The sequence below is a fragment of the Nymphaea colorata genome, chromosome 1, assembly GCF_008831285.2.
Source record: "Nymphaea colorata isolate Beijing-Zhang1983 chromosome 1, ASM883128v2, whole genome shotgun sequence".
NCBI lineage: Eukaryota > Viridiplantae > Streptophyta > Magnoliopsida > Nymphaeales > Nymphaeaceae > Nymphaea > Nymphaea colorata.
The window spans coordinates 15,550,914-15,826,333 of NC_045138.2; the positions used below are offsets into that span (position 1 = coordinate 15,550,914).

The 275,420-nt window shown below is 39.5% G+C and overlaps 41 protein-coding genes, 1 long non-coding RNA gene and 5 other non-coding genes across 66 annotated transcripts in view; 27 read left to right on the forward strand and 20 right to left on the reverse strand.

The window, feature by feature from the left end:
* Window positions 1-661: 661 nt before the first annotated feature.
* Window positions 662-16,044, reverse strand: LOC116259598 (uncharacterized). Of its 2 annotated transcripts, none has more exons than XM_031637458.2 (19): window positions 15,869-16,044; window positions 13,427-13,919; window positions 12,585-12,676; window positions 11,220-11,384; window positions 10,710-11,100; window positions 9,988-10,106; window positions 9,804-9,876; window positions 9,470-9,693; window positions 9,297-9,341; window positions 9,038-9,167; window positions 8,552-8,743; window positions 7,173-7,288; window positions 6,887-6,974; window positions 4,872-5,021; window positions 4,657-4,788; window positions 3,005-3,175; window positions 1,550-1,609; window positions 1,292-1,464; window positions 662-1,169 (listed from the first exon to the last, which is right to left on the reverse strand). In XM_031637458.2, exons 1-18 carry the CDS (start codon window positions 15,895-15,897, stop codon window positions 1,327-1,329), a joined length of 2,808 nt encoding a protein of 935 aa, XP_031493318.1. In that variant the 5' UTR covers window positions 15,898-16,044; the 3' UTR covers window positions 662-1,169; window positions 1,292-1,326. The 2 variants fall into 2 exon arrangements, with proteins under 2 accessions (XP_031493318.1, XP_031493332.1); XM_031637472.2 differs by having other exon boundaries at window positions 667-1,169; window positions 9,077-9,167; window positions 15,869-16,043.
* Window positions 16,045-26,296: 10,252 nt separating this feature from the next.
* LOC116249697 (probable F-box protein At2g36090) lies at window positions 26,297-28,043 on the forward strand. The gene has a single exon (XM_050076416.1). It carries the CDS (start codon window positions 26,374-26,376, stop codon window positions 27,400-27,402), a length of 1,029 nt encoding a protein of 342 aa, XP_049932373.1. The 5' UTR covers window positions 26,297-26,373; the 3' UTR covers window positions 27,403-28,043.
* A 3,142-nt stretch (window positions 28,044-31,185) lies between these two features.
* Window positions 31,186-31,943, forward strand: LOC126409922 (uncharacterized). Of its 2 annotated transcripts, none has more exons than XM_050076847.1 (2): window positions 31,186-31,467; window positions 31,573-31,943. In XM_050076847.1, exons 1-2 carry the CDS (start codon window positions 31,210-31,212, stop codon window positions 31,621-31,623), a joined length of 309 nt encoding a protein of 102 aa, XP_049932804.1. In that variant the 5' UTR covers window positions 31,186-31,209; the 3' UTR covers window positions 31,624-31,943. The 2 variants fall into 2 exon arrangements, with proteins under 2 accessions (XP_049932804.1, XP_049932799.1); XM_050076842.1 differs by having other exon boundaries at window positions 31,186-31,454.
* A 123-nt stretch (window positions 31,944-32,066) lies between these two features.
* Window positions 32,067-35,746, reverse strand: LOC116264896 (small RNA-binding protein 11, chloroplastic). The gene is made up of 4 exons (XM_031645352.2): window positions 35,002-35,746; window positions 33,159-33,227; window positions 32,927-33,033; window positions 32,067-32,326 (listed from the first exon to the last, which is right to left on the reverse strand). Exons 1-4 carry the CDS (start codon window positions 35,129-35,131, stop codon window positions 32,225-32,227), a joined length of 408 nt encoding a protein of 135 aa, XP_031501212.1. The 5' UTR covers window positions 35,132-35,746; the 3' UTR covers window positions 32,067-32,224.
* A 4,022-nt stretch (window positions 35,747-39,768) lies between these two features.
* On the forward strand, window positions 39,769-47,500 carry LOC116263077 (mRNA-decapping enzyme-like protein). Its single transcript, XM_031642666.2, has 8 exons — window positions 39,769-40,322; window positions 40,444-40,484; window positions 41,221-41,270; window positions 42,160-42,304; window positions 44,285-44,338; window positions 45,462-45,585; window positions 46,427-46,885; window positions 47,170-47,500. The coding sequence occupies exons 1-8, from the start codon at window positions 40,164-40,166 to the stop codon at window positions 47,224-47,226; spliced, it is 1,089 nt and encodes a 362-aa protein (XP_031498526.1). The 5' UTR covers window positions 39,769-40,163; the 3' UTR covers window positions 47,227-47,500.
* A 2,755-nt stretch (window positions 47,501-50,255) lies between these two features.
* TRNAA-UGC (transfer RNA alanine (anticodon UGC)) lies at window positions 50,256-50,328 on the reverse strand. Its single transcript has one exon. It is a non-coding gene; the product is annotated as a tRNA-Ala (tRNA).
* Window positions 50,329-51,681: 1,353 nt separating this feature from the next.
* Window positions 51,682-53,302, forward strand: LOC116245705 (casparian strip membrane protein 2-like). The gene is made up of 3 exons (XM_031617216.1): window positions 51,682-52,016; window positions 52,308-52,431; window positions 52,889-53,302. Exons 1-3 carry the CDS (start codon window positions 51,745-51,747, stop codon window positions 53,102-53,104), a joined length of 612 nt encoding a protein of 203 aa, XP_031473076.1. The 5' UTR covers window positions 51,682-51,744; the 3' UTR covers window positions 53,105-53,302.
* Window positions 53,303-55,281: 1,979 nt separating this feature from the next.
* On the forward strand, window positions 55,282-69,369 carry LOC116246088 (probable UDP-N-acetylglucosamine--peptide N-acetylglucosaminyltransferase SPINDLY). Its single transcript, XM_031617785.2, has 18 exons — window positions 55,282-56,134; window positions 57,023-57,522; window positions 58,546-58,707; window positions 58,810-58,985; window positions 59,089-59,164; window positions 59,443-59,571; window positions 60,110-60,229; window positions 60,379-60,447; window positions 60,564-60,645; window positions 61,515-61,609; window positions 62,023-62,087; window positions 64,271-64,469; window positions 65,798-65,992; window positions 66,627-66,721; window positions 66,830-66,965; window positions 67,113-67,330; window positions 67,502-67,629; window positions 68,399-69,369. The coding sequence occupies exons 2-18, from the start codon at window positions 57,082-57,084 to the stop codon at window positions 68,755-68,757; spliced, it is 2,745 nt and encodes a 914-aa protein (XP_031473645.1). The 5' UTR covers window positions 55,282-56,134; window positions 57,023-57,081; the 3' UTR covers window positions 68,758-69,369.
* An 860-nt stretch (window positions 69,370-70,229) lies between these two features.
* LOC116246089 (transcription factor DIVARICATA-like) lies at window positions 70,230-72,529 on the reverse strand. Its single transcript, XM_031617786.2, has 2 exons — window positions 71,980-72,529; window positions 70,230-70,925 (listed from the first exon to the last, which is right to left on the reverse strand). Exons 1-2 carry the CDS (start codon window positions 72,321-72,323, stop codon window positions 70,577-70,579), a joined length of 693 nt encoding a protein of 230 aa, XP_031473646.1. The 5' UTR covers window positions 72,324-72,529; the 3' UTR covers window positions 70,230-70,576.
* Window positions 72,530-76,911: 4,382 nt separating this feature from the next.
* Window positions 76,912-82,204, reverse strand: LOC116259412 (transcription factor DIVARICATA-like). Its single transcript, XM_031637249.1, has 4 exons — window positions 81,855-82,204; window positions 79,872-80,050; window positions 78,672-78,718; window positions 76,912-76,920 (listed from the first exon to the last, which is right to left on the reverse strand). The coding sequence occupies exons 1-4, from the start codon at window positions 82,202-82,204 to the stop codon at window positions 76,912-76,914; spliced, it is 585 nt and encodes a 194-aa protein (XP_031493109.1).
* Window positions 82,205-83,076: 872 nt separating this feature from the next.
* Window positions 83,077-86,760, forward strand: LOC116251508 (vacuolar protein sorting-associated protein 55 homolog). The gene is made up of 5 exons (XM_031625944.2): window positions 83,077-83,082; window positions 84,332-84,383; window positions 85,544-85,583; window positions 85,685-85,769; window positions 86,454-86,760. The coding sequence occupies exons 2-5, from the start codon at window positions 84,351-84,353 to the stop codon at window positions 86,635-86,637; spliced, it is 342 nt and encodes a 113-aa protein (XP_031481804.1). The 5' UTR covers window positions 83,077-83,082; window positions 84,332-84,350; the 3' UTR covers window positions 86,638-86,760.
* Window positions 86,761-90,972: 4,212 nt separating this feature from the next.
* Window positions 90,973-95,199, forward strand: LOC116265595 (NAC domain-containing protein 90-like). 3 transcript variants are annotated; one of them, XR_007574723.1, is made up of 4 exons: window positions 90,973-91,157; window positions 91,829-92,124; window positions 92,741-92,894; window positions 94,848-94,907. XR_007574723.1 is itself a non-coding variant. In XM_031646319.1 (3 exons), exons 1-3 carry the CDS (start codon window positions 90,998-91,000, stop codon window positions 94,971-94,973), a joined length of 582 nt encoding a protein of 193 aa, XP_031502179.1. In that variant the 5' UTR covers window positions 90,973-90,997; the 3' UTR covers window positions 94,974-95,199. The 3 variants fall into 3 exon arrangements, 2 of the variants coding, with proteins under 2 accessions (XP_031502179.1, XP_031502186.1); XM_031646319.1 differs by lacking the exon at window positions 92,741-92,894 and having other exon boundaries at window positions 94,848-95,199; XM_031646326.2 differs by lacking the exon at window positions 94,848-94,907 and having other exon boundaries at window positions 92,741-93,210.
* Window positions 95,200-106,418: 11,219 nt separating this feature from the next.
* LOC116245797 (uncharacterized) lies at window positions 106,419-107,727 on the reverse strand. Its single transcript, XM_031617352.2, has 2 exons — window positions 107,409-107,727; window positions 106,419-106,967 (listed from the first exon to the last, which is right to left on the reverse strand). The coding sequence occupies exons 1-2, from the start codon at window positions 107,542-107,544 to the stop codon at window positions 106,579-106,581; spliced, it is 525 nt and encodes a 174-aa protein (XP_031473212.1). The 5' UTR covers window positions 107,545-107,727; the 3' UTR covers window positions 106,419-106,578.
* A 2,141-nt stretch (window positions 107,728-109,868) lies between these two features.
* LOC126409725 (uncharacterized) lies at window positions 109,869-112,600 on the forward strand. Its single transcript, XR_007572345.1, has 2 exons — window positions 109,869-112,135; window positions 112,267-112,600. It is a non-coding gene; the product is annotated as an uncharacterized LOC126409725 (long non-coding RNA).
* Window positions 111,209-111,303, forward strand: LOC116246529 (small nucleolar RNA Z266). The gene has a single exon (XR_004170714.1). It is a non-coding gene; the product is annotated as a small nucleolar RNA Z266 (small nucleolar RNA).
* On the forward strand, window positions 111,406-111,503 carry LOC116246530 (small nucleolar RNA Z266). The gene has a single exon (XR_004170715.1). It is a non-coding gene; the product is annotated as a small nucleolar RNA Z266 (small nucleolar RNA).
* LOC116246528 (small nucleolar RNA Z266) lies at window positions 111,936-112,031 on the forward strand. Its single transcript, XR_004170713.1, has one exon. It is a non-coding gene; the product is annotated as a small nucleolar RNA Z266 (small nucleolar RNA).
* Window positions 112,601-113,541: 941 nt separating the features above from the next.
* LOC116267079 (uncharacterized) lies at window positions 113,542-114,978 on the reverse strand. The gene has a single exon (XM_031648643.2). It carries the CDS (start codon window positions 114,859-114,861, stop codon window positions 114,271-114,273), a length of 591 nt encoding a protein of 196 aa, XP_031504503.1. The 5' UTR covers window positions 114,862-114,978; the 3' UTR covers window positions 113,542-114,270.
* A 1,037-nt stretch (window positions 114,979-116,015) lies between these two features.
* Window positions 116,016-119,109, reverse strand: LOC116249728 (uncharacterized). Its single transcript, XM_031622960.2, has 5 exons — window positions 118,689-119,109; window positions 117,440-117,529; window positions 117,239-117,343; window positions 117,057-117,151; window positions 116,016-116,247 (listed from the first exon to the last, which is right to left on the reverse strand). Exons 1-5 carry the CDS (start codon window positions 118,974-118,976, stop codon window positions 116,148-116,150), a joined length of 678 nt encoding a protein of 225 aa, XP_031478820.1. The 5' UTR covers window positions 118,977-119,109; the 3' UTR covers window positions 116,016-116,147.
* A 929-nt stretch (window positions 119,110-120,038) lies between these two features.
* Window positions 120,039-126,165, reverse strand: LOC116258313 (sorting nexin 1). The gene is made up of 11 exons (XM_031635402.2): window positions 126,030-126,165; window positions 125,800-125,940; window positions 124,422-124,557; window positions 124,211-124,344; window positions 122,695-122,769; window positions 121,791-121,950; window positions 121,490-121,623; window positions 121,294-121,362; window positions 121,041-121,120; window positions 120,786-120,846; window positions 120,039-120,382 (listed from the first exon to the last, which is right to left on the reverse strand). Exons 1-11 carry the CDS (start codon window positions 126,039-126,041, stop codon window positions 120,167-120,169), a joined length of 1,218 nt encoding a protein of 405 aa, XP_031491262.1. The 5' UTR covers window positions 126,042-126,165; the 3' UTR covers window positions 120,039-120,166.
* A 164-nt stretch (window positions 126,166-126,329) lies between these two features.
* On the forward strand, window positions 126,330-132,190 carry LOC116258322 (protein ORANGE-LIKE, chloroplastic). The gene is made up of 8 exons (XM_031635415.2): window positions 126,330-126,629; window positions 126,710-126,824; window positions 127,976-128,092; window positions 128,198-128,284; window positions 129,322-129,398; window positions 129,525-129,652; window positions 129,918-130,054; window positions 131,793-132,190. The coding sequence occupies exons 1-8, from the start codon at window positions 126,382-126,384 to the stop codon at window positions 131,868-131,870; spliced, it is 987 nt and encodes a 328-aa protein (XP_031491275.1). The 5' UTR covers window positions 126,330-126,381; the 3' UTR covers window positions 131,871-132,190.
* Window positions 132,191-133,015: 825 nt separating this feature from the next.
* On the forward strand, window positions 133,016-133,095 carry TRNAL-UAG (transfer RNA leucine (anticodon UAG)). The gene has a single exon. It is a non-coding gene; the product is annotated as a tRNA-Leu (tRNA).
* An 18-nt stretch (window positions 133,096-133,113) lies between these two features.
* On the forward strand, window positions 133,114-138,106 carry LOC116251306 (uncharacterized). The gene is made up of 5 exons (XM_031625493.2): window positions 133,114-133,515; window positions 134,812-135,050; window positions 136,865-136,977; window positions 137,083-137,229; window positions 137,683-138,106. The coding sequence occupies exons 1-5, from the start codon at window positions 133,263-133,265 to the stop codon at window positions 137,954-137,956; spliced, it is 1,026 nt and encodes a 341-aa protein (XP_031481353.1). The 5' UTR covers window positions 133,114-133,262; the 3' UTR covers window positions 137,957-138,106.
* Window positions 138,107-140,062: 1,956 nt separating this feature from the next.
* On the reverse strand, window positions 140,063-142,565 carry LOC116250727 (60S ribosomal protein L44). Its single transcript, XM_031624600.2, has 4 exons — window positions 142,426-142,565; window positions 140,581-140,760; window positions 140,426-140,500; window positions 140,063-140,345 (listed from the first exon to the last, which is right to left on the reverse strand). The coding sequence occupies exons 1-4, from the start codon at window positions 142,426-142,428 to the stop codon at window positions 140,286-140,288; spliced, it is 318 nt and encodes a 105-aa protein (XP_031480460.1). The 5' UTR covers window positions 142,429-142,565; the 3' UTR covers window positions 140,063-140,285.
* A 1,670-nt stretch (window positions 142,566-144,235) lies between these two features.
* On the forward strand, window positions 144,236-146,706 carry LOC116247721 (ubiquitin-60S ribosomal protein L40). The gene is made up of 5 exons (XM_031619998.2): window positions 144,236-144,401; window positions 145,076-145,162; window positions 145,246-145,348; window positions 146,298-146,364; window positions 146,480-146,706. The coding sequence occupies exons 1-5, from the start codon at window positions 144,299-144,301 to the stop codon at window positions 146,504-146,506; spliced, it is 387 nt and encodes a 128-aa protein (XP_031475858.1). The 5' UTR covers window positions 144,236-144,298; the 3' UTR covers window positions 146,507-146,706.
* Window positions 146,707-148,220: 1,514 nt separating this feature from the next.
* LOC116253849 (BTB/POZ domain-containing protein At3g05675) lies at window positions 148,221-152,636 on the forward strand. Of its 11 annotated transcripts, none has more exons than XM_031628831.2 (4): window positions 148,228-148,852; window positions 148,951-149,087; window positions 150,792-151,060; window positions 151,179-152,636. In XM_031628831.2, exon 4 carries the CDS (start codon window positions 151,192-151,194, stop codon window positions 152,461-152,463), a length of 1,272 nt encoding a protein of 423 aa, XP_031484691.1. In that variant the 5' UTR covers window positions 148,228-148,852; window positions 148,951-149,087; window positions 150,792-151,060; window positions 151,179-151,191; the 3' UTR covers window positions 152,464-152,636. The 11 variants fall into 11 exon arrangements, with proteins under 11 accessions (XP_031484675.1, XP_031484708.1, XP_031484724.1 ...); XM_031628856.2 differs by lacking the exon at window positions 148,951-149,087 and having other exon boundaries at window positions 148,228-148,544; window positions 148,706-148,852; XM_031628823.2 differs by lacking the exon at window positions 148,951-149,087.
* Window positions 152,637-152,776: 140 nt separating this feature from the next.
* Window positions 152,777-155,584, reverse strand: LOC116253842 (pentatricopeptide repeat-containing protein At3g26782, mitochondrial-like). The gene is made up of 2 exons (XM_031628804.2): window positions 154,560-155,584; window positions 152,777-154,463 (listed from the first exon to the last, which is right to left on the reverse strand). Exons 1-2 carry the CDS (start codon window positions 155,582-155,584, stop codon window positions 153,680-153,682), a joined length of 1,809 nt encoding a protein of 602 aa, XP_031484664.1. The 3' UTR covers window positions 152,777-153,679.
* A 399-nt stretch (window positions 155,585-155,983) lies between these two features.
* LOC116253930 (uncharacterized) lies at window positions 155,984-156,730 on the forward strand. The gene has a single exon (XM_031628930.2). The coding sequence runs from the start codon at window positions 155,984-155,986 to the stop codon at window positions 156,542-156,544; it is 561 nt and encodes a 186-aa protein (XP_031484790.1). The 3' UTR covers window positions 156,545-156,730.
* Window positions 156,731-157,662: 932 nt separating this feature from the next.
* LOC116253910 (uncharacterized) lies at window positions 157,663-160,069 on the forward strand. 2 transcript variants are annotated; one of them, XM_031628915.2, is made up of 3 exons: window positions 157,663-158,634; window positions 158,723-158,890; window positions 159,437-159,602. In XM_031628915.2, the coding sequence occupies exons 1-3, from the start codon at window positions 157,885-157,887 to the stop codon at window positions 159,458-159,460; spliced, it is 942 nt and encodes a 313-aa protein (XP_031484775.1). In that variant the 5' UTR covers window positions 157,663-157,884; the 3' UTR covers window positions 159,461-159,602. The 2 variants fall into 2 exon arrangements, with proteins under 2 accessions (XP_031484775.1, XP_031484767.1); XM_031628907.2 differs by having other exon boundaries at window positions 157,665-158,634; window positions 158,723-158,894; window positions 159,437-160,069.
* A 122-nt stretch (window positions 160,070-160,191) lies between these two features.
* On the forward strand, window positions 160,192-164,752 carry LOC116259482 (uncharacterized). The gene is made up of 4 exons (XM_031637369.2): window positions 160,192-160,212; window positions 160,570-161,478; window positions 161,965-162,136; window positions 164,120-164,752. Exons 1-4 carry the CDS (start codon window positions 160,192-160,194, stop codon window positions 164,572-164,574), a joined length of 1,557 nt encoding a protein of 518 aa, XP_031493229.1. The 3' UTR covers window positions 164,575-164,752.
* A 135-nt stretch (window positions 164,753-164,887) lies between these two features.
* Window positions 164,888-166,523, forward strand: LOC116253927 (protein DOG1-like 4). Its single transcript, XM_031628924.2, has one exon. It carries the CDS (start codon window positions 165,347-165,349, stop codon window positions 166,076-166,078), a length of 732 nt encoding a protein of 243 aa, XP_031484784.1. The 5' UTR covers window positions 164,888-165,346; the 3' UTR covers window positions 166,079-166,523.
* A 3,149-nt stretch (window positions 166,524-169,672) lies between these two features.
* Window positions 169,673-172,473, forward strand: LOC116252407 (subtilisin-like protease SBT3). Its single transcript, XM_031626645.2, has one exon. It carries the CDS (start codon window positions 169,821-169,823, stop codon window positions 172,116-172,118), a length of 2,298 nt encoding a protein of 765 aa, XP_031482505.1. The 5' UTR covers window positions 169,673-169,820; the 3' UTR covers window positions 172,119-172,473.
* Window positions 172,474-173,531: 1,058 nt separating this feature from the next.
* On the reverse strand, window positions 173,532-176,207 carry LOC116250306 (subtilisin-like protease SBT3). Its single transcript, XM_031623942.2, has one exon. The coding sequence runs from the start codon at window positions 176,039-176,041 to the stop codon at window positions 173,759-173,761; it is 2,283 nt and encodes a 760-aa protein (XP_031479802.1). The 5' UTR covers window positions 176,042-176,207; the 3' UTR covers window positions 173,532-173,758.
* A 5,016-nt stretch (window positions 176,208-181,223) lies between these two features.
* LOC116246223 (subtilisin-like protease SBT3) lies at window positions 181,224-183,861 on the reverse strand. The gene has a single exon (XM_031617982.2). The coding sequence runs from the start codon at window positions 183,583-183,585 to the stop codon at window positions 181,318-181,320; it is 2,268 nt and encodes a 755-aa protein (XP_031473842.1). The 5' UTR covers window positions 183,586-183,861; the 3' UTR covers window positions 181,224-181,317.
* A 2,155-nt stretch (window positions 183,862-186,016) lies between these two features.
* On the reverse strand, window positions 186,017-192,460 carry LOC116250705 (subtilisin-like protease SBT3). The gene is made up of 2 exons (XM_031624551.2): window positions 191,916-192,460; window positions 186,017-187,872 (listed from the first exon to the last, which is right to left on the reverse strand). Exons 1-2 carry the CDS (start codon window positions 192,419-192,421, stop codon window positions 186,111-186,113), a joined length of 2,268 nt encoding a protein of 755 aa, XP_031480411.2. The 5' UTR covers window positions 192,422-192,460; the 3' UTR covers window positions 186,017-186,110.
* On the reverse strand, window positions 190,048-191,908 carry LOC116266750 (subtilisin-like protease SBT3). Its single transcript, XM_050080674.1, has one exon. The coding sequence runs from the start codon at window positions 191,556-191,558 to the stop codon at window positions 190,155-190,157; it is 1,404 nt and encodes a 467-aa protein (XP_049936631.1). The 5' UTR covers window positions 191,559-191,908; the 3' UTR covers window positions 190,048-190,154.
* Window positions 192,461-194,126: 1,666 nt separating the features above from the next.
* Window positions 194,127-196,994, reverse strand: LOC116250190 (subtilisin-like protease SBT3). Its single transcript, XM_031623671.2, has one exon. It carries the CDS (start codon window positions 196,501-196,503, stop codon window positions 194,221-194,223), a length of 2,283 nt encoding a protein of 760 aa, XP_031479531.1. The 5' UTR covers window positions 196,504-196,994; the 3' UTR covers window positions 194,127-194,220.
* An 850-nt stretch (window positions 196,995-197,844) lies between these two features.
* Window positions 197,845-203,978, forward strand: LOC116245887 (uncharacterized). 2 transcript variants are annotated; one of them, XM_031617487.2, is made up of 12 exons: window positions 197,845-198,245; window positions 198,500-198,540; window positions 199,044-199,116; window positions 199,280-199,298; window positions 199,434-199,553; window positions 201,778-201,847; window positions 202,306-202,349; window positions 202,450-202,491; window positions 202,860-202,919; window positions 203,058-203,125; window positions 203,337-203,394; window positions 203,610-203,978. In XM_031617487.2, the coding sequence occupies exons 1-12, from the start codon at window positions 197,950-197,952 to the stop codon at window positions 203,706-203,708; spliced, it is 990 nt and encodes a 329-aa protein (XP_031473347.1). In that variant the 5' UTR covers window positions 197,845-197,949; the 3' UTR covers window positions 203,709-203,978. The 2 variants fall into 2 exon arrangements, with proteins under 2 accessions (XP_031473347.1, XP_031473346.1); XM_031617486.2 differs by having other exon boundaries at window positions 197,846-198,245; window positions 198,500-198,567.
* Window positions 203,979-205,855: 1,877 nt separating this feature from the next.
* On the forward strand, window positions 205,856-208,931 carry LOC116246205 (40S ribosomal protein S10-1-like). Of its 2 annotated transcripts, XM_031617948.2 has the most exons (6): window positions 205,856-205,971; window positions 206,063-206,111; window positions 206,255-206,537; window positions 206,762-206,888; window positions 208,611-208,688; window positions 208,723-208,931. In XM_031617948.2, exons 1-5 carry the CDS (start codon window positions 205,969-205,971, stop codon window positions 208,686-208,688), a joined length of 540 nt encoding a protein of 179 aa, XP_031473808.1. In that variant the 5' UTR covers window positions 205,856-205,968; the 3' UTR covers window positions 208,723-208,931. The 2 variants fall into 2 exon arrangements, with proteins under 2 accessions (XP_031473808.1, XP_031473807.1); XM_031617947.2 differs by having other exon boundaries at window positions 208,611-208,931.
* Window positions 208,932-210,103: 1,172 nt separating this feature from the next.
* On the reverse strand, window positions 210,104-220,194 carry LOC116259558 (PI-PLC X domain-containing protein At5g67130-like). The gene is made up of 8 exons (XM_050079199.1): window positions 220,141-220,194; window positions 214,204-214,293; window positions 212,519-212,644; window positions 212,276-212,413; window positions 211,847-211,945; window positions 211,237-211,543; window positions 210,827-211,047; window positions 210,104-210,537 (listed from the first exon to the last, which is right to left on the reverse strand). Exons 1-8 carry the CDS (start codon window positions 220,192-220,194, stop codon window positions 210,391-210,393), a joined length of 1,182 nt encoding a protein of 393 aa, XP_049935156.1. The 3' UTR covers window positions 210,104-210,390.
* Window positions 219,354-220,710, forward strand: LOC116246055 (uncharacterized). Its single transcript, XM_031617742.2, has one exon. It carries the CDS (start codon window positions 220,234-220,236, stop codon window positions 220,708-220,710), a length of 477 nt encoding a protein of 158 aa, XP_031473602.1. The 5' UTR covers window positions 219,354-220,233.
* LOC116246053 (heme-binding-like protein At3g10130, chloroplastic) lies at window positions 220,406-224,500 on the reverse strand. 2 transcript variants are annotated; one of them, XR_007572330.1, is made up of 10 exons: window positions 224,084-224,500; window positions 223,888-223,977; window positions 223,709-223,779; window positions 222,554-222,655; window positions 222,349-222,456; window positions 221,612-221,747; window positions 221,245-221,354; window positions 220,963-221,152; window positions 220,575-220,662; window positions 220,406-220,456 (listed from the first exon to the last, which is right to left on the reverse strand). XR_007572330.1 is itself a non-coding variant. In XM_031617741.2 (8 exons), the coding sequence occupies exons 1-8, from the start codon at window positions 224,367-224,369 to the stop codon at window positions 221,078-221,080; spliced, it is 978 nt and encodes a 325-aa protein (XP_031473601.1). In that variant the 5' UTR covers window positions 224,370-224,500; the 3' UTR covers window positions 220,713-221,077. The 2 variants fall into 2 exon arrangements, 1 of the variants encoding a protein (XP_031473601.1); XM_031617741.2 differs by lacking the exons at window positions 220,406-220,456; window positions 220,575-220,662 and having other exon boundaries at window positions 220,713-221,152.
* Window positions 224,501-227,347: 2,847 nt separating this feature from the next.
* LOC116265954 (alpha carbonic anhydrase 1, chloroplastic-like) lies at window positions 227,348-230,121 on the forward strand. The gene is made up of 6 exons (XM_031646974.2): window positions 227,348-227,632; window positions 227,863-228,077; window positions 228,735-228,841; window positions 229,197-229,299; window positions 229,563-229,745; window positions 229,856-230,121. The coding sequence occupies exons 1-6, from the start codon at window positions 227,494-227,496 to the stop codon at window positions 229,988-229,990; spliced, it is 882 nt and encodes a 293-aa protein (XP_031502834.1). The 5' UTR covers window positions 227,348-227,493; the 3' UTR covers window positions 229,991-230,121.
* Window positions 230,122-230,414: 293 nt separating this feature from the next.
* LOC116259654 (zingipain-2-like) lies at window positions 230,415-232,086 on the reverse strand. The gene is made up of 2 exons (XM_031637554.2): window positions 231,630-232,086; window positions 230,415-231,126 (listed from the first exon to the last, which is right to left on the reverse strand). The coding sequence occupies exons 1-2, from the start codon at window positions 232,084-232,086 to the stop codon at window positions 230,531-230,533; spliced, it is 1,053 nt and encodes a 350-aa protein (XP_031493414.1). The 3' UTR covers window positions 230,415-230,530.
* A 2,867-nt stretch (window positions 232,087-234,953) lies between these two features.
* LOC116258766 (40S ribosomal protein S25-2) lies at window positions 234,954-237,711 on the reverse strand. Its single transcript, XM_031636185.2, has 4 exons — window positions 237,578-237,711; window positions 237,361-237,435; window positions 237,128-237,262; window positions 234,954-235,241 (listed from the first exon to the last, which is right to left on the reverse strand). Exons 1-4 carry the CDS (start codon window positions 237,578-237,580, stop codon window positions 235,128-235,130), a joined length of 327 nt encoding a protein of 108 aa, XP_031492045.1. The 5' UTR covers window positions 237,581-237,711; the 3' UTR covers window positions 234,954-235,127.
* Window positions 237,712-239,923: 2,212 nt separating this feature from the next.
* LOC116247233 (uncharacterized) lies at window positions 239,924-243,293 on the forward strand. Of its 2 annotated transcripts, none has more exons than XM_031619282.2 (3): window positions 239,924-240,159; window positions 240,289-240,363; window positions 242,985-243,293. In XM_031619282.2, exons 1-3 carry the CDS (start codon window positions 240,013-240,015, stop codon window positions 243,009-243,011), a joined length of 249 nt encoding a protein of 82 aa, XP_031475142.1. In that variant the 5' UTR covers window positions 239,924-240,012; the 3' UTR covers window positions 243,012-243,293. The 2 variants fall into 2 exon arrangements, with proteins under 2 accessions (XP_031475142.1, XP_031475133.1); XM_031619273.2 differs by having other exon boundaries at window positions 239,927-240,159; window positions 242,982-243,226.
* Window positions 243,294-274,651: 31,358 nt separating this feature from the next.
* LOC116259939 (uncharacterized protein At2g38710) overlaps window positions 274,652-275,420 on the forward strand; it is a 5,214-nt gene continuing 4,445 nt past the window's right edge. Inside the window, exon 1 of the mRNA XM_031637957.2 lies at window positions 274,652-275,021. Coding sequence (XP_031493817.1) covers window positions 274,918-275,021 — 104 coding nt within the window. The 5' untranslated portion in view covers window positions 274,652-274,917. The remainder of the gene's footprint in view (window positions 275,022-275,420) is intronic.

Consider the following 275,420-nt stretch of genomic DNA (forward strand, 5'->3'; position numbering starts at 1 on the left):
AATTAGCAGTGCCGTAGTTAATGTAAATGTAGCAGAATTTGCACTTTAATTTGTAAACAAGGAATAAATTAAAATATTCCTCAATGCATAAGCTTCTGAGTTGGGAAAGGAATCGCCATATCTGTCTGATAATGTAGCCAGGCAAAGCTTCGGAAGAGAACAGCATCACATGGGCAATGGAACCTGAATAATCTCAAAAGAGTTCACGATGCTGAAAATTTCTCCATTCACCTGGTTAGAAAAAGCCCTCACGTTGAAGGTTAAGAGTTCAATGCGAAGGTGCATCTCCAAAGCCACCTGAGCCTGACTCCTGTCCCATGAGACAACCCGGCAAAGTCTGTTCCAGAACAGGGCTCCCCATAAAACCACCATCCCATTCAAAGGAACATGATTACAGAACCCTTCTGTTAGGAACATAATCTGGCAACAAACAAGGAATACTGAATTACATAGCTAGTTTGGTCATACGTGCAATGATGAGAATTCAGTCTTGATACATCTTCTCGAAAATATATAGTGGCTGTACCTTGCCCACCTTATAAACTAACTATGATGACATCCAAAAAAGAGAAAATAGGAACAAGGGCCTACCACCTGCTCTTGCTACTGTTTACATCCCATTAGTCAATCAAACGGTTGGCTGAAGATGCAAGAAACATAAATGTAGATTACTTCTAGATGACTGCAGTTTGCACTCACATCATTAAAAAATTCATCAAAATCAGGGCCCCAAGTTCGACCCCTGAAAGTCAGTAAGTACATTCTAAAGGCAAAAAAATATACAGCACAGTAACCAAATTAAAAAGAAACTTGCTGAAATCGTTTTCCTGAAATGAATTTCTTCTATTTTTTAGTGTGTAAATTTTGGATTTCATATTTGGTAGAGCATGTTTATACATGTGAATTTGCCAGCCAACAGCGTCTGATGATGAGGACAAATAAAAGGCCCCTAGACAACAATATTATGGCTGAAGTCTTCAAGAAAACAAAATTTTGTTTCTGTGTACAAGATCGGTTAATACAAAAGAATTTACAAAGGATGCCACATCTCATCTGACTGAGCATGGATCAACTCCAGCTGATGATAAAGTAGCAAGAGCAATTATCAGCCTCCTGAAGTCCGTGATGCTTTCCATTGGAAAACTCCATGCTCAAACTACAGCGGCAACCTACACATCCACCACCAAAAGAAAAAGCGGGACAGAAAAATATTAATAGTGATGAGCAACTAAACAATATAAGATTGTTAAAAAATGCTCCAAATTCTGGAGAAAATGAATAATAGCATCACCATTATCTCAAACCATCCTGCGACTTTATGGTACTTCAGTCATCAGGTGGGTCCTTTGCTAAGTTATCCATTTCAACAGTGTCATCTGCATTAAGCTCAGAGTGCTCCATTTCCTTCACCTTTTCAAGTTGCCTCAAGAGATCCAACCTATCTGGTGCATATGTAGACGGTATCTGCAGAGTACAAAACCCAGGTCAGCGAGCCAGTAATGCATTGGGTTTATGCACATCCAGATAAAGAAAGAAAGAGTTCAAGTACCAGTGCTGGCACGTATCTTTGAATAGCAGCAAGCATTGCCGCATGCCCCACTGCTGTAACCTGAAAAAGTAATAAATGTAATCTCCGGTACTTCGGCATGTGAAGTATTAAAAGCATGACCCAAGCACTACAACCAAAACATGAAAACACACATGCATCTTAATTGAGAAAGTTTTTCTCACATTGAACTACTAAAATGTCTGGCTTGGCTACTAGCATAAGAGCCTGGCTGTAGCTACACATGCCAAAAGTGAATAATTTTGGTATAATTTATCCTTAACCATTGATACAAGCCCTTCACATAAGCTTGCCTTATTCCTCTTTGGCCTCACTCAGTTCTGATCCACCTGCATCTAATTTCCTTTCATGACATGTAGGAATTTTAAGTCCCCTCCATGCAATTCTTCTCACCGCAACTAATTCCCAAGCAGCGGAAATTTATTGCCCCCATTGATTTAGATTTAGTTTCATGGTAACATTCAGTCAATGTACCAACCGATGATAAAGGCCTGATGTTGTATATTGAATTATTGCAGTCAAAATATCAAGTTGGAGGGATGAAAGATACAAACAAGTAATTCTAAGAAAAAATCTATAGAAGCAACACAGAGTCAACGAACATGTACACAGTACACACACACATGCATGTTTCTTCCACAAACAGAGTCATATAAGATGTTTGTGATATTTAGATGTTATATACCAAAATTCAATAAAACTCAAACGAGAAAGTACAAGTTCTGAAAAGGAAGCCTAAATTTTACATTAACAAAGAGGACTCGAACACTTAGATTGCACCATTAGAAGTATCAATGTCAATATTTAGCATCATTGTATGATCAATGGAGAAAACTAATTGATAAAGCAACAAGGTTACTGGTTAGATTTTATCGTGTTTCATTTCACCATTCAGGTCGTTATGTGCTTCAAGTTTGGAAGTTTATTATGGCCTACCTACAATGAAAGCAAAATTTTACACCACTGATGAACCCACCAAGGAACCTAAGTAAACAGTACATGGATATCAATGACCAGGCCATCTATAAAATAAAAGCTCCGAACTTGTATAGGAACCACTGGAGTTGACATCCTTTTCTACCATGATCGGATATGGATACAAGTAAGCTAGAAAAAACTTCCATATTATCTCTTGAATAACACATAAACTAAGAAGAGCAGCAGTTTCAACTTTTAAATGGTTAGAAAAAGGCAGAACGTTTGGTCTCTTAGTGAAGGCATCACCAAGTACAGATGAGAAAAAGTTAATGGCCATTGTTTTCATAATGAGAACAAAGTACATAAATGAAAAGCATAAGCAATGGTTAGAAACAAGCCCCTAACGAGGCATAAATGCACTACAGGGAACACCATATAGTTGTATTAAGCAGTAACTCCATACATTCCATTTTCCAATACCTGGAAAAAGGAAAGAAGCATAGGAATTCTGATACTCACAGGTAGAAGCATAAGAATGCCAATGGGTATTACAGAAGCCAAGTCTGTTACAGTTCTCTGAAGGGCCTTCTTTTCCTTTTCCGTAATTTCATCGCCAGTAATTACCCTCTTGAGTAAGACTGTTGCTGCTGCTACATCAATGGCCAACAGTTGTGTGCCCTGCCACACATCCTGCTTTTACAAAAGATACACAATTACCCTTCATATAGCCGTCTTAGACAAATACAGACTCATGGATACCTGTAGATGCACACACATACATATGATAGCAGATAAAAGAACATTATGATACAAGCATTTTACATATATATAAAATAAAAAACGGAGTGGGCACTGGACACAACAAAGAGACGGAAAAAAAAGGACATAATCACATAAAGTTAGCAAAATCTAGATAGTATAACCAACTTAAGTGAGCCATTCATCCAACAGGAAAACAAAAATATCCAGAGTTTTTACTTCATGTAACAGTAAAACCAGTGAACAAAACCTTTCCATTTCATACTTTTTTATTACCTGGTATATGAATGAAAGCACAAAAAGGTAAGCACAAGCTTTTTTTTTACTTTAAATTTTGACAGAACTAAACAAATGAACCTAACATTACAATATTGTCAAAAACATGCAATTTCTCGCACCCTAGGTCGAGACACATCTCCCTGAGTTCAACACTGGTTTTCTTCAACTTAAGGCCAGTTAATGAGTCAAATGACAAAATATTTTCAAATTAGTCCTGTCTTCGTATTAGCCATAAGGTTCTCATATCTTTCTTTAGCACTTCAACTTTTGTGCCTCATAGTAATTCAACATCTCTTGCTCCATAGTCCATCTATTTTACGAATGATAAGAATTGTAAAGTTATCTTACTCTTTTTCTCTAATGAGATCATTTAGTATGATTGTGCTTTATGAGGAAAAAGGCACTTTTGTGTATTATTAGCAATATTTATCAGGAAATAACTTTTTGGGCTTTTTTATTTAACCATGAAAAAGCTTAGGTGTATTATTAGCAATATTGAAACCTAGTTCTGTTTCTTCTTATGATCACCTATATTTTGGTGAGCATAATATTGAGAGGCAGAGCAGTACCAAATTATGACAATAGAGACCCGCCTCAATTATTAAATTCTTGAACTTCATTAACTTTTAAGCTGAACCACCCATCCAGGTGGATGGGAGCTTAGAACCAAATTTTATGGACATGTTTCAAGTGGAAAATTACATTACCCGACAGCAGCTGAGACACTTTAATAAAGCTGCAATTGGTCTAAGGCCATAAAAGCCCTTTCAGACAGACCCGCCTGAGACCCACCTGGCCAGCTTCTTAGAATATCAAGCTGCACCTTGAGAAAAATAAATTGGGAAAAAGCCTTACAAGTGGGTCCAAAATTCCAAACAAATATAAAACAAGGTTAAATCCATGTAACTAGATCTTAGTCCAATTATGTAACTGAAAAAACAAAGACAAGCACATGGTATCTATTGGGCTAGCTAGCAATAGGCAAAAAGTGAAACCAGGTCTCAGCAAACATAAGCCAGTTAACTGAAACAAGGATTCAGCTAACTTCACTTTCCCAGTGTAACATGCAACAGGAATATAATGTGATCAAGACAAGCTTTATCAAAAGAACAGGTAAATGAATAGTATAATACCGCTCCAGTTTCCTTGATCTTGCCAATTGATTTCCCGATGATGCTTTCCTTCTTCTCTGATTGTGTTGGTGCCGTGCTTGGAGCTTCTGCCACAAGTTTTTCACTAGAACTTTCATTGACAAACTCTTCATCCTGAAAGAGATTTTCTGAATGTCATTACAGGGCTAAAAGGTGGCTGAGATTCTATACCCATTCAACTCATTTTCCTCATGTACCTCCTCATTTTGGGCATCAGAGGTGCTCCTCTGCACACGCTTCTCAAGCTGAATCAGTTCATTTCTTAAAAGTTCAAAACGGAGAATATCATTGGTTTCGGCTTTAACATCTCCAGTAATAGTGGTGCCAGATACTTGTGATTCATCAACCTAGAAAACAAAAATGTTTATGAAATATTGTAGGGGAGGCACCATGTATATGTACAATAGTTCTACTCAAATGAATGTGATCACACTGGAATTGGAACCAATTCGCAACCAGGAGCTCTGCTATCAAATTATAATTTCATGCATCTTAAGAAGTCCAAGAAAGTTCACATTGCACCAGCAATAACTAAGTTTTCATTTACGGTGAATCAACAGTTGTAACTTCTTGTTGTCACAAGCATAACCACAAATGTCATTTTAGAGTTCTTATCGATGAAGTTTTTCTCAGGTATGTTTAGGCAAAATTTGTTTTATCCAGGAAAATCTCAAGAAAATTTCAGAGATTTCAAAAAAAATCAAAATATTAAGTGAAAATTAAAATAAATGAAAAACTAATAAGAAGATATAAAAAATATCTAGATGAAATAATAAAAATGATAAAGTGATGAGCATCATACTGCATGTAGGAGGCCGCATTAAAATACCTAAAACAAGAGGAGATAAAACAATGAAACATGTTAGAATACCGTGTAATAGGGAACCGGGTCCGGATATGGACCCGGTACCCATGGGCACGGGAACTGAGGACGGGCTCGGTTCCCTAGGCGGGTCTCTCTTCCTCCCTCTTTTATTCTAATCACTTATTGTAATTGTTGATTAAGTGACTCCTAGGGTTGCGGTTTTGCCCCTAGGTTAGAGCTTCCCCGTGGTTTTTCACCTCGTTCCGAGGTTTTCCACGTAAATCCTGTGTTCGTTTTTTCTTTCTCTTCTTCCGCTGCGTATTTCTACAAAACAAAAGTTGAAAAAACAAACACAAATATTGAAAAAATAAATAAACGAAAAAAAATCCCAAAAAAATGTGATAAAAATGTGATAAATTGGTTTTTACGCTTTTTCAGAATATTGTGTATTTTTCCCATTTCTTTTTGTTTTCATTTTTTCTGTTAATATCGTGATATTTTTGAAAATATTGTAACATCTATGGCTATGGTCACAAGCAAATACACATTTTTCTCTACATCGAGATACATGATATAGCTTGTTCACTAGCAATACTAAACTTATATATGTTCATTAAAAGAAGAATCAAAACATCCAAACACGTGATCTGAAAACAGCATAAAAAGAAATAGGCTACTTATAACATATCCAAATGAGGGTTACACAATGTCTTACATAAAAACCATGTTATCACCTAAAGGTACCTTTGAGTTGGTGGCCTCCTATGTCCCAACTGCGCAAGCATATGCACACCAGGTGCATTATTTATGAAAGTCCAAGTTGAGACAGTTGATAGAATAGTTGATACCACAAGAAAAGAATAAAGTAAGTGCATGTACCATGTGTTTCTGTAAATTTGTACTTCAATGCTTCTTTACAACCCAAATATACTGAATACTCTACACCAAACTACTTAAGTGCAAAAGTTTGAGAATTTCACCATCAGGTCATTCTGCAGTCTAATCCATTGTTTACCTCGTAAAGTACCCCTATGTGTCAAAACAACTAATTTATGTACATGTTTTTGCTAAATAAGACATGACCAACATACTTTTTCATAAACACATACGTTATCATGTAATCATGGATGCATATATATGCACACATGTACGTATGTGCCATGACAATACAAAAGGCATGTGGTTTAGCACAATGGAACTAACAAATTGAATGCATAAATCATATGTTTTCTTTGAAATTATTTCATTAACTTCTAATGTTAAAGCCACTAAAGTCCACTCAAAAAGTTATTAGTCTTATGATATAAGAACTAATTAAATGGACAATATAGAAAGTTTGGAAAATTGACTAATAATTCTGAAAGGAACGAAAAAAAATATATATTAGCACACCAAGGGCGCACTTACAGTTGATTTTGTTGCCAATAATTCCAATCCTGTTTTCTTTGATCGTGGTGCAAAGAAGCTCCACAAACGACGAGAGTCATGAAAAGCCCTGATATTTAAGTACAAGAAAATGGCAGAAATAGAGAAAATTATGAGGAAACTGGCACAGGTGATTAAGATGATTACGACAAGAGAAAAGACAAAAGCAAATATGTTGATTTTCACATGAAGGTTTTTACATAGCAAAAATTTAAATATGTTTGGAAGAATGACATAAGATGCAGGTGAAATGACAGTTGTACTGTACCTCTTTGTAACTTTATCTTTCTCATTATTAAGCACCATATTATCCTCTTTTGAAGCGTTTATATTTCCAAAGTGGGCTTCCTTACTGACTGAACTTCGTAAAGCATCCTCTTCTTCCTAGTTAACCACCATTACAACACAATTAAATCAATGCTCATAATGTAAGTAGCCGTGAACAAAGAGGCAAATGATACTCAAAGAATACATGGAAATGTATAGGCTAATGCCACATGCAGCATTTGTTACTATGCACTCTTTCTTGAAATCTAGTTACTCCATTTCAACTACTACCTTATTATAAAGACCCATGGGCAATCTTTCCTTAACAAGTTTATCAACAGTGTTGTGATCCGAGAAAAACCTTCCACAAATTGTGTAGGAGCTTGCCAAGCCAAGGAATGACCAATATATATATATATATATATCAAAAGAGACAGAGAGAGTAAAAAGAAAAACACAAATTTTAAAAGGAAAATGACAAAATGATATTTAAAATCTGTTATAGCCTTATAGAGGGGAAAGAGAGAGAGTCAATCTTGACTAGAAAATATAGTGAAGGGAGGGGAAAATAAGAAGGAAGAAAAGAAAAAGGGAAGAGAGAGAGGGGAAGGAAGAAAAGGAAAAAACAAAAGAAGTGTTATGTTTTGCATGCTTCATATTCAAAAAGAATGACGTCCCAGGCATGTTGATGTGTGTCGATGTTAGTGTCAGTGTCAGACATGGCTATAACACTGAAATATCATGTTTTTTGAAGTGTCCATGCAGCATAGTTTGTATGTAAGATATATTAGGTCACTAAATTCTAAAATGCCCTTAAAGTAGGAGATCTGGATAATGAATCCATAATGGATTGAGACCCAAAAACCAAATAATATGCATAAGCCAAAAAGAAGTCTAACATAACTAACAAATGGGCAAATGTGCGGCTTTAAAGCCATTTGCTGCCATTTTATTTACTAGAGATGCAAAGTTTTGGATCCAGAACAGGTGTATACACTGGACACCAGGCAAGAGTTATCATCTACAGCAAAAAAATAATAAAACCCTTATACTCAATCTGGGAATAGTTGCAACCCCATTGCTATGAATCCAAATCATTCACAGACTAAGAACTCGTGCATGTAAAAGTAATCATCCATGTATGAGGTGTTTTACCCTGCAGTATGCAGACACACCTAAGCACAGAATTTGAACACAATTATGCAGTAAAAAATTTAAGTCGTGCTAGTATGATAAGAATCTGGGTGTTTAACACAAATAGGTAAATTATATAAGAAGAAAACCACACAGTCAAATTTAAAGTCTGGAAGATAATATTTCATAATTACAAGCTCATATGAGACACTGAGAGAAAGTAATGGTTTTAAATTTGTAAGAAACCTGTTGAAGTGATGCTGCCTTGGCTCTGAATGATGCTTCAAGAAATTCAGCCTCCTTTTTAAGTTTTCTTATCCTTTCCAGATCAGAGCAAGCAGCTTCAAGGTGTTCCTTCCCTGTCTTGGTGCTACTCACATGAAGCTCTTGAAGCAACTCCTCTAACCGCTTCAGAGCTTCCTCAACACTCTGCAATGCCTGTGGTGTTTTTATTAAACAATTAAATGTGTCAATGATCTTCAGGAAAGCAACGGTAACTTTTTTGGGTAAGAATATCCAAAGCTTCATTAATTAATCAAGTTTTAGAATATTCAAATCTTCATTAATTGATCAAGTTTTTGGTTCGCTCCATATAAAAAGTTTATGCTTTTAAGTAGTTTGTATAACAAGACACTATCAATGGCTTCCTCTCCTGTTTTTCCTTGGAAACAGAGAGAGAAAGTGGGAGAGAGAGACATGTTTTATAAAAAATGAAAACAGAGCAAGAATTACATTTTCCAAATTAGTGGAAAACCAAGAACTTGTGCATGCCTGTTCAAATGATTCTCCATCTGGCTCAACTAATGAGTCACTTCGAAGAGCTGCACCTGAATCCCGAGTAGTGACAGTGGATGTTCTTCCCCTGCAGTCAAAGAAAGAAAGGAACCCAACAGAAGGTTAAGTGACAAGTTTGCCTAATTTCATGAAAATTATTTTTGTGCAACTCAAAAAAACAGAGGTAAAATCAATGTGGGGACCTCTTGTAACTTACTTTAAAACTCCCAGTCTTTCTTTGCATTGGTTTAGCTTTTGGTGTCTGCGAAAATAATAAATAAGCATTGCAAGTAAAAGACATATAGTCAGGCAAAAGATAAGAGAAAGTAGGTTTATAAAGTAATTGGAAACATTGCCTCTTTTGACCAAGCGTGTACCAAGATGAATTACCCCCTAGAAAGAAACCTTGCTGCTTTAACATTAGAAGGGTTCTCAAGCCACGAGCTGTATTTAATAAAGCTCTCAAACCAATGGAAGCATGTCTCTAGGGCATTCACGATAGCCTCCTTCTTGGAACATCCTTGGCTGTGCCATTCATTTTCTTCATGCTCATGGCTTGAGGCAACCGAACTATTTGAATAGAATTGAAGCCATTCCAGTTCTTCACAAACGACCTAATAGGAGAAGAAAGACATTTGAGTTACACTGTTGCTGCAACAATGCCAGTAAGCAAACTGTAGAAACTGCTAAGAGAGCAAAAAAGATTCCATAGAGTATAGCTGACCTCGACATAAAGCTGATAGGAACTTATGGAAGAGAGCTGAGGGTAATATAATATGCTTCCACCAATTAGATACCTAGAATGGCCATCAAAACAATATAACATAGCCCATAGGAAAATAAGCAAAAACAAAATTGCGAATGAAAGAAAGAACCACATACTAAAGCTTCTCAAAACTGAAGAAAACCTTATGATATCTTCAACAGGATCATCCTTCACATCAACACCACTAGTTGAAAGGTATGACTTTGTGCTCCTTCCTAGCGCAATGAAGAATCCAAATATCGCCAAATCCTTTTCCAAAACCTGCAGTTAGCACATGCACGTTTGCCCCATCAGCTGGGAAAGAACGCACTGCTTATGCAAAAAATAAGCATAAGCTCTCTAATGAGAAAACCCAACCAAAGTTTGAAACACATAAAACAATCAAAGTCATTAAATAATTTACCCATCATAATCATGTGCAAGCAAACCAGCTCCATCAGATTGTAGAGCAGGGGCATTCTATTGTAATTATTTGTTACTTGATTTTCTAAAATGAAAATTCACTTATCATTTGTAACTAAAGACTTGCATTCAATTGTTTGCAATATTTCCTTTGTGTTTAATTTTTAGAGAAGTGCCTTCTTCATTGTTCACAAGGTTCTATTTTCAATGTGTTATTTCCCAAGAGATAGATTTCCCTTGTGCTTTCATGAAAAACCTTCTCCATGCACTTTAAATAGACAAAGACGGGCATCTATGGACACAAGAATGACTTCAAGCCCACTCAAAATATCATCCTAATAAAAAAAATGGTAACAACTTGTAGAAAATGCCAAGTATATGTTTTCCAATAAATACAATCAACATTGAGGGAATATGTAGAAACAAGAACAAGATTTTCCAAGAAAAATCATGATCTCCAACCTCTATACTTTCACATGTTGTGAGTCTTGACCATATTCTTTCCCTGTCAATAGCACGTTGCAGCTGTCTCTGGGCAAGATCAACCCAAAAAGCTATCTCTTTAGTGTCCTTATCTAGATTGTCCTGGCAACCTGCTGCTCTAGGACCAAAATGAGCAAGAAACTCTCTGCGCAATCCTATTTTTCTCATAAAGCCATAAGCTTGATCTATAGGAACAAAATCAATAAGCCTCTCCATAAATCTTCCAGTAACATCTGGTATAAGAGAAAAAAATTGGGGGCAGGAAATCTTTGCTGGTCCAAGCTTTGTAATTGCAGCAATACAACTCAGTGCAAGCATTAGGAGAGACACATCGTGAGTCGTATCACAGGATGATACACCTTTTTTGCTTCTGCATCATTGTAGAGCAATGAAAGATAAAGAACTCATTAACAACAAAACCTTGATGACCTATATAGTTAAAAACTTAAAATTTTCCAGACACAGTATCAGTTCAGGAATGAAGCATACACTTTTGTTGCTTCTGCAAAGCGAGGAGTTGCTTCAAAATAATTAACATAACTTGCCATAACCACTGGGTTTTGCTGTGACCAGAACCATTCACTTGCCACTTGGTCCTTCCCAGAAAGTTCTTTTGTAATTACACTCTCCAAAGGAGCAGACTGTCTCAACAAACTGCACACAAATTCTAAGACCAATCAACCAACTGTAACTTCTAGTTATTCTAGACTAGGGACAGATAAATGTGCAAAATGTATAACATAAAAGTATAGGCAAAGTGGCAAAAAAATCACACATACTTTACAGAATCTAGTATTATTCAGAAAAAACTGGCTCACCATACCCATAGTGTCTCTTAGGCTATGTTTGAAAGCCTCAAATCTAAGTTCCAAGGTGATTTGGGAACCATGCAGATCTAAGATCTGCGCATCTGTGGTCCAAAACATACCCCAACCACAGAGACACAGTTTCTGCATTCACCGTAGATGGGAAAACCGTAGATCAAAAATCCATTGATTGTTTGAGTTATGGATTGCACAGCAGCACGGATCTCAAATCACATTGGGTCTTATATCCAAGGATATCAAACTCAAACTTAGGGTAACAAGCAGCTCTAGAATCTGCCTCGCTGAACGAATAAAATGAAGTCACAGGGAATGAAAACAAAGCAATTCTAAAAGCCTAACATTTTCATCCTCCTCTGTTCTCGTAAGAAAAAGTATGACATATTTAGTTATACATGAGGAAGTATATAGAACAGCACAGATCAGCTCTAGATAATGCATAGGAGGAATTTCCAGTTTGACTCCCATATTGCATTTACTGTACACATATATACATATGTGTGATTGTGTGTCTATTTCTATATATGTATATGCCACATAAATATATAATAAATGTGTGTTGCATTTGAATTTTATAATAATTGACAAATCATTGCATCCACTGCTGCATCCATCTGAAATAGTTGCAAATACATAGATAAGAATGTCAATGTATTTTGTGTTCAAGAATGTTAACCACTGCGACAGTGGAATTTGAACAACTTATAAGATATTCATGATGGAAACTAAAGAATGTTGTGAGAAGCATGCGAGTCTGGGACACTACATTGACAAAACAAATAAAGTATTTGTAGAGAATTTTTTAAATATCCAGGACATTCAAAAGGATCACATGTCCAACATAGAGCAAGGAATTTGTCACTATGATCAGTAATTTCACCTTCAAGAACCAATGGCTTTAATTGGTAATACCATATTACCGGACTAAAAGGTCAGAAAAATAGTAAGTCTCAAGTTCTCAACTCCAGAAATTTGTTACAGAATAAACAACACGATGTTCAAGGGCTAACCACTTATAATCCGTGCATACCTCCTCTGAACAAACAAGTTAACATCTCTGTCCCTTCCATCTCCTCGAGACGCAATTTCACATGCTGCTTGCAGCAAAGAATGAACAGCAGCCTGGGAAAACAAGCCATCCAAATAATAAAAGAACCTTCCAGAGATTGATATCCAATCTTTTTCTCTCAAAAAGACATTCATTTGGCGGTAGAAAATTAAAGCAACAGTTTATCAATCAGAAGCTTCAAAAAGACATTTCTCATTGTTGCCAGCCTACAGTTTCCAAACACAACTAACTAGCATCAACAAGAGGCTGAAATGAAATGTAAACTGCATCCTTTCGTTGCCTCGCATTGAAGCTTCACATGCATAAATATGACAAGAAGCAGAAACAAAATGACATGAAAAAGTCAAAGCATGATGATCTTGTCATTAGGCTTTGTTCTTTGTTATTCCATCATTCCCTTTCAATGGGCCTAGGGGCAGGCAATCGGCAGGAATTCCAGTGGACATCCTGGGCCAAGATTTTTGGGAAGAGACAGACAGTGATTGATTTAGCCCAGCTCCATGTTTTGAGGGCAGACACGGAATGCAATCCATTTGGCAATTCAGTAATTCCCTAAAACCACATTCTCACTCTAAGAATCCAATCAGGAACAACATGGTTGAAAACCACCTCTCTTAATGTTGATGTACCAGTGAAAAGCCCTAGATACAATTAACGATCACTCTGCAGACAGTTTTTCACTAACAAGGAAAAAAAGGTAAAGGGTAACAATAAAATGCCTCATTTCCTCTAGCTTCACATTCTTTGGGGTCAAATGTAAATAACACATAAATATTATCTCTTAACAAGTTTAATGTTCTGACCTGATATGAAAGACTCTTGATCCATGCATTTTTGTCTACACCAATCCATGCCTTTGAAAACCAAGGAATGGTTGAGACAGGGCTATGTTCCTTAATAGCCAACTCAAAAACCCTTGCAGCATCATATATGGACTGAACCAGACCATCGCTAGAATCTTCGCCTTGCAATGATTGATTTAACTTTATCCGCATCTCTTCCATATCATCTCTGGGGTTTGCAGCAGAGGTTCCACTAACTGCTAAACCATCATCTGAAGGAGCAGATTGGAGCCACACAGGCATCCTTCTAGCCTTGGTAACACGTGAATATCGTCTACATGGCCCAACCATGCTACCAAAAAAACTCCCTGTATCAAATATAAGTGGCCCATGCTTCAAACAGCATCTCCACCTTCTTCCGTCCTTATGGTGAAAAGGACCATTCAGATGGAACAGTTCCTTGCAGATAAAATGTAAACCTGTCACCCTTGGTGCCATTTGAGGATTTGAACTACTGAAACCAGCAGAATGATGGAAACCAGTTAAAAAAAATGCAGATATCATCCTCATATCTAGAGACATCTAGTGATATACTAAAGTAGTGCAGTTTATGACATCAACATGATCTAATGTTTTAGAACAAGCCTTCACTTTCCATTAAAGATGCACCTCTATTTCTCAACTCTCAAGTTCTATACTTTATTTACAGGACATTTAGTTGTTTCTTGGAATTTTTTTTACCATGTATTGCTTTAAGATACGAAATAATGATAGCATTATCTCTCTTTACAGTAATAATGACCATGTTAAATTATATCAGCAAAATCTTGTCATTTAAGTTAATCCTGATATCCAATATATACTTTGGGCCAATGGTGAAACTAAGATCATCTAGACTTCACTGCAATCATTGTTGATGCTAATACCTTTTTACCTTTCCTCCCTGTGAAACATAAGAGATGCATGATCTAACCAATTGTGACAGGAGAAAGTGGTGCTGAACCTGCAATGAGAGGTTCTTCAAAAAAAAAATTTTTTTGTTTCTTTTAACATTTGAATATTTTATTTTGATTTTTTATCAATTTTTTTTAAGAACACTAGTAGAAAGATCATAAATTCATAATGTTCTTTATTATTTCTACATAGTTTTCTATTTTCTGAATTCCAGAAATTTTTTTCAACAAAACAAGCTTTCCAATCAACTCATGAAAAAACAAAAACAGTATTTATGACTATGTACGAAACTGAAATGAAAATTTTCTACCTGGAAAGATGGAAGATCAAGACCAGGGACCTGGTATTGTCCGTTGGTTTATATTCCAGAAGGTAAACAGGACAGACGTGAACAGAAAGCCAATCCACAAATGACCCTTACACATGATGTCAGTTGGTTGGGAAGTCCTTCTCATCTACTGTTTCGCATGACATATATCAATCCTAGTTATCTACGGGCCTGTGACATGTAGAGAACTCTCGCAAATTTGAAATGATATCAAAAGGATTTGTGCTTAAATTGCGACCCATAACAAAGGAAACTGTGAGTTGACTCGTATTCTGGCTGACACAACCAAAAGTTCCCCACCTAAACTTGCACGCAAACTTGGAACTGTTCAGTATCTCACTTAAAAGGCACCCTATCGAGGAAAGGATTTCAAACACACATATCATGTTTATGCTTAAGCTTGATGCTATTCCTTTATATTATTTTGTTACTCCAATTCCTAGAATGGACCTGTTGTTGTTGTTTTCTATCATCCTGACCGTAATAGTTCCTCCAAGATAATCTTGCTTGCCCAGATAGCGATGAACTCTACTGGGTGCTAGCAATACTAGTTTTCCTCCCGCCAAAGCATGAGAGGGTTGTGGTTTCATCCAAGACGATATGTGTTGTTCCCTAACTCATCCTGGAAGCCATAGGTAATAGATCATTCTTTTTTCCGGCACAGCCGAATATCTTGTGACCATAATGTGGTGGTCTTTACAGGCAATTCCTAGCTAAAACATTAGCAGCCTCTATTACTCCTCTCCTCCTCACTCCCGCACACTAATAAGCATCAACCCAACCACAATTAGTGTCCTTCTTCCTTTCCTACATTGCTCACAATACTCTAATCTTCTTTTCGTATGCACATCGAACACGTACCACATCCATAATTCCAGGAACCGCTTAATCACCGAATGCAGCCATTAATGTATCGGATGGACGTGAAAGAAAACTTATACCACCGCCCCTTAAATCGAAATCCTCGTTCGCGCGCGCCTAATTTCACAGGTCAAACTTCAAAAACGAGTAGAACTCATTGCCACAGAGAAGAAGAGTCTTCGTGTGGAGCGTCGAGAGGAGAATAATCAGTATCTTCCACCACGAGATTCGACAAGAACAATGCATGAGACTATACGAGACTATACCGAAGCATCAACTGGCAGAGAAACAGAGAGAGGATGCGTTTATCGAACGCGAACCTGGCTCCGTAGCGCAACTTTAACGCCATTGGAATTTTCGTTCCCTCGTCTTCTTCTTGTTTTTGCTTCTTGGTTCTGTCGATTGCTTGAGCACCGAATCCTCAAGGAGGGAGAGCGACGGAGAGAAAAGAAAATGTTTTATCCGGGGTAACGGCAAGGAGTGCGTGTGGCGGAAGGCAGAGGGCGGGTTTCTGCTTCTGCGGCGAGAAAATTATCTGCCCGCCCTTCATTGTTGTCTTATATTTCAGCAACGCCATCACTTCAGAAAGAAGGCGGACTGTCTAGGGCCACCAAATCTAGCCTGACCCGAAACCTTTCTCCGTCGGTTTCCAGTTTTAGTCATCATTTCAACGTCTACTACAGATTTTGCAACTTAAGATGAAATTTTTTTTTTCTATATTACTTTATGAATAAAAGGTCGGATGAGATAGTTACTTTATGAAATTCTTTTCATATTTAAATCAATTTATGAATAATCTTAAATTTAAAATTGTGAAATTATGTTGTATTGTACTTCATGGCCTTTGTTCTTGTATGTACTGAACCGAAGCTGTTCGTGATATCGCCAGACTATTTAGTGAGTGGTCGGATCAATTCGGCTCAGTCTACATCAGATGCTCCTAATTCAAGCCCCCCCCGGTTAGAAAGTTGGATCCAAACCAAACCCGACAGACTGAAGGTGGTGGCGACTCGGTTGGATTTGGACATGTAGGAGGGCAATTAGGCCATTGCGGAGACGATAGACGTGGCTGGGTCGATGCCTCTATCTATGGGCATGGTGGTGTTTATGTGGACGACGTGGAAAGATCTGAGATCACAAATCCGGAAACCACCCGGTGGGTTGGGTTCACCCTATCTCTTGTTCCCATTCCAACGGCTTCTTTTTTCTTTTTTCTTTTTTCTTTTTTTTTCGTCAAAGTTCGTAAACGAAACACGCTGTTGGTCTTGCATGTGTCCCCCAAACATTCCTTGAATTTTGGGATTCAGTGTCCACAATGTAATAATTTCTCGTTTTTGTGCTTGACGCTTTGAGATTTTACAAGAAACGGTCCTACCAATATAATCTTAATGGGCGTGAATCTCGAACGGAAATTTTCTTACCAAATCTGATATCAGATTCCTACCAATTCCATATAATCTGGTAATGAAGTTGAATTCAATAAAAAACTAATGCACCAAATTCATGAAACACCGTGACATTGTGTTTCACGCATATGTTTCGATCTATTTTCATAACCAAACTGCATGCTCCTTAAGCGGTTTGATAGCATCAGAGCTGTGACCTGAACTTTCTCAAATCACTATTATCTGCATTGAGACTGGGGAGAAGGATGGCTCTGCAAAAAATGGAGACTGGAAAGAAGGATGGCTTCCCCTCGCCTTGGAGAAAGGTATCCTTCTTCGGTGTGGTCCTTTATGATTTCTGCAGATAAAAGATTGCTAATAGAAGACAGACTTTGCAGGTTTGGTATCTGTTCTCTGCTTTTTGTACATCTGTAATTACTTCATTTCTGGATAATAAAACTCCAGTTGAGCTGCTGAAGAAAACTTTGAATTTCACAGTTGCGGGTTTCAGGTTTGCATTACGTTTTAAAATTCACGGATCTGTAGACTGAGAAGGGTGTTAGACACTAGACAGGAATGTTCAGCGAGAGAGTCGAGCCTGAGCTCAGCCAGCTCGAACTCGGCTCGACTCACATAAAGCTTGGCTCAAGTTCGAACCGAGCTTTATGAGGCAAGCTCGAGCTCGGCTAGTTTAAGCTTGTCGGTGAATAGTTGGTCTTCTTCAGTTTATGGAGAAAAAAAAAACAGGTGCAAGATTATTCTACCGCGCTTCTATATAAAGAGTACTGAGGAAAATATTATTGCTCACATCAAAAATTGATTATACACTAATTCATATAACTTAACCTTGAAACCAAAAAATTATTACCTGATTTAGGAGGAGCAGAGCTGATGTTCATCACCTCATAAGAGGAGGGGAGGGCTTACAACACCAGTGGAAGCACTACTCCTTGGGCTTCCAACACTGCCAAAATGTCTTGGCCTGGGATTCAATAAATTTTTAGGGAAGATGTCTGCAAGAAACCTCAACCAAGGGGAGAAAATCTTAGAAACAGAGGCATGTGATGAAGAACAAGAAGGGGAAACGAACGCCATTTCCTCCAAAGGGGAGAGAGATAGAGAAATGTTAAAGGCTTGAGAATTCTCAACCAGAAAATCGAAGCCCTAGAGAATGATGAGAAGCAGAGAAAGAAAGATTGGACTTGATGATGGCCCTTTTTTTTTTTTTCTTTAAATATGTTCATTTAGTTAAGTCCAAAATGCCAAGAGTTCAATGCCTGGAGGGCACCTCTCTCAGCATAAACTGATAGTAGTCTCCCTAATCCAGTTTGGTATCTTAAATGAAATTTGTTCTCATATGTTAAGTTTAGTTTTTGGGTGCCTTTATAATTATACTTATTTGTTCCTGACTTTGTAATATCACAGCTTTAATTGAACCTTCCATAAGTTTATTCTAATATGCAGATCTACCAACTGAAACATTCATTATAAGAATGAAACAGTATGTCCTGGTATGAACTTTGAATTTGAATCCATGGCTTTCACATATTAGTGACTCGCATCTCTGTTATATATATATATATACACACACATAATTCACTGAATCTGCAGTCCAACAACACTGATGTAAGGGGGGTGTTTGATGGATTTAATAATGAAAGTTCCAGAAACATAATTTCTCTTCAAACTGAAATAGAATAAAAAATTACAGGTTTCAGTTTCTTAATTCTAGAAACAAAATACCTCGTTTATTTAATAATTTCAATTTCTAAAAAATTGAGCATTTTGATTCTAAAATTCCATGATTCTTGGTATATCGAATGCCCCCTACTTAACTTCAGGGATTCAACAGAATTCAGTTCACATCCAATTGCATAAAATTCAGTTTTATATTGTGATGTGTAGTAAACACCAGAAGCCCATTAAATTTGAGCTGTTTACATCCCTACGGTCTATATCATATTTAATAAGTTGTCACATATATCTTCACCTTATTGTTAATAGCTTAATATTATTAGGTCCATTAAGTGGTCGGTGATCCCGTCAATAAAGGCATCATATAAGTATGGATGTTAGTTTAGTCTTGATTTTTTGAAGTTGTTTAGCTAATGGAATGGTTACATACCATCTCCAAATTTATTTCAAAAATTATGACAGATTCATAAACCAATAAAACCAATAGAACTTATGAGGTGGTCTATGAACCAAATCAAATGGCCCCTATAGTGATGGGAAGACAAATTCAACTTCACTTTCTTTTTTCATTTTTAGATTTTTTTTTAATTTGAAAAGATTTTAATGTGCATGATTTTATTTATATAGATAAATAATGGGAACCTGCTAAACGATGAACCGGTTACAACAAACAAGGAGGTGTTTGATGAATTTCGATATATATATATATATTGTAGGGGTGGTTGATGCACATTGGAGGGACTAACTCACAGACTCAGAGAGGAACTCTTTCCCGGTTTGCTTTTACCTGCTTCCTTACTGTTGCCTTTTTCCTTTCCTTCATTAAATGAACGAGGACATCTTCCCCGCTTCTTCTTCACCAACCCCTTAAAAAACAAAATCATCACAAACACACACATCACAAACAAAATCATCACAAACACATGTTCTTGGTGGTGGTGTTTAGCAACTGAGCATTCTCTCATCACCCAATTCATTAGTTCCAAATTTGACATGTCTTCCCCTAGTGTTTGGAATAGTTCTATCTCACACACCTCCCCCTCTCACTTTTGGTGCGACATGCTTTTTGTCCTTCCTCTTTTCCTCCGCCTTGCTGACCTCTCATCGTCCGCGTCCCCATCCTGGCCTCTCTCACCTACCCGTGAGTTCACGTTTTCTTCCTGCTACCTGGCCTCCTTCGGTCCTTCTGTCGCGTCGCTCCCACCCCATTACCTTTGGTATCCTGGCCCCTCTCCTCGTGTCATTGCTTTTGTCTGGCTTCTTCTTACTGGTCATATCAATACTTTTGACCACCTCCAGCGCCTTGGCATCAGTTTGACTAACCAGTGTCTTTTCTGTCTTGTCGAGTATCGGGTTTACATTTTTACTTTTTGTTCTTTCTTCTTTAGTGTTCTTGCTTCTACATGGTCTTCTCTTGTTAGTAGTCTTTCAAACTCACCTTCTATTCGTCTCTTTTTACTCTTTTGTCATTCCCCCCACCTGTCTGTTTCCTGGGGTCGTGTTTGGAGGTCATGGCTCATTTCAGCTTGGTGGTACATTTGAGAGGAGCGCAACAACAGGGTCTCCAGGAGCACCTTCTCTTCGCCAGATTTTGTCGCTCGTCTTGTGCAAGGGGATGTCCAATTTGCCATTCGGTTAAAGCGTCGCTGCCCATCTGCGGTTGGGTGACCTTCCTCTTTCACCCCGCCTCTCTTCTTTTTTCTGGGCACTGTATTTTATATTTTTCTTCTTGTTTCTGTTTTTGCGGTTTGTTTCGGTATCTAGAGGATCTCTTGTCCCCAAATTTTGTTATATATTTTCATTGTATCGGCTCTCTCTCTCTCTCTTTATATATATAATATATAATCAAAACATTAAGTTATTGGAAAGTTTATTCCAAATAAAATATATAAACATGTTAACACGTCTATGAAAAACCGTCTAACATAAAAACATGTTTTAGTTCAAGTTATGGATAGAAAACGTTTACTTTTCTTACTATCAAAGTTTTGATATTGTACGAACCATTCATTTCTTGATGATCACAAACACAATTTAAAGTAAATAACGATTGGCCTAGTATATAATTCATATTAAACCATTATTAAGATCACATTTAAGACTCTGACTTAAATGGTCCATACATATTGAAGGCCTTTTAAGTTTTTAAATATGTGGAACTGAGTGCCTTTTAAAGCGTTACTAGCTTAATCCTTTTAACATTTTATAAAAAAAGGCTTCAGAAGCGGTTCATAGATGATAAGATCAAAGAAGCTGCTTCGAGCTAACTTCCTGCGTGAATCAAATCAATTTAGAGTCCTTTTCTACTTTAAAGATGAGGCGACTGCGAATTAAGAAAGTCCTCCCTCCCGGCCCATCTGCATTAATCTATAGATTAAGCGATCAAACTGCTTCTCTCTTTATGTCAATTTGTGTAGATATGCATTGCTTTCACATTATGATATATATATATATATATATATATATATATATATATATATATATATATATATATATATATATATATATATATATATATATATATAGAGAGAGAGAGAGAGAGAGAGAGAGAGGCACAAAGAAAAGAAATGTCATTATTGGCTCATCAATATCAACCATTTCTTCGTTATCTTATTTGGGTGAGGAGGCGAGTGCGGATCTAAGTTATTCCGAGTCAACAAACTCTTCAAAGCTCTTGGGGCCTTTGCAGATTTTTCTAATGCACATTTATGCATACATGAGTTGTCCATTCATATGAAAAATTATGAGACATGCTAGGTAGTCCATTTAGGTGTTTGGTTGGATGTGAGTTCGGTCCGGCCCGTAAGGAATTCGGTCCGGCCCGGCCCGATAAGGAATCGGGCTCGGGCCGGCCGGACACTCGAAACTCAAGCTTGAGCTTGGCCCGATTATTAAAACTCAAGACCGAGACCGGCCTATTAAATTAAAAAATATATATTTTAATATAAAACAATATGTAAATGTAATTAATTGTAATAAAATAATTTGTATATATTAATAAAATAAATATTTCAAAAATTATCAAGCCCACCTGGGTTTATCGGCCCAACCCTTTTTCTAAGCCCACCTTTTTTTTTTGGGCTTGTGCCTGAGTCGAGCAGGGTACCCGCCAGCGGCCCAGCCAGGTGCCCAGCCTAAGTTGCACATGACCCTGCTCATGCCCGAACTCATATTGAAAGGACTAGACCTAGCCTTGCCAGAGCTAGAGCAGCCCCTAAAGAGCTAAACCAAACGAGTCTTCAGTTAGATAACTCAGCCTCGCCGCCCAATTGAGTTATTATGATGAATAAAATACTTTATTATATTATTTTTAAAAAATTAATCAGTTTATTTAATTATACTTAATCAGAAAATTCTAGTTGAAGTAAAAAAAAAAAAAAAAGACGGATTCGACTCGTTAGTTCAGCCTTAAAGTTGGATATATACCCTAAAGATTGAAACAAGTTCATGATAAAACTTGGTTCTTGGTGGCCTTGTGCCCGGACGTTGGTTCTTATGAGAACAATACATTCTCATAAATGTGTGTTACTGGTACCAAACACGATCTAAATGCGGGTTGCAATTGGAATTGATGATCATTCAAAGACGATGACTCTTAGGAGTGATGGATCATCGCGGTCCTTCAATGCAGCAAGGACCATTCATTCAAACGGTGAGATCAAGGACCATTTAGAGCCAATCATGATTTAAAAATTGGGGCCATGTTCATTGGAACTGTGCTTCTTTAATTAATTGCTGTTAGACTGAGCACAGGATGTGGGATAATTAAGACATTCAATCCACTGGCATCATTTGTCTCGCCTTTGACAAGGGCTATTCAGAGATCACAAGTTCCCTAATGCTTAGAATTATGGTAACATGTCAAACAGGTCAAATGTCCTACAGCAAAAATTAACTTCATCGAATATGGCATTTTCGGTCAGGTACACTATAGGCAATAAAAATGGTCCACTTAATCGCCAATCAATGTTGTTGTCTAACTTAAGCTTGTGAAAAGTGACGTTTGAATTTCAATGTGGCGTCATTAAGCGGACAAAGCAATTATTTTGATTTTTGATGGCACCCAGGTCTGGTGCGGCTGTCCTAGACCTAAATCCACATACTTTCAACCACTAATTTAATCATAAAGTGGGCTTTGTGGTGCCCCACGAACCTCCCAACTATCTATAACCACAGCTGAGTTTGTTTGACTGTTTGAATTGTTTCGACCACCGTCGAAGAGGAAGTGCGAATAAGTGGTCTTGACTGCACGTGTTTGTCCTTGAGTCTGGAAATCATGTTTAATTTGTGCATAAATATTTTATGGTTCAAATTTGCCATCTCCTGCAACCATTCATTTTTTTCGTGGTTTGATAAACCCATAATTCAAACTCGAATCGGTGGAAGACTGGGACCCTGGGTCGGAGAATCGATCACAAATTTTAATAGTACCTTTTTTTCTATAAATAGATGAAAAGGATAAGTCTGTTGATATTATGAGTATTTATATGTACTTAATAAAGTTTGTGATATTTCACAAATCAAAAAATAACAAACTTTAGTATTCAACAACACACGATTAAAAAAAAAATCACATGTAATTAGTTAAAGATCTCAGCTAACTCGGCGAACCCTGACTGGTGAACTATTAAATGATATTCCTAGCGGACTCGGGCAGCTCGAGACTTGGATCAATGAGTTTGCCAACTATGGTTTGTAGAGAGAGAGAGAGAGAGAGAGAGATTCTTGATATTTTTAATTAGATATTTCATTTTTTCCATTTTTTAATATTTCTATACAATCACATATACGAAAAAAGTAAAACAAGATAAAGGTCCATATGAAACATTAATTTGACTCATCTCATGAAAAATTTTTGTTCCTTTCCTGCAACCAATGGCCTGTAAAACATGTATTTCAGTCTATATGATAATTGATTCTCAAAGTATGAAAATGACTCATATAATAAGTACTAGAGAACGACTTGTGATCACCAAGGGCGGAGGGGGGGCACCTAGGTCATAGCCCCACTCCAGCAAACTGAAAAAAAAAATACATTGAAAAAATTGAAATGTTTTTAGTTGTTCATTGTTTGAATTCGTGTTCAGTTTTGTTCCACCCGAATCCTCTTTAGTCGCCCATGAAAAAAATCTTGGCTTCGCTCCTTCGTGATCACATGATATTCAGCTTTTCACATATTGTTTTGACTTTCTCTCTCTAGACACACATATCTAGACATTTAAAATGAGCTTTTAGGAGAGTCAACCTCAACTTGTTCAGCCTCTTTATATCTTGTGTCATTTATGCGTCAGCTTCCCGTTGTAGGGTCACATGGTCACAACAAGAGTCCATATAAAACTTCTCACAAAAATGACAAAATGGCGTTGTAAGGTTCTTGTGTGGTCCATTGAGAAAAAAGACAATAAATCATAATTGATAACCATGCTTTTTCTTCTATTGCGTAACTTCTGTGAACTCTTTGCGTGCTGCAAGTTTGGATGGATTGCTCTTCCCTTGAACAATTAATATCAGAAAAGACGTTTAAAAAAGTCTTCAAGATGGATGGTTCTCATGGTATTGAAGATTTCGGACACGATTATTTTTTACATCTGAAGTTACACACAGACTGCAGCCTAAAGTTTAATCGACTTTTTATATCGTGTTTGGTTGGGAGCGTTGATGCGTTAACTAATCTATTACTTATATAAGTTCCGTTTCTCGGTATGCCCGCTTGTGATTTGCGCGACGCTCAGTGCAGGGATGAACATGACTTCCGTGGGTCCGCACGTCCACTTCTTGTCGCGCGTTATTTTGGCGTTTTTTTCGGCCTATCGTTTTCAAACGTGACATTACAACTGCCTTTTCTTTTTTGTTTCTTTCTTATCCTTTTGGCGTTCCGTAAATCTTTAAAAATATAATTTAGTAATAAAAGGGTAGTTTAGGCTTTATATAATTGCTGGTAAAATATATATATATATATAGTTCAGTTCAAGCCTTCATTTAATAGCTTTCATGAAAGGACATACTTTTTACAAAGGGATTTTGCTTTTCCAAAATTATCAACAAAAGGTAAACTCAAAGAATAGATGAATTCGAAAACTTGGTTTTATTAAAACTAAGTTTTTCAATGAGTTTTGAAAACTTAGTCATTTGTTTAGGCGACATACGCATGAACAAACTAAGAAGGATCAGGTTTTTCACTCTCTTTTACAAAACCATGTCTTCTCAAGACAGATTTTTCCGCGAATCCAATTTTGATTTTAGAAGCAAAATATAAAGTTTTGTGTTCGGAATCTGGTTTTGAGTTGTCATCCAAAGCCTCTTTTTTTTTTTTTGTAGAAATTGGACTTTGTTTCAAATTTGAATTTTTAATCAATTTTTCAAACTTGGTGTGTGGGTTCCGGTGATACATCCAAAACAACGTTCTTTTGTGAAAAAAAAAAAATTGCGTCAATCTGGATTTTTTGACCGCCATCAAACACGACTAAAGCGGTCTCTTAAGACTTCAGAGGTTCCTTTTCTAAATTAAAAAAAAAAATAAGCCCTTAAATGAAAATTTTCAAAATTATGATAGAAAATAAATATTGCCTTTAATTTGCTGATGCACCATGCCAAGACTGCCAACGAAGATGCCTTTTTGACCTAATGCTTCCAACAAATGCTTTCATTGAAGAGAACCCATGCAGCCAGCAACTTGCATGGCTCCATTCCCTAATCCATTGAATTATTGTCTCCAAATTCAAAGGACCAAATTCAACTTCCCATGCTCAAACGGGTCAGTTTGGGGCACATTATGAGGCGCATCTCTAGTTCGACTCCCAGATAACTATGTTTTTGTTTCTTAAGAAAGGTGTGTTTTACGTGCAAGTTGATGCTCGCGAAGATCTCGTCGCTATTTGTTACCAACACAACTTTGGATCTTGGCAAAAGAGGAAGGATGAAGCTTTGGCTCTCGCCTCAGTGGTGGTATGGTATTAATCGTTTTGCTTCACTATACATAGCAATCTATGAGCTCGATCCGAATGACTTCATTCATTGCACCTACTTTTCAAGAAGGAAAGGAAAATGAAAACGAAGAACCAGTTTTGAACCGTTCTCTAGATACCACCCATCCAAATCAGCATAATTGAGCTTGTAAGCCAGTTGACACCGACCCACACCCAACCTGATTGAACTTAACAGCAACAACGGTTCAATCTTAACCAAAAATGGAGCAATCACCTTCATACAACTTGCCTATCTTCTTAATTATATCCCCAACTCAAAAGGAGAAGATAAAGCACATGACATATCTACGAAGCTTGACGTGGTAACGTAAATAAAACTTAAAAACCTTGCACGTCCTGCACTCATCCTTTGCCTTTGAAAACGAAAAAAAGGGCTTATAGATTTATTTCTAAAATAATCTTTATATAAATTATTTTTCACAAATAAATTAATAAATATATAAATGAATCTAGAAGAAAAACTTACACGATGGCTTCGGTTGTTGGTGCATTAATATGACTGACGGGGTAAGCATTTGACTCACGTTGTTTTCATTTCCAGTCACACGGCTAGAAAGTCAAAACAGGTAGTGGCGGTTTCGTAATTTTAGGAACACGCATTGAGGGTGTTTTCGTCACACACGGGGAGCCCCACCGTCTCCCTGCCGGAAGAGTGTTTCGGTGTTTGCATATAATATTGCTTCCGTTTGAATTCGAAGCCAAGACGCAAGAAGAGAAACGAGGAAAAGAAAGAGAAGGGGAGAGAGAGAGAGGGAGGCGATGGAGGTAGCGTCGACGCCGGAGAGGGAGGCGGCGGTCACAATTTCCGGCCTTCATCCTGACCTTCTCAAGCACATCCTCCACCTACTGGACGGCGCAGCCCTGGCCGCCATCGGCTCCACGGCCACCGAGTTCCGCGACGCGTCCGGCGACCAGATGCTCTGGCGGCGGCTCGTCAACGAATCGTGGCCGGCGACATCAGAGACGGAGCTTCACCGCCTAATCGCATCCACTCCTGGCGGTTTCCGCGCGTTTTACGCCGACTCATGCCCGCTCGTCTCCGCTGACTCTGTGCTTCCGGCGCCGGAAGGTCCGCAGCCGTCGCCGGTCGACCTGGTCTCCATCGTAGACGTTCGCCATCGCGGACGGATAATCTTCTCCAAGGTGCTTTACGGCGTCCCGCTCCCGGAGTCGGGGGAGGACCCGCAGCGAGTGGAGGATTGGTTTCTGGACTCGCCGTTCCGGATAGACGCCCTGGACACAAAGGACGACCCGCCCGTGATTTCCGTCGCCGGCGGCGACTGCACCGGCGACGAAGTGCGACGGCGACTCGCGGAGGACGTCCAGATGAGCTGGATCGTTTTGGACTTGACACGTGGCAGGGCGGTTAACTTGACGAGCTGGACGCCCCTGGAGGTGGAGCGCTACTGGTATTCGGACCTGGAGTACCAGATAAAATTCGGGACGGTTTTACCCCTGGAAAGGGAATGTATCTACTGCGCGGTGTCGGTCAGGTGCGGCGGGTGCGAGGAAGGGGAGCTGAAGGTGAGGGAGATCGCGATGACGATGGAGGACGTTGAGGGAAGGAATTTGCTGGGAAGGGAGAGTATGGACATTTTCGGGAGGGCCCTGGGGAGCGTGAGGCGGAAAGGCGAAGAGGTGCTCAAAAGAAAATACGCGGAGTTCCTGAGGACAAGATCGGAAAACAAGGAGAGGAAAGCCAAGCGGGACAAGCGGATCGACATGGCGTGCGTGCTCTCGGGCGTTTCCGCTTTCGTCGCCTTCTGCGCCTTTATGATCATCCGATGACTGTAATTCCCCCACCCCCCCCCCCCCCATAAACTTTTCATCTTTTAGATTCTTTTAGAACAAGATATTTATCACGAATTATTGCATTATACAAGGTGATAATTAAATGTATAGAATTCATGTTACTGCAATTCATACGAGGGCATTAATGGGAATTGTTATCCTGGCTTATCCTTCCTTCTTTCTTCCCCAGCTACTTTTCTGAGCGGGACCTGCCACCTGATTCCGCTGGTTTTACGAGTTCTAAGTTCACCAGTTTAATCCTAAATTTCCGACGAACCTACCTTGCCCATAACCACTTCTTAATGAAGGTGAGAGAGACATTAAGTGTTTCACCAACCAGAAATCTACCGATATGTAGTCGGTAATTGCGGGTTCCTCCTCCACCTAAACAGAACCCATCATCGGCCAATGGTGATTTGTGAAAGAAAAAAGATCATGAATGAGGTGTCACTGCATGCCCTTGGTTGAATAAGATAGCCGAACCGATGCATATGTATCATCTGCGTTTTATATTTCCGTTGCGGAATCAAGTCAGACGGAGTTGGTAGCTGATCAAAAGCAAAGTAGGACGGCAGGCATGTTTCCGACTCGGTTAGTAGGTCATATTCAATATTTTGTAGCTACGCTGCAATTGATGACGACGGGGTTCACTCATATATATATATATACATTCTCTCTCTCTCTCTCTCTCTCTCTCTCTCTCTCTCTCTCTCTCTCTCTCTCTCTCTCTCTCTCTCTCTCTCTAGATGGAATAATTTCTTAGACGCATTATTATGCCCCAAAGTATTATATAATTTGTATTGGGGCACTTCTTTAAAATTTGATCATATGCATCGACATTTTTAAGTTTTTGATCATCTAAAAGCGTGTTGATCACAAACGACGCACATGGAGACGGATCTTAGAATGAAATAAATATCCGCAGTTCTTTCAAAATTCGAACTTTACCTGATAAACTTTTGATAAAGTGGGTTGTGAAAGGGTTTCCGCAACACATGCGTACTGACATTTAATTTTCAGAAACAAACAGATATGCTCGGCAATGGCCTTGGGAAGGGGAATAGTTTTTTGTTCTCGACGTAGAGAACAGCTGACGCCTCTATTAGGTCATTTCATGTCTTTTCGAAAATTTATCATACCGTATAAACGAAAACCATTAAATTTTATTTTTAAAATATTATAAGAAAGTGGATCTAATTGTTCTAGGATCTCAAAAGAAGAGTTGGTACATATATATTGTGTTTTCGAAATTTTGAAGCAGTTCATCTGGATGCGCGAACAACATAAATCTGAAAAAAAAAAAAAAATCCCACGCATCCCAATGAACCGGTAAAAAAAAAAATAGTTCCATTGGTTTTATACTATCGGATCGCGTACGGTTAAAAATTTGAAAAAAGAAAGGCACTTGAGATGAAGATGAATTTTAAAATGAAATGCATCCAATTAATTAGTTAGATGAAAGGTCGCCATTTAAATGGGACCAGACTTGCATGGAGTGAGATGCAATTCCGAGTTCAACTTTAATTGTAATCCATTTTATTATTGACTTGGAACAGTGAACAGTAATAATGTACATAAGAAGTTTAAGATATATATTATACATGTGTAAGCCACATAAATAAGTCTTTATATGCATCATTGTCATCTCCAAGATAAGGATTGAGATGCCACCCAAATATCATATTGATTTTTATTTCTTGTCGGTGCGGTTTGTGGAATATATATATATATATTTTTAAATAAAAAATTATGCCAAAACAACTATTAGTTATATGGACCACAAACTATGCAGGAATACGTGGATCATTATCAAGTAAATCAAGCCCATGTATTTGACTTCATTTAATTCTTAAGATATTTTTCGATGTATTTTACAGTCTCATGTATCAAACCATATATTTTTATATATGTTAATAAACTTTTTCAATAAGGTGCTAGATTTAAACATTCAATTCAGATATTTATCATGTTTCTATTTACACAAGATTTAATTTGGATTTGGATATCTGATGAATTTGGTATGAAATATCCTATTTCAACATGGGTGTGTGGTCCATGAGGCGTCCGCCTTATTGGCTGGTCAAAGCCATTGTTGGCAAACTGACCAAGTCAACGCGCATTCATTGGCTCAGATTGCGCACACTTCCCGAACTTATATAAACAAGTAGTCCAGTAAGTTGCACGGAACCAAACCCAGCCGAGTCAACGGTTTTCACTCTGAAGAAGTCAGCCCACTAGCTCAAGTCGCTGTTGTTTTTTCATTGGCACGATCTGGGTTAAGCTAATTGCCTATCAGTTGCATGGTCAGCTTTAATTTCTTCTTACACTTTCTATATATAATATGTTCATAGTGCAGAGAACACTAATTCCGATGCTGCATAACTAGATCCAGATTCGGGTTGGGGATCTAAAAACTGTATCCGGCCCATCGAATAAGTCATCCGAACCATTGTCATTCAAATTCCATCAAAAATTTAATCAGCTTTTTATTTACTAATTACTCTTATTGCTTCCATTTTTCCTTCTAGTGAATCAAATTAATGTCATTGGTGCTTTTAGCAATAGTTTTCATAAACCCCAATATATATATATATATATATATATATATATATAGTCACAATATATCCAAAACCGAAAGTTTTGTACCTGATCTTCAAGGCCTATACCTGTCGAGATTGGCACCTACAGGAATCAAACTGACAACTGACTAATTACCGGTTGGTTTGACTGACAGTCTAAAACCCTAAAGCTAGTACCTTCGCCGGCACAACCTACACTTGCTTTGACATACGAGAGGTTGATGTGCCAACAGAAATCAAACCAGCAGCTGACCTCTTACCAGCCACTGACTCAGACCAATTATGGTTAAACATTTTAGAGTAAACTTTAATATTTACAACGTTATGACCAGTGGCTGAGCCACATATAAGCTGGTCTGGGCAGTTGCCCACACCAGCTTCTCAAAATTTTTTTTTTCAGTTTTACATCAAGATTGTTTAATATTTAATTTGCTATACATATAAATACTCCTTTTAAGTATAAAAACCTCTGAATCAGTGCCCTTTTAAAAAAAAAAACTGGCTTCGCGCTGGTTATGACATGCTTAGCAAAAGCTGTGGTCTTAAGCAGAAAAGAAAAAAACATGCTGGTAGTATTGAGCTAAATTCATGGAGCCATGCTGTTCTCGAGAGCGCGTAGTTCTCGGAGGCAACCTTGAGACTGTTCTACAAACACGGCATATGAATGGGCCTGGAATTGAAGCAAACTCTTTGTGGGGTCTTCTTTTTCTGGACATATGATAGAAACCATTATTATCAAAAATTAAACTCTTACATTTATGATATGGTCCTATAAACTTACTTTTTTTCCTTTTTCTTCCTTTTCAATTAAGAAAATTTGCAATTAAGGACATGTTTTTTTAGTATAATTTTGAAATGGTGTAACTTTTTTGTGGCAAGACACACTTCTTTTGTTCTTTGATCTTAACAGCAGAACTTTAAATCACAAAAAGTATCTCTTTTCTAACACGTTATCGTGTCCTTTCGATACAAAATGATTTGTTTTCGTTGGGAATCATGCGTCCCCAGAATCATGCAAAAATTGTATACAGTTCTTCAGGAGCTCTTTGCGTCGGCTTAACAAACAGAACTTTGAATCATAAAGAGTGTATCTTCTCTAGCCGTTTTCATGTCTTTTCCATATGGAAAATGTTTTTATTTTTCTTACAAAATATACCTTTCTAGAATTGTAAAACTGTATACAGTTCGTCAAATAACTTGAAAAACCAACCTGGCAATTTCGTGAATGGGCTTGGTTGAGGAGGGATTAGGTGCTGACAGGAAGGCAAAAACCAATATCGCAGGTACATCAGTGAGAGCGCCCTTCCTCATCCAGTCAATACCAACGACGCTGTCCAATCGAAGCACACGCCAATGGCGGCGGTACTGCGAACAGTCGGACGTCTCCTTCGAAACCCATCTCCGTTTAATGCTGCCCATCGTCGCCAACTGCCTCTGCGGCTCAGTTTCGACAGAGGGGTTGCCTCCAAGGTATTCGTTGGAGGTATTCCATTCTCCTGTTCGTTATTTTTCATTTGCTTTACAGGCACGCTGTGGTCGATCTGCTTTCGTTTACATGGAATATGCTGTTTTTCCCTTCTTGCTGCAGCTTGGTAACGAAAGCTCAAAGCTATGGCAAGAAAATTCTGATGCTAATTAACGATGAGGAGTGGAGGCATGAGATGGAGGAGTTCTTTTTCATCAAACTTCGCACCAATGCTGATCATCACGAGGTCAGGATACGAGCTTATAATTTCCAGATATCAAAAAGGTGGCCTGTGGCTGAGGCTGTCCATCTTTTTGTATAGATTATCCGAGAAATCGTTCTGTAAATTTTGGGACATCCCGGAAGGCGATTGGGACCCTTTCAATGAACCAGTGGGGATGGATTAGGGACCTTTCGGGTCCCAATTTTTGTCTGTGTATCCTTTGTCCCCGTCTCATGTCTTGTGAAACACGAGGTGCAGATGGCAAAGGATAGGTAACTTCTCTGCCACCTATTAACAACTGAAGGTCCACGCGATTATCTATGGCCAACTTCAGAGCATGTGCAGAGAGAGAGAGAGAGAGAGACATATCCAAAGCCCTATAATTCCTGCTACATATGAAAGACGAGCTTTGCTCAAAGCTCTTTTTCCCGGTAACAAGGAGAACCTCTAAGAACTGCGCCCAAATTATGAAACAATTCTAGTGGTAACAAAATCTAAGTTTTACAGTGCTATGAAAGGTTAACATCATTATGTCTCGATCTGAGGCCCACATCAGTTGTTCCTCGTAGGTGGTCCTCGAGCTCTTGGCACAGAATCCTGAAACTGTGTCCTGGGTTTTGCATTATCTACAAATATCACTCTACCGTTCAAGATCTGTAAACAGAAAGACATCCAATCAGGTCCGTTTAATATCAGTAAGAATATATAATGAAGACTGAATTAGTCCTGCCTGGGTATTTTTATTCAATGACAATGAAGCCTACTGAATTTTTTAAATTAGTAGAATTGGTGGCCCGGAAGGTATCATACTAGTTGTTTTGTGGTTGTCCCCTCATGTAAACCCACAAGGTATCCCTCATCCACCACTAAAAGGGTTTTCCTACTGTTCAGCATTAAGGCAAAGCACATGCGCAGGTATTGGGTCGCAGACCTCTTGAGGCCATGCAATTAACAGTTGAGTCTTCCTCTTGAGCACGCAAAGCAAGCTCATTAATAGGCAGGCCACAAAATAACACCTTCTAAAGATCTTTTCAAAGACCGAACTGCTTAATCTGCAGATAAACCCCAGGTAAGCCGCCACTTTATGAGGGCAACACCATGAGAAAGCTCATAATGTAGAGTGGCAGTTAGACCTGGACAACCGCTCTATCTCCAGCACAATGTCACAATCTGTCAAGCTTAGGCCTATGTTTGGGTGGGCTGGGCCAAGAGCAGCTGCAGGCAAGGGAGAAAGGTGCTAGAGCAGGCATTTACCTTGCCATTCATTTCTTTTATGGCCTTTTCGGCTTCCTCTTCTGATGCAAATGTCACGAACCCGAAGCCTTTAGATCTTTCAGACACCTTGTCCATAATTATAGAGGCTGCAATCAAACATGTTAGCTATGTAAAATCTGATAGTTTCAGAAGAACTTAATGAAGACAAGCACGACCTATGGGATATGAAAGTTCAGAGTTCCAATTGGGAAAAATTGATGAAAGCAAGCACCTTCTATAACCTGACCAAACGGTGCAAAAGCTCCAGCTAACAATTCCTCTGTTGTGTAAAAAGATAGTCCTGCAAAATATTCCAAGGGAGAAGACTAGAAACTGTAATGGCTTCTTAACTTCACTTAATTGAAGGGCGAAAAAACAGAAAAGCCTTGATTGCTGGCTTTCAACTGAAAACTCAAAGAAAAGTATCCCTAAACCATGACTGTCTTTGTGTTAATTCAAGAAGTCGGATGAACTTCGACAATGCTCGAACAGAGTAAGTCTTTTTAGTTGACATCACAAAGGCCTCATTGCAGTATTTTCAGGATAACTCATCCAAATGCAACGGTTTTTCAGGCAAACATGTGAATGGAAAATACACAACTTAAAAGAATCGGGATGGACTAAGTTACTAACTATCACAAAATGAGTAAAAAAAGTTGATTATCTTCGTCTCAACATTTTTGCATCCAGAAAAACTTCATCTTCACCCTTATCTGCTCAATGTAACCACCTCTCCAGGAGAACCAACAGATTCCATCATACGCCCTATCAATGACCTGTCCTATCCCTCCAGTGTTGCGCTGCTCTAGAATTCACAATGCCTTCACAATGTCATTCAGAATCTATATGACACCTGCCTAGGCAAAATTGGGACATTAAGCTACTTTACTGTCTAGCATGCCAGGCCCCGTTTCTACTCATTTATGCACCGTTGCTAACAGTCGCTCAGGCCTCTATGAAGTCTCATCTTTAACGCCCTAGACTTCCTTAGAAAGCCCTGTAGCAGCATTAACATGTCCATTCACCTAAAGGAAGGAAACCCATAGAAGACCAGATAACCCGTGGCTTCATCAATTCCCTGTAGTAAAAGCACTAATTATATGTAAAAGGCCCCATACACGGGATGACTTAATCTCCACACAAACCACCAACATGCTAATACAATGCATCTTAACTGTTAGCTGGCCTAAGTAGTTGAACCAAGGCAGTGCCTTCCTGACAAGATCTTTCAGCACCTAATCCCTCCTCAACCAAGCCCATTCACGAAATTGCCAGGTTGGTTTTTCAAGTCATTTGACGAACTGTATACAGTTTTACAATTCTAGAAAGGTATATTTTGTAAGAAAAATAAAAACATTTTCCATATGGAAAAGACATGAAAACGGCTAGAGAAGATACACTCTTTATGATTCAAAGTTCTGTTTGTTAAGCTGACGCAAAGAGCTCCTGAAGAACTGTATACAATTTTTGCATAATTCTGGGGACGTATGATTCCCAACGAAAACAAATCATTTTGTATCGAAAGGACACGATAACGTGTTAGAAAAGAGATACTTTTTGTTATTTAAAGTTCTGCTGTTAAGATCAAAGAACAAAAGAAGTGTGTCTTGCCACACAAAAAAAGTTACACCATTAACGGCCGGAATAAAGCTACAATCTTCACGCATTCTACATCAACCAACAAGAGCAACGTTGCCAAGATTGGAGACTTTAACTAAAGAAAGTACCAAGAACTAAAAGTGCCAAGAACTAACACTAGAAGTTCTGAAATTAACCATGTAGAAGACTTTTAAGAGATGACCACCTAAGAATTTCGAGAAAAAACACTCGTATTACTGGCTACGGACCGGAAAGAGAAGATGCTAGTGTGGATCAGGTAACTATCATTCTGTCGTGGAGAACCGATATCCTTCACCTTTTTAATCACCTCAACGGCTCAACCAGAAACCGAAGCTCATCGTTGGCACACTTAAAAATTCAAGTTAACAAACAGCATACTCCATGTAAACGAAAGCAGATCGGCCACAGCGTGCCTGTAAAGCAAATGAAAAATAACGAACAGGAGAACGGAATACCTCCAACGAATACCTTGGAGGCAACCCCTCTGTCGAAACTGAGCTGCAGAGGCAGTTGGCGACGATGGGCAGCATTAAACGGAGATGGGTTTCGAAGGAGACGCCCGACTGCTCGCAGTACCGCCGCCATTGGCGTGTGCTTCGATTGGACAGCGTCGTTGGTATTGCTCGGCCGAGTAGGGGAAGAGGAGGGTCGAGGTCCCGAGGGGCTTCAAAATTGGGATCGATTGAAGTTGAACTTCATCCGGACCAAGTGTAGCGGTAGCCTGATCAAACGTAGTCAATGTCACCAGGGTACGCCATTTTTGGCCTCGCACCCGCGTCGACCGATGCGGGTGCAAGTGACACCCAAACCAGTCGAAGAAGAATCGGGTGCGGTCAGCAGCACCCGATTAAAATCCTCTTTACTCGCAGCGGTCAAATGAGAGTGAGTCTAATATGGTCTAATTTTTAGGGTTTATTTTATTTTATTTTTTTACTGTTTCTCTCCTCTCGCCTGCGATCTTTCTCTTCCACCGGCAGGCGGCACCTTCCTCTCCAATCTCCACCGGCAGGCGGCATCATCTCCGTCCGGCTCCGGCGGCATCAGGTTTCTCTCTCTCTCTCACACACACACACACACACGCACGCGACACACTCTCACATCTCTTGAAAGGAATCGAGGTTTTCTGTTTTTGGATAGGCAAGTTAGGGTTAGCCGTAGCTTTTACCAGGTTACGCGCACGGCTATGAACCTGGGAACCTGTTTTGGCTTCCCTTCGACAGAATCGCTGTGAAGCACTAATTATCGTCCATTCTTGGCAATAACATCCATATGTATGAGAAAGTTCGTATCCACATCCCTGTACTCAATAGCAATCCTCCCATTTTTCAACACTTGACAAAATATTTTGTTTCCAAGCTCCATGAAGCGTTTGAATTTCAACGGTGGGCCACATTCGGATTGCTAGGCATCATTTTGTTCATTTCCTCCATCAGAACATAGCCTACAAAAGGGACTAACCAAAAGTTAGTACATAATGAAAAAATCAGACTGTGACTTGGCCTTGTATTCAAGCAATAAATCATAGAAAGCTCACAATGTGGAAGACAAGCGAATGATCCACTTCTGTTTATGCGTGAACATCGCATATGATACAGATTCATTTCCCAACCAAGAATAATATAGTATCAAGAGGGGAAGGGAAAATTGATCCATCGTCTCCAACGAACAGAGGAGACACTACAGCAAAATACACTATCCTGTCTCGAAAATAGAAAACGTAGAAGCTCTTGGTCACAGTTAAATGAAATGAAACTGAAAATTTGAAAAATGACAAAAATTGTTTGTGGAAGTCAATATCTGGAAAAAAAAATACCATGCTTTTGTTTCAAGAAACGTGATATCGTTTATCTATGGTCTCACCATTTTTTCTACAACAAGAATATGGTTTTCTAAAATTTGTATTTTATCGACACACGGTTCAAAACTGCAATGCTGATTTTATCAAATGCCATTTAAAGCCAAAGGGAGTCTTAACTTGTATGAACTATGGAGTATGATTGTGTGAACTATGATTATGTGAACTTAAAATTAGAGTATATTTCTTGTTGAATGTTGAACTCATGATTGATAATGAATCAATGATATCATGATTAGCATGTTACGTTTTTTATCTTGTTATTTAATAATTTTGTGCCTTTGTGGTTTATAGACAACTTTTTGTCATATATATTATTATTATTATAAATTATTAATAATAATAATAATAATGAAATACTCTCGCCGCACCGCTACACCTAAATTTTTTGAGATGTGCCGCGCCGGCATCCACACCCGCACTCAGGTGACATAGAATCCAAACCAATAAGAGAAACATTAAAAGCACATTCGAAGTGGTATTGATAACTGGTAGATAGAGAAACAAGCAATACTCCAAGATAAGTGGCTAAAATGACAGCCACAGTTAAACTTCTAGGAAGCAGTAAATTGAAGAGTGAAGACATTTGAAAAGTTTAGGTTTCAACACCTTTGGAAAGAGGAACTTCAAGGAAAAAAGAGAAAGGAACCTCAAAAGGAGGGTTTAGCCTTGCATCAAATGAAACATCAACCATCATGAGTACAAACTTGTGTAAGACCCTCCTAGAGCCAAATTGGTGGGTCTTGAGCATACCGATTATGTTATGGAAAACAAGCATCAAACCACCAATCTGTATATGAATTTTCTTCATAAATGACTCCATAAATTTTAAAAAGAGAAAGTATAGACACAATAATAAAATACCAAGGATCGTGTTCACTAAGTTTTGGAAAACTAAAGCACCAAAACCTAAGATTTTTGTCCCTCCACAAAGTCAGCAAGAGATTCAAACAACCAAATGCAATTACCATTTGAGCCATAGTACCAGTATATCACTGCCAAAAAGTTTAAGATGAAAAATGCACCCACTTTTCCAAGCCTAAAAAGAATTGAGCCATACATTTCATGAAAAAAGGGGATAACTACATAGGAAGGTTTAGACCCATCGAGTACCCAATAAAAACCTTTTCATAGTTTGTAGGTATCAGCCAAACTTGAGCCACACTCAAATTGAATGACAATTTCCTTCATATATAAGCGAGCTTAAATTAAGCAATTTCTCTCTTCCTCTCTCTCTAATGTCTTTACCGTACTTTAGATGAGTTCAAATATTCAGTTTTAAATTAGTTTTAAATTTTAAAATTTTTAAAACCCTCTAAATTGCTATATCTCATGTCATATTAATGAGTCTTATCAATCCAGCAATGAGTTGTTTATTTGTCTTGCAAGCTAAGATAACAAGTCAAGAAATAATGACGCGTTTTTACCTCTCCTTTTTACTCGAGCAAACAATTCTTTTTCTTTTCCTTAACTACTTATACAAACAGTTGGCGAAGCTATAAAATTTTAACGGAGATGTTCTAACTTTAGCTGAGGAAAGTTGAGTAGGCAGTAGCAGCACCTTGGCGTGTTGCAAGCCCGGAATGAAACGGACTCAAAACCTGATCGCTCGTGTGAGCAATTGCCCACACAAACCTAGATGCGGCTTACAGTTTATTGTTATGTCAAATCGGATGTTCTAATCAATAGCCGCAGGAAATTTTACAAGAGAGAGATAATGGCAGCTGGGGAAGATCCAATTCACGACAGTTCCAATGTAGTTTGACACGATTTTATGTTTCACAATAAAGTCTAACCTTTAACGCATTTATAATTGACATGGTTCTATAACAAATTAAGTCTATGATTTGTGACGTTCATTTGCATCAAGATTAATGTTCCGGGAAGTTGAAGTTCCCAGTGAAATAGGTAGCAAAGATACTTTGCCAGGACACTCTTAACAACTTGATTTCAATGATAAGTATATTCATCCTACCACCAAACAAACAAGAACAAGAGGGCCGAAGCTTTTACCGTTTTCTCCATCTTCCGATTCCGATTACACTTAAAATTTTGGTGCAGTTGGCTTTAAATCAACCTCTATGTCTAATCGCCCTCCGATTAATACGTTAACAGGATATGATAACAATTACTTCTGCTCTAAAAATCCCATTCGTAGTCTCCTTAACCATGCCTTAGGAGGACAATTACTTCTGCTTCACATATCACCTAAAAAAAATAAAATTAATGATGCAATTTCATGTAACTGGTCAACGTAGTTTGCCAACAAGCATACTGGTGTTCTTCCAGGGCGCGCGAATTTTTTTTAATCATAAACACTAAATCTATTTTGGAAGAACCCAGTGCTAGAGACACTTTAGAAAACCCTGCTTTCACATCACATAACGTCATCTAAGGACATGTTTTCAACTAACAAATCATAGGGTCAGACACATTTTATATTATATTATATTATATATTATATATATATAATAAAAAGTGAGAGAGCGAGAGTAAATGGTTAATACCTGATCACTGGGGTAAGTGACAAAAATAAGATCTCTTTAATTTGTTTTAAAAGGTATTTCAAACAAAATTTGAACTTCCTGAAGAGCCGTATGTTTTTTTTATTAAAAAATACCATTAAAATAAAAAATTACTAACTTAACATATGTTTCTCGCTAAACCATTTTTAAAATCATATATATAAGGTTAGATTGCAAAATAATAATTAATTTTATGTATATTGTGTTTGTGCGGGCCAATTCTCTTGCATGGAGGCGTTTGACTGCCCTGGATTTAAAATCCACAGATTGATGTGACATGTTTTTGTTGACATGGTAAAAGTTTTATGGTAAAATACATGGTTTGTCAAACTAAAGATCTCAAGTCAGACCTAGGATCCATATTTAAAACCTTTATTTTACTTATTTGCATTGAGAAAATGTCATGTTTAAGATCGAAGGAGGAGTGTTTGATCTTAAATCCACAATTCTCAATTCCTGAGAATTTCACATCCCTTACTATCAAACGCCCTCCATATCATTTGGCAATCATAATTATAAGTGTAGTTCAGCAAAGCCAGTCTTAGAAATATGACTTCCACGGTTTGAAACATATCAAGAACTAAGTTTTCGGGAACATATAAAAAAACTATAGCTATTGATTTTTCTTTTAAATCTACGATCAGTTTCCCCCCATGACATGACCCTGTGATACGAAAAAAGTTAAAAAAAAAAAAATCAATTATTATATTCTTTATGGAGTTTTATATCTTTCGGTCTCCTTGTAAGAAAAATGTGTGGATCGAACTGAATTGGCTTATTCAAATCAGATCAGACCCTTTATTATTTAATACATCTTCCGTTGAGTGGGGGACGCCGGTCATACTTTTAATATTCTCAACATTTTCCGGTAAGAGGATACGGAGGCCGTTTTGTGCGGGAGTCCGCGAGACACTCCATTTCTTGATTTTTTTTATTCTTTTTCCGGTGGGGTGCGCTCGGTCCGGTCCTTGTTTTCGAGCCGACCATGAGCTCAGCTCCGGTCCCCATTCTCTCTCTCTTTTTCCATCTCAATCGTTTCCCCCTCTAAGGAGCTAAAAATGGGGAACAGCAGATCGATCCCGAATCTATCTCCGCCCTCTTTCTCTAGGTCGGATTAGCAGAGCAGTGAAAGTGAAAGTAAGGGCGTTGGAGGCTTGCGACTTGTGAGCTACCAATCGCATGAGAAGGGTTTGGGGGTTCTTCTAGTTCTAGGGCTTTTGAGGGAACGAGAGGGAAGATGTCCCAGAACGGGAAATTGATGCCCAACCTGGATCAGGAGAGCACAAAGGTTCTCAATTTGACGGTTCTCAGGAGGATCGATCCCTTCGTCGAGGAGATTCTCACCACGGCCGCGCATGTTACTTTTTACGAGTTCAACATAGAGCAAAGCCGATGGGTACGAACCCTCTTTCTCTTTATCTCTCTCGCTTTTTTTGTAGATTGTGGGTATCTATGTGTATTTTGTGGCTTTTGGGTATGTCGTGGATTTTCATTTTGATTCGTTTGCGACCTTCCAGAGCCGAAAGGACGTAGAAGGATCGTTGTTCGTTGTAAAGAGGTAAATTCTACACCCTGTCATTTGCTATGTGGGATTTGGGCATTGATAGATTTATGGTGATCGATTGTTTTTCTTTTTCTGTTGAATCGACTGCATTCGTTTCATATAGTTCAGGATAATAGTTTATGTTCTGTTGCATGTTGGATCTTTTTTTCCATATTATCTTCTTGAGGCCTGGCTGTCAACTATCACGCTTGAAACGGGTACTTGATTTGAATCCTGACTTTTCGGTCAAGCAAGAGTTGGAGTGTGTTGCTAGTTGGTATTTCATTTCAATATATCATCGAGATGGTGTATTTTTTGCCTTGTGTTTTATGTACTCCTACAAAATTCTATGACCTGTGGTCTCAAGTTTAAAAGAAACGTAGGCTACATGAATGAGAATTGCGTAAACGTGTTTGTTTAAATATTATTTATGAAAATGGAGGACCTTTGTACTTGTACCCTTGTTGGTGAAGTGACATAGATAATAGGCTGAGGGATGACAACTTTTTATGACGTTAACCGTGCGTCGGTTATCTTCTTCAGCCTGTGATTGTCTGTCTGACCAAAACTGGCATGCCGTGAATGTTTTTTTCATGTCGAAAACAAGTACTGTATTGATGCTCGTTGAGTTGCCTTTTCTTTTTCCGCAGTTGTTTTTTTTTTTGGTTACTTAGGGAATTTCAGGTTGTGCTGCTCTGTTTTTTATTAACAAACTTTTAACTAACTTGATATTTTGTAATAATCTCTGTAGGAATACTCAACCGAGATTCCAGTTTATTGTAATGAATCGAAGGAACACAGGTTTGAATTTTTTCATATTTCTGAGTTATTCCTTTGCACTGATTCGTAACCTTCTTATTAAGGACTTAGTGAAGGAACCAAATACGGACTGTGAGGTGTTGTTACGGCTAATCACATATCTGGAAGTATATCCTACATTTGGGTTGAGCATTTTAAAATGCCTGCTGTTCTGGATGGTGGAAGTTCTAGATTTGAAAACTAATACTAATCACCTAGTCTCACTCACATTTGTACGATCATTAGCTTCATCCTGTTGATCCAAGAAGCTACTTAAGGACTGCTGGCCCGGAGCTACTGGTACCTTTATAACTCATCAGGAAGGTCTATGAACATACTTTCATCATTCATGTAAAAAATTAATGTGAGACTGCACAGTCCAAACAGCATAGGTAGTCTTTCAGTTCAATCAGAGTGTAAGTTGGGAGCATCTCTGAAAAGCTATACTCAATTGCATGCTTTCCAGTCAAAAACAACACCACAAGAAAGGTCCGTTCTGGTTGGCCATGGATTGGATTGTGAAATCCAATCCAATATTTCCGCTTCTACCTGCCATAGCAATGAGTTGTGCCATTGTTGCAAGGGATGCCTTTCTGGTGTTCCATGTTCCTATTTCCAATAATCGTTGGATGTTATTCCTTTTCTTGAAGACTATGTTGTTGGTACTTGCCTGCCCAATGTGTCCGCATGCAGTGCTCATGCCTTTGTTGGTGCATACATGGTCCTGTTTGTGCATACGTGGTAACCAGAAGAAGTACTTTAGGTCTTTAAATTATTTTTTCTACGTTTGGCTTTTTAATTTGATGAAATCGGTTGCCTTTCAAAGTTGCATGTGTTAATTATTAGATTAGGTTTCTGGGTGGATATGTGACAATTATGTTTCCTCAAACAGATAATTTGGTGGAGAATCTTCTTGGCGATTTTGAGTATGAAGTTCAAGGTCCATACTTGTTATATAAAAATGCTTCCCAAGAGGTTAATGGCATATGGTTTTATAATGCACGTGAATGTGAGGAGGTTGGAAATCTCTTCAACAGGTATGGTTGCTTGCATTTCTCTCTTCTCCATCATAGTTATTCTTTGTGCTCAACATTCACTTTTTCCTATCTTAATTTGTTGGCAGTTTTTATATATATTTTGAGCACAAAAAGGTTGATGCTATGATGGCCTAAATTGCAAGTCTAGGGCCAATAACGAAGTCATTGTTGAGATTATGATACACTGATATGAGTGGGCAATCAATTGCATTAAAATTGCTGATTATGGCCTAAATTCCTAGTCTGGTGCCAACAAAGAATTCGTTTTGGAAAATATGTTATAATATTATTCAGAAAATTGAACAATCAATTTTCATTAAAATTGCTCCTCAAGAGTCTGACTGCCCTTTATCTACTAACAACAGCTTCAAATAGTTTAGTCCTGATAGGGCCAATAGATTTTGCATTTCTTGAGAAAGTTTAACTTTTTCGTTTTGCTATTTTGCACAATAGAACTAATTATCATTTCTTTCGTTTCGCTTTAATTTGAGGTACATGTAGTTCCTAGCAATATGCATCACTTGCAAGGGTAGACAGGATGTTAATTTGTTTTATACTTTAGGGTGCATTTTTAAGCATCTGATTGTATTTTGGTCTGTTAAATTCTCTTTCCTTGTGGTGTTGCTTAAGAAACACAAGCAGCTTTTCTGATGTGCTAGTACTGTTGGTTGGCATACTCCTAGCTAATATTACCTACCTTTTTACTATGTAGGATTTTATGTGATCAAAAAGCACTCATTTTTATTTTTCTTTACATTTCTAATGGGAGATTATTTTTCCAACCATTCATATGCTGGTTTTATGATGCCTCATGAGGGATGCTCGTAAGAGTGAACCACAAGCTATTGAATGAAAATGAAGCGGGATTGGAGATTTTATCTCTATTCTATTCTCATGTTTTAAAGGCTACTTGTCTGATCAAATTAGTGACTTCTGGAAAATCACATATATTTAATGTTTGCTTTGATAACCACTTAGCCTAGGGCTTTTAGACTTCTGCTGCGAAGTTCAGTTTCCTGTCACAGTGGTGCACCATTAAATAGAGCTTCATAATTGTCAAAAATGAAGTGCTTTCTCCCAGATGAATTTGTTCATATCTGTCTTTTGTCTTAAAATTTTTAATTATGCATATAGATTCGCAAATGAAGTTGTTGGTTGATTTAGGCTGAGCCACTGTTAGGAGAGTTTAAGCATTCTCATGATTTATGCCCATAGTGGAATACATTTGGTTAAATGTCGTATGTAATCCAGAAATTGGTGGCAAGAATACCATTTTTTCTTGATGCCCTGTGTAAGCCAGAAATTCATGATAATCAATTAGGTATCAATCCACATGTCGATGTAGTGCCCAACATGAGATCAACTGATCAGGACTAATGTAATTGTCTTGACTTGGTGATTTTCTTCATGTTTGGTGTTTGATAGGAGTTTGATCTGGGCATCTATTTGCCATGTGGATCAATTGGACTAACATAGGTCATGTTTATGTGTCTTATTAAATATTAAGTAGCCATACTAGTGATGGTGCTATAAGTTTCTAGTCATAATTTATAAAAATATGGACTTTTGTGATTTATGATCGAGAAACAGGTGCTTGGTTTAGTGATAATCTCTGTTGCAAAAATAGTTTGTTGCATCCATATGAATTCCTGGCAATTCCTTCTTGTTATATTTGACATGTTAAAACACTTTGAGCCCTACATTATACTACCTTAGTACATTTCTTGGTTGCCCGTTGTTTAGCTGTCTACATTTCCTGCACTCTTATGCTTTCATGCTTGTTTTTTTCTTTCTTTTTCTCTAGTTTCTGCTATTTGTATTTCTATGATTCTGCCCCATGCATTGGATGTCCTTTTTTTGAATCTGTAACTGATGTGCAATGCAAAAGTTACAAAATTTCTTGTTGTTCTTCATTTTCTCACTTTCTGTCTTGTGGTTCCTTTTGATTTGATTGGATTACTTGTTAATGTGTTGGTACAGGATATTGAATGCTTATTCAAAAGTTCCTCCAAAGCCAAAAGCTGCATCTAAAAGGTATGGATAAACTATTTTTTTTTTCTGATCAAATTCAGCTATATTAGAATAAATTGCAAAAGGTTCTGATTTCTCCAGTCAATTGAAGGCTGGCATAAATTCTTGTTATAAATATTACTTCTAGGTTCCAGCTTTATGTTCACCATGTTCTGTCAGAAAAGAACATTTAATCTGCTGTTTTGGCTTTGCGACAAGGCAGATCTGGGTCAGATATCAGCCAAATGTTATCCTTTCAGGAGGATTCTTTGCAGGAAAAGAAAACCTGGGTAAAGCCGTGGTGCATTGGCGGAGTTGGCTGGATGTGGACCCAGCTTTCAATGCTGTAGAATACAGTTGGAAGTGGAACATATCATGTATCTGAGTTGATTTGGCTCAAATGCTTTGGTCATTAGGCAAAGCAGTTGAATATTATGGTAGTTTTAGCTTGTTAGTATGTGGTGATAGGAGAGTACCTACTTCATGTATTCTAGATGGCCCTTGGTTGGGATCTACATTATCTTGGTGGAAGCAGATGAAAAGCAGAACTATAATAAGAAAAGAGTTATCCATATTTGTGGTTATTTTCTTGATAAAATTTGCAGACCTTAGAATTTGACCACTTGTTTTTAATGTTTCTTAATTTTGTGCCTGCATGTTGCAATTTGGTACTGTTTTTTTTTTATACGGCTTCATTTGTTAAAATTCTGTTTTATCAAGAAATGTATTGAAGGATCCTACAAGTTTCAGTGATTATTTGTTTGTCAGTCTTCCTGGGACCCTTTCTGTGTATACCGTTCTTCTCAATTTGGGAGTGTGCTTGGCAAGACTAGTAAATTCATAATGAGATTGATAACGGATTGACATCTTGAGAGTTGAGAGGGGTTTTGTGTTCCTAGAGTCCTCTTTCCTATATTAAGTGGATTTGTTCACATTCCGAATAAGACCCATGTGGTTTTCTAATATGCACATTTCAGTTTTTTATGTTTATCTCCAATTGAATCCCCAAGGATGCTTAAATGTTTTTGTCTTGTATAGTGTTGTTTATTGTAAAAATTTGCATTGTCAATATTTTGTAAAAATAGTCTGGAATATCTGGGACTGGACCTGCCTCTCCTAAATTTATTCTCTCTGTTATTTGCAACAGTGAGTTTGAGGAACTTGAAGCTGTTCCAACTTCAGCTGTCATTGAAGGCCCATTGGAGCCACTGTCCTCATCTGCCTCAGCTATTGCAGATGTGCCAGATGATTCTTTTGTGAACTATTTCAGTGTATGTGTTTACATGTGCTTTATGGAGGACAACCTTTGAATGCTGAGCAGTTTTTCCTGTTTCCTTGCATGCTGAACTTTAGGTCATGTGTCTGAAGCTTTCATTAATGATGACATTTCATGGGGATGAAGCAGTTATGCATTGCTTTTCCTAATCTATGTTTGCAGTATTTAATTTGGTAGGGCATTTGTATTTTCATCAATTATTTCCATCTTTGTCTTTTCAAAAGAAGGGGGCATGATCTTTGTCAAGAGAATTTATAAGTTAAAAATGCAACACAGGATCCTTTTTTTAGATATGTGGCACCTGAAATCCCTGATGCATGTATTTAATTTTGAGAATTTCAGTATACATGTTTTCATCATCTCGTCTACCTTTCTTTTTTTAAGGACAAACCTTTCCTGAGCAAAATATTCCACTGCATCAGCAAGCAAGTTTCCTCTGTTACAATGGAAAATTGTTGACCATGGAACCTGCATTGTGTGATTGAGTTTGTGTCGTTCCTTTGTTTTGCTTATAGATGTTAGCAGTTGTAGGTGGCATTTGGCGGACTGTCTGTATTGACATGCGTATGAAACCTACATCTTGATTGTCTAAAAATGCAAATCTGGGAAGCATAGAGAAATATAGAATAGATAATGAATAATTTACTCCTAATCTACAAAAATACATATAAAAATGGGAACATTTAAATTGTGTTGCATTTTTTTGTCTGCTTTCCACCATTGCATGTTGACATTTTTGTAAGGTTTTTATTAGTAGGAAAAGGTCTTCACTTGGTTTTGGCAGTAGAGCTCAGGTACTGTTTAACTTACGAGTCACTTGTACATGTGTGCTGCAGGCAGCCATGAATGTAGGCACTGCTTCTAATGCTGCAATTTCTTCACCGTCTCACCAGGCTTTGCTGGTTCCTTCATCTTCTCATCCAGCAAGTGTTCCGACAGGACCATCACTAATACCTACTCCTACAATACCATCTCCTCCCCTGCCAACTTCTTCAGCTCCTCTGGTTCCTGCTATTCTGGATGCTTCCGATTCCAGTACAGGTCGGGTCACTAATCTTGTGAAGCCTTCAACGTTTTTTGGGCCATCTTCATCATCCGCATTCATGGTACCAACCATCTCATTGTCCACGCCAACCGCTCCTCCCCTTCAGCCACCAGTTAACCTGCAGCGTCCTTATGGTGCTCCTATACTTCAGCCCCTTCCACCACCTATACCACCTCCATCGCTTACTCCAAGTTATGGGCCAGTAATTACCAGGGAGAAGGTTCGTGATGCTCTTATGAGACTTTCACAGGTATGCTTCATAACTGACCATATTGTTGCCGTCATTGGTTGGAGGGTGCAGATTTAGTGATCTCTGATCCGAAGGAATTGTTTTGCATTGTTCATAGATGGCTATCTGCTTCAATTTCATAATGCATGTAAATCGTATATTCATTTGTGTCAGCGATCGGTTTTTTTATTCATTGTAGACTCCCTCTTATTGTCAAGGGCACAATGAATCTCTCTACTGTCTGCCGTGCTCTTGAATTGTCTTCAGGTTCAGTAGATATCTGACTTTTCATGTTTCTATTGCAGAACAACAATTTCATTGACCTTGTGTACCGAGAGCTGCTGAATGCACACTATTCATGATATCGGGAAATATTTGTTAGGATGCTTCTGCTATTTCTCATGTGGATAATGATTTAATCATCTTGGCTGCTGTTACTTGTAAGACGAAAATGTATAGCTGTCATAATGGTACTGTAACCATGAACGACGTTTTTGTCCTATTTTTTCTTCCCTTTTTTGCTCCTCTTTTTTTGTGTAAAAGTGAGAACCGTTTATATGGCTTGTGGTCTAGGACATAAGTGTGTACAAGTTTGTAGGCGGTATTATGTTGGAAGATGTTCATTTTCTTTTCGTATCTTTTTTGTATCATATGTCGAATGAGAATGTCATTTAGCTATTCAAATTGAAAAGTAAAATGAAAAAGAAAAAGTCTGCCCTTTGGCAGAGCGTGTTCTTAATATATTTAATCAAAACGGATACATCCATAGCAGACAGAGATTGTACCAATTACCAACAGCTTCAGTTAGAGGGACACTCTTGGCGGTTTCAATACTTTGTTAGTCAATACTGTGCTAGGTCCTTTGGGTGACATTTTGACCATTTTCTTTCGGGAATCATGTTTTTCCTATTTGGCCCTTTGAAGGTATATGGATACAAGGAAAAGAACCTCGTAGCACTAACAATTTAGACTGCTTTGGATACAAGGAAAAGAACCTCCTAGCACTAATAGATTGCTTTGGATACAAGGAAAAGAATCTCCTAGCACTAACGATTTAGATTGCTTTGGATACAAGGAAAAAAACTTCTCAGCACATTTTGTAATACAAAGATAACAAGACGATCATACTAGCTTGGAAATAAATTGTAACGGCAGATCTGAGCAAGCCTTTACTGAATTTTGTTTAATCAGGGTTTACGTAATTGGATTTGGATTTAGAATATAATTAAACTATTTTTTAGCCAATATTTGACCAGCATAAGACCTGACATTTATATGTAAATGGTTTGTATCTTTGTCACATCTCATTTAGGTATTGAACTTGGATTTTGATGTCATTCTCATTGTGCTGAATCCAAGTTTAGTTAACAATTCGTTCTATTTTTTTAGCATCTTGGCTAAACGGTTTCAAATAAGATTGCTATTAAGATATATCTGATCCATCGTCATCATTACTTGCGGATAAAGCGAACCACAACCCTTTTTTAAAATATTAATGTTTTTAAATAGGCAAGTTGTTGGTGGTCGGACCTCTGAGGCGTGTTCCCTTCAGTTAACTGTTGGTCTTCTTCAATTTGAATCGCGTGTAGAAGGTTTCCAGCATGAAGGAGCAACTGACAAGAATGCAGATAAGTAGTGTGGATTTGAACCACGCAAGTTTTGCAATTTCTTTCCAATTGTTTACATTCTTTTTAGTTTTTGATGCAAAGATTTGAGCTAAAAATTTGTTTGCCACCAATATGCACAATGGAGCACTTGAGGACTTTAAAAAATTAATATACTCATGATTTTATATTTTAAAGTTTGAAAAAAATTCGTACTTATGGTTGAAAGAACATGGTTGATCTTAGCCAAAAGGTCGAGAAAGGCATATTGAAAGAATATGATTGGTTTCCTTGTTCCTAATAGGATCACACTAGACCATGTTCAGTATCTCTCGCGATAGACATTATTAAACATATTTTTACGTTAATCTAGTTTTTCGTTTGTAACAGGAGCAACGATTTGCACTTTTCAGCAAGCGTAAAACCCTGTAGCCAGTAAATTGAATGATATGTATTAAAGGAACTGTCCATAAATATATAAATACATATATATAAAAACAGTAGAAAGGACAAATTTTTCATCGAGTAGTCAAGGCTCATTCATGGATTCCTTTTCGATATAAAGTCATCTAAGTGGTTTGGTTCTTGAAAGGTTCCTCGCCATAAAAAAGAGTCATGGATAGCATTATTGCAGCAAGGCTGCCTAAACCACTGTTGGTGCCAAGAAAAATGGCGACGGCCCACATGGCAGTTGCTGCAACTTCGCTTTTCTGCTCCATAATTGCTCATCGTCAAGGCTGCCAACATTTCCACTCTGCCATCTCTGGTCTTTTCTCATCCACTATTCACTATTAAAATAAAAACAGAAGAGAAATTTCAATTGTCTTGCGAATATGAGTTCGATGGTATTGTATGATTCTGGTTGACCTACTGCCTGCCACATGCCATTCCCATTTGCTTTTTGCTTTTTGTCTTTCTTTTTGGTTTTTACACGCGAAAACCACAAACCTGGTGATAAATTATTTCGTTGACGTTTTAATCTCAAAACTGAGGGAGATCTTATTTTGATTGATATCTAAAACTAAGGCGATGTTTAGATCTGTTATTGCGTTTCCTATATATGATTCTGAGTTCAGTAGACGAATATCTCGATACCCAAGTGCTCGAATACATTGATAATGACTGGTCTATATCTGATCAGAAAATGGTGCTTTTGAAATCCTTAATACAGATAGCAATATGATAGTGGAAAGAGAGAGAGAGAGAGAGAGGTTAATGGTTCTTAAGAAAGCGCATTCTGAAGATCTTTTGAGAATAAGTGTCAAAAAGTTATATCTGAAGATATTTCATGAAGTTGTAAGTGTGAGAAAGTTATCATTTTATAGAAATCATGAGAGAGTGAGGTGAAACTGTTTAAAATTTCAAGGATAAAAGAAGGTGGGATATTTAAAATATATATATAACCACAGAGAGGGAAAAAAGAGGAACAGAGGGCGGTCCATATAACTACTACTCAACTGAAAGAAATACTTCTAAAAAATTACAATTGGTTCCTCCAGATTAGATGCATGTCTGAATTAGTTAGCGTTGTTTCTTTTCCAAGTACTAAAAGATTACTTTTGCAGAAAAAAAGAGAGAGAATAGGAGAGCAGTTTCGGTCGACCTAAAAGGGCAGATCTGAACCAACCTTTTTCATTTAAAGCGGATAGGATGAGTTGGAAAAACTGGAATCGATGGAACTTGAATATGGTTCGACTGAAAAATTGATTTTGGGATTGGGTTGGGTCCGGAATCAAAGCCACGTAAGCTATTCAAATTCCAAAAACCAACAAGAAAAAAAAAATGTATGGAGATGCGGGGGATCGAACCCCGTGCCTCTCGCATGCAAAGCGAGCGCTCTACCATTTGAGCTACATCCCCTTCGATGTTTAACTCCATGTTTTTTCTTAACTATGCTAACAAAGAAAGCCCAGATCTCCTCCAATTTCCTGAACAGGATTAGATTATAGCAGTGCAATTTCCGTATTTCTTTTTTTCCCCACATATATTTAGAAATAAAAAACACTAGCTAGCAATAGAAAAGGAAATATGAGTCTCACAATCGTAACTATTGGTTTCAGACAATCATGTTTGGCAATCTTATGCAAAAAAAGGTTCCTACAATCACAATGTTTTTATATTGTCCAGTGTCCTATCCAAAATTTGTTCACCAAGATGTGACCTAGGTCGATCCAAGATAAACAGTAACGCGATCTGACATGTATATAAGTTTTTATAGCACTTCAAATTCAAAGTATATGAAAGTGCCATGATTTAACGTTTCAAAAAAAAAAAAAAAAGTATAAACAACACCATTCAAGGTAACCAGCAAAAAAAATTTAAATTTTTAAGGGGCATCAATATATCAATAAGAGAAAAAATCATGAGATATCAATACGAAAATACACATTTTTGTCCGGTCTTACGCACAATTGCCCACACCTGCCTCAGCCCCACAACATTTGGCATTTCGAAGCCGGCTCTTTGCTGCATGTGGTCAAAGTATGCCTGTTGACTTGTTAGAAGACTCATCCCGTTAAGTTATACTTAAACCATATACTTATTCTCATAAAACTGGATCAACTTAAATTTCCATTTCCAAACCAGGATCTAGTGCACTCACTAACCAAAGAAGAATACTGAGATGGATCCAACTAGTAATAACATAATGGTATCTTCACCTAATCAGACTAAAAAGGTTCAGATTATGTCAGATATCTGACCTGAGCCCAAACCCTCCATGACATGCTAGTCTTGCAGGTCAGCGCAATCCCATTTTATTAATGAAAACCTGGGCCACACAGTGTGTCCAATCATTGGGTTAAGTAAGGATCCAATTGGGTTTCTTTCGGTTCAGATCTAAGCAACAACAAATCCAACTCTAAGTGAAGTTGGCACAAGCAACTTGGCAGTTTGGATTCGAATATGGACAGAAAGATCCAAGAAAAAAGTTCAGTCTAAACTAGCTAAAAGTGGAGTTGTCACGTGCCATTGTCGGAGCTACAATCAGGTTTATGGATCCAAGTCTTCAAAGGATCTGGATAATGGCTGGCACCACAGAAAGGTGGAGAAGTTGACAACAACTCCTCATTTTGCCTTCTCCTTAGCTTTGCATTTAACCTAACATTCCATCATGGAATTAACAACTCATTATTTTAGTATCTTTGTGCAGACCCTGTGCTCTATTTAATGCAAGGAGCACGAGACTGTAGCCATTGAAGTCTGCAACTGAGCTGATCAGCCTCTGCTCTTCTGGGTGCATAATTTTGGTAGTCAAAACCCACTCACAGCGTCAAGATGAAGCATGGTGAAGGTCCCTCTAGCTCTGTCGAGGCCGCCGAGGGCAGCATGGCGGAGAAAGGCTCACTGGCAGCGGCGGTTGGTCCGCGGCGTTTCATCGGGGGAGGAATTAGCAGAGGGATCGCCGTGGTCGACTTCCTCGTTCGCTTGGCCGCACTCGCCACGGCTCTGGCTGCGGCCATCGCCATGGGAACCACTCAACAGACCCTTCCTTTCTTCACTCAGTTCATCCAGTTTGAAGCTAATTATGATGATCTTCCAGCTTTCTCGTAAGCTCCTTTCCTTTTCATGTGACCTCCAAACTGAGCCTAGTTAAAGTGGCTTGTTGAGTCGAGCTAAGCTCACTTAATTTAATGTTAGACAAGATCTCATTCACGAACCATGTTGCTGTAAACTTGTTTGGTCTAAGAACTCAATATTCATATTATATAGTTGCTTGAAATGATCAATAAGAAACATCACACATAAGAATCATATGATATCAGACCATACTTGGTTATAATTATTCATTTCAAAATTGACAGTAAATGTTTGATCTTGTGCTGGCCTGTGTGTCTCAGGTTTTTTGTGATTGCAACTGGAATTGTGGCTGGATACATTGTGATCTCCCTGCTCTTCTCAATTTTGAGCATAGTTCGACCTCGCGCGGCGTGCCCAAGGCTCACCCTTCTCATATTTGATGTGGTAAGAGATTGAACAAACACGTTCTTCTGCCTTAATTGGACTCGGGATGTAACTGGCATCTGATTGATCATCTGCCGATATCCAGAACTATGAGCTTTTATTATTTATGATGACTTTTAACATGCTTTAGCATCCAAACTGATAGATTCTCAAGATATTTGGATCGGTTATGTTCATGAAAAATCATATTAGGATCAGTTCCAAAAGCAGACATTTCATAAATCTTGATCTGAATCAAATCTCATATGCAACCTTAGCTCAGGACTTACCTGAGCCAATTTAGGTGGATGCAGCAAAGGGTTAGTAATGGCTCAAAGGCTCCAAAACGCAACCTGTTTGGGTCAGCACACCTGAACCAAGTGGGTTTAGAGATAAATTCAAGAACAAATTCAACATGTTATTGATGCCTGAACTGAAAGTTCATGGACTAATTGATTTTGTATTGACCTGATTGCAGATCATGCTTGCTCTGACAACAGCTGCTGCATCTGCATCCGCCTCAATCGTATACTTGGCTCACAATGGAAACTCAAGCACCAATTGGCTGCCAATCTGTCAGCAGTTTGACAACTTCTGTCAGCAAACTAGCGGTGCCACTGTCGCTGCATTCATCACTGTAGTCCTGTTCATCTTCCTTGTCATGTTGTCTGCTGCAATGCTTAGGAGGCACTAAGTTTGATCTCTGTCCATGTTACAGTATGGTGAATGTGAGTTTCAATTCTACAAGTTTGTGGATGTTCATTGTAAGAGTCGGTTTGTGTTTTGTCTGTTGCTCAATGGCAGGGGTTTTTCATGTTTGGTATACTGTTATGCAAAGTTGAATGATGTTCACTACAGAAAAAAATAATAATAAAATTTATGGCAGTTTGTGTCTTCCTTCCTGATCTGTTCTACTGAAAATCGATCTGATAGTGATATTGCTGATCATTGGTCCATATCCATACTCTGGGTTGTGTATTTGAATTAAGAACAAGTTCTTGACAAGTTGGATATGTGATCTTTATCATTTAAACAGCAAATCCAATAACATAGGCCCCATGGAGCATAGCTTAAACTGGTGGGTGGGGGGCGCGTGTGAGGTGTGTCCCCAGTTTGACCTACTGGAACCATGCTCATGTACCTAAAAAAGAGAGGTGTATTCTATATGCAAGTTGAAGCATATGCGGTTATTCTCACTGCCTGATACGTGTAGTTTTAGACCCTGGGGACAAGGGAAAAGCGGAGGAGCTTTGGCTCTCATTTGAGCGGCGGGATAACCTCCCACTCACCCAAATAGCATAGTTTCAAGAGTAAAAAATCAAACAGGAGAAGCTGAAAAGATATCATAGTCTCATATTACATAAGCCCTTGAAAAACAAAGTGCATAAGTGTTAATTTAGAACGTGACAATACATTAACCGTGCAGATCAAACGCATGCAACATAACCTCTTTTTCAGGTATAGATGACAGTTTGACAGAATAAAAATTAAAGACTACAGCCGCCAGCCATGGCGAGAGAAATAAAGAGAAAGAGTTGCCACTTTGCTACTCAAGGGACCGATACCAGGGGGAGTCAGGATTTTCTTCAAGAGCGGGCCGACAGTTCAACTTTTGAATCTGGGTAGGGCCAACTGAATTCAAATCCAAAAAATACATGACGCAATTAAAAAATTTTATTTTTTTCAATGTAATTTTTTTTTCATTAGCCGGGGTGGGGCCATGGCTAGGCGCCCCCCCCCCCCCTCCCTCTGCCCTTGTTCGATACACCAGCTCATGCCGGTGGCTGGTAGGCGGCTGTGACTGGTTCGAGCAGTAGGGGCGTCAACTCCCTTTGTGTCAATGAGTGAGATCAGTATACTAGCTGATATGCATTATGGACAGTAGGTGGCCGATGACTGGTTCGAGCAGCAGAGGCGTCAACTCCCTTATGTCAATGCATGAGATCAATATACTAGCTGATATGCATTATGGCCAGTAGGCGGCCGATGATTGGTTCGAGCAGCAGGGGCGTCAACTCCCTCGTGTCAATGCATGGGAGCGTCAAGTCCCTCGTGTCAATGCATGAGATCAATATACTAGCCTGAATTGCATTAGGGGCCTTTTACCGCAGACATCTACACAACCCAAAATTTAAAATTTTGCTTATGATGACTGCTTGTAATATCAGGTTAAGATATAATTATGGCAAACATGATGTTCTTGGTGCAGTGTTATAAGAACATGTATGTTAAGAACACAATGTTCTTCTTACTAAACACCCTCTGGAAAACAAAGTTCAATCGTCACAGTGATTCTCATTAATTTTATATATTCAAGTTACGAAAACAACCAACAAATGAAAGGCCATGTGTTAACTCCAACATCAGTGTTTCGGTGATCGAAGTCCAAACATGTACAGGACTTGTAAGAAGAGAAAGATCAAGTCAACAAAATTTACTCAAAGATCAAACCATATACTTAGGTTGCCTGATCTTCTCATAATGCGACCTTCCTATAGCAAAAATATCATTCGGATGTTTTTTTTTTTTTTTTTAAAAAAAGCTGTCCCTTCGAATGGCAAAAATTTGAGAGGAAAAGGTTACTATTTTTTTTATAAAACAACATAAATATTAATATTTTAAAGAATAGCCGAAAATGTCTCTCATAATGGATGGAGTATGAAATTTGAATATCCGAACTTGAGCAGAGCAATATATGAGTCGAGTTATCTTAAAGATTAAATTCAACTCATCCGTATTTGGTTGTATGTAGAAAAGGACGTACGCAGCAGGAAAAGCGAATATTTTGGATTTCAAAGCAAGGCTTCCCATTTCATCCTGAATTCCAATTTTGCCCGAAAAATTAAACCCATGCTGCTCTCTGTTTATCCCAAGAAGAAAAAAAAAAAAAAGGAAGAAAAAGAAGAAAACGCCCACTTCTTCAAACCCTAGACCTTTGGGTCTCCAGAGGGTTCTGTCTTCCCCGCGCTAACTGTGACGGATCACCAACCGCGTCCGGCGACTTCCGACCGCCGGCCGAAGACCTCCGGCAGTGAGAGAGAAGCGGCCGGCGAGACTGATTTTTCGCGGTTGCATTGGTTGCCGATCTTGCAGGCTGCGCAGGTCTCGGTTTCATTGTTTCGATGACAAGACGACTGCGGTGAAGGTTCAAGAAGAAGCCTGTGAAGGGAAAGATCCCGTTTCTAGTACGACGGGCGCCGTTCTTTCTTTTTGCTGTCCGGCGATTCTAAGGAGTTCTGAAGCGTCGGTGGGGCAGTTTCTTAGTGGACTCCGGACAGCAGGCGCTATCCTGTGGCGTTTTAACTTTGGTGTCTTGTTTCTTTCGTTATTCAGTCGCAGCGGGGTGGACGGTAGCCTGTGGTCTAATGCCGGCCTGCGGGAGACTAGCGGAGATTCTGTCTTTGTCTGTCTTGATCACCGACGCTTTCAAGCTCCTTTTCCTACGTCCATTTCTATTGTAAGGTTAGGGGACCGGGCATCATTGGGGGTTGGTGACATGCGGTAGCAGGTGGCGCTCCTCGACGGTATCTGATGTTTATCGAGCGAGAGGAACCCTTTGTGTCACCTTCTTCTTGCGTTTTCTTACTTATTATTGCCGGTGATAAAAGCAATCGTCGGCATCATTCTTTATGGGGATGTTGAGAAGACAATGTGCGTAGAGCGCGTCAACATTCGAGAAAATGGCTCAACAAACTGGTTCTCACCCAGTTCTTGTCTAGTTGAGGTATCACACTAAGCACTTGGTTTGCTTGTAGAGAGGCATATAGGTTGTTTAAACTTTAAAGGGAAATTTTGCACGAAACTCTGTCGGCTTTGCGTCATATTAAAGCGCAGTCAGAGGAAGGGTTTAGAGTTGCTAGGTTCCTGTTTTGATTTTGAGTATATCGGCAAGTTATTGTTGGCGTTGCTTCTGGCTCTTTCAACGAAAGATGGTGTCTCAATTTTCCGCCAAAGAATCTCACACCTCTGGGCTGCAGCGATCGGCGTGGTGAGCTCGTTCAGTATATCAAATTGCCACGGCTAGTTCAGTATCAAGCCAATCGATTGTCAAATCCTTCGTTGAACTTTTTATTTCACGGTTATAACAGAGTTTCAAGTTTGTTTGCTGCTTCTGTCTCACTGGATTTTGTGTTTGGTTAATCATGCTCGGCCTCGACCATCCCTTGCAACCAGCTCATAAACCTGATCGGAGCATCATTTAGTTAGCAGATTCGACTGGACTAGCTACTGTTAGTCATCAATCTGGCTCTTACACAGCTGAAGAATTTTTAAGTGAAAGAGAAGATAGGATCCTGAACAAGAGCTATCAGAAGAACAGCGATGTCGGGGGACTGGGTACCCAAGCGCTGGATTAGACACTGCTTTCTTTAAGCTTGTTTACTTTCATAGATCTATATGTAGTGTTGAGCAAGTTATCGGTTTTCCACAATCATTACACCTATTGGGATTTACTGTTCCGCAAGGTTTACTCGGACTTTTATCTTCCTGGCACATATTCTTTAGACAGTTTAGCTGTTCTACCTTCCATCAATACTGTGGGATCCAAATGCATGATGACCATATCTACATGTTTGTACAAGCGGAGTTGGTGAAGAGTATTGTTTCTTTGCAGGATTCATCCTAGCGCCAGAACAATTTTTGGGTTTGGAGAGCAGGGAAGAAGGATTGGCTATGGCATGGACAGAGGTGGATGCTGGGAAAGGGGATGATGAGACAGATTCTGTTGTCGAAGCAGAGGTTTTGAAGCGGGGGGGAATGCAGCAGGCTGCTGGTTTAGTTGAAAATACGGTTGTTTCTTCTTCACCAGCTCCAACTGTTTCAGCCGCGATGGGGATATTTGAGGGGAAGGATGCACTTTCCTATGCAAACATTCTTCGGTCAAGGAACAAGTTTGTTGATGCTCTAAATTTATATGAGAGTGTTATTCAGAAAGATGGGACTAATGTGGAGGCATTTATAGGGAAGGGTATCTGTCTCCAGATGCAACATATGAACAGACAGGCATTTGAGAGCTTCTCTGAGGCTATTCGGCTTGACCCACAGAATGCATGTGCTTTGACCCATTGTGGGATATTGTACAAGGACGAAGGGCACTTGCTGGAGGCTGCCGAGGTACTTGTTTCTTATACCTGAATTTGCTTGAACAAGTAATGTACATGAGCTACTAAAACTTCAGAAAGAACTTCCCGATGTCAACTTTGGTCACATTTTATGATCTATATTTATGATTGATTTTCAGATGATGATGCTGGTGAATCAAGCTAGGACAGATTCTTTTACATATGTTGCTGACTTGCTGTCATTTATTTTCAAGTAATGAGTAATGCATGAGAAAGTTTGATTCTCATATGCTTGATTTGGTGTATTTTCAATCATCGTCTCTTAGGTAAACTATGCTCGATGATATTCCTAACTTTCCATAACTCAAGATTTGATTTTATCACAGCAAAAACTAGAAATCTCTTACATGACATTGTAAACTGATATGTGCTGATACTAATTGTAAAACACACTTGAAAGAAGTCAGTCCTATTCAAATAAGGAAAATTTAGTGTGGATATTAGTGATTTCTTATGAAAGAAGTCTACTTTGTATATTTGAACCAGTGATTTCTTATGAAGGTAGTCTAACTTATGTGACTTATGGATACATACCTGTTGCTTGGTCATCAAAGGTAGAATATATATTCTATTGGAATAGCATATTAAGTCCAAGTAAGTGAGCTGGCCATTTAGGGATGAGGTCCATTATCCCACCTTCAGTTTTTTACCTATGCTTCCTATGGACGATCTGCAGATCTCTTCCTCCTCTCTTGGTATTTTACCATAAATTATTCCACCACCTCCTTTACTCTTGAGTCTTTCTACAGGTTGTCTATTTATTTCCTCTTGGCTCGTTTGTCAATATTAAAGTTGTTGAGTGGTCAGCTTAGCAAAGCATTTCACTGTTGATAATAAGGTGTTATGGTAAAAGCTATTCATTCAACTTGTGGCCTGACTTACATAATTCATGAATAAGAAGCTCTGACTAAAAACATGTAAATTGTTAGGTTTCTCAATTGTTTGTCTTCCAGTTGGCATATTTCTTGACGTCCAAAACAAAAATTCTAATGTTTTTTTTTTTGGTTGTATGCAGTCATACCAGAAAGCTCTAAAAGCGAATCCTTCGTACAAACTTGCTTCGGAATGCCTGGCCATTGTCTTGACTGATCTCGGTACTAGCTTGAAACTTGCCGGAAACACTCAAGAGGGCATTCAAAAGTATTGTGAGGCTTTGAAAATAGATGGCGATTATGCTGTAAAGTTTCAGTCTTTGTCTCTTTGACTTGTTTCTCTTGTTTTTTCTTGGGATTCTCTTTGTTACTCTTTTGTTATTTTTTATTGTTTATTTTTTCTGCAGCCTGCTTACTACAATCTTGGTGTGGTCTACTCTGAGATGATGCAATATGATCTGGCACTCAGTTGTTATGAGAAGGCTGCACAACATAGGCCAATGTATGCAGAGGCATATTGCAACATGGGAGTAATATATAAAAACCGTGGTGACCTTGAAACAGCCATTGCCTGTTATGAAAGGTGCTTGTTTAGTGTTGACAATAATGACTTTTCATGCCATATATCTCTGTATCTTAATTGATTCTTTAGGTTGTATGATGTTGGATTCTTTTTTTCCCTTCAGGTGTTTATCTATGTCTCCAAATTTTGAGATCGCGAAGAACAACATGGCGATAGCCTTGACAGATTTAGGAACAAAGGTTCCCTTTACTTTTCTTTCAGACTTTTATGTTGCTTGGCAATGGTTTTTTGATTATTTTTGCCTTTCATTAGTGGTATTATTGGAGCTGCATATTGTGGCTACTGATTTCTTGTGCAATGGAGAACCCGGGTGTTTTAATAACTATGTGTCTTTGACTGGTACATATGTTATATCTAAACAGTGCATCTATTTGTTGCTTTTTCAGAATTACTTTTACGTCAAAGGAAAAAAAATTGCTGAAAATTTTAGCTGATATCAGACATACTTATGTGACAGTTGAAATTGGAAGGTGATATCAACCAGGGAGTTGCTTGTTACAAGAAAGCATTGTTTTACAACTGGCACTATGCTGATGCTATGTACAATCTTGGTGTTGCTTATGGAGAAATGTTAAAGTTTGAGAAGGTAATCATTTTTCATGATGTGATTGCATCATTTGTTCTGCTTACACATTGGGTAAAAATAGGTTGCACCCTCAGACAAATGCTTGTTGTTTACAGAATTTTTTATGTTATGAAGTGTAAGTTCTTAGAAAGTTAGCCTTTTTTTGATGTTTTGCATTCCTTAGTATCTGGCCTTGAGGGTGTCATCATGAAAATGAACTGGTCTAGTTGGGATGACTAAAATCTTATCTTTTGGGAAATCATTTAATTTGTTATTCCTTGTTACAGCTACACTAATGGTGCTAGGACATCATTACTGCAATTTACAATTAAGTTGATCTGAAGTATCTATCTGAAATATGAATCAGGGTTTGAAAAGTGGAACAAGAAGTAACCCTCAAGCCTGCAAAAGTGCCTTGTTTCTTGTTTAGGGCTGCTGCTTAGCAAGTTAGCATATTTGTTAGCAACTTAAATATTTTGGGTTTCTGAATGAATTTTATAAAATTATTTACTTCAAATCCTTGCTATGTGGTTGCTAACATGTCACTGTCCTTGATAAGGCAATTGTATTTTATGAGCTTGCTCTACATTTCAATCCTCATTGTGCGGAGGCATGCAACAACTTGGGAGTGATTTACAAGGACCGAGATAATCTTGACAAAGCAGTGGAGTGCTATCAGGCAAATCCTGTGGTCCTTGGTCTTTTACACTTTGCAGTGTGAAAATGTTAGGAGAGATTAAGTAGTAGATTTTGCTCTTATTTTCTTCTTGTATTTCTTATGTTCTTACTCATTCAATCCTAGTTACACCGTATGTTATTTTCTTGCAGATGGCTTTAAGGATTAAACCAAACTTTTCACAATCTCTAAATAACCTCGGAGTTGTCTACACTGTTCAGGTCTTTTATTTAAATTTTTTAGATAAATTTATGTTAATATTAGTGCTTTACTAGTGAGTGAAGGTTAGATCTTTTCACTTGAAAAGAAGGATATGCATCTACATTTTTATGTACAGGGCAAGATGGATGCTGCTGCCAGTATGCTTGAGAAAGCTATTGTTGCAAATCCTACTTATGCTGAAGCTTATAACAATCTAGGTGCGTTCCTGAATGTTTGTATATATCCATAATTTGTGTTTTTTAGGTTATTCTTTGTTAAATATTTATTTTTATAACCTTGATTTTCTCTAAAAAAGTTCACCGCTGGCCTATATTCTACTATTTTTTTTTTCATTGCAAATTTACAGCATTAGAAATAAACATGTGTAGATGCGGCTGGTGCTATTTATTGACTGCTGAAAAAGATCCTTATTACGCATACATGTCAGGAAAAGGGTGCTTGCAATTAAATTTTGATCTCGGTGCAGAAAATTTTAATGCTTAAATTATTTTATTTTTGTCCCTATTTCATAGGAACATACTCAAACATCATCGTTATTTTTAATCTGTTGCAGTGAACTCAGACTATGAATGTATTAAAAAGTTATATTAAATAACAGTTGTTAATGTGGTTTTGAGAATTTGGAAGCTTATTTTAAGATTGAGAAAAGAAAGAATAAGCTTCAATATTGTTGCTTTGGGTATTTGCTATAATTTTTATTTTACTGGGGTTTTTGTGATATAGCTAACTTGTATACCTTTATCTTCAGTCCTTTGGAAAGGGTTCAGCTGTGGACCTTCTTTAGTTTTATTCGTCTATTCTAGCTTCTGCGGCAAGGAAGTTGTTGCTTTCTTTTTCTTGACAAAACAATAAAGAGTCTCTGAAGTTGTCATTTATCTTCGTTATTGTGTTCTCATACTTCATGTTGAAATGCATGTTTTGGTACTTGCACTCTGTGTTGCATTTGTGTGTGTGTGGCATGTAGCATGTGTGTATAATAGTTTCTGTTCTGTTGCTTCTTTAATGCACATGCAACATATTTTTGATTCTTCTTTAGGGTTGTTAATTAATTTAAATGGATCTGCAGGTGTGCTCTATAGAGATGCAGGCAATATTGTACTTGCTGTTGAAGCGTATGAGCAATGCCTTCGGATAGATCCTGACTCACGTAATGCTGGTCAGGTACTAGGTCTTTTCCTTTTCATGGTTGAGGCATTAGGTCTTCTATGTGGTTCCAGAGGAAAAAAAAAAACACTTAAGGCACTTGGTTTCATCATTTGCGGTGTTGTCTATGTATTTGTTTTCAATTTTTGATAGTGAAGTGTACTTTTTCAAAGTTAGTTCCTATGGTTTGGGAAGCAAAATGTTGCTGAGATAACCACCAACATTGATATATTTGATTTCATAGTCTTTGTTTTGGTCCATCTGAGAAATTGATTTGTTGTTAAAGCTCATAATGTTCAATGAAATAATAATGATGAGAATATTGGATTACAGTGTTAGTGTTTGTTCGAAATTCAAATAGATTATCTTCTGGTTTTCTTACTCTTGTTTTTTTTTTAATGTTCTGTAGTTGACTTGATTCTTTTTGGCAGAATCGTTTGCTTGCAATGAATTACATAAACGAAGGTCATGATGACAAGCTATTTGAGGCACACAGGTAACTATGGTTCCTAGATATGTCATTCTTTTCTTCTCGGTTTGTGGGCTGTTGTAATTTATCTGCGTTGTGGTATCTAGTGCTGTCTAGTTTATCTAGCCATGTGTTCACATCTTGGTTTTCCAGGACTCCTTGCTTTTCTGATTCTCATATGACTGCGCATTTGTTTTTTAACAATGTTGTTTCATGTTTGTCATAACTCCTAAATCATTTGTAGGTTTTCAGTGCACCTAATGCCACACACACATTCACACTTAGTAGTATCCAAATCTTTAATGGCACTCTTTTACAAAACTTATGCTCTTGTAATTGTTGAAGTGGTATAGGAAGTAGTATTTCATCAGTGCGTGAATTCATTTTATTACAAAGAGAACAAGGTTATTGTCCTTCAAGAAAATACTCATTGTAAAGTATTTTGCCAAAAGAAATCCCTTCTCTTCTAAATTTCCTTGTTGTCTAAAATTTCTTTTTCTGAAATTAGATTTTGGTTTGTATCGCAAACTACTGGACATTGATTCTCTTAGGTGTTTTTGGTGTTTGGAAACTCACTCTTAGGCTTTATTTGTCAGCACAATTCTTTGAGTTTAAATGTCTCTCAGGCTTGACCTCCATTGCAAGCTTAGAAATAGATTGGCAAGTTATAAATAGATTCTTGGCCTTTTATGGTTTCTGCATAACCTAGTTTCTTAAGGCGCTATCTCTTGATTGTTTTGTGCTCGAGTAGGCAACCTGGAGACTTGCATGTCTGAAACTTTGATTAAATCATCAATCTCAAATTAATGGTTTTTAATTGCCGGGTTCAACATTGCTTAAATAACTTATATTGCTTTCGCACCTTTTTTATATCAATTTTGTAGCAAGCTTCTAATAGGTGCCCTTTGTTTTCTTGTTCATGGGATTTGTCCAAGTACATTTTAGTTGGTTTTTCAAATTGCTCCATTATTAGGAGAATATGATCTCCAGTGCCTTGGTGGTAGGCGACATTGTTAGATTACTCTACTAGAATGTGCCTGATGTATTGATTTAGTTTTATATGCACAATTTTGAAATGCTAAATGGTCAGAAACATGTTCTATAATCATAACTGTCATTTTTGAATTTGCCATAGGTAGAATTTTGATTTAGTTTGATATGAGATATTTGCAGAAAATTTTGTAACTATTGACAGTTTTGTGGTCGTTTGGCAACAGGAATAGTAGCAAACTGTTCCATGAATTCATGGAAATCTGTGACATAGTGAATAGTGATTGACACTGCTACCTTGGTTCAACGTTTTTACAATGAGAAAACCCTAAAACACCCACTCAAACTCCTAATCCCAGGTCAGGGTAATCCTTACCACATGGGAAACCTACTCAACATTGCAATGATTCCCCAAGTACAGTCCCGACCCTTATTTATATTTATTCCTGGGTCAATCCAATGGACCTGACCCATGGCCCAGTAGCTGGGAAATATCACAGCGTTTCATGAATCAGTTTGTTATTGTTCCCATTACCTATCAGGCCCTTTAGGATGTTTGGGTGACTGTATTTATCTCTACTAGTATGTATAGCACCTGTTAAAAGTAGCAAATTTCTTTTCGACATTTTGTCGTGTAAATGAAAATTTAAAGCACTTGATATAATCAGTCATACCTGAGAAAAGAATGAGTCTCAGAAAATATTGTATTTTGTTTGCTTGTGTTTTCCATCTTTTGGAAGATCGCAACTATAGATTACCAATTCTATCTACAAAATGATAAACTTGAATGGCTATTTAAAGCAGAGGAGACCTTTGATCGTTCCACACAAACTGAAGAGTACAAGTGACATCTTCATATGAGATACAAGATAAGGTTGCACATTTTCCTTTTTCGAAGGAAGCTTGAACTTACTCTGAAAGCAATCATGATCGAGCAATTTTTGCTTTTTTGAATTGTTGAAGGTTTGTTCCCAGCAGTTGTTGATGAATTTCACCAATTGAGGCGCCAACATGAAATCATGAAGATTTTGTTGCATTCTTGCCATCAGTTTTCTCTTTTACACTTTCAGCATTAAGTTCCTTCGGGGTTATATTGTAGTGTGTTAAATTCTCTGGTATTACGTCTGTGGTTCAGATTGACTTTTTAAATGGTCTTAGGATTGAAATGACTGTCATTTTGTTGTGAACATGGTTCTTATTATGGATTAATCTTCTTACAGGGAATGGGGTAGACGGTTTACAAGGTTATATCCCCAGTATACTTCATGGGATAACCCAAAAGATTTAAATCGCCCCCTTATTGTTGGATATGTCTCTCCAGATTACTTTACTCATTCTGTTTCATACTTCATAGAAGCACCTCTCTTATACCATGACTATACAAATTACAAGGTGGTTGTGTACTCTGCAGTTGTTAAGGTAATGGTCGTCTGTTTCATTTCACTTGCATATTTATGTGCCATGGGTCTTCTTTAAACATTTCATGCATGACACATACATTCTCTGTGATCATGCTAATTTCTTTTCAATGCCTCTTCTAATGGATTTCATAGATGAGTTTGAAGATAAAAGTATTCTGTTTAGTTTCGAGGAAACCTTGGAGATTAATAAAGCATCTTAGCATGCACTTTCAAAAATATTCTGAGCAAGTCATTCTATCATGCATCTGTGATCCAGATATGCGTGTCATTGTTAGGTCAACCACTGCCAACACAAAAATGGAAACATTCTTTAGCATGAGGTAGATCCTCAGTTCTGTTAGAAATTTAATTAATTGTAACTGTTAAATAATGATCACTTCCCAAAAATATGTCAACACTGATCGACTTGTGAAGTGTATATACAACATATTTGGTTGGATCATGTATGAAATTATGAATATGATCAGTAAAATCTATCCGGATGCTGTTCTCATAATCCCACCTAGTTCCGAAATCTAAAATTATTGGCCCTTATCCAGGTGCCCAATGCCAATCGCCTATTCTGTATGGGTGTGTTTGAATTGGTGATATGGGAAGCAATGCTAACTTGCTGACCAGGTATAATTAGACCTGAGGCATGAATGGAGCGAAAGATGATGCAAGGCACATGTGGTGCATTGATTTCTGCTGTTAGCGTAATGCTTTCTACATTATTTATCTATTGTTTTTTTCGCTTTTCTCTATCTTCTGGTATGACTAGCATGGTAAGTGTGCCAAGCAGCTCCTGGCGTTGCTTAGATGAAGCTTATTTCCATTTGTGGAATATGCTTGACCAACTGAGGCTTAATGGCTAACTTAAGTGTAAATGGTTTTAGCATGAGTGTAGTCGATGAGATCTAACTCTAGTGACTCTGGTCTACCATATCTTGCAAGATGTATGGTACACTGTGGGAGGTTTATCATTATACTGAAGGATGGACATCACTGACGCAAATTGGTATAAATACGTTTATTTTGACATTCAGTTCAAAAAATGAAAACAATGGAAAACCAAGATCTAATTTTTGTATGTGTCTTACCTGGGTTCTCATTGAATAACTATTGGCCAATGAACACGAGTTTGCTTAAGAGTTCCTTTTGGTTGCTTCCTCAAAGAGCTTATGTCTTCCTTTCATTTTGATAATTTTGCTGGACAAATATTTGATGCCAAGAGGCTCAAGTGTTTCTTCATATCCATGTTTCTGAAAATGTGTTAAGATCGTTTTTGTATATCAGTCCAAATTTTGTTAAAGCAAGTCACTGAAATTATATTTGGTTGTATTTCAGGCAGATGCAAAAACCAATAGATTCAAAGAAAGAGTTCTAAAGAAAGGTGGGACATGGAGAGACATATATGGGATTGATGAAAAGAAGGTTGCTGCGATTGTTAGAGAAGACAAAGTTGACATCTTGGTTGAGCTTACTGGGCATACTGCCAACAATAAGTTAGGGTTGATGGCCTGCAGACCTGCCCCAATTCAGGTACTTCAACTTTGATTGGGTTGTACTTTTGGTTCATTAGTCTCTTCTTCTATGCGTCTTGATAATGGTACTTGTTTGTTTACTGTGACAAAAACATGAAATTTCATGGATAAGTAATTCATGTAAATGAGCATGATTTTATTATGAGATGTGAAATGAATTTAATATGTACTTAGATACTCAAAATTTTCATGTGGACATGTTTTTTGTTTGGTAAAATAATGTGCATACATTTATTTAGACATGGTTCAAGTTTCTAGTTTTAGCAAATATGTAATACTGAATGTGTCTATGGTGTTGAATCACAAAAGTATTTACAAATGTTTGAAAATTTTAGTTGGTATAATCTACTTGTATATAGACACATGAACACACACTCACAGACGTGTAAAATTTGCTCGAAAATAAAAAATAAACCACAATCCAACTGCATTGTTTTAATTCTGACTTTGTGATGCATACCCCTTGCATGGGAATTTGGCACTTGGTGCTGAAGTAGAAGCTGCTTGTCTGTAGTTTTTTAGTCATTTTCTCCATATGAAAGTTGCCTGAAGTTTATCAAGTGCCAAGCCTTGTGCTCACTGTTCATAGCTTGAGGTTGTCATAAAATTAAACATCCTTCATTTGTTGATAGGCGACTTGGATAGGTTATCCAAATACAACTGGATTGCCTACAATTGACTACCGTTTCACTGATTCATTTGCTGATCCTCCCAACACAAGACAAAAGTACATTCTGATCTTTCATATTGAAATTTTTTGTTTTTTTGTAGATTCTAATATAAGTTAATGGGACGTCTTGTTGGTTTAATGGTGTGCATTTTTTTGTTTTCTCAGGCATGTTGAGGAGCTTGTTAGATTGCCAGGGTGTTTTCTTTGTTACACTCCTTCTACAGAAGCAGGCATTGTATCTCAAGCCCCAGCTCTTACGAATGGTTTTGTTACATTTGGAAGCTTTAATAATCTGGCAAAGGTACATCTTCTTATGCCACATGCTATATTTTGATCTCTTTTAAACCTCTGTAGTTCATTTACCTACTAGTGTTTGCCTGTATCTGCCATTATTATGTCTATCTTCTATTGAAATGGATACTGACCTGTTTGCATATTATCAATGCAGATAACTCCAAAAGTGCTCCAAGTTTGGGCAAAAATATTATGTGCAGTTCCAAATTCAAGGCTTGTAGTGAAGTGTAAGCCCTTCTGCTGTGACAGTGTGAGACAAAAGTTCCTCTCGACACTGGAGCAATTGGGCCTGGAGCCACTGCGAGTTGATCTTCTGCCATTGATCCTTCTCAATCATGACCATATGCAGGCTTACTCTCTAATGGATATCAGGTGAAACTCGGTTTCTGTTATGAATGTTGGATAGCTACCCTGTCTAGGATTTTTTTTGTCATATTTCTCCTTGTTTTATCCACATTATCACACTTAGGCGACAAACTGATGATATCATTGGAACTTGATTAGATAGCTTGCTAATTTTTCCTCTCTTATTCCTCCTTGCAGCTTGGACACATTTCCTTATGCAGGAACAACTACTACTTGTGAATCTCTATATATGGGTGTTCCATGTGTTACAATGGCAGGATCAGTGCATGCCCATAATGTTGGTGTTAGTCTTCTTACTAAAATTGGTGAGCATGTTAGATTTCATTATGCAGAATAATTAATTGTGCTTGAAATTTGGATCGGTTTAGCTTTAAATTTCTGTTAATGAGACGTCCTCCATGATTTCTTGGTTTGATTTTTTCTTTTAAATACTATAGTCGAATGAGAGACACTTCTTTAATATTAAGGGTTATAAATCCAGTTTTCCTGTGAGAAGGTCAGTTGCAGTTAAAATGGTACATTTTCATGGGTTGCAGTGTCAACATTTTCACCAACTCTTGTTCCCATGAAAACATTTCAAATTTCCAGGTATGACTTGATGATGTTGCTGGGACATGATCAAATTAAATATTCTATGAAAAACCATGCGCTGCTTGCGTATCTCCTGCAAGTAATGATTGATGCTATTGATCTTATCATGCTTGCTTCCATAACCTGCAATTATTGTCTTATCATATTTGAGGCAGGAATTTTGTATTCATGCATCTAGTTTTTTTATTTATTTATTTTCCAATTAAAATTGGTTTTTCACAGACACTTCAGGAGAAGGTAACCTACAAAAGAAATGGGAGGTGTACGTACTATGAGCTGAAATCCTCCAGCCATCTTGTCCATCCAGCATCTCACACATGCAGCCCACTTCAGGCTGTGGCTGTGTGTGTGAGAGGCTGGAGGCATGGACGGCTGTGGAAATTCACTTTTGTTGTGTGTGTGTGTGTGTGTGTGTGTTAAACCAAATGGAAGACCCAATTGACTTCATTAGGCTATAATAATTAGATTCCTCTATATGTGCAGGTTTAAAGCATTTAATTGCAAAAACAGAAGAAGAATACATCCAGTTGGCAATACAGCTGGCTTCTGATATTTCTGCCCTTTCTACTCTGAGGATGACTCTTCGTGAACTCATGCTGAAGTCCCCTGTTTGTGATGGACCCAAATTTGCCCAGAGTTTAGAATCAACATATCGCAGGTTGTGGCGCAGGTACTGTAGGGGGGAAATGCCAGCACAGAAGCAACTGGATATGATGCAGCAGGCTGCTGCTGAGAAGCCGCTGCTGAAGGTTTCAGATTCAACAGTTGTAAAAGTGAATGGTATAAATCCGGTTGCAACTTCAATCCCAAATCATTCAACCCCTGGTAGTGGAAATCAGTGAAGCTAGTCACTTCGTTAACGGTGAAGTCAGTCATTTACGGTGGCAGTGAGGCATAGTGTAGTTTATACTGGTGATTTGAAACAGAAAGTGCTTTAGATATCACTGGATAGGTATGTGTGCATTCATCTGTCACAGCAGTCTTCTACTCCTAAAATTGCTGGCACTCTTGAAATTCGTTGTAGAATGGTAAGGCAGATGCTGGAGCTATGGCATCAATCCGGTTATCAAGCTGTCAGTTTGAATGTCGTTATCAGAGCGGACTCAACAAAAGAAGGCTTACAAAGAGAAAAGTTGAAATTTTTGTGGTAGGTTGAGGGAGAGCTGTTTTTAGTTGGTTATACGTCTTCAAGTGAAAACAAAGAGTTAAATTCCAGCTTGCTTCTGTTTTCAGAGAGATAGTTCTACATGACAAGGAAAATGTTGGAAGGGTACAAGATCCGTGTATAGTCTGCTGGGCGCTAAGCATCATTTCAGGATCTCCGTGCCCACATTCTTGAATGCCAAACTAAATTCCATCACATTGTACAGTTGACAACAGCAACAATTTTTCTATGGTGCCCTAGTGGTTGGCACCATTATAATTCTGATTACCGTAAGGAAAGTATACATGCCCGTGCCTGAGTCTCGCTATTCCCTTTTATTTTTGCTGCTTGTTTTATTCTCATCATGCTTCGCTGGCGTTACTTTGGCCCGAAGGCCAGTCCTGTATCGAGCATAACAATATTGAAATCAGCACTGTTTTTCCCAGAGACCCCTGCCCTTTTTCATCGGGTGTTTGCTCTCTAGTTTACCGGCACTTGTAAAACAAACCGGAAAAGAAAGCTGCAGAAAAAAATTCAGAGCGGTGCTTCCCGAATCATGTCTTCAAATTTTCATCTCCTCGCTGATCTCATCAACATGTGGGGTTAGGGTCGCTGTATATTTTAACGCGTGGCTTTCTCTAAAATTAAATAACGTCTATTGGCGTTTGAGGAAGGCTCTTGGTACTTACAGCTTGCGTGGGCAGCCTTTTTCGAAAATCAATCGGATGGAGGTTTTTATAATGTTGTAAACTGGTTGGACCTATTAAGAAACGGGAGGGTGGGTTTTCTTGGTTGGTTTTGTTTCGTCTTATCCACTACCAAATTATGTGGTTCGAATCTGCGGCCCTACTTTTTATACGGATCAGTCGATGCGAGTGGGACACGAAGGTGAGGCTGTCAGCACCCGATTCTGCATAATACGTGTTTCAAGCGTCTTAAAAGTTGAAACACGCGGTGGAACTTTTTGGGTGGCAGGCGGCTACGTGCTAATTTTAGCCAAATCAATACCACACAGAGAATTGAGAACCGCCTCCACGGAATTCTTTAAACTATTAAAAACTCAAGCATAGCAACAAAACCAAAGTATCAATTTTCTGAGGTAAGCATACTTTTTTTTTTTTTTTTTAGATAAAATCCTCAAAGATACTCGCAAAACAGAGTTTGCCGGTACTTCCGGCAGTTGTTTGGCAAGGACCTGCACGTCCACGCCAACCATTGACCACGAAACTCGATATTTTCTCTAAAAAAATAACACTAAGATGAGTCATACCATCTTGTCCAACACAGCTACCGTAGGTTAGGCGAGTTGGGAGCCAGTGCCACCAAAGAAATCAAAACCAGCCGAATGAAAGCATCACCAAGGTTGAATGTGCAACTTCATTTATTTTTTTCAACCTTACAAAATCATGTCAGTCAGACTGGTCCAATTCACACCGACTCCAATCTGACCGCAAACTAGATCTATAGACTATATGTACAATTCAGCATCAAATTAGTCCACTACGTTGGTTCTAGACTTAGAAGTTATAGCCAAAATGGTCGAACCCAGAAGGACCCAGGGCTTGGTATGGGTTATGGGCGGTCGCCGCACTGGTGTAGGACCCTGGCATTTGCTGGTGCTCCATGCTGGAAGACGGACCGACGCTGGTCATCATCTGCGGCGGGGAATGCGGCAGGTTTGTGTCATCCACAGTGGTTATGTCATGGATGCTTGATCTCTTCTTCTCCTTCTTCACTGAGTTGAGACGCAGGTAGTACTTCTGGGCATGGCTGGCCACTTGGGTCGGTGTCCTGGTGATCACTGCATTCCGCGAAATGCTCCTCCAATCACCCTTCCCATACTTTTGCAGTCCTATCAGGAACAACCTAACAGCAACACACCCTAGTGGTTAGAAAAATCTGAAAACCATAACACAACACACACACACATATGCACACACACATACATTTTCTCTCTCTCTCTCTCTCTCTCTCTATATATATATATATAACAACACACTGATAGAGTAAAAGCTTTTTCATGGAAATAAACAAAGTCCAATTGTTAGGTTTCGATTCTTTCTCGGACGGTTGGACTAATCCTCTGCTCGCCCGGAGTTAGAGATGGAAGCTCACAGTTTGAGTTACTATATGAAATGCACTGTTCACTGACACCAACACAAGATTTCGCCAACGAACTACATTGACGAACGCGATATGGAGAAAGCATTTCTGAATACTTGCTCTTTGTATTACTTTTGCAGCTTTTTTTACATTTTATGTATTTCATATCTCGGATCCCACTCAAAATACTAGAGTTTCGGTCAGGTTATCACACATAACAACACAAAATAATAAGAACAAAAGCAGCAGCAACAACAACAATAGTAAAAATAGCAATGTTATTGTTTCGTACAGAGACTGTCCTCTAAGTTTTTACTTTGTCAAGAAACGTGATTCTCATGCATGCCATTTGCTTTTGACGTGGGATAGTAAGATATATTAAAAAACTGAACAGTCAAAAGGTAAATGTGCATGGCAAGTTACCGACATGTGGTCACTCTTCAACACCAAGATTGCTTGAACACTTTTTACCATGGATGGAAGGTTGCGTAGGCGTCTGCCTTTTTTGGGTAAAATTTTCCAGAAAAAAGGAAAACGACAAAGTTGAGATGACGGAAGAGACGAGCACATTCTAGTTTTAACACCTGGAAAGTTAAGAAAATGAGGTAATTGGGAAATGCCATTTTTTCTTAATTAAACAGCTAAAATGTCATTTCTTTAAAAAATTGGCGGTGATCTGCAAAATACTTTAAAAGATAGCGTGGAGGGGAAAGCTGCTGGTAGGTCCCATTCTGCCTAGTTGTCAAATTTTGATTGGAGAGAGGAAGAAAAATAGGATACAAGCAAAGAAAAAGATCCTCAAGAAGGGGGGACTCACCGGTGCTCCTCCTCCGTCCACGGCACGCCCTTCCTCCGCTCGCCCTCGACGGACTTCCCCTTACCTCCGGCCGCCTGCCCAGAGCCGCCCTCCTCGTAATCCGGCAACTCGAACCGCCCGGACTCAATCTCCGACAGGTCGCGGAGGAGCTCCTCGTAGTGCTGGCGGACCTCCCAGGGGGACTTGCCGGCGATGAAGGCCGCGATGCGCTGCCACCGGTCGGGGGCGTCCTCGGGCACGACGGCCAGGGCGTGCTCGAAGAGCTTGTTCTGCTGGGGAGTCCAATTTCCCGTGTACTGGTCCATGAAGGCAAGCGGGTGGCCGGAAAATTCGTCGGAAAACATGGGTTTGCTGAGCTGGAATTGCGTTGGTGGGGAAGAAAGGGGATGCCTCGTGGCGGTATTTATAGAGAGAGAAAGAGATGGAAAACAACACGTTTTCTGCTGTAGGGGAGGAAGTCCAGAGAGTGGATAAGGCTGAGTCAAGACACGTAGCAGCCCACGTGCTCTTGATCGACGGCCGACATCAATTTGAGAAACTACGAGCCTGCCACTGCCCCCTGTTTTCGGCGGTTCTGATTCTCTGTGGAAGTTATTACTCCCTTGGGGAGAGAGAGAGAGAGAGAGAGAGAGAGAAAACACCGGATTTCAACTCATGGCGGTCACATGGTGGGGACTTGGGTCTTCGTCGGTATGCTGTTAGACTCGGAACTGCCGAACCGGCTCGGAGATATTCTGTATCGTGGGTACGTAAATGAAGACTCGGATTCACGTCCACTCGGACTTGCACTTGGATTTGGATTCCTAGTAGTGGCAGGACTAGGTTTGAGATTGCGTGAGCAGTTCTTCCTTCACGTAGTTTAGTTTATCCTTATTGTTTCTTCTTAAATTTAAGATGTCTTATTAATATTAGCGAACTCTAGCTACAAGTTTATGGCTATCTTGATTTGAAATTTTGGAAACCAAATTTAAATCGTATAGACAGAAATAAGACATACCCTTCACGTGATTTTATACCCAAATCCAGATTCGGGTATCTGAATTAGATATGAAATTTGGGTCGGATACAATTGTTCTTCTTTTCTAGCCAATAATGCGTGTATTGTGTTTCCATGACATGAAAAATGTATTTATTCACGTAACGAACAGCTACTTTTCGTAGAAGGAAGAAACTGGAAGTCCTAGGCTCAAAAACCGATTCGATATCCCAAGGGACCCGTCTCGTTTAAAGAGGTAGGGACGAGACGAACGGAGACGGCGGCAGTTGGAGTCGGAAAGCAAATTGGCTGCGGCTTTTTTGTCTCGCTTGGTTTTTTCTGGGCAAATGTGTGGGCGCCACGTGGAGGATTCTTGGCAGTTGACGTGATCAAGTTGGTGACCTATGCCACGACGGCGCTGTGGGTCCCATTGGATTTTAGGTCGACGTGGATCTGCCACGTCATCGGAAGCCAATGTGGGGGAGCCGGCCCATGACGCCTTTTTTTTTTTTTTTTTTTTTTGTCGTTTTCTCCTTTTGTGTTCACATTTTTCACCTTTAGGTTTTCCCCGATTTGAATAGGAAAGTTTTTGGGAGATGTGGAAAGTCGAAAAAGTAAATGCCATTGGAGGCCGTTTGGTTTCCGCGGAATTTGATTCCTATGAATCTAGAAAGTCAAACGAGCAGGCAAGACTCCCAACAAGCTTATGCAACAATAAAAAGGATTTTTTTTTTTTCTTTTTTCTCAAGAGGCACTTCTTTATGGTCTATTCAAACAACAACATTTTTTTGAATAAGTGGTTTACAATCCATCACTCCGAAAACAGGTGTCAAGACTCTTTGTTTTCTTTGTTTATGAAGTCTTACACTGGATTGGCGCCACCGATAGCAACATTGTACCCTTCAATTTAAACATCACATCGAAACCATAAAAATCAAATCAAACTAGGAATGTGCCAACATCCAGTTATGCTACAAACAACATTCTTGGTAGGCCTCCTTTGCGAGGATCATTCATTTAGTTGGTATAGCCCATGTTTCCTAAAAGGGTCTTGGCACGCTGGTTCAAGTCAGGGTGTTGCCCTTGTGTTATAAATGAGAACATGGTAATGCACTAACCTCCGTGTAGGGGAGGCACACGGGTTTTCAGACATTTAGATTTCGTGAATTGATTTGAGTCAACTTTCTTGCCAAATGATCCAATTCAGTTGAAAACCGAGAACCTACATTCGAACTTTCTAATGATGTTTGGCATTTAGATGAGAGCACTAAATCTTATAACCAAGGATATATGAACATTCCAATTCGCGTGCACCGGGTAGGAATTGAACCAATGAATTTTGCTTGTGACAACTTGACCCACTCATGGGCTCGAGCACCTGGTTCGGCGGATCAAAGAGTACTGGAGAACAAGATTCTCCCAAATGAGGAATTTGAGCCATGAATTTCCCCATAGGACTGGAGGGAAAGTCATTTCTCCTTTGACAAGTGCCGTGTTGAATGAACATCCCAAGAGCTTGCAAACTTCACTAACTTGCCAATTTTGGAACTTCCCGTGTGCTGAGGAAGGGGAAGAACTTCTTAGGCTCTCTTGGAGAAGCTCAACAAGCAACTCTATTTGAAAAAGATTTTTAATAAAGTGAAAAAGAGAAAGGCCAATCCCACTCATGTTCACAGTTGTAATGTAAAGTTTCCCAAAAGTAATGAGATCTTACAAAGAAACGTACTAAAAGACCCTAATTATTAACATCCCTTTCTTTCTTTCACTGTTCCTGAAAAATTCGTTTGTAGTTGATCACGATTTAGTTAAAAATGGCTAAGTTGCAAGTGTTTATGGTTCTGCTCAAACGAAGGAGAGAGAGAGAAGATGTGGTTGCGTTGGCACCACTATAATCCTGAAGTGGGTGTTGTTTGGTGGTGATGTTAAGTGGAAACGGCGGTGGGTCGGTGGCCGTCTCTCTCTCTCTTGAGTTGGTTTTATTTTGTTGACTGATTTTAGAACCCATCATGTGCTTGAAAGCCTAGAGAGGTGTAGGGTAGTTGGTAGAGCTGGCGGGCTAATGAAAGCGCAGCAGCTTTTGATTGGATTCTTGTCGGCGCTACTTTTTTGAACTGCAAACAATGGACGCATGTTCTATACAGGTCCTGAAGCAGGAACAGTTTTGACCTCTCAGCGAGTCGCTAAGCAAAAATTAGGAACTCACACAAGCACAGTTAAATTGTTAGTGTCATTTTTTTGTTGAAACAAATGTTAGTTTCTCGAGTTTCTTTCCTATCGACCTCCAGTTTCTCAAGATGCTTCCTGTGTAATCTACCTGTTATCAATTAGTCGTTTCAATGCCAAGCTGTTAGCTAACATGCTTCATAAGCTTGGAAAACCTACAAGAACAAGATTAACGTAGATCAACGGTAAAGCCATACTAATCCGCATATATTAGATGCTTATAAATGATAAAGATTCTCCTGAATGTCACCTCAAACTCAAGTTGGTAGCTTCTCATATGAGAAATTGCATGTCTTACACAGATTTCGTGGCATCAAGTCCTTAGTTCATCGCTGATTTCCATTCGCCGATGCTTTGATTGCTTCAATGAACCGACACATTTCGAATGCATTCGTGAATAATGCCATTCATGGCAGCATACTACGTATTAAATTTCGACATGACAGCTCGTGGACGATAAAGATAGCTTCAAAATTTGATATGACCCCAAAAATGTACCAAGATCTAGAAATCTTGAGAGGCCTCAAAGTAAACAGTTTACTTCTGTTCTTATCATATACCAGGAAAACACCAAAAGCACGCCATGCCAAAATTGAATACAGACAATCCGCACTCATTGAAAACGTATAAAGCCTGTTGCCCCACCATGAAGGATCCACATCCACTGGAAAGGTGGCTACACTATTCACTCCCCCAAAAGTAAATGCCACAGATCCTCTGCACATCCACAAATTTCTTCCTCTCCTGAATACCAACAAACTCTCCAGCGGTTTTTAGAGCAGTTTGAGGAGCCCTAGTGGGTTCCTCGCTTGAAGATTTCATCAATTTTATAATCAATCGGCCAAAGTTGATGCCTGTCAATGGCAGTTCCTCAGTGTTCGTCATTATCAGAGGATGGGGTCAAGGCCCGAAGACTGTGATGTCATGAACAGTAACTTACAGTTTTCTGAGTCACTGGCGTTCACACCAACAACCTCCAATTATTATCAATCATGAGGAATATTAGATTTGGATGATTTCAACATCTAAAAAGCGATCAAGAATACAAAGTATGTACTAGAAAAGCCAAATAGAAGTATAGATCATCTCTGCATGTACAAAGGCTTGGAGTGCAGTAACCCCACAGTCTCAGCAGAGCAGCTTCCTGGTAGCTCATGTTTGTGGCCACTGAGCTAGTGGCGAGCCATAAGCATGACATCATTCTGAGGTGGGAATTTTCAAATCATAGGGGAGAATGATGCAGTAATAGCTGCACAGCAAAAGATAGGACAATCTTCAACCAAAGTTCGGCTGGCTATAATAACATAACAAGAATACCGTGAAGTTTCAAACTATTTTCTTGGTCTGCTCAAATTGAGATATATATACATATTACAATAAATAATCTGTTCATCGCAAAAAATCATTGAAATCTGATCGTGGTTTCTGCTTTTGCAACAAAAATTAGTAGGCGTTTTATTGCAGAAGTAGAACGCGTGATAGGTTGTTCTTTTCCTTTCTTGTCTTACAGCAGATTAATCAGAACATATTCCCCTCCACCTTCAGATGCCACCATAGTTTCCTTTCTTCCTTTTTTCTGTTGGGGCTACTCTATTGAATTCGATCATTTTAAAAATCAATTGGGACAGATGACCATAAAATGGGTGCCAGACCCAGTATAGGCACTGCACCGTTTAAAGTTCTAAATTTTCTTCATTATTTTAGCGATCTAGTGACAAGATCGCTACTTCCCATCAGCCACCCTGCAACAGTAAAGTAATAAAAAGATTGCGCTGTTATCTCAGAGAAATATTCTGAAATCGGTGCAGATTGGCGAGCGTTTGTAGAGGATAGAGCTAGAACTTTTATAGCATATTTAATGAATAAGAAATGATAGGGCGCATCACCTCAGGTCCATTGAAATCTGTAAGATCCCCACAGCCAGGAATATCGCATGGAGAAATAGATATGGTAAGAGAATAGAAGAAAACTGCTTTTTCCTTTGGTTCTCTTGCCTTAGATCATAGGTCAGCTGATTGGCTTTGGAAGCATCAATTTTGCATGCGCCAACCAAGGAATCAACATTTTTGTGATGACCTTGGGCCCAACCTTACAAATCAAGGTTTTAGTGACAACTAATATGTACTAAACTAATTAAATATATCGCCGTATATTTACAATGGGTAGTTCTTAATCATGTTTGATTTATCAAATTTATGCAATTAGTCTATGCTCCATATTGGGTAGGCAGTTTAACAGTTTGCATCTGATCCGAGGCTTCCAATTAATGGGTTAGGCTCCATATCTGGTAAACAAAAAGTGGTTAATCTTATACTATAGTTAATTACCAGTAAGTGAACCAGATGTGTGGCAATAGATCGAGCAGAAGCAAGAAAGCAAACATTTTGAAAAATGTAGATCAGCATTAGTTGATAAGATTTATGATGAAAGCAGTGTGAATGAGAGAAAACAAAAGTGGAAAAGTAACTTTTGAAAAAAGAAGCAAGTTTGCCTATAAACTATGGTCCACACTCTAAAGAAGTATCTGGTTTGGATCGGTATGCTTTAGGAAAACTAAGACCCGACCTTAGTCCGACCAAGCCCAAGCTGAGATCAACAAATTCTCACTGAATATCAAAAAGCATAAAAGAAGCTGATTAAGAGTTCTAATAGGATTCTGGTAGGACCAACTTATGAACAATCTACCAAATCCGAATTCGGGTCCAGCCGGCAATGGGAGTGAAAACTACGGGTCATCTAAGATGTTTCGTTGTCCTATTATGTGTACATTACTTTTCTTGAGTTCTTGTTGAACAAAATATGACAAACATGTCCGAAGTTTCAAAATCTTCAGACTTTTCTACCAGCATTTTTGAAGATTAATTAAAAGATCAACAAGAACCTTTTTGCTTCCAAATATTGAATTAATTTCCATAGTTCTGTCTTCACAACGTGGTACATAACTAATTAAACAAGTGCATTTTGCACTTAATTCAAAGAGCTTTACTAATATGAAATGATCTCGTGAGCAGAACTCAACACCCTCCGTGTTGGCTCTCTTACAACAGGGGATGTGGGGCTATGTTGTTGTAAGCAGTCAGTATTGTTAGATGCCTCGGCATCAAGGCGTGATGCGCACGCATCACTACGCACCATATGTTTAACCATTTGAATCGTACTTGACCTGATGCGCGCACATCGTCGGCGTGATCGAGAAAAACAAACTCCCGGCACTTCAAACTTGCCGGAAATTAACTCCCAGTTAAAACCACACAAGCAGATTTGAACTGAAAGACTTTCTAACTCCATATAAACTCGGATTTGAACTTAGAAAAAGGGTTCTCCATTCCCTATTTGTCCAGCGATGGCATTAACGTGCCCTCGCTCTTTGGCAGTCATTGTATAACCTTCGGTGAAGGTTTGATTCAATTTCCGTGAATATTTCTGTCTATCTCTCATATATTTCTCTCTTCCTCTCTTTTCTCTTTTGGTTGAATATTTGATTTTTGTCGACAAGAATCATAGATTGGTCAGTAGTTATTCTTGCTGGTTCTTCAAGATGTTACATGCTCTCTAGTTCATCTATATTGTGTTAGACATCTAATTTGATATTATGTTTTTGAATTTATTTTGAAGAATAAGAATTGTCGACTTGATTTCATTTGTTATGGACACCTACTTATAAATTTTTATATGTAACTCTTTTATTTCTTATTTTACAAGTTTCATTGAGTGTCAACTGTCAAGATTTTCTTTCTTTTGTGCAAGCATAAGACGAAAAAAAAACTTTAAACCTTTGGTTTTTAAATTTTCATAAAATCCTATCGTGATTTGAAGAAATATATTTTTTAATTTTCATTTTTAGGTTTTTTAAATTGAAGATTATACCTTTATAATTAGTTTTAATTTATAGAAAAATATACATAAGAAGTTTTTCATATAATATAGTTTTCCAAATCATTTTTACTTTCTTATTTTTCATTTTTTATACTTTTTAATGTTATTATATATTTTAAAATTTTGAACCTTATGCTTATGCATCACATCACCATGTTACACACTGCGTCGCCTCATAGGCTCAACGCATCGCTTCACATCAACGTACTTAACAACATTGGTAAACAGTATATCAACTAAAAAATGATATATCAAACTTAAAGTACAACAACTAATATGATTCTAACAAGTAGTCTCACTATCTTCTTTCTTTCCTTTCCTGATCATTGGATGCTAGCGAAGGAGAATGCAATAACAGAGACAATAAAAATATTAGTATGAGCAAGCCTAACATAAAATTTTCTACATTTGAACAATTTCTGTATTAAAAGCATACAAATCAGGCTCCCCATGCAACTTAATCTTTAAATGATGCGGAATTTTCATAAAAATTTCTGATTCTCTCATATACAGCAGCTATCTGTAAAAGTATCAACCAAATAATTAAGCTGTTCTTCAGTAAATAACAAAGAATGTCGATATATATTCAAAGACAAAGCATATGTGACATAAGAATTGGCTATATACAGATGCTGAACCTCCCAGTGCTCCCTATTCACTCACCTGACATTATTTCAATAAACTGCTGTCTACATAAAACTCAGAGGAGTCTAAACAAGACTAGAAGAGATGCAACCACACTAGGTCAATCGAACCCAGTTGGGTCAGCTACTGTGCCCAGACCCGCCTTGTATTGACTCGTAGTCTAGTGGCTCTGTCGCTGTTGTAATGTCGTGAATGCTCGCGCGCTTCCGTTCCTTCTTTGATGCACCCTGGCGAATGAAGTACTTCTGAGCGTGGCTAGCCACCTGTGTCGGCGTCCTCGAGATCACTGCATTTCGCGAAATGCTTCGCCAATCTCCCTTCCCATACTTCTCCAGTCCAATCAGAAACAGCCTGATACATAATTCACATGATAGGATTTATATAGGTGACAATGCATACACAACTGACTTTACAATGTGTTGAGTCGGCCAAAGGGGCGTAAGGTAGTTGGTTGGGTTGATAAACTGGTGAAAGCTTGGTCATCGATTCGAATCCTATAGGTACTATTCCTTGACTACAAACAGTGTCTGACATTACTATTGTTGAAGAGAGTAACCGGTAAATTAACCCAAGTCCCAAAGCAGCCTTGAACTCGGTAGGCAGGAAGAAACGGGAACGGGTTTTGATCTCTTCGGGGTAAGACAGATGGAAGCCCAACCATTGGTTTGATTCATGTGAGTATTACTCCTCTTGACAGAAAGCAATGTCTGACATTACTATCGATGAAGGGAGAAACTAGTAAGGTTTCAAAGCAGCCTTGAACTCAAGGAAGGAGGAAATAAGGAGGAGTTTTGACCTCTTCGATCTCTTTGTTATGGACAAAGGTAGACTCCTATCATGGTCAGCCAAAAGATGATCAATGGGTATTCAACACTTGACATGACATGCATCAAGTTGAAGTTCTAAAGCCCAAGTTGATCACTTGTTCGACTGTATTAGGCTATCAAATTTAGTCCAATAGGAATTCCATATATATATATATATATATATATATATATATATATATATATATATATATATATTGGGGGTACAACTTTAAACTAAATATGAGCTTAATGTCTTCTTGATACTGGCTGAAAGAATCAAGTTAAATCATGACATGCTGGAAAAGGTACAAGTGCGTACTTTCTAAGGCTGTCTTGCCTTCTACAAGCAAAGGAACACCATTTTCATATTGTTTTGTCATACTCATATCCTTAGAGAGCTATAGGGCATTGGTAACTGAAATGAAATTACAAATATCGAAACATGTAAACAATAAAAGCTCAAGAACCTTATTTGTGACTATGGACTGTCAGAATATTATGTATTGGTGCAATAATTTTCAACCCATAAGGAATTATTGAATGTTTAAAAATGTGGAAAAATGTATAAAAATTGTTCTAGACTCTAGCTTCCTATTATTGTATATTGTCATATTAAAGATAAGTAGATGGCGCTACATAGCGCCAATTAATATTACTAATCCCCATGAAAGTCAAGAGTGGTGGGATCTAGTAATGCAACTCATGAAGTTGGAAACTTTGTCTTCATTTAGGTTCTTCTCACAGGTTTAATCATAATGAATTCCATACGCCCCAAAACATCAAAATAAATTCTCCAACTTTGCATGCATTGCAGACTTCTTAAGCAAAGAAAAGAAATTTCAGTGCTTATGAATTAGTTTTGGGCATGAAAAATTATGTGTGGTACATATATGTTGCACTTTTCTCAGCCTTTTAGCTAGCTATAATCAAGTGTCAAAAAAAGCCGGCGTTGCCAGAATCGATTCTGGAATTAAATCGGCAAATAGGCCGACTCACCGATCCGGCTGAATTGGTTAGGAATAGGTGAAAGGCATTAAAAAGACAAGTTCTCGAAGGAAATAAATAACATTAAAATAATTATAAAATTGCTAAAATTCTTAAAAATGTTTTTAAAATATAAAAAAACCGAGACGTTGCATTCTTGAATTGGCCACCGAATCGAATCGGTTTGCCAACATGAACACGGTTGAAGATAGTCTTTGGGTTGTCCTTACCAGGAGCGTTTTGCGGGGCTTAGGACTTAGGAGTGTGCCGCCAAAAAGGGCGATTCCGGCGTATCACCGAGCTGTTCTTCAACGCTAGGTCAACGGAAAAACGAAAAAAAACCAATGAATCTTTGTTTGGCTTACCTGTGTTCTTCTTCCGTCCAAGGGACTCCCTTCTTCCTCTCCGGCTCGGACTTGGCTCCTGTGCTAGAAGTCGGCGAGGCCTCTTCAACAAGAACATCGTCTTCTTCATTGCTTTCCCGCTGTGGCCACGGCGGCTCGACTCGGCCGGACTCAATCTCGGCGACGTCGAGCAAGAGTTTTTCGTACCAGAGCTTCAGCTCCAACGGCGTTCTTCCCTGCATGAAGCTTGCCATGGTGTGCCACCGGTCCGGCGTGTCGTCCGGGAACTTGGCCAAGTACAACTCGAACCGCTTGTTCTCCTCCCATGTCCAAGGGAACGAGCAGGAGCAGCAGAAGTCCCTCGCAAACATGGCCCTCTTGATTCCAATGGAGCACTGTAGCCAAGTCTTGACGTCTCTGTCGATCTTGTTCTTCCCTTCTTTAAGAAGAGATGTGGACTTAAATGGAATACAGGCACAAGTTTAGCAGCGCGGGTGAAAAAAAGCCAAATGTAAGATGGCAGCGCGGGTGAAAAAAAGCCAAATGTGAGATGGCGGGGGAATTAGGGATGCAAGCGGGTTGGATTTGGGTCACATGTATCCATTACCATATTCGGTTGTTTGGATATGGTCTTACTGGACTTCGTATTGGATTTGGACTTCCAAGAATCATCAAATTAGAGCGAATCAGATTGTCCACATTCCGGCATTTTATTCGAACAAATAAACGGATATAAAGGTAAGTTAAGATCGAAAAAATATCACTTAAAACCTAATTGTTGAGTTCGCGAAAACAATATTGGTAGAACCGTGGTTAAATATCAGTGTTATTGGATATGGTTCGGATCTCGGATCCAAATAAGCAATGTGAAGGAAGGAGGGAAGCGGAAAGAAGCAAGGAAACGAATTTTGTCAATTTCTTGGTAATTTTCGGTGTCTTGAATATAAACCGGATCGAGTAACATTTGGTATCTTCTAATTCGGGTCCTTCTATTGCTTGTTTGGCTTACCAGATCCATTGGATCCGTGGCGACAGGAAGAAGGTGAGGGTAGCGCGGGAGCCCTACCCAGGCCATCCCAAGGAGGAATCGGAAATTCTCCGAGTCGGACAACAAATTTCCGGGTTGATTATTAGTTCTTTACTTGATTTGGTCTTCGACGGCCCTCTCCGTCACAACGTTTGGGCACACGGTGGCTTTTCCTGAATATTCCCGTAAATAGTCGGGAAGAAATGGCGATGACGATCGAAGGTAAGGGGTTTCTAGCCTCACCCATTCCCCCGAATCTTTAATTCTCGATTTCTAGTGCTGTTTTCCTCTTGATGTCTGCAAATTATTGCCGGTTCTTTTCTGCTTTTCGCTCTTGGAATCTTGCCCTCCTAAATTGGTGGTGAACGTCTTCTTGGTTCCTAGTAAATTAGGTATTCGTGCCGGCCAACTTGATGGCCAATTTGAGCAGAATAGAGAAACACCTTTTCCCCCTTTTCTTCAATGGGATTGCATGTGGATTTCGAGTTTCGACGATATCTGAAAGTCAAACTAGAATTCCATGTTGCCACCGTCCGACACTCCCCTCTCTCTCTATCTCTCTCCCTCTCTCTGATACTCATGGTACTTGTTCATGCCTTGCGAGTTATTAGTTTGTTTCAGTGAAGAACTTCGTATATTTTTTGCCGATCGGAATATTTACGTCGTGCTTTAAAACTTCGTACAATTTTTGCTCATCGGAATATTTACGTTGTGCTTTAAAACTTCGTATAATTTTTGCTGATTGGAATATTTACGTCGTGCTTTAAAATTGGCGCTGGATAATTGTCTTCATTGTGAAATCAAGAGGGAGGTTTGATCTGATGCTGTGGCATTTAAACTATTGAGTGCATTGTTCGTTAGATGCCGTTACAGGTAGAGTACTACTATTCCTACTGAATTCTGCAAGCTATACAAAATGTTTCATGCAAATACTACTATTCTGCAAAGTTAGTCGGGAGAAATAGTATCCCCAGTTGGTCTTGATTATCGGCAGAATAAGGTGATTTCAAGAACCTTGAGATTAGCATTTCGCATACCACTTTGGAGTAGCAGAACTTGGTTACACACCCTAACTAGGAATTAAGTTACTCTGATGGGCATAAGTGTGTAGTGAGGTCGGGAGATATGCCACACAAGGGATGCTTTTGCATTTAAGTCTAAAACATTCAAGCGAAAATTGCCTTAGTTCCCATTAAATGAACTTATATTGTACAGCCATATATCTGCAGCGACTTATTTCTTTTAGACGTGGATACTTTTAATTTCTTATACCAAGTTTTTAGTTTTGACTAACTTGTTTTAATTTTTTCTGTTTGCAACTCGGGCTTCATGGTCTCTCAATTGTTTTTTCCTACAGTGTAAGCCCTCCCCGCTCTCTCTCTCTCTCTCTCTCTCTCTCTCTCTCTCTCTCTGGTTCTGATCTTCAACTAGTTTTGTGTTTGATTATCTTTTTTGTTTTCCTGGTATACAGGCTTGCTGGACTTGCATTTATGTTTTCAGCAAGCATTCTCCTGCAAATATTGGTATGCTTCTTGTACTTATTAGTTGTGTTTCTCCCTCTTTCTTTGTGCGTAGGATAGTGTTTGCCTAGGGATTTTGTCCTAACAGCTCATAAAATACTGTTGCAGTTAAATTTTTGGTGCCATGAATATATTCAACTGGGTTGCTTTACTTGAGAGAGACAGAAAGTGTGTGTGTGCATTGGTGTATGTATATGTCCTATAATTCAATGCACCTTCTTCAGAAAGGAAGTTTTCAGTCCGTTTTTTGGAGGTGCCCTTAGTATGTGCTTTTATATGAACTACTCTTTGGTTTACCAGCACTGAAACAAGTGGGGCCTCTGTGGACTACTTTGCCACAACTACAGAATGGATTGTTTCCCAATCCTAAAGGGACCAATGGGGAGATTGATGTTAACCAGGGAACTCCTCCATGACTTTGTCCATCTTTTGTTTTTCTAGACATTGGAATTTATTACTATCCTTTATGATGAGGATACAATTTTATAAGTATGGAATCCTCTTCTGTCGCATTCCTTTCTTATGGCACCTAACTGCAAGAGACTGATGAAATTGTGTGATCCACCCTTTCTCTGAACTGCTCAAAATCCTCTATTTCCTGGCAACGCTTAAATCGTATTGTAGAATTTGATTCTGCAATTTATTCTACATATTATCTCCATAGAGTCTATGAGAATGCACTATCTGCACTGGGTTCACCAATTCAAGTAATACTTTCTTTACTGTGTTTTGTTGGTTGGTTTAGTAGAAGCTAGTTATTATGTGTACTAGTCCATATGCTGATATGCATATCTCTTGACTCACAATTGAGGAGGTAAAATGATGTTTTGCACTTCTCTCTTTTGTCCCATTTGCTGACCTCTTAACCTGCCTCTTTCATTCTTGAGTCAAATAGGTGGAACTGGTCCATACTGATACTTGTAAACTAAACACGTAACTGCTACCATGTTTCTCTTTGGGAACTACTTGTTTACATTTCCTTTTGGGTGTTGATAGATCAGGAGTCTGGATCTTTGTCCTTTGTTTGAAGTGAATAAAGGTTTCTGACAAATGTATGCATAAGTTTATCTGGAGAAACTTTAAATGTAACTAGGGTGTATTATATAATTGTTTCCCATTATGGCAATGCTGCTGTAATTCATAGACTTCTCTGTCATGGGCAGGCTTGTGCCTTGTACAACAATTGGTGGCCTTTGCTATCAGGTATGCATTTTCAATTCATGTCATGTTTTGCATCTGAGTAAAACATTTATTCACTATACAAAAGTTTGAAAATTTAACTTGGTGGTAACCTGTGGCTGCAGCTCTCATGTATGTATTGGTGCCTATGCCCTGCCTATTTTTTGGAGGGGGTTCAACTCAGTTTCTGATTTCCAGGGATGGCGGTGGGTGAGTAATATATTTTTCTTCTTCATCTTCATTAAATTACAGAAATCCTTCTTAACATAATGCTAGGTTGGATGAGCGAACCTGAGTTCATCAATTATCAGTTTTGATGATTCTCACGATCATCATACGGGAAAAGTTAACTCAGCCAATATAAAGTTTCTTTGTCGTTTCTAATTTGATGTTCAGAAGCTGAGTACTAGGCTGTATATCTGCAACACTGAGTTCGATCATTTTCTGCAGTGTGGACGCTTCAATTTTCTGCGGTTAACAAATTCTTTAGTGCTCACTTCATTAGTTGCTAGGATTTCCAGATGTTTGGCAACTCATTGTGTGATTAAATTTGTCTTTGCATTTTGTAAAAGATTTTGTTTGATTCTCTATTCCTGATAGAAAATTGGCTGTGAAATTACTGGATCAACTGTTCGATTGTACATTTCTTTAAAGGAGATTCTAGCTCTAAAGTTCGTGTATCTTTACATTTTTTTTTCCCACATCGAGAGGGTTAACAAACTAGGATGCAGAACGAACACTACCAATCTTTGATCCTGGTAGCTTGTGCATGCTGGTGGTGTGTTTTTTTATCATTGATCCTGGTAGATTGTGCATGACGGTAGCATGGTCTAGTTCCAATTCTTTTTATATAATTGAAGTTGCTGATCTTTTATATCTTTCTACTTTCTGCAGATGGATGGATGCAGCAAAATTTCTGACTGGTGCTTCTGCTGTTGGAAGTATTGCCATCCCTGCAATTTTAAGGCACGCCAATTTGATAGAGACGGGTGCCATGTTCATCGAGTTCACTTCCTTCTTCATTCTTGTTTGCACAGTGTTATGTTTCCATAAAGTGAGCCTTGAAGAAGATTGGTGAAGCTACTTGTATTGCTTAACCAGTAATTGTGCAAAAGAAGGGAAATGTACCCTCCTTCTGGAATCTGAAGAGGATGAATTTTTCAAATTTATATTTTGTATAAAATACGAACACTTGAAGCTCTCTCTCTCTCTCTCCCTCTCTCTCTCTCTCTCTCACACACACACACACACATGAACCATCTAATTGCAAATCGGTTGGATTGATGTGTATGCAATTTGATTATTAGGGATTATATCGGGCTTATATCTGATCTTTCTGCACTCTAAATGACATGCAGAAACATTTGTTTGACAAAAACTACTTGTATTCTGTCATATCCAGAGAGGTCCATACTCGATCAAAACTGCACCGTGGTGATACTTGCAGACCCAGATTCAGGTCCATTCAGATCGACCATACCTGGATCCTATAAAATTTTTGTGGACCGTGCCCATTTCCCACCTGGTAAAATAACGGAATTTCTTCTTAGATTGAGGAAAGGCTTCAAACCTACAGAAACAGACATCCAGTGTCTTGAGGAAAGGGAATCAGATTCAAGGGGGCTACATGCTTAGTTTCTCTTGAATTGATCGAACCTATAACACGAAAAAAATTCAAGAATCCAGTCCCTTGAGGAAGGAAAGCAGATTCAAGAGGAGATATATGCGTAGTTTACCCTGATTTTATGGATGTTAAAAATTTGAAATGGTTGGTGGCTTAAGCAGAAGCAGCTATGTTTGATTTATTACACAAGGAAACTGCACTTGGCAGGGCCATAAAACCCCGTGGCAGAACCTCTTCAGATAGCTGATGGCCGTAGAGCTTGCCAGCGCCGCTACGCCATTGAAGCAGCTAATCTAGAACAAATGGAAAGAGAAGCAATGACTGAAGTCATGAGTACAAGATTTCATCAACCCCGGTCACAGTCCACATATAATCACAGACCATATTTCCAAGAAATATTTCTGAGAGCATCTGTTAATATCTCCAGCTCTGTCGCAGTCCATATATGGTCACAGAGCATATTTCCAAGAAATCCTCAGCTAGCTAAGGTGTAGCAATAATTTGAAATCTTCTGGCTTCTTCCGCTGAATCAGCTTGAGAAAATAATTCAATATACAAGAATAATGTACAAGCACTGAAGGGATGTCTTTTCTTGTTAATATCACATTTCTTGCAAAAATTTGCTGCTCCGCTCACAAACAAGATGGTGACAGCCCACAGCATTGCTGAGCATAGGGAAGGGAAGGGAAGGGACGTGAGATCGGGACACATTTGGATTTGTATACAGGCCACGCGGAGTGGACCAATTGGAAACTCATATCTTGAGAAAGATCAATTCAGGCACTAGATGTGACAGACTGGGGTGGTGGCTTTTTGATTTTCTCTGTACAAATTTGACGAAAACCATCATCTTTTGATACCTTTTACTTATGAAACCGCAGTTGTCTAGTCAGAGAATTGAAGTCACTTGCTTTAAAATTAAGTATGCTGATAAGACCCACAGAGGTGCGGGAAAATTTACGACTTTGGTGGACAAGAGAAGCACCGGAGAAATTGGTGTGACGGACAAAGATGGTGGTGGAAGATTCTGCCAAGCAGGTACCAGAGAAGTTAGTAGCAATGCTTGGAAACTTCCTTTCGGACAAAAAGAGCACACTCTCGATCGCTTTCTCCTTACCCGATCCTCCGGGTAGAACAAGGAGCCACATGATTCATGAATGGGCTGGATGAATTTGTTGGTCTTCCTGCAACTGACACTAGATGTGCTAAATCACAGATCATATCATGTCGCGACTTCCGGCAGTCGACCATTTCACGTGAACTTAAAAATTCTTGTCTCCGTCAAAAGGACTGCCGGAGAAATTGTTACTTTCCCGTCATAAAGCTCATGAGGCTTGTGTGTTTGTTCGATTGCTATGAACCAAGAAACATTGCAAATGATTACAAAATATATAGCCATGAAGCATGAAAACGATGGGCTCATCTTGTTTGAAGAAGACGAGCGAGAGGGGACTTCGACCCTTCACAATGCCTTCATGTTCAGGGCATCTAGAAGGGTTGATTCGCTTTGAGTCAGAGGCAGCCAGGAATTCATCTTTATGGGCTGAACAGTCAACCCTATTTTGTTCAAAATTTTATGGGAAGCCGAAAATTTTTTTTGAAAAATTTATTAATTAAATTTTAAATTTTTAGCTGGTGACCCGAGCGTCCCTCAAAAAAAAAAAAACAGTTTTGAACTTAGAATTCCAAGTGCATATCCAACGCGATACGGTGAAAGACGTTTGTTGGTTAGTTTCGAACCACAAACTTGAAAATCAACTTAAAAAAAACTAGCCATCTGCAACTAATTATAATTCATTGATTTTTAGTTCAAACTGGGAATAATGCAATATATATTACATCCTAACATCTGCATGACGCTAAAAATCTGAAATTTCTTGGTTGTACATCTTTCTTCTTATTAAATGACAAAACATTTTATGAAGATGAGAGAGATGGGACCTATGTCACATGGTGCAGGTACGATACAGGTGCGGGTACAAACACGGTAATCTATAAAAGTTTGAATACACGGATATGACAAATTTTATATTATAAAAAATGGTAAAATAAAAAAAAACATCAAATTAATAGTTCACTTTTACAGTCTGAAGAAAGTTTGTTTCATCACAAAAGCGTTGAAAGGATTGTTCATGGAAATAATTGGATGCATCATACAAAAAAAATGACAAAATAAAAAAAAATGTTAAATTAATAGTTTATATATTTGGTGTATCCCACCCATATCCTGTATTCTTATACGCCTGTCTGTGTATTGGATACGGGTACGTGGGCTAAATTCACGTATCCGTGTGACAGATACGTTGGGTCAGTCAACTCTCGTGTCCATACGACACCATTTTGGACAGTAGTAACTACTTCTAATTTCCTGTTGTCTTGAGTTTGAGAAAAAACCATAAAATTGCTCGTGATAACGGAAACATATCTTTCGAACGAAGAAGAAATTTCCTGGCAAATTTCATGATGTTATATCATGCAATTTTGTAAATTACGTTGTTTCCAATCCAAACAGGATCTTCAAGTCCACTTTTGCGTGTGCCCCGTAATCTGTTTTTCAATTGTAAATATAATTAAGGGAAAAGCTTGGCAAGTGTCCGAACCACGCAAAGGCTACAACGGAAGCTCTACTAAGCGACCGAGCCATCGCTTTCCGGCAAGTGAAAGACTTGACTCACTCAAGTCGCCGGCGTCGACACGTGAAAGTCGCCGGACAGGCTGGGCCTACACGCGCGGACACACGAACACAAACATTATATGTGTGGTAGTTCGGGCACGGGCGTATTGGTTTGAAAACGAACAGATTTTAGTGATTTGGATGCGTTGGGAGATCAATGCTAATGGTCAGAGTACTTCTTGTTCATAAGAAAATGAATGAATGTATCCCAACCTTTTCAATAGCATAACTGGTGAAACTGCAGGTTGGTGACCGTCCAATCATCAGCTCAAATTTTTACCGTACATGCAGTGGCGGAGTCAGGACAGTCCAACTTCTGGATTCGGATAGGGCCAAACTGAATTTAAATCTAAAAAATACATAGAGTGATTAAAAAATAATATTTTTTCATGTAAAAGTTTTTTTTTTTCATTCGTCAAGATGGGGCCATGGCCTAGGCGGCCCCCCCCTCCCTCTGCCCCTGCGCACATGTGTGACACTCTAGTTAACTTTCCTCTGATCCGAAACCCGGCCTGAACTCCAATGACTTTGAAAAAGAGAGAGGCTTTGGCGTTTTCGAGGTGTCCACCTTTCTCAATTGAGATGCCATTTTAGACATAGCTGGATGGATGTTAGATTTGAATCTGAATCCAAGTAAGTCAATTTGCTAAGAAAATTCATTTAAATCCAATTAGTATATATATATATATATATATTACTATGTTCGAATGTCAATATTCAATTAGTCGCATGGTAATTAGAATCTCATTTTTACATATGATTTCCCCTGAAGTCAAATTTTTTGAAACCGAAACGCGAATTTAGCGTGAGAAACCAAAGTTTAAAAAAAAAAAAAGGAGGGATTCCCTACCCAATAATGGTTTCTAAATTGAATCCAATGGGGTCTAAGAAACATATGGGGAAACTTCTCAGGTACTCGACTCGAGCAGCGGAAGACTTAACCCTTAATTTATACGGATCTGGTTTTGGATTCATTTCCTTGAGCCGATAACGCGGCTAAATGGAAATTATAGGGGAGGACGCGGGAAGAACCTGACCGGCACACGTACGGATGTTATATATCTATTTATATATACATATGCATCTTCTTTGCGCAAGAATGTTTGTGTGAGAGAGAGAGAGAAGAGAGAGAGAGAGAGAATGGAAGAGCAGCTGGTCCCGGGATTCAGATTCTACCCAACGGAGGAGGAGCTGGTTGGCTACTACCTACAGCACAAGCTCCTCAATCCTCTCGATGATCGATTCTCACGCATCATACCTGTCGTTAATATCTACGAGCATGATCCATGGCAGCTTCCAGGTTCCATCTGATCTCTCTCTCTCTCATGCATGTTAATGTGAAGCGCTTGTTAAAGAACAGCTCTGAAGTTGAACATACATTAATAGCCTTTCATATAATGATATACTTTGCAACTCAGCAATCTGCAATGTTAAGCGTTAATTGCAGAGACCAAGAATTTCACTTCCTGAGCTCCAACCACCAAAGGTGGAGAGGAGTTGGTCAGAGGAAATTGTAAGTGGTTTTGAGGCTCTAGATCCAACTATCTGCTACACCAAGTCTGCATCTTAAGCTATTTCCCAGTGTCTTCCTTGCAAACGAGAAGAGATCTGCTGCTCGTAACGAGTAGTTTTTCCCTAAAAAACATATGCATACGATGGGCCTCACCATAATTGGCGTGGGACTAATTGAGACTTGAGAGCACGATACTGTGCTGCGGTTGAAAGGGAACATACTCAAACTGCTGCATTCGAGTAATGCAGCCCCTCCCCAGTTCGAGTTTGGACTGAGAAACAAGCCAAGGGAACAGATCCGCTCGTTTTCGGGCTTGTCTCGAGCTCAGCTTGCTGACCATACTGAAACGACCAGTCAAGCTGGAGCTCAAGCCCACATAACTAGCATGTATGTTGATGAACAAAGATAAGGAGGACTAGTTAAGATGGAATTTGAAATGTGTTTTGGATAACGTGCAGAAATGGCTGGAGTGTTAAACTGCAGGGAGCCAGATCAGTGGTTCTTCTTCTGCCCGAGGCAGGAGAGGGAAGCACAAGGAGGAAGGCCCAACAGGATCACCCCCTCTGGATATTGGAAGGCCACAGGGAGCCCTGGCTTTGTCTTCGGCAACAACAGGATGATTGGCACCAAGAGAACGCTGGTCTTCTACGAGGGCAGGGCCCCTAGTGGCACCAAGACCAAGTGGAAGATGAACGAGTTCGGTTCTATCTCTCAAGAACAGGCAACCACTTCAAACGCTCAGCCGGAAATGGAGGTTAGATCAATTAAACCCCCTTTTCCTTGAAAGTTCTGCCCTACTGTCTGTTCGGGGTCCTGTTCGACCTCCCCCACAAGAAGTAAGCCTTGCACCTAAAGTATGGGAAAAGAATATCGTGTTTCTGTTTTCCATTTTGTGTTCCATGGAGCTTTCATTTTTACGTTTGTTTAATTTCTGTGGTTGGGAGCGCCAAGATCATTTTGGTAGCAAAATATCGTGATAGTCTATTGATTGATTAAGTTGGCATTGTTTTTTAGGTTTTTCATGTGTTTTATCTTAATTTTCGCATGAAAATTGTTCTTCTCTCAAGTTTCAGTAATTAATTTACATATTTTTGCCTAGGCTACTAGAAATGCAATAAGGAAAAAGAAAAAAACTAATATCAGTCTGCTGCTGCCAGAAATTAGTGTAGAGAGATTATTGAGGTATTCCAATGTGGGTCAGGCTATGAAAAGGATGGGTGTCTGGTTCGGCACCACCCTTTACAGGATAATACAGCATCCATGAGATTTCTTCTGTAAACTAATAACACTGTCCCAATCATTGGCTTCAAGATCGGCCTGGATGAAAAAGCAAATGGTTTTCCTTTAATGATCTGTGCATTTGTCTTCAGGGAAGAAAGCGGCGGTCTAGATAGGCTTCTGCAAAAGCTGATCGTACATGCTTGAAGGGTGGTGCAACCAGCTCCATGAATTCATGCAGTACTTCTACTTACTTCAAGTACCCCAAAGTCTTTTGATGGTTGGCTGTGTATTTTGGGTCACATGGTAGGACCTATACTTGACTGTTCTTTGTTTCTTGATTGAGTCTTCCCTAAAGAGGAGATTCAACGTTGAGTCAGTACAGAATACTTTCTTCTTCAATAACAGTAACAAGTTGTTGTTACTGTCCTAGAAATCTGTTCCAAAATCTATAAATCTATCTAGATCTTTGGAGTAGATTCATGAGGCATGAGGCAGTAACAACTTGTCACTGTTACCAAACATGTTCTTAGAAGCCATTGGGCATTAGGAACGAAATGCAAGTGTCTTATGGATATGAAATACTTGAACAAAAGTTTCATGAATCTACTTCAATTTTTAAGTAGAACATTCACATATTATTCCTTTTGCCAAACACTTCCTTAGAACTCTTGCATCTTAACTGAGAGATGGGTGGCCTTTCAAGAACACCAATTTTCTGGCGAGTGATGAAACTGACATAGGAGGTGTAGGAGAGCACCCAGCTATTGTTCTTGAGAATCGGAGGTTTAGAGAGCACCCAGCTATTGTTCTTGAGAAAAACATCTTATGCGTTCTTGGCATTATTCCAGCTCTGTCGATCAAATGGAAGGAACAAGCACTCTGTTTTGGAACATACATTCTTATCCACCGATCAAATGAGCTCTTAAAGAACATACATAGATAGTCTTAGAGGTAGTTTGGCAGTGGAACACTTGTTGAAAAAAATAAAAATATGAAATAAAGGGAAGAAATTTTTGACGTGAAGGCCATCGGCGTTGGAATTCATAGGTCCACACCCGCTTGAAAGGCCTGCTCTTAAATAAAGGAGCTGTTACAATTCATGCGGATGGTAACTCCTCTCCTGCCATAAAGGTTTGCCTTTACGATTGATAATTATCCGTATAAGTTCCACCATGATCATCTATTCATTTTTTTCCCTTCACCTTGTTTGATCCTTGATTTCTTTTATTCAAATTCCCATCCTATGCTTTCTTGACCTTGTCTCATAACCTTATAGTAAATTCATCATTTTGCCAAACAACCTATCAAATTACAAGAAGGGGCAGAGGGAAGCGGGGACCCACAGGGGCTGTGGCCCTTTCTCTCTTTTTAGAAAAAAAAAAAAAACTAAATGTATATTCTTGAAAATTTTTAACCTGGCATATATGTAAAAAAATTGAAAATTATTATTTGGCTCTTGTACAAATTTTGAAAATACTATTTGGCCCCTCTAAAAGAAAAATCTCTGGCTCCGTCCCTGGTCACAAGAACCCAAAAGTATTATGTATAAGTTATTTAATAAGAAAAACATATACATAAGATTCCGACTTGCAAATCTGCGAAATGGAGCTTCACTTATCCTCATACAAACACCTGCATGGCAGCACAATCATTTTATAAGTGCTCGCAATCGGCCACCTAAAGTTGACAAGCTTATCAACTAAGTGAGGGTGACCGGTTTATTCTTTCATTAATCAAATGATATATATATATAAAATGATTAATGAATTACATTAGAGGCAAAATTTCTAGCTCCGGTATATCTTCCACAGAAAGAAAGCGATAGCAGCCAACTTGACGTTTGCTTTTACTATATTGTGCCTAAATGCAACTACATGTCTGGCACTTTTCATGGTTACACGATTCATCATATGCGCAACATGCAACCAATTTTTCCAAATCAAGATGGAGAAATGAGCCTTGCCTTTGCCCATTCGAAGGGGACATGACCTTGCTCCCATTTGTCCACATTATGAAAATACCCTTGGTATTAAAAAGGCGACATTTCCCCGGCACTTAGACCAGTTGGTTTGACTTATAGATATTCAAAACATGCGAAAAAGGCATGGATGTGTACTTTGAACAACTTTCCACCAGTTAATTTGATCTTTTTGGAGAAAATGACTTATATATATAAAATTCTTCGGTATGTATTTTATTTATTTTTCAAGCCAAATTAAGACTTTAACATTTTTATTTCTACTTGTGACATTGCAGACTCAGCGGGATGAATTTTGTCTGTGCCGAATATACGTGAATTCGGGATGCATGAGGGCCTTTGATCGTCGACCTCTCGTCAATGATTTCGCTCATGATGCTGGTGCTGCAGCAGGCGATGCATGAAAATGAAGCGATCACTCAAATATTGTTGAAGAACTTGGCATATGAACAAAGTTCAATATCAAGCTTGATATGCAAAACCCAAAGCCGATACGCGCATGCATGCATATCAGTGTGTGTTCGTATATATAATGTATGTGTGTTTGTGTTTGTGTGTGCGTGAGAGAGAGAGCGAGAGAGAGAGCTATTATGCTTGTTATTAGAAGATAATTAATGCCCAATAAATATAACTTTCCAGACAGGTCTTGGAGTTCTATAGTTCATTTCCCTTTGTTGTTTTGTTGTTGAATAGAAATTGGTATGCAGATAATTTAGATACACATGACATGATATAATTATAAGTTCTACTGATGGACATTCCTCTCTTTCTGCTAAAAACACTTTAGAGGACAAAGAAAAGAATATGATACAAGAAACTCCATATAATTAAGGGCATAACTATGGCTTTCATTAATTGTGAAGGCAAAGGGACTTGTATAAGAGAAAAAAAAGTTGGAGACCATCTCACGGAGTATATCCACCAGCTACTATATATAGGCTTCATTTTGCATGATCATAAATTAAATATTGTTGTAGCATTTAAAATTATGAAACTTTTAGAGGCATGGCTAAACAAGATATATTTTTCTAAGGACCCAGAATGTGTATATATGTTTTGTCTTTCATATCCACTTGTATATATTCATACCACAACTGATCGAGAGGACCTGATCGGATCATGACCCTTGACTCAATTAGAGACCTTTCATGGGGCTCCGTTGTGATAAACTTCGACAAAATTTGGCAACCAGGTGTTTTCCAAAGAGAAAAATCCAAACACCTGTCTTTCATACAGCAACCTTTCGAGGCTTTTCCAAAACAAAACACGGGGTGGACCATCTTCAACTGCAACAGCAGAAACAACTAGGGGTAGAGCGAGAATTTTTTTTCAGGGACGGGCCAAACGGTCCAACGAACTTTTTCAGGTAGGACCAAACTAAATCTGAATCCAAAATATACATTACGCAACAAAATTTTTTTAATTTTTTTAATGTAACTTTTTTTTTTTCAATTAATTGGGGTGGGACCATGGCCTAGGTGGGCCCCTCTGAAAACGGCCATCTTTCTAAAAGTTTTTCCTTTTTATTTCAATGAGTGTATTTTGATCATTGCATACACTTTTAGTGCACAGGGCTATGCACTTAACCAGTTTGGGTTATTAGGATGTCTTGAGCCCAAACATGATTTGTGCTGTGGTCTTTACGTTATTATGGATGAATATATGCATTATCTAAGAGGTATGATATATTCATGGTTTCATGTTATATATATATATATATATATATATATATATATATATATATATATATATATATATATATATATATATATATATATATATATATATAATTATAATTTTTGGATTTTTTCATTTGGGGTTTGGACAAAGAAATCCTCTAGCCTCCGATCCGATAGTATGTTACTCCCATCTAAAGCAGCGCTCAAAATGACCTAAAGATTTCAGCTTCTATATATAAACATATATAGCTGGTTTTTATCCGAGATCGAAAATTGAATGATGACTTTATCTATCCAGAGCTACCTAGTTTATTCCTATGAAACTTTTAAATCCATCGTCATAGATAGATAATTGAGAGAAAAAGATGATGAGTGTTTTCGTGACTTTGTCATTTAGTGTTTGTTGAGAATTTTTTTTTTGAACCGTGTAAAAAAAAGGTCCATATGGACAGCCTGCTCCCTGTGAGGAAACCGGCATGAGCACCAACTTGCCATTCAATTGCTAGGAAAGAGCTCACTCAGAACCTGGTTCTGTGTGCCCAGAGCTTCAAAGTCTTTAATTTGTCTCCCATTGCAATTGCTTTTCCGAATGTGACGCTAAATTCAATGGATCATACACCACTTTTGTGAATTAAATTTCATTCCGCTGGAGATATGTTTGCTTAAGAAATCATAAAAATATATGCTCTGGACGCCTAAACAGCAATAGCCACCGACAAATGTAATTGTCAGCTGGGCCATATTTTTATGACCATTTTCCAAGAATGATTCACCTGCCATCCATATCATAAAAATATATGTTATGGAGTTTAGATTGTGAATTGTGATTCACCTACCATCCAGTGTAGTCGAATGTTTGATGCGTTTTCTTGAATACCTAACTAATCAATAGACAAATATAAAAAGAAACCATAAAAATTTTAATGTCAACTACTTGGTAATTCGTTTGTGCAAAACTATTTTACGATATAGTGATCAAATAATTGAATTATTGCATACTTATACTTCATGCGTATGTGTGTGGGAGAGGACTATATGGGCAGATTTATTTGCTGTTCGATCAACTTGATTGATGTTTTATATAAATATTTCACATGAAAAAAAAAAAAACTAGAAAAAGAGAGCAAAATTTTTCATTTGTTGATTTGGACGTAATTTTGCACGCGGAGCTTTGTTAACCATCAATGGAGCTGATCATTAAACAATTCATGGCTCATCCCTAAAGTCTTTGTATTAACTCACTCGACATATTCCATGGACCCTACAATTTATACAACCGATTGGATTGCATGTGCATGCCATGGTTGGTGGACTACAAGAAGCTAGAGTAAGATGCATATTATCACATGAATTTTCTCAAATCAGACTGTCAAAAATATTGGGAAACTTACAAAGAGGGCTTTTAAGTGATTAGTTGTCTTGGTTTCTAGCCTTTTAGATTTGAACCGGATTGGCTAAAAGCAGGTTGGGATCCGCCACACTGAAGGCTCTAGCTTGGTGAGGAAGTGTGTCATGTTGTTACAATGGTCAACAGTCAAACCTTGGGTTCTATATGCATAGATGTAGGTGCCTTGAGAGGGAAGAATTGTAACACCCCAAAAGTTTAGTCTTATATTTAATATTGTAAAAAATTTTGGAGAACTTACAAAAAGAGTTGTTAAGTGATTGATTATCTTGATTTGCAACATTATTTTTGGGCTGAAACCAAAGATATAAGTGGGTGGGTTAGGATTCACCATATGGGAGATCTCAACCTAGAAGTGAACCAAGTTGTTATAGTGGTATCAGAAGCAGTTCAACATTTGGAGTTGTAGTCCAATATACTGTTCTACATAGATGCATGTGCTTTAACCTTAGTGGATCGTAATACCTTAAAAGTTTAGCCTCATATTTAATAGTGTAAAAAATATTAACCTTTGTAAGTTAGAATTGAAGCTGAAGCTGAAGGGAACGGGCTGGGTTCGGGCGAGGGGCCAAGCTGAGTAGGAGTGGGCCAGGTTGTTGCACAAATGACTCTAGATTCGCTCCCTAATTTTTTTTTTATTCCTTGGAAAATGGTGGAAGACTGAAGTCCTGACCTTTGAAAAATAATGGAAGACTTGGTGTGGTCCAGTAGCCATCCGCTGTGGAAGTACAGACCACTGATGGCCCACGTTTAGACCGGAGTCTTGGATTGTTGCCACAGTCATTTCCTAGTTAACAGGACCATGACACATGGGCGGGGTCGCTCCTTTTAAAAGCATGCAACTCAAAGTAACATAATGACAAGATTGAGATTTGATCCAGGGTCTTCATGCCCTTCAAATTCTGCTCGTGCCATTTTGTTGATTACTCTTTTCGATCGATGACTTGTTTCATTGGAACAGGAAGCGATGATGAACCTCATTGTATTATATGCTTTTTTTTTTTTTTTACTTTAGAAAAGGTGTCTGAAAAATATGTTTATCCTTACCAGAGAAACAATTTATATTCAAGGCAATTGGCACAATGGGATGCGCCTTGGCTCCGTTGTGGACATTTTCTGATAAGTGATTCTTGAGGGGCCTTTGGTTGCTGTAATGATTTGTTATTGTTCCATGATTCATGAAATGCTATAATAGAATGCTTCATTAATTTGTTAGAATATGTTCGTGGAACAGTAACAAACTGTTCCGTTGTCAAACGTCCTCTCAAACTATTAATAGGGTTCGCATGCAGTTTTTTCTTCAAACTCAGCTTAAGAAGAAACTGAACTCCAGTCATTCTTATTTCGATTGGTTGCTCGTCAAACGACAGTCCGGCTTAGATGATGTTAAAACCATGTTCTGAATTTGGTTTAGTTTCAAAACCATGGCCAAGCAGCACCTGTTTTGATGTCACAGCCACGTTTCACTACAGTTGAAGATGAAGATATGATAACAAGAAGGATCTGGCTTGAGGGAGAAAGAAAATGGGAGAACCCTTCATAGATTTTGTACAAATTTCTTTATAAGAAGGATTTCTTTCTTCCTCCCTGAACTGCTTTGCTTTTGTAGAGAGAGAGAGAGAGAGAGATGGCCATGCAGATCATCTGCAATTACCTGGCTAGGCCATTATCAAGAGTTCAGCACCGCGGCGGAGCCTCCATGAGTTGATTCTCAGCCTGTGCATTACCTACCAAATTTTCTTGCATGAATATGTGCTTATCACAAACACCAATGGAACAATGCGTTATTCAGTGAGAGCTGGACAGGCCTAACAATCCAGAAACATCTCACATCATTTTTTTAGATTTATCCTCCAAAACATGCATCTCTGTGAAAATGGTAGCTTTCAAACGATCAAGTTTTCCTTCAGATTGATTCATGCCAACTTTGTCACCTAGCATGCAAACTTTAGCTTGGGAAGAGACCAAATAATGATATTCCAAGTCACAAACTGGTGCCCATATTGTGACAGCACTCTAAACCAAATGCTCCTTTTTCCATGATAAAGCGAAGTTTATACAGATATCTACCAGTCAATGTACTCATTTGGAATATTGAACTCTCGAAAAAAAAAATTTCTAAGCTTGAAGGGTCACGACTCCAAGTGGCTTGCCACTCAAAGGCATCATTCAATAGAAATGACATAGAAAGAATTCCAACCTTGTGATAGAATTTGTGAAGATCATGAAAGGCATCTTGGTGATCGAAACCTTCGTTATCTTAAGAAATTTATAAGCACTTGCCCGTCTTTCGTCGCACTCGTGGAAAAACGGAAAAAGGCAATGGTCCGACATACTTATAATCGTAATCAGGTGCGCCATTTACCTTGTTCTCTCTTCAACCTGTCACTTCAATTTCAATTCCTTCTTCTGATCTTATGCGCGTTCAATGAATTTGTCCCGAAAGTTCTTCGCAACAGAGCTCGCATGCAGGTTTGTTTTGTTGGGACGGCAGAAATTTAACCGCTAAGATAATGTTGAAGTATGTTTAAATATTTTTATTTCACATGTGTTACTCTTTTTATCTGTCTCCTCATTAAATACTCAACAGTTGATTCATGAAAGAAAGAGTTAAATGAAACTGTTAGTCCCAATGTTCATAGCAAACCACTTGGGTAAGGAATAAAAACCAGAATTCTTAAATTCATGCTAAAAAGTGTTTTAAACAAAATATGAACTTTCTAATGTATTTATAAACACTAATTTTAATATAAATCATATCTTAGTTCAAGTCATTTTTGTAAAAAAATGATTTTATATTGCTAATATTTGATGTTATAAGAGCCCTTCACTTTTTTACTATTAAAAAAAATTATTTAAGTAAGTAAACAAGTAACTTAACATATGTTTCTCATCAAATCACTCTTAAATAAAAAAAATATATAATTAATTTCAATAGGTCCCTTTTTTTGTCTCTTACCAAGTGGTAAGATAAGGGAGTTCTTCTAATTAGTGGAGTTTAATTAATTATACGCAAGCCGACATAGCCCTAGACTTTGAGAGGTCGTTTAGTAGTGGAACAATGACGTATCATTGTATGTACCTGTCGCAAAGATTGGGGCAGATACATGAAATAATATATTATTGTTTCCATTATCAAACCCCTCTCGAGGGCAAGGAAAAGGGGGAAGTCATGATTCCTTGTCAATTACGTTAAGAGTATGACAACTGTCCTTGTGATTTCTTCCATTTTAAAAATTTAACAACCAAAGGACCAAACATTAGAAAAATTAGCATTTTTTATTAATTTAGAGTTGATCTAACAATTGAAATTGCTTATTAGCAGTGTGTCACTGCATGTACATGTAATATGAAGGTTTAGATTAGGGATGTCAATGGATCGAACATACCTTAACCATATGCACTATTTCAGATATTTACATATTTATATTCAAATACCGATTCAAACATGAACAAAGAAAAGTCATATTTGGATCCAAATCAGAAATCCGATTTCATAATCTCAATCTGATCTGAATCTGATTTTTTACATTTAGATCTGAATCCAAACCAAAGTTTTGAACTGAATTTGGTTGATTTTCAAAATGTAAGAGCATTAGATATAGAATATTACTTGAAAAAGAAATCCTATTTGAATACAATTGGATATTTATGTATATTCAAATCCGATCAAATGTCAGTTCTTAAATTTGAATCCAATCCCATTTCTCAATGGGACATTAAACGTTTTTCCATATCTATTGTTTTCGAAACAATACGGTCGGGTATTCGATCCAAATCAGACATATTGACATCCCGTATTTAAATGGTTGTTCAAATATGAAAAATCCCACAAAATCACAAAACTTTTAAAAGGCATCCAATATATGTAAAGAGGTACTAAAGGGCACGACTCACAGCTACTTATTCATGAATCAAGAATTTTTCTATCTACTTATCATAGTTCCAAAAAATACATTTCGTCACATTAAAGTGCTAGGAAAACTCTGTGATATTTAACAAAAAAGAGAAAAATTGGAAGTAATATGAAGGTTAGTGTGTGGAACCTCATATAGCCAAATTCGTGAATGAAAGACAGATACACGATCTGGCCTTTTCAAGTACTTAATATTAAAAATTTATCGTCATTACTAGGTTCTAAAAGTCGTGGTAGTTTTTTAAGATAATCATGATCATTTGGTTTGAACAAAAAAAAAATTATGCATTTCTGGGAATCTTACCTGTTACTTCATATATAATGTCATGAAGAAAGTGAATCAAGGACGATATTATGTTTTAAATATATCATCTTGACCATTATTAAATTAAGTGGGAAAAGCAAGTTACAAGTTCATTCATTAGATTTGCCAAGATTTATGTCGCCCAGTACTGCTTTTTTTTTTTAAAAAAAAAGGGAAATCTGAGGCCCATATTCATAGCCAGCTAAAGTTAGCCATTGGTAACATATTTAAAAAGAAAAAAAAAAATCTAAAGAATGCACTATTCTATGAAACCCTGGACATGACAATCATGCATTTTGTTTTTACTAAGGACATGACAAATTGTGGTACATGAGTGAATACCCTTAGGACATAATGACAAAAAATATCAATTTTAATACTGTTTGACAACTTCGAATATCACATGCGACATCAATATGGAATCGGACTTTGTTAGACCTCAACTATCCTCATCAGTGATCTCAGATCACCTTGGATATCATATCTAAGGTAATCAAACAAAAAATCCATATATATATATATATATATATGCCATGAGGTTTGCCTAGAAGCAGCCACCCTTGAAAGAGTGCGTAATAGCTCACTGATCGAGCGCTCTTGCACCGAAGATGAATGGGGCTAAGCGATCTGCCGAAGCTGTGGGATGTCAAAATGCTCCTCACAACAAAAAATGAATAAATGGTTAATGACATAATCAAATAAACCAATGAATTCTTATATAAAAATAACGTTATTATTAATGTTACATATTTATATTATATATTAATTAGTTACATTACTTATTATTTCATATTCCGTCATAAGATCCATACAACTAAACTAAAAACTCCGAACCCAATTTGAGTTAAGAAGTGATGATATTTGATATTACTGAATCATCAGAACTACTTCAATATCTCGCTTTTATTCATTATCCAAGTCTTCGAATCCATATTAGTTCTTCTATTTTATTTCTTTGTTCGGAACCCATTATTTCAATTCCTCCCTCCTTTTATATATATACATATATATATATCAAACATCCAACATCATGTCATTTATAGGGATGTCAACAGCATATGATGTGTTTGTGACCATTGAATGCATGAGAATCTAAGACAAACTTAGAAAAGTCTAAAATGGACAATTCAGCATATATATATATATATATATATATATATATATATATATATATATATATATATATATATATATATATATATATATATATATATATATATATATATATATATATATATATATATATATATATATATCAAACATCCAACATCATGTCATTTATAGCAATGTCAACAGCATATGATGTGTTTGTGACCATTGAATGCATGAGAATCTTGGTCCTCAAGACAAACTTAGAAAAGTCTAAAATGACAATTCAGCAGATATGGTTAGAAAAAAAAACAAGTGAACTGGCAAGATGTGGAGTAGACATAGACTTCTTCACCAAAGATTTGTTCAACCCTTTGTGGAAGCAGCTTAGATAAAAGTCAAAAGAGTGCCTTTCGTCTGCTCCTTTCATGTAATTTCAGAGATTGAGATCACTAGGGCTGAGCGTCGGGCCGCCGTCGAGCCGGCCCGGTTGGGCCCGGGCCTGGGCTGGGGAAAACCTGGCCCGGGCTGGGCCCGGGCCCGGCCCGACTCCCGGGCTCCCCCTCCTCTCCCTTCCCTTCCCGTCGCCCTCTCCGCTCTCCCTCCTCCTCTCCCCCTCCTTCCTTTCCCCCTCTCGGCCAATCCCTCTTTCTCCTCCCCCTCTCCCCGCCCCCTTTCCCTACCGCTCCCCCTCTCCCTCTTTCTCCCTTTCCCTACCGCTCCCCCTCTTCCTCTTTCTCCTCCTCTCCGCTCCCCCTTTCCCTACCGCTCCCCCTCTCCGTCTTTCTCTTCCTCTCCGCTCCCCTTTTCCCTTCCTTCTCCTCTGCGCAGGCGGCTAGCGCTCTGAGAACGCCGTGGAAGAAGAGGCATGGTGGAGAGAAGGCGGTCGTCGGAGTGCTGGCCTTTGAGGTAAGGCTGGGCGTCAGGCCGAGCCGCCGCCGGGTTTGGGCCGGGAAAATCCCGGGCCGGGCCTGGCCCGACAGCCAGGCCCGGGTCGGCCAGGCCCGACCCGTTTAGGCCGGATAAGATTTAAAATATATATATATTTTTAATTTTTTTGTTTTAATAATATTTTTTATTCTTAATAAATTTATTTTATATTAAAAAATATTATTTTATAATTAAAAATATTTTTTAAATTTAAATGGGTAGGGCCGGGCCCGGAACGAGACCTGGGCCGGGCCCGGAACGAGACCTGGGCCGGTCCGGGCCTGGCTGGCCGGCCTGGCCCGATACCCACCCTTACTTTGAGGTGGCCAGCCTCATGTCCAAGATCGTCCATCTCTTGAACTCCTTGTCGGAGAAGCAGATCGTCGCCACCTCGAGCGCCCACACAGATGCCGTCGTCATCACCAAACAGGCCGGGCTGGGCCTGATTTTTGGTGGTCCGGCCCGGCCCGGCCCTGCAATATTATCGGGCTGGGCCTGGGCCTGGGCTTCAGGTCCAACGGGCCGACCCGGGCTGGGTCTTAGCGGGCCGACCCGGGCAGATGCCCACCTCTAATCACTTACCAAGAAATAAATGAATGGATGGATGGAAAATACATCAAGCACCAATTACTTTATAGTACAAATAAATTAATTCCCCAGTGGCATTTCATACTGACAATGGTAATGTCATGTGAGAGTAAGTTATAATAAAACATGAAGGAATGAGAGAATATAATGGGACAACGACAGAGCATACGAATATATATATATATATATATATATTGTCAGTTATATATACATATATGTGTACAACAGTTGATATGGACGGTCTGTTTCGCTTGTGGAGACGTGAATGTTTCTTCTTCTTAAGACAGATGATAATTAATTGTCGTCGTCCTTCTTATTCTTATGTCTGGTGTTTGGTGCGCTTCATTCTTGATAGAGAACACACTGTTCCATCTTGATTGGGCCAAATATACGAAAGGTAAACAATGTGAACATAGAGGTGATGGAAATGAATTGTTAAAGTATCTTTCTTTTCATTTTCAGCGTAGCATCACGATAATGTGCTTGTGGGTCTTATCCAATGATTTGATCTCATAAACTTTGAATTTATATGTCGGATTTCATTGGACTTGAGTCCAATTATATCGGGTAGCTTCACGAGAGACTCGGGTCGCTGCTCAAGGCCAATTAAATATTTGTTAATTATATATTTAGTGCCCCATAAAAAAGAAATATACTGGAGTTGAATCCCAAGTTATCAAGCTCGAGTCAACTCGTTAATTCGAGCTTGGCTTGTCAAGTTTGAGCCTCAAACCTCGCCAAGTAATTGAAAAAAAAATTGCTGGCAGTATTCAAAGCAAACTATTTACTTCGAAAGGCAAGTTCAGCATTTAACATTTAAATAAAAAAAAGTGATCGTTATCACAAAAATCTACAGCTATCTAATTTCCACATTCATGAGAAATCAAACATTCATGGGTGGAATTCCGGCTATCTGAATCCTGATCTTTTCTAAATAAGTGGGCCCATATTCGTCAGACTTAATTGAGTCAAATACACAAATCTGGATTTTGGAAGAGTCACAAACTTAAAAGGGGCATTTGCTAAAAAAAAATACAGGATTTCATGAATCATGAATGGGTTTTGATCTTTGAGATAGATTTGTGTTCTCGGTGTTATCCACTTCTCTGTGTTTAACATGCTACCTTTTGGAATAACTTTCCAAGACTTTTTTTTTTATCAAAGGTGTGAGGCTCAAACCTCTGATGAACATCCAGAAAAACTGTACTTCATATCGGCGTTAATGTCCAGCCATACCAAACACTCCATGAGGGATGACACATTCATACACATTTTGTACTCTCTCTTTCTCTTATTTATTAATGGGCATATAACATAGCTGGTCAGGCAAAAACGGGCATGTTTCTTGTTCAATTTCCGTAGCCGTGGCTCTCCTGTTGGGATTGAGGGATTGAGAGTCAAGAGAGTGCGAATTAAATTCAAGATAAAGGTTGTGTCCGTTGTCGGGCCTGGTTTATATACTAGTGCCCAAAAAAAAATTATGCATCAGCATACTTAATGACTAAAATGCCCTTGGTTAATATGCACTTGGACTTGGTTAGTAGAGAAAAGAGAACTTGTGGTAAGGATAAAAAAGTAAACAAAAAAGTTAAGAGACTAAAAAAATATTTATTTTTAAATAATTCCATAAACATCCCAACATCTCCTTTGACATGTATATCTTGCATGCCAGAAGGGTGCACACAACTCACTCTAGTTGGTCGTGCCCTCTGTATCTCTCTCTCTCTCTCTCTCTCTCTCTCTCTCTTTGTGCACCTAAACTTTTACATTCTACCACGGAACTTAATTTCCCGGAAAATCTCATTCTCATTGATGATTTCCCTAAAATTTTTCAGTACCCAGTCGCGTATTTGCAGCATGTTAAAAGGTACTCAAAACACATAGAACACAAAATTTGTAGACCTTCACTAGATATAAAACGTATCGAATAATATTCATATTAGTGGCACCACGAATCATGAGCATGTATACTAACTGTCCTTCCTGCTCATGACAATACAGAAAGCAAATATAATCACTCCATACATTAAACATTAAAGCAAGTCCTATATACTGAGGCATATATACTCATATATTTCTGCCATAATCATCAATGTATCTAAGGGATACCAATGGGGATTATAGGATAGGTGTAGTAGCTAGTGGGAGGCAAGCCCCACTCCGGTGGCAAAGGCAAGTCAATTGTCTTTGAGTCACCAAGCTCAGCACCTTGCCCACCAGCTGGTTTGAGCCCTTGGCTAGGTTTGGCAGGGCATGAAAACGGCGAGAAGTTCAGCGGCGAGGTCAGGCGGCCGTCGACGATCCTTGCTATATTGTGGTCTTCCTCAAATTTGCACTGCCTGTTGGATCCACTGACCAGCATTGCGTAGCAAGGAGCCATGTCCTGAAGTAGGCTCGATGACAAGTTAACCTTGAACACTCCGGTGTTGTCCGTTAGCGTCCCGATCGCTTGCTTGGCTCGGCCGCATTTTATCACCACCCTTAAGCCTGTGGGTTAGGTCAGCAACAATATCAGTGTGGTGGTACTCATGGTTTGCCAGTACTCGAACTTGACTCGGGCTCGATCCCTTTAAGCTTTGTCTGGAGCTTCAGTCACATATGGGCTTGGCTCTGGCAGATTCATCGAGTTTTGTTTTAATATTTTGAGTTCAATTACATGATGAACTAAACTTGAGTCAAGCCTTAATCAAGTCAAGCTTGAGCTCAACACATAACTACTGAGTCGAGCTTGAGCTGTTTCTATGGAGCTATTCTCAAGCTCATGGTTTCGAGCTGAGTTTGAGCTGACTGAACTCGACTCGACTCAGCTGGTGTTCACCCCTAAACCCAATCATATTAGTCTCAAGAACGACAGCTCTCAACCTAAAACAATACTCGTCAAATGCCATGAGAATATCACAATGACGTAGAGAGAGAAGAGAGAGAGACCTGCAAGTTGGCGGCGGCTTGTGCAGTCAGGGCAGGAAATGGAGCCGGTGACGGCGACGCTGCTGCCCTCATAACTGGAAGCAGACTGCAGCAACAACACCAGCAATATTGCCACACCCACCACATCATACGCCATTTCTCTCTCTCTCTCTCCTTCCTATGCTGATGCAAGTTCCGAAGTTCTTAACTCCACGCTTATCTATATAGGGGACAGACGCCCCAACTGGGAAATTAAGAGAGAGGGAGAAAGATCATGTGGCTTGGTGAATTCTCTTCTTCAACTGTGATAAGATGCCAATCTGTCTCTCACAGCAGACGTCTTCTGCACCAGAAGGGGTAGTAGGTGTGCCATTAAAGTCCCCTCACTTGTGCTGTTATAGTAGAGCCAAATGCTTCCTCTGCACCGACTCACTGCTCCCCTTCAATGAGAGCTTTCATGGCCGCACCAATACTACTTTCCCATTTTGGTGAATCACTGCACTGAATTTCGTTAAAGCATGGCGGTTAGCTTACCCTTGCACCGCCGCCTACCCATCGTTACCACTTACCACCATAAATTACCCTCTTTCTCTTTCTCTCTCTCGTTAACAGTTTTAACTTTTAATTTATCAAGTAATATTGCCAAGTAAAAGCAGTTATTTGTCTAAATTACTTACAGTTTGCGATCTCCAGGACTGCTGGTTCAGTGCATGGCGTGATTTTTACAGCATTGCTGTGATCAACTTGTGTTTTAGAGGTGGACAGGAAGTACATTTTGATGGGGGGCTTTTTCTTTTCTATGGTGGGGGGAATTGGTTTTAAATGCAAGTCCCCCTCGTAGTTTGGTTCTTGAATAATTTCTCTCCAAGAACAAGGGAAAACGTAGTGAACGAACAGATCCAATAATAAATTCCTATTGTTTTGTTCTTTTTTAATAAATGGAGAGTAGATATTTTCTCATTTAAACCTCTATAGCAATGTTTAATTAAAAGGGGTAATATCAAAAAGAGGCCGAAGTCTCTCCATCTTTCTCCATATTTTCGGAGTTTAAAATTGTTTTAGGACTTAGTTGGAGAGTGGTACACCCATCAATTACAGTGTTGCACATCTACTATTTACAGTTTGAAGAAATAGCGCCTACAAGAATGAAATTGATGACCGGATTTTCACCAGTTTAATTGAAAAAGTACTACCTACCACCTTTAGACTAGTTTTCTCACGAAATCAAAAGTAAGAAACTTTTTAAAAAATATAATAATTAAAAATTCGATCATTAGGACAGTATCTAATTTTTCACTAAGGGGACAATATGTTATCAGCTAAAGGCTAAGGTTAACATCAGCTTAACTTGAGTTGATCAGATAAAGCAACAAAAATGCCCTCCACAAAAACAAACTTTAAGTTGATTAATTTTCATTAGCATGTTTAACTGTAAGTTAATGTATATTTAACTCTTTTTAAACTAGTAAGTCTTTCTACAATATCAAATTAATTAGATGGATGTTCTTTAAGTAATTTTAGAGAGTTGGCCAAGAGAAATCTAGGCATTTTAAAGTTATGGAGCTATGTTTGTTTCAAGAGTACATTATATGAATATTAAGCTCATATTTTATTAAAAGAAACATACATATATTCTTCATGATACACTCTTCAAAAAAGAAGAAACTCCATTCATGTCCGCTTTTCCCTGGGTAAAGTTCACAGGTGGGATGTAGGTATGGACAATCTAAAATTAAATGCCTTTCATGGTCTCCTACAAAGGTTGTTAAAGTATATATTTGACAGCCTTGAATCTCAGATGTGAAGCAGATCCCAGATCTACACACAAGAACCCACTGACTGTGAGAGTAGAATCATAATCCAAAAACATATCCAGAAAAAAGAAGATCTGGATCATTCATATCTATGTCTATAATGATCTTGGATCAGGTATGAATAGTTAAATGGATCTGAATTAGAAATTGTGGTTTCAAGTAAGCGGAGTGACCACTCACTCTAGCGAACGAGGGTTTAAGAGCTGCTTCGAAACTTGGGTGGTGCGACAAACACCCTTCAATGTCTGGTTTTGCTCAAAAAACAAGTGTAAGAGAACTCACTCTAGGGAACGAGGGTTTAAGAGCTGCTTAGAAACTTGGGTGGTGCGACAAACACCCTTCAATGTCTGGTTTTGCTGAAAACAAGTGTAAGAGAAAGTATAGAGATTCAAACGGATCGGTTTTCTATAAGTTTAACGGAGCTGCTTCTTCGGTCAAAGTCGTCGTGGGACACCTCAAAAACGAGTTCGGGTTCGAGCTCTTTAAATCCGTCGCGGTGACCTTCTGGCTTTGCCCTCGGAGAGAATATGAGTAGATGAACGGTGAATGACCCCTTCAGCTTGGTAGATGGACGGCGGTTGATCATCCGTGTCTTTCCCACCCTGGTTATTGCCGTAAATTAATGTTTCGTTCTTTATAAAATGGAAGTTTCAATGGGGTACAGAGAGTGCCGTCGGCGCACTAGGGTTTTTTCTCGCCGAAGAACGATGGTTTTCCACTTCCTTCGATCTTCTCCTTTCGCTTTTAGGCGAATTGCCTTCCGTTTCCGGTGATACCAACTTCGCTCTTCGTTCTCATTCTTCATGAAATTTTATTGCTTTTATCAGTTTCATTTGTATTATTCGATACCCATCACCCTCTTCTGCTTCGTGTCTAGTTTATTGGTTTCTTCGGGGTGTCCCCTAAACATTTGTGCGCCATACGTTGAATCTCTTGGCTTTCATGTATGAGTTTGTTCAATGAGAGGGAAGCACAACCCTTGAGATCGCCTTCCTTGTGACAGTGGAAGCGTTTCGAGTCATTGTTGTGCAACATTACCTTGGGGGCTTCTTGAAGTTTCTTCATGTTAGTCCTTCCACCATTCTGGTTTATACTTTCGCAGTAGCTCCTTTGTTGGTTTATGTTGTTTATCAGGAGGCCATGATCAATAGCGCGTGTTATGTGCTATTAGTCATACGGTTTTCTGTACAGCATTTTTCCATTGCGCCGGTTGGCTATTGTGGGCCAGAAGGTTTGGCACATTGATGCTTTGAAAATCAACCTAATTTTAGTTTAGTTTTAGATGGTGGCAGTGTCTTTTAAGTTTTCCTTGTTCTTGTGGGTTCTCCATAATACGGTACTTAGTCATAAACTATGATTTCTGGGCAGCTTGATCTAAAGTGCCCTTATTATTCGGTGTATAGTTTGCAATCTCGTTTTCAGTATAGTCCTTATTCATCATCTTCTTAAGTTATAATGAGCTCTTGTTTTTGTGGTTTTGGTAGGGTAAATGATCTCTTACGGACGTATCTGACTCTTTGCTTTCCCTTGTTTGCATGAGTGATTCATTACGTTCTTTGTTAGTTTTCCCAAATTGGCGTGGCGATGAAACTGGACAATTTTCTCGTAAATGATCTCTTACGGACGTATCTGCTTTCCCTTGTTTGCATGAGTGGTTCATTACGTTCTTTGTTAGTTTTCCCAAATTGGCATGGCGATTGAACTAATAAACTCTGAGGTGGAGTTTTTGATTTGCACTAACTTCCCGTATTAGCCAACTGAGTGCATCCTCATCATCTTGGATTCAGTCAATTGAACACAGAAAGCAGTCTTATCTGTAATCTTCCAAAACTTGTGCTTCGAGTTAGTTGTCCCTTATCTTTGTTTTTTGTTTCAAGAATTTAGTCTCTGCCGAAACTCAAGCCGTTTGTTTTATGGTTGTTTGTGCCCTTATCTGAGTGGAGTATGCTTGTTTGTTTTACAGAGAATTTCCAAAATTCAAATTTTGGTCACCTTTGTTCTTTATAGTTTGTGCAAGGATGATGAATCTATTAGATGTGTGAAGGGAGTCTTTCCATTATGAACGGACTCATGAGGCATTTCAAGGTTCTGACTTGCTATATATGCTACCACTTTCACTTGAATTATGATTTTGTTGAGTTGCAAATATGAACTTTTCATCTGTTTCCGTTGAACTTCGAAATCTTAATTGCTCGACTGTGTATGAGTCATCCTAGTATGATGAACCAATTAGATGTGTGAAATGGCTTCTACCATCATGAACTGAACTACTGAGGCATTTCAAGGTTCTGACTTGATACTCGCAGTCTTCTGTAATTTTTCAGAATTTGTGCCTCGAGATAGTTAGGCTCTGCTGATACTCGAGCTTTTCTCTTTTACCTCTTTGAATTCACTACACGGAGCACCTTTTAGTTCTCCAATTGCGGAGGCAGTTCCCTCGTCAGCGGTTGAACTGTTGAGGCATGTGAAAGTTGATTGTTACAGAGAATGACAGGCAATGAGATTTGCCAAGATTCAAATTTTAGGCACCTTAATATTAGAACTTTGTCCAAGAATGATGAATCGATTAGATGTGTGATTGGGAGTCTTTCAACGACTCATGAGGCATTTCAAGGTTCAACTTGCTATATGTGACCACTTTATTTGAGCCATGATTCTCTTGAATTGTGTATGCCAACTTTCTTTCTGATTCCGTTTTTACTTAGAAATTGTAGTCGCTCCACTCTACTGTATTGAGTATCTAGTGTGATGAACCAATTAGATGTGTGAAATGGCTTCTGCCGTCATGAACTGAACTACCGAGGCATTTCAAGGTTCTGACTTGATACTTTCTTTTTCCTGATATATATTGTCACGAATAAACTATATCATATTAATTGAGCCAGGAAATATGCAATACCTTGCTGAACTAAATCTATACGAGAAAATATCGAGGTGATGAAACTATCCTTTCAGACCATTCAATTATTTTTCCACCTCGAGGATCATGAAAATTTTGGTTAATATAATACTTGGCCTATGGCCATGATAACTCACTCCATGTTTGTTTTTCTTCATGTTTCCAGTCTTTCCAGGTATCTCAAGTTGGATGGCTGACTAGTGACCTCATGGCATCTTGTCAATTTGGTGAAGCGTCAAAGCAAGTTTGTAATTGAAATCAATAAGCCCAAGGTTTTCGCTGTGTTGTGTCTGGTAGGGACTTTTTTGTCAGTCTTTTTGTATCTGTACATGTAACTTCGGATGGTGCTTAATAATTCGGACTCGAAAGCCTATGAAGCAAGGGGTTTGGACCTTTTCTGCCAAGGCATGTTAAAGTTTTGCACTGAAGTGAAATTATGAACAATGTTAAATATCACAAGTTTTGACGAAATATGTGAAATACAGACAAGTTTTCAAGCATGCAATGAGAGATTGGGCGGAGTAAAAAATCACGAGTTACTTACTTCCAGTTCTAGTATCCGGAGGACCGAGGCCACCGTGTTTGAGATCATTATATCCGTGAATCAGGCTCAGATTTGAAAAACATGATTCTCAACTAATTCTACTTCTCGCTTCTTGTGTCTTCGGGGAAATCCGATTAAAGTGGAACATACTTCCCGCTTCCGAAAATTCTGGATTCCTTCTTCAAGCTTTTGTCCATTAAAATTACCTGATAAAGCCTCTACGCACCGTCATGTATAGTTTCCTTGAGAAGCGGCCCCTCGTATATAGCTGTATGTCTATTATGAGAAAAATCTGCCTTTCTACTTCTCAACAGCATGGATTTCATCCTCCCTTTGAGACGGAATGGACACAAAAATTGAGCTGGTAAAAAAAAACTATAATAAACTCTAGCATATGCACTTCGAATAGATGAAGCCGACTAAAGGACAGAAGACGCAGACTGTTCGAAGAAGAAGCACCATGGCACGATGCTAGCTACAGATAATAGACACTCGCGCACGAAGAGGGTCTACCACAGGAATGCCCACCTGAGGCGGGAGGCTTTTCCGTATTTATATTGTGTTGGAAAAAGTATAAATAGTTGCAAACCTCCATTACCCCCGAGTACACATACGGACGCAGAAGCACGCATATTTCTACAGCTACGGCACAACCAGAGAAAAGAAATGAGTAAACGACGAAGACATACTGCACGAGAACCTTCTGAACATGAGTTTCTATTTGGTTAATCGTGACCGATACGTCATTCTTTGTACATGGTTATAAACAAAATTTCGTTTGTCACAGTTTGTACCAAACTGACGTCCTCGCTGTCGTTCTCGAAAAGACCACCTTCACTAAAAAATTTGTAGCCTCCAGTTAGGACAATGCGTGAAAATATCATCACACGCATTGAAAGAACAAAGTATATAATATAGGCCATCACCTTCTGACGTGCCTCATATTTTTTCATTTTCACTCTTCATCTCTTTCTGTAGTCATTTTACTTCTCCTCTGCGGAAAATTCATGCCTTCTTCATTCATGAATGTGAACACTTCGATCAGCGAGAAGCAAACAAAGATGAATCTACGAGATTTATGAATCAGCACCCACCAAAACGGAAAAATGAAAAGTATGCTACTCACTCTTTGTATATGTGGCTTTATATTATCCCCCTTACTGTATCTGCTTAACTAGCAAAACTTTTTAAAATAATAACAAATTTCTTATACCTACAACCATCTGAAGTTTCGAACAAAATGTTTTGCAAGATAAAGCGACAAAAATCATTCGGTAATCTTCTGAACGACCAGAGAAATGGAATCCAAACACAACAAAGGTCCATATCGACAAGCATTTTAATAAAAAATAACTATTTTTTTGCCCCAAAACCCATTCCCAAGATGTCTGTGCTATCCAACACCAACTGGTGGTGTCAAGCATCCATATCCTCTTCTACAAAAGTTTCAGTACTACCTGCGGACAAACACAGAAGTGACAGAACATAGTTGCCAAGGAGCACCGGAATCTTCAATAAAGGGCTAGTTTTTTACGCAAAATTGGATTATTCTCATCCCCGTTTTAGTCCCTAATAAGTAACTGCAGATGAAGAAGAGTACGACATTGAAGAGGAGCACCAGCATTTTCAATCGAGGAAGCCCGTCTTCCGCCAGACCGCATTCCGAACACGGCGGAGATCCCGTCCTTTGAGCGTCCGTCCCGCCCCTTCCAGAACCGAGAAGGCCGTCATCGGAGACCTTGCCGCTATCTCGTGAGGCGTAAAATTCCCCTCATCCTCCCCATCCTCCTCCTCCTCCCCTCTCCCGTCACCCCCGGACCCTAACCCCTTCTCCCTCATTCCCTTCCTCTTCGGCAACGCGGGAACACTCCGGGAAGCCGATTGTCGGAGTGATCCCCCGGCAGACGAGTCCAGAGACGTAGGGATCTCTTGCTGCCGGAGAGCCTCCCACATGGAAAAAGACGGCCTTAGCTCTGGCTTCCGGTACAGAATCCAGCGTCCGGGGGGCGTCTTCTCCTCCGAGACGGCAGCTAGAATCCCGCGGCTATCCGACCGGAAGAACGAAGGACGTGGCTGCAACAGGGAAGAGCCGTCCTGAATGCGCTGCACGGAGAACGGCCGGAGGACGTGGTGACCAGCACAGTTAGAGACGGAGCATCGAAGCTCGGCGCCTAGGATGCGATCGGGCGACAGTTTCCGATGGCGTCCGGAATCCATGTCGCCGCCGTTCGAGCTTTAGCCTAAATCTTGCAGCCCCGGCGATCGCCACCGGTTCGGTCCAAGCCACCGGTGGCGCGAGGAGGGGGCCGACGGTGAGTCGGGGGGACAGAGGGCGGCTCCACGCTATAAATAAATAGACGACGCTCTGGGCCCCACCGCATTCCCCCGCCATATGGTTCAGGAGGCCATGCGTTTGAACCCCCAAAGAAAGGCCACCATTTCGTCGCACCTAAGAAAAAAGCCTTTTCTTCTTCGCCAGCAACGTATGCAGATAATTCCAGTTCATCCAGAAATCTCCTGAAGCATTTCTTCTATTTCCTTCTCTGTCCTTTAGCAATCAACGTGCAAGTATGGGCACCTGGACTTGACCCTTAAGTTCAATTCACAAGCCGTTTTCCGAAGGAGGCGTCGCGTTGGGTCGTAACCGTGTTTTCTTCTTTTGGGTCCAAGTGGGTCATGGATTTGGATTCTGGACTTTATTCAAGATCCAAGACCCATAAGTCCCACAAAACAGTTCGCGCTCGCGTGAGTTGATGTTACTCTCACCAAAAAGTAGTTTTGAATCTTACTCGAAATTAGATTGTGAATTTGCGTGACCAATGAGAATTTGATTACCATTTAGGTCAGGGCTTTTACTTGGGAATTTGATTACTAAGTAGATCATATTTTCCACTTGGGCATCAAGGGAGAAGGAGTCTTGGCTTCTCATTCCTCACCAGTACTAATGCACATTTCCAAAATCAAGTTCAACTAGTTGGGTTTGGATTTGGTTGGAAATTAGATAAAAATCATATGTTATAGACTTTTTGACAACATAAACATTAATACAATATTCCATGAATTTGCTCCAATCTTTGAAACAGATTTATGGAGCAGTGTGTTAGCATTCTTACTATCAAACGCCCACTTTAACATTTTTAATTTTAAGTCTGATTCGTAGAACATTGTGTTAGTGCTCCGATTGTCAAACTAAGTTACCTTAGGTAAAATCTAAAGAAAGAAATTGTGTTAGAATCATCAAAATGTATGCATTTTTCAAACCCTTACAGTGAGCATCTATAGATCCAAGCCCACTAGCACGGTGTTGAAAGCAGGCACAAAGCTTACTGTCTGGCAGGAGACCATCTGCCCTGACACACGAATAACAGATATGGAGGAAACAATCAAACTATTGTAGACTTTGCTTGAAATTTTACATGCAATCAAAATCTCAATCCTTGTTGCCTCAAGAAAGAGGTATTTAACATAATATACATGCAAATTGTAGCAAGAAACAGAGAAAATTAAGAGCTTGTGTCCTTAAGTGGTGTGGACCAAGGATACTTCATCGATGGATCCCGTGGCATTTGTCTGAAGTTGAGGAATGGTGCCCAAAGCATCAAGCTTCATAGAGAAACAGTAGGTTAAGACAATTGCAGGAGAGATCATAGCATGAAAGCATAGCTCTGATAGGTTTTGGTTGGAACTAGAGTTAGGAACCATGTTTCACATGCAAAATCTGACATTCATGTAATATAATGTTTCCAATAGAACAACGTTCTCCATGTCCCTCTTCAAAGAAGCGTATTAATCTTTTTGCACATGAGAAATAAGAAGAGAATTCAGAAAAATCAACTCATGACTTGATCAGGAATGAACCCTACCAACTCTGAAATTTGGTTCAGCTTAACATCTAGCAGGTGGTAATTCCCAAATCTAGTCTTTCATGTGATACGAAGCAAATGGTATCGCTTACTTTATCTAATGCACAAGTACCACCTCAATTTTCACTCTCTCAAACAGCTTCGACATTGATAGATCTGTGACTCAATGCATAACATCTCTTAGGTTTTCACCACTAACCAGGGAATTGATATGTGCAGGAACAGAGGCATGTAGACCTATTGCTCAGAGAACCAGCACACAAGTTGAAGATCGTGAACAATAACGCAAGTACTATTACTGAACTATGACATTCAGAACTCTAAACTGCATAAACTGAAACATTAGATTAGCACCTAGCTGAGAAAGCAGTTCACCACTCAAATACTTGAATAATCTTTCTCTCTGATGAAAGAACGGCTCAATTTCAGTTCGAATTGCAGAGGGGCCATGGAGAATTCAAGTGAATCAAGGTTAAACACAACACAACCAGAACAATTTTGGAACTCCCAAAATATTAAAGAGTAATACGTTCTTAACGTTCCACTTACCCTGGAAAGAACATGAACACACACAAGAACTGTACATACATCTCCAAGAGCTTCCTCTTGTACCACCGCAACCGAAGCCAATTAAAGATTATAGGCTGCAACGGAGCTCTATCAATATAACTGGAAATTTTCATTTATTCGATGCCACATAAAAGAAAAGGACATTGACATGGTTTGCTTACCGGCATGACCAAAAAGTACCAGAATGCGATGATGCCTGCTGAAATAAGCGTCCAGAATAAGTCTTCTTCTGCAGCACCAGTCACTGCGAGTGCCGGTTGTTCCATCTGCAGAGTAAGGCAATAGAAGAGAATTTTTAAAAAGAACTTCATAAAAGAAAGAAAAGAAAATCTTGCCAAGCATGACGGAGATAGGTAACGCACAAGGACGAGGAATCCTGCAGATCCAATGAGACAACAAAGCTTCTGCAGGGAAAACCTTTCATTGAGTGCATCGAGTAATTTCTCTGGTGCCTACAGAAAATTTCAATTGCCATTAATTGCAGACAACATGAATGGGAGTATCCATGGTCGATTGTCCAGTTAGCACACGAAGGCAAGCAACCATCACCAAAAATCATTAAACGCATTCATTGGGATATTAGGTGTAAGCCAAACAACGCAATCAGAAATATAATTGTCATTCAATTTAGTTACACATATCTTTGTGTTAGTTTATCAAAGGAGGACAACACCGAAGGAGAGGTGTATACCCTATATCTCTTAAACTTGGCTTTCAGATTCCAAAGGAAAAATTAGACTTGCATAAAACTGATTAATTCAAACGACCTTCAATATGAAATTTAATAACTCAGTCCTCAAATTATTAAAGATGTTCCCAGATTTTGAGCCTCATCCTAAAGCAACTTAAAGATGTGCCAGTAGAGGTTATATTTCTTAAATTTTAGGTTTAACGTCTCCGAAGTAAGCTCCCAAAGCTGTAAAACTAGATTAAGCAATTTACAGTGACAAACGGGGTCCGACTCAAGAAATCGGAATGGGCAATGCAAGGTCCAATACAGCAACTCCTGAAGCCATGTCTTGACCGCATTGCAACGTTGTCAAAAAACAAGCAACTCTCACGCTCTAAACGACGGAAGACAAGGAAAGAAAACATCAGGGACCTTAGAAGATTTGGTTAGATCATGTTTTCAGGAATTCCATTACATCAATAAAGATGATGCTTGAGGGCATAACGGTATTTAGCAATACAGAGAAATCAAGACACAACAAAGCAATGAGGCAGGCCCAGAAAGCAATGGAAATAGCATGGTGTCGTAACTAAAGAAATTTCAGTAGGCACTAGAAAAACTTATTGACAAAAAGAATGCTTCTGCGGTTGTTCAGACCTTTACACCTCCTCCAATCTGTTAACAAGTCTCTCCTACCAGCAGAACACCATCTAATTTAACAAGAAACATCTCAAGATGGGACCAATTGTTTCGAGAAAAGAGATTAGTATCATTATTCCATTAGTAGTTTTACGTCGGGAGGAAAAAAAATCAGAGAATTTAACCATTAGAGGCAGTCCAAGGTTTGCTTCTTGACCAACAGTACTACTCGCTTCCTGTTATTTTGCAAACTAAGGAATAAAATTCACGGGCCAGATTGTATATACTCTCTCCCTCTCTACCTGAAGGAGCAACTTCTCGAACCTCTGCACATTAACATCACGCGGCAATTTCAACGTCGATCCCGGTGGCATGATGGCTCGTCCATGTCCATATGATCCGACTGCGTCGATGTTCTCCATCGAGGCACGAGAGGTGGTGAGCCGACAGAATGAGTTGCTGCCCGCCTTACTCATCCTCTGCTCAGTCGTTGGACTCCTACCTGACGTCAAGCTCGCAGCCGCAGCAGGCGAAAGGTAATTGCGGACGGGCAGGTGGCTTGTGGGCTGGACAACCGGCCGGGCGGCCATCTCGAAGATAATCCGGCGAGGAGAAGAGAGAAGCTGCGGGCAGAGAGTCGGAAATGGCGGATATATTGGGACAATGACGACCCACGGGAGGTCCACGTTTTCGTGGCCTTCAAGCGCCGTGCTTGCCGCGTTATCTTTTCAGGAAATATATAGCAAGAAACAATCATAATTTCGATATTTAATGAGTTCAACCAGCTAAATTTTGAAAATAGCTTTACCACACCCTTATTTTTATTCTTTTTCCTCACAAATTACCTTACTAATGTAATTATACATTTAAAACATGATAAATCAATAGTATTATTAAATGTATAGATAATTTTTTTAAATCATCGTAATTTCATGTCGTTATATGTTTCTAAACATAAACTGACAACTGCATAATTATTTTTCAGGAAAACCTTTTATAAAGGAACTGTAGGGAAAATCCCTGCTATTGTTAATTTCAGCTTCGTCTCGACCAATATGCAACGGATCCACTCTAGACTGTGACGACCCAGACCATGCGAATATTTTCATAATTTACTATATTTAATAATTAGTTAATACAAATTAATCTAATGCTGTTAGATGCATATTATATAGTATCATCCAGCAAATTAAAATAGTATATAAACCAAACAAATAGAACAATGTGGCTCATCAGGCTAGCGATGAGAACCTGATCATCAATTCGGTCGGTTCCTGTGAGCACTATACTTCTAGATAATAAGGTGAATGGTGCAGAATACTTGGCAACATGATTCCACTCGGCACCATCGGATCAGGGAGGACCAACGGAAGCGTATGTTTGCATTTTTCATGTCTAAGAAGAAGACCAACACCAAGTATTCATTTAAACGTCCAAGGGATTCTGATTTGTCCTGCCTCTCAATCCAAATCTGTAAACAGGAGATTTGGACTTTGGAGTTGATATTTTAAAAATTCATCTGAAAGTAAGACACAATGCAATAGTAGCAATACGACAAGCCTGAGAATTGAAGTCCTATCACTCCCCATTACGGTACACAAATGGCAGCTGAGAGAGAGAGAGAGCACCGTGATTATGTAATAGCCGGAGGGTAAAAAAACACTAGGAAGTTTTCTCAGAGGTCCCGTTATTATACATATAAAAAACCAAAATAAATCATAGAGGAAAGCAGCAGCGGGAGACAAACAGAAAATTGGAGAAGGAAAAAGAGGAACAAGAATCATCGACGTGAGGAAGAATAGGCATCAAGTTTTGGAAGCAAGCCACGCCAAGCATCGGCAATCTCATTGGCAAGTTTGGCCTGACCCTTCGCAAACTCGTGGAATGTGAAGCCCATATCCATCGTCTTCTCTTCTTGAAATCGCACCATCTCCTGGTTCATTAATTTGACAATCGTCTCGAATCTCCTGGTAGCCTCCTCGCTCTCTGCTTTCAACTGAATCACATTCAAGAACCAGAAACAAGCACACTGTGAATAGAGAAAGAGAGAGAGAGTGTGTGTATTTGTGTATTCCTGCGTGCAAAAAGATGTTCAGACGTCTTATGTGACAAAAGCAACAGAACAGGAGCAAGACTGCGAAACTCCTGGAGAATGCACAAGCACATCTGAGGTTACTGAAGATGGGTTGCATAATTCTCAGACTACGAGATCTGGCTGTGGATCAGGTTTACATCTTTCTGTTTGCCAAATATAGCCTCCGATAACAAGCCATCTACAGGTCCAATTTTTCAAGCTAACGAGTGGATGAGACTAAAAATGCTGCAGACTTCTGTTTTAAATATCAGGATCAAGTAATAAAAACTAAAAACTGTATAATTGCGACATTATAAGCACTTACTTCCTTGCACTCTATTTCAGCTTCTGCTGCCTTCTCAGATCGAGCCAGCATCAGTCTCTCACTGCCATGCAAGAATAAAATGATTAAGCAAAATGCCTTAAGACAACAAATAAAACACCCATATAAAGAAAGTTCCCATGCAGTGCTGCTGGGGAATAGGTGTGAAAAAAACACATATATAAAGTTAAATTTATTGCTTTACTGTACATCATCAAGTATAACTAAACAGCATACGAAGTAACCATGGAGCCTTACAGGTTAATCTCCTTCAGCTTTGCTGTTTCTGTCAATTCACATTGCTGCCTGAAAGCATTTGCTCGGTCTGCCATGGTAGCCTATGCCCAAAAAAAAAAAAAAAAAAACAGAAATAAGCAAATAAAGAAACAAGCCCAGTCATGTCTTCCATCTGTCTGAAATTGAATAAAGTTCGCTAGAGCTTTCCTCCAGTTCCCTACTCCCTAGCATATCCCTGTTAATCTCATGGAGAAAACAATTACTATGAACCCACCTTTATTGACTGCACAGCGCGTACATAATCCTTTAAAGGCTCTTCAAAGTTCATCAACACATTGTCAGCCTTCATTGGAAGTCAAGTCAGATATCATTTCAGAATTTTGCTTTTACACAATAAATCAGTAAAGTAATAAAGATTAATATAGTTTGTTTTAGAGTTACATTATCTTTAAACTTATGACTAAAGATACCTCATTCTGAAGCTTGTAAGACAATATTTCGGCTTTCATGCCAAAATCTGAAAATGCTTTACCAAGAGAATTTCCCTCACAAGCACCTAAGAGCTTGACTGCCTTTCCAAAGTCAGACAAGGATTGTCCCAACTCTGAGAAATAGCAAAATAATATTAAATCAGTCTTAATTTGGCAGAATTGTAGGAAAAAATGGCCCGCTCTAAAGTAAACTGAATTCTTCGAAAAACAGCAGGAAGCTGCTGCTCAAACAGGAAAAAAGAAACAAATAAAGGACTTTTCCTCTCAAGTTGTTGAATACCTCTGTGTCTCTTCACAAGACGAAAGGCCTGCTTTTGTGCCTCAGCCAGGTGCTCTTCTAGCTCAAAAATATACTGTTTCAGTTTCTCATATTCAGGGTCAGATTCTTCAACAGGCTTTTCCTTCCCAAGCACAACATCAGTTACCCTCGTCTGGACCTCCTATAAAACGTAAATGTTCAACCACAAGCACAGTAGCATCAGATAATATTAGAACGAGGCATCCCAAGTACAAAGCCGTATAGAGCTTGAAAGACCATAATGTTTTTATACATATGGTACACATCCAAAGCAAGATTCACATGGAAAAATGTAAACATTATCAATAAGATCAAACAATATCACCAAAGCCTGTGTCTCTCTTAATTTGCATTTTACCAAAACTGAAAACAAGCAAGTTATCAACCTATCACAGTCAAGCAGTAAGTACTACATGAAGCGCAGCAATCAGAAACTACTCAGTCCAAAAGATCCCCTTCCATGTCTATCATGCAGGTTGAAATTATAAAGAACAATTCAAAAGAATAGATGCCATTGAGCGAGAATAGATACTCAGCCCAAAAGACCCCCTTCCAGGTCCTGCTCTCATCTGTTCAAGCTCAGTTTGCCCCACAAGCCAGTCTTAAGAACCATTGAGCGAGAATAGATGCTCTGAACTGGCAGAAATGTTGTAACTTCTCAGATCTTCAAGTTCTATGAATGGACAATTAAGAATGAAGATTCATAGAAATGGATATGTATGCCACAGGATGGGAAATATATGTTTGTAACAGCTTTCAAGTTCAATGACACCAGAAAAAGGAAAATTATAATTGACGATGACAAAATTGATGAATGAAATCAATTCAACGGCGAGCAAAAAATGGATGCCAATGCTACTTATCCCAAACCTATTAGACAAAATACCTTAATCATTTGCATCAGATCAGCAGGCTTCTTTTTAAAAATGCCCATCTCCAGAGATCTTGCCCTCTCCATGGTCTGGAAAAAGGGAAGCAATATGGTATAAACAATACACTCATAGAAAGAGAAACAATTTATCAAGAAGTGATATGTATGGATAGATACAAACAAAAACCACTTGGCCAAACTTGTCTCATGAGGACGCTAAAGGTTTATTTTAGGTACACACTTTTCAAGATTACACCTGAGATAAGAAGTCTTTGCACTCAAAATTTGCCCAATATTATTATGAGCTAACAATGAATAATTGAATGAATGTTCTCATTTGTAGCTTACCAAACAAAGCAAATAATTCTGTGGTAGTAAAATGCTCATCCTTTGCGAAAAAGAAGTATTAACTATACATTAAGACAATGTGTCAAGCTGTAAGCCTCTATATACTGTCTGAAAAATGCCCATGAAATAACAAACGATAACCAACAGAAAACATGCACCACCAAACTGCCAAAGTAACCTTCTATTACTTTTTCCCAATCTGATTTTTTGGCTTTGAAGCAATCATTTTCAAATTTCATGTGTCTTAGCTCGAAACATTCCGGAGACCATGCTAAATGTCCTTTCTTGCAAATGGACAGCCTTTTCATTGTGCATGTATAGTAAGAAATATATTATGCACATTCACAAATAGGACCACCAATTTCAATACTAACTATTTCTTAAAAGCCGTTAAATGACAACTATTTTCCCCAGAAAACAACGGCAGTAAAGGATTTATGAACTCCGAAGAGAACAACCGTGAAAAACAACATTTTTTTCCAGGAAGATTCTATCAGGTCTCTGTACAAAAGAAACTCAGAAAATTTGGCAAAAGGGAAAGCTATTGTTATGATTTATATGGTAATGAAATAAAACTAGCAATACCTGAAAATGTATAATTTAATTGAGTAATTGTGGAATATCTCGTGATAATGTAGCAAAAACAGAAAAATGACAGTAAGTTCAACTACATCATAACGTTAACATTGTTACTGGCCAAAATATGATGATTTTTTAAATAATTGTCCATGTGAACAGACGGTATTCATATGTGTGTGCATGCTCATGTGAAATGACATCCATGAAATATAAACACCACTAAACAAGGATGATAGGTTCTTTTTATGAACTAAATATTCCACTTCGCAAATCTCACAAGCAAAAGTCCACATCTTGTGAGTCAGAACTAGAACTTTAAAAAAATCTTTACAGACGAGAAACCAGCAGAGCAAAGAGTAGATCAGACTTATGGCCACTTACGGACTTCCGGGATGGAAATAATGAGCTGGAAGAAATAACAAATAGTAGATTGAACAAAAGCAAAAAATTATGCCACCTTTGCAACAATGCATCATAAAATATGCAACAGACACCCAAAGAAAACTAAATCAACTATATTACCTAGGTAATTCACGGCATTAGCACTAAAATAAAAGCTATCTGGGCATAATCTGCATTGAACTTAAAAGGGCAGAGCTCATACATCTTCATCTTCTTGCAGAAAAATTCTGAGGTCTTCACTTTGCTGAAGTTGTGGATGTGAAGCTATTCGATTTACAAATATATCTAATGCTCTACGCCTCAACTCAATAAACTCAGCACTGAAGCGGAACTTCTCTGACAAGGAAACCATTCAATTGTTTCAGTTTTTTGAAGACATAAAATTTTAAGATGCTTGAATGCCAAAGACATACCTACAGCACTTTTCTCCGGAAGGGGTGGAATAAAAATCCCCTTGTACTTCTCACATAGCCTGTCTCGCAGCCATACAAAATCACTATAGCGACGGATAACAATCTTTTCTGGCCCTTGATATTCAGGAAAATTTGTCTGCAATAAGAGATTTTTTTTTTGTACACCAAAAGACATGAAAGAAGTTAACAATATTCTTAAATTTCTCCTTATATTTAACATAAGTACCACACAGTTAAAAATAGTAGAACAAAAAATACTATCTGTGCCAGCATTTATACAAGTTGATCAGCACTAAAAGATGAAAGAAAAACTTACAAGTGGACCATTTCATGTTAAATATATTATAGGTGTCTAACTTCTAAGATTAATGAGAACGTTGCAGGGACATATGAGGTTTCTAACTCAAGCAGATAAGATGCATATTGTTCCCTGAATAGCCATTTAAGCTAAACTAAAAGGGACTTCAGCAGCCATCGCTTAGCATCTTTTCATACTTTGAATTTGCTGCCGCGATGTCCAAGAAACAAGACCAACGAAAGATATGTCAAAGAACCATCACACTTTAAGAAAATTCCAGCTTGACGCTCCTTGGACAGTGTCACGTTTAAATAGCTTAGAAGCACCTCTATCTCAACCCAACCCCATACAGAAGTATGAACATTTTTATTACACAATCCCAAAAACAACAGCTATCTCGTACAACAAGTGCTACTGCAATTTGCAACGTCCTTTTTCTCTTTTGTCTTTCTTCTCTCCCCTAACATCTTTTTCCCATCACAAACTAGTCTGATTTTGCCAACCCACTTTCTATTTCACAATAATTAATCGCCACACACCGAGAAAAATAAAACCACTTGGCTGGAAAACGTACCTACAGAAACATGAAGACTTACAGAAAGTTCCTCCCAAAGGCATCATCAAACGAAAAGTAGTCACCAACAAGTTAAATCTACAACAAAATCCTCGTCGAATTGCACATACAATTCCACTCAAAAGACGAAATACATGTAACCATTGCATTAAATTTGACGGAAATTTTGGGAGTGCAATACCAAACCATGAAACCAAGCCCTTACAAACATCACCTCGAAAATTAATCATGATATAACATCACCAATCAACATTACCATGTTTCTCTTTCTCTTAAAAAAAATAGAAAAACACGACGCGGACGAAAAAATGAAAAAGTAAACAGCTGTAATTCAAATACATCAACGAGCACTAAGACGAAACTTAGCATTTAAAGGAACGACAGAACAAGATGAAGTAAACGTACAAATGGGGAATTGCTCAGCAATTGAACATATCCAGCAAAGAAAACCCATAAGAAAACCTAAAAGAGATAGCCAAATAAGAAGCGTATGGAAGGGAGGATGCCTTGGTGATGACACGATACGAGATGTAGGCCTGGACTCCATTGCCCAACTTCACGGGATCCGTGACCGTGACGTGTAGAAACGGTTCCGAAGTAGAAGACGAAGGTGATCGAGGACTCTGCGACGACCCCGACAGAGACCTCTGCAGCACCACGAAATCGCGAAAACTATCACGTTTTTTACCTCGAATTTCAGGAATTCGACGAATCAAGAGAGCAAGATAGAGAGTACCTTGGCGATCATGGTCAATAGTTCCCCCTCAGACGACACGACAAGAATGAAAGGAGAGAGAAGAAGAAGAGAAGGAAAATAAAGTTGAAGAAGGAGGCGCCGAGGCGGGGAGTTTGTGTCTTTCGTTCATTTTGGCGGGGAGAATTGTGTACATTCGCCATGTCACGGGAAACTCTTCCGCGCCTCATTTGGGTCGGGGCAACTTGTGGACCCGAACTAGGACTCGATCCGCTGCACCCGTTGTAGGCTAGCCGCTACTAGGGAAAGTGATATGTCCTTCAAACGAACCTGAGTCCGACCCGTTTAAGTAACCCCACGGCACAGGAGAGAGAGAGGGAAGGGCGAGGGAGAGATGGCGTACGTGGCCTTCGTCTCCTCCTACCACCTGCGGCTCGCTGTGGCTTCTCGCTGCTGCTGCTCCTCTGCTTCTTCTCCTCCTCCTCCTCTTACCCTTCTTTGCGGGAAACCCGTCTTATTCCACCACCGCCCACTTCTCATCAGAAGAAGAGGAATCCAATTTCTCAGTTCAAAGTTGGGGCTTCGGAGCAGACCCAATTGCTCTGCCAGCAGGAATCCCCCCGCTGGCGATGACGTAACAGAGTTAGTACATCGTCTCTCTCTCTCTCGCTCGCTCGCTCTCTTTCTTTCTGTTGACGTGATGTAACTTCTTTGGACTTTAGCTTCTGCATTATAGAAGGGCCGGAAACGGTTCAGGATTTCGTTCAGTTGCAGATGCAAGAGATACAAGACAATATCAGGAGTAGGCGAAACAAGATTTTTCTGTTAATGGAGGAGGTAAGCGCATGAGTCGAACCATGGCAGGTTGTTTGCTCGACCTTGCAATTTTTAAGTTGTCATTTGTTTTCTGCTGTAGTCATGGAAGAATAATTTTTCTGATTCTAGGAAGAGGTAAAAAATGGATCGGCTACTTTTATTTTTACTAAAATACACTCCCTCACCTGGCTTAATTTAGCGGTCAGCTGTTTATGATGGAATCCTAGTTATTCATTGCTGTAGCTGGGAGTAGCCTGTTTTAGTGTATGCCGGATTTGAGTTCACTGGAGTTATGCCGCATCTGGTAAAGGCTTTTGACAGCTGTATCTTGAGCATTGACAGGAAGCATTCTGACATATCAAAATTCTAAGTTGATAGGACCATAGCGAAGTAAAAAAGCAAGTCTGCAAGTGGAAGCAGGGAAGCGAGTTGGAAACAGGGAAGATAACTTAGAAAAGGCAACTAGGTCTCTTGGTAATATGGTTAAAACTTAGAAAATGCAGGGAGAGCATGCACAGGTGTCCGAAGGCCTTGCGAAAGCAAGTTCACGCCTGCGCACGTAAGTCTTGTTGCACAATTAAGGTCATCAGGAGAAAATGCAGACGAAAATGAAATGTCAAACAAGAGGAGTATTGGTGGAGTCCTTTACGTTTATTGATGTAAAGGTCTACTACATCTTGCATGGTATAAACCAGGAGGTGTATGAGTTTAACTAATTATAGCTAACTTTAAGTTCTAATGAGGTAGACTGTCTGATCATTGTGGTATTTTATGTACTTCTATATGTGTTTTGTTATTAAGGACCTTGTCAGTAGTTTTTTAACAAATTGAACCCTTAGGCTGCGGTGAATCTTATTTGACTTTGCTTGATAATGGACAACCACGTAATGAGTAACACGTTTGACACATTTCAAAACTTTGCTTGATTGGAGTTTGGGGCTTGTTTATTTTTTCAGTCAGTTTATTATCTTTTTTAACGTTTGAAGACACTTCTATCTGTTTCTTGAATTATACTAGTTTTGATAATCGGTTGCATAGTCATAATAGAATTAAATAATGTTTTTGTGCTACTGCATTGGGAATGCTGGGTACTCTGGTGTATTTGGAAATGGTTATCATTTCAGTGATTAATGTCTTTATTATTTAATTAATATATCCTTATTATTTATCAGGTTAGGAGATTAAGGATACAGCAGCGAATAAAAAGCACTGGTGCAGTGAATGAAGATAGTGAGAAAGAAAATGAGATGCCTGATATGCCATCGTCTATTCCTTTTCTTCCTAATATGGTGATTCTTGCAGATTTTGCATCTGAAATATCAAGTTCTGCAGAAAATTATTTGCTCATGAATTAGATTTTCTGTCCTAACACCATGCTATCCTTCTTGAAGTAGACATTCACAACTCGAAGGAAGCTCTACCTTACATGCTTTTTACTTATCTCGGGAATAATTCTTTTTGGAGGCTTCCTTGCACCAACAGTAAGTACTTTTTTTTGTTTGCTCCACCTACGCTGCAAAGAGCACAGTTTTTTGAGAGCTAACATGATCATCCATGCTGCCCCACGTGTTTACTTTCTTTATGAAGAAATAATTAATGATTTTTATCTTCATGCATGACTGATAAAGGATGTATTACTTCATATATTGCTTTTCAATTGTGAGATATGTGATGCAGTTTCAGAACATCAAAGAATTAGTTAAACCACTTGAACATGATCTCATTAAGCAGGGAGTGAGTAATGTGCTTGAGTATATAGTGAGCCAACTAAAATAGGAATAATCAAGTGTTTCTCTGTCTCATTTTGGTTTCAATCATGCATATGTGGTGCAGTTTGTTAAACAACAAAGTCTGGGCATGTTTGGAGGTGGGTCAATATCAAGAGCTGTAGGAACTTAGCTGGGAAGGAATTCATGAAAAATCATAGCTCTGTTGATCATCTGTTGGGCTGGGAGTCGGACATGCTTGTTCAGTTGTTCTGTATGTCCTAGCTTAAGTTTTTTAAGTTGTGAGTATCATCAGTGCCACTATTGACAGCATGTTGTTACTTGTTCTTTGTCATGGTTTCCACCTACCGATGCTTTATTGTCCACAAAACAAATGTGAAATGCCCTATTATTGCAGTCATTCTGCTTTTCTCTGTGGGCTCAAGATAATTTGGTATTAACTTTTCCAATCATAGTTCAGTGCAGAATTTCATACGTCTTTTCTCTATCTCACATAATGAACTATCGATCTTGGATAGAGAAACAAGGAAGTCAATTAGACTTCTTTCCAGTGATTAACAGAGCATAGGTTCAAATCCGTGGCTTTTACTTTCAACTGTACACAAGGAATTACCTCTTACGTGTCAATTTTCCTGGTGTAATTTATTCAATGAAGAGCAAATAATAAAAGATGAATGTTTAAATTTATGCTTGTCCTTTTTTCTAACAGCTCATGAAATAAAGGACACTGTCATGCTCTTCTTTGTAAACTTATTTCCACTAACTTCCAATTAACTTGGTATAATATTCAGCTTGAACTAAAACTGGGGTTGGGTGGTACCTCCTACGAAGACTTCATCCGCAGTCTGCACCTACCCCTGCAGCTAAGGTTTGTATAACGTTGTTGAACAATACGAAAGTCTGTGTTCCTGGTGAATTTCACAGGCACTGTGCCATGGTGCTGCATGGTTTATTTTAGAGTCTATTTTCTAAACTTGAAGCTGTTTTCTTTCAGTGAAGTGGATCCCATTGTAGCATCCTTCTCAGGAGGAGCAGTTGGAGTCATTTCTGCTCTTATGGTGATTGAGATTAACAATGTTGAGCAACAGGAGAAAAAAAGATGCAAATATTGTCTTGGGACTGGTTAGTATAAAAGCTAGGTTGGCAACATAAGTATCTTGTACAATTTACTGACCTTCATGTTCTTTTCTAAGCCTTTTTTGGTTTTCATTTATGTGACTGTTTACGGGTATGTCTGAATACTGTAGGCTTAAATGGTCAACAATTATTCATTAATATATGTTTTTCTGAACTTTCATGGCCTCATTTGGTGTCTTAGTATAGGACATGGCAGCTTCAATGATTATAAATCTATGATATTTTTGTTTATTTTTTTTATAAATTTCAGGATACCTAGCATGTGCAAGGTGCTCCGGCAGTGGTCTCTCTTCAACCATTGAGTCGATCGCCTTTTCCAGTAGTTCTAACTTCCCTCTAAGTGCCCAAAAAAATGAAAGGTGCATAAATTGCTCTGGCGCGGGAAAGGTACAAAACTTAAGTAGTAATGGATTTGACAATGGTCCATGCATTTCTGGCTGTTTCTTTTCAGTAAACAAAGATCTGTGTTGTTTTTTTCCCTGGATTTTTATGTTTCTTTATTTTGCCTCTATTCACTTGATAGTTTGTAACCTTATATTGATAGTGAAACTGGCGGTGAGGTTATGGTTCTTACATCTTTCAGGTGCAGATAGGCTGTTATTTTGCAGTGTATTATTTGTGATAATCAGATTTTCAAGCTTCCAAGTTCATAACATTACATTAAGCAGACTTTAGTTTTGATGAGAAGGGCGTTGTCTTCTTGGAACACATGTTCTTAACATACATGTTCAAGAAATGCTGTGTTCTTGTTCTAGAAGACATTGTGTGATTATGATCTAGCATTTGATTGTAGCATCTAGAACAACGTTTGTAATCACATAATGTTTCTTGGAACATGAAGATGATGTTTTTGAATCATGTGTTTCAAGAACACAATGTTCTTTTTGTCAAAAACCTTTTAAAGTTCCAACTTATGTTACAGATGGAGGTTTTATTGGAAAAACTGTGAAATATTTCTCTCCTAACGCTATGGTATCTTATTATATTCAATTCAGAATATTTTGAGAGGTAAAACTATTGTGCCTTACACCAAACAATAGATGTGTAGATGTTGATGCATACTCGAGGTAAAAGCACACAACGACCTCTAATCACACCAGTATTCTTCAAGAAGAGAAACTTGGGTTCGTTCATGTGGCCCATTGATTCTCTTGTGGCTTTCAGGAGTAGAAATCTGAGCTTGAAGCTAGTAAGCTTAATCAGCCCATTCCTTACCCTCTTTTCCTCCTAGGCTCTATCAATGATTTTCTTACCCGCCTTAACCAAACCACCCCCTTCCCCCCCCCCCCCCCACTCTGGCTCTCTTTTCCTCCCTTTCTCTTCTGCCATATTCAACACATTTTTGAAGCCCCTTAAAATGGGAAACCCTGAAGACCAAAAGCCAACTTCAAATCTTATTTTGAATTTTTGTGTAATTTCTAAGTTAAAAACTCAGGTTTCTAAGTTAAAAACTCAGGACTTTGTGCAAGTTTTCTTTCCCCATTGCTTTTCCGAAATTTTCTCAAAATATTTAATATAGATGTTTATTTGGTTCTACCAAATCTCTGTGACATGATTCAGGAAAGAAAGTCATCTGTGAAGGTGATTCAGCTGCTGAATTACTAAAGTATGTATGAATGTAGAGACCAATGTTTTTTACATGGGCATAGTGTCCACTAGCGAAGCTAACAAGTGACCTAATATTCTGATAGAATGTCAAATTGGGCACTTGAGATGGGGAGAGAGAAAGAGGCTATGTCACACAAGTGTGGGGTGTGGGTGCAGTGAGAAGATATATAAAACTAGCAGTTAACAATTAACAAGGTGTGAATTTGTCATTGATTCAATGAAAAAAAGAAAGCGATTGCTTTGTTGCTGCACCCAAGTCACACCCAACACGACTTGGGTGCAGCCACCTTCTTGAGAAGTTCCTTCACAAGGATACTTGGGAGAAACTCTAATTAGGTGTTTCCTTCACCATGGCTAACGGAAGGTATGTGTAGTTAATACGTCTGACATTCAAAATGAAAACTACTTGTGCCATTAATTTACGAGAATTCTTGAATATGAATATGAAATTTATTTCCAAAGGTCTTGTATGATCCTAGCATATGCAAATCCTCATCACTTAAGCTTTTGTTTTCAGGTCATGTGCACGGGATGCTTATGCACTGGGATGGCTATGGCAAGTGAGCACGATCTACGGATAGACCCATTTGACTGATGGCTTTATTTCTCTGGTAAACGCGCAGCAGCATGATAAGTCTTGGTTCTAGGGTACAGATCCTCAAATGGGCTGTTGGGAATCTTCAGATAAACAATGGACTCTCAGACCTCGTGGGCCTGTTGAGTAAATATAGCGCTGGAAGCCTGGACACTGGACAGGACCTTTGCGATTACTTCCATATTCACATGGCCATGACAGTAAATTTGAATGACTTTGCAAAGTTCTGTGTTTCCTTTCCTGGAGCATTACTGTTCAATGTAAAGGTTCTATCTTTGAACTATTTCTAATAAGTAAGAATGGCCTGTAAAATTGCCTCAGATCTCTTTGTGTGTCTAGTTGAATATCTCCTTGCAAGAAATTTAAACCATTTTCTTAAATTGTTGAGATAGTATTCTCTTGGTTCCTGGACATGAGAATATTCTGATTAGGTGGATATCGTGCTGTGTAGTGATAAAGTTTTGAAAGTGTAATAAGCTGCCGATCTGCCTTGATATTTTGAATTCCTTTGTTTTTCTCGTCCTTCAATCCAAAATCTTGTCCACTCCTGATGCAAAAAGTGTAGAAGCGAGACATGAATATGGAACAAAAGAGTACTTTTTTTTCAGTATAATCTTTTGGAGCACATTTTGGTTAGTGGCTGCAGTAGCTGCCAGCCGGTGCTTCTTGAACCAAAAAGATTGTGATTTACAGGATCATTTCAATTGGCATGGCATCCTGTCTATCTGAAGAAAATGGTGATAAAAGTGCGACATAAGTCGTGCCGAAACATTGAATTGGTTAGGATATGAACTAAAACTTTTTTAGTATATTATATTTTTTACTAATCGAGACAAGATGTACGTTAATCCATTCAGGTAACCATCATAACTAGGTCTAAATTGAATCCAATGAAGTTACTCTTTTCGTAGGATCTAACTATGATAATTAATTTTTCTTATTTAGCATTCAAGACTTGATTAAGAGTAGCGGATGCAGGTTGAATACAAGCATTTTACCATAGGGTGCACTCGGCAGAATTGGATCACGTAGAAAGTTTATAACTAATACAAATCTTATTTATCCGATTTGACGTGATTGAATGCAGTCGTACATCGTACACTATAAAATTAAGAAACTAATTGGTGCGCAAGCAATCAAAAACTGACAGTTTGGCCGAGTGGTCTAAGGCGCCAGATTTAGGCTCTGGTCCGAAAGGGCGTGGGTTCAAATCCCACAGCTGTCAAAGTTTCTTTTCACATCCTGTTCCTCTATTTTTTTTTTTTTTTCTTCTTTGTGTGCGATTCCTCTTCTTTCTACAGAGCTGGGACCTGTCCTTTCAATTTTCTTCCTCGGTTTCCTTTTTGACGGGGAATTACGCAAAAGGGATATTGCTCAATACCTGAATCAAAGATGGTGGTGAATTTACTGCTGAGGATCTCCAGATCCAATCAGAGATTCTCACTGCTTTGGGGAAGCGGTGGTGGTGCAGGGAGGGGACTGAGCACGCTTGCCTATGAAGTGGTTGAGACGACGGCACCATCTTCAGCACCCAGCGCCGCCACAGCCTCGACGGCTTTCATTCTGCACGGCCTCATGGGCTCCGGCAGGAACTGGAGGACCTTCTCCCGCCAATTGGCATCTTCACTAGTTTCCCCTTCCTCAGGTAATCACATTTTTCCATAAAATTTTCAGTTGAATTTATACAAAGCCATAAAATTTTCAGTTGAATTTATACAAAGAAACAACGTCATTTGGAATTTGTTTCTGCGAGTATATTGTTAGATCATGGCCAGTCTGGTAAGAACAACATAATGGCATTGAGCATCCGATTTCCACTACCTCTTTCGTTCTCCTTTTCACTTGGCTGGTGCATTTTCTTTTCTGTTTAGAGCAATTTAGTTTCTTTTTTGTGTTTTTCAGACTATTGCTTGAAATTTGGCTTCTTATTTCATCATTGCTGTTCTCTTTCGTTTGTGTTTAATATAATGGTCGTTTCTGGCATTCTGCTCATATGATTGGTGCTTTTTTTTGGAGTCTAGACGGTTACCATGCGTGTGTTTTTATTAAACTGTACAAACGTGCACAAAATGTACATTTCATAAACCTGTTTCTGTGTTTCCAGTTCTTGTCATTTGATGCAATTCATGATGGAATTGCAATCCTGGAGACGCTGCTGAGGCTGTCTTATGTCCTCTGACAATGGTGTATGATGTATAACAATCTGATTCAACAATTAATTGTCACAAAGAGAAAACTGTAACATTCATTCGGTAGTCGACATTTTCAGTGCGAAACTAATGCAGAAATTTAAGAGAAGCAAGACTAGAACTTCATTTCATCATCACAATTCTTGCATATGATGTTCTCATTTGTTGGTAAAAAGAAAAAATTGAAAATGTGAAGGTTAAATGTTTGCTTTACCCATCAGTTACGTGATCTCCAGTTGACTTGGATGACTCACTAGGTCTTCCTTTTTAGATGCAAATGACTCGCTAGGTTCAACCCGCTTGTTTTTGCAAGGCTATGATCCAAGTCAATTTTGCTCTTCACTTAAACAGGTGAGGTTTGTCTGAACTAGGATAATTTGTGAACTACGTGATTCCATTACTGGCCTTATATGGGATGGAGTTGAATCTCCAGTTTCTCTGGTGTAACAAGAGGTTTTCCCTTTAATAATGAATGTTCTTCTGGCTAAATCGGTCTTAGACCATGCTGATAAAATTTCTTTCTAAGAATTCATTTCTCGTGTTGCACATGTATGTTTCTGTTACCATGTTCATATATCTTAAAGTGGTTACACATCTTAGCTTCATGACCATGTACCTTATAATGTTTCCGCCTACGTCTTGTTTGTCCACATACTAATGAGTAGCACATTTTTATGCATTTTGCTTTCTTGTCTCAAGAAACTTGCTTTCTCCCAAGTCCTTGCTGATCCGTGTTTAGTCCTATTTTGCAGCTTGGAAAATTGTCCTTGTGGATTTGCGAAACCATGGGAAATCAGTTGGAATCCAAGGTCTGGAGCCTCCTCATGATATGGCAAATTCTGCCAGAGATTTAGCTAATCTGATTAATGCTCATAAATGGGCTTCGCCAGATGTTGTAATCGGTCATTCCATGGGTGGAAAAGTTGCCCTGGAATTTCTGGCTTCATGTGCTCGTGGTGATTATGGTGAATCTGTTGTTTTGCCCAAGCAGGTACAAGTCGCACTTACCCTTCGGGCTGAAATTTTCTTGTAATGTGATTTGCTTCTGTACTTTTTATCATCAAATAGTGAAAGTAATTTCATGGATACCTTTCTCTTATCGGGCAGACCATCAAATTCTTGGTTTCATTTTGACACTTGAAGATCCAAATTGTACCATTTTAATTTTTTCTAGAGCTAATACGTCTGGTTATCTAATACTGTCTCCTAGCTCAAGCCTGTAGTCCATCTCATCCGTATTCTTTACAACTTATGAATATGGTTAAGTAATTTGGTTTGGTGATCCGGCTCCATCGAGCAAGATTCAACTGACTTGGCTGTTATCATCCTGCAATCCATAATAACAAATGTTAACGTCTTATTGAAAATCTTGTAATTTTGGTGAGACTGGGTTAACCATATGATGAAAATAAGACCATGATATTTTGGTACAAAACTTTACTTTCGAAATATCATATTTTGTTGCAATATGAATTGTGCACAAAATTTACTTCGCTATACTATTCATGGTTTCTGTTATATTTTGGTATATTTTGTGAGAGTCAATATTTTCACCTAATTATTAAAATATTACAAAAGAAAATCTTTGGTGCCTGGAAATGAGATTTACATCAATGGTTTAGCCTATCCCCAGTTGTCATAACAAAACGTTGGTTCAGATTATAGCATTGAAATGTCACTTGCTAGTGTCAGGTATGGGTGTTTAAGACTGAAGAATACAAACTAAATGATGGTTTTTTGAAGAGTGTTCTTAAAGATCTCGAAAGAGAACGATATGTGTAAATTAATATTTATTCCTATTGATCTCTCCTATCATTGAACTTTTTTTGAATGGTTTTCTCCATTCTGTCTGACAAGGCTTGTCAGAAGAATAATTGGAATTCAAATCGAACTGTTCTTCAGGGCCTTGTTGTAGTTGTCATTATTCATGAACAGTGTTTCAAAAGAAATGTTTAAACCGTTTTCCTGTCTGGAAGAATCTTGGAATCTAAACAAAAGAACTACATCTATATCGAGGCTTTCTTGCTTGAATATCAGATGTTATTTTTGCAGTTTTACTATGTTAGCAGGAATTTATTGCAAATGTAAGATCCTCAGGATTTGAGATCAATGAATTTTAGATTAGACCCTCCCCTCTCTGATATTAAACCAAACCTTTTCTCAATGCAAAATATAAAATAAGGATTTCAAGTATTAGTTTGATGAACCATGGACTTTATGGTGGACCCTTTGCCACATCAGCAAAAGCATGCCTCGTCAGACCCAGATCTCAAATCTGATGCCATCAAACACTCCCCTAGTGTTCTGGCAAGAGCAGTCTGGTTCCATGATCCTGTCAAAAATCCATCGTGACACTGAATTCCTGGACCGTAGAGTTTGCTTATTATTGAGAGCAACCATCGGTTAAATTTACAGGAATGTTTTGAACGCCGACCTTCATAGCATGATTGTGTCATAATAAAATACTGACATCATGTACTAGTCCAGGGCGGTGTGTATGAGTTTTCACCAGACTAGTTCTATATTTTTTGGTAATGGACTATGCGTCAATGTCCACCCAAGATACTGAATTCCTGGAATGTAGAGCTGTGCTTATTATTGAGAGCAACCATCGGTCACATTTACTGAAATATTTAGAATTGCAACCTTTATAGCATAAGAGTGTCACAATAAGATACTGACATCATGTAATCTAGGACGGTGTGCATGAGTTTTTGCCAGAGTAGTTTTGTATTCTTTGGTAATGGACTGTGTCAATAAGTTTTATTTCTCTTTGAGCATCGGTAATTTCTTGATGCAGAGCAGTTGTGGGTGCTGGATTCAGTTCCTCATGAAGTGAACTCGGATAACAACGACCTAGAAGTGGAAAAGGTCCTGCATACCCTCCAAAGTCTGTCTACTCCATTGCCATCAAGAAGGTAGTCAACTGAACTAGCGTCAGTTTGGAAAAATATGTTTGTGTTATCTAGAATTATTAGACAATAAGTGCAAGCAGAGGAAAATTAATACTTCCCAAATATCAGGTGGCTGGTTGAACACATGATCAAGCAGGGATTCTCTAAAGCATTGTCAGAATGGGTTGGGAGCAATTTAAAGGTGGACTCCACAGGGAAGCAAATGACTTGGGCTTTTAATCTAAGTGGCTGCGTGGAGATGTTTGATTCCTTTTTGTACTCTCTCTCTCTCTTTTTTCTTTTTCTCTCTCTCTCTCTTTTCTTTTTCTCTCTCTCTTGTGCACACCCACACTCATGTGAACTATTAAGATCAAGGCAAGATCTGGAATTTGACATTTCTGTATATTCTTGTCTGCCACTAACGATAGATTTATGGGACACGTCTTCGTCTATGACCCATTTGGTGGCTGTCTCCTTCTGTCCGGTTGTTATGGAACCATAATCGTGAAACATGATCTTCTTTACAAGACACGACTTCAGAAAGTTTTTTAAGAGCACAATGTCTTTTCTGCTAGTATTTCTGCAGGATCTTTGCTTTGTATCGTTACTCTAAAGAACAACTAGTAACACGTACGGGGAAGTTCTGCCGTTCGGAAACCGTAGTGTTTGTCACTATGCTGCAAGAAACTTCTATCTATTTCTCTGACTTCTTGATGGGAATTCTTGTAGGCAGAAGGATTACTGGCCCCTTTTGGAGAAGCCACCTAAAGGCACAGATATTATGATTGTGCGTGCAGAGAGAAGCGACAGATGGACGCCAGAGGTGATACAAAAGCTTGAAAGTTTAACCAGCAAAGGAGCTGAAGAAGCCAGTAAGGGGAGAGTACTGTATCATGTTCTCCCAGATGCAGGACACTGGGTTCATGTTGACAATCCTAAAGGATTGCTCGATATAATGATCCCTCATATGAAATCTCTCTCACATTCCGATCCTTCAAGATAAGCACATTATCCACAGCCAACTGATTTTCAGAACTCGGCTCTTGCGGAGTTCACACATTACCTTAGAGATGACAGTAAAATAAGCCAAGTTATTAAGGCAACTGCTGTAACCTAACATCAATTTTATTTATACATGTCAGCAATTTTGTCATCGGTGTTTTTGCTTCCTTCCGGAAGGAAGGATGGAAATGAAAGGAAAAGGATCGTACTTTTAAAGTTGAGATCAGGTGAGATGACTCCCTGGTTACCCCACCCACCAATATGACCCAAGCAAATGGTTCTTCCATCAATGTTGCTATACTGATATTGGTACAGTGACCAGCAAAATTTATGGCTGAGGAGGCATTTTCACCTTTTCAGGTGGAATCATCGCACCGTGTGATTTGACTTCTTATTCTTGTGACCCTAGAAACCACGCTTATCAACAATGGTTTAAGAAGATTTCCAATAACAGCAGGCTTCTTCAATCCCGTGCCTGCTAAAGAACCGGGCACTTAAGAAAAAGAACTAAAAGGGTTGCTAATTGTTTGGGTGTTAACATGGCCTTCTATTCAGTTTCCAGGAATGATAACCAATAAGCCAAAGCCTCCCCTCCTATCCTCTGTCCCTATGGTTTAGGACCTGCTTTGAAACTTAGGTGGCTATAGCACCAGCAGTTCCAAGAAATAACACCCACTAAAATCGAATCAATGATATGCTGTTTGCATGTCAGTCAGTTTGATCGGCTATGCAATACCCTTTGGAGCTTCCGTTTCGGAGTTTCTTTGATGAATAAGGTGTAGTCAAGGCTAATGTTCCCACAGAGTCACATTGAGAACAGGACGTTAAGTGTTTACCCGAGTTCCATGTGACTGATTTCACATGAACAGAGTGTGAAAGGCAATGGTAGGTGCTGTAGTTTGTGCAACAAGCGCGAACATTGCTAATCTATTGTATTGCGAATGGAATCGACTGTTTTCCTTCCTAAAACTCCTTGACAAGCAGTCATTTATAACCAGTGGTTTCATCGGGGGGCTCTAACACGGCTTGAATGCTCATCCATGTCAATTTTCGGAACCGTTAGCGGCTTCTTGAAATACCAAACCACCATAAACTTAGTTTCACAGGTTCTGCATTTTCATAGCTTTGAAGGCCAACTACGTGAACTTGGCAGACAAATGTGTGAACGTTACTCAAACGATAGGCTTTGGCAAGCATGACAGGTGTGGGCAATACAGTCTGATTAGTGCGGGGAAAAAAATTTTTACATAATTTAAAAGATTGTCAATGTTTAAAAGTAACATATATGCTCAATACTTGAAAATATTCCAAGATTCGTGTAGGCCAAAGTCAATCTAGTGAAAAGAACTTGTCACGTCAGCGGAGGGAACCACGTTTACCAAGAATAAGCGCACAAAATTCCTAAGCATGGATCAAGAACAACCATGCAAGTCAGAACATTGGAGGTATAAGAGTATGGAGGAAAAAAAAAATATCCTTGCAAGTCCCTTGAACCGATAAATGCGCTGTAGCTCAGCCAAAGGAAGAGGACGCAATGGGGTTTGAACCCATGAACAATTGCCTATTGGGCAGGGCCGTAGGTTTCAAGACCAGCCTAATTTTGCTCTTAGAGAAACGGGGTGGAGACCTAATCATGAGATTGGACCTGAGAGGTGAGTTTAATACCCAGCTAGCTCTCAACGTAAATTCGCAGGGTTCTGTCTAACTTGCCTACTAAAAACATTTTAAAGAACCAGGGTTTACAAATTAAGGGGCCTGCCAACTATATATGATTGATGAATCTGAAAACAAATTAGCGGCCTACCAACTATGCATTGATTGATGAATCTGAAAACAAATTAAGGGCCTGCCAATTATATCGATTGATCAATCCAAAAAATTTTACTGGAGAGGAAAACCCTAGCAGCTAAATAACAATCAAACGCTACCCATGTTTTGTGATTCAAAATGTTTCACCTAAGTCCAATCAATCAGTGGATAGTGTTTGCAGCATGCGCACGTGCATACTGCCACATACAATTCCCAGTTTGCCTGTATGATTATGACCTCCCATAACCAATCTAACCCAGGAGCAAATATCAAATGCCTCAACATGGACATAAAAAGATCAAAATCAAAGTGAGCAAAAATTTATATAGCATAGTATTCCACCATGTCTACATTAAAGCAGGTCCCACAAAACAAAGAAATGCTTCACAAGGTTTTCCCTTCTTACTTGCGTCCAAAAAACAATTACGACATGCTTGAAATCCTAAACAAGACGAGATGTTTCCTAGGTTTTTCCGGTAGTGACGAGCCACAATCTGATGCAAACAAAACAGAAATACCAACTAGAAGAGAGATGTTCCTTTTCCCTTCTTATCTCCACCAATCTCGAAGTGCTTGCAGCGCTGCAGAACAAAAACCGCAAGTTAAATATAAAGTCCAGAGAGAGAGGGGGAAGGGAGAGAGAAGGGGAGAGATGGCAGACCTTAATTGGATGCTGTGATACATGCTTGCAGCTCTGGCATTGCAACCTCAACACGATCTTCTTTGTTGTTTTGGCCTGCAAAGATGAAGTAACATTTAGTTAATCTACGAGTGCTACCTTTTCAAAGTCGTGCTCAGCTTAGATGGATGGTTTACCTTCTTGTGGAACACAGGCTTGGTTTGACCTCCATATCCAGACTGCTTCCTATCATAACGCCGTTTCCCTTGAGCAGCCAAACTATCCTTTCCCTTCTTGTACTGAGTAACTTTATGCAAGGTATGCTTCCTGCATTGCTTGTTCTTGCAGTATGTTTTCTTAGTTTTTGGCACGTTCACCTGCTCATATCATGATACCCATTATCACTCAACAAAGGATGGCAATCAAGATAGATCAGCAAACTAGTGACCACTCAGCCAACTAATAGGTGCAGAAGATTAGTTCACAATCCTCCAGTTGGCTGGGTGGGCCATGGTTCAAGACAAGCTGGCTGACTAGGTAGGTTTCCCAGTTGTAGCAGCACTTGTTATCTTTTTCCTTTCTGTTTATACATATTTACATGGCCAACTTATGTACATATCCCAGTCTATGTCACATGGGTATCGGGTGCAGGTGAGGATGGGATCTGGATGGAGTAATTTTTCAAAAAAAATTAGGTGTGGATGCAGTGAGGATGTGTATATCTGTGCGTGTATATATGCATATACATCATTTGTTGGATGATGCAGGTGAGGATGGGATCTGGATGGAGTAATTTTTCAAAAAAATTTAGGTGTGGATGCAGTGAGGATGTGTATATCTGTGTGTGTATATATGCATATAAATCATTTGTTGGATGATGCAGGTGAGGATGGGATCTGGATGGAGTAATTTTTCAAAAAAATTTAGGTGTGGATGCAATGAGGATGTGTATATCTGTGTGCGTATATATGCATATAAATCATTTGTTGGATGACCATTTAACTGTTTAGTAGCCTTATTTATCTATATTCATATATAAAAATTTTTGTACTAGAGATAGTTTAGTTATGTGCACATTTTAAATAGTCACTTTTCGCCCAGTTGGGTGATGTGCCGGAGAAGCACCAGCACCAGTGTTGACACAGAGTGCGGCAGCCATTTATAAGCACCCATGTGACATAGATCCCAATTTAACAAATGGACAACTGAGCATTACAGCATAACAAGCCTGTGATTTTGAGCTCCAAAATTCCACAACCAATCACAATATTCTATTCTAGGTAATACAACTAATCCAGATTTCCTTCCATTACAAATATAAACTTCTCCTTATTGAAAATAAAGGGAACGACCATGGTAAACCTGGAGATCAGTCGTTACATCCTAGGGCAAAGTGGGATAGCCACGAATTGGACAATGCAGTAAATAGTATAATGCTGCCCAAAAATCACAGTCGTTGCTTTCCGAAGGAAACAAACTTATGAACATGGTGACGATGAAAAGCACATCATGTAAAAGAAACAAGATGTGGGCATGTTTGAAAGAGAGCGACAGAGGGGTGTCAAGACACTTTGCAGAAATGCACTTCTCTAAAAAATCAACCAATACCTCTAAACAATCGCGCCCAACCTCCAAAGCTACCCATAACAACAGCTATCCATTCAACCGCGTTTGGTTCAATAAATGTGGATACCTAAATCTACTCTTAGTTCACAGAAAGGCACGGGCGAAAAACTAAACGACAGACCAAGTGGATGATAAGTACAGTCAGATAACGTGAGAATTCAAAAATTTGAAGGAAATGAAGACACCACTGTTGTTATTGTTGAAACCAAATCGAAATAATCAAGTTACAGGCAACAACAAACACATATAAAGAAGCAAACATCACCCATGTGAGTTTCCAGCAATGCAGGAAGTTAATCAATAATACGATTCAAGCCTAAGGTTTATAAGTTAGATAACCAGCAGATCAATGGGAAATGTATTATGAATAAACAGAAAAGAAAGAGAGAGAGAGAGCGAAAGAGAGAGAGAAGCACCATTTTGGCGGACCAGACGAAGAACGCGGCTGCTCTGAGGAAAGCCGCGAAGCAGACCGAGCGAAATGAGTTAGGGTTTCTGGAGGTCCGAGAAAGGGGGCCAATGTATGCTCATAAAAATAATAGGGCGAATGCTATAATATTTACAAAGCCCCTTTTAAATACTCTATTACCGGAATGGGACTCAACGAAGCTTTCCATTACCATGGACGGGTGAACACCAGAACACCTCCCTCTCTCTCTCTCCACTTCTTTTTTGAATACATGGAACTATAATGTAAAGATAAAACTTCAATTCAGATTTGGTTGAAAGTTCATGCTAGGAGCTTTTACAGTCATTATGTAACTTTAGTATCGGTATTCAAGTTTCACTTAAAGGATGAAAGAATTTTTTTGCATGTTAACTTCTCAATGTTGGAACAAAAGTTTGAGTGAAATCAAACACATGGGGTAGATAAAAGATAAAAACCAAAACTTAATAACTCAAGCCGTTGTCTCCACGTTTCAAGTGACTGAACCCACTAGCATCACATATTCACATTGGGATAAAACAGAAGCAAAGCACGAAGCAATGACATAATATAATGTGTCTGTCACGACAGAAAATAGTTGCTAAAGAATCTCACCACCGGATTGAGAGCCGAAGCCTTTTTTTATGGTGTACTATGTGTAATGTCCCAAATGTTTAGTTTCGTATTCAATATTATGAAGAATGTTCAAGGGTTTATAAAGAAGTCATTGATGAAAAGATTGTCTTGGTTTCTAACCTTTTTAGGGTTGAAACTGAAACTGCTAGGAAGGCAGGTTGGGATCCCTCGAATTAAGAGCCCGAGCCCAAGAATGGGTTGAGTTGTTATATTATGTCCATGCTTGGTGTGGATGACAAGTTACTTAATATACTAACTACATTCGAAAAAAGTTTTGATGCCTATGCCACCAATAACCTACCAGCCATTGACCTAAGCCAATAAAACCCCACCAAGGCAACTAGTATCGTCATGGGCGTTGATAATTATTAACTTGTATTCTAACATCTTCATTTTATATCTGTAATTGTATTTTTCAACTCACGAATGGTTTCCCCATTTCCAGAAAAAAAAAAAAGAAGTTGAAATGGGTTGATACACAAACACATATTCAAGCATTAAAGTATTGCTTTCTTCTTCCATAGATTAACACAATTTGATAAATTTGCTTTTGGAAGTTTGAATAATAAGCAATAGCTTTTGAAGAACACAATTTCAATGTAAAAATAATTTGATAGTTTTGAGTTTTTTTTTTCTAAATTAAACTGGTTATGATTGCATACTAAGGTGTTTGAAGGAGCCAAAGTTTCTCATACATGCAAACGTTTTTCAAGGACAAACCTTCACATGATTTTGCACCAAAAAGAGTAAGAACCACTTTACATAGATGAGAGAAAGATTGAGATATAAATTTCAGTTTTACTTTGTCATGGCACCTAACTAAAAGATATTTTTAACATAAAAAAATAACTTTAAATATAAAAAAAATATTTCTAGGCCTGCACAACGGAAGTTGTAGAAGTGAAGTGAGAACAATTATTGGTAAATCCAACTTACCTAAGAAATTAAGCAATGTAAACTTTTTAATAGAATATGAACTCTCTAAGTCCCAACCGGATCCAAATGTTAACCGGGTCCTACCTTTTTCTTGCAGCAGCCTACGCTATCCAGATTCCATCAAACGGTTTAGACTCGACCCGACTTGAATCCGACCCGTTTACTGCTACAGTTGGAGCAAAACCCTAGCGCACTCACCTATAAAAGGCCAAGAAAAGGCGGTTTGCAGACCCTAGGTTTCTCTTTGTTGTCGACGGGAGAAGAAGGAAGGGAGAAAGGCAGTGGAGAAGATGCAGATCTTCGTGAAAACCTTAACGGGGAAGACCATAACCCTTGAGGTCGAGAGCAGCGACACCATCGACAATGTCAAGGCCAAGATCCAGGACAAGGAAGGTGCGCAGTCTCTTATTCTTCTTATTCTGCGTCGCATTTTTTTTTACTAACGGAGGAGCGCTTCCTTCTTTTGATGTCGTGTTACTTTGGTTTTTCCATTTTGCTTTGGGCATTTGTCGACTCAGATTGCAACAGGAACTGTGGTTTATGGCCCAATCGTCAATAGAAATGAATAATTTTTTTGTCGCTGTTTGGATCTTTTTTCATTTTGTTATTTTTGAAGTGAAGGAACGAGAGGCATATTGTTTCTTCTGCTCGAGTTTCGGAATGACACGGGCGCCCGAGATGTTTCCGGGGCTCTTAATAATTTGATTGGAGATGCATGATTTCTCTTCGTGGATCGTCAAGGGTTAAATGATTTTTGTTGCTTACTTCGAGGGAGCGGTCCAACATCCGTTGTTATGTTTTGATTGTTAGTAGGCTGTCGTTAGTCCCTTGCATATGGGTCTTCTCAAAGAGTACTTGAACTTCAGTTTTATAGTTCGCGGAAAATCAATGGGTATTCTCTTATGAAATGTTGTTTAACGTTACCCAGTTATTTCCTCTTTTTGATACGTTTTGCATTTAAAATAAACGAGAAAGCATGCATAATGAGTATTTTTTCTGGGGTTTCCGTAGTAGCTTGTAATTATACTTTTGATGCATCACTGAGGTGATTGTGGTTATCTTTTAAGGCATTCCTCCGGACCAGCAGCGACTTATTTTTGCTGGGAAGCAGCTCGAGGATGGCCGCACACTGGCTGACTACAACATCCAGAAAGGTACGTGTGGCCAGTTTTTATCTTGCCAACGAGATGTTTTTTTCCTCCATTTCTGGTTGCCTGAATATTGCATGCACGTGCAGAGTCGACTCTTCATCTTGTTCTAAGGCTTCGTGGTGGTATTATCGAGCCCTCTTTGATGGCTTTGGCCAGGAAGTATAATCAGGAAAAGATGATCTGCAGAAAGTAAGATTTCTTACTTTTCTTTTTAAGGAACAAAGTGAGACTATTTTATTAAGATTAAGATTATGTGCAAGTTTCTCAGAATATGATTACGATCGACTAGATTTAATTAGGTTTCAAGGTGTAATTCAATTTTTTGTTATCTGTTCGAAAATGGGTTATTTTTGGTCCGTCTTAGTGAAAGAAATGTGTATCTGTTATTTCTAGGTACTGGTTTAAGGTTGTTTTAAATGTGTAACCTGCTTGCTTGGTTTGCATATCAATGCTGCTTGTTGGAAGAAAAGATGGCCATGTTTTGTGTTAATGAGGCGTGGGCAGTCTGTTGTACAAGGCCCAGTCGTGTTTAATTGCTGGACCACTTGCAGAAGCCCAGAAAGACATTCACTCTTTAACTTTGCCAGCTTGTTAGCTCAATATATAGTTGGTTTTCATGGGTGGCACAATTTATGTCTTCTCTGAACTGTTCAGCTTCATGTTGTAGTTGTTATTTTGTTAAAACTATGATGGGGATCATTGATATTATTCACAGTACTGAATCATGGTATTGTAGGTATAAGAGGGCCGTTCTGGGTTATCAGATAAAGTATTGATCGAGTGCTTGGAAGTGCGTTTGTAGAATAGGCTACAGTAACCGTTCTGTATTATTCAAAGTACTGAATCATGGTATTGTAGGTATAAGAGGGCCGTTCTGGGTTATCAGAGAAAGTATTGATCCAACTTGGAAGTGCGTTTGCAGAATAGGCTACAGTAACCGTTCTGTATTTGTTGAGATTCTGCTATAAATTTTTTTCTTCATTGAGAGAGAGAGAGAGAGAGAGAGTGTGGGGGGAGAGAGTTTGCTGCCTTACGGTTAGTGTGAATATATGGTTCTCGGTGACTTGGTTTCTTGTTTTTGACATATCTAACTGTCAAACATGCAATTTGTGGTGTTTCACTATTTCGCTATTTTCAGGTGTTATGCTCGTCTGCACCCCAGAGCTGTGAATTGTCGCAAAAAGAAATGTGGCCACAGCAATCAGGTGCTCATATCGTGTGCTTATTATAATTTGTTTGCTCATGTAGTGGTGTGCTTATAATAATTTGTTTTTCTTCACGATGGTAAATCTGTTATTGAGGTCCTGGTTTTTATTGCAGCTGAGGCCCAAGAAGAAGATCAAGTGAGCGGCACGCACTTCATTCCTTTCCTCCGTTCTTGCTGATGAATGTTTAGCTTTGTTAGACTTCGACTATATCCAATTTAGTTTGTGGTTGAATTTTGCTACTGGAAACGATCTTTGAGATTTTATTAGAAACAACAATTATGACTTTGTGGAATTTTTGGTGGGAACCTTTAATAGCAAATCATTTGTATTTTCTTTGCATTCTTTCACGAGCTCTTGGTGATAAGACCGTGATTAAGTTTTTCGGGTGAGTGTCGCTGTTGTAGCGGCAAGCTTGCAGGTTCTCTTGGTTTGAGTATATACCATATTGAGTTGAGCATCACCGCCCATGTCGGTCATCTGGTTCGCGCTCGTCTTGTATTGCCGACTGATGAGTATCCGTTGCTGCCTGGATTATATCATGTAACGTGAGTTACAGAAGAGAGAGAGGGGTGGGGGGGGGGGGGGAGCGCATGGTGTAAGGTCGTGAAGTTTTTCATTTTGGCTGCTTTGTGTGACATTGATTCTGTAGGTTAGAATGCATCGTTTCAATTCCAAATTTTGGCGACAGAGAGGGGAGGTGAATCACATACCGGTAGGAAAAGACCTTGATGATATGGTTTCGGAACTGCGGTTGTTTGAAGTCAATGTCTTCGTTTCTGCTTGGTTGCTAGTTGTGGTCAGGCCTTTACACATCCCGTTATGGCTGGTCATGTTTTATGTCACGGCACTGCTCAACATGTGGCTGTGGTGCATTCTGGTTTAGGTGATGCATCAGCATATGCGGCGCTCACGATTGATTTCAATCTCCACCTGTTGCTGGACATTCTTGCTCAGTAAAGTCGGATCGAATTAGAGCAGCGGAGTTCCACAATTTATCGATGGCTGCAGGATATGAGAAGCCAGCCCCCGTGCATTGTTCTTGCAGAGAGCTCATGAAGGAAAAGTGTTTATTGTTCAATGACGAGATTTGGTTGATCGGAGTAAGTTCGGCTCAGATTTAGATTAACTATGACCTGTTGAGCTCTGATATAAAACTCAAAGCCGAACTGGATTTTCCATGTCGATTCAAATTAATTTATGTCCAAAGTGTAGATTGTCTAAGTTGAACCTAAGTTGGTGACATACTAATCAGACTCATTGGTGGCACAACCGATTCAATTCAAGTGCTCTTTATCCAAGTGATTGCTGAGTTAAACTGCCATGTTTCATCTATTTTCTCTCAGTATTGTCAGTGTGGAGCCGAGGCACTTCTGAGAATTTGCACCTTTGATTCGGATTTTAAATCTTCTTCAACTTGGGTGAAGTCTAACTCGTTACATGTACGATGCCCTGCGAAACTATGATAAGGCATTCCTTATTGGAAGTCCTATGAATGTCTCGCGATCCAGTTAATTTTTTAATTGCACTCAAAAACTACCTTTTTATTTCTAAAAATTGGCGAGGATTCAAATATTCACGGTTAAAAATTTAAAATCTTACATCAAAATCAAAGTGTTTGAACTTCTTTCTCCCAAAAGTTGGCTCACGTGAATCCTCGTGATTCCAGGTCTGGACGCTGGCTCTCGGATCACTTTATTGGAATATGTAAACAAGGTAACTATATAATCTCATAAATTTCAGCATTCTCATCTTTCATCCTTATAAAATCCTACCGCTAAGAAATAATTGAGCAGGATTTTTAGTTCTGTCCTATGTCGACCGCATCTTACTACAGTTGAAAAATGATTGGCCAAGTTTGTGCAGAAAAAGATCGAAATCGGAATCGGGGGACAGAGGAGGAACTTGGGCAGAACGAGAGGGCATCTGCGCTCGCCAAAGACCGGCGGGATTTCGTGGGTAGTCTTCCTTGGGGCCCAATGGTTGTTCCGTGTAAAGGTTTAAGCGAGTAATTATTATTGATACGGTCAGCTTCTGTCGATCCCTCCTAGTCCTGGACGAGGAAACTGAATGGGTCCCCATCACGGGAGAGAGCCATCACGGAAGAGAGAGACAGAGACAGACACCGAAAGAGGAGCCGAACCAGTAGCACCCAATCTTGTCGAAGCCTTCTTACGATGGTCTGTTCCCTCGATTGAGCATCTTTTCTCCTTTTTGGTGGACTGTCTCCCAAGATTTCCATAATCTTTTAGACCCTTAGTGTGTAATTTTGGCGCTCCTCGATCCTCCTGTTTCATGCCCTCTCAAACTCCCGCACCTCCTCTACTGCTTTGTTGTGCAGTGCAAGTCATGGGGCTTCGTCTTGTCGCTGTTTCTTTTGAGCTAAGCAAAGTTTTGGCACAAGGCACTCTTTAACACGCGGATAGAAATCTCCACTGTTGCCGTCTCGTCCCTGGAAAATTCTGCCTGTCACTTTGTTGCCTACTAGGTACTTCGCTCAAAATTTAGGGTTCTCGAGTGCTGTTCAGATGGTTGTTGGTTGATGTATTCTCCCCAATTGATATTTTAGTTGTTTCTCTATACCAGTATAACAGGCATAGCTTGCGCTTCCTGTTTCCGTAATTTGATAACCATGTCTCTGAAGATAGTTCCTTACTGTTCATTGATGGTGATGGGCAACGGAGGGATGTTTGAGTTTATTTGTCCTTGGAACATTTTGGAGGGTGAGTTAAAACATTAAAAGGTTTTTTCAGGGCTTCCATCGGTGCTTTACACTGGTGTCGTTTTTGAAATGTTCATCTTTGCTAATTCTGTTGTTGTTTTCTCTCTCTTTTCGTGGGTTCTATAGTTCGTTTTAGCTGGTTTGTGTGTTATTGCATTAATGTATCAATTGAGACGTTTAGGCACCACGTATGAGCCTTAATTCGGATGGAAACAACGTTTTATTGCTTGCAAAAATATAGAGTTGCTAAGGTGGTTGGGAATAGAGGTGCCGAAGGCATCCTCTTATGATGTTAGAATGAGTTGCTGATGCCAGTCCAAACACAGAGTTTGGCGTAACAATTGCTCTCGAACTGCACGATTTTACAGAAAATTGCAATGCATTGCTTCTGCAAAGCAAAGGCTGGTGAAAAACTCCACTGTGCCCGTGATTCGAGGCTCTCAAGCAGCCTTAGGTGCACATATGGTTTCCCGACGCAGATCCTAGCGATCTGCTTGGTGTGCTACGCTAGTGTAATTTCCTCTGTTTTTTACTTTTGAGCATCGCTTCCCCCCCTGCGTCCGTCTCCTCCTCTCTTCTTTTGATGATTGCAGATTTGTGCTTGGATCGTCGCTAATACAGTACTACTAAGCGAATCCAGTTCACTGGGTATAATTTTTCTACATTAAACGCAATCCTCTGTGAGACACAGTTCTTTGATAATTGTTCCCTCTTTACCACACTCTCCATGTTGGGTCACAATGTGCAATGGATGATCTATGTGTTGGTCATGGATGTGCACTAGCTCTGTATATCCAGTTCGTTGGTTCATTCTGTTATCTCCTAGAAAATTATATGAACACAAGAAGTTGTATGTGCGTCTGCCGGTCAGCTGCAGCGCATGTCCCAGGACAACTGATGGCTATCAAGCCACTAAAAAAGATTGTCAATAGAAATGGTAACCTTACAAGTGCATTCAAATTTTAAATTTAGGATATGAGGCTGCACTTGCTTCAATACCCTATGTATTCCCTGTTACCAACTTCAGTCTTTCATGTTTTAGAATCTGTATGCCATTTAACCCGACATGGAATAAATTCTAAATCTTAAGGCTGCCTTTCTTCGAAACCCCTATTTCTGTCCCTATGATAAACCAACTTCATTTATTTTGTATTTTAGAAGTCTCCTCTTTTATTTAATATTTACTGTTCAAATTTTTGTCTTCAACAACCGTAAGTTGTTTCTTTTTTGGAAGTTTCAGTGCTTATGAACAATTAGGTCTTGGGATACATAATCTTCACTTTTCTTGAGTTCGTGAGGAAGTGTCATGAAAAGGCAGTGGTCAATGACTCCACGAGCTCTCATTTTGAACACATATAATTGCTAACTATCAATAAGATTGTTTTGTGAGCTTTTGGTATTGACCTCGTCATCTTGGAAGTGCTAATCATAGGGTGCTTGCCTCAATTCTGCAATTTGTTGGTGAAGGACAGCAGATTGGAGAAATGGGCTTCTGTTTTTCTCTGCTGCCTTTGTGTTTCATTATCTCGTGTGCCTAGCATTTAGTTTTCTCCATGACTTCTTCGTCAGTGTTCACTATTGATTTAGTTTGGGTTCTTAGCGAGTATTTTCCTTTGGTCTGTAGCTTCAAGGAGTAGGATTTTACTTTTACTACAGTTCTAGGTTTGGACTGTTGTATCAGGGTTTTGATTTAGTTGTTTGCCAGGGTTGCTTCCAGAGCTGATCTCCATATGGGATGCACAAGGTTCCAGCATTAGAGCCAACTCCTGCAAAGACATGCCTGTGCCTTTTAGCATGTGTATCCCAATCAGCCAAATAATGTAAATTTACCTGAATATATAGCTACAAGTAATTATATGGTGGCGGCTCCATAAATAAGCTCATCTAATTGGTGCTGTTGATTTATGTCCTTGAAAATTTTGGTTTCTGTCTAAGGAGGAATTTGTGCATGTGATATCTTCAACTGGTCAAATGGTATGAATTTTTCTTTAGACATATTGATTTTTAGTGTTTTAAATATGTAGGTGTATTCTTTTGCACTGTTTCTATGGACCATTCTTATTGATGATGGTCTCGTTGATTGAATCACCAGGAATAAAGAAAAAATGCCTCTTAAAAAGTTTGGTGATCGGCCATCTAGTGATGTTGTTGTTCGACTGCGGACCAAAAATGGTAGGGATGACTGGTTTTACTGTCATACACACATTATCACACGAGAATGCCAGTACTTTGCAGAGCGACTGTCAGATAATTGGCCCACACTGCAGATAATCGACTCCCGGAATTGTGTTGATGTTTACTGCGACGAGTCTGAGGTCGACCACTATGTCAACTTCTTACGGTTGCTGTACAATCCAAATACGTCAGAGAACACATTGTATGGTGTCATAAGCACACTTGGGATCCTTCAAGTGGCCATCGTTCTAGGCAGCAAGCGCATAGCATGTGACTGTGTTGAATACCTGGAAGCAGTCCCGTGGGAAGAGGCTGAAGAGGAGGAAATCCTGAGGGTTCTCCCAAAGCTTGGTCCTCAAGCCGAACCAATCCTTGCTCGATTACAACCTGTTGATTCTGCTGCTATCCACAAGGTTTTTGTTGCAGCGTTGCATCTAGCAACTGCCTTCTTGCCCTCATCAATGGATCAGCCAAAAACCACGGTTCAAGAGCAACTTGAATATATGCTCACAGAGGACGACGATGCTCCGTTGTTAGCTGCAGATGAACACATAAAAGATGAAGTGAGAAAGTGCCTCCAGAGTCTGTTTTCCAGATTAGAGGAAGATATTGAAAAATCATCCTTGCATCCTTTAGAAGGGGAAACAGAGACGCGGTTCATCAAAACACTGTCTGATCTTTCTTGGATCTGTAGCATCCTGCCAAGATTGGACTTAATGAAGCACTTTGCAGAGACTTGGTTGAATATCTCAAACAAAATTGTGGAAGCTACTGGGATCATGAAAGGTTCAGAGCCGGGTGTGCTGGAGCTCAAGTTGAAGGTGACAGAGGTGATGGCTAAGGTGGTGGAGGCAGTTGGATACGGAGTAGCAGTGCTTCCAGTTGACAAGCGACTAGATCTGGTTCACATTTGGCTCCCTTTTGTCAGGAAAACCAAGCCGGAGTTGGAAAGAAGTGAGAAGGTCGGGTCCAGATTCAGGATGAGGGAAGAGCTATGTGAGACTATAGAATCGGCATTTGTCACGCTGGTGCTTGCATTGCCATCCCCCAGTCAGGCCAATATCTTGACTGAATGGTTAAAGACAGAGGAGTCCAAGTTCCCTGACCTTAGTGAAGCATTTGAAGTGTGGTGTTACAGATCAAAGGCTGCTAAGAGGAAGCTGAGTTTGGGCTCCAGTTTTGCAACTACATCTACCAGTTAAAGAGCAGGAAAGAGGAGATCCAGTTATATTCATAAAACTGTTGTTTGTTCTCTTACTGTTGTATGACTATTCATAAAATTATTATTTTGTTTTTTTCTGTCAATTGTCGTACATCAGATCATTCCGTTGCAAGATAATTAATAGATGAGAAACAAAAGTTGATTCGGTTGTAATGCCACATTTTGTATCGTGCTTGAGAAAATTTATGACTTCCATATGCTTGGAAAAAATAAGTAAAATAGAACAAGCTATGAAAAACAAAGATGAGGAAGGAAAGATGGAAGGCGCTGCATCGCACGGGCCTACATCCACAGGTCAAAGATTATGACTCCATTTTCTTTTATTTTCATGTTCAACAACTGAATATATATTTGGTGAGCATATTCTTGTTGTTCAACATAATAAAATTGACATCATGTTGGATATTTGTCAAACTGGATTTACCATCAAGTTGCACTCGACATACTAGTATCTGAAGACCTGGTGACCACATTCGACACTTTGAGGAACTGGCTCTGTTGCTGCCATGTGTGATGCATTATATTAAGGCCTAGCATATGTGAATCTGTGTAATGGCTACAAGCATGCATTTTCTCCTCGCTGTTATCTATTGCAGCTCTCTAGCCCCTAGCTTCTTCCATGCTCAAGGCTCCCAGGCCTAAGAAGCTGCTATCTTCTTCCCACTTCGACCCGAAATGGGGACAACCCTGAGTTCGTACAGGAAACAGACAAAAAATCTCATCTTTGTCTCTGGCAGGTGACAACTATGTGTTCAAACAGGAAAAGCTACTGAACTTTTGTTCCATGCAAATGCCTCATATGTCCCCTTTACAACGTCATCTCCATCACGTTCACAAGATCTGATGTGCCTGGCATGCTGAATATGTTAACCAGGTCAATTGAGACCAACCAAAACCCAGCTGAACTGCAGCATCTCGAAACGAATGTTTCAGTGAGATTAAGATAACTTGATGCTGAATCACCTCGATCGTTGCTTGTCTGAACTGATCAACTTCTGCAACCTTTACCATGGAAACTTGAACCATCACGACTCTTCATCGATCAAGCCAGTTGACAGAACTTCCGTATTGTTTCAGCGAAAGAACAGCATTAGTGAATCCCATTTCTATAGGGATTCGGCCATTATTCATAATAAAAGTACTTTTGTCAGATGAGCTCCGGACTGCAACGTCTCAGGAAATAAACAATCACTAAATTACCAATAATCCCCACATGAACATGACCCATCCTTGAAATGATGGAATCTATTTACATCCCTTACAATTATTTCCCTCTCCGTTATCTTAGAAATAAATTTTGTGGCCGTGTGACAGTCACCACAAACTCTAAGGTTCTTCATTATTCTAATTGTGGTACCTGGCGGAGTACTTATGAGTCCAAATGATATTGCAAGCCTTTCACTATGGGTGTACAAAATGCCAACCTTGAGCTCTTCGTCGACATCGTGCAACACAAAATTTGTATCTGGAACATATCCAGCTATTTCCATCTTTTTTGCTAGGACGTGAAGCATTTCGTATATTTCTTTAGATTGAGGATGAGTGTTATCCCCGATGCTGAAATAATGAGTTTTGTTATCAACTTCTATCCAAGTCCATCCAGGTGTCTTCTTTAAACTTTTGCTCGTCATCATCTCCCTCACCTTGGCTACATCTCCCCATCTTCCACCCTTTGCATATATGTTCGACAGCAGAACATAATAACCAGGATTTCTAGGCTGTAGCTCAAGAAGCTGATTAGCAGCTTCCTCAGCCAAGTCAACGTTCCCATGGATCCTACACGCTCCTAACATGGCTCCCCAAAGTCCTTCATCTGCTGTTATTTTCATGCCATTGATCAAATTGTATGCTTCATCAAGTCGTCCAGCTCTCCCAAGAAGATCAACCATGCAAGTATAGTGCTTCACATCAGGTTCTACGCCGTATTCAGGCATCACACAGTTAAAAAATCGATGACCCTCGTCAACAAGGCCTGCATGACTGCAAGCAGAAAGAATTGAAACAAATGTAATCCTGTTTGGCCGAACTCCTGAATCTATCATCAAGGGAAATAGGTCAAGAGCTTTTCTTCCATACCCATGAACCCCGTAAGCTGAAATCATTGCACTCCAAGAAATAACATTCCTCTGTGGCATCTCATCAAACATCTTCCTTGCAACACCTATGCACCCACATTTCGCATACATGCCAATCAATGCAGTGCCCAAGATCACATCCAAGGAAAACCCTCTCCTAGTTATATATTCATGTACTGCAACTGCTTCATGCATCGCGCCCAACTTTGCACATGCAAAAACGACTGTTACCATGGTAACTTTATCAGGAACTACTCCTTCCTTCTTCATCCTATCAAATAAGGCCAAAGATTCACTGGGAAGACCACTGTCCGCATAAGCAGCAATCATTACCGTCCAGGAAACCAAGTCTCTCTTACTCATTTTATCAAACAACTGTCGTGCTTCCTCCAAAACCCCGCACTTAGCGTACATGTCAACGAGAGCAGCCGTCACGAACAAATCCGATCGCAACCCAAACTTGAAAATCATAGTATGAATCTCTCTACCAACTTTCACACCGATCAAATCCCTGCACGCCCTGAGGGCAAAGGGCGCACTGTAATTATCAAGACGAAAGCCCGAACGAACCAACTCCCGGAAAACCAACAAGCAATTCCAGTAATCGCCAATCTTGGCAAACCCACCGATCATCACACTCCAAGAAACACAATCCCTTTTCTCCATTCGATCAAAGAGAACACGGGCATCGGCCATGAACTTAAACTGTGAGTAAGTGTAGAGGAGTTTGTTCGCGACGGCTGCGTTCTGGGTCATGCCCGTAACAGCCACTTGACCATGAACCTGCCTTACTTGGGCGACGGATTTGCAGGAGATTAGCAGGGAGATGAAGACCTGCTGGTCGGCGGAAGGTGGAAGAAGGGGTGGTGGGTCCTGGGTGTCCGGGAACGAGTCGGAAACTGCAACACAGGTAGAAAAGAAGCGCATCGACCGCAAATAACGCCATCTCCCCACCGTCCGGAAAATGTGAACAGGAGGTGCGGCGGCGGAGGAAAGGGAAGCAGTGAACAGAGTTAATGGGCACATCCCCTCCGGCGTCCGGTCACCTTCGAAACATTTGAACTCCAACGGACAGGAGCGGGAGCTCTCCAAGCGGGTCGATATTCGCCACTGAGTCGGAACAGAATAACCGATTCATGCGCATCCGGATCGGAAACCACCGAGTCGCCTGCCTGTTGGTCCGTACGAGGCGTGACTTGGTGGGGTTCGTATTGAGAGAAAAAGGAGAAAGAGCCATTACTTGAGAGAGACGGCATTAATCGGGTCGGGGCGGTATGCGATAAAAGTCGACCCGTAACGGCGACCGTAGCCCGTAGCCTGCAGCTCTCAGTCATTGAGTTCTCCGCCGGACACCGGAATTCCCTATATTTCCTCCTCTTCCCGCTTGTCCTATCAATTGGAAGTCTGGGGGGAGGAGAAGACGTCATGGGTCGTCTCGGAAGAGCTACACGAGTCGCCGCAGTAATTGGCGGAGCTGCCGCCCTCGTGCTGGCCGTCCGGCCGAAGGATCCCCAGTTCGAGCTTCTCTCCATCAACCTCACTGGCTTCCGCCTCCGGTTCGAACCTCCGTCCCTCGTCCCCCTCCTCGACATCGGGCTCGTCCTGACCGTCCACGCCACTAACCCCAACGTCGTCGGCGTCCGCTACTCCCGCTCCACCATGGCCATCTTCTACCGCGGGTCCCTCCTGGGCGAGGCCCACGTCTGCGCCGGCGAGCAGCGGCGCAACGCCTGCCGGATCCTCCGCCTCTCGGGGAAGCTGAACTGCCTCGAGATGGCCCACCAGCTCGCCGCGCTCGCCTCCGACCTCGCCCGCCGCGAGATGGAGCTCGCCGCGGAAACGCGGATAAAGGGGTCGGCGAACCTCCTCGGGTGGCCGCACCGCTTCCACATCGACGTCCACAGCCGCCTCAAGGTGGATCCACTGCTGCTGGATATCATGGAACAGGAGAACCGGTCCCGTCTCCAGTTGACGCTCTCCTCCTAGCCGGTGGAAGATCCTGTTTGGACGATGCCTCCCAAGTTCCTGAATTATCTTCTTCTCGTTCGCCCCCCGTTTCAGTGCTTTGGGACCATACCATGGGTAGCTTTACGCGGTTATGCTTGTAAAATCATGATCTTGGTCACATTCTCCATCGCAATTTATATGTAGACGCCAATTCTTTTGTTTTTCCTTCTGTTTCACGATCCATTCTGAGAGGTGAAATCCAAATCCAATCTGATTATAGAAAGTAGACACCCACCTGGATTAGAGTGATCCAAATCGTTCTAACTAGTTAAACTAATTTTGAACTTAATTATTAATAAAATATGAATTTTTTTGGTATTTAATAACTTAAAATATGTATTCAAATCTAATGAAATGTGCTTCTGGTTCGATAAAAAAAAAGCCGCTTTCTCACACGTTTTATTAGAGGGGCGTATAGATTATTTTATATAGAAAGTTTTTTCCACATTCTACTTTTTGACCCTTCTAGGAGAGAGCCTTCCATTTAGCTAGCACTAGCAGAGACATTTTGGTCATTTTCAACCTAATCCTTCGTTACGAGTCGATACAAGATCATTCAAAAATTACAGACAACCTCATGTGTTGTTAATAAAATAAATTATTAACACATATTTCATCGACGAATTAAAAACGAATGATAAGGGCTATTTCGGTATCAACAAAAAGGCCACTTTTAATAGGCGCATTGTATGAAATGGTTCAGTAGTTATGTATAAAAATACTACCAAGATTTAATATATGAAATTTCCCTTTCGAAATCTGGCCAATCAGTGATCAACACTAGGCTCCCGATGCTTAATATATAAAATATTCTTTTCCTAAACTGGCCAATGCCTGGTCCACACTAGGTTCGATTCCAGAACATTCACATCATATTCACAGTAAAATCTACACACCAAGACCTTGGGAAAAAGAATTTAGGTTCCTAGAATGCATGCTCTTGATATATGCATACTTCAAAAATGCCATGTTGTTATTTTTATTACATTATGTTTAGTATTTGATTATTAGATTTAGAAATAACATTCATGAAAACAAAAATGTCTTCATCTTTACCATATGCATTTTCATATACGAGACGAGTATGAACAATTCATACAACTATTGAAAAAGGAGAAAAGAGCTTCCACAAATTTGATTATTTAATTCGCATCTGCATGAAATTTGTCGAATCAAGAGGATGAGAGGGTGAGATTTAACGGGCGCTAGTGGACTGAACTTCGGCCTTGTACCGATTGTCTCTGCCGGCGCTATTTGGGAAGTTCAGCGGCTGCTCCTCAGCCAGGGAAGAGGCTTTTGCCGGGATTCTGGAGAGGCCCATGGAGAGGTCGGTCGGCGGGACGGAGTACAGCTGGTGCAGGACAGTCGCCAGCGGCACCGGCATCACCGTCCTGACGATCCTCCTCTCCCGCCCGCCGGAGCCCGCGGCTCTCGAGAAGGCCCTCCGCCGGATCCAATCGCGCCACCCCCTCCTCCGCGCCAGGCTCCAGTGGGGGGACCGCGGCCCCTGCCTCTCCCTCTCCCCCGAGCCGTACCTCTCCGTGGAGGTCGTGGATTCATCCGAGACCTCGGTCGTTCTCCGGAGCTCCGACGCCGGGGACCCCTTCCACGCTCTTCTTGAGCACGAGCTTAATCGGAACTCATGGCGGGAGACTCGGATCGAGACGCCCGCCGAGCTCTTCTTCGCGACGGTTTACCGGTTGCCGGACTCGAGGGCGGTCGTCGCCCTCCGATTGCACACCGGAATTTGCGATCGCGCCTCCGCCGTGAGCATCCTGCGGAACGTCTTGCAGTCCTACGGTGCGGAAGCCGCCGGCGGGACGGCGGCGGGAGACAGGGAGGGGCAAAATGGGAATGAGGAAGCGGGAGAGGTGCCAGGGGCGATAGAGGAGATGGTGCCTCAGGAGAAGGGGAGGAAGCCGTTCTGGGCGCACGGGGTGGACCTGCTGGGCTACTCCGTCGGCTCCTTGAGGTTCAGCAACCTCCAGTTCCGTGACACGACGTCGACTCGCGCGTCTCGGGTGGTTCGCTTGCAGATGGATAGGGACGAGACGGATCGCATTCTGAAGGTAACAACCATCAATCGTTGAACGCTACAGATCAAGTGAGATGCCACCATGATCATTCATTTTTCTCTTTACTTGTGATTTTGTCCAGGCATGCAAAGAAAGGGGAGGGATGACCCCGTCTGTGGCTCTGGCGGCGGCGGCCATGAAGGCCGCAAACTTTTCTAAGGAAGAACCAAGACCGCAAGTTGAAAGCTACGCCGTGGTCACCTTCATTGACTGCAGAACTATTCTGGATCCTCCCCTTCAACTGGATCATGTAGGTATGCCTTTACTGGATACTTCCCCTGGACTAAGGATGTCTTATGGTTTGTTTGACAAAGAAGGATTAAGGTGGATTCGTGGAACAACTTAGAAAATGTTCAATTAATCTGCCCAATTTGTAATGTAGATTCATGCAACAGTTACAAACTGTACCATTTTCCAAACGAAACCTTAAGGTGCTAGGCTGATTAGGAGTAAGCTAGAGATTTTTATCACATTAACAGTTGAGAGAAAGCAAGGAGAAAAAGCTGTAATTAATTCATGCTTAGACGACTAAAATGCTCTGTCTTTTTTTTTTTTTTTTTTTTTTATTTTCTCTCAATAAACCATATGAACTAAAGCTGATTTTAAATGGGTCTTGCATCGAAGGGTTGTTTCTTTATATATGTGTGCATGTAAATATACCAGATCTTCATAAATGTGCTACTTTGTAAAATGAAAGGTATTTATACAGGGAAACTAGATTATGGGTAGTGATACTAGGTTTATATTCTTTGAGTTTTTGTGCTAATTTGAGTATTGAACTTGGGTGGCTTTATAGGGTTCTACCACTCGGCGATACTGAACACGCTGAGAGTAAACAGCCAAGAAGAAGTATGGGACACGGCAGAAAGATATTTCAATGCCCTCACAAACTCAATGAGGTGCAACAAGCACTTCACTGACATGGGGGACCTCACTTTCCTCATGTGCAAGGCCATCGACCACCCTCCTGCAACTCCTTGCTCTTCCTTGAGGACCTCATTTCTTGGTGTCTTCGAGTCGCCCATAATTGACGACGACGATGGCGATAAATGGCGGCAGGAGATCGGCGTTGAGGACTATGCCGGCTGCACGTCGGTTCACGGCGTCGGCCCGTCCATGGCGTTCTTCGACACGATCAGAGGCGGCCGGCTGGATTGCACATGTGTTTATCCTTGGCCTCTTCATTCTAGGGAGCAAATTGAACAGCTGGTTCTGAACATGAAAAGCCTTCTCTTAGCCAACATATGAAGGAAGCCCGCTTTGCTTTTTCAATTTTCAAAGCCTAAAGTTTGCCTGAGCTTGTTTAGCAGTCATGGTTCATGGACAATTCAAAAGGAAATACTTTTGTGCCGTATTTTTATTCTTTTTCTTGCTTAATTTACACCACTCTCTGAATCTAAGTATGATATAATATTTTCCAAATCATTCACCTTCGTGCTTTATGCTTTGGCTGTTTCAACAAAATTTGAAATCGTGAGCTGAGATTTTCTTTTAAAAGTTTCTTTGCTAAAAGTTGTAAAAGAAGTACAGCCAACACAACCAACTGCACTAATGGTTGGGCCAAAAGTGGACGTAGCTAACTTGAAATCGACAAAGTCCCCAAACTAAACCGACTTTATGCGCTGTTCTTTTTTGCTTTTAAGAAAATTGCCGTTTATATGCATTTTTTATTTTTATTTTTCTTTTTTAAAAACGACTTTTGAGTGTTTTTGGTCGATTCACAAGCGGTTCAGCTGAATCCGCGAATCATCTGATTTACCGAATCGGCAACTCTCTCGATTCGGTTTAGGAACCGATTTTACAGTATTGCTAAAAAGGATTTGGATTTGGATACGAGAGTCGATCGATCTGGATCGGTTCGTCCCGTTTCGGGTCCGGTAAAGCTCACGTGATAAGCCCAAAAAAGCATTGCTAAAAGCCTAAAAGTAGTGGCAAAGAAAAAAAGATCATCCGACGAGGGCATTTCCGTCATTAAATTGGAAGTTGAGAAGTCTCAACCTCGAGTTCATCGGGCAGCACTTTTTCTGCTCCCTGGTCATTTCTCCATCCTCAGGGAAGAGAATATTTTTCGGTGTTTCCCAAAATGGCCCTGGAGAGGCAGGCGGGGGGACGGAGTACAGCTGGTGCAGGGCCGTCACCGGCGGCACCGGCATCACCGTCATGGCGATCCTCCTCTCCCGCCCGCCGGAGCCCGCCAGGCTCGAGAACACGCTCCGCCGGATCCAATCGCGCCACCCGCTGCTCCTCGCCAGGCTCCAGTGGACCGACCGCAACCCGACCCTCTCCCTCTCCCCCACGCCCTATCTCTCCGTCGAGGTAATCGATTCCGGGGCGACCTCGGGCGTCCTTCAGAGCTCAGACGCCGGAGATCCCTTCCACGCCCTCCTGGAGCACGAGCTCAACAGGAACTCGTGGCCGGAGACTCGGATCGAGACCCCTGCCGCCCTTTTCTTCGCGACGGTCTACCAGCTGCCGGATTCCAGGGCGATGCTCGCCCTCCGGCTCCACACGGCAGTATGCGATCGGGTGTCGGCGGTGGCGATCCTGTGCGACCTCAGGCGGATGTACGGCCAGGAGGCTGCGGCCAGCGAGACGGCGGGCGGGGGAGAGGAGAAAAATGGGAATGAGGAGGCGGGAGAGGTGCCGGGGGCGATCGAGGAGATGGTGCCTCAGGAGAAGGCGAGGAAGCCGTTCTGGGCGCACGGGGTGGACCTGCTGGGCTACTCCCTCGGCTCCATGAGGTTCAGCAACCTCGACTTCCATGACACGACGTCTGCTCGGGCGACTCGGATGGTTCGCTTGCAGATGGACCGGGACGACACGCATAGGCTTCTAGAGGTACCGAAGTACTAGCAAAGTTACTTACGTCTTTTCCCTTTGTCTCTTTTTGAACGTGAACAACTTGAACTTGGCTCTGATCCGTATCGAGGGCTGATGCTCGTCGGCGTATTTCTTTTCTTGATTCAAAAATAAGATAAAAATGATTCACAATAACTCGGAAACAAGAAAACCTCTAGAAGAAAATCCATACCAACTGATGACTTTTTGCGAGAAAAACGCAATGCCTGTCGATCGCTTCGCTACGAGATGAGATACTGACAAAACTCGTCGCAATTCACGAGTCAAGCTCAGCCTGTACTCTTTAATTTGGTGGCCGGGATTCATCTCCGGTTGAAGGAAAAAACAAAAAATAAAAATTGAGCTGAACTGCTTTGAGCTACTTGGCGTAATTTACCGAGCTAAATTTTGCCGAATTCTTTTCTTTTCCTCCTCAAGCTTTGGTGTGGCTTGTGCGATTTCACATGGTTCGTTGTTACTGGGTAGGCATGCAGGGAGAGAGGTGTCAAGCTGGGTATCGCGCTGGCAGCGGCGGCATTGAAGGCGGCGAACAACTCCAAGGAGGAGGGGAGCAGGCCTCAAAGTGAGAACTATGCTGTCGTCACCATCGTCGACTGCCGACCGATTCTGGCGCCTCCCCTCCAAGCTGATGACACAGGTACTCCTTTTCTGAAATTCTATAGGAAAATGGCATTTTGATCATTGAACAATGCTTAGTATCGGCACTGGAGGGTCAAGAAAAATACATACAGAATTGGTGGGCCTTATTGGTCGTATAGAATTCGCTCCAGTAACCTTGATTTTTGGAAGTCATGATTGGAATAGATAATTAAACTTGATGGAAATAGCATTTATGTAGAGAGTGCCCCACTTGTTCTAAAGACTGTCACAGAAGAAGCAGTGCGTCTCGATTGTTCGAAATAACCCAAGTAAAACGTTGAGACATTAGACAATAATCTTTCAAATTATCCAACGTAGATGCACCCCAATTGAACCCTTCCCGTATTTCACCAAAGAACTGCCAAACCCCCTTGGTCCCCTGTGTTCAACCTTTGCATCTTCTTCATCTTGATAGGCCTCAAATTCAACTATCTAGATGGGCAAATTTCTGGTTGGCTTTCTGCTATGCAAAATTGTACTTGTATCTTCTGCCAAGAACATTTCATTTGAGAGGCTATTTGACATGAATAGGCTCTTGTAGTTTACATGGGGCGGACCAATTTGTTATAGCCTTCCATGGGGATCGATTTGTGAAGAGACGTTGGAGTCGGCTTAAAGCCTAGCTGAAATGGACCCACTTCTGTTCGTGGGTACATGTTCATTTATCATCCCTCAAAAGGCTGACCGCCAGCCGATTAAGAGTCAAGAGTTGGCCCTTTGTTGGGAGAACTTTGTCTACTTGGCCCGGTGATTCATGACTAGGCTAGGTTCAGGTTTTTGTTCAACTCCTGCCCAGCCTAGAGTCTGTCTGGTTAAGTTGCAACCAGGCCAAAATAATCTACCGTCGACTGCTTGCAACTATGGATGTAGTAAGGTAAACTATGGTCTTAGGCTTATGCGTTTTCTGGTTGGGCCCTTGACACGAGAATGACTAAAGGTAGGCTCACTTCTTTAAATGCAACGTTCAGTTTTCATGTGAAGATTATGACACACCAAGCTTTTATCATGAGGAAAGCATAACTTACCTAAAGGAATTGTTAGAGTGGGGCAGGCGATGTGCGTGGGCAGGCGATGTGCGTGGGCAGTTGAAGTTTGATTTTTCTATGGGAATCAGTCCTTGCGCAAACCAATACTGTGTATGCCTCCCGGGTCGAGGAGGCCCTTTGAGGTTTTACTACTGTCTCTATGAGGATTTAGAACAAGGTTTTCACCATTGAATTTTGAAAGCACTTCTCGGGACTTGCCAGTCCAATTCAGGTCATTGCGAGAGGGGAGGAACCCACCTCCCTTGCTTTTCGGTGCAAGTTGAGTTGAGGTAAACAAGGATGGATTCAGTGATTGATATCGAAAACTTAAAACTGAGGGTCTGCACGGGCGACACTAAGCTTGGCATAGCTATGGTACTGAGGTTAATGTTAGGCCTTCCTTGAATTTTATGCCTTCCTCCGATCCAGGAATTAGGATACTGTTGAATTGCTTACCAATTGTTTCATTCTATATATGTTATAATTTCAACCTTGACCAAATAAATAGTTGTGTGCTACAGCATATGCTGTATAAATGATTGTTTTCCAGAATTTAATTATCAAAGTTGTCTTCTATAGGTGAACTTTAATGAAACTAGAACATAGAGATAGACTCCTGGATGGCCTATCCTGGATATGAATGCAGTGTTACAAGGAGAAAAGAAATTCAATGGTTAGAGCTTCCTTAAATGCCATAGGTTACAAAATCTTATCTGGTCAACCAAGAGTCCATTGAAAAGGTTTGAGCCACAAATGTCAGATATATGTGGCTCGGATTTCCAAAAGGTAACATCAGAAACTAATTTCTGCAGTACAACTGAAAATCTGTGTAACTGTATTTTACCTTATCTGAATTTGAAAAATTTTGACTCGTGAGGTGGATCTGGATGGAGTTCCCAGCCGTTTGCAAGGCCCTATACCAACTAACGTCTAAACTTGATTGCCTGTGCTTGTAGGTTTCTATCACTCAGCAATCTTAAACACACAGAGTGTGAACAGCCAGGAGGATGTGTGGGAGACGGCAAAGAGATACTTCGACTCCCTCTCAAACGCAATGAGGTGCAACAAGCATTTCACTGACATGGGAGACCTCAACTTCCTTATGTGCAAGGCCATTGACTACCCTCCTGCGACTCCCTACTCTTCCATGAGGACCTCATTCATTGGTATCTTCGAATCGCCAATAATTGATGACGATGACAGTGTCAATGAATCATGTTCGGAAATAGGTCTGGAGGACTATGTCGGCTGCTCATCGGTTCACGGCGTTGGTCCGTCCATTGCATTCTTCGACACCATCAAAGGTGGCAGGCTGGATTGTGCATGTCTTTATCCTTGGCCTCTTCATTCTAGGGAGCAAATGGAGCAGCTGGTTGCGAACATGAAGACCCTTCTCATAGCCAGTGCTTGAAGGATGATGGGGCGAGCGCTGGTGGTTACTCAAGCAAGGGTCAGTGGAATTATTGTGAGATTAGAGGAGTCTAAATACGACCATAAAGTATGGTAGTGAATATTGGGTGCCAAATAAGCTTATTATGTGACATGACAAGTATATTTCATCATACAAAAAGCAGAAGCCCCTAGCTTTCCCTTATTCTCCCAAGTACAAGCAATTCTGGTAGAGTTCTTGATTTCCTTCAACTTGAAAAATCTATAGTGTAATCATCTAACCATGCACTTGAAAAAACTCTCTCTCTCTCTGTGTGTGCTCGCGGCAAGAGATAGGCCCTGTATATCGAGTCATGACTATTCTTCGACTTGAAAATCGTAACTCTACATCATCAGCTCGGCTAATTCGACTTAATTTCGGATTTTTGGAACAACCATAATTGAAAGCAGAAGAAAAATTAAATATACACCGACATAAACGCCTGAGGAGAATGTCATGACATCATCTCCATTTATGAACCTCAAAGTCACAACTTAAACTAAAACAGAGTTTTGTCGTAGCTCCATATAAACCACAATGAGAAAAGAAGCTATCTAAAGCATCCAAAAACGCTTTATAGAACAGAGCCTATAGAAATACAACACTTGAGCAGGCTCAAGAGTTATACGCCATTAGAGAAATCAGAGGTAGAAAAGTGGGCGGCCGTAGCTACCAGGTGCACCAATATATAGTGGGGCATTTGCAACCAAGCTTCTCGTCTTTACCTCTGTTCCCTTCACAGCACGAGCAGGCGATGGCGTCCCCAGCAGAAGCAAGGGAGGATAGGGAGGAGGAAGCGCTGGAGCAGTTCTACGAGCGGTGGCTGCTCAACCAGGAGCGGTTCATGGAGCAACTCCAGTCTTTCACCAACACCAGCGTCCAGGAGAAGGTGGTGCAGCCCCTCGTTGCCATGGTCCTAGACCACCACCGTCAGCTCTTTCGTGCAAGGCGGTCGGCGGCGAGACTCAACATCACCGCCGTCCTCTCCCCACCATGGCTCACCCCCTTCGAGAAGTCCATAACGTGGATCGGCGGGTGGCGCCCTCGCACGCTGCTCCGGATCGCCGCCACCGCTCTGGCCGCGACCCTTCGGGACGATCAGCGCCGCCGGATGGAGCGGCTGCGGGCCGAAGCGGTCGAGCAGGAGGATGGGCTGTCGAGGCAGATGCAGAGTTTCCAGGACGCCGTGGTGAACCGCCGGGTGGTGGAGCTCGCCCGGCGGCAGGGGCAGCTGCGGAACGGCGAGCTGGACCGGGCGAGCGCCTGCCTGGACCTGGTGCTGGAATGGGAGAGCGCCGCGCTGGAGCTGGTCCTGGCCTGGGCGGACAGCCTTCGGCTCGCGACGCTGAGGAACGTGGTGAAGTTGCTGAGCCCCATCCAGTCGGCGTCGTTCTTGGCCGCCACCGCTCTGTGGCATCTTCAGGTGAGAAGGTGGGGGAAGCTGCAGCAGCAGAGGAGTGTCCATGGAGGAAGCAGTGCACAATGAGCTTCTTCCACGCTTCCCCGTACTCTTTTCTGATCCGCACCATCAAAGAGGCCCATACAATATAGTTTAGGTGTCTTTCACTCTTTTTCTGAGCACCATCCTCAACCATGTGCTTCCATAGTTTTGGTGTTTGTAGTTACAGACTCTGCTCTAGCCATGGCTCTCTTTTCTGTGTTTAATTACTCCCTGTATACATCTCCTATCTTAGTAGTGGTACCTTTCTAGAGCGGACGCTTGTTGTTTCATAGAAATGATCGTAATACAATTACCCCATGGTTAAATCACCGATGTTTGATGTAATATATATTAAAAAAAACTTCAAGATATGAAACAAGAAAACAAGTTTCACCCTGAAAGTGTGTCTCTCTGAATATATCCATAGGAGAGATCATGGTGGGAATCATCAATATTTGCATTTCGATTAACAACAGATCGACAACTATGACCGATGACCTCTTCCTTTCCAGAGTTGTTTTTTTTGGGGTTGTTTCAGGATATGGTTAGAGGCTCAAATGAAAGCTAGGGTGATGGAACTGAACAGTTACAGAAAGAGTCGCTGCATGCCTGGCTCTTTGCTTTTTTATTAGAAGCCATTTGAATCATCATGCTTATCTTTATAATTTCTTCGGTATACGTGGTGGTGCACGGGCGCATGCATGGACGAGGGTGCTCACCTGGCACGCTCAGCAAATGCCAGAAGTCTCCAGGCTGCCTGACAGAAACAAAGTCTGCCGGAACACAGACGCGAGCACTGAAAGGGTGAGGTGATCAACGGAAGTGAAGGGTGATCTCTCTCTCTCTCTCTCTCTCTTCTTTCCTAATGTTTACTCAAAACCACCACCGACAGCCCTCATCTTTACGGCCTCCAGGGTTTTAGCCTGTTTTGCTTCGAGGTTTGGAGGGTTTTAGCTTGTTTTGTTTTGAATTTCGGATGAACTTATGATCTATCATTTAACATGGGTATTGGGTTTGTCCATTATTTAGAGCATGACAGCGATTACAAGATTCAATCTTCGAATCTAAATCACCTTACCACTTAGTTGTAGTTGTGCCTCCTATGAGGTCATTTGCCCAGTAAGAAAACGTTTGATCAGATTCATGTATTGTTTTGTACTCCCCCTTCTTTTCTTGGTTAAATTGTAGAGGACAAATAATGGTGTACTAATATAGGCGTCAGCTTCATCATAATGGCGGAAGTGAGATCGAGTTATGTGCGTGTGTTTTTTTTTAAGGTAATTAAAATACATTTAAACTAGTTTTAGAATCAATAATAGATGAACATCAGGCTTGTGAAGCTTTCGTGCGTCGACTAAAATGCATGCCTTCATTTAAATAAAAAGAAACCTTTTTGTAAGGATAGAAAAAGAAGTCGAAAAAATGAAAAGACTTAAAATGATACTTTTCTTCAATAATTACAAAAACGTTCCTTTCTGTCTTTTGGTGTACGTATGTTGCGTGTACCGAGCGATGCACGCAAGCCAGTCTTTGCATGGGTATTTTAGTCTTTTAACAAGGATTTATTTAATTCTACAAAGAAGGTCTTTGGTTCCTTAGGAAGAGTATTTTTGTCATTTATGGGCCCTCATTAAGCCTAGGCACCACCGATTTCGGGCCGGTCTGATATTGTATTGGGTCGGCTTGATTAAATTTTTATATTTTTATTTAATAATAATATTTATCTTATTATTAAAGTATATTTTATATTCAAAATTTTTTATTTATATTTAAAATAATTATTCTATTTATTGTAATCGGGCCGAGCCAAATTGGACCTGGGCTCGGGTTGGCCCAGGCCCCACTGTCATTGCATTTCAATCTAAATCCAAATCGAAATATATGAACATCAAACAAAGCAGACTAATCTAAATCCAAATCCAAATATACAAACAGATATGGTTAAGTCATATACCGACATCGTTAAAAAGCCATGCGCTTGACACTTGGTAGGCCCCAACCATCAGATATGAAAACAAGGTTGAAAATATTGATATGGGCACCATATTTTGTTTTTTCATCCCATACCTATTACTATGTGTCACTAATTTTTTCTTTTAACTTTTCAAATTTGAAAAAAAATTTAAACAGTTCTAAATTGATCTTCAAAAATTTAAAAAAAAAAATGTAAACCTGTATCAATCCTGAACAGTAACTTCACCCACTGAGCTTGTGCTTGCTTCAGCATTACCTTACATTTAACCTTTCGTGCTTGACACCATTCCCATTCTCCTATTATCGCCTGCAGAATTTTGTTAAATGCAAATTGTGATCGGCTTCTTGGTAGTCTTCTTTGATTCATGCTTCTGTACTTGTCTAAATTAATCACGTACCTTTCGTAAGTTAGCAGTACGCTATGGAACTCTCACTGCGGTACTGCATCAGGGTGGCAGTACACGTCAATGGCTTCTATTGATTGGAGTAATTTTCTTTCTTGCTGATCACTTTATGAAGCAGATTTGACGTCATATTCTTCAATTGTTTAATTCCATGATGTATACACTACAACAAGATGATGACAACTGCTGTTCATTTAATGGAAAAAAAAAAGTTGTGCAGGATTCAAGTTTAAGCTTTCAGCAGCAGAGTTGGCAGGCATTGCATAATGTGGTAATAATCCATCTATGAAAACCTTGCTACTTGGAAAAATATGTGGATTGAAAATTTTGTCTTTGTTGCCTCAAAGTAGTGGGTTGTTAACCTTATGTTCATCTGAAAAATTTTATTTGTTTCTCTACCTGATTGCAGAAAAATTGCATGTTTAATCATCAAGAGAACAATAAAACCTTTTTAGTCTACAATTAATTCCTACATACATTTTTAAGTGTGTTCACAAAATCTCGTGAGACACCACCCCTAGGAGGTATAGTCATGAAATGTTCTTATATTAATCACATCACACTCTAATTACATTTCTACGAGTGATGAAATTTTAGTGGAGAAACAAAAATTTGAGACTCGATCTTGTGTTTGATTTGATCGACTGATCTATTTTTAGACAAAGCATCTTGAGTCACTCCATCCACTCATTCAATTACACTCTAAGATACCTCGCGAAATATGGAAACGTATGAAAAAAGGAGAAGTAACCAAAAGTTTCATATTGAGTAACAAGAACAAAAACATTCATATGTACAATTAGGTTCCACCAAAGCCTATAAACATATACAAGTTAAATATGGAACATACAACTCGCTTACTGAAAAAACAAGTTGGCAGATGCGATCTACAGCTTGGTGTAAAAATCTGGTTTTTTTCAGACATGTAAGATTAGTTCTCCATCCACGGCTTAATCCCGAACATGCTGCTATATGGGGATTACATATTTACCACCAGCCAATTTGAATGTCATGATCCATCATGGTGTTGTTGCATTTAGAATTGGTTTTGGTTGCCCTGTAATTGCCTTTTTAATTGCTGTGCTTACCTGTTGATCGTTTGGCACTCAACCTGGATGAAGTATGTCGCTGCAACAAGTTGATTTCTTGGAACCATAATCAAGAAACAATATTTCAATGCCCACGCAATCTTGCTGATGCCAATAATATAATTTTAACTCGTGAGAGAGAGAGAAAGAGACAGAGACACAGAGAGGTGGCGTGTAGTTGCCTAGTTGGCCCTTTTTTATATCAAATAGTTGTACAGAAGGGTTAAAAAATCGTACTGACTTGGCTAGAAAAAAATTGTATTATATGGGCATGATCACTGCCTTATATAACTCCTTTCTTTCTCTTGTCTTCTCCCACAAATGCCCACCACCATGAGAATACCAATGGCTAGCCTTGCTTTCTTTATGGTCATGGAAACTTTGCTGGTTTCTGTGGTCCATTCTGTATCAATATCATCCGGAACAGATGCGTACATCGTTCACATGGATGCTGCGGCCATGCCCAAGGTCTTCACAGGAACTCATCATTGGCACGAAGCCATTCTTGCTTCGGAAAGCTTGGTAGAGCCTCAGATGGCCTCCGCCGGATCTAGGCTTCTCTACTCTTACAATCAAGTAGTGAACGGCTTCAGTGCATCTCTTTCTAAAGCTCAACTGGAACAGATAAGGAAGTCCCCTGGTTTTCTATCAGCTTACCAAGATAAGGTGCTCACCATTGACACCACACACACATTTGAATTCCTTGGCCTGAATGCAGAATCGGGCATGTGGCCGAATTCTGACTACGGTGAAGGTATCATAATTGGAGTTATAGACACTGGTATCTGGCCAGAGAGCAGGAGCTTTGGTGATGATGGCATGAGCGATGTACCAACAAGGTGGAAGGGTGAATGCCAGGACAATCCTGACTTTTCTGCTTCAATGTGTAACAGGAAGCTGATCGGTGCCCGGTTCTTCAACAGAGGCCTGCTAGCTCAATATCCTAGCCTCTCTGATACAATTATAAATTCAACCAGAGATTATGATGGACATGGGACTCACACTTCATCAATTGCAGCAGGAAATTGTGTAATGAATGCTTCTTACTTTGGATACGCGAGCGGTAGGGCATGTGGAGTAGCCCCTCGTGCTAGATTGGCAGCCTACAAGGTCTTCTGGGATGGCATAGGCTTCTCCTCGGATCTGCTTGCAGCATTCGATCAAGCAATTTCTGATGGAGTTGACATAATTTCTGTATCTATGAGCCTTCGATCTGCTTCCCTCTATGAAGACCCAATTGCTATAGCATCCTTTACAGCAATGGAGAAAGGTATATTTGTCTCAGCCTCTGCTGGAAATCAGGGACCTATGTCAAAATCAGTTAGAAATGTAGCACCTTGGCTACTAACAGTAGGAGCGACCAACATTGACAGGAAATTTTTGGCAACTGCAATTCTAGGCAATGGAGTTGAGGTTTTAGCGGAGTCTCTATATTTTGGAAATGCATCTCTCAACTCATTGCCACTGCATCATTCCAGTGACTCTGAGGCCTGCAACAGTGTTGAAGTGCTCAACAACATAGGTTACAAGGTTGTTATATGCAAATGTCTCAGTGAAGCCATAAACACTCAGCTGTTTGTGATTTCGAATTCTAAAGTGGCGGGAGCCCTGTTCCTCACCAGCTACCCTGTTCAGCTACTGACAAATAGGTATGTGACTCCGGCAGCAATATTGAACCCAAACGATTCTTCTCTTGTTCATGACTATGTTAGCAGTAGCGACAGTCCAATTGTGAGCCTGCGTTTTGGTAAGACTGTCACAGGTACCAAGCCAGCGCCTTCTGTAGCCTCCTACAGCTCAAGGGGGCCATCACCAACTACACCAATGATCTTGAAGCCCGACCTTGTCGCGCCGGGAACTCTTGTGCTGGCCTCATGGCCGATGAACTCATCAGTGGTTACAGTCCATGAACAGCCTCTCTTCAGTGAGTTTAATCTGATGTCTGGCACCTCAATGGCATGTCCTCATGCATCAGGGGTAGCTGCACTACTCAAGGCCACTCACCCTGATTGGAGTGGCGCTGCAATTCGATCTGCCATGATGACTACTGCTGATGTTCTAGACAACACAGAGAGCCCAATTGCAAGCATAATTAGAGATGCCCAACCGGCAACACCATTAGATATGGGCTCAGGTCAGCTCAGCCCCAATAAGGCCATGGACCCTGGCTTGGTTTATGACATCAGTCCCCAAGACTATGTCAAATTCCTCTGTGGTTTGAATTACACCAAGGAACAGATGCAAACCATCACAGGAAAGTCCTTGAACAATGACACTTGCTCAGAAGCAAATCTGGATTTGAATTATCCTTCCTTCATTGCTACCTTCAAGTTCTCAGAGCCTAGTCACATGAAAAAATTTAGCAGGACTCTAACCAATGTCGGAGATGGGAATGCTACTTATACAGCAAAATTGACTTCTTTGGATGGATTTAAGGTTACTGTAATTCCACAAACGCTTGTATTTAAAGAGAAGAAGAGCAAGGCCTCTTTCACTTTGTCAATAGAGGTCAGAAACCCAAAATTCTCAATGGGCTTGGCAGTAAGTTCATTGAGTTGGGTTGATGACAGAGGAAAATACAAGGTTACAAATCCTATAGTGGTTATGCTGCTCGCTTAAAAAAATGCTGCTCATTTATGCTAGATATTCATTTTCTTGATCAAAGTGGGGAGCTCCTGATGGTGGTTGGCAAGAAAATTTAGGCCTTCATCCACTAAAAGGCATTCGTTCAAGGAATAAGTTTCAGTTGATTGTGCTTCATTCACAATTCACACACAAGAACAGAAAAGGCTGCTTCTGCACCCAGCAATTTCACAAAATAGCTTTTAATAATTCTTCCTTTTCTTCATTTTTTCCAGCCAAAAGAATGGTGTTGAGATTAAGAGGATTCAGATTCGTTTTACCTTTATTTTGTCATTGTAAGTGTATCCATTTAAAGTATTTTTTGTTGAGTCAAGAAAAAATTGTGCATTGATCCTGTAAATGTTAACGATAAATAGAAGGATACCCATGTATATTCTTTCAATGAAAGATTTCATAAAAGAGTCCCATTTAGAGATTAATCGGGCACTTCTTCTCTCATATCGATCTGTGTGAAGAACCCAATCACTGTCTGAAGGCCTTCTGGTTAAAAGGAGTTAAAGAGTTTCATACCCGAATGGCATCTCTCAGTACATTTCTGCCTAACCTCAACTTGCAATGATAAAGAAAAAAACTGGTGTTGGGCTACTTAGTCCAGCTATTGTATATTCTGCCATTATGTACAAAACATCTGTCAACATGGCGAGTGCGAGCTCCGTCCATGTGGTGGGAGGTTGGTCCTAAGATGTTTATGTCAAAGTAGGTCAATAATTCAATATTATACAGGATGGCATAAACTGATAGGAGTCTGCCTGACCTGAACTCACAGCCAAAACAGAACAGGATGTAAAGGGGAAAGGAGAAGAAATGGACAATCCAACAACTGTTAGGTATGACAGCTCCTAGTGGCAAATGGAATTGCATCAGGATAAGGTGGTCCCTTGTTTTAGACTCATTCCAATTATGTGCTGCTCGGCCAACTTGAGACATGTTCCGTGATGATTCATGAATGCAAGGAGGACACTAAACATGTGATCGAGTCACGTGTCCAAACACAGGTTTGACTCATTCCTTTGAGGGATCATGGCCGGACATGATGGCACAACACTTTTTCAATTTCATAAGATATTTAGAAATATGAAGATATTGAAGTGCTTAGTTTATGGGCGACCACAAATCGGTGTGTCTACACGTGTTTGACACAAAGCGGGAATTGGTGGGCAATCTCTTCAAATTTTTGAAAGGTTCAAGGAAGCGGGAAACAAGTAGGAAGCGACATTGGAGAACTGTTAATTGGAAAGTGATATGTTGGATCATGTACAATAATAATGAATTGAAGTAAATAAGTATAAAAATAGCTCTATCATGTAGGAAATGGTGTCCAATAAGCAGAATTTATAGTACTTTTTTGTTGAAATATTTGCTGTATTTAACGACTTAAGTACGACGGTTGGCAATTTTGACAGAAAGGTACAATAAGAAAATTTCAACCGCAGGGCAACAATGAGAAAGCTTCCTTTGCAATAAAAACTTGGTAGCAATCAACTTCGACGTTTACATAGTTTCAGATCAGCAGGTGAATAAACAGAAGCAATCATACAAATACAATCAGCTTTAAGCTGAGCTCGTGAAATCTTTTTGAGGATGAGTTTTTTTCCATCCTCGTTGATCACTTATGGTTAGTCTTCAATGCTTCTGATGGTAGTAATAACAATGGGACTCCTCACCACATGCTTCCTTTGGTCATCGACCCAACTCAATGATCCCGAAATTATGGGCTCATCCATGGGCTTATTCGCCTCCACTGTCAGCGTGAAGGTTGCTTTCCCCTTTTTCCTCCTGAATATCAGCTTGTCAGGCACCACGGTGACTTTAAACCCATTCATTGGTGTCAATTTTGCTGTGTAAGTTGCAGAACTACGCAAGCCGACGTTGGTTACGGTTCTCTTGAACCTGTGCACACCTGAGGACTGGACATTGTCTACAAATGCTATGAAAGATGGATAGTTCAGATCAAGGCTTGAGTTTCTGCAAAGATCGTAGTCCTCGGAGTTTTTAGTAATTGTCTGTAACTGTTCTCTGGTGTAGTTCAGAGCGCAGAGGAATCTCACATAGTCTCTACCATCAGCATCATAGACCAAACCGGGATCGACGGCCTTGTTAGGACTGATCTGACCTGAACCCATGACCAAAGGGCTTGCAATCTGATCATTCGATACACTATCTTGAATTGGTGCTCCTGTATTGTCTAGTGTATCAGCAGTGGTCATAATGGCAGAGCGGATTGCAGCAGGACTCCAGTGAGGATGAACTGACTTTAACAATGCAGCCAGCCCTGAAGCATGAGGGCAAGCCACGGATGTACCGGATCCTATGTCAAAGCTACTGAACAGAGGTTTCCTTTGTACAGCTGTGACAAAGGAAGGAGGAGGCCAAGCTGCTAGTATGAGACTGCCTGGCGCGATCACATCTGGCTTGAGCACAGTTGGGCTACCGAAAGATGGCCCTCTTGAGCTGTATTTTGCCACGGCCGGAGCTGGTTTTGTGCCTGTAATTGTGTGCAGGAATTTCATGCTTACAGTTGGATGCTTGCTGGTTGTCACATATTTTTTTAGTCTTCCTGAATCTTTGAGATTAAGTACTGCTGTTGGAATGCCCATACCTTTGCTGATATCCACAACTTTGCTATTAGTTACAAATAGCACACCAACTCCTCCTGAGGCTGCAACTCTGGAAGTCTGCAACCACAAATCGTCACCAAGTTCACAAACAACAACCTTCTTCTTTACATGATGCAGGGGCAAACTGCAAGTTGATGTGCTTCTGTTGAAATAAAGAGGTACTGCTCTTATTGATCTGTTTCCAACATACAAAGATGAGCCAATTAATGTGACACCATTGCTAAGGGTCACAATTCCTGCAAATTTCCGGTCGATAATTGATGCTCCGGTGGTAAGTATCCATGGGATTCCATTGCGAACAGTCCTGAATGAGGGACCTGTATTTCCAGCAGAGGCAGACACCAAGATACCTTTCTCCATGGCTGCAAAGGATGCTATTGCTATTGCATCCTTGTAGAGAGGGCCGCGATCATAGCTCAGTGAGATAGAGATCACATCTACTCCATCAGTAATTGCTTGATCAACACCAGCTAGAATATCAGAGCCAGTGTTTCCTTCACTCCAGAAGACTTTGTAAGAAGCTATTCTAGCACGGGGAGCCACACCTCTGGCTGTTCCAGTTGCGTAACCAAAGTAAGAAGCATTAGCAGCATAATTTCCAGCAGCAGTTGAGGCTGTATATGTGCCATGTCCATCTGTATCTCTTGAAGAATTCATAGATATTGTGATGTTGGGGTACTGTGCAAGTAGGCCCTTGTTGAAATAGCGTGCTCCAATGAGCTTCCTGTTGCACATAGAGGAGTTGAAGGCAACACCCTGCTCACATCGTCCTCTCCATCTCTTTGGAATTTCCACCATGCCTTCATCCTTAAAACTCTCACTCTCCGGCCAGATCCCGGTGTCTACTACGCCAATTATGATGTCTTTCCCATACTTTGATTCAGGCCAGATCCCTGAGACATGGTTCAGGCCCAAGTACTTGTAAGTGTAAGTAGTGTCAATTACAGCAGCCACATCTGGATATGCTGCAACAAAACCTGGGAAATTCCTCAGCAACTCAAGATGATCTTCTGTGAGAACAGCACTGAAGCCACTAATTACATTGTCATAGGCATAAACAAGTTTTGGCGCACTTGCAGGAACATCTTCATCTGCAGCTGATACAAAAGCTTCCGATGAAAGGATTGCATCATACCAACTCTGGTGTGCATTGAATGCTCTTGGCATGACAGAAGCATCCATATGAACTATATAGAGCTGCCTTTCTCTTGAGGTTGCCCATACTAATTGGGTCACCAGCAACAGTAGACATACAGGGAGAGACAGAGAAGGGGTAGCCATGGCTGCTGTTTCTGAAGTTTTTGCTCAATTCACAGGCCTAAATAGAATGGTAGTTATGTACTGAAGCTACTGCACATGCCGACGCTTAAATGTGAATAATTTGTTTCTTCATCTGTCTGCTAATATTCACATACTCACAAGCCCATGCACTGTAAGTCAGTCTTGGCTCATTATGGCAGCTGCCCCATGTGAAGATCTGTCCTTTTCCTGGTTATTACTTACAACAGAGGGGGAATCATGGGGAGCAGAATGAGTTACTCTCTCTATTTTCTTTTTCCCCTCGGTTAGAATTAAGAAGAAATATAATAGTGACAAACGTTCAATACAGAAGCTATATTTTCGTGGGAATATGCAGATTTCTTGCGGTACTTCGATCCGCAAGATGTTGCCAAAAAAATACTAAAAACACAAGAAAACAAAAGGAAAAGAAATTGTAAGAAAGAAGAAGCCACCAAATTTATGAGAAAACGTGAAAATGGGCGACATCTTGGCAAGTATAATATGGATAGAAACAGAGAATAGAAGAAAATTTTGACATTCTTCTAAAGTACAAGCTTTGGGATATTCTGAAAGTATTACAATATTATTTTTTTAAATTATAGCAACAATATTCGCATTTTTTAAGGCACCATAGAAGTTTTTTTACTGGATGTTTGTCAGTGCGGTATTTCAGATTTTGCACCAATATGGACAGCTAGAACATCACATGATAATCTTGTACTCGTTGGGTCAGAATGAGTACTTTAAAAAGTTTACTGTCATCCGAAAACAGTAATTACCATTTTGTGAGAAAAAGAAAAAAACAAGATAGAAGATTCTTTTTTTTTGGTTGTTAGATAATAATCCTATATACGCATCCAAAAAAATATAATATTTTTTACATTTGTTCTTAGGTTTTTCAACATACAAAATCGCATCTAAACAGTTAGTTTTGTAAAAAAAAAAAATCTACATGTATTTTTAATAGTTTAGTTTCTAAACCATCTCCTTTGTATACATTAAGGTGACTATTCCTCCAAATTTGATAGTTTATATCAAGTTTTTCAACGGTTTATAACGCCAAGGGTGTTCCTTTTATCGATAACGAAAAATTTTCGATGAATGTGAAATTTTTTTAAAAGGGAAGGACTAATTCACCAAACGTTGGGAACTGTTCTTATTAAATGCATGTACAACTTGTCTTAGCTACCATGTCACCAAAAACATAAATTTATGTCAGTAGCCCATACATGTAAAGACTTTGGGTTAATTTTTTTCAGCAAAAAAAGCATAGAAAATTGGTATTATTAATGCTTATAAAATATTTTTTTCTGTCACAAGCAATGAGCAGCTAGTAACAAGAGAATAAAATACTATGGATAAAATACAAAATTGAAATTGCGAGCTGCTGATGTTACCTGATGGTTAAATATTCAAGCAGTGGCTTAAATGCTCCACAAAATATTGTCAAAAACAACATAAACCATTATTAGTACTTCTATTGCACTGTATTTTTAGTAGCAATTTTCAAATATTTTGTCATCCAGCAACCGGTTGATTTCAATTCATGATATAAGAATCTACAGTAAATATGAGTATCTAAACAACGCAATTGGTGTTTCACTAGGCTCATGTCATAATGTGGCTTAGCTCGAGTCAAGCTTGAGCTGAGCTCGAACCCACGAGGTTTAACATTGAGCTGAACTCAATCAGCCAATGCTCGCCCTCGATTCGGTCGGCCAATCATAGGCAATTTAGTTGGAAAAAAGAACAAAATTGCCTGAATAAAGACAAATAACAGGGTGCTCCATGTGCATCCATTCTCTATAATTGCAGGTGTTTGATCAATGGAGACCAACGATTGTAATGAAACTGAAAAATTATCTGCGAACTTTCAATCATGGTTGTCCATGACATCTCATACTATAAGAAAATATTTAGGTTCCTTGTTATTACGTTTAAAAAAGTATAACTATTTTTAATTTTAAGTTGTCATCGAGGGGTAGCTCAAGTGAAGTTCCTTGTTTAATTCGAAACTCTTGTCAAATTCAACTAATACATTGTTTTCTAATCATATATCTTGGTTTTGCGACTGGTTACCTAAATTCTATATTTTTTAAACCTTTTAATGGAAAATAATTATGAAAAAGTGATTTGCATATTTAAAATCAATCTAAAAATCATATTTCTTCACGTTTAAGATAAATTTGGAAGAAAAAAAATCCATTTCAAGGAAAAAGACTTCAAATCTTAGTAGCTAAATAATCTCAAGGTGTCAAATAAGGTAGATATTGTATAATTTTTCGGTTTTCCTCAATTTGACCTCAGTGCCCAAGTGGTTTGGAAGATAATGGAACAAAACACATTTAGTGGCGATGCAGGCTGCATTGCATTGCATCGGGTAGCTGTGGTTGGATGGAGTTCAAGATAGCCCCAGATTTCAGATCTTTCTCTCTCTATGTGTGTATGTGTGTGCATGTGTGCGTGAGATACAAGATAGCCAAAGTATATATATATTGTTGAATGTTGCCAAATAGCGAAAAGTAAAAAATTTGTCACTAATGAATCATTGCTAAAAGCATCATGACGAGTAGCTGCTTCATAAACCATCACTAATGCTCCTGTAATGGCTTTTTAACAATATATTTTAAATTTTTTAACCAATGACAACATCTCTTATAAGACAGTATAAAAGTCCACTAAACGCACAAAGAGCGATTCAGTCCTGCAAAGTTTTTAATCTTGTGGATGACTAAACTTTCACCTCAAACTGCTGTTCTAGTTTTCATTTGTGTTTGCTTTTCAGTATTGAAAATGATGTATTTGATAAAAAAAAATTTTAAAATTGACTAATTAAAACCATACTCACATGTGTCTTAAAGAGAGATGAAAACTTTTTTAAAATTTTAAAATCATAATTCTACCCCTAAAGGGCGTTCGTAAATTTTGATTCTATAATTAAAACTCTAGAAACAAAAAATTTCATCAAACTGAAGTTGGAATGAAAATTTCAATTCTAGTTTTTTTTGTGTTTGATATGACATTTTTATTTCAGAATTAAAAATAATATGTTTAATAAAATAAAAAATTATTTGAATTGATGAATTAAAATTTAAAATCATCATGACATGTGCCATGAAAAAATTTTAAAATTTTGGAATCATAATTCTACCCTTAATGATGATTAGCAGGAATTCACGGAATTATAGAATGAAAAATCTATTTTTTTTTAAAAAATGAGAATTACTTAATCAAACACGAAATTTGATTCCAGAATCGAGGGCCAATTCTGGGATGGAAATTCCGAAAACAAAATCCGACCCACCCGGGAGGGTCAGATTTTAATTCCGGCATCAAAATTCTGAAACGCCCGCGAAGCTTTCTTCCCCCGCGCTTGCCAAGCTTTCTTGCTCGTGCGAAGAAACCCTCCTCCCCACGAAGTCGCATTCTTCTCCTTCGTCCGCCCATCAGCGGTGCAGGTGAAGCCCTGGTTCAACTCTCCCCCTCTCCAACAGTAGGTATGCCTCTCACTCCCTCTCTCTCTCGACCTAAGGTGTGAATCGGCAGCGGCCATGGTCAACGCACAAAGTGGCTGCCAGATTAGCCCCTTTATTCTTCTTATTTGTTTTCCTTGTTTAGACCGTCCCTGGTCTACCATCCATCGCTTCAGCATAGATTTCCTACGGCGAGAGGCATGTCCTGGCCATGACCGACCCACAGAGGGGTGGAATATCCCCTTTGTTCTTCTTTTTTTGACCGATCATGGCCGGATACGTCAGTAGTTGTGGTTTTCTAGTTTTCTAGATGCCAGATGGTGGCTGGCTTGCATGATTTCAGTAACCATTTCATCGATGTGCAAGATCTCTGACTTAGATTGGGTCTTCTAATCTGCTGCATTTATTTGGTGAGTCTTCTGTATGGACTTCTTTTGTTTTTGATTTTCCTAAACTGCATTTTCTTACCAGCCATAGTGGTAGACGCATGGTAACTGCTAGAACTCATCTCATTTTCTGCACCTATCTCTGTTTTTTTTTGTTTTTATTCGAAGCAACTGCTAGGAAGGACAAAAGCCGATATACTGCAAACAATGATGGATTCAGTCTGAAAATGGCTAGCAGAGGCAGCCATATTCAGAAAGAATTCAAAAGATACACCTGAAGCTTGTCGCCCATCCGAGATCCACACTCCTGTTGTTCACATTGCACTTGTCGATGCAAACCCCAGCATGGATGTGGATCGACCATATGATCAGAACTCCTGTTCGTATCCCAACTCTACGAAATGAAGGGTACGGGCAGATGATCCACGATAAGGGGAAAAAAAATTGCATATAAACAAATGAATTTTTGATTAAGAAATCGGATTAAATATACATAAATGTCTGACTGAATTTGGATTTGGATCCAGATTGAATTTAGTTTTAAATAAATATCCTATATCGTTTTAATGCCAAAGCCAACCGGATTCAGTTTAAAATTTCGAATGAGATGTAAGTTCAAACATCATACTCAAACAAATTCCGATCATGAAATTGAATTTCAGATTCGGATTAGAACATGGGTTTTCTTAAGGGCTAGCGAACTTGTTATATGTGCAATTCTTACTGTGCTCGATTGTCAAACATGTGCGCATTAATTCGTGTTTGTCTCTGGAAATTGGAACCTACCAAGTACCAAAGGAGTGCACGCCGAGTCAGCCAAATATACTTGTTGTCTGAACTCATCAATATGACAAGCAAATCATACTCATTCTATTGCATTTTCCACGAAATCTACTGATATTTTAATCCCACTTTGGAAATTAGGCATATGAACATGGACTCCTGTTATACATGTCTAGTATGGACAACCAAAGTGTGCCCACACTAAGGTGGATTCCACAAAGTGTGTATTGTTCGGATTCTGTTTAGATTTATTGCTTACCATATCTGATTTAACTGGATCTTCTTTAGATGGACGTTATATTTGCAATGATCTTCTTATGAAACTCATTTGCAAAGAAACTTTATACCATACCCAACATTGGTACTTTGAAATTGAAAATTGTTCTTTTTTTAATTTTTTTTTCTAGAAAATAGAAGAAGATGTAGCTGTTGTTTTAGTCAACTAAACTGACAGATGGTGCTACAATATGGTGATAGAATTAGAACTAATAATGGTCCTAAAGCAAGATTTTTTCCAACATATCACGTTTTAGGAAGATCTCAACACTAGGAGAGTTTTCCTTCCTTAACAATTTATTCATGCAGCAACATCCTTATATGCTTCTGTTCTTGGTACAAATTTTGAGAAGAACTCTCATTCTGTCTCTCTTATAGTGGTACCCACGATTGGGCTCCTTACAGTATGCTTTCCTTGATCATCCACCCAAGTCAGGAACCCAAAAACTATGGGGTCTTTCATCGGCCGCTTCACTTCCAATGTGAGAGAAAACGAGGCTTTCTGGTTTTTCCTCTGGAATGTGAGCTTTAATGGAGTCACTGTCACTCTAAAGCCCTTAATTTTTGTCAGTTTGGCCGTGTAATTTGTAGGACCGTCCTCTCCTACATTGGTCACCGTCCTCTGAAACCTCCACACACCAGAGGACTGACCATAATCTAGGTAAGCGACAAAAGATGGGTAGTTCAAATCAAGATTCCCGCCTTTGCATCGATCATAATCCGAAGAGTTCTTTGTGATTGCCTGTAACTCTGCCCTCGTGAGATTCAGGGCACAGAGGAACTTGACATAGTCTCCGCGGCCTGCATCATAGACCAGGCCAGGGTCCATGGCCTTGTTTGGATTGATCTCACCTGAGCCCATGGCGATAGGGGAAATAACATCGTCAATGGGCTTCCTGGTATTATCCAAAATGTTAGCAGTTGTCATCATGGCCGACCGGATTGCGGCCGGACTCCAGTCGGGATGAGCAGACATCAGCAGCGCGGCGAGCCCGGAGGCGTGAGGGCATGACATGGATGTTCCAGACAAGAGGGTGAAGTTGCTAAAGAACGATTCTCCCTGCAAGGTTGCAGCAGATTTCATAGGAGAATAAGATGCCAATATAAGAGTACCAGGTGCCACAATGTCCGGTTTCAGGATGGCCGAAGTGCCGAACGATGGCCCCCTAGAGCTGAATTCTGCAATGGTGGGTGCCCGTTTTATGCCGGTAAAAGTCCTGCGGAACGTCAGGCTAATAGTTGGGTTCTTGCTGGTTTTCACGTACTTCCTTATGGCTGCTGAATCTTTGGGATCCAATACTGATGCTGGGCACTCGAAATCTTTTGCTCTTATCACAAGCGAGACATTGGTTAGGAGCAGTGCGCCTGCGCCCTTTGCATCTGCAACAGTTGAGGTCTCAAATACTGATGATTCTTCGGTCCCTTCACATACAACAACCTTCTTCGTTACATTCTTTAGCTCATCACTTGAACCGCAGGATGCACTGTAGTGAAGCGGTAGATTTTTCACCGTCTTCTTTCCAATATACAAGGATGAGCCGACAAAGGAAGCTCCATTTCCGAGAGTGACAACGCCGGAGAATCTCCGATCTATGGTGGTAGCACCAACTGTGAGTATCCAGGGAGCGCCATTACGGAGTGTCCTGGAATCAGGTCCCCTGTTTCCAGCAGCTGCAGAGACAAGGATCCCTTTCTCCATAGCTGCAAACGCACCCAAAGCAATGGGGTCTTCGTAGATGGGAGTAGTTCGCTCAAAGCTCAAGGAGAGCGAGATCACATCCACACCATCTTTAATTGCCTGGTCCATTGCAGCAAGGGTATCAGAAGCAACTTGGCCTTCTGCCCAAAGTTTCTTGTAGACGGCTATCCGAGCGCGCGGGGCTATGCCCCTCGCTGTGCCTGCACCATAGCCAAAGTATGATGCTCCTCCAGCGTAGTTCCCGGCAGCAGTTGATGCGGTGTGCGTGCCATGGCCGTCGGTGTCCCTTGCAGAATTCATGGATATCGTGAGATTGGGGTCCTGCGCCAGGAGTCCCTTGTTGAAGAAACGCGCTCCGATGAGCTTCCTGTTGCATATGGAGGCATTGAAGGCTGTACCAACTTCACATTGGCCCTTCCACTTCTTGGGGATCTCCGGCATACCATCGTCTCTGAAACTCGAGCTCTCCGGCCAGACGCCGGTGTCGACGATGCCTATTATGATGTCTCTGCCATACTTGGATGCAGGCCAGATCCCAGAAACGGGGTTCAGGCCCAGATACTTGTAGGTATGAGTGGTTTCCTTTGTGCCTGGTATGTCCCGGAAAGCAGAAACGAAACCAGGGGACCTCTTGAGCATTTCTAGCTGAGATCTGGAGAGAAGAGCGCTGAAGCCATTGATGGCATGGTTGTAAGTGTAGATGTGGCTCGACTGCGAAGCAGACACAGCGTCATCTGCGGCAGCAATGAAGCTCTCAGATGAGAGGAGGGAGGTGTACCAATAGTGGTGGCTGCTGAAGGCCGTCGGCATGGCCGCAACGTCCATGTGGACTATGTACGCATCCCTCGCTCCCAACGCGCCCGTCCATTGTTGGACAATGAACAGGATCAGGAAAGCAGAAAGCAGCGGAGTACTAGAGGAAGTCATTGGTACTCTAATGGAGGTGCGCTCTGCAGTTCCTCTGCTTCTGCCCAATTATAGAAGAAGCAGGAGATACAAAAATATTTTAAGTCGTCGGAGCACATGTTTTCTTCCATTTTTCTGCCTGACATCAGCATCATCTCTTCACAGAAACAGAAATTCCGTCGAATTGGATGACGGTAAACGGCTAAACGCCCTTTTTTTTTTTACTCAACTTAAGAAGTAGAGCACAAAAATTCGTGATACAAAAGCCCATTTCTTTTTTACAGTACTTCTGTCTCCACATTAATCTTGTGCTTGAGTGATCATCACAAAACATCCTCTTAAACTTCAGTTTCAAAGAGAAAAATTAAGTTTCTTTTCCCCTTTTTACGGGACAGGTTAAGTTTCTGTTTCAACCTGTGCCTTTCTCCATCTTCCGTTAACTGTGCTTCGGTGCTCAATTCAAAGTCGTCATGCGAAAATTTTCAAACAACATTCTTTGGACAATGGGGCCATTTGGGCCCGGTGACACAAGAGATTTTGTCATTTTTTAGATCATGACGATGCGCTGTCATATTTTTTTATGAGTTATGAGAGGAAGATTTTGAAAGAGTTCACCCACTTGCTGCGTCAAATGGTATAGGATAGCTGATAGCTAGTTTGTAACCATAGCATCGAAAGCACGATATCGATTTGTTTCTAAATGTTGCTCTTCTGAATCATAAAAAGTAGAATTGCGATACTCGAGTTGATGCCCAAATGCTGGAATTGATGCCCAAATCCTGAAGTAGCCCAAGACACATAGAACACAGAATTTTGAGGGACTTGTTAACCTCTGCTTCTCATCTGAAAACAGGCCAAGTTCAATTATGGTGATCATTTAAGAATGTGATAGCCCAATAATGGTGATCATTTAAGAAGGTGATGCGGCTCGTCTTATTGAAGAATGTGATGTGCGTCTTTTTAAATGAAAACCGGTTGCTGCCGACACCCTTAAGCCACAGGAGAGAGATTGAGAACATTCTCTTTTCCAGTTTTATCGTGATAAGAGGGTTCCTTTCTTTCTTTTCTCTTTGTTTATTTAGAGTCACTCGTCTTTTTTTATGGCATCTACCGGCCGGCCGCCGCCGGTCTAAAAGTGGAAGACGCTTTCTAATTTTCCCTCCAAACTCTTTCTGAATATTTTTGGATCAGCGAATCCCACTCCCCTGGAAGACATAGCCCTCCTGAGTCCTGACTACTTGTTTATTAAACTTTAAGCGTGAATATTAGCTAGTTAGACAGTTAATATCGCTTTAAATGAGATAATGATTTTTTGTAATTTTCCATATCAAGCGGTGCGCTCTGTCATTATTTTCATTCATTTAACAAAAGTCTATCAAATCGAATCAGATAAGTGATATAAAATGTTAGCAAGTAATAATGGCCATTGATGAGCAATGACCAAAGCTTTTATTGATCACAACCATTCGCATGACTCACCAACTGGTCAGTGATCTTTCATCTTCTTCCTTGCCAAAACCGCTATCTATCTTTAAAAATCGACCGATGACAATCAAGTTTTTAAAATAATTCACAATTACAGTGAAAAATGCTAGCTTATATTTAAAATGACTATTCTATTTTAATTAAAAGAAGAGCATTTGAGTACAGAGTTTTTCTAAATGCATAACCACTATCACCAGTTTGATAATTTTGTGGGGAGACTGTTCGGTAACGGAAACTGAAACAAACTATTTTATAAATCTACTTAAAGATTGGAATAGATCTATAAAAATTAGAATGTTCTATGAATCCAATATAGTTTTCGAAGCAGATTCATGAAATAATTTGTTACTCAAATGACTTTTAAATTATTCAATAAATTTTCCTTGTAAACTTGCCTTCCTCCTTCTTGGAGGAAGATTTTGGTTTCTATTTTTTATATTTTTCAAATAATTTAAAGTATGCTAAATTATTTTTCAAATAGAAAATTTGAAAAGTATGCCGAATTGCCGATTAAAGGCGATGCTTGTCCGACGATACATCTTACTTATCTCACTGGCAAGCAAGTCATACAGGTACAGGGTTTTGGCTACATTTATTGCTTATTAATACATCTAATTCAAAACCGGATCTTCTCTCAAAATTGACCTTATATTTGTAAGTTTTCTTGATACCAATCTCACTTTTTGGTCTATCAAACATGCACTCGGGCTAAATCCTGCCGATGAGAACAAAGGAAACTTTGTGCTTTCAAAAAGGCACCTCTCCATAATTTTTTTTATGGAAACTAAAACAAAATTTCACTGTGGTTTTAGTTAACTAGTGAAATGGTGCTATAATATAGTGATGGTTATGGAAAAATTAGTATCACATTTCGTAATATCGCCTAACAAAACTAGGAGATTTGATTTTCCAATATATATATATAATGTTTTTTTTTTTTTGAGATGAACCTGATTCATGGCAAGAACTTATTAATCTCAGAAAAGGCTTCCTTGACAACTTATTCGTGTAGCAGCAACTCATCGATACATTTGATCTTCAACAAATTATGAGAAGAAATCTTATTCTGGGTCTCTTACAGTGGTACCTACGATTGGGCTCCTTACAGCATGCTTCTCTTGATCATCCACCCAAGTCAGGAACCCAAAAACTACGGCCTCTTTCATCCGCCCCTTCTTCTCCAACGTGAGAGAAAACGAGGCTTTCTGGTTTCTCCTCTGGAATGCGAGCTTTAATGGCGACACTGTCACTCTAAAGCCCTTCATTTTTGACAGTTTGGCTGTATAAGTTGTAGGACCATCATCTCCTACATTGGTCACCGTCCTCTGAAACCTCCACACACCAGAGGACTGACCATAATCTAGGTAAGCGACAAAAGATGGGTAGTTCAAATCAAGATTCCCGCCTTTGCATCGATCGTAATCCGAAGAGTTCTTTGTGATTGCCTGTAACTCTGCCCTCGTGAGATTCAGGGCACATAGGAACTTGACATAGTCTCCGCGGCCTGCATCATAGACCAGGCCAGGGTCCATGGCCTTGTTTGGATTGATCTCACCTGAGCCCATGGCGATAGGGGAAATAACATCGTCAATGGGCTTCCTGGTATTATCCAAAATGTTAGCAGTTGTCATCATGGCCGACCGGATTGCGGCCGGACTCCAGTCGGGATGAGCAGACATCAGCAGCGCGGCGAGCCCGGAGGCGTGAGGGCATGACATGGATGTTCCAGACAAGAGGGTGAAGTTGCTAAAGAACGATTCTCCCTGCAAGGTTGCAGCAGATTTCATAGGAGAATAAGATGCCAATATAAGAGTACCAGGTGCCACAATGTCCGGTTTCAGGATGGCCGAAGTGCCGAACGATGGCCCCCTAGAGCTGAATTCTGCAATGGTGGGTGCCCGTTTTATGCCGGTAAAAGTTCTGCGGAACGTCAGGCTAACAGTTTGATTCTTGCTTGTTTTCACATACTCCCTTATGGCTGCTGAATCTTTGGGATCCAATACAGATGCTGGGCACTCGAAATCTTTTGCTCTTATGACAAGCGAGACATTTGTTAGGAGCAATGCGCCTGCCCCTTTTGCATCTGCAACAGTTGACGTCTCGGATACTGATGATTCGTCGGCCCCCTCACATACAACAACCTTCTTCGTTACATTCTTTAGATCATCACTTGAACCGCAGGATGCACTATAGTGCAGCGGTAGATTTTTCACCGTCTTCTTACCAATATACAAGGATGAGCCGACGAAGGAAGCTCCATTTCCGAGAGTGACAACGCCGGAGAATCTCCGATCTATGGTGGTAGCACCAACTGTGAGTATCCAGGGAGCGCCATTGCGGAGCGTCCTGGAATCAGGTCCGCTGTTTCCAGCAGCTGCAGAAACAAGGATCCCTTTCTCCATTGCTGCAAACGCACCCAAAGCAACGGCGTCTTCGTAGATTGGAGTATCTCGCTCAAAGCTCAGGGAGAGCGAGATCACATCCACACCATCTTTAATTGCCTGGTCCATTGCAGCAAGGGTATCAGAAGCAACATGGCCTTCTGCCCAAAGTGTCTTGTAGACGGCTATGCGAGCGCGCGGGGCTATGCCCCTCGCTGTGCCTGTACCATAGCCAAAGTATGATGCTCCTCCAGCATAGTTCCCGGCAGCAGTTGATGCGGTGTGCGTGCCATGGCCGTCGCTGTCCCTTGCAGAGTTCATGGATATCGTGCGATTGGGGTCTTCTGCTAAGAATCCCTTGTTGAAGAAACGTGCTCCGATGAGCTTCCTGTTGCACATGGAGGCATTGAAAGCTGTACCAGATTCACATTGGCCCTTCCACCTCTTGGGGATCTCCGGCATCCCATCGTCTCTAAAACTGGAGCTCTCGGGCCAGACGCCGGTGTCGACGATGCCTATTATGATGTCTTCGCCATACTTGGATGCAGGCCAGATCCCAGAAACAGGGTTCAGGCCCAGATACTTATAGGTATGGGTGGTTTCCTTTGTGCCCGTTATGTCCCGGAAAGCAGACAGGAAACCAGGGGATCTCTTGAGCAGTTCGAGCTGAGATCTGGAGAGAAGAGCGCTGAAGCCATTGATGGCATGGGTGTAAGTGTAAATGTGGCTTGACTGCTGAGCAGAGGCAGCATCATCTGCAGTAGCAATGAAGCTCTCAGACGAGAGGAGGGAGGTGTACCAATGGTGGTGGCTGCTGAAGGCCGTCGGCATGGCTGACACGTCCATGTGGACTATGTAGGACTCCCTCGCTCCGGACACGCTCGTCCATGGTTGGAAAATGAACAAGATCAGGAAAGCAGGAAGCAGCGAAGGAGTAGGGGAAGACATTGGTACTCTAATGGCGGTCCGCTCTGTACTTCCTCTACTCCTACCTAATTATAGTAGAAAGCCGGAGACGTGAAAATAGTAAAGTCGTAGGAGCAGATGGCTCATCATGGTCTCTTTACATTATACAGATATTTCGAGTCAATTGGATAACGTAACGCCCCCTATTTTTGACTCAACTTCAGAAGAACGCCACAAAAATCTAGATACAGTAAAAGCCATTTTCATTTGCAACACTTGTATCTCCACTTTAATCCTGTGGCTTGAGGAGAATCACAAAACATCCTCTTAAACTTCATTAAATTACGTTTATTTTCCGCTTTTTACGGGACAGATAAGTTTCTTTTTCAAGATTTGCCTGTCACGATCTTCTGTTAACTCTGCTTCGGCTGCAATGTTCAGTTCAATTAAAAGTCGTCGACGTGCGAAAATTTTCAAACAACAATGTGGGGCCATTTGGCCCCGGTGACGGAAGACAGCTTACTTATCATCCTTCAGATCAAGAAGATACGCTGCGCCATCATTTTTATGGGCTGCAAGAGAAAGATCGCGGCGAGCCCTACCCGCTTGGAGGTCCAATGATGGTGATCGTTTAAGAGTGTGATGGTGATCGTTTAAGAGTGTGATGCTGCTCGTCGTATTGAAGAATGTGATGTGCGTCTTTCTCAAAACCGGTTGCTATATATATATATATATATATATATATATATATATAGGTCGAACAAGATGTTTGAAACCTCCATGAAGCCATACACCTGACACCAAAAACCAAAGAAGAGAAACAAAAATCCAACTCACCGATGGGAATTTGCCGATGGTGTATTACATATACAATAAGTTGTTTATATCCAGCGGCTTTTCTTGAAAGTTTACATCATTTTCAACCAGCGAGAGGTCTCTTTACAGTGAGCACTGGGTCAGGGACTCATCGGGCTTACGAGCCATTAGCTCGAGCCGTGAAAATGGGCTTTGGCTGGTTTTGGATTCGGGTTGAACCTGGCCCAACTCTCGATTATTATTAATTTGAAATACGTATATATTAAAAAGGCCACAACTCAAAGAGAACAGAGAATAGATTCTTTAAAAAAATTTACCAAGGGCGATTATTTGAAGTTTTTCTCAAAGCAGGGTTGTGCACGAGTGAGCCGAGTGGAGCTCAAGCTTGATCAGCTTGACTTGACTTCACTTGACTATGCTCCGATCGGGCTCGAGTCAAGCTATACGAGGTCAGCTCGAGCTCGTTTGAGCTTGTTTAACAACTTCCCTTATTTTTAAGTTTAGAAATGGCAAAATAAAAAAAAAAACCTAGATTAAATGAGCTTATATCTTGAGTTAAAACTACTCGAGTTCAAACTGGAGTACTTGTCTACACTTGAGTTTTTCGTAAACCTTGAGTCTAAACAGGGTTTGAGTGGAGTTGAAATTGGTTTGTTGTACAACCCTACTTAAAAATGTTATATTATCTTTTAAAAGTTGACCAATGACCATCTACTTTTTAAAATAATTCACAAGTACAATGAAAAATACTAACATATATTTAAAGTGATTGTTTCATTTTAATGAACAGAAGTCCCTTTAACTGGATGAACCTGCTTGAGATATTGGACATTTGATTTTCCCCAAAAAAAGAAAAAAAGAAAAATGAGATGAACCAGCTTGAGGATGCTGTAACTGCATGGCAAGAGCTTATTAATCTCAAAAATGGCTTCCTTGACAATTTATTCATGTAGGAGTACCTCGTGGATACCTCTGTTCTTGAACAAATTATGAGCAGAAATCTTATTCTGTCTCTCTTATAGTGGTAGCCACGACTGGGCTCCTTACAGTATGCTTTTCTTGGTCATCCACCCATGTCAGGAACCCAAAAACTATGGGGTCTTTCATGGGCCGCTTCACTTTCAATGTGAGAGAAAACAAGGCTTTCTGGTTTTTCCTCTGGAATGTGAGCTTTAATGGAGTCACTGTCACGCTAAAGCCCTTCATTTTTGTGAGCTTGGCAGTGTAAGTCGTAGGACCATCATCTCCTACATTTGTCACCGTCCTCTGAAACCTCCACACACCAGAGGACTGTTCTGAATCTAGGAAACTGATGAAAGACGGGTAGTTCAAATCAAGATTCCCCCCTTTGCATCGATCGTAGTCGGAAGAGTTTCTTGCAATTGCCTGGAACTCTGCTCTCGTAAGATTCAGGGCACAGAGGAACTTGACATAGTCTCCTCGACCAGCATCATAGACCAGGCCAGGGTCCATGGCCTTGTTTGGATTGATCTCACCTGATCCTATGGCGATAGGAGATGCACCATCGTAAATGGGCTTCCCAGTATTATCCAAAATGTTAGCAGTCGTCATCATGGCCGACCAGATTGCGGCCGGACTCCAGTCCGGATGAGCAGACTTCAGCAGCGCTGCGAGCCCGGCGGCGTGAGGGCATGCCATTGATGTTCCAGACAAGAGGGTGAAGTTGCTAAAGAATGACTTTCCCTGCAAGGTTGCAGCAGATACATTAGGAGAATAAGCTGCCAATATAAGAGTACCAGGTGCCACAACGTCTGGTTTCAGTATGGATGAAGTGCCGAATGATGGACCCTTTGAGCTGAATTCTGCATAGGTAGGCGCCGGTTTTATGCCGGTAAAAGTCCTGCGGAATGTCAGGCTAACAGTTGGATTCTTGCTGGTTTTCACATACTTCCTTATGGCTGCTGAATCTTTGGGATTCAATACAGATGCTGGGCACTCGAAATTTGTTGCTCTTATGACAAGCGAGACGTTTGTTAGGAGCAATGCGCCTGCGCCCTTTGCATCTGCAACAGTTGAGGTCTCGGATACTGATGATTCATCGGCCCCCTCACATACAACAACCTTCTTCGTTACATTCTTTAGATCATCACTTGAACCGCAGGATGCACTATAGTGCAGCGGTAGATTTTTCACCGTCTTCTTACCAATATACAAGGATGAGCCGACGAAGGAAGCTCCATTTCCGAGAGTGACAACGCCGGAGAATTGGCGATCTATGGTGGTAGCACCAACTGTGAGGATCCAGGGAGATCCATTGCGGAGGGTCCTGGACTCAGGTCCCCTGTTTCCTGCAGCTGCAGAGACAAGGATCCCTTTCTCCATTGCTGCAAACGCACCAACCGCAATGGGGTCTTCGTAGAGAGGAGTAGTTCGCCGAAAGCTCATGGAGAGTGAGATCACATCCACACCATCTGCAATTGCCTTTCCATGGCAGCAAGGGTATCAGAAGCAACCAGTCCTTCTTCCCAAATGACCTTGTAGATAGCTAGCCGAGCGCGCGGGGCTACGCCCCTCGCAGTGCCCGCACCATAGCCAAAATATGAAGCTCCTCCAGCGTAGTTTCCAGCAGCAGTTGATGCGGTGTGCGTGCCATGGCCGTCGGTGTCCCTTGCAGAATTCATGGATATCGTGCGATTGGGGTCCTCTGCTAAGAGTCCCTTGTTGAAGAAACGTGCTCCAATGAGCTTCCTGTTGCATATGGAGTCATTGAAAGCTGTACCAGATTCACATTGGCCCTTCCACCTCTTGGGGATCTCTGGCATCCCATCGTCTCTAAAACTCGAGCTCTCGGGCCAGACGCCGGTGTCGACGATGCCTATTATGATGTCTTTGCCATACTTGGATGCAGGCCAGATCCAAGAAGCGGGGTTCAGGCCCAGATACTTGTAGGTATGGGTGGTTTCCTTTGTGCCTGATATGTCCCGGAAAGCGGACAGGAAACCAGGGGATCTCTTGAGCAGTTCGAGCTGAGATCTGGAGAGAAGAGCGCTGAAGCCATTGATGGCATGGGTGTAAGTGTAGATGTGGCTTGACTGCTGAGCAGAGGCAGCATCATCTGCAGCAGCAATGAAGCTCTCAGACGAGAGGAGGGAGGTGTACCAATGGTGGTGGCTGCTGAAGGCCGTCGGCATGACTGACACGTCCATGTGGACTATGTAGGACTCCCTCGCTCCCGACACGCTCGTCCATGGTTGGAAAATGAACAAGATTAGGAAAGCAGAAAGCAGCGAAGGAGTAGGGGAAGACATTGGTACTCTAATGGCTGTCCGCTCTGTACTTCCTCTACTCCCACCTAATTATAGTAGAAAGCCGGAGACCTGAAAATAGTAAAGTCGTAGGAGCAGATGGCTCATCATGGTCTCTTTACATTATACAGATATTTCGAGTCAATTGGATAACGTAACGCCCCCTGTTTTTGTCTCAACTTCAGAAGAAGGCCACAAAAATCGAGATACAGTAAAAGCCATTTTCTTTAACAACACTTCCACCTCCACTTTATTGTTGTGGCTTGAGATGAATCACAAAACATCCTCTTAAACTTCATTTTCATAGAGAAAAATTACGTTCACTTTTCACCAGACAGATTGAGTTTCTTTGTCAAGATTTGCCTTTCACGATCTTCTGTGTTAACTCTGCTTCGGCTGTATTGTTCAGTTCAATTAAAAGTCGTCGTGCAAAATTTTTCGAACATTGTGGGGCCATTTGAGCCCGGTGAGGGAAGACAGCTTATCATCCTTCAGAACAAGAAAGTACGCTGAGCCATCATTTTTATGGGCTGCAAGAGAAAGATTGCAGTGAGCTCCACATACACTTTTCTCAAAACTAGTTGCTGCCGACAACACCCTCAACGCCCCACACATACTTAAAGTACTTGTCTGGATCTATATGTACCCTTAATAAACACTTATTCATTCGCCGTTTTCATCGAAGGGAGTGCTGTGACATTATTTAAAGTGATTATTTTACTTAAAATATATCAACATATATTTTATCCCGAACTTAGGGATACAACACTCATTGATTGTTTCAAATATCAAATGATCTTGGGGTTGTTGGCAACAGTAATTGGATGTTTATGTTCTAACGAAAAGTATCAGTATTAAAAACTGAGATACATTCATGATACATTTTTTAAATTGTCTCATGGTTCATGGTTCTACCTTAATTTTTTTGGCTACATACATGAAACAGTAACATGGTGTTACTCTTCCCAAACAGCTCCTAAGAGACTGTTTGATAACAAAAGCGGTAACAAATTATTTCATGCATCTACCAAAAAATTAATATAAATTCATCAAACACTATATTATAATATGCCTATATTATAATATGCCATAAATCTACTGCAATCCTTAGAGTAGATTTATCCAACGTTTTGTGATTGTTCCAATTTACAAACGACTCCTGAACGACTCATTAAAATTTCCTCTAAACTTGCCTTCCTCCTTCTAAACGAACATAAGTGTCAAACAAAGATATTATACTTGATGCCAATATGTACAGATACTAATGCACAGTAACCAAATTTTCTATTATTCATAAAATCTTAAAGCGTTCAAATGGATAGCAAAATAATTGAGGGACAATAATCAAACTATGAGGGTCCAGGAGCCCACATGAGTCCACGTGACGATATTGGTTTTCACTTTATATATTTTTCAAAGAATTAAGTTTATGTTAAATTGTTTTTCATTTAGAAAATTGAAAAGTATGCCGACCGGATCGGCTTTCACCATAATGCTCAAAATTGGTAGACTTCGTTTTTGGTTAGGTATTGCTTATCATATCTAATTCAATCGGATCTGCTTTCACCATAATGCTCAAAATTGATCTTATATTTGTAACTTTCTTAATACCAAGTTGATTTTTTTGTTCTATCAAACGCTTACTCAAAATATCTCCCAACAAAACTAGGAGACTTCATTTTCCAAAAAGACATTGAGATGAACCTGCTTGAGTATGCTGTCACCGGATGGCAAGAACTTGATTAATCTCAGAAATAGCTTCCTTGACAGTTTATTCTTGGTAGAAACTATAAGGAGAACTCTTAATCTTCTGTCTCTCTTACAGTGGTAGCCACGATTGGGCTCCTTACAGTATGCTTTCCTTGGTCATCCACCCAAGTCAAGAACCCAAAAACTATGGGGTCTTTCATCGGCCGCTTCACTTCCAATGTGAGAGAAAACGAGGCTTTCTGGTTTTTCCTCTGGAATGTGAGCTTTAATGGAGTCACTGTCACGCTAAAGCCCTTCATTGTTGTGAGTTTGGCAGTGTAAGTCGTAGGACCATCTTCTCCTACATTTGTCACCGTCCTCTGAAACATCCACACACCAGAAGACTGCTCTGAATCTAGGTAACTGATGAAAGACGGGTAGTTCAAATCAAGATTCCCGCCTTCGCATCGATCGTAGTCGGAAGAGTTTCTTGCAATTGCCTGGAACTCTGCTCTCGTAAGATTCAGGGCACAGAGGAACTTGACATAGTCTCCGCGACCAGCATCGTAGACCAGACCTGGGTCCATGGCCTTGTTTGGATTGATCTCACCTGAACCCACCGCCAGAGGAGATGCACCACCGTCAATGGGTTGCCCGGTGTTATCCAAAATGTTAGCAGTTGTCATCATTGCCGACCGGATTGTGGCCGGACTCCAGTCCGGGTGAGCAGACTTCAGCAGCGCAGCGAGCCCGGAGGCGTGGGGGCATGACATGGATGTTCCAGACAGGAGGGTGAAGTTACTAAAGAATGATTTTTGCCGCAAGGTTGTAGCAGATGCAGTAGGAGAATAAGCTGCCAATATAAGAGTACCAGGTGCCACAATGTCTGGTTTCAGTATGGCTGAAGTGCCGAATGATGGTCCCCTTGAGCTAAATTCTGCAATGGTGGGTGCCGGCTTTATGCCGGTAAAAGTCCTGCGGAACGTCAAGCTAACAGTTGGGTTCTTGCTGGTTTTCACATACTTCCTTATGGCTGCTGAATCTTTGGGATCCAATACAGATGCTGGGCATTCAAAATTTGTTGCTCTTATCACAAGCGAGTTATTTGTTAAGAGCAATGCACCTGCGCCCTTTGCATCTGCAACAACGAAGGTCTCAAATACTGATGATTGGCCGGTCGCTTCACATACAACCACCTTCTTTTTCACTAGATCTTTTAGCTCAGCAGGTGAACTGCAGCTTGCAACGGATTCATTATAGTACAGCGGCAGATTTTTCACCGATCTGTTACCGATATACAAGGATGAGCCGACGAAGGAAGCTCCATTTCCGAGAGTGACGACGCCGGAAAATCTGCGATCTATGGCGGTAGCACCAACTGTCAGTATCCAGGGAGCGCCATTGCGGATGGACCTGGATTCAGGTCCCCTGTTTCCAGCAGACGTAGACACAAAAATGCCTTTCTCCATCGCCGCAAATGCACCTACGGCGATGGGGTTTTCGTAGAGGGGAGTAGTTCGTCGATAGCTCATGGAGAGTGAGATCACATCGACACCATCTGCAATTGCCTGGTCCATTGCAGCAAGAGTATCAGAAGCAACGATACCTTCATTCCAAATGACCTTGTACATAGCTAGCCGAGCGCGCGGGGCTACGCCTCTCGCAGTGCCTGCACCATAGCCAAAGTATGAAGCTCCTCCAGCATAGTTTCCGGCAGCAGTTGATGAGGTGTGCGTGCCATGGCCGTCGGTGTCCCTTGCAGAATTCATGGATATTGTGAGATTGGGGTCCTGTGCCAAGAGTCCCCTGTTGAAGAAACGCGCTCCAATGAGCTTCCTGTTGCACATGGAGGCATTGAAGGCCGTACCAGCTTCACATTGGCCCTTCCACCTCTTGGGGATCTCCTGCATCCCATCGTCTCTGAAACTCGAGCTCTCCGGCCACACGCCGGTGTCAACGACGCCTATGATGATGTCTTCCCCATACTTGGACGCAGGCCATATCCCAGAGACAGGACTCAGGCCTAGATACTCGTAGGTATAAGTGGTGTCCTTTGTGCCTGATATGTCCCCGTAAGCAGCCACGAAACCAGGGGATCGCTTGAGCAGTTCCAGCTGAGTTCTGGAGAGAACAGCACTGAAGCCATTGATGGCATGGCTGTAAGTGTAGATGTGGCTTGACTGCTGAGAAGGGGCAGCATCATCGGCAGCAGCAATGAAGCTCTCAGATGAGAGGATGGAAGTGTACCAATGGTGGTGGCTGCTGAAGGCCCTCGGCATGGCTGCAACGTCCATGTGGACTATGTACGCATCCCTCTTTCCCGATGCGCTCGTCCATAGTTGGAAAATGAACAGGGTCAGGAAAGCAGAGAGCAGCGGTGTACTAGAGAGAGACATTGGTACCTGTTAATGGTGGTGCACACTGCACTCTGCAGTTCCTGTGCCTCTGGCCTATAGAAACAGATAACGGAGAGAGAGATGACAACGGTAAAGTTGTTGGAATCCATGGCTTCCGTCATTCTACCTGACATCATCATCATCTCTTTACGGGGAGAGAGATCCAGTCGATTGGATGCAGTAAAGGCCCGTTTCTTTACTCTTCACTAACGATAGAAGAAAACAGATCCAGTCGATTGGATGCAGTAAAGGCCCTTCTTTTTTTTACTCTTCACTAATGACAGAGAAGAAAACAGAAAGTATTGAATTCATCGAACGCCTTCTCTCTAAATTCGACAGTTTGTAGGATCCACTGTACTGAATTTCCGTAGTGTGGATTTCAGAGACATCCATTAAATAGAAAATTCTCAGATTTGGAATCCGACAAGGTGTTCAAATCACAGCATTGTCAAGAACAGAGAATCAAACGTTCTCACAGATTTCAGTTTCAGCAAGAAAGATTGAGTTTATTTTCACGTACCAGATTGAGATATTTTTTTTTCCTTCTCTTCTCTAAACTGTGGAACTGGGATTCACCTCCATGCTTCAGTTAAACTCAAATCGTCATGAAGAAATGTTCAAAATAAATAGTTTTGAGAGTGATGGGGCGTCAATCTGATGTGCTTTCAAGGGGCCACTTGGCCCCATTGACAGAGAAGGCAGCTTTATCACTTTACAGATCAAGAAGGCGCTTTAAGTCAAGGCTTTTATGAACACTTATCCGAAACTTTTAATTGATTCTACTCGGTGGTTGATCATTTAAGAAGTGATGTTTCATCTCTTTTTATTTACCGCTCTTCCTTACAAAGGTACTCAAAAATATCTTCGCAAAAGTGAAATTTACAGAAGGCAAAGAGTTACTTTCTAAAATTTCTTCAAGCGAAATGATAAGAACAAGTAGAAAACTATTGAAGTTGCTTTAGAAGCTCATGGAATCTTCCCAATGAATTCTTTAAAAGAGATTTGAGATTTTTTTCCCGTGCATGGTCTTTGACCTTTTCGCTTGCATTGCATAGGAATTTTTTTGTTGCAGAGTCAAACTATACATTTTAACAAAGGCTGAAATTTTAATTTTTTTAACTTTTTATGCATATTAAACTAATATTTTTTTATTTACATATAAATTTTTAAAACTATCGGTCGATACCTTTCAATACGAAGCAGTATTGATAAGAATGGTTACCTCTATGATTTGGATTTTGGGTTGACTTGGAACGGATCTGGATCGGTGTGAGGATTTTATCCGATATATCTAGTACGGACAAATTGCATGCTGTCTCGTCCTCCGGAAGAAATTAAATTCCCGCGTTCGTTAATCTGCCACCGAGAGGACAGGAGGAACCTTCCCGCACTTATCCGAAGCACACTTCGCCACTCGTCCTCCGGCCGTCCGCCCGCCGGAGACCCATGGCAGCCGTCTTGTCCTTCGGACCTGCCGCTGTCGGAGGGCCGGTGCGTCATCGGACTAATTCCTCTCGTCGAAGCCCGACGCGTCTCGCCGCGGATCTCAGAGAAACCCCTTCTGCCTCCGTGAAAACCGAAGACGAAGAGAGGCTGGGCGAGGGTACCGCCGTGTCGCCACCCCCAGGCTTCAAGCCCCCGCAACCAAAGCGATTCTCTGCCCGGCCCGACAAAATCGTCGACGTGCTGTCGGCGTCACTCGCACTGCCCTTCCGTCTCGGCACCGGCGCCTTCGCCTTAGGGTATTGTATCTTTGTCTTTGCGATCGATTAGACCGGTCCGACTCAGGCCGTACAAGTCTATCTGCTGGTAGATGCTGAATTCTTGCTTTTCTAATTAGATCGTGACGTGGGTGTTCTATTCTCTTAATTCAAGGGTTGTTTCGAAGTCTATGACTATATTATGGACTCATCTAAATAATTCGATTGTATTCGATTTTGATCTTTGACTCACATGTTGCTATTCCTTTCTTGATATTCTATATTGTGTCATGCAGATACAGTGCTTCTTTTGTATCAGAAGAGGAGATCCCTCCAAGTGTGTATTCAACTTTCAAAATTGCTGGTATTTCCTGTTTGATACTTTAGCATAGCTTATCAAAGGTCAGCACGTATTCTGTGTAGAAATCAATGTAGGTAACTCATTGCGTACATTGCATTTCCAAAGCAAAGAACACGCAACGTTGGTATGCATACACGAACATGCATGAACTTCTTAATATGCAAAAAAGTGTAAGACTTACGGCAACTTAAGTTTGAACTCTCAACAAAAAATTCTAATATTATCATTAGCAAACAAGACCATTCAGTAAGAAGACTACATATAGCCGATGCATGACCTCGATTTATTTTTACTGACACCAATCTTCTTAAGCATTTTACTAATGTTTCAGCAAAATCTGATTAATTATTATTTGTGTGCTAATAATGCTCATAATTCTACATAAAACTTTTTATTTCCACATCTATTGTCAATGTTATTGTTACTTGTTCAAACACATTGCTTAAAGAACATTGTGCTGATCAAAGTAGTTGAAACAGGCTTGAAGCTGAAGGAGACTTCAAAATTGGGTCCTAGGCCTGAAATGCCCATTGAGATCTATGAGTTTGAAAGGTGCCATATTTTGCTCTTTTACATCACTTAATTTTGGGCTTCAAGTTTATTTGTGCTTGGTTGAATGTTCAAGATTTTTTTTTTTGGTTTCTAACTGGTCTAGGCTAACAGATGTTTCTCCTTTCTGATTGCATTGTTAACGGATATATCTTGGAAACCTCAGCTGCCCCTTTTGTCGTAAGGCAATACTACATGCTATTAGTTTTTTTCCTTATGCATATATTACTTCATACTTTATCTCTATGTGTTAAGGATACTGGATACCTGGATTTTCTCTTACTACTTCACTTCGTTGGTTTATTTTTTTATATCAACAGGTTAGAGAAATCGTGAGTGTATTGGATCTAGATGTTCTGTACTATCCTTGCCCACGGAATGGCCCAACCTATCGTCCCAAGGTTATACAAATGGGTGGAAAGTCGCAGTTCCCATACATGGTTAGACCTGTTCAAATGATTTAAATTTCATTGTATCTTTCTAAGAGATTAGGTGTAAATTTTATGGATCAACTAACTTTCTATGTACTTTTTTCTTGTGATTGAAGACATATATGTGATCTACAATTTTGAAAAAATTCCAGCTAATTGATTGTATTAAGCACACTTTTGAAGTAGAAATAATGCAGATATAAGTAAAATGTGTTTGTGCATAATATGGTTGTTTATGTATGTATATGAATTTTTAAAATACATGTAGCATATTGAAAATACAGAAAATACTCATAAGGATATTTGTGCCTCAATTGATAAACAAATAAAGGACAACTTAACTCAGTGCCTGTGTATGTATGCATGTGTGTGCATGCATGTGTGTGGGCACTCAAGATATTTATAAAAATTTTATATGCCTAATTTCATAAACGGATAAAAGATAACTAAATCGTATATGCGTGTGTATATGTATCGTGCATTTGTCTCTTGTATATGTGTATGTTAAAGTTCATAGTTATATATGAGAAGAAAAAAGTGATCGGGAGTTATGAAATGCAAAAGAAATTGAAAAAGGAAGGCTACAGGAATTGGGAACAGATGCTGGACCTCCACAAGAAAAGAATATGCACGTGACAATCAAATAACCAATGTTGTTACACTAGATTAAGAATAGAAGGATCTTAGGGAATACATGAATCCTGATACTGATAACTATAACAACCTGACCCACTTCTGGGCTTGGGCCCCTGGTTCAGCGGATGCCAACTGGCCCCCTAGTAGTTTCGGCTCCAACCCTCGAAGAGACTAAGAACCAGGACAATCATCTCATTAATGACCTCTCTTTATAAGCCCTTGAAGATCCTTTACAATCTTCGATACAGGACTAAACTTATGGGGTGTTACAATCCACCCCCCTTAAGGAACATGCGTCCGCGCGTGTAGGACCCCTGGTCCGAGTGTTGAACCGGCTCTGATACCACTATAACAACCCGACCCACTCCTGGGCTCGGGCCTCTGGTTCGGCGGATCTCAACCTACCCCCTAGCAGTTTCGGTTTCAACTCCAAAAAGGTTAGGAACCAGGACAATCATCTCATTAACGGCCTCCCTTTATAAGCCATTGAAGATCCCTCACAATCTTCGATAGAGGACTAAACTTCTGGGGGTATTACAATAACACTGCTGTAAATGTAACTAATGCAACTTGAAGATCCTTTACAATCTTCGATACAGGACTAAACTTCTGGGGTGTTACAATCCACCCCCCTTAAGGCACACGCGTCCGCGCGTGTGGGAACCCTGGTCCGAGTGTTGAACCGGCTCTGATACCACTATAACAACCCGACCCACTCCTGGGCTCGGGCCCCTGGTTCGACGAATCCCAACCTGCCCCCTGGCAGTTTCGGTTTCAACCCCAAAAAGGCTAGGAACCAGGACAATCATCTCATTAACGACCTCCCTTTATAAGCCTTTGAAGATCCCTTACAATCTTCGATACATGACTAAACTTATGGGGTGTTACAATAATACTGCTGTAAATGTAACTAATGCAATGCGAATGATCAAGAATCCATGATCAGGACTGAACTGAAACAAGAAAGAGACAATGCACAGACAAGGTCTTTAATGTAATCTCTTAGCAGACCCCAAAAAGGAGGGAAAGAAAAAGGAATCAAAGCATTTGGCTTCAGTACAACAAGGGAGGGTGTGTTCTTATGGTAGTTTCACATATGTATGATACATCGCTTATAAAATTATAGTTATTATAGGGATGGGTCATAGTTTTTCTATCTGCATAATAGTCCAAATAAAAGCTGCACTATGCTATGAAAATGGGAAAGCAGGCGAGTAATTTGTATAAAGATGATGAATGCAAATCACTCCCAAAGGCTCCAGACAATTGGTACCTCCCACCCCACCGAAAAAAGGGAAAAAGGACCCTATGATTCTCCCATCTTTGCTTTGATCTATTTTGCTTTGATTTCTGGTACGTATCGTTTGGGAGTTAATATCAGAAGCTTTTAGTTCATTCAATCTGATGAATTAATGTTTAGAATTTGGAGGATCTGCCATTAGTTTATGCATCAGTTACTGTTCTTACTGGATTTTTAATTATTTCAGTTGTCTTGATTTAGATCTATATTTTTGGATATCTCGTAGATCTTGTTTTGTTCCATAAGGTTCATGTCCACCATATCTTCAAAGTCATATGTTATGGTTTTATAGTGCAGGTGGATCCAAACACTGGTGTTGCTATGTACGAGTCAGATGATATAATAAACTACTTGGTTGGGAAATATGGTTTGTAAAGTGCTGTCCTTCTGAATTTCTAGCTTCCTTTTTAACTGCATCCATTCTCTCAAGTGTCAATTGCTATTTTCATTTCTTAGGATAAAGCAGCTGAATATCTGTTACCATCTGGTTTCTTCTGCTGTTGATTTTCATTCGTAGACATACACAAACATTTATAAATTATGCCACATGTATAAGTTCATGCCTTTTTTCCCATTAATGGTTTTGATTTTACCTTGTAATACAGCTGTTTCACTTTCCTATGTGGACCTGATATTGGCTCATGTATTATAGGCTCATGGTACTAGATATCTCATTGTAATCACAAAACCATTTATATTCCCTCTTAATATTAGATCTTTACATGTTAACATGTATACTCTGGGTCTTTTAGCATGAAATGGATTTCTCCAACTAGAATCGGGCCTTTTCTTTAGCATTAATTTGTTTCTTTTAATTGTTTTTAGGTGATGGGACCCGCCCGTTTATGCTATCACTTGGGTTATTAACGGTAAATTCTGGAATCATGTACCAATTTTTTTCTCTAGGCTCTCCCATTTTTCCTGCCTGAAACTTTCGTGAGAATTCTGACAGATTGTCTTTCTTTGCAGACTCTAACTGCAGGATTTGCAATGATTGGTCGTATGGGAAAGGCAAGAGGACTTCATAATTATGGCATTTGTTTTATTTATCTTGAACTGATCTTGAGCTGATCATGCAATTTTCTTGTCTAGTGCTTTTCTTTCTGAACTGTATAGATAGAGTACGACTTTAATATGTGGTGTTCCTGATGGACTTTTTTTAAGTGTTTATGGTCCTGAGATCTTTTTGTTGATCTCAGTTTTACATGTAAGGTTTGCTCAGTTTCAATAGATATTACTAGATAAATATCCAGTGAAGTCACTTTTGCTTATTTCCAAAGGATTTTGATGCTCATGATATCTGTAAGCTTTGCTTTGGTGTCTTATCGGTAATAGAAAAAATTATTGCTGCTTAGCATTATCTTCACTTATCTCTGCAGGGCTCTTCATATACTCCATCAAAAGCCCCACCTAAACCACTTGAGTTATGGGCATATGAGGTGGGATCAGAATCCTCACCAACTTTCTTATACTCTTAGGACCATTAGAATTTAAAAGCCATGATTGTAAAGAAGATATGAACTATCCTGCCTTGTTAAACTACCATTAACTTGTGCTTCAAACACACCTTTTCTCAGGCTTCCCCTTTCTGTAAGATTGTCCGTGAAGTTATGGTTGAGCTGGAGTTGCCACACTTGCTTCACAGGTAACATTTAATTGGTTATAAGTCGGCACCTGTATTCAGAAGCCATTAGGTCCATCCCTCCTTCATGCACATCAGTCATTCATGGTAGCGTAACGGCCTCTTGCATATGGGTGTTGTTTGTTGTGTCTTCCAAAGAGGGCAAGAAAAGGGACATGAAGATTTGCATGTTCCAATGTAACTATGTTAAAAAGAACTCTGTACTGTCTTGCAGCACTGCTCGTGGTAGTCCGAATCGGCAGAAGCTATTCGAGAGGGCTGGGCATTTTCAGGTTTCTAGTTTGTCTTGCTTCCTTAGTTTTCTTATAGCTATAATCATTGAAACTCATGTTTCTTGTTTAAACCCAATTGCTGGTTGATCAACTTTAATGAATGGGGACTGATTTGTTGAGCACTTCAACGGCAGTTCACGTACTATGAGCATTTATAGATCGAACTGGAGGAATCTCCATATCAGATGATGTGTTTTTATTGTCACTATATACAGGCACCTTACCTGGAAGACCCAAATACTGGGGTTAAGATGTTTGAAAGTGCAGAGATTATAGACTACCTGAAAACAACCTACATGCTTCCAGCGTCGTGATCGTCCTCAAGATGGCACATTTGATCCTTTTATGAACTGTATGTTTTGCTTCCTGATCCTATGTGCTTTTGTGCTTGAAGAAGTCATTGTGAGACAAGTGACGAAAGCTAGGTTCCCCTGAGTGTTCTGTTTGTCACTGCATGTGTAAAATGAATGTAACCTACTCTTGGTTGTAAGTTGTAACTGTGGTCATGCTAAGACCAAAAGTTGTGAATCTCAAGACCATGTGTGCTTAAAACCAAAATAGAGAAATCTTCTGCCATTCAACTATCTTTTGGCCTCATGTAGTCTTGACGAAGTTCCAAGCACGGGGAATCTCTTTCTGACTTGCTTCTTTCCAGTTAGAAGGTACACGTTTGTATTTTCTATGGAAGCTTTTTACGTGCTTGTCTGAACTTGCGTTTCATGTGGTTATGCGATAAAATTAATCCATATTCGGAAGGGCTACATATTATGTGAAAAATAAGTAAATGCTTATGAAGTATTGCATTTTGTATAGTACTGTTGTGGGAAAAACATTTTTGAATAACTTGTCTAAAATATTTTCTTTTCATATACGTTTGTTGGTCACGTCAATAGAACTTTGTTGTGTACTTGCATGTGTCGGTTGGCAAAAAAATAGATCAGTATTTGTGAAATATCGTGCTTTTGTGTATTGGGACTGTCACTCCAGAGGGCCCTTGGGAATCGAACAGGGCACTTACCCACTATGTACCACTGGGCCTTACTAGTTGTCCTGGGGGGAGGGGGAGAGAGGGAGAGAGGTGTATAGATTCAACACTGTAAGGGCAACCAGAAGTTGTTCAAGTTACAGTTACAACTGCCATTACAAGTAAAACCCGTTACCCATTTGATGACCGATCCCTAGGGACCCTGCGTCTGTAGACGCGAGAAACATTAAAGAGGACATCCCACCGCCGTCTATTAACGTTGAGTAGAGAGTAAAATTGGTTGACAAAATACACCAATGCTTTACAAAACAGCAGATGGGGAGAGAGATACACATATATGTATTTGCATTAGTTTCAAAAAGGAAATTGATTTACATTAGTTCTATTCGAGCTTGTACTGAATTCATATTACATTAGTCTGTTTGGGCTTGTAACCTTTCTTGAGCCAAATAGTTGTTGGTTTCGATCAGTTCGGCTCGAATGAACTTGGTTCAACAAGATAGCAGCGAATATGAACTGCGTATTAAAACTTAAAAGCTTAAAACAAATGGTCTGTGCTCTCTGCGTTTTGAGCCAAATAAGACGTCAATAAACTTTAAAATGTTTGTAAATCTGATGCCGTATAGTTTTAGAAATTAAGAGTCACCTTTTTTCATCTCATAAAATATAATTTATGCGTTGAAATTTCACGTTTTTGCCGTTCTTACATTTTTAAGCATCTCATTTCCGTCCATGCAATTCGATTTACAAAAAGCTACTTAAAACATCAAGAGACCTGCTTGGGTGATCTAATCTTAAATCAAGTTTGAGGTCCGATAAAGATGTGACCATCGCATGTGTATAAAGTAAACGTAGGATTGCGCTTATTGGATCTGAGTTCTGTTCTGAAATTCAAGTTTAAGTCCGAGTCTGGCGCGATTGAATTGGCAGAGATCCGATTTCAGTCCCATTTGACAAATGGTGGATTCAAACCAGATCTGAACCCTTTTACACTTCAAAACACCCCAAACTGCTTCCTTGCTGATAACAATGACCGTCCCTGATAAAGAAACTGAAGTGGTGGAGACGGCAGATTACTTTGGATCTTGGACACCAGGGTCTGATTTAACAGTTGGCCCATCTTAAATTTATAGTTTTAGTAAGCTGGGTGAATTAAGATCGCCGTTATCCCTCAAATATATATATCTCAAGTTTGAGAGAATGAATTCTGACTTGAATCGAGAGGCCAAGACTTACAAATTTTATGGTGTCATTATTGTATCTTTCAAGCTCAAGATTTCAACGTCTTCTTTGAAAACAAAGAGATATTAAATCCAAAAATGTAAGATCTTAGGTCCCCTCGAGTTGGTAATCAAACAGGCTCTATCATGATTCATGGAGACTAGCAAAAACTAATCGGGTCGGGTGAAATTTGGATATGAAAAAATCGATTTGTTTTAACATGATCCGGCCCGCCAATTTCCTGGCGTATATAAGCCTTGGTCTAGGGTTTCTTTGCCTTCTTTTATCCTTCGGCATTCAGCAGCACCATCGTTCTGAAAACCAGGGTTTTCTCATCCTTCTACTCAGGAACTGACGCTCCTTCGAAGATGGTAAGCCTCCTTTCTGTAACCCATCTGTCGACCTCGGATTTATCTTCTTAATAATCTCTGTGTGCTTTTTGCCCTTGCTCTCTTGTTGCAGTTGATCCCGAAGAAGAATAGGAACGAGGTCTACAAGTACCTCTTTCAAGGTAGCTCTCGTCTTGATTTATTCTTATTTTTTTCTCTCATTCTCTTTTGTTTTGCAATCTGTGCTTCAGTTCGTCCTACCTCTTTCTTATTTCTTCGGAAAATTGGGTTTTCTTTCTTCGTTGCGGATGGGTTGTGTGATCAGAGGGCGTGCTCTATGCGAAGAAGGATTTCAATCTGCAGAAGCATCCTGAGATCGATGTCCCCAACCTACAAGTTATCAAGTTGATGCAGAGCTTCAAGTCCAAGGAGTACGTGAGGGAAACATTCTCGTGGATGTACTACTACTGGTACCTCACCAACGATGGCATCGAATACCTGAGGACTTACTTGAATCTGCCATCTGAAATCGTCCCAGCAACCTTGAAGAAGTCCGTGAAGCCCCTCGGGAGGTCCATGGGCGGTGGTCCTGGTGGTGACAGACCCAGGTACTTAATGTCTGCCTGATTAGTTGGTAGTTCTTGTGTTTTTTTATTAGTGGTCTTTGACTGTTTGAGTTCCATTTGAAACTTTTATTGCTAGGTTTAGCTTATTCTGGTTGGGGGATTTTTGGTTTGTTAGTTTGGGACTGTGTGATTTCTTATGGATGAGAGTTTTGTAGTTTTAAGATATCGGCATTTTATGGATTTCACTTATTTTGGTCGCCCTGCAGAGGCCCTCCACGATTTGAAGGCGACAGGCCCAGGTTCGGTGATCGGGATGGATACCGTGGTGGCCCTCGCGGGGGTGAATTTGGTGACAAGGGTGGAGCTCCACCTGAATTCCAGCCTTCCTTTAGGGTAACTTCATGATATTTCTTCTCATATTTACCTCCCGTTCTCAGTTTCACCGTTAACTAAGATGGACAATGGTTCGAAAATAGGTTTTGATCTGTGAAACGGAAATTTATGCTGAGTCCGGTTTTCCTTTTTTCCAGTCCACCACATACGTCATCTTGATTGCTGTAGCACCTGTTGACCTGTTTATTTGTTTTAAGTTTCAACTTGTTCATGTGTTTAATAATTCAAACTATTCGTTGAGCACTGGTTGTTGGTCATTGGTCTTATATATTTAGAGTTATCTTTTTTCTTTGTGCTTTACTATATGTCCCTTTTGAATATTCTGGAGATGTTTCTCACAGGACAAGCCCATCAGTGAGGTGGAGAGACATGTCAGTTTGACCTTTTGATTGTTTTTACTTGTCATATTTCTTTAGGATGACATATTCCTGTGCAAACGTATTTCCTTCTTAAGGTAGATAGTCGAACACACTTATTGCTTGAAGAACTATATAGCTTTTACCAACTTATTTTCATAGTTCGATGGCAATCTTTTTTAATTTCTCAATCTTTACTTTTATACATTGTGGCACGAATGCCAAGAAATCAAAAAAATTCTTACTTGTTACTCTTAAGAAAATACTAAAAACTTTCTGTATAGGGTGTTTTCCTAATGCTGTTTCTACTATGTTTTTGGTTATGGAAGGATTTTTTAAGGAAGGGATCAGGGATATCACTGTATTAGGATCTTCAGCAAAAGCAAAAACAATATCTAGGGCGTTGTGACTGAATGAGTACCAACTTATAGTTTCCCATTGAACTGAGTAGATTCGCCAGTGTGGATACCGAAATTGCATCTGTTATTTTTGCTATCTAAAGATAAATGACAACTGGAGATAAATGAAGCTTTGATTCCCTAGAAAACGAAAGCTTTTATCTGCTAATTAAGTTTAAAACCTAGTGTAGTAGTTATGGCATTGTCAAATAGCTGGGTGATTCACAAAAAAAAAATCCTGAGTTGCTTATTGTTTTGAATGATGTGTAATTGGAAATGTTCAAATCGCTATATGATTCACTTAACTGGGTGGTTCCATATTTTTTTTCTCCAATTCTAGAATGTCTAATTGGCCATGCCATATGTCATCCTGAAGTTAATTTAGCTGATTAGAGACTTGAGAAAATGTTCTACGATCGTTCATGGATTGTTAATATGATAATTTTCTAGACAGTTTATTTTTGAACCCGTTTATGCTTCTAATGCAAGGTGGTTCAGACTGAAAATGAAAAATATATTGGAAGCTGGTCAATTATGCTCTACTGATGTGTTAACCGATTGGAGGCTGGTTGCTTCGAAAGGTTTTCCTTTAAGTTTTGACTCATAAACGAAATAAACCCTATTTGTTAATAAACTCGGATGTAATTACTCCTAAAGATGGACAGCCTTTGGGCTCAGAAAATGTTTACTGGTTCCATATTGGTAAAATGGCTTGTTTCTTTTTGCATAAATATGCATCAAGGTATAATATCAAAGGGACTAATAAGGTTTGGCTATTTGACTTTGTTTATCAAGGGGAAGTTTGTCCCAATAGCATTTACGTGTGTTCTCTACCCCATATGTGGCCGTGTTGACTTTATCTGATTTCACAGTTGCAAGTATCAGTTTGCTGTGTTTAGATTGATTCTTTTATGTTTCCATACTTATTTTTTCACTTTACCTCTTTCTGCTGTTGGTTTACTGTCTAGGGTGCGGGTGGACGACCTGGGTTTGGAAGAGGTGGTGGTGGTTATGGTGGTGGTCCTGCATCCAGTTCTCTTGCTTAGGCGGTTCTCTTGCTTAGGCGGTTCTCTTGCTTAGGCAGTTTCGTACCTTATCATCTGATCTTGCGTCTACTTCCAGATACTGTTGGAAATTTTGTAGCGTTTTATTTTATTTTGGGAAGTTAATTGATATCTCAGTTCAACAACGCAAGTTTGCTGTTATCGATGATTTCCTTTCTGCTCCATTCTTGACAGTTATGAAACGCAACTAGTTTTAAGATTCTTAATTCTAACTTTTCTATTCAATGAGTGGCTGTATTGGCTTCACAATAAGGCCGGACCAGTGCTTCATGTGTGCCATTATTGTGCAGGAGTGTTGGTCGATCATATGCCCGCAAATTGATCTTTGCAGTCTCTGTTTCGAGCGAAACTTTAGCCATTCGAAACAATAATAAATCAAATTTTGTTCAAGCTTCCGACCTTTGGTGGTATCTGTTTTGCGAGGAAAAATGTACAATTTTGTATGGCGGTGAAATCGAGGGGGTGACTTCGTGCTATGCATCAGCATTGATAAAATCTCAGCTTAATATGGCGGAACTTCATTGTCTGCCGAACATGACCTGATACCGAAACCTGTGAGCTACCCAATCAACATGGACACATCAATGATCCTGTTCCTTTCATCGCCACTCTCGAATCTTGGAGAGATTATGAGAGGCCAATTAACTTCCTGTGAAACTTTGCTATACTGTAACGTTTTTCCATGAAGCCGTAGCTAGCTTATGCTTTTTTCCGAGGAACGTGCGCTCCTTTTCTGGGGAACGTGCCTCTCATTTGAGTTAGCCTGTATATTTCTCATCGATGGAAGAAATTAATGTCGATCATACATCTTGCAGATAGAAATGACAAGAGACCGATACATCTAGTGTGTCCATTAAGGTGCAGGGTTATTCATCTGCTTGGATGGCTAAACACGGATATGGTTCCTAGAGTTTTGGGCTTTGATTACCAAGGAGTAGAGACTTTGCAAATAATGCGTGAGGATTGGTACTACATTGCTTTCAGTTCATACATTGATGGTTATGATTATCGATACTTCCAATGTGCATAGTAACATCGGATGAATTGTTAGCTGGTGTGTACCATCTGAAGAGAACACGGTATTGAGTTAAATGCTGAAAAATTAGTATCCGCAGTATAATCACCGTAGCAATTGCGCCTTTTGAGTAATTACGCCTAATTTTAACTTTGATTGTGGGAGGAAAATGTTGAGAAATTTGTCACTTCCTTTATGAGGCAAACGGTAAGCTCTTTCTTTCATGCTGTTAGAAGGACCAACATTTTTTTTAAACCTTGTAGATGCCGTGACCTATAACAATTTCACGGTGCTGTTTTCTTCAGCACTTGTATCGATTAAATAAATGCTTTGAATATCGGACGGTGCGATGCTCTCTTGGCTATTGAGCAAATGGGTGCCAGGAAGCTCTGATGACAAATGAGATGTGGTGGCCCAGTCGTCTGATTCTACCAGCTTTCGGCTTCATCCATGTTGTACAAAAACTTCTTGGTTGGTACTCGGGATTCATCTCAGATGCAAGAATAAGGAGATCTGCAACAGCACAATGAGGCTCATCGAAGCTGCTTTACGCGCTTGGCTGCCAACTTCAAATGGTGTCCGGCCATCCTTCTTACAGATTGCAGTCCAGCGAGTCATCTGCGGCAAGAATGACAGCAACATGAACAAATCCAATTGATTGGGTTTGATTCAAGGAAAAATGCCGTGAAGATTATACGAGATTGTTCTGGTAGGCAGTAGGCTTAGAACCTTGCAGTGAGCTGCATCCCAGCAACGGCACAGATGTTGTCTGTTTGCCTGGTCTACGGCTTCTGGAGCTCCTCCTCCATCGCTTCTCTATCAAATAAAGTGTCAGAATAAATTAGTACTCCTTTGATTGATTCATGGATGTGATCTGTAGACGCTTCATAGAGCGCAGCCTCCCAAACCTTTTTGTGTATACAAAAATTTGACGTTTGCTTCCATTTTCCTTTCCTTTTTCGAGTTCCCAACGTAAGAGAAAACATTTGATAAGCAAGGGATCTAGATATAAACGTAATAATGAGAAACTTTATTCTGTTTATTAATACAAAGGAAATGATGGTGGTGGTAGCTATTATTTGAGAGGGAGAGAGAGAGAGAGAACCTTGTAGAAATCAACGGCAATGAAGTTGGGGACGCGACTGGAGGCAGCTTCATAGCAAGTGCGCATCATCTGCATCAACTCGGCAGAATTGTGCTGGCAGGAGCCGGTGTAATCGGCGAGGCTTGGAAAGTGATTCATCAATATAAGTGAAAGACTAACCATCATTGGGTATGACTCTTGCCGGTTGTGACAAACACCCTTCCTCATCCCTTCATCACCATCTGCGTTTGAACCATAATAGATTGATTCACTTACTCTTCAGACTTACTCAGTCTGCATATTTCAAAAACTATAATCACAAAAAAGAAAGATCAATCTTCATCCTCTTGGGGCGCCTTGTTCATTAAGGAACAGAATCTATGAGTGGGCATGACAAGATCTTTGTGAAAGAGCAGAAAGATGACACTCACACTGATTCTCGACCACGTATGTCCATTGATAAGCAATGCCTTCAGAATCCTCCTTGTTCATCTTGGAAGTGAACACCACCAGCCTTTGGTTCCTCTTTATCATATTAGAGACTGTCGGCCAATCGCCGACTCCATATTTCGGCATTCTCGTCACCGGGAACCAGAACTCGTTTAAACCAGCCTCAAAGAAGAGTCTGCTGAGTCCTTGTGGTACCTTCACATAGTCTTCAATGAATAGGGTAATGATCTCCTCAGGGTTCGACCTCATGAAATCTCTTATCTCTATCAGCACATCAATAGCTCTTTGCTGCAGCAAGTTAAATTCATAAAATTCATAAAACAAACCATGGTAACTTGAGCTAGTGCAGAGATCAACTTGAAGATGCACAATAATAGAGAAACTAAATAGTATGCCTGCAGATTCTTGGCCTCAATGAGCTTTTGGTAGCTATTTTTTTCATGTAAAACTATGAGAGTAAATGGGTTCTTTCCAGAGTAAGTGGGTTCCGTCTCATAGCCTTGTCCCTAAATCAGGCCTTTGAACAGTACGACGAAAGTGGTGGATATTAGCAGCAGGGACAAGACAATGAAAGGATGATGAGAAACTTACATATGCAGTGAAATTGTGGCAGTGGCCACCATATGAATGGCACAGCCAGATGTCATCTTCAAAGTCATACATGTCCAACATCAGTCCTCTCACACCATTCTGCTACGAAAAACCAAGATCAGCAGAAGGAGATAGATTTTCATTACTGTCGAATTGACCACTCGAGTGCATTTCCCCAACTATAAACAACAGCCAAATGTTTTCTGCATGGGAGAACTTGTTCACAGAACCTAGATGCTAGAAGGATAGTGATAAAAGCTGGTTTTATAGGGACAATATCTTTACGCCGGATTAGTTCTCTAGGCTGAGGCTACCCTGGATAACTTCTCCAGGTCGTCTAACTCTCATTGAGAAGGCAAATGGTGCGGCAAACATGCACTTGTTGGATGCACAGGATTAAATTAGCTAAAATTCACCTGGAGAGCTTACTTGGAGTTGGCCTAGAATTGAGTCTTGTTGGTTCGATGGTGAAAGCCTTGGAACGCCCCCCACGTCCTTCATCCCTTGAACGGCATACGAGTTATGCGTGGTGAGCCATGTGTATCTGTTGAAGGGGAGAGATTTCACCTGTAATACGAACAAAAGCGATGTTTTTGTTTATTTTTCTTTTTTATTTCGAGATGTTAATTGGCTAAAGCAAATATAAAGAGAGTTTCGGATGGGTTGTGGTACATGAGACAGAGGATTGGTGGGACGGATCCGTGTGCATCTGGGAGCAAGAATTCCTCTTGCAGGACACTGCTGGCACTGAAACCCAGATCCGCAGTTTCCCTCTTCCAAGCATGATGAGCTTCTTGCCTGAAAAGAAAAAGGAAATATGCTGAAGTAAGATCCACACATGTATGAATGTTTTTGAGCTGGTTGGGAGAGAGAGATTCGGGTTCCTGTTCTTAACAAATCTATTTATGTCAATGCATTGTCAATGTCCAAAACTTTATGAATATAAACATTATTTTTTAGTTTATAAGTTGGATACTACAAAGTTTTATTTTTTAATCCTGAATACACCAATTTAGATAGTTGGTATAGTACTCCCAATCTTTCTCCATGTCCAATGCTCAACAGAACCAGAAAATAGAGTTATTTGGGTGTACCCAACAAAAATTTATGAAGATTTAACCTCCCCATGTATGTGTATGTGTATGTACAGAGAGAGGGAGAGGGAGAGAGAGAGACTGGCTCCTTAGATAGTAGACCTATAAGAAATCATCTTGATGGTTGATTTTTCCAAGATAGATAATCAAAAGAAAGACAATGAGAAAAAGAGATCTGTTTGGGATCCAACCAGAATTGGCCTCTGTATCTCAGCTCAAATTTGGACCCTCTTAACCAGGACTGGTCCAACCCATCGAGAAGCATGACGGGGACATGTAAAGAAAAGTAACTAAACAAATTAAATTTAACAACTGAATCGCTCCTTAGTTGATGAAGGACTAGTTTACACCATCCGACGGCTACGTGCATTAAAGAAAATATGTTTCTAAATAATAAGTTTTAAAGATAATATACTTATATCTTTTTGCCATATGATCATAAGAAGTGTGCACATTTGGGTAGGGCGATTGGCTTAAGGTCTCCGTATCTACACCCAACTCGTCAAAAGCAAATAATCGAATTCTATACATTTGGAAAACTATAAGATGCCGAAAAATTCGGATTAATTTGGTAACTGCGACCTCTAGGGTATGATAATTGCCCGTTCTAATCCACACAAAAAGGAGAAAAGAAAAAAACTTTATTTCCCTTTCCAATTGCATTAATTCTGATCTTAGCTGCCGTCTCTTAAACAATCATCAAGTAGTTTAATTGACTAAGATTTTGCTGCACATATGAACATCCATTGCCGCTATTAAAGAGCAAGATTGTGCTACGAATTGGTTATAAGGAGATCTAACCGGGTATGATAAGGTGAATTAACTGTTCAAGTTGAAGAAGGTCTAGATTTTTGCTGCATGAGTTGCAGATCCTAGCCATGAAGAACCTGCTCGTACCGGCGCCGGCAGATAACAGAGGGCGCCCATGGTATTTGACTCGAAGTGCTGTTCTCACAGCCAAAGCCCAACCTATTTGCACCAACTTTCTGTCATGAGGACCGACTCCTCAACGACGTAGTTAACAAAATTTTTTCCAGAGAAGAAAAAGCATCAGCAAAGTGCAAAGCAAAAAAGCATTGAAGACATAGATAATACAATCATACAAGTCCATGTTATCACATTCAGATCAACGTGAGATAATGCTTATCCTGAGATTCTTATGAAGATTTTTCACAGAAAAGGTGAAACTTTCAAGCAGTGAAGCTGTGCTGGACGATTGACGAACTTCTAATGGAGTGAAATCGAGTAGAGTTCATTAATTACCTGACAGCTGCCATTGAAGCAGAGACATTCTACACCCACAACGAAGCAGCAAATCATGCACAACGCTGATAACGCCTTCTGTAGTTCCCTCTGAACCAGAAACACCATGAGAAAAACTTGAAAAAAGAGAGGGGGGAGGGGCAGAGAGAAAGAAAGGAAAGAGATATTACCGCCATTATCATTTAACAGATGCTTGGGACTGTTAACATCATGATGTTTTCATCATCGTTCGTGCATGCGCTATGAACATCCGAAACAGAGAAAGAGAAGAAAATTTGGAGTACTTCAACTTGAGTGCCAACTAATTAATTACATCGAATTCTATTAGAGGAGCTCACCGTGATGATTTATGTGGTTTCTGATACGTGATCAAATGTAGACTTAAAAAAAAAAAGAAGGAAGAACCTTTTGTTTTGGTAAAAGGTAAGATTTTTGGCAAAGATACAAAAGACCACCTATTTAAATCAACAAAAAATAGGACTCTGTTTGTTCAACCCAAGTCAAACTCGAAACTAGGTTGACCTACAAGGCAAGCTTTTATTGGAAAGAATGTAGCTTATATCAAGAATTTCAGAAATATGAAACATCTATTGTATATACCAAAATAGAAACCCAGATCTCAAGCTAACCAGTAACCATCAATTATATCTTTAAGTTAATCGTACTGTGACGTTAAAGTATCCTTATTTAGTTTAATTTAAGTCAAAGGTGAAACCTCCTTGCCAAAAATCCATTTTTAATAATTTTATCCCTGTTGTTTTTACAAATTTTGCGGATAAGATCACATCTTATTTAAAAATTCGGAAAATCATTGTCCTTGACAAGTTGGTTGCATATGATCATGAGTAATTTTTTGCCATTTTTTCTATATCATACCCAGATCTGATATAATGATCAATAGTCATATCTGATCCTTATCCAGATCATTGGCAAGTAATACGGGCATGAAAGGGACATGAGAAGAAGCTCCTTTCTTGTTTAACCCATATGGAATTTGTTTCTTCTCTTTGAACCTGCTTCTCGTTTCGTATGCCAATGCAGTATTTTCAAATTACTCAACTTTTTACTTTCACTTTATTTATTGCTTCGTGAATCATTTCTTTGAGTAGTATATATGGGGCTTATGTTAAAAAAACTCTTGTGTTTCTACATTTGGTGTCAACGTAAATTTCTCATTGAGTGTCACATGCAGTCAGTTTTACGCCAAAACCAAATCAACTTTTTAATTTTAGATACTTCTGAACTTTTGTTTAAGTTAACACTAATTTCATCATATCATCCTGATAATGACCATTCCATGAATTTGATCATAAAGATAAAGCAATCGGAAACTGACAGGGTTACAAATAGATGAGAACAGGAAGGTAAGCAACCAGGCATTTTAGAGCCATGATAAATTTGTACCAAATCAAACTTTTCATGTAGTTTGCTGTTGAATCCAAGCAGGGCACAACTAAGGGTGGGCATGGGCCGGGGTATCCGATGAGCACTTGGTTCTGGCTCGTAATGGGCCTGGCTTGAGCAGAATATTCAACCTGTGGATCTGCCGGCAAAAAAAACTGGCCCCTAAAATCCTCTTGGAGGTCGGCTATAATCCTGAGTGGTACCAAGAAGAAACGAGCATGGTTGCCGAGTCTATTAACCATGCGGGCGCCATTAAAGAAGACATTATGTTGCGGCTGTCAATAAACGTATTCTTCCCCAACAACGGAGAAGATAGTTTCACTCGCATTGTCTTGCAGTCTAGAAATGAGAAGGTTTGAAAATTTCGGACACAAGCGCATTGTTGGTAGTTATATGCAGAGTCTCGTTTTCAGGAAAAATCTGATGGTATTGGTAGCCCTGTATTTGTGAAGTTTGCTTGATTCGTGCTCTGCTATTTGGTGCATAGCTTCTTGTTCCTGCCAGTCTTCGCACTAGCCATAACATTATTCTTTCTAACTGGATTATCCATCAACTTTACCTAGTTTTTCACTAATAAAAGGACAACAGAGGGAGTTGGAAAACCATATTGGTCATGCTTGTTTGTCATTTATTCAATTTTTCGTAACTGTTCAATGGGCAAGATTTTGCAATTTACTGAAAATTTTGTGTTTATTCTCCATCATATTAGAAACATAGAATGTCAGGCTCTGATAGAACTTCAGGGCTTCTTTTCCTTCTCTCTTTGTGCAAACTGGGGTTTGCTTTAAATTTTGAAACAGCGTCCGTCCTTCTGTTCATCATAGTTTCATTGTCTAAGATGGGGAGAAAGTTTCTACAGGGAAGTTCAAATCTGATGGCCTTATAACTTCCCAAATTTTTGCGATTTCACCATCTGAAAAATATTGGAGAATTATTTTTATCATGATATGCTTAATACATCCTTGAAGTTTGGCGTGCATCTTTCTAGCAATCTTAGTAATCAACAGCGCTAGCCCGGTCTAGGCTGTATAGACCTTAACAAAAAGCTTACGTTGGCCAAAATCAGCATATGAAAGACAAAAAATGGAAAAGAAAAAGAATGAAGAGAGAGAGAGCAGAAAAGGGAAAAGAATAAAAAAGGAAAGAACAGAGCAAAAAGGATGAAAAAAGATAAAATACAAGAACAAGAAAGAAAGAGCAAAATGCATGGCAAACAAAAGGGATGAAGGTTACTGCAAGTGTTCTTCTTTGCATTCATGAAATACACCGTAGTTACTCTTAAAAAGAGGTTCAAAGGCATTTTGGTGCTTCTTATCCCCGTTGTGCATCAACCACCAAGTGAGGGGAAGATTATACTGCTTGATCTTCTTAGCGATTGACGATCAGAAGACTGCTTTCCTGCACTGACTACGAAGTTGGCTTCCTTGGAGAGGAACCTTTCTCATAAGCAAGAGGTCAGCCATGTGGACAACTGTGTTGCTTGCCCTGCTCCAACAAACCTATAATTGCGATAAGCTTGGCGTACTCATGCCCGTGGGCAGATCCAACAATAATAAAAGATGGAAAGTCTATAAACCCACAAAAAATTGTCTTCATCTTGTTGACACCAGCATTGCTCGCCACAGTGCTATCAATTTTATTCTACAGTCTCCATGAGCCAAGCACAAGTATAACCAGACATATCATTGAACGATTTCAAACATAGTGTTCTTGTTTCAGAAAATACACGTTTCCTAAGCTTATTCAATCTATCAATTGTTCTTAAACATATTTTGATACCCAGTTATAACTGAGTCTTCCTTGGACTAATAGTCAGCTTCAATTAATATCTAAAAAGAGCTACAATCTACAAAGTATTATACACATACCTAAAGCTTTCTAAGAATATCTGATATTTTCAAGTTTTATCAACCATGACAGTTTACATATGCAATCCAAAGTTCAGTTGTTGGGGCCTTAGAGTTGAAGATGCTGCTCAATAGCCGTGTGCAAAGACTTGGCAGAAATAGATGTAGCTGCTGGTAGTAGCTAATTTTTTTGTGCCAAGTGAGTTCTTGAAGAAGCCAACACGAATATGTGAAAAGGAAAAAAATTCCTCCTATATACAAGACAGTTTTTTGGACGAAAATGTTGCTGCATCCCGCATTAAGATTTGAAAAGAACCATGCGGTGCACTACAATGGGTCATACTTTTCACTTGAGCCCACTGACAATCATTAGTCACATCATAATCTTGCACCACTTACAGAGCTATAGAGTAGGGATGCCATAGGCAGGGTTTGGTAAAGAAAATAAGATCCGACTACTAGTTGTGTAGTCGTCTGAAGTTTAAAATTTGACATCTAAGTGTGGTTTAGGGCGGGGGCTGGCCGACAATTAATCTTCGTTTTGAACTTCCATCCATAACGTATATGTGCAGTAAAATAAAGAACTAATATGTAAGTTGACGCATAGAAAGCATCACTTTAAGGCACTAAAAATAAGACACGAAAAAGAGGCTAGATCCTAAGAGGATGGGGTTAGACATTCACTCCAACAGTGGGATTAACCTCTCGCTCGCTCACCCGACATCTACGTGTGATTAATCAGACCATAGTTTAAGTTAAAAAATTGAATCTACACCTGAACCAGATGAATTAGGTTGAACACCTGGTGAAGCGGCTGACAGAGTGATGCTACCACAATCGTGAATATGGATTTTCAACCACATCATATATCAGATACCTGCCTCTTTGTAGACAACTCATTCAAACAAGCTACTGATCTAGTCCGACATGTGGCAAGACAACAGAAAAAGGAGGCTTCTAAAAGAATGTATGCATATTAGGAGAAAATCTGATCCACACATTACAACAATGGAGAAAGTTCAGAAAGGAAAGCGGAAGAGAAAAGAGAAGAAAGAGGATTGTGGGGTTCACAGCAACCCTCATTACCGCATAGTGGGTCATTGCATGCATGTTTACGTAGCATGAGCGTCATCAAAGTAGAAATTCATCTGGATCCACAAGAAAAGCCATTATGGTGCTAATGCCGTCCATCTCAATGATAGAAGGCCCAGAATACTTTCAGTTTTAGCCACCCCTCTTCTGTGCAACCGTCCATCTCTAGTCCCCATGCCATCATAAATATTTGAAAAAGTTCCATTTAAGAGCATACGTTTTGGTTAATTTTTCTGATACGGCTCAAACTTTTGATGAAATTGAAGGATTTGTCATTCCTGGTTTCGGTATTTTATTACTTTTCTAAAAGATGCAACGTTGTTCTGGCTCGTATTGCTTACTTTAGATAATTTTTCATATGAACAAAAGTGAAAAAGGATTGTTAATAGATTCATGCAACAGTTAATGGACTATCATCATTCACAGTGGCTGAGATTTTGAAGGGGGCTGTTTCAATACACTTCTCGTTCCATTTTAGCAGCGATATGATGATGATGCGTAATAATAACGTTGCTAACAACTACTAAAGAAGGGGATGAGGTTAGATCTATCATTTTGGAATATTATGAAACTTTGTAAATATTATGAAACTTTGTACTTTTTCCTTCAAATAAAACCATGTTTTACTGCTTCTCTCAAATAAAAGGTCTCACCATGACTTAGCTGACTCTTAACTAAGACATGGAATACTGCTAGCAGTTAGCATTTATCCGGGAATTGTTAAGAAAGTTGAGGCTTTTATGAAAATAAAAAGAAACTCCAAATAAATAATTTCCGAAGAAGTTCAAATACAAATTCTAATAATTGAGAAAGAAAAAAGATAAGGTGATAAGATCTATCATGCCCCAACTGTAGATTTTCTAATCTTCAAAAAGTAGAAGAAAAGGAATAAAAATAGAGATGACCCACTCAAGTGGGCAAGGTTTAACATCCAATAGAAGCACGACCGGCCACCCCCCACTCAAATCTACATCTCCAGCATGCGTGTTGACAAACACTAGTCTTTCCACTTAACTTAGACGCCGACCACGCCATAAAGGCTCATGAAAGAAGAGAAAAAAGAAAATGCAACTCATACATTGGGACCAATCAATCTAGTGGCACAAAATTACCCCTACATGAGAAATAACTTTCCAAAGAAGAATCCCCTTCTACCACATTTATAATGTAAACAGAATACCTTTCTAAGCACCTCCCTGGTCAGCTTAAAATTTAGATGATTCAAGATGGTTGGTAAAGTGAACTGTCAAATGACCAGCCACCCTGAAACTTTCATGAGTTGCTTCTGCTGGCATACCGTCAGAGGTACACCTGAGGAGCTCTGTTGTTCTCAAAATCTGAGTTTCCTTCTGAATTTAATAAAAATGAAAGTTGAACCATTTGGCAAAGGTTCACGTTTTCTTTGGACCAAATCTTCGAGGGAAGCACTAGAAAAAGGTGGTTGACTGTTGCCAACGTTGATTGGATAGGTGCGTGTTTCGTCATTATCTGCAAAAGAGAAAGCACCTTTGCACTAAAAGGAAAGGCTTGTTTGTAAATTGCCAAGGAACAAGGGGCACATAATCAGATCGGACTGTTATAAATAGTGACTTACATTGCTGCCTGCACCAACGCAGCCTGATATAATTGTCTGAGCAAGCGCTGCCATTTTTATTGCAGATCGAAGGAAGATTGGAAGGTTTTCACCATGGGCAATTGCCTTACTATCGAAGCAAAGGTAATCAAATTCAAGAATAAAGATGGTGAAATGCTTGAACATGATGCACCACAAGAGGTGCAACATCTGCTAGCTGATTTCCCTGTCCATGCAAGTTCTGAGTCGTATGCAGCTTCTAGCGCCCTTCTACCAGATCAGGTTTCGCATCTCCCATCCTCTTCAACCGCGCAAGAAACAGAGGAAAGGAATACACCTACAACATCAAATGGAGATGATCATGCTGCTGGTGCTGGAGAAAGCAAGTGTAGCAGTGGAGGGATAATAAGAATCAAGCTTCTCGTCACCAAGCAACAACTGGAAGACATACTAACCAAAGGAGTCTCCCTCGACAACATGATCACAAACCTCACAAGAGGGGCATATAACATAGATTCTCCGAATTCTCGGTGGAAACCTACACTGAGAAGTATACCAGAAGGATGTGATGAGAAGCAAGAACTACTATGAAGTTTAGAAACAAAGGAAATTAAGGTTATCTTGATCAGTAGGATATGTACATATTTTGCCTTTCTGAGAACACAAAAATGTAATGCTCATAGAGCAGAAAAATTCGAGCATCTTATATATTACACACTAGAATAACCCAAGCCTACACTAGCGGTGAACAAGAAACGAAGCCGATAATTCTTTTATGAGAAACAGAGACTATACAAACTTTTTCCACCTTCATACAAAAAAAGAAAAGATTCAAAGTCATACATGGCCCATATTAACTACCGCTGCATGTGGAATTCAACTCGTCTTTAAGCATGAGAACATTGCCTTCCTTTGCTGACATGGATTGTGATGCTGGAACTGCAGCTGCCCACATGTTCTACACATTCTTGGGTTCAACCTCCAGAGCTATTTCATTTCGGCGCATGAATGGTAGCGTAAATGGGGGATTGAACTGAAATCAAGTAGTGAAAAATTTCATTTTTCTGTTTTCATATTTATATAAAATCTATAAGACTAGATCGCTTCAGTAATTCAGGTTCTTACCTGTGCAATTTCAACCGCTGAATTGTCCTTAAATTGGAAATCTTTGTCATTTTTAACAGCAGTACGTAATTGTCTCTCCCTTCGTTTAACTTCTTCGTCCGTAACAAAGCCTACGAAAAAGGAAAATCAAAGAACACCACAAAGATCAATTGATCAAAAACAGCCGCAACAAACAGCTATAAAAAGGGACAACTATTGGATAAAATACACAAAAACCACAATGGAACAGAATATCAATGGTGAAACTTGAACACTTATACATAATAAAGAGCTCAAGGAATAAGAGAGTGAACGCAGTACAAAATGTTCAAGTTGCTAATCCCATATTTTCATTTAAAATTGAATGCAAAAGATGAAAGAGACAAACCTGAAAAAGCAGACACAGCAACAAACTTTCTTGGCACTTCTTTTATTTGTACAGATGAATCTTTTGGGAATGGAAGCCTGCCTCCATATTTGGAGGGCATGACGAACGACATCTTCCATCCATCCTGACCCGTCAACTGGAAGTGAAAAAGAACTGGATTAGAATATATTGGGGGCAACTGAAAACCGCCTATCTAGTTTTTGCTGGACAAAAAGACCTCTGATATTGTCACCTTAGCAGAGTTCAAACATTAATTACATCCGGGAATGGAAAAAATCTTCCATGCACCAGAAGGACATGTGTTAATAACAACTTTCTAGAAGGAAAATTCATTACAAATGAGAACAACTATTCACAGAAGTATCACAGAAAGTCCTCCCTCTCCCCCTCTTTCTCTCTCTCCCCAACCATGAGTAGAATCTTTTCCATTTCTTGTTATTAAAAATTTTGACAAATGATAGATGTTATTTAAAATGAAAAACATGGAATTGTAACAGACTTGCGATCCCTAATCTCCCTTTCCTGTGACAACTTCGGTCCCCAGGGATCTACCGGAGCTTGGCCACTTCATCAATTATTCAGCCTATGACATGCAATCCATTCAGTAAACCTAGAAATTCCTTTCTGATTCAACCGATTTGCATCAGATCTAAACCATTTATTTTATAATTTTAGTGTCACTAAAAGCCTTTATGATAATTGATAACTAAAGCCCAAGTTCCTGGCATAAGAAATACCTCCTTTGTAATCACAGGTGTTGTCATGTCCATCTTTTCTCCATCTGATTGAGTACCCCTCTGAACATAAACCGGTGTTGTCATCTCCATCTTCTCAGACACAGTATTCTGATAATGACGAGCGGTTAATCATGTAACGATGGAACGATGGTGGCACTTCATATTAAGCATGAAAGATATCTCGCAAGCTCATGTAGTCATGTACCTTACCAAACAGATATGCAGCCAGCACATTAAAAGCTTGAGACGAGGCAGTGAAGTCAAATCCTTTATTCCCAGTCATTGTTGTTTCCGCTACATAGTACGCCTAAGTTACAGTCACAATTTCTGTTGGTAACTTACTTTTGACATATATAAAGAGGCAGAGCAAAGTAACATTGAAAAGGAAAGGATAAATTCTAAATACAATCTATAGGAATAAAGAACCCCCAAAACAATCATACGTTCAAAAAGACCACTGAACCTTGTTATCCCAACTGAAATTTGGGTTAAAATAGGATTATCTTTGTTAAAGTTGGTGGATGATGCTTTTGTCATACTCAACATCTAGCCTGTAAAGTATGCAACAACAACATGCTAGACTTAAACAGAAAACTTACCTGTCAGTGTTGGTAATAGTTGTTCTAAACAAATTACATGCCTAGACATAGACAATGCAATGATGCTCAAGAAGAGGATATCATGCTCTTCAATTCCAGGTGACTTGCTGGTGGAGTTGGGAAACTGAGTTCCAAATTTCCAAGCGTTTCCATTTTCCAAGGAAACACAGAGTCTATAAACAATTGTCAAATTGGCAATGCCAGTAAATATGTAGTCACGGGGATCCTAGGTCAGAAATACAGATGACTCTTCCATGACAGAGGAGTGTTAATAATGCTTACAACTGTGAAAAGTGGTACAGGTCATGGTGTCACCCTATAAGTCCCATCATGAGAATCAATAGTTTTTCGTATCTCTGTCTCTATATATCGCAGCACTTAAATCTATGAAGAGGAGGTTGATCTTCTTTACCGTCCACATATAACATCTTTTATGCTCATGGGTTGCTTATCAGCGTTCATCCTCTTTCATCCAGTATTCATGTTTTTCTTTGGGTTAGAGGTACGAAGCTTCATTTTTTGTTTTTGGCATCCACATGTTCTGATACGGATAACTATCTTAATAAACGCAAGTCTGCTGGTCATGCACTCTGTCCACAGTGGAGTTACTAAGTTACTATTGCTTTATGGAGCTCCATCAAGCAGAATTATTTTACTTATTCAAATACCGCTAAATTATTTTACTTACTCAAATACCGCTTTCTGTAGAATCAATGGGGGTATTAGAAACCAGAAAGTTAGCTAGATACAGGTAAACGTACCTCAACCTCCCTGATCTCATACTGCTCTTTTCTGGACACGACCTTAAATGGCACGGTTTCAAGATCGGGAACTGCCAAACAGGCGGCATGTTACACGATAGCACAACTTCACTCACACACAAAGACACACATAAGACACACATATGCATATACATATATAGATAGATAGATAGAAATACCGGACATAAGCATCTCTTCAAGGTTTCGGGCGTCTGCCATCCTGCGAGGGAAAGCATATCTCCATGTTTCCACCGCCAGGTCCGCCAAACCTGTTCCACCGGAGAAACAATTATAATGATCATGGAGATCAGAGATTGGGGATAAGACATGATAAGAGTGAGAGAGAGAGAGAGACAGAAATTTTCTTCTGCTTACGTCGTTGAGAGGCAGAGAAAGCCTGGGAAGCGAGGGCAGCAACGAGAGAAAGACGTGTTTCGATGGGAGAGGGCGGAGTTCTGCCATTCTCCCCCTTGCGAGCACTAGCAGCATCATCGACAGCGGAAGACGTCGCCGCCGTCCGTACTACGGTCGCAGACGGGATGAATAAGGGCGCAGTCCCCCTTCTCCCTCCCCCCAGCTGACTGCTGCGCTCTCGATGCCATCGGTCGACAACAACGAGGGGGGAGGACGTCAAATCAAAGATTGCAGCTGCACCACCCATCGTAATCGGATTCCCAAACTCCTTTCCTTCTTCTCTGCGCCTGTAACGAGCAACCTCTGTGCTCCAATGGCAGAATTGAGGGCAGCGAGGAGAGAGAGAGGGAAGATATTTGTGACACTTGTAACATACTGAACACTGGTCAGCTGCACTTGCTACGCGTGGACGCGCTTGCTTCGTAATGAGTGTCACTCGAAGCTCTACACGTGGCTCTTTCACAACAGTCCGACGTTTTTTTTCTAAATTTTGTTAAATGATTTAACCATGTCAATCAGCATGAAACGAAATTTTTAACGTTTCAAAATATAAAAATTTATTGGGTCATAAACGTTGCTCAGTTGGTTTTAAATTATATATATATGTATATATTAAACGGTGAATTTTAAAATTACCAACTGCCCAATTCATCTTAATAAAAAAAATAATGAGAAAAAGATATTAGGTTTTTTTATATATATTAAAAGATCATGAAAATTTTTTATACACTTTAAAGATGGGACTCAACTGCAAATCCTCCTCTCGCTTCCAATTAAAAAAACAAAGCACACCTTTTTAATCTTCGGCTTAAGGTTTGAAATCTTACAAGCTGATCAAGACCAGCTAAAGTCATCTACTGAGTTTGAGCTAAATTCGAGTCAGGATTTCCAAAGTTGGAGCCAATCTCTAAATGTTATTCGTGTCGGTCATTATAAAATGTTCTTAGAAAATTTATCTACAAACTAAATTTTTCATGGTTTTTTAATTTTAGAGATTTGGAACTTTGGAGTTTTTATGTACTCCCGGGATGTGGAATTTGCTATGTGAACAGATTTGTTCTTCACGTGTATCTTTAAATTTATCTCAACTCATGTGCACTTATGAGTGAATTTTCAACCTAAACTTTCACTTTAAATTGTGCTAATTAGACAATCTAGAGAACATCAAATCTCACCTCTAACTTCGCTTTTGAATTAGTATGGAATTTAATTAACATATGCTTGGTCTTCAAAGAGACAAGCAGTTTTAGTTACTTAAGATTGACCATAGACATGAACGAGTTAAGCTACACGAACAAATGAACTTCATTGAACATGTTTTATGATTTATTCAACTCCTTGTTGGTGTATGGAAGTTGATCCATACTAGACACTCATTATGTAAGGGCATATATGTTATTTTGTACAAATGCGAGTTTGCCATAATCCTTATGTTTTGAGGATGGCCGCCGCTTGAGAGTGTCTGTTCTGTGTGTTCATAGAAGAGAGAGAATACAAGAGATCTGTGCGACCGTGGACGTATGAGATTATTGCTCTGAACCACGTAAATCGTTGTCTTCTTCCTTGTTGCTTCTAACCCCCTCTTGAGAGTGTGAGAGGAGAGTTTATTCTCTGTTGTTCCTAACACTCCTATGGCTCATTTTAGCTTTAAATTCCACCATGCAGTAGTTTTCTCAAGGGGCATAAAGTAGATGAAAGGCACAGTGCAAGCCCTACCTTCGTGTTGTTGGGCACTATGTTCCTGGGCCATAAGGAGCGAGGTGTGGCACCAAGTTGATAATACAGTGTCTTGCCCGGATGTCAATACAAGCTAAAATCTTTGGGCCCAAGGAAATGGCTTTGGGGTCTTACGCCTCCAAGTGAACAATGGCTTTGGGGGACTAAAGATGTGTTTGATAGTTTCAGATCTTAAATCCAAGACGGCATTAAAAGGTGCATTTTGAAAGATCCTCATATCTCAGTAGTCATAGATTTTAGTTCCATGCTACCATGGAATAAGGTCGGATGGACAGAGTCCGACCTTAAGGCCTCGTTTGATGAACAAGAAAAATACCATGCAACATGGATTTTTTAAAAGTTTGTATGGTTTTGCATCAAACATAGGAAATTTTACCATGCGTTTTTCATTGAATTCAGAAAAAATTCTCCCTCAAAAAAGTCGGACCTCTTGAGGTCCGGCTTTCTTCCACGAAAAAATCTTCCTTTCGTATTGATAATTTCACCATGCAAAAAACTTCCTGTGCATCAAACGAAGCCTAAATCTATAAATTTGATCTCTTAAAAATTTCAAATGAGATCTAGGGTGAAACAAATATAGTGTTAGGTTTTTACTCTCTCTCTCTGTGTACAGGAGGGCTGACTGGTGAGTAAATCTGCCCACTATAGACACGTATCAGTTTGGAGCTTGGCTTGCTTTCCACATAACATAATGGAGTGAAGCCAAATGGAAGCGACAATGGATTGGATACAGATCAGATATCTGATGGAACCACATCGAATCACTTTGATATGGAAGTGGCTTTCGAATCTTAAAAGAAAAGCAAGATATGAAAAGCACCATCAGGTTGGATTCAGATTCAGATTTGGTTACACACAAGTATTCGATCTCAAAATGGATGTCACCCGTCCGAATTGCAGCTATCCCAATAACCAGATCTGGTGGAGAGTACATTCGATCCAAATCCGTTCTCAAAAATTCTGAAAGCCTGAGCCACAAATCATGGACCTTCAACATTTTGGCGATCAGAGAAGGAATCAAGAGCTTTTTGGTACACGACAGTCCCCACCCATTGCATAAAGGAAATAAAAGAGAAAGCCAGAAAGAAAAAAGGAGGCTGTTCCAGAATCTGTCTCCTACCTTTATACTTTCTCTGGCACTCTCTTAACCCGTGAAGGCTTGTCCTGAAGAGACGCCACTCTTTTTCATTTGAACATTCTTTTTCATTTGAACATGACATTAAATCAGATAGACCTGACTTTTTTTCACCTTTATCATATATATATATATATATATATAACTAAAGGGTTATTAATTATTATGGCTATTATTAGTTCATATTTTCTTCTTTGTTTTTTAAAATCCAACGGTCTTCAAAGGTGAATTATTTGTCATTTGTAAGTAATAAGTAGAAAAAATAAACAGCTTAACTTCAATGGAAGAGATCATCCTTACATCCAAAACACCAACTTTCTTAAATTGGCGAAAGAGTTGTTGAAAGAACTAGAAAGAGAAACGAGGAAGAAAAACAGTCGTCCAAGATCCACAGCCATTCATTGCTGGGCATCACCAGGATTATCGGAAGGATGGTTGGACAAAAAGTGGGTCGCCACAACAGGCACCATGCACCACGGAACGTATATAACCAAAAAACATGGCCTCTCCCCTTCCCAACCCAAGTTCTTCCATGCCAATCCCTCCCCGTGCCTTGATCTCGCCGGAAAAAATGTCAGCCACCCTTCTCGTCGCCGGATTCCTCCTCCTCCTCGCCGCCGCCACTGCCAACGCTCACGGTAAATCACCTATCCTTTATGAAACTTTTAGCTCATGATGGCATATGAAGTCCACCTCCGGCCTCTGTTTAATGAAATTGTTTTCCTTTTGTTCTCAAAAACAGAAGCACTTTTAAAGGTCTTTGAATTATATGACCATCGAATTATGAGTTGAATTGATATATTAAAGAGATGCACAACCATGTCCTTCTTGATCTTCTTTCTTCTACTACTGCTACATTTTGTTGCAGATGCACACGTCATATTCGGGTACACTGGTTCGAATGGGCCGGACAAATGGGGCAGCCTGAGGCCGGAGTTCGCGAAATGTTCCACCGGAAAGTTTCAGTCGCCGATCAACATCAACAGGAGCGAGGCAGTCGGAAACTCAGACTTGACCTCCTTGGTCAGGGACTACAGTCAAACGGCCAACGCTTCCTTGGTCGACCTTGGCTTCAACGTTGCGGTCCGTTCCTTTATCCTTAGGCTAGCCCTTCCAGAGTAAAACTTTTCTTCGGAATCAGGACAGTTTTGATTAAATAAAATTTTTATAAAAAAAAATTTACAAAGCTCAAATTTATTTTTCAAAGTTATTGCACCAAAGACAGCATATATGCTAATTATAGATACGTGTAGCCAAGTACTTGAATCGATATGTGGGTATAGTGACATGGATATATTGGTACAGTTGTATTTCAAAACTTATAATACTTTATCTTTTAAAATTTAATTTTTGCAATAGCTTTGATTTTTTTTCCTTCTTTTTTATTGTTCTTCTTAGAGTCCATATTTTTCTCTTATTTTTCGACAATTTTGAAAAATGGCATACCTTACTTACACTGCCATACATGATACATGTACTGTACCTCGTTTCCATCCTTTGATTTTATATTAATAAAATACAACACCTGAGCTTTCTCGTTGCGTGTGCACACAACAATCATATGCCAAAAAAACCATTTTTGAAATAATAGAAAAAAAAAAGTGTTCATTTGTGTCTTTTCACTTTTTTTATTTTTATTTTTAAAATTCTTTTTCCGTGGTTTGATATAAATGAACAGAAATGACATTTTTGTGCACCATATATAACAAGTATATAACGAGGTTTGATATAAATGCGTAGGTGAAATGGGAGGAAGATGCAGGAGTCTTGACCATTGATGACAAGAATTACACGCTCAAAAGCATGCACTGGCATACGCCCTCCGAGCATACTCTTGACGGTATGAGGTAAGCGGAAGCAGCTTATATGTTCGGACATCGAACATGTTTAGGATCCAAATGACTAAGATACCCCCTTTCAAAAAGGGAGATCCTCTTACAAGAAAGAAAAAAAAAAATTGGTTTTTCTTAGAGGACCAAAACATCTTTCACAGGGTCACGTCTCACAGGTCGAACATGCCATTGGGTGTTCAGATGACTAAGTTTGTAAAAAGGGGTCGAACATGTACCAGGGTGTTCGGGGCCGAACACCTAACACGCCCTCCATAAGAAGCCAAGAATTATGTGCAATGAATTTTTATGAATTATATTGATTTTTGCGTTTAAATATTGTAATCCACCATGAAAATTTGTGGGGCTGCAGGTTTCCGGTGGAGCTGCATCTTGTCCACGAGAGTGATGACGGAAGCATCTCGGTCGTGGCCATTCTTTACGCTTATGGGGATGCCGACCCCTTCCTCGAGCAGGTAATCTTATTCATATATATTAGGAACAAAAATGTAAGTGTTTCATGAATTTATTCTAAAACATTCACAAGATCTGAATATGCGCTTCGTTTAAATTCATTCAGGTCGAGGTCAAATTTATAAACGATAATTAGAACATCGATTCAGTTTGAATCTTCAGTTCGTTTCTGAACAGAATATGGTTTTTTTGCACAGGAATTTAAGTATGTTCATTAAATATATGCATTTGCGTGCATTCATCTCTTGTTATTATGAAACTGCAGTTTGTGGAGCCGTTCGGGAGAATGGCAAACGAGACGTGTTCGGAGGATGAGGATGTGGAGATACCGGTGGGGCAAGTGAAGACCCGGAGCATGAGCCGCGGTACCCGGAAGTATTACAGATACGTCGGCTCCCTCACTACCCCTCCCTGCACCGAGAATGTCATCTGGAATGTCCTAGGAAAGGTGAGCCCTAATTCCATGCAGAAAAATTATGCACCGGTCACAAATTTGTCGTACTGAATTTTTTGTCAAGTGTTTGATAGTATTTTAATGGCGGATACCTACACTTGCAGGTGAGGCAGCTCTCTAAAGACCAGGCGAAGATGATCAAGTCGCCATTGGGGATGGCATATAAGAACAATTCAAGGCCGCTGCAGCCACTCAATGGAAGGAAAGTGCAGCTCTACAATGAAGCGTTTGAATTCTGAGCCGACCCAGCCGTCTTCCCGATTCCCGGGAAATAAGGCACCCCTAGATCCACTCTTATGGATCATCATGTACTAATCAAACACTGATCATCATGTTACATTTTATGCAGCAATGCTATGTGCAAGTCTTCTATTTTCTTGTTAATGTATACACATGCCCAAGAACTAGTTCGTGAAATATAGAGACTTAGTAAATATAAAATCGTTGGTAGTTCTCAAGATAACATTATTTTTCCAAAGAATGCGACTTCTCTTTTAAATTTTAAATGTAACTTTAAATGTTTACCGTATGAGCCATCAATTAAGTTGATTGAGCACATATATATATATATAAAGATAAAATAAATTAAAGAGTGAAGATCCGAGGGAGGAAATGTTCATCAAACCAAAAATGCACTAAAGTTCAAGAACATCTTGTCTCCAAATGACGACCGGGACAAGTTATTGAGAAAAACTGCAACAAAACTAGTGTAGCCAAATTTGCAGGAAAAGGCAAACTCTGGAAGCGATGTTCCCTCACACCAGCGGCCCCTCCTTTCCCTAAGCAAAAGGGTAGGAAGCATCGATGGCGATGCCGCAGATGCCTCCTTTCTGGTTTACGTCGCGCTTCATCCTGATGTATCCATCTTCTCCCCACTCTGTCCCCCACGAATTCTTAACTATCCAGAACTTGGTGCCGTCGTCGTCGTCGTCGATGCCGTAGCCCACGACCGCAACTCCGTGGTCGAGTTCGGTGCCGCACTCGCCGGCGAAGATGCCGGAGGAGTAGAAGCGGAAGTCCAGGGACGAGGCCTCGATGCCCACGGAGACAGGCTGCTTGGCGACGGCGCGGAGCAGCGCCTTCTCGTCGTTGGCCGGCACGCGCTCATGTCCGGCTATGATGGAGGAGTTGCCGTTGGCCCTGACCCCTTTGTTGCACTTCTCGTCCACGCCGGCGTAAGGGTAGGCCTTCTCGGAGGCGAGGCCGTGGTGCTGGAGGGCGAAGTCGAAGGCGGTGGTCATCTCCCCGCCTCCGCAGCCGCGGTCGTTAACGTCGCAGTCCACGAGCTGCTGCTCGGAGAGGTCGACCAGCGTCCCCTCCTTGATCATGATGATCCCCTCAATGGCGGCCACCGCCGAGAACGCCCAGCAGGAACCTGTGCACATACTAAAAAAATCTTCATACTTTTTGTTTGCCTTTATTTTAAAATGTTATTCTATTTCTTATAAAGTTTCTTTTACATTTATGAAAGATCATACAATACAAATGCAACTCTGAACAACCCTTTAACAATCCACTTATATGATTGCATTTAATTTGAAAACTTCGCAAGTATCAGTCTTAGAACGAGTACTGTTTAATATTTTGAGAGATCTCTCCCAATTTTTGTCAGTAACATGCATGTAGCAATACTGCATACATATGATTCTATACCATTTATTTTTCTTTCCTTGATAGCTTCAACAGGGTTAAATATCTACAACCAAGATAGCGAACTCGTTACGTTTTTATAAGCATCAAGGCAAGTTGCTGACCATATTGTTCATGTCCGCTAGATAGTATTTAATGAGCATATATATGCAAACTATAATGTAATATGCATGACAAAATACATATATACATGCATATACTGAAGGAGAGAGAGAGAGAGAGACTCACCACAGTCACCTTGATCCTGAATGGGGGTGACAGCTCCCTTCTTCCTCCAATCAATACTCACTGGCACATTCTCGTCACCGGCATCCATGGTGGACGACACAGCCGGCCGCCGGGATGCCTTAGAACCCTGCTTGGAGGACCTAAACCCACATCGCGTGCGGCTGAACTCCTCTTCAGTCTGGTCTGCGAACTGGTTCGCAGTCAGCTTGTAGGACCGGTTCTGGCCATTAACAAAATCAACGTACTCCACATTCTTCTTGAAGACGGGGAAGCGCCGAGCTGCTTCCTTAGCATCCTCGTTGCGGCCATACTTGATCATCCACTGGTGGTACCTCTCGATCATGTCTTGATCATTATTCATTGCAGCATCTTCAATAGGCAAGCGAGAGGAAACCAGAGGAGCCCATAGAAGAACTGCTACAAAGAAGAGCACCATTGATTCAACTCTTGAATCCATTCCTACAACTATACAGCCAAGCTAGCTAGGACTCAGTTGTGCCCAGGAAGCCCCAAACTTTCAACCCTACTTATAGCCTTCTCTTGGTCTCGTTTATTCTTAAATGAATTCAAGATTTGATTAATGTAATTGAAGCTCAGAGCAATTCACTTTCTACACGTACGTTATTACTTGCCTTTTTGGACTATTAGCAATCAAGGCAATGGTTTGAATAATTCATCTTCCATTTGTTGGTCGTCTTTATCTGCAAGTAGGGTTTTCACTAGCCGAATGTAAAAAGTCATTAATGGAGGCCTTTGCAAATGCACTGTAACGGCTCTTCCATTGCGAGATTTACAAACCAGATAAAATGAGAAATGGAGCATTTTTTGGCACTGTCTACAGGCTCTATGCTTTAAAAGCTTGCGGACTAGCTGTTACATTCATGGTAAAGAGACAAGTGGAGTTTAAAATTGAAGTCATATAGGAGCACAGCTACTAATTGGCTGGCAGCCGAATCTCAAAATTTGAAAGGTTGATGTAATATAATTACTATGGTTTTTCCTCAATGGGCATGGATCTATATTATTCAAATGTTAAGGTTGACATTTAAGGAGTCGTTTGGCAGGAAGAATACTCTGTGAGTGTTTCATGCATCTATTCAAAGATTGAGGCAGATTCATGAAACACTAATTTATGAGACAACACTCAAAGAGTGCCCTTGCAACCGAAGAACCCCTAAACTTGTGATGCTAAAGTCAGGTCCTAGGCTAGAGTGTCAAGGTTTAGGACTGGGTCATGTCATGTGCAAGCTCAGTCCTCTTGTATCGTGCATGTTTTGTTTGACTTGGTCCTAGACCATTATGTTATTTCAAACGGAATAGACCACCCAGATGAACTCAGTGGAACAACAGATGCCAGTAATTTCTTTGAAGGTAGACGGTGAATGACGTTTTTGATTAGCAGATGCAACTGAAAAACAGTTTCACATCAAGGAAATGGATCTTCGTGAAGCTCGTTTATGCAGTTCAGCTTCACGCAGACTAGGGGTGTGGGTGGCCGGAGCCTACTTGAAATTTTGAGCAGTTAAGGTACAGATCCACCCCGCTGTAATTCTCCAGTAATCGTCCCCACGCTACTAGTCTTCTGCGTCACCTCAGCTTGCTACCAAAGAAGAGAAGAAAGAAGATGAAGGTGGGTAAGCATCTTGTTTGGGTCAAATTAACCATCGCCGTAGTCGACCACTTCGGTGATTTCTCCTTTGTAGAAATAGAACAGAACTGCTGCTTAGGACTATTCCACTTTGCCTCATTTTCTTAGTTCAACTGTTTGTTCTCTAATATTTCTTTTCTCCTTCGTAGAAATAGAACTGAACTGCTGCTTAGGTTATTCCACTTTGAGTCAATTTCGTAGTTCTATTTGTTCTCGAATATTTCTTGTCCTTCAAACATGGCGTGGATTGGCACAACAGAAAAATTCCTCCCACCATGGTTATAAGGTGCGGGAAAATTCCTGGAGCTTCAACGGAGTAAACCTAAGCCTGGGCATCCGGTCCGGGCCTTGAAAAATGGTTTAAGGGGCTTTTCTTATTGGGCTCCTGCCTGGACCGGGCATTAACGGGTCGGACTCGGGTTTAAATACATGTTGTCGGGGCCCAAAAAACCCGGTTACTTAATTTTTTTTTTTTTTAATTATGTTAGGGTTTCTTCAACGTCCATTCTTTCTCTCCCGTTCGAGACTTCGACCATCGTTCATTCAGCTCTGCAACTGCCGGAGCCTCCTCCGCCTTCGGTTCTCCAAGTCCCTGTCGCCCGTCGCCCATCGAGGCTAGAAAGATTCTGCATAGTATCCTCAATCCACTGCCCTCTGACCGTCCCCACCACCCTTCTATGTGTGAAGGTGAGAGAGGGAGAGGGATTGATTCAAGCGGAAGCCGCGCTGCCACCTCAAACAACCTCCATTCTGTTCGGAGAAGTTGCCGCCGTCGTCGTCTGCTTGAAGCTTGTATCCGGGCAATTGAAAGGGAGGGGGAAGGGAAAAGAGGGAAGGCGCAGAGCAACGAAAGGAGGGAGGCACACCCTTCCCTGCCTCTCCTTCCCTTGGGCATTGGATCTGTTCATCACCGTTCCGCTGTTGTGATACTTCTTCTCCCTTCATTCTCCTCCGTTTCTCTTCAGCTTTAACGGGCTTGCATTTGAACATTTTTTCTCTTCAGCTTTAACGGGCTTGCATTTTAACATTTTTTTGGGGCTAGGCCGGCCCGATGCCCAGCCCTAAGTAAACCTAAGTTTTACCATGTCAAATGAGCAAAGTCCACACCGACAGTCATTTAACCGCAATGTAAATGAAAATGATTCTGTTTGTGCCGCTCCCAATTAGCTAAAAGATGAAATTTGCACTTTTATATCGTCGCAACTGGCGTCTAAAGAGGGGAGAGGGGGGTTTATTTCATGTCATGAGAAAATGGCACTTTCGGAAAGATAAAATGACATCTAGATAGTACTTATTTAAAACTGAATCATTTTTCAAGACAGCACGGTTGAAAACTTGGAAGAGATTCCCTGGAGAAAATGCGGGAGTAAACACCACCCAAATTGAGTTCGGAACTGGGGAACTTTAGTTCAGCTCAGATAACTCAATTAGAGGCTTGAGTTCAGCTTGACCAATATGTTTGAACCCTACCTTCAGTTAAGTCAGGTTCAACCCTAATATAAGGGAAGAAAGGAAAAACAATGCTCATGAACTGATCGCGCTAGCGCGAGATAGTAGCACGATTTAGGCCACATTAAAGGAAAATCATAGACCATTTGGTTCACAATTCATATCCAAGGCCGAGAAGCTTCCAAAAGTTAAAACGCATGAGATGAGGAAAACAGGGACCAATAAGGTAGCAATAACAGCACATGAAAGAGTTCCTTTTCAATTCAAATTGCCTAATGTCTAGAAACAAAGAAAATTACGGTCACTGTTCACCAAAAACTTGAATGAAAAACAAAAGACGCAAAAACTCCTCAAAAAAAATAAGTGAAGCCAACTAGGAGAGGACCATTTGCTGGGATACATCAAGTATTGGTTGCTCGTGTGTAAATCTGCTGGCTGGAGTGAGCAGAGATCATCCTGATGGAGCCCCGAGCCATTAAATCTTTGATTGCCCTCCTAGCAAGAGATCCATTAATCTGCAGATGCAGAACAGGAAAAAGATCAAAACAAAAGACGCCTGAAGGGCTAAATTAGAAGATGACGGATTTTAAAAAACTCAAAAATCAAATCTCCATATCCTACACCTCCCATAATTCTTTCCATCGTTTCGTTTTTCTTTTTTTTAATATAAAGTTCTCACTCTAACTTAATTTCTCCCTAGATCACCCACCTTTCTAGCACCAACAACATTCCATTTCCACAATCGTTGGCTCCCAGACTAAACTCAGTAAAGTTAACCACTTGCAATTTCTTATCAACTCTTTTTCCTCAACAGTGTTTTTGACGTACCATAATAAGAACATAAAAATTCAAATTTGAATATCAATACCCAGTTTCTACCCCAGTCAGCCCAGCTACAAACAATAGCAAGGTGAAGGCAAGAGATGATGCCAAGATTGCATGGGACAATATGCAAGCAGGAGTAATAGTACAACACTCAAAAATCGAAACATCCAACTCATGGTCAAGGAGCACATGAACAAGGGAAAAAATCAAGAAAAGAAAAGAATGACAAGGGGATGAATCACATCAAACAAGTGCCATGACATAACAAGATCCACCCACCCGTCCCGAATGAAACTCTGAGGAACATCATAGGGAGTCAAACATGAAAAGGTTGAAAGGACAACCTGAACCACAGCTTCCTTACAAATGAAGCCAGTGAAGCACTGAGATGGAGCAGCCGAAAAATAATTAATATGAAGGTTGTAGGTGTAAGCGGAACCATAAGATCACAAGGTTTTTTTCATTCGAGCCAAGGACGTCACATAAAGTCATCTAGTTGTTCTCAAATAGGGAATCACAGTAAGAGACCTCAGAATCTGGTCGCTCCATCTTGAGAAACAAATTTTCGGTTCCCTCGCAGTCATTAAGCTAACAAAAATCTTAATTCTAGATAAGGAGCCCAATAAGGATCACTACATCTTCCTAAATCCTCCAATTCTCACATCTCAACCACAGCCACCTTGAAACCTCAAAAAGAAATAACCTAAAAAATTAGTGAAAGATTTTCTTATGCCCAATGGACAAAAAATAACTGATTTAATCAATATCAGACATGTCTAAACTCAGTAGAGGAATATATATTTAAGAAAACACACCATCTCAAAAGTATGTACACCTGATGCATTTAAGACTATATGTTCCACAAACACCTGATGCATTTAAGGCTATATGTTACACAAACTGCCAAGCCAATTTGTCAAAAAAAATAGAATAAAGAAAATCAACTAAAGGACATAAAACTGCCGATCGAGTACCTATATCAAAAGATAATAGAAAGTATAGTCATCCCATCGACTAAAAGATCCTGGATGAATGTGACCGTATAAACAAACCAAAACCAACAAGTTCAGAGAAACATCTAATGCTCTGGTACCGTGAAAGGAAAAGAGCACTAGACAGAAAATAGAGATTGCGATGGAAACACGAAGAAGAAGGCACAGGCTGAAAAAAGGTTCTCGTTCAATTATTTCAGAGACAATACGCACATTTATACAATGCTGTAGAAACACCTAGAAGAATCAAGGAGAAATTTGGGAAATCTTATTTTTGCCCTTTACAATTAAAAATGGAATAAACAATATTAATGTAGCTTTGCTTCCGATATTTCTGAATGAACATGAGACGCAGCAGCATAAGTCGGCTATAGCCTCAATTATTCTCATGTTGAGATATGCTCAGTAGCAGAGATCATAACAACCAGATGTCAGCAGACTTGGAAACGGTTTGGAGTTCCACTACTATTATAACAAACATAGCAAAAGGCCAAATGCTTATGCATTCATTCATCCAAAACCTGAATTATCGAGATAGACAGTGTGAGGAAGAAAAATGAGCAAGAAGATGAAGAATAATATACCCTCAATCTGTCAGACAAGATAGATGGAGTGATGAGCTTGTACTTGGGCACCTCAGTTAGAAGCTTATCATAGCTCCCCTGATCGAAAAGCACCATGTTGTTCACCTTTTCCTTTTGCTTGCCCTTGCTCCACTTCTGCACGACCCAAAAAACCCTAACGCTTAGAAACCCCACCAAAATCGTAGAAAATCCAAAGAGAAAGTAGAGAAGCGAGAGAGGAAGGGCAAACTAACCTTCTTCTTCTGCTTGCCGCCGCCGGACTTGGCAGGCTTCGAAGCGGGCGGAGGAGCCTTGTCCTTCTTCGGTGCCTGCAGAAACACAAAGAACAAAACAGACCACGAAACGATTGAGAGATCGTTACAGCCACTGCATCAGTCAAAGCGTCGGAGATCCACGAAAATGAAAGCAAATCTGCAGTTAAGGTAAATACTATAAGAAATCTTTGCTCACCATTGTCTTCTTCGAAGGATCCGAACACGAAGGTCTCTGCCTCTGGCTCGCTAGAGCTCCCCGCGGCCGCTCTCTAGGGTTTTGGAGGTAGACGTAAGGGAAGCAAAAATTTGCCCTAGCGGCTTTATATAGACAATTTTTCTCATTGCACCCTCGCGCTTTCCTGGTTTTGTGATACCCGCCAAAAGAAAACGAAATTTGTGGAAACGGGTTTCATTAGTGGAAATGGAGCTGTGGTATTTGATCCGGCCAACTTTAGAAGTAGACATTGATTGAAAAACATAATCGTCCCCAAATTCCAATTTAAATCAATAAATAATCAATTTAATGACAATTAGATATCCAATTTTTCAGTCCAATTTAGCTTCAAACCTGAACAAATATTCAACGACTTAAGGTACATTATGACAACTTGCAAGATACACAAGATCAATAGTTGTATTGCTACTAAGTAGTATTGCAATATTCATTCTTTTAATCTTACTTCATTGATCATGTAGGTATCAGATCATCCTTCTAATTTTCCAGATCTTGGTAATTTCCAATTCCTTTATCTTGTGAAAACTGAACTACTTCATGGCATTTAATGCTGCTAGAAGATCATTTACGAGAAAAACTTTCGAGCCAATAAGTTAGCGACTTTAAAATTTGGAGCAACACATGAATTCCTGGACCCAAATCATCTTTTTATACGATTATAGATGCTTTTGTATACAGTTATACTTATTTAAAACATGTGGGCGGAGATATTTTTTTTATCATGCTTATGAACAAGTGCTTAGCAACTTCTTCCATGTTTATGACTAAATCCCCTTTAGACATACAATAAATAAGTGAACATATTGATCTAATCCTAATCCAATCACGAATATCCCTAACTTTGCTTACAAGACAAGTTCCATTGCAAGAATTCAAATCGAATCATCCTATTGCACCATCATTTAATTTTTCGCCCTCGCATGATAAGTAAACGAGTTAATGTAAACCTCAAGTAAGCCTCGACTATGGTGCCATTAACTCACGAAACCAGTCTCCTCCCCAAGTCAACTAGGGCCATTAGCTCAAGGGTAGGGTAGAGCAGACGTGGGCATCGTGCGGGCAATTGCTTACACATACCAACAAAAAATACTTATTTTTATATTGATGACACGCGATATTTTTTTTCGGCCTCTTAAAAATTTAAAGTTTTATAACTAGTTACACTGTTCGGTTAAAAATTTAAAGTTTTATAACTAGTTACACTGTTCGGTGCAACGTGACAGCCCTTTTAACCGCTGAAAATCTAAAAAAGGTAAGCAAGTGCGTAGAAAACTTGAAAGCAAAGAGTGTATAAATGGAGACAATGAGAAGGAAAAACTGCAATGCATTGTTTCGTTCATTTAAAAAGACAGTATATGGACTCAATTGTACTTAGAAAGGTGTCTCAAATAAAAAGGTACTTCCTTACAAGTAAACAAACATAAATAAATGGTTCATGTAAAGCAAGAGAAAACTACACGAACAGGAAAACACCCACTATCCTCTTACTTGACCTCTGTTTATGCTTAATACTCTTCATGATCCGCGATCAACCGAAATTGGACTCATCTGATTTCATATTATTCGGAACCATCTCTTGGGCCATTTATGCTTTCAAACATAAGCTTGACACGAGAAAGGGAGAAGATAGAGACGATGAGAAAAGGGTGAGGATGAAAAAGAAGATAAGCTTGGAGCGAGTTCCTTACTTGTCGGCACACAGTCTGGGCAGAATACAATGTGTTTGTTGAGCGTGACCAAGTTCGCGAACCCGGGCACAAGATCCCGAAAACTCCATCACTGCAACTGCGGCGATCGGCGGCCGAGAACCTGCATCTCCCGGCTTTCCTGGAGCCGGGAAAGTTCAAACGGCGGCGAAGTCCGACCGGCCTTCCCCGTGGGTAGGTGGGCCCCATTTCATATGGCCCCACCGCACCACTCCCGGTTCCCAATAACCGCGATACGTTTGGCATGCGGCGTGTTGGAAACGGGCTTTTGGATGATGGATCTGGATCTGGGTCCAAATTATGCTATTCAATAAATGATCCAGATGAACCCCGGACCAGAGCCCCAGGCTATTCTTGCTATGGCCTGGTTGACCAAGCCCAGTCTCGTGGCTCCGTGACCCGACTCAGTCGGATCCCATTGCATTGACGGAATTTTGGATTTGAATCTAGATCTGAATCTAAACCGGCCCGATAAAGGACCAAAATCCACCCTCCGCTTAAACCCAGCTGCCTTACCAGGGTTGGGGAGTCATCGCTATCCGATAGATGAAAACCACGTCCGAATCCGGTTTCCGGTTTTGATGGAGACCATATAAGCAGCCGGATAGGCTCTGTCACTGCTGATACGCGCGATCAGGAAGGGTGAGAGATAGAGGGAGAGCGAGAGAAAGAGGGGCAGTGTGAGTGGTGATGGCCATGAGAGTTGCTTCTTCCGGTGGCAGATTAGGATTCCGGCCGATGATGGAGAGGGCAGCGAGAGGCGGGCGTTACTTCAGCGAGATGAAGGGCAAAGTCCTCAGCGACGAAGAACGGGCGGCTGAGAACGTTTATATTCAGGTAAATTGGTTCGCAAAATTAGCGTCTTATCGCCGTTATCTAGTTCGTTTTGGTTTCTCTAGCCTTCTTCGATGTCGATCGTTGGTTATTGAAGGATCTTCGTGTTGTTTTTGCTTTTGGGGTGAGAAGAAAATGGAGAGGGAGAGGATGGAGAAGCTGAAGCAGAAGGCTGAGAAAGAGAAGCACTCGGAGCAGGAGAAGAAGGTATGATTTCTTTTATCGGGATTATTACATTGTCTGTGAACCGTATGCTTTGTTATGTGGAATTTCTGATCGGATTCCATTTTCCGGGCATCGAATTTTGCTTGTGGTGCCGTCATTGTATCTTTGTTGTTCCTCATCTTCTTGTGAGGGGATGGATTCATTTGCGAAGTTTGGGATTGGGTCATGTATTTTCTTTTGGATTTGCTATACCTGTTCATTGTTTTGTTTGTTGACGTTGCATTTCTGAGGCTGTCTTTCTCCTGGGTCTACTCTTAGTTTTTCTTTAGCAACTCAGTCTTGCCTCACTGCACAATTCCACTGCCTTCACCTATCTTGTCCTGGGGTTACTCTGATGATCAAATGAGATTATTAATTCTAAGCTGGCCAACCTTTTTATTAAGGGTATACAATATGTTTTCAATGTTTAGCTGATTTCATATAGCAATTTAGAGAAAAAAATCGCTTGTCTCATCAGGGAGGCTGTGTGGAAGATGATCAACGGTCATTTTTGAATGCTGAATTCGAAGTTAATAATGATAAAAACCTTTTGGATAATATTGGAGACCGATTGAGAACCGGAGGGGCCAGGGGGGACCTGATGATGCACCAGATGAATCAGGGGATTTCTCAAGAGCTGGAATGGGGGCTTAGTTAAACAGGAATGAAATCATAATTATCATCTAAGTCGAAAGTTCATTTGGCATGTTGGAAATCATAATTACGGACTTTTCTTTGTATGAATTTCATTTTGTGCTTTGAAGCTTTATGTTTGTCATGATTTTGTTAGAGACCAAGTTTACACATGCTCTGCAATTATATAATTGCTAATGCCTTTACATGATCTAGCATGCTAAGTCAATACCATGCGATGCAGAGTTGCAACTAAACCCAGAGCCAGAAAGACAGAATTTGGTAACACTTAGTTTGATTTCAAAGTAGTAAACAAAAGGAAAATATTTGGTTTGAAACCTGACTCCACATCATCTTCACGTAATATCCCCTAGTGGGGCATTATTAATCATACCGCCAATGTCATATTTTAGAACGAATGCATCTGAATCCTTGTTCCTTGCTCGCCTGTTTCAAAAGTATCAGAAGTCGACTTAATTTAATGCATCCTCACAAATATCATTCTCGGGATTTGTCAGTGAGGTTTTTCTTAGTTATAAGTTTAGAAAGTTTTTTTTTTTTTTGAAAAAAACTGAGGAATTAAAATTTTAAAAATATAAAGAGTAAGAACAAATTATGAAATTTTGAGGTTTTTACTATTTTTTTACAAAAACATTGTTAAGATTCAGAAATAGTTATTAAAATGTTAGAAAAAAACCAACAAATTTGAAATAGCTCTATGGACAAAAATATTGCAATAAAAACACTACGTTTTCATTTTTGGTGATATTTCCAAATTCTCGGGATTTGTCAGTGAGGTTTTTCTTAGTTATTAGTTTAGAAAGTTTTTCTTTTTTTTAAAAAAAAACTGAGGAATTAAAATTTTAAAAATATAAAGAGTAATAACAAATTATGAAATTTTGAGGTTTTTACTATTTTTTTACAAAAAATTGTCAAGATTCAGAAATAGTTATTAAAATGTTAGAAAAAAACCAACAAATTTGAAATAGCTCTATGGACAAAAATATTGCAATAAAAACACTACGTTTTCATTTTTGGTGATATTTCCAAAGTATCGTAATTTTCTTCAAAATAGTTTGCCCTTACAAAAACCGAATGAAAGTCGTTTAGAAAGTATTAGGTGGTTTTGAACCTTCTATTAGGTCACTTGATTTTTGGCTTGTGAGGTTCTTGGTTGTGAGCTTCCAAACAATCATAGGAGGTAACGAGGGGATTGGACAACAGAACGCTTTGAAGGATGGGCAAACAGACGATTAAAAGAATGCTGTCACTGACATATTATGATAATGAAAATGGAGTATAAAATTGAAATAAATTAAATTTGCCATGAAAAGGGAGGCAGTCAGGGTGTAGGAGGCAGACACTTGTGGGCAACCGAAGTGCTACACTGAGAACCATTAGAAACTCGGAGGGCTTTCATGAATGGCTAACTGGTGCTGTGTAATCAACTAAAAACTGGAAGCAAATGATGGACGGAATCATGGAAGTTGAGGAGAGAATAACAAATAAGAAGAGATTGACAAAAGCAAGCAATTGTTGGGTTTCATACAGTCAAATCAATGACGAAGTGGAAAGGTAGCTGGATCTGTTTGCTATCGGACTGGTGTGCTTCCTGGCAGTTGATGAACTTAACATCTTAAGCATATGCAAATGGTCTTCCATTCCTTGCTGGTATTTTTATTGCTCATGGCTGTGGAGATATGAAAACAATGTCAACTTTTTAATTATATGCACATGGTCTTCCATTTAGTGCAAGCGCTTTTGATTTCCTCTTGACCTCATGCATCATTTCATTGCCATTGTTTAAAATTTAATGTGAATACAAGGTTAAATGATCTATCATCTCAAAAGCATATATAGCATATCATTCCTGAATTACTTAGATGATGCTTAACAGATGAATCATCTAACATATTTAATTAATTTTCCTGCTGGAAGTTTACAGTTTTAATCTGAACAATGCACTTACTTTTTCTTATCTTTGCCAGAAGCCTGCTGAAGAAGGTCACAAAGGCTAATTTGTCCGATGAAGGCAATGCTCTGGGCAGGAGTTTGATCTTCCTATAAGCTCTATGAATGATTTTGTACATGATCTTTCTAGTGTTTTATGAATAAACTGTACATGATGTACGCAGTGTTGGTTGGCTTCTTTTGCCATATCCAACACTGTTGACTTGTAGCACTCAATTTTAAGTTTGTTTTCTCTGAATTGTGGGTTAAAATCCCTTTTCCATGGATACTTCTTCATTTGATAAAAACGGACATCAGGGGCTTTACCAGCAGGTAGTTCCTTTTGTGGAGGTGAAGCTCGTGTTAGAAACATAATAAAATGGCCTTGCGGTCAAAGTGGTGCCTAGTTTTACCAAGTTTTGCTAAAATTATACTTTTAGCTTTACTCTGAGAGGTTAACGAGATTGAACCATCGCCATTATTTGTGAATGTGGTCGGTTTAGCTATTACTTGCAATCATGAGCCGAAAGAGCAAATGTAGATGTCCCCTTGTTGATCAGCGCTATGAAGCTTTAGTGAAACTTCACGAACGTAATATATGTTTGAAAAGGCTGGTGACTAGTTGCACACGAATCTTCTCTTATGCAGACAGAGATTAGCGGCCTGGAGAAGATGGCTCTGGCTGCTCTGGAGAGGAGGAAAAAGCTCTGGAGAGGTCTCACCCTTACATGTAGATATGCAAATCTTTTCTTGGTTTACTTCAGCAGAAGTGGTCGAGGTGCTTCTGTCGTAATTCTCTTGCTGTTTCTTTATAGCTTTTATTCTTTCGTTCATTCATTAACAAATAGTAGGTAGGAGACATGACGTCCAGCAGGATGTTTTTGATTAGCGGTAATCCGGTTCTTTGTCAGCCAGAGTTTTCGGCATGGATGCTGCTGTACTGTGAACATATTAAGATGACAAAACTTATCGTGGAGTTTGGAAAGGACCTCATTTTACTGCTGCTTGTCTGATCATTTATTGAGTTGCGGAGAGAACCTATTAATTTTCATTTCCTTGAACACAGTAATGTAAGAAACACCAATTAGGGTTGATTCAAAAGCCGTCCGATACCTGTTGGTTCTCTGTATTGATCTTGATTGGAGGATGTAAAGCATCTTTAGGAGAAAACGGTTGCATCAAGTGGAATTACGGAGGAAAATATGATTCAAGTCACCTCCACTCCCCTGTGTAATCTAACAAGTGAGGTCGCACTTCTGAACAAAGTGCACAGTCAACCAACTACAATAAGATCTTTTCTAGTTTGAAGACAAGAGAAGAAAAAAGAGAAAGAAAGAGTGAAATGAATGCTTACTTGATTTTGGTCCTTGCTGTGAGGCCACTCGCATACAAATCCAAGATTCTCAACCTCCAGGAACATATTGTGAGGCAGTTTACATTCAAATGGTGGTAGCGTAACATCTGCGCTAAAAGATGTATACTGAAGCCCAAGAACAAACCAAACCAAACCTTGAAGGGAGGTATGACCATAAAAGTTTAAAGCTTTTGTCTATAAAATCGTGATACATACACATTCCCTCTCCCACCTTCATTTTTTGGAGTTGGATCCAGTTGTAGTCCAGCATTGGATCAATGAAGGTGGTAACTGGATTGAGTACTGAATATTTGGATCCAAATCACGTTGTGGACGCCCAGATGCGTGGCGTGGTGGACGGAGAAAGAACCCCACCCAATGTGGACCCGGAACCGAGGGGAGAGCACAAGTCGCTAGGGCTGCACAGAGCCAATTTGGACTCACTTATTCAAAATTACTCCACTCAAACTCTTATTGGTTTATAAATGGCTGGAGCTTGAGTTTAAATGTATATTCGAAACATTAGACGAGTTGAGTTTCGTGGTATAAAAACTAGACTTGTTTAAATTTGGTTGGGTTCAACTACATAAAAGTGGTTCAATCGTAGTTGAATTGGTAAATTGAGTTTACACTTAAAAAAAAAAACCTCATAAAAGTGAGACTTAGCCTAAAATGAACATAATACATAACCTTTATAAAAATAAGACACCTCTCTTTTCTTCAAAAATGTTATTTGTTAGGCCTTAACAGTCAAATCATCATCTCTTCTTCTTCTTTTCATTGTTTTTTTTTATCACTGTTCTTCCTCCATGTTTGATTACTGTGACTATAAGATCTGTGGTGATCTCAGATCAAGATCCGCGGTTTTCAAATCAGACCTTCCGTTTCAAATCCATGCTTTTTACGTGTGGATTTGAAATTCAAAGTAAAGATGGATGTACAAATCCACATTTTGATACAAGTGTGGATTTCAACTATTATAAATTTGAGATTCAATGTTTTTGTGATCCATGAGAAATCAAACGTGCCTTGCGAATATGACTCTTTGGTAAAACAAACACATGCAGGAACAGGAAAAAACCCCCAAAAAAAAATTGACGGCACCTGAAGCAAAGGCCAATCCGCGGCAACAGGGAGTTGCTGACGTGCTGTCAACGGTGGAGCCACATGTCCTTGTAGAATCTCGACATGAACATTGTTTTCGTTTGGTAAATGCTAATAGCATTGAAAATATATAAATGGGAAAAAGATTGTGTTGTTGCTGTTAATAATAACCTAGTTGTGCAAATACTTACAAAACAAGAATATTTTAGATATATTATCATTTTCTTTACTTTGTTGGTTTTTGAAAATATCATAATTCACAATAAATTTACGGTACTTTGCCAATATTTATTATATTATCGTGAGATGGGTAGCCGTTGGATTCTAAATGCATTAAAAAAATTATTCCACAAAAAAAATGCAGTCAACAACATCATGTCAAGGGTGAGTAGGAGGTTTATAACCCACCATTGGTGTCATTAATTAAAAAATGTTCCAAATAATCGTGTGTGTCATATTGGCGATGTTTTAGGGTGTGTTTGATTACGGGGTAAAATGCAGTAGAGGAGGAGAAATAGTACAATTTTTTTCTTTTTTCTTTCATCATCAAATGCAGGAAATCTTTTCCCCAGGAAAAAGGCTCATCTCATTGAAACCTAAATACCAACGGGTCTAAACTTTTACCCGCACCTCCCTCCGCTCCGCTTAGATGACCAATGTTGATGAAGAAGAGCATGGAGTAGGAATTGGAGAAGTGAGTGTGGGAGGTTGAGAATCTTGGTAATGGGGTCGATTTATCTTTGTATATATCAGTGTGAATAGAAGCATTAGTCTGGATGAAGTAGATCAAGCAAACACATGTTACCAAATAGTAGAACCATAAATTTTTTATGAGGTTGAATTATAGTTTCAAAATTTTAGTAGGTGCTGAAATATAATTTTTAAAATTTTTATATAAGATGAATATATATATATATTAGTTTACATGTATTTTTTTTTTAAAGTAAGGGGTACGAACGGATCCGGATCGTAAGAATTAAAATAGAGCTAACACAACTATACTAGTGTACAACTTGCCGTTGACACGTGTGAAGGAGTCAACTTGTTGAGTTGGATATGGATCTAATTGATATCTGACCTGGATCAACTTCAGATCGATCGATTGTAAAAAAAAACCGTGTTTTATTTGAAAAAAAAAAAGCATATAAACGCAAAAAACAAGTCAGCCGTATAAAACGTAAAAAAAAAAATGTGTTTTAAAAAAAAACACTAAAAAAAGCATATAATAGCCACATTATACATTTTTCCCTTTTTTTTGTTTTTTATTAATTTTTATTTTTTATAATTTTTAAGATTTATTAAATGTTTTAAATTTTTTAAAAGTTTGCCGAGATTTTTCCGTTTTGTTTCCGAGATATAAAACTTTATATGCCCGTCTTTTTTCTTGCCGTATAATACCCATTCATATTTGACGAAGGAAACTGAAAGGCCCATGAAACCAACCTCTCCTTGCTACTTATAATATCCTTCCATTGCTTCCCTAAATTTTTTTCCTGATCTTCCATTGTCTTCTATTTCTCTGTCCCCGTGGTCATCAGGTGGCGGCGGGCAGAAGACAAGCAACAACATGAAGACAAGCAACAACATGTGGAGGCCGGAGTGGCACCACCACTGTACCCGGGGATGATGGGGAACCTGAAGCTTCGTTGGGAATTCATTCGGAAGATCTATTCCATCCTCACCGTGCAATGCATATTGTCCTCACATGATTGATGATTGGATGCATCATACACATGATAATGCAAAACAAAAAAGTGCTTTGATGTGCAGCGTCCAAACTCAATTATAAGCTAAACTCTTTTCAGATCACGAAGAACATTATAGTGAATGAGTGCCAATATTGTAAACCATAAGGTTCATTGCTGCCCATGATTCGTTAAAATGCTTTGCTTATATGAAGGTAGCAACGGATTTCTTCTCCATGCATGTGCTTTCTTTATCATTTTATTCCTTTATTTCCCTTGGTCACAGATTTGGTTCCCTCTCTACAGGTTGGTGTGTTATGATAATGGATCATATATTGGTGTTATTTTATAATTTAATTGGAGTTTAGTGCGTGTGTTTGAGCAAGTCTTCAGTAACCAAATGAAACAGCTGATTTCTCATATATATATATATATGTGTGTGTGTGTGTGCACGCACGGGCGAATGGTAATGGTTGTATAACTGCATTCGAATCATTGGTGTTGCTGGCAGCTGATTTCCTCCTTCAAGGTAGCATTTGATTAGTTGATGAAAGAAATGTTTGGCATTAAAATCTCTGGTATTTAATACTGGTTCATTTGTGGGGTGGAACAAAAAGTTCCAGGTTCCATAACCCCAACGTCTGCAAAATACTTGACATTTTTCATCCAGACATTATATTTTCATGTTCATTCAATGAGGTATAAAAATTCGTTGTTGTGTCTTAACTGTTGAAAAAATTACTGTTCGAGCTAGCATTCCATCCATGCAATTTTGTAGGAACTTTCCATGATCAGTGGTAGAGCCACATGGTGACAGGTGTGGGCAACTGCCCACACCAGTCTCATAAAGTTTTTTTTATTTTTAAATAGACATCTTTAGGCCCCACGAGATATAAGTAATTTTAAACGAATCCCTCTCCAACCAATCACTGCCGACAACAATATTGTAACTTTTGCACATGAACACCATATTTAATTACCTTAATTATAAAACAGAACCAATCCCACCCCGCCACAAACTAGAAATTATCAATGGGAGAAAATTTTCACAATCAATTTAGCATAAATAATTACAAACTTTTCCATGCCATGCGAAAAGAATTTCCAAGAAAGATTAAACAACAATAATAAGCCCGAATGATAAAACAGGAAGAATGTTTTATATCAAAATAGTTTTTGTAAGTATCTTAACATGTTTCTATTTTATTCGAAATAATTTTTTGCGAAAAAAATTAAAGGGTCTAGTTTTTTTAGGAGCCAGACCAATAAGCCAGGGACAAAAACCAAGCGCATTAAATATGATATTTAAAGTGATTAATGCAAAATATATATTAAGTTGATCATTTTTGTGTTTTTAATATGCAGATACAATTCTATATGATTTTAATTTGATTTCATCATTTTGGTTTAACACATCCTGCATGTATAGATATATGCAATGTGCCCAAGTTTCAAACCTGAAAACAACCAAAATAAAGTGAAGTGAAGAAATATATATCTATGTAGCTTCTTAACAAATAAAATTATCATGTTATTTGAAAGGGAAAAAAAAGGAGATTAAGGTAATGATGTCAACATATCCGATTTGGATTGGGGATATCCGACCAAACTGTTCAAAAAAAAAAAAAAGGATATGGAAAAAAATTTAATATTTGATTCAAAAATCGAATCAGATTCGGATTTGAGAAATGACATCCGATTAAATTCGGATACACATAAATGTCTGATGGGATTTAGATATGGATTTGGATTGGATTTATGTTTAAACAAATACCTTATATCTAATTCTCTTACATTTCGAATGTAGGCCAAATTTGGTTAAAAATTTTGGATTTGGATGTTTACATAAAAAATTTGATTATGATTGTAAAATCGGGTTTGGAATTCAGATATGATTTTTCCTTGTTCGTACTTGAACCTGAATTTGAATTTGATTGCATAACCAAATGGCGTGATGTGTTTAATTTATTTAACAAATGAAGTTTTTAAAATACACCACTTAGGACACAAGAATGAACAGCTCACAATAGGGATCCCAAGAACAAGGGGAAGGAAGGAGGCTTTTGGCCTCTCACTCCAGTGGTAGAATTCTCTCCCACTCACCCAAACGACTCAGAAAAGACATTTTTATTTTCAACAGAACATGGTTTCAAACATTATTTTTAAGAAGAAATTTAGTTGATTTTTGTTTATGCTATCAAATTAAGTGATGCCGTTGACTAGGGTTCCAAATGAAATAGATCTAGTTTTGATGGCTTTGTCATTTTATATCGTACCATAGGGTGAAGTTTGGTGTGGGCAATTGCCTACATGGAATAAAAAAGATACTTATTTTTATGTTGACATTTTAGGGTAATTTTTGTTATTTACAAGTTGATGCCCCTTAAAATTTAAGCATTATTACTAGTGCTTCATTAACCAGAAATTTCTAGCTCCACCCCTGATTACATCCAATTCCAATCCAACCTCTACCATATTTAGCTAATTACTCGAAAAAATCAAACCCAATTTTAAACCCTTGTGGAGACCCCAGTTTCAAGGTTGATGAGATCAAGTGCCCCTTTCTCACGTATTTATGGGTTTTGTGTTAGGTTATTTGATATTCAAATTTTCTGTATTAACATGAATCTATCTTGATTTGGATTCGTACATTTGGACTGGGAACTCTATCGAAGCACTCTCGTTCTTGGCCAACTTCTTTTTATTGGTGCAAATTCTAGATAATTGTAGAGGTAACCGTAGCTGGTGGGCTTGAGTTTGTGTTTCCATAGACAATCTTAGATACAGTTTGGTATATTATTCTTTGCAAACCTATGGCAGATATTGTACCAATTACTGAAAATTTGAGAAATTCTTTTGATCATGAAATAAGTGCCTAGTTTTGAAGAAGGATTATGGATTCAAACAAAAAATGTGGTTAGACCAGTTTTTTTGTGATTTTTGATTTGGGTCGTGCATGCCTAGTCAATACCGTTTGATGTAAATCGTGTCCTGAATCATGAATATCATGACGATCGTGATTTAGGGCCTTCTATTCGAAAGGTGCATTATATCTATAAGTATTGGCCTTGCTGTCTTTCCAGTTTTTCTGTTTGTTACATGAAAGAACCCATGCACATGATTCAATCGCTTGTGGATTTTGGTAACTTTGATTTGTTTCTTCTTCTCCTATGTCTCCCTCTCTCTAAAGTTTCAGAGATGGTCCTGAAATATCCCATTTTCGGCACCTTCCCTTTTAACTTTGCCATGAAAACAACTATTAGTATTAGGTTATGATTTTGAATATGGCGATCGATTGAGCAATTTTACCGGCGATAGAACGACCAATCGATTTGTTTGATGACGACTCCTTAGACCTTACAATGGGCAAAACAAGTGCCAACATGGTTGTATGTATGTTCCTTGACCCGCTGGACTAAGACATCTTGATCTTAGAGTGTGACGCTTGATAGGCTAAAGAAAAAGAAAGTTCTTCTTCTTGCGTCTGCCGACACAAATAATTCATCAGGAAAAATCATAATCTAATAGTTGTTTTCATGGCAAAGTTAAAAGGGAAGGTGCCGAAAATGGGATATTTCAGGACCATCTCTGAAACTTTAGAGAGAGGGAGACATAGGAGAAGAAGAAACAAATCAAAGTTACCAAAATCCACAAGCGATTGAATCATGTGCATGGGTTCTTTCATGTAACAAACAGAAAAACTGGAAAGACAGCAAGGCCAATACTTATAGATATAATACACTTTTCGAATAGAAGGCCCTAAATCACGATCGTCATGATATTCATGATTCAGGACACGATTTACATCAAACGGTATTGACTAGGCATGCACGACCCAAATCAAAAATCACAAAAAAACTGGTCTAACCACATTTTTTGTTTGAATCCATAATCCTTCTTCAAAACTAGGCACTTATTTCATGATCAAAAGAATTTCTCAAATTTTCAGTAATTGGTACAATATCTGCCATAGGTTTGCAAAGAATAATATACCAAACTGTAAGTAGCAGAAAAAAAGTCTAAGATTGTCTATGGAAACACAAACTCAAGTCCACCAGCTACGGTTACCTCTACAATTATCTAGAATTTGCACCAATAAAAAGAAGTTGGCCAAGAACGAGAGAGCTTCGGTAGAGTTATATCCGAATTCGACTTTTAAGTTATATCCAAATACATCCGAATCCAATTTATGACTTTTAAGCCATATGTAAATCTGATCCAAATCTGATTTATGTACGAAAAATATATAGTAAACATTAAATGAACTATGAAACCTAATCTTAACATCACACTAGCTCAAACTTGATTGTCAAACTTCATTCTCTAATTCTGTTTTAAAACATTGAATCAATGCAAAGAGCTCCTGCTTTGGCTAATTATGTTGAGAATAAAAGCAAAACAGCAACTAGTAGTTCTGCAGGAGTTGTTGTGGAGAGAAAGCCCTTTCGGATCATTGCCAAACCTAAAAACATAGATAAGAAAATGTATGCTGTTATTACTATGGCTACTACAAAAGACTGACCACAGAAATGCAGCAGATTAGAGGACGCAACCTAAGTCAAAGATCCTGTACATCGATGAAATGGTTACTGAAATCATGCAAGTCCCCCACCAAAGAATAAATAGTTCATGCAAGCAACACAGACGCGATGCATTTGCAAACAAATTTAAGGACACCCACAACTATCATCTTATGCAAAAGCATCTCACATGGCTTTTGCAGAAAACACAACTGTCAATGAGATGAGAGGCGAGTGAAACAGAATATTCTGGTGCAAGTCAATAATAAAAGGCCACATCTGAAAAACAATTGAATAAACACTACTAGTACGTGTTTATTTGCTTTAGCATGAGAAAAATCAATACTTCACATAATGCAAAAATGTTTAAAAGCCTCTTGGTATCAAGCAAATTGAGGACAACATAACTGGAACTCGTAAGTCTGAAGGAGAAATCTAACGTGAAAAAGAAGGGAATTCTTTGAATTTTTTTATAAACTAATGGTGAAATTTTTCCCTGTAAACCAGCTCCCTTGATGTTGAAGCATGCGAAGTATAGTAAGAGAATTCCACAATATCCACGTCACACCAAATGCCTCCAGGACCCTAGACAAGAAAACTGGAAAAGAATCACTCTCAGGGGAAAAACTAAGACACACTAGTCATCATATAAGAACTATCATTCATGTTGACAGACACAAAAAGCCAAAAAGAAAGCCATTACGTTGTCTGCATGTTATACAACAGGAGGAAAAATCTGCCGAAGAACAGAGTTTCTATATCTAGGCCATGATGTGATTCAATCATTCATTGGCCCTTCGATGATTAACGCTAAGGTTTTTAGACTTGCATAGCATCTTTAGCCGGTGATGCACTTGAGAAGTAGAATCCCCACCTGGGCATTAACCAAATCAAATAACTACAGCTCCCAAAACGGCACCAACAAAAGCAAATGAATGCATAACCCAGGCGTCTTCCTGTATAAAACACACAATCAACAATGAAAACTCCATACAATATTTATGGCATACGAATCTAAAAAACACAACATGGTACCATAAATTTAATACCTAAAACCCTTACATGTTATTATCCAAATCCAACAACCTAAAACCCCAACATTGGCATGAATCGTATTCAATAATTAGAAACACCCAACTTGGCACTAAAAAAGTACGACGGCAAACCAATACTACAAGCTTTGTTGGCAAGACTTGCAATCCAACAACCATCGCCTGTTAACCCTTCCAGGAGATGAAAACTAATATGGCAGGTATGTCTCTGAGAGCGCCCTTCCTTATAAGAAACCTGACGGCGGTGCAACGCTGTATCGCCTTAATATCTTGCTGTGAGAGGCCCTGAAGGAGGGCGAAACAAGACAGGAGGATGCATATGGAGGCACAGTACACTAAAAAAAACCAGACTTGATTGAACTGGATGGCCGCCTCAGCATAGACATGAGTACTATTTTGCTAAAAAATTATTTTAAATAAAAGATAAACATCCTAATATATTTATGAAAATTATTTTGATATAAAACAAGTTTTGAATCTGGTTGTTTTTATGAAAAATATTGATTTCTTTTACCAAAATGTTGATGCTTTGAGAGCAATTCATTTTTGCTTATTATAAAACACAATTACAAAAAAAAAAAAAATTCGACATACAATATATTGTACATCAGCCTAAGATCACATTGGTAAGATTAGATTTCAAAAAAACACTTTAAATATAATATTTAAAGGGATAATGAAGTAGGTCTATGGATGAATGCCCAATGAAGCTTGGATTCTCTATCATCCTTGTGAATAGTGGTGGTGCCTGGGGTGGATTTTCCATTTTATATACGTATCACCAGCTTGTTGAATTCCAATTGTCGATAAGATTTGTTTCTTTAATTAAAGACTAATAAATTATTTTTAATCCTATATTTTTTATTTCCAAGTTCTAATAAGATTTCTTTCCTAAATGAACAGATTCATAAATTATGTTCTATTCTTACCATTCCATTCCCATTTTTAACAAGATTTCGTTCTTAAATGAAAATATTCATAAATTAACTTTTAGTTTTACCTTTATTTACTGTTCTAAAGGGCTTAATATGGTTGTTTAAGCTTTTGGTGAATAAGGTCTTCCTTTATTAGCCAGCATTATATCTCTGTGGTGTATGAGTAGAGACGTCAACCGACAGGATTCAACACATATATACCCTTAACCGTATCTGCTTTTGCATATATTTACAAACTCTCATTCTAATACGAACTAAGAAAAGTCACATCTGAATTCGAACCCGAAACCCAATTTCGTAATCTGAATCTGAATTTTACATTTATAACCAAATCGGAATACCGAATTTGAGCAACTTTAAAAATGTAAGAGTATCAGATACAAGATGTATGTTTAAAAATAAATAATTCGATTTGAATCTGTATCTAACAGGATATTCATTTATATCTGAATCTGTATTTGAATCCAAGCAGATGTCATTTCTTAAATCCAAATATGATCTATTTTTTTAATTAGATAGTAAATTTTCCTTCATATCCAATTTTTTTGGAATGGTTCTGTTGGACATCTGATCCAAATCAAATACACTGACATCCCTACATATGAGGAGTCGCGAGGTACCTAATTGACAATGTTTTCGCTACGTCAAACCCAGATGTAATTCTTTGCCTTATTGACGATGGAAAAGAGGGAGTTTTTAGTTCTCAAACAATTAGATTTGTGAATATAAGCACAAGCTGTGCTTGGGAGTTGGATGACCTAGCTAGGTCAGATAAAAGTGAATCACATTAAAGTTTAATTACACACACACCCACAAATATATAACTAATTAATTGAAAATGTTTTTCTCCACTTATATGTTAAGAAGGCGTTAATTATCCACCAGAAGAAATTATCACAAATTATGATGTGGCGATTGCTCAGAAGAAATTATAAAAAATTATGATGCGGTGATTGCATTAGACATGACCTTCTCTAATGCAAACGCACCATTCTAAGCCTGTTACCATACATATATCAAGTCAGCCCAGCTTGGCCTAGCTAGATAAGAGCCGATCCATCATCGTGTGGCTAATTCACACATTAACAAAGACGGGAATAGCAAGAGATAATGATGGAGACATGAGACACCAAATGCCTTGCCAAGTAGGTGCTGCAAAGGTGACATGTCATCTCGAGTGAATAGAAAGCTCAATGACCCCCTTTCCCAACTTTTGAAGTTGTGGGTTGCACCGGGGATTTGAGTGGGGTACGGGCTCTCTCGTTCTTGGCCAATTTCTTTTTATTGGGATATTTGGCATTTAGTTGAAAGTGGATTCACCAAATTCAGAAATCCAAACATCATTCACAGACAGCCCTGTGCATATAAAAAATGGCGACTCTGGGTATGCAATCCACGTTATATATGGAGATATTTCAATTATTTTTGCATGGACTTGTTTTAAGGATTGGATCTACTAAAGATTTGATTTAGTTTTAACGACTCTTTTTTAGTATAAGTAAACTTCGTTGGAATTCAACATGCGAATTCGGTGCAAATTCTAGATAATTGTAGAGGTAACCGTAGCTGGTGGACTTGAGTTTGTGTTTCCATAGACAATCTTAGATTTTTTTTTTTTTCTGAAAAATTTCTGCTAATTACAGTTTGGTATATTATTCTTTGCAAATCTATGGCAGATATTGCACCAATTACTGAAAATTTGAGAAATTCTTTTGATCATGCAACAAGTGCCTAGTTTTGAAGAACGATTATGGATTCAAACAAAAAATGCGGTTCGTCAGCTGGATCAGCGGCTCCGCCGATTGGGTGAATTGGGCGATTCACCCATTCAGCTGAATCAGTTAATTAAAAATATTAAAAAAAATTTGTTCATAACTATAAACCATTTACATCCATGATAATTTGTTTGCTTAATCAACTGAGGTGGTGTTGGCACTCATCTTTTGTAGATAGTTATTAACATGAGGTACTAGTTGCATGCTTTTTTCAATTCCTGATTTTGGAAGGTACTCGGACTTATTTCGACTGGTTTTTTTTGTTTGAAGATGTGGGGAAGAAGAAATGCGATATATTTATTCAGGACAGGACATGCAAGATTTACTGAAGAATATTGAACCGTGAACCATACCTAAAGAACAAACGACTGACATGATCCACCTAGATGATTTAAGACTTTAAGTTGCTTGCCACGGGGTCCATCTTTTGTTGTATATCTCATCTCGGGGAGTTGCGTGAAGAAGTAATGCCGCGACACAGGTTCACACAAAGGGATACTTTTCAAAAACAGGTTGTTCCTTCCACAGATTTGATTTGCAATCTGGGTGGGTTGAAGTTGTGTTAAGGAAAGAGTTTGTTTTTAGTAGCCATTCCAGCTCCTACCCTAACGTATATGCATATATAGAGGCCAACTTGAACAGCTTCCGCGTAGTCATCCCAGAGATACCATTTTCTCCTTTAGATCTGATCGTAAAGTTTTCCAAATCAGTTTATTATTTTTTCCATCTCTCGACACATTCAATTTTTAGTCTCTTTATGCCCATCCAATAACGTAAAAGCTGGAGGTTGGCTTGGGTTGATGAGTGGCAGGATAAAAGAGAAAGACGATCGACGTTCTGGTTTCAAGAACACCTTAACCGAAGAAAGTAAAAAATCTTTCTTCGAATGCATAAATGATTTTCAGTGAAACTAACGGTACAAATGTGACAATGAAGGTACAGCCTCTATTTCCACCAAACGTCTGAATCAAGTTGTTTTACAGGCCTATATGTGCCGGTGCAGCTTATTTCACTATAAATAGAAGTTTTCTATACTGCTAGGAGCTCTGCCTCGATCGACCTGGGCTTTCGGGGCAACCTTAGAAGACTCAAGCCCAGCTCCGTACAGTCTTCTCCTCGACCATTAGCAATTGTTGATTGCTACAACCAGATCATACTATCTATTTCTGTATCTGACAAACTTTTCAAGTGGACGACGACGTCATTAATATATGATGTTTTTATGTAAATTACTTGTTTATTTAAATATTGCTTTTGACTTTTTGTATGTATATATATATATATACGCACACCTTTTTGTATCCCGGTACCCATATGACGGAAGCCGGTGATTTACTTAAAATATATTTGAAATAAGTTAAAATGTTTCTTTTTTCTGAAAATTTTATTTAATTAGGTGCATTTTTTCAGTGGGGAACTTACTGCAGTTTTTCTTTTAAATTTCACATTTTCAGATCATAACAATTATATTGTCTTCAAGTCATGTACTTTCGAAAACACGATAATAATAAATGTCTTACAACAAGAGTTTGTTATTGTCCTATGAATCTATTAAAAGGAGTAAAACAGATTCTTGAATTAATACGACATAATGTTTGTAAATACTGTGCACAATATTAACCTCAAAGAAGGCCTCTGTCCTGTTCTTACTGTCTCATTAAGACTACAAAAGGAGCTTAATAACAGTAAACGATATTGATTTTAGACAAGAAAATCGAATATCATGTAAGCATGCAATTATTGCAAAACTTAGTAAATTATATTTATAAATGCTAAGTTGAAACTACCATCTTGGCCGCACAACATTGTTCAGGTTTAGAAATTAAGCTTTCATTATTTTTCCTTTTGGTGTAAGAATTATTTGGATTTACTTGTTCTTTTTATAAATATTGTTCATGGCTTTCATGGCTTAAGACAAAGATGTGAAGTAAAAAACGAGTTAGGTGAGAGGATTACGTACACTACGTATCTTATTAATATCCCTGAAAAGAAAAGAAGGCCCAACAAAGAAAAAAATAAATAAAATGGAGATTGGAGAAAGGAACAGAACGTGGTTCCGAAGAGAGAGTGAAGGCAAGAGATGCAGTTAGAGAGAGAAAAGGGTATAGAAGATTGAGACTTGAAGTAGGTCTAAAGTCTTCTTCTTCCTCTCCCTCTCGGTTTCTTAATTTTCCTCCGCCTCCTGACAGTGGGGATCGAGGAAGATCACCTGTAGTTGTTGGTAGGAGGCAAAAGAGATCGCTGGAAGAGCTGAAACTCCACACTGAACCAGCTTGCATGGAAGCTGAAGGATCTGTTACCGAGACGGAGAAGCCGATAGAGGGTGGAATCAAGCTGAAGATCAAGATGAAAGCTCAAGGCTCTGCAAGAAGGAATTTCCGTCCTTGAAGTCACTGTTCGGTCATATGAGGTGCCATCCAGGCAGGGACTGGAGGGGAATTCAGCCGCATGAGAGGTTCCAGAGCTCTATAACAGACCATGGGGCTCGGAATAAGAACGACAATCGGTGTCGTGGTGGTGCTACGAGATGGGATAGCTTTTCGTATAGAAGATTCGATCCCCGGACCTATTGATTGACCATAGATGCGAACCGATCTACCGCTATCTTAGAGAAGAGAATTAGTTCTTCTATCGGGAGAGAACATGCAGCGGCTTACCTAGAGAAAAAACAAACCAATTCTCAAAGCAAAGGTAAGGTTGAGAGAGATCTTTTTCCGTCTCGGGGCAGGGCGAAAACGAACATATAGGACTGATCTTCCTTATGCTACTGGTCTCAAGCTGCTCAGTACTCCCCTTCCTTAAAGGCCCTCTCTTCTTGTTTCTTTTGTGTCCGGCGGCTGAATTCCCCTCCAGTCCCTGCCTGGATGGCACCTCATATGACCGAACAGTGACTTCAAGGACGGAAATTCCTTCTTGCAGAGCCTTGAGCTTTCATCTTGATCTTCAGCTTGATTCCACCCTCTATCGGCTTCTCCGTCTCGGTAACAGATCCTTCAGCTTCCATGCAAGCTGGTTCAGTGTGGAGTTTCAGCTCTTCCGGCGATCTCTTTTGCCTCCTACCAACAACTACAGGTGATCTTCCTCGATCCCCACTGTCAGGAGGCGGAGGAAAATTAAGAAACCGAGAGGGAGAGGAAGAAGAAGACTTTAGACCTACTTCAAGTCTCAATCTTCTATACCCCTTTCTCTCTCTAACTGCATCTCTTGCCTTCTCTCTCTCTCTTCGGAACCACGTTCTGTTCCTTTCTCCAATCTCCATTTTATTTTTTTTCTTTGTTGGGCCTTTTTTTTTTTTCCAGGGATATTAATAAGATACTTAAAGTGGATCATTGTTTGTTTAAAATTTAAATAGCGGATCATGGCGAGAAGATGCACCCTCTACCTGAAGGTTGTGAAAGAAGCCACTGGGGAGAAATGGAGTGAGGAGATGTCTTCAAACTAGTGTAAGTTTCCAACATTTATATCTAATCTGTAGGAATGCAAATTGATCAAATCTGAATAGGCTAAATACACAGGAAACCGGATCCGGTACATCCATATAAATGGAAGAAGGCCCCCTCTACAAAGCCGATCAGCCTCCTTATTGTTAAGGACATTTTAGCCATTGACTTGGTACCTCAATGTCATACACGTAGGTGCCAACTCCGCCTACTTAAGACAATGATAATATTTGACTCGTCCAAGGGCATTCTCGGCATTGTGAAAGTAGAAAATTTTTTGCCTGATTTTTTTAAAATAAAACAAACCTATATATATATATATGTGTGTGTGTGTGTGAGAGAGACGGGGAAGCTGAGAACCGGATCTAACTGCATCCTCTCCTCAATGTAAAAACCATTATTACAAAATTAAATGTTTATTTACACAGTAGTGAATCTTTCTTGACACTTATTTAAAATCGAGGTTATCAAACACAGTATCATGCATGAAATGAAATTACGGACAATGGCATAAGTGGGGCAAGTAACTTAAAGTTATTGTTCTCACAACTATTTTTTCAGAAATATATTTTAAATTTTTATCCAGTTCTACTGACTGTATGTCTAGTTTTTTTGTTTTCTAGGTTCCTTATGAGGTTCATCACTGTATTATATAAGAGTGCTGGGTTTTCTAAAATCAATTCTATATTAGTTCTGATATTTTCGGTTGGTTCTTTTATTGTTTTGCTACTTTCTATTGTCATCCTTTTATCTGGCACGTTTGCTTGTTGTGGATGTTCTAGAATTTTTCCGATTATCCTCCCTAAGGTTTCTTGCTGCTGCTTTTCTAAATTCTTGTTTGTTCCTACTTAGAATCTTGGGTATCGTTCTAATGTACACTTTTTATGCTTGAAAAAGTAGTCTTTCTTCTTGATTTCGCAATCACTTAGTCATCTTATTAACCTCACCATATGACATCATTTCCCCGTGCAGACCTTTTGCCTTAATGGGTACTCTCTGGCCTCAGTCTCTTGGTTTCTAAGAGTTCGCATTCTACTATTACTACCAATATAAAAGATACAATTCTCAACATGCAAGTTCGTGCATACAAACAAACCAACTACCTAAGCATGAACATACTGAAATGAGAAAAATATCAACAAGTTTGCCTTGGGGAAGATACTAGTTTATTCCATAGAACTGAAAGCAAAGTACATAAGGACATTTTTACATACCATTACTTCAGACTCTACTCTTCTTCAGAAGCAATCATGCTCCTTACATCTACATCAGAGGGAGTATCCTCCATATCTGGGATTTACAATATATATGTGATACTAGCATTGCAACTTTAAGCAAAAATAGCCACCCAGATTGCAAATCAAATCTGTGGAACAACCTGTTTTAGAAAAGTAGCATTGGAAAGCCTTTGTCAATGTAACCACATTTTTTGTTTGAATCCATAATCGTTCTTCAAAACTAGGCACTTATTCCATGATCAAAGGAATTTCTCAAATTTTCAGTAATTGGTACAATATCTGCCATAGATTTGCAAAAAATAATATGCCAAATTGTAATTAGCAGAAATTTTTCATAAAAAAATCTAAGATTGTCTATGGAAACACAAACTCAAGTCCACCAGCAATGGTTACCTCTAAGATTATCTAGAATTTGCACCAATAAAAAGAAGTTGCCCAAGAACGAGAGTGCTTTGATAGAGTTATATCCGAATCCGACTTTTAAGTTATATCCGAATCAAATTTATGACTTAAGACATATGTAAATCTGATTCAAATCTGATTTATGTACGAAAGATATATAGCAAACAATAAATGAACTATGGAACCCAATTTTAACATTACACTAGCTCAAACTTGACTGTCAAACTTCAATCTTTGGTTTTGTTTTACAAAACCGAATCAATGCAAAGAGCTCTTGGTTAAGCTAATTATGTTGAGAATCAAAGCAAAACATCAACTAGTAGTTCTGCAAAACCTACCATTAATGCAGGAGTTGGAGAGAAAGCCCTTTCTGATCATTGCAAAACCAAAAAACGGAGATAAGAAAATGTATGCTGCTATTACTATGGCCAGTACATAAGACTCACCACAGAAATGCAACCGATTAGAGGACGCAACCTAAGTCAAAGATCTTGCACATCGATGAAATGGTTACTGAAATCATGCAAGTCCCCCACCAAAGAATAAACAGTTTGTGCAAGCAACACAGACGCGACGCATTTGCGAACAAATTTAAGGACGCGAGTGAAACAAAATATTCTGGTGCAAGTCAACAATAACATGCCACATCAAAAAACAATTGAATAAACACTACTAGTAATGGTGTTTATTTGTTTTAGCAAGAGAAAAATTAATACTTCACATAATGCAAAAATGTTTAAAAGCCTCTTGGTATCAAGCAAATTGAGGGCAACATAACTGGAATTGGTAAGTCTGAAGGAGAAATCTAACATGAAAAAGAAGAGAATTCTTTGATTTTTTTTATAAACTAAAGGTGAAATTTGGCAGCGAAAGAGTTGGGATGTATTATGGAGCAACAGTAGTGACACCTGAGAACCAATTTGGCAGGACCAATTTGTGGATCACTTCCTCTTAAGCCCGCTACAAGCTCTGTGAAAACTTGTTACATTGATGTTGAAGCATGCAAAGTATAGTAACAGAATTCCACAACGTCCACATCACACCAAGTGCCTCCAGGACCCTAGACAAGAAAACTAGAAAAGAATCACTCTCAGGGGAAAAACTAAGACACACTAATCATCATATAAGAACGATCATTCACGTTGACAGATACAAAAAACGAAAAAAAAAAACCATTACGTTGTCGACATGATATACAGCAGGAGGAAAAATCTGCTGAAGAACAGAGTTTCTATATCTTGGCCATGACGTGATTCAATTATTCATCGGCCCTTCAATGATTAACGCTAAGGTTTTTAGACTTGCATAGCATCTTTGGCCTGTGATGCACTTGAGAAGTAGAATTCCCACGAGGACATTAACCAAATCAAATAATTAATGCTCCCAAAAGGGCACCAACAAAAGCAAATGAATGCATAACCTAGGTGTCTTCCTGTATAAAACACACAATTAACAATGAAAACTCCATACAATATTATGGCATACGAATCCAAAAAGCACAACATGGTCCCATAAATTTAATACCTAAAACCCTTACATGTTATTACCCAAATCCAACAACCTAAAACCCCAACATTGGCATGAATCTTATTCAATAATTAGAAACACCCAACTTGGCACTAAAAAAGTCCGACGGCAAAACCAATGCCACAAGCTTTGTTGGCAAAACTTGCAATGCAACAACCATCGCCTATCAACCCTTCAAGGAGATGAAAACCAATATGGCAGGTACGCTTGTGAGAGCACCCTTCCTCATTACGGCGGTGCCAATGCTGTAGTGCCTCAATATCTTGCTGTGAGCGGCCCTGAAGGAGGGTGGAACAAGACAGGAAGGCACATAAGGAAGCGTAGTACACTAAAAGAAACTAGACTTAATTAAACTCGACGGCCACCTCAACATAGACATGAGTACTGTTTTGCTAAAAAGTTATCTTAAATAAAAGATAAACATCCTAATATATTTATGAAAATTATTTTGATATAAAACATGTTTTGAATCTGGTTTTTTTTTATGAAAACTATCGATTTCTTTTACCAAAATGTTGATGCTTTGAGAGCAATTCATTTTTGCTTATTATAAAACATTATTACAACAAAAAAAAAAATAATCAACATACAATATATTGTGCATCAACCTAAGATCATATTGGTAAGGTTATATTTCAAAAAAACACTTTAAATATAATATTTAAAAGGAGAATGAAGTAGACCTATGGATGAATGCCCAAAGAAGCTTGGGATTCTCCATCATCCCCGTGAATGGTGGCGGTGCTTGGGGTGGATTTTCCATTTTATATACGTATCACCAACTTGTTGAATTCCAATTGTTGATAAGATTTCTTTCTTAAATGAAAGATTAATAAATTATTTTTAATCCTATATTTTTTCTTTCCAAGTTCTAATAAGATTTCTTTCTTAAATGAACAAATTCATAAATTATGTTCTACTCTTACCATTTTATTTCCAATTTTAATAAGATTTTGTTTCTAAATGAAAATATTCATAAATTATCTTTTAGTTTTACCTTTATTTACTGTTCTAGAGGGCTTAATATGATTGCCTAAGCTTTTGGTGAATAAGGTCTTCCATTATTAGCTAGCATTATATCTCTGTGGTGTAAGAATAGGGACACCAACTGATCGGTTTCAACTCAAATATACCCTTAATCGTTTATTCTTTTGCAGATATTCACAAACTCACAATTCGAACCCAAAACCCAATTTCGTAATAATCTGAATTTTACATTTATAACCAAATCAGAAAACCGAATTTTACCAACCTTAAAAATGTAAGAGCATCGGATATGGGATGCGTGTTTAAAATAAATAATTCGATTTGAATATGTATCTAATTGGATATTCATTTATATCTGAATCTGTATTTGAATTCAATCAGATGTCATTTCTTAAATCCAAATATGAAATGTTTTTTTAATCAAATAGTAAATTTTCCTTCATACCCAATTTTTTTGGAATGGTTCTGTTAGACATCTGATCCAAACCAAATACACGGACAACCCTACATATGAGGTGACGCGAGGTACCTAATTGAGAGTGTTTTCGCTACGTCAAACACAGTTGCAACTATGTGCCTTATTGGCGAGGGAAAAGAAGAGGTTTTTAGTTCTCAAGCAATTAGATTTGTGAACAGCAGCACAAGCTGTGCTTGGGAGTTGGATGGCATAGTTAGGTCAGATAAAAGTGAATCTCATTAAATTTTAATCACACACACAAATATATAACTAATTAATTGAAAATGTTTTTCCCCACTTATATGCTAAGGAGACATTAATTTATCCACCAGAAGAAATTATCACAAATTATGATGCGGCGATTGCATTAGACATGACCTTCTCTAACGCAAACGCACCATTCTAGGCCTGTTACCACACATATATCAAGTCGGCCCGGCCAGATAAGAGCCCATCCATCATCGTGTGGCTGATTCACATTAATAAGGACCCGAATAGCAACGGATAATGATGGAGACATGAGACACCAAATGCCTTACCAAGTACGAGCTGCAAAGGTGACATATCATCTCGAGTGAATAGAAAGCTCAATGACCCCCTTTCCCGACTTCTGAAGTTGTGGGTTGCATCGGGGATTTGAGTGGGGTACGGGCTCTCTCGTTCTTGGCCAATTTCCTTTTATTGGGATATTTGGCATTTAGTTGAAATTGGATTCTAAATCCACCAAATTCAGAAATCCAAACACAATTCACAGACAGCCCTGTGCATATAAAAATGGCGACTCTGGGTACGCAATCCACATTATAATTGGAGAGATTTCATTTATTTTTGCATGGATTTGTTTTAAGGATTAGATCTACTCAAGATTTGATTTAGTTTTAACGACTCTTTTTTAGTATAGGTACACTTCGTTGCCAGTCAACATGTGAATTCCAGATATTGGTGTAAAATCTAGATAATTGTAGAGGTAACCGTAGCTGGTGGACTTGAGTTTGTGTTTCCATAGACAATATTAGAATTTTTTCTGAAAAAATTCTGCTAATTACAGTTTGGTATATTATTCTTTGCAAATCCATGGCAGATACTGTTCCAATTACTGAAAATTTGAGAAATTCTTTTGATCATGAAATAAGTGCCAAGTTTTGAAGAATGATTATGGATTCAAACAAAAAATGTGGTTTCACATCCGGATCAGCGGCTCCACCGATTGGGTGAATCGGCCGATTCACCCATTCAGCTGAATCAGTTAATTAAAGATATTAAAAAATTTGTTCATAACTATAAACCATTTACATCCTTAATAATTTGTTTGCTTAGTAAACTGAGGTGGTGTTGGCACTCATCATTTGTAGATAAGATGATAGTTATTAACATTTTTATTGCCTAAAAAAAAGGATGGGAATTAGAAAAGCTGCATCTCTACTGATTCACCGATTTGGTTGAATCAGCTGGGAATCATTAAAAAAGGAAAGTATTTTAAAATAGTAAACCAAAATTTTAAAATTCAAAAATAATTAAGTTTGCGTTTGATTACCGTGGATCTGAGATCCGTAGTTTTCACTTCTTGATTTCCAAAATGAGTTTTTCCGCTTCTTAATTTCAAGATGGTTCAGATCCGAATTAGTCCTTGCAGTTAAGCGAATTAAAACCGCAATAGAAATGAGATCAATTCAACTAAAACAAATTCAAAAAGCTTTTTAATTTTACACACACTCCCTAATACAACATCGGAAATGGGTCGTCAAGCGTACTGGACGGGATCAGATGGATCTAATTAGCAGATCGGATCTTCATCTCAGCGATAATGGCAGCAGCTGAGTTGGTTGTGGGCATCCGCCCATGCAGCGCCCATCTCCTCCCTCCATTTCCCCCCCACTGCTTCCTTCACCACCTTCAGAAACCCCACATTGATCGCCTTTTAAATCGAAGAAAAAGAAAGAATAGATGTTACAAATTCAAAATCTCAGTTACAAGCGCAGCTGATGATTAATGAAGCAATTATGTGTAGCGTTTAGTTGTTGAATTTCTGCTTCCTGTAACCTTCACTGCAACCTGATCAACGTAAAAATCTCGCCACTTGGTACTGATGATGCAGCTGTGTATCTGATTATGCTGCTTACCCCGAATTTAAGAACCGTATCCATAATCACGCCATCTTTCTTAGAACAACATAATATTAGTTGTTTGTAAAATGAATTTAAATAAAAAATGTTCTTGAACCTGATCAGGAAACGAAAAATATCGGGGAAAAAGTTGATATTCCGTATATCAGATTTATGACGTTCAGTAATACAAAAGAGCAGGGTAGATATACCTCAAAGTGAGACTCTTGGACACCCTTCTTAAGGTGAATGACGCCCATCTTCTTCAGCGTGCTTCCCACGGCAACAATCTTACCGCTCTGACGCAGCTGAGCAGCCGACTCACAGCTCTACTTGTTCACCAAATCGAAACAAAAAATACCAACATGATCCGATATCAGACTCGCGGGAGAGATACAGAGAGAGTGAGATCAGGAGCAGATAGATGCTAACCATGGTTAACACTTTGACAACATGAGATGTTGGTGTATGGAATTTGATCTATACTGGACACTCATCTGCAATACCGCGGATCCAACATGAGATGTTGGTGTATGAATTTTTTCTTATATAAGGACATTTATGTCATTTTATACAAATACAGGTTTGCCCTAATCTTTATGTTGTGAGGGGAGCCGCAGTTTTTTTTTGTGTTCTCTCTAAGAGTGTCTGTGTTCATCTGAGAGTGAATAGTGAAAGATCTGTGCGACCGTGGACGTAAGAGATTATTGTTCCGAACCACATAAATCTTTGTCTTCTTCCTTTTGCTTCTATTTTCCTTTTGAGAGTGTAAGAGGAGAGTTGTGTGTGTTGTTCCTAACTGAGGTGAGGGTTGTTCTGGTGGGTTTGGTTCGAGTCCTTAAGGAAAAGGGAATAGAACATTCCGGCCACCTCCGGCAACATCTGCCCACCTCTGGCCCCCACATTGCAGCAAAAGCGGCCGAGCCAAGCGAGTGGGTTACTTCCAATAGAAAGAAGAAGGTAGGTGGAGGAAACTGTAGGTAGCAGTAGGACTACTTACAGGGAGATCATCTTCAGCCCAAGCTCCTGCACGTTGGGCTTCATCAACTCCCACCCCTCCTTCACCAACGCCTCCTGCTCTGCGCTGAAGCTTACCGATCCCATCGCTCCTCCTGGTTAAGTACTCTCGACTGACAAACTAAACGCTAGTGAGAAAAAGAAGGAAAAAAGTTTCGGTGCAAGAGGAAGAGGAAGAAGAGATGATGCACAACTCTGTGGTGCGTGCTCCCGAGCTACTTATTAATATAAGATGACGGATGACTGCATCTCCTTTTACGGCATTCTTTTATTTCTATGTAGTCTTGGGCACCAAGACATATTTAGGTGGTTTCACCAGAGAGGCTCGAATTATGGTTTAAAATTTTGGTAGGGTCAAAATTTCATTTTTTCAAATTTTTTATACAAAATACATGAAATTTTTTAAAATTTGTATATAATTTTTTAATTTTTTTTTTTTTGGAAAGGGGGCTGGCAGCCCCCCTTGACTCAGACTGGATGGTAGTGTTCTCATGACATTTTGTTTGATTATATCCAAAGGCTCAATAAATTAAGATTTTTCCTATTGGGTGAAGTCATGTTAAAGATAAAAGTTGATCATTTGTCATAAAGAAGATAGCTTCATGAGAATGATTCATAGTTCTTGTAGAATCAAATTTCCAAAAAATAGATAGGTTAGAATTGACGATTTTGGTTGTAGCCGTCGATCAGGAAAAAAGTGGGTTTTTATTGAAAATGGGTTCCAACAAACCCAATTTTAGTGTCACCCAAACACGAGTTAAACAATGCTTCAAAGGCATACAAACCGACATTCTTCTTGTGAAATGCTTTGATGACACACCCTCATTAAGTTTTCTCCTAAACCAAAATTTCGGCAAGTCAAATTTGTCCAAGAACTTGATTTTCTGGTTATGTCATCAGCCTTTACCTATGATATTTAAGGCATATCTACAATTAGGTTAACATTGAATCAGGTTCTTGGCAAATCAAGTTTTCGTAAGAACTTGGTTTTTCCTGTTCTTGGTTCAGCCTCTACTTGTGACGTCCAAAGGCCTGTTTACATTCAAATCAAAAAGACTTGGTTGGAAGCAGTAGGTTTTATTCTCAAAACGGTTCTGGCCAACCAAGATTTCCAAATAACTTGGTTTTCTTAAAAATAAACAGGTTTCAAATTTTCATCCATCCATGAGCCATATAGCACGTTGGACAGTCACTTGTCGGTGACTCGTATTATTAACATGTGTATCGGTTGGTTTGAGTTGGACAAAGTTTGGCGTTATGAACACCGTGTGAATGTTCAATTCATCAAACTCGTAAACAAGTGTTTCATGAATCTACCTCAATTTTGAGATACATGATATACACTTATGGTGTTTTTAATATCAAACAACTTTTTATGGGCTGTTTAGTAGCTAGAACAATTGCAAATTATTGCATGAATTTAACTATAAAAATAATGTGGTGTTTGATGACTAGAATTATTACAAACTGTTTTATGAATCTAACTATAACAATGGACAGATTCATCAAAAAGTGTGTTTGTTGTTTGATGACTTTGTCTATTAATAGAGTTAGAATTATGGCACAATATGTAACTATTACAACTACCAAACAACATCTTAGGGTTCATCTTGTGATGAGAATAATAATAAAGTGTTCCATGAATCTGCTACAAAAAATTAAAGCATATTCATAAAACACAACATCATTTCAGAAATGTGCTTTAAAATTTGTTATTATTGCCATTGCCAAACAACCCTTTAAAACTAGCCGATAAAAGAGGTGATTCCACTCAAAGTATTTTTGAGATGAGAAATGATCTTCGCCAACAAATGTGTGATAAGGAAACCCGGCTCTTGCTTTCTAGATAGTTCTTCCGGTAAATCTGAAGCTGATCTAAAATCCATATATTGTCGGACTCACTATTTAAATCAACACTACATTTTGGCAACATAGATTTGCAAAAACTTCGGATCTGAGATGCCACAAAGAAAGAGAGAGAGAAAGAGGCCAGACCTCAAATCTGAGATAAACAAAGGCAGCTTACATTTTCCTTTGGTTATTATTTTCTTATCATATATATGATAAAAAAATCACAAAATACTGATCGAAACCCCTAGATCAGCACTCTTTGCTACCTGAGAACAGAACAAAATTCATATCATATTTATTGCCGCTTGGAAAGCATTTTCTAGTGGAGTCCCTCAGTTGTCTCCTCTTCCATTTCGCCTTACAGAAAAGTAAGGCATGGCTTTATTCGAAACAAATACCAGGAGTTGTGCGATCAAGAGGCGGCTTCCATGACTCTTTTACCAATGCCTCATGCTGTGCACTGAACTTGATCGATCCCATGGTGATCCTCCTAAACAAAACTTGGAACTGAAAGGAAGAGGGCAAAGAGGTGAGCGAAAGCCAAAGGAAAGAAGGCACTGGATCTGTCTGGTCACTTCTTGGCCCTCTTTATAGGATCAAGCTCTCCGCTCTTCCCTTGGCTTCTCATGCCACGAGGGCTACGTGTGTACAAAACCATGTCCCTCCAGAGAAAAGAAAATTCAATCAGTTTACGCAATCTAACCTTCTTCTCTCTATAGAAAATTACGCCATTGTCATTTTCTGCTTTGATTTGAAGCGAGATGAAAAAGCTAGGTATGTATCTTGGTATTGAGCATAGTTAAGCAATGACAAGGCAACCATTAATTGTCGAATATATCAGATATATCTTTCAGGACCTATATCGATCGAGCTACCATAAATAGTGTAATGCTTACATAGTCCTGAAGAGGGACATGGTTAAAAATTTTCATTATGGAGGGTCAATCTATACTTTCAAAATTTTTACCACAGTTCGTGCAAGCAACACAGACCCAAAACATTTGCAAACAGATTTAAGGACACCCGCAACTATCATCTTATGCAAAAGCATCTTACATGGCTTTTACAGAAAACACAACTGTCAATGAGATGAGAGGCGAATATAACAGGCCACATCTAAAAACAATTGAATAAACACTATTGGCCGGGCAGCCCGATTCGACCCGTTGAGGATTAAAAATTATTTTTTTAAAATTTTTTTGTTTTAATAATATATATTTATTATTAACAAATATATTTTATATTTAAAAAAATTATTTTATAATTTAAAAATTATTTTTATTTTTAAACGAGCTGGGCTGACCGGCCCGATCGGGCCGGACCAACTCTGAGTGCCTGTGGACGACTGGCCAGAAAGAGACTCCGGGTCGAGGTGGCACCCGATCGCAGCAAGAATATGGTAGAACTCTTTCTGCAAGGGCGAAACTTCATGCCCAGTAAGAGTAATGACATTACCTGGTTGCTCAACATGCTTCTTGCACCTGCGACGACGGGGACTCCTTCTCGAAATGAGAGACTCAGGGAGGGAGACGCCGGTGGGTGGTGAGGAGGGAGACGCCGGTCATGTAATGCTTAGGGAGACGCCGGTGGGTGGTGAGGGGGGAGACGCATATAAATGTATTGCATGTAATGCTTTTTGCTTTTTCCGGTTTTGTAAGTATTTGCACAACTAGGTTATTATTAACAGCAACAACACAATCTTTTTCCCATTTATATATTTTTAATGCTTTTAGCATTTACCCAAACGAAAAAAATGTTCATCTCGAGATTACCAAACGTCAATTTTTTTTTGGGTTTTTTCCTGTTCCTGCATGTGTTTGTTTTACCAAAGAGTCATATTCGCAAGGCACGTTTGATTTCTCATAGATCACAAAAAATTGAATCTCAAATTTATAACAGTTGAAATCCACACTTGTATGAAAATTGGATTTTTACATTCATCTTTAATTTGAATTTCAAATTCACACGTAAAAGCATGGATTTGAAATGGAAGGTCTGATTTGAAACCGTGGATCTTGATCTGAGATCACCATGGATCTCAGATCCTTGGTGATCTGAGATCACCACAGCTCTTAGTAATCAAACATGGAGGAAGAACAGTGATAAAAAAACAATGAAAAAAAAAAAAAAGAGGAGAAGAGATGATGACTTGACTGTTAAGACGTTCTACCTAACAAATAACATAATAACATGCTTGAAGAAAAGAGAGGTGTCTTATAGTTATGTATTATGTTCATTTTAGGCTAAGTCTCACTTTTATGAGGTTTTTTTTTTTTAAGTGTAAGGGTATTTGTGTAATTTATTATTTAACGAATTTTCTTGTCATTCAATGTTTTTCAGGCTTCAATGCCGCTCAAACAGGTACCCGGTACTCTGGTTCGAAAAAACGGGTTCAGAACTGACCTGCCTAGGTCAGCACCATAGGGTTCTATTGGGCATGATTTTTTTTTTATATATTATTTTTCAATGAAATGTATATTATTATTAAAAATATATTATATATTCAAAAATTAAATTTATATTTAAAAATTATAAACAAGGGTTGTAGGCTTTGTAGTTCGCCAATACTGCAACCATATAGATATCCCCCCTACCCATATAGATATACATACTTTTTTCACTTTAATGAAAACATTTTACACATAACCAACTTTTAGACAACCAACGTTTGAGTAGCATTAGGAAAAAAAACCTTTTTTTCCTTATACCCATTTGGGAAAAAGAAATTGTCAAAAAGGTGCTTAAGAAACATTAAAATTTTTTATATAAAAAAAAACTTTTTTTCCTTATACCCATTTTGGGGAAAAGAAATTGTCAAAAAGTGCTCAAGAAACATTAAATTTTTTTTTTATATAAAATGATAAAATGCTCCTCTTAAAACCCACTCTTCCTTGATTGAATAAAAATGTGTGCATCTATGATTTGAAGTCAGGGGTAGAGCAAACGTAGAGCTAGATTTGGCCTTGGCCTCTTCTCAATTTTTTTGTAAAAAAAAAATATATATATAAAATTTAAAAATAATGACTTGTTTTATATAAAAATTTTGAAAAATAATATTTTAGTTATTTTAAAAAAAATTGACTTGTTTTATATAAAAATTTTGAAAAATAATATTTCAATTCTAGTGAAAATTTAGAAACTTTAATTCAACCCCCTCATAAAAAATTTTTAGCTCAATATTTTTTTGTGGTCTTACACCAAAACATTTTGAGAATTTCTCTATGCTTGTTTAATAACTTCAAAAGTAGAGTGTTTTTATTTACCTCAAACATTAGATCCGTCTTTGTACTTTTCAAAAAAAAAAAAAAAAAGGAAGGCAGCAAAAAGCTAAAGTTAAAAATTCAGTAAAAAAAAATAGGTTGCTTTTACATTTGAGAATGGATCCGAGTTCAAAATTCACATAGTGCACCTTAGGCATGGAGATGATGCGATGGAGCTGATGCAACACCCGAAACCCAAGCTCGGGCTTGGCCTGCCCAAAACTCCAGCTTGAGCCCAATCGGTGAAAAAAAAAAATTTGAATATAAAATATAATATTAAAATACATATTATTAATAAAACAAAAATAATATTAAATAACTTACCAGATCAAAATGGGCTGACTCGGGCGGCCCAATATATTACCATCTCCGTCCAGCCCTAATTGCAATCCGTGTCTTTTACGTGATCAGTACTTCAATAAGTTTTTGCTTTTCTTTAATTTCAGAATTTAGGACAACTGGAGTTTAGGCCTGATTACCACTTGAACTTAAAACGCAAATAGGGATGTCAGATTGGTGGGTTCAGAATTGGTTTGAAAATGACTCACAATGGCAATTATCATATTTGAATATGTAATCCAGAATCTAGAGCATATATATATATATATATATATATGCTCTAGTGAAACTTCACGAACGTAATATATGTTTGAAAAGGCTGGTGACTAGTTGCACACGAATCTTCTTTTATGCAGACAGAGATAAGATGGCTGTGGCTGCTCTGGAGAGGAGGAAAAAGCTCATGTAGATATGCAAATCTTTTCTTGGTTTATCATGATCTGTCCTAATTCTTTTGCTGTTTCTTTGTAGTTTTTATTCTTTCATTCATTCGTTAATAAAAAGTAGGTGACGTGACCTCCAGCAGGATGCTTTTGATTAGCGGTAACCCGTTGGTTGCTGCTCTTCTGTTCTGTGAACGTATTAAGATGACAAAACTTATCGTGGAGTTTGGAAAGGACCTCATTTTACTGTTGCTTGTCTGATCATTTATCTATTAATTTTCATTTCCTTGATACCTGTTGGTTCTCTGTATTGTATTGATCTTGATTTGATTGGAGGATGCAAAGATAAAACGGTTGCATCAAGTGGAACATATTTAGTGTTTACGGATGAAAATTATTCAAGTCATTAAAAAAATAAAAAAAAAAAATATTTTGGCTCGACCGGTCGCTCCTCTTGGCTCGACCTGCAAATTGTTTGACCAGCCCCTGAAAAAAAATTTACTTCACCTGTTTAATCTATCAAGCGGGGTCGCGTTTATGATCAAAGTGCATTGTGGACCAACAAGAAGAAGATCTTTTCTAGTTTGAAGACAAGAGAAGAAAGAAAAAGTGAAATGAATGCTTACTTGATTTTTGGTCTTTGCAGTGAGGCCACTCACTCGCATACAAATCCAAGATTCGCAGCCTCCAGGAACATATTGAACCGGCCAGTTCACATTCAAATGGCTCCATGTTCATATGGTGGTAAGCGTTATATCTACGCTAAAAGATGTAAAATACTCGAGCCCATGTAAATGGTTTTTTTCATATGATACATACATTTCCCTCTCCCACCTTCATTTTTTGGAGTTGGATCCAGTTGTAGTCCAGCGTTGGACCAATGAAGGTGGTAACCGGATTGAGTACTCAATATTTAGATCCAAATCACGTTGTGGACCCGGACCCGAGGGAAGAGCACAGGTCGCCCCATCATCATCACCATTGTGATGATGATGATGATGATGACATCACCACCATAATCACCCATCACGCCATCATCATCCATCACCATGGACGGGAAAAGGGAACAGATTCCCACCTCCCAACGCTAACGCTACCTTCTTCTCTGCAACTTTTTCCGCCATCGCCTGCCTCCCTTGCCCGTTCTGCCCCTCCCATCTCCCCCAATGTCTATATTGCCCCCCTACACCATTATCAGGCTTGTTATCGTCGATTATGCTCTCGTTCCTGTTTCTTAAAAATAAAGCTGCAAATATTTTCGACTCCAATTTAAAGTTGATTCTTTATTATATTTAAAGCTTTTTGGTGGTTGTTAAATAAGTACTGTGCATCACATGCCATGCATCAAATTTGTTTTGGCCAATGGGTGGCTTCGCTGGATGATTTTGAATCAGGAAATGTAAAAATATGTAAAACTTAAGTTTGTTACCATTTCGTAATGAGAATACTTTGATTGATCTCAAAGATGTGTTAATAATATTTCATAAATCTGTTTTAATTTTTTAAGTATATTTATAAAATAGTAACAAACTGTTACTGTTGCTAAACAATCTCGAGAACTACTTGAGTGGATAAGTTTGGACTCCTCCACTGAACAAAGTTCAAAGGAGCATTACATAACAAGAACATTGTGTTAGTGTTACATGAATTTATTTTAAAGATTAAGACATATTTACATAACAGTAACGTAATATTCATGGTACCAAATGTTTCCTAAGAAGTCCAACGGGTTTTTGGCGGGGCTCAATCCTGGTTTAGTTCATGGACTTGAACCAATGATCTTAAATTTGAGAATATTATGTCCTGCCAAATTTATAGTTTGACAAGGTAAAAATTCTTCCCAAAACATTAAACATGCTTGATTTCTTTTGCAAAAAAGGTCATATCTAGTACAGATATTTACAAATTTGTGAACCCACTTATCATACCAGGCAAATTTGCACGAACTTGTGAGTTTCATTTTTCTTTTCTTAACTTCTATTTTCAATTAATAATACATTTTGGATCCTTCGTTGAACCAAACTTTTTTTTTTTTTAATTAATGTCTTGATTGTGTAAAGCTTCTTGCCTGATCACAGCGTCCACATGTTGGTAATCATGATTTTGCAGATTCAGAATCCACAAACTCGGATGAACCCGATCCATAATAAACGTGATCAGAAACGAACCCCCCAAATGTCCAATCAGAGTAAATAACCCGGCGGTCATTTGTCAAATGATTAGGGCCAAGGCGGGAATTTCCGTAGTTTCGGGCCCCAATAATTGGAGCGGGAGACGCTTCCTTGAGCTCCAAACCACTGGGGCGTCTTCTGCAACCCCGTTTGCCCTCCTCAGTTGCAGAACTCGTCCTCCCCAAACAGACGATCTCTCTCTCTATGTCTCTCTCTTTCTCTCCTGCTTTATTTCTTCCCTCCGAAGTCTGATTGTTTTCTGTTTCTTTGGGCATTCAATCTTTCCCATCCTTATTTCCTGGTTTTTCTCAATTTTTTTCTTCTTTCCCGAAATTCCCATTGATTTTAAAACTATATAAATAATCTGGTGGAGGGATGGTTTCCGCAAACCGGGAGATGGTGGTCTACTGCTTCGACACACTGGTTGCCCATTACAATAGCGAGCAAGCGCCTCCCCCGGCCTTCGAAGAGGGCCGCCAGTAATCGCCCTCCCCCTCTGTGTGTTGTATATGTTTTGGTTATATTTTTGGTGGTCGGATCTTCCCTGGATTGTTTTTTCCTGGTTTTGATATGATGTGCATGTAGCTTTTGTGGGTATTTGTGATTTTGTTGAGTTTGGTTTGGTGAAAGTTTGATTTTGGGTCTTCTTTGGACTCTGGACATTCGATGAACCAGTGTTGTGGTTTTGCTCTGGGGATGCTTCTTATTATATTCATATATATTCCTGAAGTGGGTTCCATGCATTTTGTACTTGGATAATGGCTTTTCCTAGGTAACTTTCTACACTAAAATCGAAAAAACCTTTGTAGACTAAAATGCACATGGGTGTACTTTTCTTTTAGTTTTTTGTTCTCTCTTATATTTTCCTCCCATGTGAT

Coding starts and splice junctions, on each gene's coding strand:
- LOC116258766 (XM_031636185.2), bottom strand. Junction 237,263..237,360: donor GCGGCAAGCAGAAGAAGAAG/GTTAGTTTGCCC, acceptor TGGGTCGTGCAG/AAGTGGAGCAAGGGCAAGCA. Junction 235,242..237,127: donor TCTTGTCTGACAGATTGAGG/GTATATTATTCT, acceptor CTGCATCTGCAG/ATTAATGGATCTCTTGCTAG.
- LOC116250306 (XM_031623942.2), bottom strand. CDS start 176,041: ATGGCTACCCCTTCTCTGTCTCTCCCTGTATGTCTACTGTTGCTGGTG.
- LOC116265595 (XM_031646319.1), top strand. CDS start 90,998: ATGGAAGAGCAGCTGGTCCCGGGATTCAGATTCTACCCAACGGAGGAG. Junction 91,158..91,828: donor TGATCCATGGCAGCTTCCAG/GTTCCATCTGAT, acceptor GATAACGTGCAG/AAATGGCTGGAGTGTTAAAC. Junction 92,125..94,847: donor ACGCTCAGCCGGAAATGGAG/GTTAGATCAATT, acceptor GTGACATTGCAG/ACTCAGCGGGATGAATTTTG.
- LOC116247233 (XM_031619273.2), top strand. CDS start 240,013: ATGGCCATGAGAGTTGCTTCTTCCGGTGGCAGATTAGGATTCCGGCCG. Junction 240,160..240,288: donor CTGAGAACGTTTATATTCAG/GTAAATTGGTTC, acceptor TGGGGTGAGAAG/AAAATGGAGAGGGAGAGGAT. Junction 240,364..242,981: donor ACTCGGAGCAGGAGAAGAAG/GTATGATTTCTT, acceptor TATCTTTGCCAG/AAGCCTGCTGAAGAAGGTCA.
- LOC116247721 (XM_031619998.2), top strand. CDS start 144,299: ATGCAGATCTTCGTGAAAACCTTAACGGGGAAGACCATAACCCTTGAG. Junction 145,349..146,297: donor GAAAAGATGATCTGCAGAAA/GTAAGATTTCTT, acceptor CGCTATTTTCAG/GTGTTATGCTCGTCTGCACC. Junction 146,365..146,479: donor AATGTGGCCACAGCAATCAG/GTGCTCATATCG, acceptor TTTTTATTGCAG/CTGAGGCCCAAGAAGAAGAT.
- LOC116252407 (XM_031626645.2), top strand. CDS start 169,821: ATGCCCACCACCATGAGAATACCAATGGCTAGCCTTGCTTTCTTTATG.
- LOC116250727 (XM_031624600.2), bottom strand. Junction 140,501..140,580: donor AGCCTGTGTTCCACAAGAAG/GTAAACCATCCA, acceptor TCATCTTTGCAG/GCCAAAACAACAAAGAAGAT. Junction 140,346..140,425: donor TATCACAGCATCCAATTAAG/GTCTGCCATCTC, acceptor TTTGTTCTGCAG/CGCTGCAAGCACTTCGAGAT.
- LOC116266750 (XM_050080674.1), bottom strand. CDS start 191,558: ATGAGCTTTCGGCGAACTACTCCTCTCTACGAAGACCCCATTGCGGTT.
- LOC116245797 (XM_031617352.2), bottom strand. CDS start 107,544: ATGGCGTATGATGTGGTGGGTGTGGCAATATTGCTGGTGTTGTTGCTG. Junction 106,968..107,408: donor AAGCCGCCGCCAACTTGCAG/GTCTCTCTCTCT, acceptor CCTAACCCACAG/GCTTAAGGGTGGTGATAAAA.
- LOC116251306 (XM_031625493.2), top strand. CDS start 133,263: ATGGTGGTGAATTTACTGCTGAGGATCTCCAGATCCAATCAGAGATTC. Junction 135,051..136,864: donor CTGTTGTTTTGCCCAAGCAG/GTACAAGTCGCA, acceptor GATGCAGAGCAG/TTGTGGGTGCTGGATTCAGT. Junction 136,978..137,082: donor ACTCCATTGCCATCAAGAAG/GTAGTCAACTGA, acceptor CCCAAATATCAG/GTGGCTGGTTGAACACATGA.
- LOC116259482 (XM_031637369.2), top strand. CDS start 160,192: ATGGTTGGGCCAAAAGTGGAC. Junction 161,479..161,964: donor ACACGCATAGGCTTCTAGAG/GTACCGAAGTAC, acceptor GTTACTGGGTAG/GCATGCAGGGAGAGAGGTGT. Junction 162,137..164,119: donor CCTCCAAGCTGATGACACAG/GTACTCCTTTTC, acceptor CTGTGCTTGTAG/GTTTCTATCACTCAGCAATC.
- LOC116253842 (XM_031628804.2), bottom strand. CDS start 155,584: ATGTGCCCATTAACTCTGTTCACTGCTTCCCTTTCCTCCGCCGCCGCA. Junction 154,464..154,559: donor TCAGCTTACGGGGTTCATGG/GTATGGAAGAAA, acceptor TTCTGCTTGCAG/TCATGCAGGCCTTGTTGACG.
- LOC116246089 (XM_031617786.2), bottom strand. CDS start 72,323: ATGTTTTCCGACGAATTTTCCGGCCACCCGCTTGCCTTCATGGACCAG. Junction 70,926..71,979: donor TGGACGGAGGAGGAGCACCG/GTGAGTCCCCCC, acceptor TGTTGCTGTTAG/GTTGTTCCTGATAGGACTGC.
- LOC116246055 (XM_031617742.2), top strand. CDS start 220,234: ATGGGCAATTGCCTTACTATCGAAGCAAAGGTAATCAAATTCAAGAAT.
- LOC116249728 (XM_031622960.2), bottom strand. CDS start 118,976: ATGGCCGCCCGGCCGGTTGTCCAGCCCACAAGCCACCTGCCCGTCCGC. Junction 117,530..118,688: donor TCGAGAAGTTGCTCCTTCAG/GTAGAGAGGGAG, acceptor AATTTTCTGTAG/GCACCAGAGAAATTACTCGA. Junction 117,344..117,439: donor CTGCAGGATTCCTCGTCCTT/GTGCGTTACCTA, acceptor CTTACTCTGCAG/ATGGAACAACCGGCACTCGC.
- LOC116253849 (XM_031628815.2), top strand. CDS start 148,435: ATGGGTCCCCATCACGGGAGAGAGCCATCACGGAAGAGAGAGACAGAG. Junction 148,545..151,178: donor GTCGAAGCCTTCTTACGATG/GTCTGTTCCCTC, acceptor TTGAATCACCAG/GAATAAAGAAAAAATGCCTC.
- LOC116246088 (XM_031617785.2), top strand. CDS start 57,082: ATGGCATGGACAGAGGTGGATGCTGGGAAAGGGGATGATGAGACAGAT. Junction 60,448..60,563: donor GAGTTGTCTACACTGTTCAG/GTCTTTTATTTA, acceptor TTTTATGTACAG/GGCAAGATGGATGCTGCTGC. Junction 67,331..67,501: donor TACTCTCTAATGGATATCAG/GTGAAACTCGGT, acceptor TCCTCCTTGCAG/CTTGGACACATTTCCTTATG.
- LOC116253927 (XM_031628924.2), top strand. CDS start 165,347: ATGGCGTCCCCAGCAGAAGCAAGGGAGGATAGGGAGGAGGAAGCGCTG.
- LOC116246053 (XM_031617741.2), bottom strand. CDS start 224,369: ATGGGTGGTGCAGCTGCAATCTTTGATTTGACGTCCTCCCCCCTCGTT. Junction 223,978..224,083: donor TTTCTCTGCCTCTCAACGAC/GTAAGCAGAAGA, acceptor CCGGTGGAACAG/GTTTGGCGGACCTGGCGGTG. Junction 223,780..223,887: donor TGAAGAGATGCTTATGTCCG/GTATTTCTATCT, acceptor CCTGTTTGGCAG/TTCCCGATCTTGAAACCGTG.
- LOC116267079 (XM_031648643.2), bottom strand. CDS start 114,861: ATGGATTCCGGACGCCATCGGAAACTGTCGCCCGATCGCATCCTAGGC.
- LOC116251508 (XM_031625944.2), top strand. CDS start 84,351: ATGTTTTCAGCAAGCATTCTCCTGCAAATATTG. Junction 85,584..85,684: donor TTGGTGGCCTTTGCTATCAG/GTATGCATTTTC, acceptor CTGTGGCTGCAG/CTCTCATGTATGTATTGGTG. Junction 85,770..86,453: donor ATTTCCAGGGATGGCGGTGG/GTGAGTAATATA, acceptor TACTTTCTGCAG/ATGGATGGATGCAGCAAAAT.
- LOC116258322 (XM_031635415.2), top strand. CDS start 126,382: ATGGCGTACGTGGCCTTCGTCTCCTCCTACCACCTGCGGCTCGCTGTG. Junction 128,285..129,321: donor GAGGCTTCCTTGCACCAACA/GTAAGTACTTTT, acceptor TATAATATTCAG/CTTGAACTAAAACTGGGGTT. Junction 129,653..129,917: donor CAAATATTGTCTTGGGACTG/GTTAGTATAAAA, acceptor TATAAATTTCAG/GATACCTAGCATGTGCAAGG.
- LOC116250190 (XM_031623671.2), bottom strand. CDS start 196,503: ATGTCTCTCTCTAGTACACCGCTGCTCTCTGCTTTCCTGACCCTGTTC.
- LOC116259598 (XM_031637458.2), bottom strand. CDS start 15,897: ATGGCGTTAAAGTTGCGCTACGGAGCCAG. Junction 6,975..7,172: donor AAAGATAAAGTTACAAAGAG/GTACAGTACAAC, acceptor CTTAAATATCAG/GGCTTTTCATGACTCTCGTC. Junction 5,022..6,886: donor TATTGGCAACAAAATCAACT/GTAAGTGCGCCC, acceptor TTTGTTTTCTAG/GTTGATGAATCACAAGTATC.
- LOC116246205 (XM_031617947.2), top strand. Junction 206,538..206,761: donor CCTGGTGGTGACAGACCCAG/GTACTTAATGTC, acceptor GTCGCCCTGCAG/AGGCCCTCCACGATTTGAAG. Junction 206,889..208,610: donor AATTCCAGCCTTCCTTTAGG/GTAACTTCATGA, acceptor TTTACTGTCTAG/GGTGCGGGTGGACGACCTGG.
- LOC116249697 (XM_050076416.1), top strand. CDS start 26,374: ATGGAGGTAGCGTCGACGCCGGAGAGGGAGGCGGCGGTCACAATTTCC.
- LOC116253930 (XM_031628930.2), top strand. CDS start 155,984: ATGGGTCGTCTCGGAAGAGCTACACGAGTCGCCGCAGTAATTGGCGGA.
- LOC126409922 (XM_050076842.1), top strand. CDS start 31,210: ATGGGCTTGGTTGAGGAGGGATTAGGTGCTGACAGGAAGGCAAAAACC. Junction 31,455..31,572: donor ACAGAGGGGTTGCCTCCAAG/GTATTCGTTGGA, acceptor TTCTTGCTGCAG/CTTGGTAACGAAAGCTCAAA.
- LOC116263077 (XM_031642666.2), top strand. CDS start 40,164: ATGTCCCAGAACGGGAAATTGATGCCCAACCTGGATCAGGAGAGCACA. Junction 40,323..40,443: donor ACATAGAGCAAAGCCGATGG/GTACGAACCCTC, acceptor GCGACCTTCCAG/AGCCGAAAGGACGTAGAAGG. Junction 45,586..46,426: donor CTTTTGTGAACTATTTCAGT/GTATGTGTTTAC, acceptor TGTGTGCTGCAG/GCAGCCATGAATGTAGGCAC.
- LOC116259412 (XM_031637249.1), bottom strand. CDS start 82,204: ATGTTTGCGAGGGACTTCTGCTGCTCCTGCTCGTTCCCTTGGACATGG. Junction 80,051..81,854: donor TGGACGGAAGAAGAACACAG/GTAAGCCAAACA, acceptor ATTATGTATCAG/GCTGTTTCTGATTGGACTGG. Junction 78,719..79,871: donor TCACGACATTACAACAGCGA/CAGAGCCACTAG, acceptor AGAGCATGTAAC/ATCTTGAAGAACCAGCAAGA.
- LOC116245705 (XM_031617216.1), top strand. CDS start 51,745: ATGAAGCATGGTGAAGGTCCCTCTAGCTCTGTCGAGGCCGCCGAGGGC. Junction 52,017..52,307: donor GATGATCTTCCAGCTTTCTC/GTAAGCTCCTTT, acceptor TGTGTGTCTCAG/GTTTTTTGTGATTGCAACTG. Junction 52,432..52,888: donor CCCTTCTCATATTTGATGTG/GTAAGAGATTGA, acceptor ACCTGATTGCAG/ATCATGCTTGCTCTGACAAC.
- LOC116258313 (XM_031635402.2), bottom strand. Junction 121,121..121,293: donor GCGCTGTGCAGTCAATAAAG/GTGGGTTCATAG, acceptor TTTTGGGCATAG/GCTACCATGGCAGACCGAGC. Junction 120,847..121,040: donor AAGCTGAAGGAGATTAACCT/GTAAGGCTCCAT, acceptor CTTGCATGGCAG/TGAGAGACTGATGCTGGCTC.
- LOC116259558 (XM_050079199.1), bottom strand. CDS start 220,194: ATGGCAGCGCTTGCTCAGACAATTATATCAGGCTGCGTTGGTGCAGGC. Junction 214,294..220,140: donor GCGTTGGTGCAGGCAGCAAT/GTAAGTCACTAT, acceptor TTTCTGGTTCAG/AGGGAACTACAGAAGGCGTT. Junction 210,538..210,826: donor TTGCCGTTGATTTCTACAAG/GTTCTCTCTCTC, acceptor TTTATTTGATAG/AGAAGCGATGGAGGAGGAGC.
- LOC116246223 (XM_031617982.2), bottom strand. CDS start 183,585: ATGACTTCCTCTAGTACTCCGCTGCTTTCTGCTTTCCTGATCCTGTTC.
- LOC116250705 (XM_031624551.2), bottom strand. CDS start 192,421: ATGTCTTCCCCTACTCCTTCGCTGCTTTCTGCTTTCCTAATCTTGTTC. Junction 187,873..191,915: donor ATGCCAGAGATCCCCAAGAG/GTGGAAGGGCCA, acceptor GATCCCCAAGAG/GTGGAAGGGCCAATGTGAAT.
- LOC116245887 (XM_031617486.2), top strand. CDS start 197,950: ATGGCAGCCGTCTTGTCCTTCGGACCTGCCGCTGTCGGAGGGCCGGTG. Junction 199,554..201,777: donor AGTCGCAGTTCCCATACATG/GTTAGACCTGTT, acceptor TTTATAGTGCAG/GTGGATCCAAACACTGGTGT. Junction 202,492..202,859: donor TGATTGGTCGTATGGGAAAG/GCAAGAGGACTT, acceptor TTATCTCTGCAG/GGCTCTTCATATACTCCATC.
- LOC116259654 (XM_031637554.2), bottom strand. CDS start 232,086: ATGGATTCAAGAGTTGAATCAATGGTGCTCTTCTTTGTAGCAGTTCTT. Junction 231,127..231,629: donor TCAGGATCAAGGTGACTGTG/GTGAGTCTCTCT, acceptor GTATGTGCACAG/GTTCCTGCTGGGCGTTCTCG.
- LOC116265954 (XM_031646974.2), top strand. CDS start 227,494: ATGGCCTCTCCCCTTCCCAACCCAAGTTCTTCCATGCCAATCCCTCCC. Junction 227,633..227,862: donor CGCCACTGCCAACGCTCACG/GTAAATCACCTA, acceptor ATTTTGTTGCAG/ATGCACACGTCATATTCGGG. Junction 229,300..229,562: donor CCGACCCCTTCCTCGAGCAG/GTAATCTTATTC, acceptor ATGAAACTGCAG/TTTGTGGAGCCGTTCGGGAG.
- LOC116264896 (XM_031645352.2), bottom strand. CDS start 35,131: ATGGCGGCGGTACTGCGAGCAGTCGGGCGTCTCCTTCGAAACCCATCT. Junction 33,228..35,001: donor CTCCAAGGTATTCGTTGGAG/GTATTCCGTTCT, acceptor AATATTTTGCAG/GACTATCTTTTTACACAACA. Junction 32,327..32,926: donor TAAAAGAAATGAATGGCAAG/GTAAATGCCTGC, acceptor TTCTGTTTACAG/ATCTTGAACGGTAGAGTGAT.
- LOC116253910 (XM_031628907.2), top strand. CDS start 157,885: ATGGAGAGGTCGGTCGGCGGGACGGAGTACAGCTGGTGCAGGACAGTC. Junction 158,635..158,722: donor AGACGGATCGCATTCTGAAG/GTAACAACCATC, acceptor GATTTTGTCCAG/GCATGCAAAGAAAGGGGAGG. Junction 158,895..159,436: donor CCTTCAACTGGATCATGTAG/GTATGCCTTTAC, acceptor GTGGCTTTATAG/GGTTCTACCACTCGGCGATA.